The following is a 247,496-nucleotide window of genomic DNA, read 5'->3' on the forward strand; positions in this document are numbered from 1 at the left end:
AAAGATGCTTGGCCATAGCTTCACCTGTTGCCATTCAGCTGAGGGTAGCAGGTAGGGATGGACAGGACCTGGTGGAGTGAGAGGAGAGACCTCTAGTTCATCCTTTCTAGTCAAGGCTTGGGTGGAGTCATCACTGGCTTTGAAATTAAAGGCGAGGTTCTGGCTTGGATTTGGCTGGGCTCTGGCAGCCCTGGGAGAGGGAGGAATGGGTGAAGAGGTCCAGGGCCCCTGCTGAGTGGGGACTAGTAGAGGCCTGGCCACTAGGCCTGGGCTCCTCCCCATGGAGAGTTGTCCCTGTGAGGGCCTCACGGGGACCACTACTGTAAGAAGAGAAGGAGAGGGGACGTGGGGAATCAGGGTGAGGTCAGAACTGGGGAGAAGGGAGGACTGGAGAGGGCATTCTGCGTGGATCACCTGGGCCCGCACACAGATCCTCAGATCCTCTGGGAGGCCAGGCCTCCACGCACACCTCAGCCGGCCCCCAGGGTCCTCACAGCCAGCACCCACTCCTAGACAGAGTGGCATGCCTTTTGGCTGAGGAAAGCCCTGTCCTCCTCCCTTTTCTGGGCCTTGCAACAGCTCCCTGCTTGTTTTCCCCGAAATAAATGGGCTGAGCATATTGGGCCGGCAATAACCCCTTGAAATCAGTTGTTATCACAGTTAACAACCAGTTTGGCTTCAGTTCAGGCTGTTAACTATCAAACCGCTAAGTGCCGGTAATGATTGATTCTTGGCCAGTTGCAGCTTGAGTGGGCTGTAAAACCCCATTAGCAAGGGCTCTGTGGAGGCAGCAACGCAAAGATAAACAAGGTAGTGGGTGCTCCGGCCCAGCGCAGCCCCACTGCTCTGGGCTCAGCTCCCCAGGGTGCCTGGCTGGGGGTCCTGCTGGGAGTCAACCCCTTCCCAAAGCCTCAGGTCACCTCAAGGACAAGATCACCACCCTCCTGTCCACCTCTACTCCCCCATCAGTCATCTCTCCCTTCTCCATGAGGCAGGTCCGGCTCTCTGGACAACCCACCTCTTCTCTGTCGTCGCAACCGTGGCACAGCTCCACCCCACCACCCTGGAGTACTCAGGCATCCCCAGCCTGTGGGCTTCAGGGTAGCTTTGGCCTAGCCAGTGACCACCCTGGCCCAGCCTGGCCCCACTTTGTGGCCAGGATCACAGGCAGGGAGAGTCTGACATTCCATCCACCCCCCAGACTCCCTCCTACCCTGTGGTTTCCCCCAGGAATTGCTCTCAAACAAATGAAATGTGGGTAATTACTGGGCTGGGGGCTGGACAGGCGGCCGTGCAGATGAAAGCGTTTCCTGGACGGTCTCTTCATTTGCATGGCATCAGAAGCTGCTCAGAAGGTGTGACTTTTCCCACAGTGAGACCCCAGCTCCTTGCACAATAAAGCCAGGCTGCTCACCCAGAATTAATTAAAGGGGGAGGGGAGGGGATGGAGCAGAAGAGGAGGCACTAAGAGCTGGGGGAGCTGGAAAAGAGATGTCTAGAGCCCCCTCCCCACATCCTCCGTATCTATGCACCAGGAGAAACCTACTCTGTCCAGAGCCCTTCACCTCCATAGCAGGCCAGAAGAGGCCCCATGGTACCCCAACCTCTCCAAGGCTTCCCACTGAGCCCTAGGATTCCTGATCCATCTGGATGGCCTGAGCCTGGGATTTGTGGCTGCAACTCTTGGAGGCCCACGTGGTTAGGAAGCCTTGGGTTGCCCTCCACCCAAAGGACCAGAGGCCCAGAGGGAAGAGGTTTCTGGATTCGTCCAGTAACTGTGCTATGGGACCAGCCCAAAGAAGGCAGTGGAAGCAACCAGAATGAGAGCTCAGGTATGATGACTGGGCCAGCTCTGACCTCAGGAGACCTGCTGCCTCTGGGCTTGGGCTCTCTTCCGGGTGGTGTGATGCCAATCTCACCAGTCCACCTCCAAGAACCCACCCCTCCACCCACCACAGGCCAGTCCTCTTGCCCACGCCATGAATGACCTGCTCTACCATTGTCATAGCATGACCTGGTCTTCCTTCATCCATAGCAGTCCTTCTTCACAGGCTAGTCCTTCTGACTGACCAGCTGCTGCTTCTCCCCCTGGCCAGAGACGAGTTCTGCTCTAGGCCTGTGAGCTTCCCTTCCCGGCCAATGCCAGTTCCACTCCCTCTAGGCTTGGTCTCTCCAAGGTTGGCAGCCTCTCCCTGGACCACAGTCCCCTGGGGTCTTTTGCAGCGCCTGAGCTCAGCACCTTCTGCTCATAGCTTTCTAACCAGATATCCCAAAGTTAACACTTGTTTCATGTCACAACTGTCAACACCAGCCTTGGCAGCCCCCCTCCAACATACCTCCACCTTGGACCCCGGCAGCTGCTCTTTTCTTTCATTTTCTGGAGCCTGGTACTCAGAAAGAACTAGCTCTGGCATCTCTGATCTGTCTCCCACACAGACCGAGGCATACACAGAAAGGCACTTTTTAAAGGACCCACTGAATCCATGATTACAACTCCAGTCCTAGCAAAGTCATCATTTCTGGCCCAGGGGTGGCCTGGGGAAGTGTTAACAATGACTCCTATTAAAAGCCCATGTCTGAGAGGTCCCAGGACCAGCTAAGAGCCTCTTCTTGCTCCTTTCCCTGCTTCTGTCCTCCCAAGAAAACCCCTCCAGCAACAATGATAGGGACGGCCAACAGGTGTGGATCCTTAGGTAGAAGGGAGGCTGCAGTCAGAGCTGCTGCCTGATTTGCGGCATCTCTCAGCCGCCTGCCAGCTGGGGCAGCGCGGGGGGAGGGCGCTGACCCCAGGAGGACTCACTCTCCAACACACATTTTTAATACGTCAGTTAAATAAATATTTCAGTCATTTAATAGCAACTAATACCCAACCACCCTCCACTGACACCCGCCCTTGAAAGATCTGACCTAAAGTTCAGGCTCTTTCCTCCCTGCCCCCACCTGGGGGTGCAATGGAGCCCCTGGCGGCCTAGCAGTCTTGCCCTGCAGCTGCTGGGGTCTCAGGAGCGCCTCTGCGGGACTAGAAAAAGCCCCCCACCCCCAGGAAACCCCCGCTGGAATCCCAGTCTAGGCCACTCACTTGGCCTTCCTGAGAGTTAAGAAGTCAGACGCCACAGCCAAGTGGAATACAAAAATAGAGCCTCTCTTTTGTTTAAAAAAACAACAAAAAACCCAACAGCAAACAATTATCAACAACTAGGGCCCAGGGCTCCCCCAGCTCCTCCCCAGCCTTCAGTAGCGCAGACCTCATCCTGCACCAGAGGAAACCTCCGGCGCTGGGAGCGGCGGGGAGGGGCCGGGCAGGGCCTATCGGGGCTCGGGGGCCCAAGTCCTCTGGCTGCCGCGCAGACTGCGCGTGAAGGGCGGGTAGTTGAGGAACTCGAAGCGCAGGCTCTGCTCTGTGGTGTGATGGCCGCGGGGCAGTCGCTTCATGAAGTGGACCTCGCGCTGGTGCTGCCGAGTCTTGGAGCCCTTGCGGGGCCGACCCTTGCGCGTGAAGGCCATGTACCAACCCTCGTACTTGGCGTTCTGCAGGGCCGTGTAGTTGTTCTCCAGCACGATCTCCGTGAACACACAATCCTTGCCTTTGCCGTTGCTCTGCAGGTAGGGGGGGCCAGACACGGTGTCACCGGGCTCTGTCCAGAACCCGCCCCCATCAGAGGCAGAGGGGAGGCGGCCCCAGACAGCAGGTGGGCACCCCAGCAGATGGCAGGGTGGGCAGCCCCACCCCCTGCCCGGGCACCCGCTCTCTAATCCCTGACAACTCACAGCCCACCCGGCAACTTCCTGTCCTCCTGGGTAGCAGTGACACATGGCTGTCTACCGAGGGGCTGGGCCCCAACACAGAGAGGCAGAGAGGGGGCCCAGCCCCTGCCTACCCTGGCCTCCTGCCCACCAGTCTGGCCCAAGCTGCTAGCACCCGTTTCCCCACCTGCCCCCCTCAGCTCCTCAGGATGCCGGCCTGCAGCCCCAGGGCTGCCACCCTATGGGGGAAGGAAGGCCGGTGAGGAGGTGCTGAGCCCCAAGCCCCAGAAGCCCAGGAAGCGGGGAGCTCGAGGCTGTAGAGGAGCCGTGACTAATGGGGCCATTTCAGAGCTCCACCAAGGGGCTGGGCCTGCGGCTTACTGAACATTCCAAATGCTGGTACCATGTAATTGGACATAATAGCAAAGCAATTTGGCGATTTGTTAAAAAGATATATGGAATTTACCAACCCCCCCCCCCCCCCCGCCCCTTCCCTAGCCTGCCTTCTTCCTCCTCTGCTTTTATAGCTTTTCATCTCTCAGCTTCCTCCTCCCTCACCTCCCCCACCATCCAATCATTAGGTAAGCCCAAGGTGGCCCTCTGTCTCTGCCCACCTTGTTGGGATCCTGGAGGAGCTCAGCCAGCCCAGCCTGCTCCCCAGGCCCCAGCCGCCCCCTCCCTTCCTTCTAAGACCTCACCTTGGCAATCAGCTTCCCCTTCTTGTTCATGCAGATATAGAGGCCTGTCTCAGCTCCTCGGACTCGAACCCGGCTCCCAAAGGTGTCCGTCTCCACAATGAGCTTTGCTGTCAGGGAATGTGGGGGGAGAGTGGTTATGAGCAGCTCCCTGACCCCCAGTGCTCCATGTCCCCATCCCAGCTGGCCCTTCCCAGAAGCAACTGCTCCAAGAGCCAGGTACCCAAGGCGTGGGCTCCAGCCACCAACATGCTGTGCAACCCTGGGAAAGTCAAGTCTCCTTTCTGGGCTTCAGACCAACCCCTTACCTGGGTTTACAGAAGGGGGGTGAATGAGATCATGGCATATGAACTGGTTTCTGCAGAGGGGTCTTGGAGCCATCAAACTGAAAAGACCCTCTTTTAAAACCAGACTAATAACTTTTATGTCGAGGCTTCAAGTAAATTTTAATTTGACTAGAATTCCGCTTCTAATCAAAGATCTCTGAGGATTCTTCCAACTCAGAATATTATATGCACATGCCTCACAGATCATTACAAATGTCTGGGGTGCAGTGGTGACCTCCACTCCTGAGGTCAAACATAAAAGCACTCTCTCTTTTTTCTGGTGCCTCGGATTCTAACCCACAGCCTTGGCCACACCACCCTACCCCTGCTCTGCTGAGAAGCTGATAGGGATGAGACAGCTCTCCCTACACCCACAGCCCATGGCCGGCTGCTTTCCCAGAACCAGCTGGGAGGATGCTATCTCTTCTCCACACTTCCCAGTCACCCCAGTCCCCAGCCCCAGTGTTCAGAAATCAACAACTCAATAATCTTTTCTCTCACCCTCCAGCAGCCCTGGGCTTCTCACCCCAGTGACCAAACACTTTCTGTAGGTGAGGAGGAGAGAAAATCAGGTGTGCTTGCCTCTCACTGAGAGCCAGGAGACAGGGAGCTGAATTCTGTGCCTTCTTCCCACTCCCCTCTCCCCTTAGACAGCCAGCTTGCCACAGAAGCCCTGGTCCCTGTCCACTCTCTGCACAACCCCTCCCTTTGAGGCTGTCACCAAGAAGGGAGTGGGGACCGACTTAGCTGTTTGGGATGGGACAGAAGAGGCTGGGTCTCCTGCCCTCCCTACTGCAGCCTTTTCCCTCCTTGAGAAAGACGTTTGGGTACTCCCAGGTCTGCCTCTAAGCCTGTACTGACAAGGTGGCACCTTCTCTGTCCCTGAAACTAATGGGAGGTGATGGGCACAGGTCAGCAAGGCAGCCCTCACTGACCAGCCTGTGACTACCTGCCCCCCTTCACAGAAGCACAGAGCTGGGACCCAGTAGCCAAGTCCCCAGTCTGGCTCCAAGTCAGCCAGGGAAATGCAGCTGTCACCTCCCCTCCCACCCACCTCCTCTTGGACCCAGCCAGTCTGCTCACCCCTCTCCTGGTCTGCCTTCCAGGGCAAGGAGCAACTATTTTTAAGGGCCAGGAAGGACACCGACTGGAGAAGAGGGGAGGGGATTCCATTCTGGCCAAACAGGGCAGATAGGGATGGAGCCCTCTGTCCCTTCCTGGGGCCCATAAGGAAGCAACTGGGACTTCTCTGCTGTTCTCCCCCAGATTCTTCCTGTCCTGGCTATACACCCTAAGCCTTTGCTCTTGGGCCCTCCAGCTCCTGCTCACCAGGCAGGGACCAGGGAAACTGGGAAGCCTCCTATAATTGTAAGGAGAGAAGTGGGCATCAGACCTCTGATGTCTGAAGAGGAATTCCCCCATGAGCAGCTTAGCCTCTTCTTCCCTCCCCAAAACCCAAGGATGCTGGACCATTTGTTCCAATGGGAGTAAACCCAGGAGGAGCCAGGCATTCATTCCCTTTCCTTGGAAGCTAAGAAGGGCAGCAAGTAGCCAGTTTGGAGGGACAAAGGGATGGCAGGCTGGCCCTGCCAGCCCAGCGGGGGAGCTCGGCCACCAGGCAGGCCACCCCCAGCCCCACCCCACCGCAGAAAGCCCCCACTCTCCTTCCTGGATGGATCTGGGGAGCTGGGGCCGAAGTTTACGGCAGCTTTCCCGACTGGGCTTTTGGAAAGCTTAACATTTTCAAACCTATTCTTCCACCCCAGTGACAGATTTATCCCAGGAAAATTATGTCTCCTTCTCCAGCTTTGAAGGGAAGTCAGCTACGTCGATGCAGAAAAAATGCAGCGAGACATACTCGATCCCCCAAACTGGCTCGAGAAGAGGAGAAAGTATTCAGGAAATGTTAAAAAAGGTGAAAGTAAGAAGAGTTTTAATCGCTCTGCCAGACGCGGGGGTCTCTCCAGAGATTCATAGAGAACAATCTTGAACCTCTTTTTTAACATTTACAGACTTGCAACTCCTTTCAAACTCCACATCTGAAAAAAAGCCTCGTTCTTTTTCTGTTTTATATCATTCTTCATTTTTCTTCTTAGCTCTTAAAACGCCTCACCTTTTTATTACATTTTAATAGAGTCTTCCCCTCTCCTTTCATGCTTGTTTAACTTGGTCATTATTTAAAGGTTTTTAAACTCACAATAATCGCTCTCTAAAAACAACACCAGCAGCCCAGAGGGCTTGCTTTTCTCTTGGTACATCCAGGACTCTGGAAATTGGCCTTGTTTCAAGGAAGGAATATTGAATGCTTTAGAAATCAATCAGTCCTCAGCCTCTCTACCTCGCAGTAGCTCCCTGTACTCACCACCCCACCGGCAGCCAGGAGCCCCACTCTGACTGACCGCCTGGGTTCCTGGACAAGTGCAGAGGGGAGGGCCCTTTTCCTAGCCTAGTCCCCATGTGTAACTGACCCTTCTGATCAAAGTATTTAAAGGTTCACAGCAACACCCCCCCAAGCTGGGAGAGCTGAAGGGATTTCTCTCCCTTCTCTTTCCCACTCTCCTTTTGTGGGCCCTGGCGACATATCCTCTTTCAAGAGCTTCCCTTAAACCTGGGCCCCCTCCCCCTGAACCCTCTGCCTCCACCTGCAGTGGGGAGGGGTATGAAAGGGGGAGGTGGAAAGGGAGATTCCTGGATTCATTCATCTGCTGGGCAGGGAAGGGGCACCTGTGGGCCGAGTACTCCCCGAGGTCCCTTCCCCAACCTTCTCTTCTCCAGCTGACCTCCAAGATGCTTTTTCGCCTTAACTCCTTCCCTTCTGAGCTGGGGAGCGTGCAGGCCTCTGGCCAGCGCAGATGTGACTGGTAGGTCCAGTCATAGCAGGGCAGCCTGGGGAAGAGGGGCCCGTTCCACAGGCTACCTTTACCCCACTGCAGCGCAGCTCGCCTTACCAAAGGGGTCCCCGTCTTCTGCCATGGCGTTGATGCGCTTGTTGGCCAGGACCTGCACGTGCTTCCCGCTGGTGCGGCTGTAGAGTTGGTAGGTCCGGATGAGACGGCGGCTGAGCTGATCCGTCACCAGGCTCTGCTCCCTCACATGCTGTGTAAAATTAGGTGAGGACTGAACAGTTACCTTTAGGAAATTGAAAAATACACAACACGCCATTATAATGCTACTCTGCCCAGGGGCCCAAGTGGCCCCCATCACCCGGCACCTCCCTCCACTGCCCCAGGCAGCCGGCTGGGGTCCCCCCAACATACCAGCTCAGGCCACCCGCCCCCCACCCCCACCCAGGAAAGTCGGACAGACCCAGCCTAGCATGGATGAGCCCGGGATGGAGAAGGATCTGGACCCACCTGTTGGGAAACACCCTGGGACTCCCGGCCAGCTCGGAACAGGGAAGCGAGCTCCCTGCCCAGCGCAGGCCCCCCGCCCGGGCCTTCCTAGAAGAGCAGGGCGCTTTTAAGTCGGGAGGCAGCGCTGCCCGACCCCTGACATTTATAAAGACAAATTCACGGAGCAAATGTTGAGACCGCAGAGGACCTAGGCACCTTATCCTTCGGCCAGTCCCGCCGCAAGCCTCCCCAGAGAGCCGCGGAGAGGGTCCCTGAGACAGTCACCGTACCTCTGACAACGAACGCCCCCGAGCCCCGAATGCCTCCATCCTCGGCGGCCGGGTGTGTCTGCCCGCAGAGTTCCCCATCCACCCCCACCTGGCTGGGAGGCGTGGGAGACAGAGCTGGACTCCGAGACCTCGGGTTCTAGCCTCGCCACTCGCTGGCTGTGTGACCTTAGGCAGGCGCTACCTCTCTGTTCCTTAGTTCCCTCCTCGGGGTAGTTAGGGGTTGCATTTCTAAGGTGCCTTCCAGCCCGCCGCGTGGCCGCAGGGTCGGTCCTCTTGCCCCTGCCCGACCTTGCCCCCCGGCGTCCCCCGCCGGCTCCGGCCCCCGCCTCCGCGCAGCGCTCCTTACCTGGGCTTGGAGGCAGAGAACCAGCAAGTGCAACAGCCTGTGGGAGACAAAAGCGGGCGGGGAGAGAGGGGCGCAGGGTGAGCGGCGGGCGGGCGGGAGCGCGGCCGGGGGCGCGGGGCGGCGGTACTCACAGGCAGCTCAGCGCCGATCGGGGGCTGCCCATGGCGCGCGGCCGGGGAGCACGCACAGCCCCGGCGGGATCACGCCGGTGCGCGGGAGGCCGCGGACAGACGAGCCGAGGGCGGCGGCGGCGGCGGAGGAAGGCTCGAGGGCGGGAGCCCGGGCGATCCCGACGCGGCTCCTTAGGTCCCAGGGAATGTCGAGCTCGCCGCGCCGCGCCGCGCCGAGTGCCTCTGCGCCGCAGCCGGAGCCGGTGGCCGCTGGCTGCTGAGGAGCCGGAGCGGGAGGGAGGGTAACGGGCCGGCAGGGGGGGGGTGGGTAAGTGGTAAGGGAGGGGGAGGGGAGGGGAGGGTGGCGGCGGGGGGCGCCGCACCGGGCGTGAGGGGGGAGCGCGGGGCGGGCGGCCGGAGCCCGCAGCCCCCGGCTGGGAGCGGGGGGCCGGGACCCAGCCCGGGGCGGGGGCGGGGCGGGCCGGGGCGGGGCGGCCGGCGGGTATGGGATTGGGGGTCTGGGCGAGGGGAGGGGTCTGGGGACCGTCTGGGGGGGGGCGGCCGGTGTGGGCGCCTCCCCCCAACCCCGGCCTGTCCCCTGGCGCGCTCTTGGGGTCCAGGCGGGCGGGGATGGGGGGCACCTCGGGCTTCCCGCCCCGTGGAGTCCCGAGACCCTCGGCTGGAGCTTCCTGGACCGCCGGTGAGCCCGAGTGGGAAGGTGCCCGGTCTCCACCGTGGGACCCTGTCCACTTACGCCTCAGGCTATACGGCGGTTCTCTGAGCCGCCTACTGTGTGCTTCGCTTAGGCCCGCCGCCTGCAAGTGGCTGCTAACACTGGAGTGAACTGCTGTGCGCTCCTCTCTGTCAGTGCATGCTTGCGTCGGCGACCCGACACCCACTCCCACCTTTCGGCTGAGTACCCTGCCTTGCCGGTCTCCCCTGTCTCGCTCAGTCTCCAAGAAGGCCCTGAGATGGAGAAACATCTCCTCCCCTTCCTGCCCCCATTATCACCATCATCCCTGCCCCTGTACACCCCCGCCCCCATACACACTAGCCTGAAGCTTGAGAGGAACCACAGCCAACCAACTATATGGGAGAGCCCAGAGGTCCCTGGTAAGACCCAGAGTCACTGCCACCACCCTCAGCCCCCCCCCACCAAAGAAGCAGGCAGAGGGCGCAAAAATAACTGTTCTCAGCTGCTTTTCCTGGGGAAGGGACTTAGATCCAGGTTGCCCAGCTTTTTCTCTCAGAGTCCCAATATTTGTGCATTGAACAGGTATTTACACACCTACTGTGTACTAGACATGGACTGCTGGCTTTGTGTCAACTGTGGGGGAGGGGGAGTATCAAGAAGGTAAGGAGTCGTCTAAGCCTTTCCCAGCCGCTCATTGCTTCCCTCCAGGGGCTTTGGGAAACCCTGAGCCATGGTGCTTCTCTGAGAGCAGCCTGGGTGGGCAGAGGTGCCCTGGGACAGATACTTCTGAGGAGCAGGTGGAGTCACTGATGCTTTGCCCAGCTGCTGGCCTCACCCAAGACCTCCCCTGCCCTACTGCCCCGGCCACGTCCTTGGGGACTGGGCTGGAGGGGTTGGGGTGGTCCCAGGAAGCCGTTAGGCCAGAGGCAGTAGGCAGCACAGCAAAGTTCTGCCTACCTCCCCTTTCTCTGTGGCCTACCTTTCCCGCTCCCAGCCATAACGCTAACCCTGAGTGAGGTCTAGATGGGAAAACAGAGTCAGAAGACTTGTCCCAAGACCTCATCCCTCCCCAGGGAAGTAGACTTCCTGAGCCCACCTGTTACCCACCTCCAGGAGTCTGTTCCCTCAACTGGCTCTTGCCCACACAGACCGCCTGGCAAGGACCATGTCTTACTAGCTCAGAAGCTGCAGCTCATGGCAGAGAGCTGGGCAGGGGTTGTTCTGCAACTAGTATTCGATGAATGAATAATGGGGGAACTGGCTGAGCATTTACACCTCAGTGCATGTGGGTCCTCTGCGGGGAGGCTTGCCTTCACCACCCTCCCAACAGATAATAATCATAAGCACCACCATTTACTGAGCACTTGTATTTGCTAAGGGCTGGGTTTGCACCATCTTCTCTCAACCCCACTGGGAGGTGGGCCCACTGGGGGAAGACAGGTGCGGTGGGCTCCAGTGCCCACAGCCCAGACCAGCACATTTCCTTCATTTGAGCTCCTCTGTCTTAGAGGTTGCCAGCCACTTGTTGGGTGTCTAACTCCCCAGCTGCACTGCTTCAAGCAGGCAAGATGTTCACCATCTTAACCTCATGCCCTGCACATAGTAGGCCCTTGAAAATGTTTATTTGTATGCATTAAACAATGAGTGGAGAGATGGGGAGCAGAGCATGAGAAGGGCCTTCTCCTCACCAGGGACCCAGCCCTCTGAAAATAGTCTGATGAGAACAGCAGGGAGCAGGACCCAGACAGAGGTCAGGGCATCCAGCCCATCCTTAGTGTGCATAGTCCTGGAGTCACAACCTGAGTCACTCTGGGCACCTGTCCTTCCCCAGACTGGGGTGGAGACAGTCCAACCTGTCTCCACCAACCCTGGTTTGGAGCCCCAGAATGTTTTGAAGGAGCTGGGCTGAACCTCAGTGATCTTAATCCACCCTCCTCCCTCTCCCCCAGAGGTGAGCAATCCAGGGCCTAAAAGTGTGGAGGTCAGGGTTTGAGTCCTACACCTTAACCTCCACCAAGGGGCCTGTACAGACCAGAATTCCTTTATATTTGGAGAATTTCCCCCAACTGGACCTTCGTCGATTTGGGCGGATTCTTCTCATCTCCCCAAAAGTCCCTGTCTCTAGAAGGAGGGGGGCAGCAATAAGGACACCTCCGCATCAGGCACCGGGTACTGCCAGGGCACACCCCCGTGAGTGACAGATGCAAATATTCCATCGGGGCCCCAGCAGGCCGCTCTCTCCTCCCTTGCTCTCTTACTCACCTCCCGGCCAGCTCGCTCCTTCCTTTATCTTATCAAAGCCCCGTAATTACAATTGCTATTTTGTTTCCTCGAATCTGCAATCAGAGCTCCCTGGCCCTGATGAGGGAGCGCCTGTCAACCTGATCGCTGAGTGACAGCCGGCCACCTTTCCCGGCTGCCTCCACACTCCGCAAACACAAATACACACACACACACACACACACACAAACACACACACACAGTGTCCATCGCCTCCTGCAAACACAAACACACACCTCTCGCCAACACAAATAGCCCCTCTAAACACACACCTTCAGCCTCTTTCCAAGTGCATCGGTCGCCCCCCCAGCACAACCCCAGGCCCCTCAAATCCACACCAACCGGCCGGGGCCGCCTGGATCGCCGCTCGCTCAAACGCGCGCCTCCTGCGCCCAGCGTTCAAAGCGCCGCAGACCCTCCGCCGACCGTTCAAATGTAAATCGCGGAGGCTGTGTTAAGCACTTTAGGCCCGGGTCTGGGAGTCGTCCCACTTCACCCCCCAAATACAGTCCTGCCCCTCCTCCAAGAGTCTGCAGACCCCGGCGTAAGCCTTCATCCCTCAGCTCTCAGGGGCCAAAGTGAATTGGCAACTCTCCTACTGTGCGCTGAGAGGGCAGAAAGGGGGATCGAGGAGAGTCGGGGGCGGGGAAGGAGAAAAAACAATTCCCAGCTCTGTCCGCCGGGCGCCCCGTCGGGCCGGGAAACTCCTGGACTAAGCAGATGTGGATTGGGCCCCCACCGCGGGCAGGAGAGCGCTCGGCGCCGGCCGGGGCCGCGGGAAAGACCCACCAAGAAACCAGCAAAGGCGTACAATGAGAGATCAGCCGCGTCGCGGGGGTTAAATATTTGGGCGGGGCCACGCACAGGGGGGTAGATATGTCTGCTGGGGAGGCTTCCCACGAGGGATGACTCTTCGCTGCACTCAGCCAGGCTACTGCGCCTTCAACCATGCACGTGCCAAGGACTTTGGAGGCTATAGACGAGAGGAGGAAGGGAAGGGTTCTAACAGGATCCCTTACAATGCGTGAATGAACGAACGAACGAAGTCGGCCTTAGTCGCCCAGACCACTGGCGGGGCACGTAGGACCCTGCACCGCGGCGTACCCCTAAGAGCCCCTAGAGAGGCGGCGCGGGAAGCCGCACGGCCACAGGCGGTTTCAACCTCGCCCACCAGAGGGCGCCAGCTCCACCTTCCCCTCTACCTCCTGACCCCGAGCCGCGGGTAGGTGAATGGTTCCATTGTGGCTGCCCCCTCCACCCCGGTTCCTGGTGGAAGCACTTCAAGAAAGTCCTGGAGAAGAGGAAGGGGCCTGCGACCCTGATCACCGCAACACAGAGAGGGATCATCTTCCTTTATCCTCAACTTGAGGAAAAAGCCAGGTTAAAAATCGGACCTGTTTGGTCCTCACCACAGGGAGAAGGGAAACTCCTCCAGGGATGTGTTGAGGAGGGAGTGCTTTTCAGTGTTGTGGGAAACACTCTCCAAAGTTTACCACACCTGCCCCAATACCAGCCTCTTCGGGTTATCTAGGGACCCCTCCCACTTGTTCACTCCTTTGCCCAGAGGCCAGTGTGGGAGGGAGTGGAGGGAGTGGGCCGGGTCCCACCAGGCACTGTTCTCTGTCCCTCCTCAGCATGTCTGGCCCCAGGCTGTCTCATGAGGTAACCCTTTGTTTGTTTGTTTGTTTATGGGGCACGGAGACCACCCCTCCCACCCCCCAACCGACACAGCTGCTGAACTGCTGACCTCAGACTTGGTCATATACACACTCATGCTCACACCAGGTACATCCCTTTCTCTTCCTGGCACAGCAGCAGCCAAGCCCTAGAACCACCTTATTTCAGGCACCAGAGACCGCCTCCCCACACACACACATACCAGGCAGAGGGCTGGGGGGCAGGAACCCCTTAGCCCAGGAGGCTGAATCCCAGGGGCTCCTCTCTACCCCCATATGCCAGGCCACCCAGATTCTGGTTTCCCTGTCACCCAATCTGGCCAGCCCCCTCCATCTGGCCCCTGGAATCAGGTTTCTAAGGGCCCAGGCTGGCTCAGAGATGGCCTGCATGCCTGCAAGGAGGAGCAAAGACTGGCCTCTACCCTACCCCTCACAGGCCCTCTCAGGGCTTGAGCCCCCTCATGGGGCTAGGGATGCACATTCCTCGTGCTGCTTAAGCCCCCTTATCTGTCCCCCTGCCCATCAGCCTGAGTGCTGACAGAGGCCCAGACCCCTTGTTTTGATGCTGATAACCTCCTGGGATGGCCCTCCCCCACCTTTAAGGACTGGGAACGAGCTTGGTGTTGGGAGGTCCTCTTCTAGGAAGGCATTTGGGACCCAGGCCTCGGCTAGTCCCAGGGCCCTGGGAAGAGCAGGATCCCACATTTCCTCACCCTCCCCCAGGCCCAGGGCCACCCTTTGTGCTGCCACAGTGCCACCTGGTGGTCCCTAGAGGAATGCCACCCCAGCAGGGAAAGAAGCCACACAAATGAGCTGCAGAAAAAACTCCACACCACTTTATTTCAACCTTTATCCAAAAATGTAAAAAAATGTTAAAAATGTGTAGTCCTGAGCTTCAGATGCTGACCTCCAACCTCACAGGCAAGTGGGGAGAGAGGGTCAGGATGGAAGTTCAGAGTTCCTCCCACTCCTGAAGAAAAGGGAAGCTCTGGATGTGGTACAGGATTAGAACACCAGGGCACTATGGAGAATGGGACCCCCTCTCTCCTAGCACCAGACCAAACCCCACCCACTCCACCCCACCACTACCCATCCTCTTCAATGGAAAAGACACAAAATTCTTGAAACTTGTACAGGAACCTGGTGCATGGTGCATGTGGCAGGCAGCTAGCTGACCTGAAGAGAGCAAACAAGGGGTCAGCATCTAGGTCCAAATCTGCTCCTCCTGTCCCCTCCCAGGCCCTGCTGGGCATGCCTCCCACCCAACTCACCAGGGAGGGTTAGAACCTGCCCCCCTGCTTCTTGGCAGGCAGGATGGGGCACAACTCAGCTTCCTCCTCCTCACTGCCCTCTTCTTCACTCTCTTCCTCAGAAACATCATTGCTTATAGTAACTGGTAGACACACAAGCAGTAAAGGGAGGAAGAGGAGTTAAAGCCATACCCCCTTCATACTACAGGTCATTTATTCATGCCCTGTGGCTCTAAGCTTGTAGGGACCCTGACCTCCCAGAACTTATGGTCTAGGTGGGAAAAACCTCAGATACTAAACTAGATAACAAAGAGCCAAAGGTGTCCACATCATTGGAGCTAAAGAAGCCGAGACAGGTTCCATGAAGAACGGCTTGAGTAGGACAGTAAGTGGAGGGCACAGCATACAGAGTCTGTATGGGAACCGCACTGGGAGATAAGGCTGGGGTGGGGTAGGAGTCCTGATGGAGAGTCTACTGGAGGCAAAGGAGAAGACTCTCACCAATCTGGTGCCGCCCAGTGATCCGCACAGGGCCAGAACCTGACTTCAGGCGGAAGGTTACAGGTGGTTGGAGCTGGAAGTCATCCAAACTGAGCTGGGAAGAAGACAAGGATGAAGGCCTGGCCCACCCCATCTTGTGAGAAATCCTGAAGTCCTCAATTCCCATCTCCCAATCCCCCAAGGGAACTCACCATGGGTTGGCAGGACAGCTTGAGGTTGGCCACAGGGACTGCGATCTCCTGGTGGTCATGATTCCGGGCCACGACTTCTACCACATTACACTCATCTTTGGCCCCCTCGGTGAGGCAGAGCTGGGAAGGGTACACAGGGCCTCGGAGTCTCCCCAGTGAGGGTGGAGACCACAAACGGAGGCATCTACCCTACGACTTGCCCAGCCTCAGGGGTCCCTGGATCACCTGGCCAGGGGACCCCCATGTGGGGGTTAAGCAGAGGAGGTGACTCCCAGTAAAGCGGGGGAGGGGAAGAGACACGCGGGTAGAGGCCCGCTCAGGTCAACCTATTCCCCGCTACTCCCCTTACCCGCTCCTTACCATGGTCAAAGCCAGCACGTGCTCCGCATCATCCTCTTCCTCTACCTTGAAGGTGAAAGAGCGGGTATGGCCTGAGAGCTCACAGCCTGGAAGAGAGAACAGGGTGAGAGTCGGGGGCGTTTCTCCGAATCCCGTTCACGTGCAGCCTTGGACTGACCGGCCATTCACACGCCCGCTCCTCAGGAAAACCTGGAGCGCTCGGCCCGGACCCCGCCCAGCACGACTAGGGCAGGGGCCTGGCTACCCCGTTCCGCTCCAACTGCCGCGTGCGAGGCCCCCTCCGCCCCCACCCACGTCCTGCACCCATCTGCCTTCCTGTTCCTCAGCCCTGCCTCTGCCCCCGCACCACCCTCAGCTCCTCCTTTCCTCAATACCGAAGAAAAAACTGTCCATAGTGACCGGGGCAGGGACTCGCAGACCGCCGAACCCTCCGGCCCGGGCTCGGCTCTCCTGACTCAGAAAGGCCAAGGCGGCGGCAGCCCCGGCGGCCATGCTGCAAGGGCCGTCTGCGGCTCCGCCCCCGACACGTACAAAGCCGGGGACTCGCGGGGGTTCCGGCCCCGCCTATTAAAGGAGACGCTCGCGAGGCGCCCCCGGTCCGGGGCTCCATCAGCCCAGTCTCGTTCAGGAGCCTCAGACCTGTTGCGTCTGTGAGACCGCAAAAAGAGCAAGTAACATCACAAAAGCATCAACTTGGGACTAATGTTAACGTCCTTGCTCACTTCAAGACTTTCTGAGGGCGGTTCCTGCCTCCATTTTCTCTAGTTCTGCACTCTGTCTAGTGTCCCCTCCCAATCCAGGGTAAGCTTTCGTTAAAGAAGTATCTGAGAATGGAAACCTTTCCAATTCCCCCAGCAAAGGCGAGATACAGTGAGTGCAGCGTTTTTCCTGTAAAAGCGAATACGCTCAGATTTGCTTTCCCTTCAAGGGAACCGAGGAGCCTGAAGGAAGACTTTCAGCTCCGGGTACTTTGTATCCCAACCACTCCATCCTCTCCTGGATGTACTCCCTGCTCTTAACAACCCTTCAGCTCACTATCCAGATGGTGGCGTATCTTCACTGAACTTCAGATGCTGGCTGGATGCTGGTGCTTGCTAGCACAGGACGTTAGCTCAAGCGTGGGACTAATTGCTTATCCTGACAGAGGCTGGCTAGTCCAGGAACATCTTTCTGTCTTAGACTCCCGCCTCATAATTTGGGCTACGCCCCCAACTGTCACCTTCTGAACAAATTATCAGGCAACTGTGTTCCTTATTCTATTAGGTGGCAGGAACTCACTCAAACTAGCTGCCCTAATTTACCCCCAGGTTATAATTGTGGCAAGAGGGTGGCTTAGCCAAAGCCAGTCTACTTTTGTTTTGCCTTGAGGAAAATATGGAAGGCAATCTTTTAGTGGAGATGGAAGTGGGAGAGAACTGCCTTTAAGATCCAGTCCCTAACTTGGAACAGCTGTGGAAAGGAGGAACACTTGCTCGGGAATGCAAGGGAAGGAGAAAAGGTAAGAGGCAGAAACAGGAAGGAGGTTTACACAGTACACGACCACACACATTCACTTCAAGTTTTATTTTGCCTCTTGTATGGTCTTCAGATGGTTTTACAGTTCGTTTTCTACAGGAACTGAGCTGTGATCTAAACAATCAATGGAATACCACCCAACCGTAATAAATAGTCGTAACAATGGAAGATAGCATAGCACTGAACAATCCTAGCGGCGTGGACATGTTTCATAGTTAGCTCTGTGACCAGAACACCAGCCAAACTTATTAAAAGCCAAGATAAAGCTGCAGCAAACTTGCTAAAAATCCTGATTCCACAGGATGACGACCATGGAATGAATCCTCCAGATAAAATGCTAGAACTGTCCACTAGTGTACAAAATGTACTTAAAAACCAAATGACATTAAGCCGTTTTAAACAGTATCTTGTAGCGATCTTCCCTTCATCTCAGCCCTTGAAAACGCAAACTTGGTTCCTGTCGTCCAACATACCTTACATATCCTGCTATCAATTGCAGGTTTCTAACCCTGAATGTGAAGAGGCCTCCTTTGTTCATCTCACCCATTCACACTCACAGGCTTTGGTTGAAAGTCACTAAGTACAATGTTTTAAAAGACTCTCTTTTCAAAGCCCACACTGATGGAAATCTATGAAAGAAAATATGTTTTAAATTTCCTTCTCCTTGACCCTCCCCGCTCTCAGCTCAAAGTTAAACTGCTGATACAAAACTGCAGGGAAGCAAGATAACAAAATACTGTTAACCATCTATGGAGAAGCCAGCCAGCCATGATTAAAAAAATGAATCCTGCAGAGATTACCTGCTAGCCTCATGCTCAGAACCCTTAAACACACCAAATCTAAATTAAAATACTTGAAAGCTTTCAGAACCTGTGGTTAAAGGAAAGAGAAAAGGGTAACCGTAAGTCATTGGTTAAAGTGTGCTCTTTTTTTAAAATTTGATACAAACATGCAAGAACTAAAGACACTGATTTAATAATAAAACCAGTAGTAACAGGTCTTGAAATTAAAGGACAACTGACCTGTGCGCAAATGGGATCAATCAGTCCCTGAACCCTACTTGCCAGAAGTCAAAACTAACATTTCACATGCTGACCTGAATTGAAGTTAATTTCCAGAAGTGACGGCACTTTGCAACAGACTGAGTCCCATGAAGTTAGACTCTGGTACCCAAAGTGGTCATGGCCTAGCCCTAGGTGGGAGGCACTTCGAAAATAATAAAACTTCTAAAAAAACAAAGACAAAAGTAAAGAAAATACACTTTCCACTGATTTACATATTCAAAGTGCCATCTTGAATCACACCCTTTCATTTTCAAAAGGAAAATTACAAAAACAGTAAACACAAAGGATAGTCAGGTTACAGCTAGTTTAGTTTATATACAAAATAATTTACAAGTTTGTCACTTTTAGGCTTTTGCCACAAACAACTGCACATTTGTCCCTACAAAGCACAATATGCCTGAACCAATAATGGTCACGAGACAACTGGCCAAGGCTTTACAAAAAGCAGAAAAACCGCCCAAATTGAAATCATTTATTCAGCTTAAACTATGCCATAACCATCCCACTCGGACTCTCCACCCTGAAGCCTCTGAAACCAAATCTTTCTCATCTTTGCCATGTCCCCAAAGAATGAGGTACATTTCATTTAATAAGCCAAGGAGGATGACAAATGATTTTGATTACTCTTAGGTAAGAAATGCAACCACACTGGATGCAGAAACAGTGCTGACTACATTTATTGAAGACACCCTCCCTATAAGCCCACGTAAGAGGTCTCAGCACCTAACACAAGACCCAATAAGGAGGCCCACATCTCTTTCATACAGGATTTACAGCAATACTATCTTTTTCCAACCAGCGAGTAGTCTCTAAGCATGATGAGTGAGTTTTACATAGTCCTCTTTGTTTCCAATCTGAATTAGCCGATCTGTTGCCGCTCCAGAGGCTGAGCTGTATGAAGACCCCAACCACCACCCACCAGGTGAAGTGAAGAGACTTCCCAACAGTTCATAGTGCCAACAAACGTCACAGGCTCCGACCAAGTATAACCACATCCTTTGGAAATCCTTCCATTTTTGCAATTTCAAAACAGCCTAACTTGCTGTAAAATTCCAAAATTCTTTTATCATCAGGTCTCACTTCACAGAAAGCCCCTCGAGAGCCTAGGGGGAAAAAAAAAAATCAAAATATAAATGTCACTTAATTCGTAGAAATATGAATATGAATTTAATTAATCTCTAATATATTTCAAAAAGATCATAGTACTGGCTTATCTATACCAGCCTCTAAATTTCATACTTTTTAAAATTTATATCAAAAGTCAATATTTATATTCATCAATACTGCAGTGATAACTACCTTAAAGTGATGGATATGTTAACTAGCTTTAATATGGTGATTATTTCACAATGTATTTCAAGTCATCAAATCGTACACCTTAAATATATACAATTCTTAATTGTCAAATATACTTCAAAAATTTTTTTTTTGCATGGTGGGTAACACTCTTCCCCAGAAAGAAAATCTTTTGGCAAAGAGGTTGTAAGAAACCTCAAGGCAAAGGATACCTCTGTTGAATGTTTAATATATTTATGTAAAGTATCTTTGAGGGACCCACAGGGCAGAGCCTATTCTAGCCTATGTCGCAAGCCAATACAACCAGAATGTGTTTTATATGTTAAAGACATGCCTCATACACCTGCATGATTCAGTTCCAAGCACAACACTGAGAATTATACTTTCATCGAACAGAGCTGTTTAAATTATCCCACAAAGGGGATACCACTGAATCAAATGATATAAAGATGCAACAAAAGTGCATCCTCACACATCAAGAACCCTCTAATTAGTGCTCAACAAGCTGCCCATTTTTGTATTGCCAAAGGCTAAAAAGTTGTTTTTGTTTTTTTTTACAGCTTTAAAAGGTTGTTTAAAAAAAGAACATGCAGGGCTTCCCTGGTGGCGCAGTGGTTGAGAGTCCGCCTGCCGATGCAGGGGACACGGGTTCATGCCCCGGTCTGGGAAGATCCCACATGCCGCGGAGCGGCTAGGCCCGTGAGCCATGGCCACTGAGCCTGTGCGTCCGCAACGGGAGAGGCCACAACAGTAAGAGGCCCGCGTACCGCAAAACAAACAAACAAAAAACATGCAATGGAACACTGTACGTTGCCTTTTTAAAGCCTAGAATTCTCAATATCTGGCCCTTTACAGAAAAAGTTTTCATACCACTAGGGTACAGCAAAGTATTTTTGAAGGTTTAAGTAACAAACTCAAAAAACATCAGCAACTCTGCATTCCTAAATGAAGTCTTCCCGAGGTTCGTTTAATTTTCAACTATCATTTATAAGTCTCCCAGCAAAATAAATGTACACTTCTCATTTAATTGGGGCTCAAAAATAAGCATTCATAGTGTAAAAGAGCAGTATTTTCCAATGATTAATACACACCCAATTCTTGCAGCACTAATAATTCAGAAGCAAAACCATAAATGGTGGAGAAGGGAATGTAAATTCACTTCTTTCTTTTTATCCTAAAATAGAGTCCTGTCCCCACATAACCCAAATACCAGCAACTCTACAAATATGTACTCACCATTAGCCTTCAGTGAAGACAGGAGGCAAGCCATCATGCTTTTGGCTACACTTGGATCAGTTACTTTTTTGTGAATATCCATCTTTATCAGAGAAGGGAAGTTGGCAAGGAAAGTTTCTGGCAACACTTCCTGCTCTTCATGGAAACTCAACATAATTTTCTGTAAAATTTAGGAAGAATCTCTTGACTTTCAGTAGCTACTCATTATGAATCCATATATCCCAACTACAGAACTCAGTAACAGGAAAAGGAAAGCAATATTCAATAACTCTTCTGGTAATTATAAAATTACCACATGCAGAATTAATTAGCTTATAATTCTAGCTGAAGCGTTTTTATTTTTTTAAAAGTTTGTTTAAATGTAATGTGGTATACTGGATTGGATCCTGGAACAGATAAAGGACATTAGTGGAAAAACTGGTAAGTAAGGTGAGGAGTTTATAGCAATGTACCAAAGTTGGTTTCTCAGACTTAGGACAAATGTAGAAAATGGGTGAAGGGTATACTGGAACTCTGTATTATCTTTGTAACTTCTGTACATCTAAAATTATTCAAAGTAAAAAATAAATAATTCAAAATAAAACAATTTTTTAAAAGTTTGTATTGCACAAAAATGTGAATGTATTTAACACTACTGAACTGTACACTAAAAAATTATGGTTAAAACAGTAAGTTTTATGTTATGTATGCTTTACCACAATTTTTTACAAAAAAGTTTATAAGAGACACACTGGTTTTTCTTCATAGGTTCCTATGCTGAGAACTGTCACATATGGAAAAGCAACACATCAACAGCTCAATCACCAGCATGCTGCAGTCATGTCGATGAAATCCCAAGTAAGGGAGCCTACTCCAACCCAGCCTCCTATTACATAGAGACAATGTCACAAATACGAGTCCAAGTATATTCTCTAAAAGTATTTATTGAAAATAAAAATTATCCTCAAGAAGAAACTATTTTTAAAGTTCATTCCTATTAGTTTTTAATTACCATGAGAAATGCATTATTGAGAAAGTTAAGTTAGCTTCATTAGCACGCAAATGAGAGATTTTTAATTACCTAAACTTGCCCTGAGTACCCAAAGAAGAGACCATAACATCCTTAAGTTTGGTGCTTCAAAACAGAAAGGGAGGGAGAAAGAAGGTTCTTTAATTGTCTATGTTGTGCTTTTACTTGAGAAAGTATTACAACAACACTTCCAAATCAAAAACCGTAAGGAGGGCTTCCCTGGTGGCGCAGTGGTTGAGAGTCCGCCTGCCGGTGCAGGGGACACGGGTTCGTGCCCCGGTCTGGGAAGATCCCACATGCCGCGGAGCGGCTGGGCCCGTGAGCCATGGCTGCTGAGCCTGCGCGTCCGCAGCCTGTGCTCCGCAACGGGAGAGGCCACAACAGTGAGAGGCCCGCGTACCGCAAAAAAAAAAAAAAAAAAAAAAAAACCGTAAGGAACAGTGGAAAATACCATGCTAATAAGAATAAGCCCTAAGAATTCTTCTCTATAAGAAATTTAGTAAGCACTGGGATTTTAAGATATATCTGCTTGCTTTTTTAATAAGTATTTTATTTTCTAAAAAATTACCATTGTATAATTCTAAATCTGTGTATTACCTCAGCCTCAGAGAGTTCTTTGTCACCATTTGGTTTGGTATACTTCTCCTGCATGAAGGGAATCCAGGAAATTTTACATTTTTTAATGAAGGGGGTCACATCTACAGTGCCCAGGGCATAACCACATATGCCATCTTCATCTTCTAGGACAAAACAGTAATCCAGGCTGAGGGAAAGCAGCCCTCCTACTAACCTGCTCACAAAAAAAGAGACCAGAGTGAGTTAAGTTACTAACACAAAACATTAGAATTCAGTGATGTAAGGCCCAATACACTCGAATGACAATGCATGGAAACTACATTCGATGTAAATACAAACTGAAAATATACACATATTAATGCTCAGATTTTATTACAACTAAAGTAGGACTTCTAAAAAACTCTATTTCCAGTCAGCACCTCCCCTCAACCTGATAAACCTGGCTATGAAATGTCTAGTCCCAAATCCAACAAATCAGAATACTTCATCACATACTTGTCTCCAATAAGGTCAGGCTGACTTTGAAAAGGTAAACCGACTCCATCGTCATACATTTCTCTGCAAATCTTGTACACGGAAGCCTGAAAATATAATCTAGTTAAGCAACGCATCAAGAAAAATGGCAACCGAATTTAACAATATGACTCATAAGTCAGAATGGACTTCTAGAAGAGGGAGTAACAAAACGTTTGGCTTGTCATAAATATCACCTCCGCTTTGTTAAATAGAGATTTATTGAGTCATATTTGTAAAGCCAGTAGAAAACAGCATGGTTATAGTAAACAGTGAGAATTACTTTGCAGGGGATAGTTTTAGACAGTAAGTAGTGGATTCAAAATCCAGCAAACTATGAGGCTGAGTCTCTCTCAGTTTTCTATACATCCCAAATGTTTAAAACATGTTATTGTCTTTAAGCAGGCATGCTTTTTATTTCTGTAGTTGATTATCAAGCAGCCTGTAAGCACTTCACAACTGAAAACTGCAGAAAATATATAGGAGAAAATCAGCTGAGAACAACTGATCATTCAGATATCGTTCAGTAATTCCAACTGTGAATACATTTCATCTGTTTTTTTTTTAAAAGAACTGACACGAGATGTTGAGTCTAAACTCCTTCAGCTCTTTTTTTTTTTTTCAGCTCTTCTTTAAACATCCCATGTTCAATGTTTTAGTTAAACTTTCTCCATCTAAAGTTTTAAGACACAAAACTGATTCTTTTAACCAGAGAGTTCAAAGGAAAGGATTAAGTGTTCACCATAACCATACACCAAGTTGACAGGTAGATGATTACCTCATCTTTAGGAAAGTATGGTCTGATAGTATAAACTTTGGAGGTCGGAGTCAGTGGGGGTGGTTGAAAAAAGAGGTCATTTGCCCCATCAATTGGCAGCAAACGCTGTGGGAAGAAAAAAAGGGGAGATGATCAGTGTTGGGAAGATATTTACTTTTAATGAGTGTGCACTGCAGATTACCAACTTAACATTAACTGGCTACTGCAGGCAGACCTAAAGAAGAGGGGTGTGCTATGCTTTACTAATAAAAACACCTCTTTGCTGGGGGAGGGGAGTGCTTCTGAATAGAAATTACCCAAATTGAGTTACATAGCTTTAGTGACATACTACTGGGGATTTAAATATACAGTAAAAAAAAATTCTATTCCAATTATGACAAATCTATCTTTTAAACCAATCTTATATAGACCATCTCTCACTAAAAGATGGCAGAACAGACTGTCAGGAGGAGAGGTTTGGTCTGAAGAGGGTTATCTGTCCAGGAGACGCTTTATCCCCAAAGCAATGCGCTTCAGTTTGCTGTGCGCAGCAGAGCACCTGTTGGGGGGAGAAAAGTAGAGCACCTGAAAGTCCATGAACAAATTCCAACACCAAATAAACTTCATATTTTGTTCAATTTTTCATTCCTGGACTGTTCTTTCAAGTATTACTTATAAAATAATTGGGAAAATATCCAAAAGCCCTTTCACCATTCATTTGCATAATCATTCATCCTTTTTGTTCATGGAGTTTCCACTGGCAGACAAGCATGCGCGCATTGTGCATTGCGGGCGCAGATTAAAATGCTGTGCGACCTGCAAAGAAACAATGTGAAGTGTATACCTAGAGCCGCTGCGCTTCGCAGGCGCGGGGGGGAATTGGCAGCATCTCCTTCAGAAATTACTGCGAAAGAGGAGGAAAATTTGATTTAAAATCCAGCTATGTAACTAATTGAATTTGGGACTAGAAAGCCTTCGGCAGACCAATCCTTCCAGCCATCTGATGCGCAACATAAGGTTTCTCATAAGACAAAGAAAACGTCAATTCAGTTGTGAATTCATATTGATACCTGGAACTCTCCTGCTAGACCACCTCTAAAGGCCCAGGGTTCTTGGTCTCCAATTAAGAACTGTGCTGAAGAATGACTACGACACCCTGTTGAGATCAGATCCAAGCGGAGAACGTTACGAGAAAGGGGATTTCCTGGGGTCTCAAACGTCCAACAAACTAACAAACACTTTGTGGAAACAGCTCTCTAACAATAATAATCCAGGGTTTCAGGACAAGGCTGTGATAATAATTTTTTTAAATTTGTAATGGAATTTCAATACTGATGTTCCTTCCTCTGATCAATGAATAATCACTGTTCTAGTGAAAGAGTTCTACCCTTTCTTAAATTATTGGAAGGAAAAAGTGTCAAGTTTGTCTGGGTCACGCTTATATATTCCCTAGGTACAGCTGTAAAAATCAAGGCAGCTGCTTGCTCTGTAGCAAAATTACAGTAACTTTAAAGTTAAGTGAAGTGAGATTGATGAGACATTTTATTATCACAGCCCATGAAGGAATTAAACTTGTCTGAAGTCACATTTTACATTTTGAGGAAGGGTACAGGGAAGGGAAAAAGGGGGGAAAAGGGGTTAATCTTGTCAGAAAACTAAGGTCAGCAGAATAAGTAAAAGAAATTATTCAGTAAGTTGACAATGAAACACAATGAGTACTTTTTCTTTCTTTTCTGACAAGGACAATCCAAATTCAGACTTGGCTAGTAACAGTATCAGTCTGACAGATTCTGAGAACTAAGGAGAGCCAACTGATGCTCCTAATTTGTCCACAGCTAAAACATACTTTCCTTGAAAGTATGACAGTATCTGGCTCCTCTGATCAACCACTATCATCTTTGCAGTGCACTTAGCTCACACATGGAGTGGCAAGCTTTGAGGCCCAAAAGTCAACATTTAAGGTCACCACTTAACCAACTAGACAGGCAATAAAGGAAGCTAATAATAAGAGATAATTAAAAGCAAATTATAATTGCCTTCCATAGGCAATAAAGGAAGCTAATAAGATAATTAAAAGATAATTTGGAGGCCAAATCAAAATCACCTGCCTAGTCTTCTGACAAGATAAAGCAGCGCAATATAGTTCTTTTCCAATTGAAGACAGCATTCTACCTCCTGTTCAAGTTAACAGTCTCATCAGTACAATACACAGTGTGCTAGTCAGACAGTCCCAAAGCAAACCAATTTTTTTGTTGACAATTCAGGCCCATTAAGAGATTATATCCAGGGTTGTCATTTTTCAGGGGTAGGGGTACTTAAAAATATATAGATATAATGTAATATTTGTAAAATAAATATGAAATAGGGGGTCAAAATTTAGGTTATGAAGAGAACCTGCCCCATTCCATAGCTCAGTGTAAACTTACACTGCAGGAAAAAACTACACGTCTCAAACTTTAAGATGAGCCAATTTCCCCTACCCCCCACTTTGAGACTACAACATAACTAGCACTTCCAACTATTACAATAAAAAGCTGCATGTACGAAGAGCTGTATAAATGAAAACATGGTTAATGCCTCAGTCGCTGCGCAAACGTGACTTCAGTTCATGCCTACTGCCCTTAAATCTACCTGAGCTACCTCACAGAACCTTTTAAGTTAAACTAATTAATCATGACGCGCTGTGAACATCTGCCGCTGTCCATCCAATAGTAGTAGAACTTGTGCTGAGGATTCTCCCATCTGTACACAATGGGGAAGAAGATAATAGAAGTCGTTAGTAATCAAAAGTACTGCATAGCCACATTCTTTAAAGGACTGAATGCCAGCTGGACTGGAGACTAGAGGAAAAGAAAGGGTACTAATCAGTAACTCCCTGAAATTACTATAGAACCATGAAAATACTCTCTTTGTCGTGAGCTGTTGTAAAGCTATGTGGATGCCTAGATGATTATTTAAAGCTTCTAAGATGCTCTGACCTTGAGACTGTACAACAGCTATATACAATCTGGGAAAGCTGCCCCTATAACTGCACAGTACAGAGGTAAAGCCTGAGAGGAAAAAGCAGCAATACTGTATATAATCAAGAATCTTTAGTAATTCTTGAATGAAAAGCTGAGTATCAAATGTTTTAAGCAACACTTTCTCAAACTTAATAATCCGGATTACAGGTTCGAAACTTAAGAACTTCAATCCCTATAAGGGTTAATTATATCCTCTTGGCCAAAAGCCTGGAAGGCAAATGCCATCATCCAACAATCAATACAGAGGTTTTTCCTAAGCCTAAGGGCAGACGTGTATCATAGAGAAGAGGTATCTTGGAGCCTTTTAACAAGAGGAGGTCAAAATTCTCTTTTACCTGTTGTGCTACATATACAGGAACCCAAAATTCTCTATTTTCTTTTTCCCCAATTCATTTATTCATTTTTTATTTTTGGCCGTGCCTCATGGCTTGCGGGTAGTGCCTGGACTAGAGATCGAGCCCATGCCCCCTGCAATGGAAGCGTGGAATCCTAACCACTGGACAGTCAGGGAATTCCCTCTACTTTCAAATTAACAATGAGAGACTCTATTTTTAGCTGCTAATTAGTTGTATCACAGGAAAAATTTTTTTTTATATTTAAGAGTCCAAAAGTATATATGCAGAAAGTGAGAAATCTCTTTGCTGCTACTCCTGAGTTACTCTAAGCTCACTGTGTTTCACACTTCTATTTCACAGCCAAGAGTATGTAACCCATCATAGTATTTGTGACTACTATGAAAACTATGACATGTCAGTTAGCCTTGCTGCCTGCTGTGTGCTATGCATAAGTCCATTAGATATTCCTTATAGCTGGATTGAAAACCTGGAAATGAAATGAGATCCCTGGAGAAACTTGGCCATGCTGGTGCTTTTTACCAAGTTTGAAAATTTAAAAAAAAAAAAAAAATCACTGTTTTCAAAAGAGAAGTCCATTTAATGAAGCAGAGTTTTCAGGGCATTGCAATTTTTATCCCCTGCTAAAACCAATTACTTGGTAGAGACATAAAGAAAAAGCTCTGTGAAGTAATACCAAGTAGCACCAGAATAGCCTACCACTAAAGCTCGCATGCGCACAGGGCTGGGAGGATGGCTTCCTCTTTCCAGGCCCCCTTAGGTCATTTCGGCAATTGTTCTGTTAAACACAGCATTAATGTCATCAAGACACAGCAAGCAGCAGAGAGCTTACAGCGTCACAATTCATAGTGTCTCATCTCCAAATCAGATAAAAGTGGTATACATGATTCCATCCAGGAAGCATTCAGTCAGAGCAAGTTAAAGTCAGTACTTTCTAACACATTTTCAAGATATTTATGCTGAATTAGCCCAAGGGAGAAAAATCAACATGCTCGGTATATTTACTGAGGCTTGCACCTCAAGTCTGTAACAATGGGTACACCTTTGAGATCTAGGCAAAGAATTTAAACACAGCTGGAAATTCGTCAACTCCCTGTATGTTTTTCTCCCTGTGGGATAATGTCTTTTTTTTTTTAAGGGACAATGTATCTGAGGAGAAGAGATTACTCCTGGTATACCTACCTAACCACTGTACAAAAGACTTCACCATAGACATTATACTCTTGATATCCCAAACATAGGAGTACATGTCATAAAGGATTGTCCTGTTGGCACAATTGGAGAGCCGAGTGAACATGCCCATCACTAGTCCGCACATCTCTTCAAACTTGGCTGCCCGCGACCGCCATTCTTCAATCTATTGAGGATCAATAAAAACACTCAAAAAATTGAAAGTTTAACAACAATCTAAAACACAGTTTATAAACTAAGCTGTTTATGTTATCAGGTACCTGCAAATTTATACTAAACATTAAAGAATCAATGGGCTTAAACTTTTAAAGACAAACAATAAAAGTTTGTCTCCCCAAACTGACAAATATTCCTAATACAATCAATTTTGACTTTCCTTCATTCTTAGCTACTATAAGGTCAAACTAAGAAACTGTATATATCAGATTCAGCAGAGTCCGTACCTACTTTACGGAACACATTCTAAGATGTGGTCAATTCTCATTTAAGACCTCCCCTGTATCAACAGCATGGGGACCCATCCAGGCCAGAGAAACAGGTAAATTAAGCATACTCACTTTTTCAGAGTCTTTTCCTTTACAATTGACACTGACAACACTGCTATTTGCTCGAAGCCACTGGAACTCCCGTAACATCTGCGCTCCTTTGGGTCCATGCTCATAAGGAAGGTAGAATAGGTCAGCAAGTAACTGCAAATCCTCCAGAGTTACTGGTTCTGCAGTGTACAAAGGCTTCTCATTTGGACCAGGCACAAACTGCTCCTTGTTTGTCTGTTCATCAGTCTGCATCGGGGCAATATCACTAATGCAATCTTCCTGCATAGACATCTCTGGGGATTTTGATTCAGCTATGCTCTCTTTATCAGTGTCCATTGGTTTCAATTCCTCTGCCATTTTAGCTTCAACAATTTCAGTTAGTATTTGATTGTCATTCTTGTGGTCTGTCTCTTCCTGTTTTTCCACTACCATGTCCATGGGTTCCTCATCTGGCTGTTTCTTTTCTTCTTCCTTGGTCAGAGCTGTAGGCTCACCACTCAAGGCTGCTCCCTGGCTCATAATGGGCTCCTGGTAAACGGTTGTAACTACAGTTGTGGCATTTAAAGAGGGTGCTGCAACTAGAGGAGTCCCATCTACTACATTTGCTTTAGCCCCACTGTGCGCAACTTGCCTACCTATAAAAACAAATTGCCAGAGATAATCAGAATTAGAAACAGAACAAATTAGATCTAGAGAAATGTTTTCTTCTTACCATATCTCTAACTAAGAGCCTCCATTTGAGATTCCAAATAATTTGAGCCCCAAGAAAGTACAATTTCTCTAAACCACTGGGAGGTGGGGAAGGGAAGAGAGGAGGGGAAACACAGATCATAAACATGCCAACACCTATTACTTTCTTCTCTTTTGAAGCTCTGTATTTAAAAACTACTTCATAAAAAGATATTTTAAAAACAAATTAGCAGGCTTCCCTAATGGCGCAGTGTTTGAGAATCTGCCTGCCAATGCAGGGGACACGGGTTCGATCCCTGGTCCGGGAAGATCCCACATGCTGCGGAGCAGCTAATGCCCGTGCGCCACAACTACTGAGCCTGTGCTCTAGAGCCCGTGAGCCACAACTACTGAGCCCGCGTGCCACAACTACTGAAGCCCACACGCCTAGAGCCCGTGCTCCGCAACAAGAGAAGCCACCGCAATGAGAAGCCCGCGCACTGCAACGAAGAGTAGCCCTCGCTCACCACAACTAGAGGAAGCCCACGCGCAGCAACAGAAACCCAACACAGCCAAAAATAAATAAATAAAATAAATTTATATATATATATTAAAAAACAAATTAGCATTCCATCAAAATAAAAGCTATTTAAGACCAAAAGTAAAATTTAAAAAACCTTATCCTCTAGATTCCTAAATTTCGTTTTGCTTGGCAGGCCTATAAGAAGACACATCACAAATGTCCTTTACTTTATGTCTCAAACAATGTGATCCAACCCCCTTACAAAGAAAGGCCAAACTCACTGCTGTACTGATGAGGTACGCCAAACTCCTGCAACCATTCTGTTAAAGCTAACTTCAGAGCCATCTGTGGACTATAGAGTACATCAGTTTCTATATCTTCATCACTGCCTTCATTTTCTAACTTTATCTGGATCGACACAGTACTGTCTTCACTATCAGCTGCAAAAAAGAGAGGAAGAGCACAAAAACAGTTTTCATTACAAAACACTAATTGTTACAGTAAACCCAGAGAAGCAAAGAACTGGAACAAGAACAAACCTTAAGCATAATATGCAAACACAACCAAGACCCTTCACTGAACCACTTCACCCAGAATAGTCATCTAAATGCATTGCTAAATGTAAAATTCCAATTGAAATATTAAATATTAACTTTAGAATCACTGGACAAGGCAGTCATAAATGTCCATTTATTATCAATTATTGGGAATGCAAGGTTAAAGGCACTATTCTTCCCATAAAGAAGATTCCCTATCTTTCAGGGGTTTATAACTTAAAAAGGCAAATAATTATGAAAAAATAATGGGCACATTAATAAATGCATTGAGGGGAGAAGAGAAAATTGATAGAGAGCCCACATATGAGCACAGATAATAAGCATATAAAAGAACCAGGATAGCGGTAGAAAAAATTAAGTCTGAACTCTCTTTGGCTTGGTATTCAAATCCCACTATTCTTAGCTTTCCTTCTTATTTCCCTGCACACAGGCCAGTCTGGCTAATGTCCACTAGTCGTTAACATGCTTCATGCTCTGCCTTAAAAGAGGTAGATACTAACAGCCATGTATACAGAGAGGATTGAGATTATATCCCTAACTCTGTGTTTTTTACTGGGGAGAGGGGGGTGACAATGACTGAGCCTTGAAGGGAAGCATTAATTCAATAAACAGAACTGGAAGTAGGGGTACAGAACTGAGAAACAGAACACAACTTTCAACTACATACCACTAAGCACCATAATGTGACACTTCAATACCCCCCAATGGGCCAAAATTCAGGTAACTTGAAATTTTCAGTGTCTAGTATTTTCATCTCTAGCCCACCAACCCTTTAATGCCCTGCAGACTTTACTCATACTTCGACCCAGTGTAAGTAACTCCTCCTCTATGAAATCATTTACCAGCACTTTCGCTTAGCAGAAGTTATCACTGCCTCCTGTTCCCCCTAGCACTCTGTAGATAATTATCTCAGCACTTATCATTCTATAGTACAGTTGCCTATCTGCTTTATCTAACACCAGACTAAATTCTTTCAAAGTAGGGACTATTTTATTCTTTGCATCCTTAGTGTCTGATAAATAGGTGTTTAAATGTTAGTGAATAAACAACTAGTCAGCATTCTCCTACTTGGAACTCAATTAGGAATTTTTCGTAAATAAAAATCAGTAAGCCAATGTCTAAAATGACAAAATGTCTCATAAATGTAAGCTGAACTTAAATTATATATTAAGTAACTCAGAGGAGAATATTTAGCCATTTAAAATACACCATTTAATAAAATCACCTGAAAACACAAATTCAATCAGAATTATTCAAGGGATAACAGGAACACTAAAAGACTACCTTGTCTAGTTACTCAGACTTGAAAGGCTAAGACACATTTTAAAAACAAAGAACTGAGGCCAAGAAGTTATTAAGTAACTTGTGCAAAGGCAGTCCAAGCAGCCCTTTTTGTATCATATACATCTCATTCACAGGACTAAACAACACCTTAAAAAAATCCTCTTAAATCTTGATGACAAAAGAATGCATACTTGCCAATGGTTCTACTTAATCCCAACTCTCCTCCCAAAGTCAAGAATTAAGTCATCTACTTACTCATCACTACATCTTTCCTCACTCCATTCATGTTTGACTTGTACCAGGTGGCAAGGGTGTGGATAGCAACGTAGTTGGCTTCAAATTCACAATTTGGATTAGTCAAGACTCCTTTTAACCGCGGGATCAGTTCTGTAGATCTTCCTTTGTATGGGCCCAGAAATAGTCTCTTCTGATCATAATCATTAGCATGAATGTTATCCCAGATTACTGGAGCTCTCTTAATAATCTTAGAAACCTCTTCAATGGACTCTACTGGAATTTCTTTAGAAACAACTTTGGGACCTAGAAATAATGACCACCATTTATTAAAAGACTCTCATACAAGACAGTGGCATGGACATATATACACTACCAAACGTAAAATAGATAGCTAGCGGGAAGCAGCCGCATAGCACAGGGGAGATCACCTCGGTGCTTTGTGACCACCACCTAGAGGGGTGGGTAGGGAGGGTGGGAAGGAGGGAGAGGGAAGAGATATGGGGATATATGTATACATATAGCTGATTTACTTCGTTATAAAGCAGAAACTAACACACCATTGTAAAGCAATTATACTCCAATAAAGATGTTTTAATAACTTAAATAAATAAATAAATTCTCAGAGGAAATTTTTTAAAAACAAAAACAACAACAAAAAGACTCTCGGGCTTCCCTGGTGGCGCAGTGGTTGAGAGTCCGCCTGCCGATGCAGGGGACATGGGTTCGTGCCCCGGTCTAGGAAGATCCCACATGCCACGGAGCGGCTGGGCCCATGAGCCATGGCCGCTGAGCCTGCGCATCCGGAGCCTGTGCTCCGCAACAGGAGAGGCCACAACAGTGAGAGGCCCACGTACCGCCAAAAAAAAAAAAAAAAAGACTCATACATGGTTCTTCAAAATATACTGCATATAATTATTTTCCTTGTTATATTTCATAACAATTTTTCTTTTGAAAATAACACAGCAATATGTCCTTTTACTCAGCTTTATTCCCCTTGCCCTACATTTCCTCAGATCAGATTCTCAGAAATAGAATTAGTGGTTAAAAGGTAGGAATATTTAAGGTTTGGGTAACTTTCCACAAAGTGATACATCAGTAAGAAAGAAATTTCCATGTTAACCATTTTTTACCATTATAATATATCCTCAATTAGACAAAGTCTAATTAACCTAAACCCCGGGAGGATTTCTGCCCTTAATTCTTAGAATGAAAGCTAATACAGCTCATCGATTACTAACTGTCAATCCAGCATTACAGCTTTCATTTTATAAAATACAACATTCTCCTAGTGCTGGGATCAATACCTGTTAGCCCAGATCCCTATAGATCTATTGTTTACCAGTAACTGATATTCAGACTCACTGAAAAATCCTCAAAGATTTTTTTTTAACATCTGTATTGGAGTATAATTGCTTTACAATGGTGTGTTAGTTTCTGCTTTATAAAACCTCAAAGATATTTTTAATACTATGTGAAGAATGTGTACTTTGTAAAAGAAAGAGAATTAAAACAAAATGTTCTGGTTAAGGCTCAGCTTTTTTTGTTTGTTTTTTTTTTTTTTGCAGTACACAGGCCTCTCACTGTTGTGGCCTCCCCCGTTGCGGAGCACAGGCTCCGGACGCGCAGGCTCAGCAGCCATGGCTCAAGGGCTCAGCTGCTCTGCGGCATGTGAGATCTTCCCAGACCAGACCGGGGCACGAACCTGCGTCCCCTGCGTCGGCAGGCGGACTCTCAACCACTGCGCCATCAGGGAAGCCCAAGGCTCAGCTTTTTAAAAGTATCCAATTAGGGGCTTCCCTGGTGGCGCAGTGGTTGAGAATCCACCTGACAAAGCAGGGGACACAGGTTTGAGCCCTGATCCGGGAAGATCCCACATGCCGCAGAGCAACTAAGCCCATGCGCCACAACTACTGAGCCTGCGCTCTAGAGCCCGAGAGCCACAACTACTGAAGCCCACGCACCTAGAGCCTGTGCTCCGCAACAACAGAAACCACCGTGAGAAGCCCGCACACTGCAACAAAGTGCAGCCCCCCCTTGCCACAATTAGAGAAAGCCCGCGTGCAGCAACCAAGACCCAACATAGCCAAAAATAAAAATAAACTTTAAAAATAAATAAAAGTATCCAATTAACCAGAACAACCAACTCCCAAGGTCCTAGTTAATTAAAAGTTTTACTGTCTAAATCTTTTAAGACTTACCTGTCCACAGCACCTCAATTCCAGGTAGGAGCTTTTCACCAACAGTCCTTAAGTAAGGAGACTGAGACACATTTGGATAACAGAAAGTGCCACAATATTCTGAATGTAGGGGGAAAAATTAATCAGTAAAACAGTCAGGAGTGAAATGGTCATGAGTTTTTGAATAGGGATAAAAATGTCTACCAATTCTAAATTATTTTCATCCAAATAATAAAAGGCCTCCATGTTATGTCCCAAAAGAAGTAAACTCAAGTGGGTAGTTCATTTATGACTCAACTTAAAAAAAAAAAAGAATCAAATCATAAAATCTGATATTCTTCCTCTAGTATTAGGACAGATCAATCCTTATGGTCCTGTGGTCACCAGAAATACAAGTTTACTAAAGAAATAATTAGAATTTTTAGCATTTTCTACATAATTCTGAATTGCCTACATTTCTCAGTTACAATAAGAGGCCAAACAGACTGGATTCATAATATCATAATAGAAAGAATGCAATGTTAGGCTCCTGGCTATTAGTACTCAACTGCAATTGATTATAATTTGCAGTGAATTAAGTAATTACCAAGTATGATCTTATTAAACACTGAGTATTCACATAGTATCAGACCACTGAGATAAGGTTCATGGCTCACAATACTCTAAGACAGACATATACACAGTTAAATAAATCAGTCTAAAATTTCTTAGAACTTTTTTAACTCTTCCTGAACAAGAAGTCAAGCCTAGGGAAGTTTTCTTATAGGCTGAATTTTGAGAGGCAAAAAAAGAGAAAAAACATTTTCAATGGAAGGAACCAGGGAGAGATGAGAGGGGGGAAAAAAGAAAAAGGGAGAAAAAATTATTAAGCTTTCTATGCTGACTACTGGAAGTTAAGAGCCCAGATGGGAGTGGGAGGAATGAAAAGGGATACAGATATGCAAGGGCAGAAAAAAGGAACAAGTAGGAGGATATGAGAAGTGACTAAGTTAAAAGCAATGTAAATTTGCTTTTTTCTAGCTTTCATTTTTATAATACTATCCCCTCCTCTAATCCTGAACATGTAATGTTCATATACTTCCAGTACCAAAAAAATACATAAAATCTTTTGCCTATTCAGTTGTCATTTATTAATCCCTAAAATCTCTCCAATTTAAGATGTGCCGAAATATCTTCTAGAAAAAGAATTCCTACCTTTATTATACCTTTATATATTTTATATATATTTTTATATTTTATATATTATACCTTTATATATTTCAAAAAGACTAGTTAAATATAAAGCTATTATATACAATACCTGTGGGACAGAAGAGGAAAGTTTCTGGCTCTCCTAGGTACTGATAAATTTCATTTGTGATGGAGACCTGGGCATGGGCAAAAGAACTGAATACCTCTTTGTCAGCTGCACACATATTATGGTCAATATCATCAAAAAGCAAGGCAAATGACCTGCACCCAAACTGAGAAACCTAGGAAAAGAAAAAAAAAAAAACAAGATGCTTTACCAGCTCATCTTACAGAGTAAAAAACACAGGATTTCAAATATTAAAGTATATACTTAATAGTTATACTTAAAAGTCAAATATTTTCCTTAGCAGAATGTTCAATGCCAAGCCACTGCCTTTATATTTTCTATGTTAAACAGCTAGACAGTTGTGGGACCCATTTTTTCATTTGGGTTTGAATGCAATATGCCAGTATGTCTAACAAAGCTTCTATAATGCAGCTTATCCTTCTACCTCCTTCACTGCCAACTATAGAAAACCAAACAGAAAAAAAAAAAAAAACCCGTGAACAATAAATAAACTCTAAGACATGACAAACCCAAGTCACCTGTTCCAGTCAAGATACATTGATGCTAATTAATTTCTTTGCACATTTGCACATAAATCTAGGCCATCAATCAGAAAGACCAACATAGTAGAATATGATCAAATAGGTAAATAACCTTTTAAAAGCTTATTCACAGAAATTTAACTACTTTAACTTTTTTTTTTTTTTTTTTTTTGGCCGTACCACACGGCTTGTGGGATCTTAGTTCCCCGAAAAGAGACTGAACCTGGCCCCAGCAATGAAAGTACCAAGTCCTAACCCCTGGACCGCCAGGAACCTCCCAAACTACTTTAAATTTTCTACCAGCCATTTTAATGCCACCAATAATATATACCAATAATATATATATTTTAAAGGCCACACTGCGTGGCATGCGGGATTTCTTAGTTCCCTGACCAGGGATCGAACCCGCACCCCGTGCATTGGAAGCACAGAGTCGTCCCCATTGGACCGCCAGGGAAATCCAATATAAACTTTTGCTTAAAGAAACATATATAGGGGACATCCCTGGCGGTCCAGTGGTGAAGACTCCGCACTTCCAATGCAGGGGGTGTGGGTTCGATCCCTGGTAGGGAACTAAGATCCCGCATACCACATGGCCAAAAAAAAAGAAAAAAGAAACATATATATATTTTAAAAAACAGCACACTTACTTTACCAAAAAACATGTGCAGCTTTTATGTTAAGTAGAATTTAGACTCCAATCAGGTTCACCAACAGCTTACACGTTTACCTAGTTTTTCTTCTCATTTTGGGAAACTAGCCAATCATGTCCAAACTGAATTACATCTCTTGTCCATATAACTGAGTGAACCTATTTCTATAACCTCACTCAGAAATTCAGTCAGGCACCCAACAGAGTTTCTGGAAATGTGACTCTGGACCACTCAGAATTTCCTGGAATCTGAGGTAAGTCTCCACCTCAAGTCTATATTAAGAATCTCTGGGAATGGAGCCTATAAGAACCCTTTTAAGCATCACTTCTAAGCACTGTTTTAAGGCAGTTCTTATGCAAACTGAAGTTTGAGATGCAATGGTACCTCCAGTAAAGCTCTTCTGACTCACTTTAGAAAATATTCCTCTTATCAAGAGTTAAAAAAAATTTGTACGGAAACAAAGAAGTAGTATGAATTTGGTTTCCTTTTTACATCATAAAAGCAACTCAGAAAACTTTTAGTTTCATGTACTGATTCAGGGAAAAATAATGAAAAAGTAAGGAAATTACCTGGTCCAGTTTGCGTTTCAATGTAGATACTTCCTTGGGGTTAGAAAAGGTAATATCCAATCCAGGTGAGATAGCATAGATGAACTCTATCTCATACTCCCGTGCAGCAGAGATGAGAGTCATAAGTTGCTCTAAAGAATAGAGTCCATGATTTAAGAAAGCACCACAAAAACTAAAAGAGCCTTCACCTTCAAACTGAAGGTTATTTTCTCCAATTTTCAATGAGTCAAGAAAAAAAAAAAGTCCCTTAAATTCTACAAAATTGTCAGGTCCAATGTGACAATACGTAATGGCACAAACCTGATGAGATTTAACGTCACCCTGAACTCAATAAAAGCATTGCCATTTCTCAAAAATACTGAATTAAGGGCTTCCCTGGTGGCGTAGCGGTTGAGAGACCGCCTGCCGATGCAGGGGACGCGGGTCCGTGCCCCAGTCCGGGAAGATCCCACATGCCGCGGAGTGGCTGGCCCGTGACCCATGGCTGCTGAGCCTGCGCGTCCGGAGCCTGTACTCCGCAACGGGAGAGGCCACAGCAGTGAGAGGCCCGCATAGCGCAAAAAAAAAAAAAAAAAATACTGAATTAAGCATCAATTCTCTTACTGAATACAAAACATTTTTATTTCCTATAGTATTTGAGAGGTATGCTTTTGTTTTTGCTGTCTCTGTACAACTGGAATTCCTAAATAAATACATCTACATATAGCAACTTTATAATTTGGAAAAAAAGAAAAATGTGTTCTTAAGAACCAGGGTTAAGTGATGGCCTTAACAATCTTGACATCTTTGTAACTACAAGAAAAATATTCATCACAGTTTTAAGTCTCTAAAATGTGAAAGACAATTTTCCTAAGTAAATTGACATTCCATAATGTCATAATTCCATAATTCCTAAGTAAATTGACTATTCCATACCACAGGATATATCTTTAAATAACTTTCAGTGGTATCTCAAGATAGTCATTTGACTATATTTTGATCATATTAAATTTCATTACCAGCAACACCAGAAAATAATCAAGTTGAAGACACTTAAGTTATATAGAGTAGTAAACAACAACACTAGATCGAGTTTTAATTGCTTTTCATATTTTAAGAAAACTTTCTGCCTTCAGTGCCTTGACTGGGCTCTGTAACCAGATATATTGTTAGCTACCATTTAATTCAAGGTATGAAAATGTTCCCCCATTCACTCAAGTCCCCAAAGAAAAGCACCACTTGTCTAATTTACTTCTCTTATTTATGAACTTTATGTAACTAACTCGACATAAGAACACATGTAACAAGGATAGTTCAGGATGGCTTTTCACTTCAGTATAGGCCCAGACTAAGGTGAGGCCCTTCTTCATTTTAAATAAAGACAGGACCAGTAACAGAAATCAAGTGGTCAAGACCAAGCCATACTTGAGTCTGAAGCAAAAGGATCAGTAGTACTAACCCTGTCTTTATTTAAAATTTTGGTATTTTGTTCGTGGATTTTTTGCATTAGTTCTGGTTTAAAAAATGGGTAATAAAGTATTATTTATCTTGATTACTGATTTTTGGAGTCCTTTAAAATCTGCACTGCCGGCAGGCCCCTCACTTGCCTTGCCCTAGGCCTAGCCCTGCTTCAGCACCTCTTTGTCTAATGGCCCACTGTTTAGTCCACTGGCAGAAGTTAAAAAGCACAATTTATGACCACAGAACAGGTGAAGTCAGACTGGTATACCTGTAAATCACACCATGGCTACACATTGTTAGAGTTACTCTTTCAATATGCACTAACACACAGAGTAACCATATAAAAGAAAACTACCTACAAAGTGAAAGTGGAATACTTAATTCTTGTACAACTACATTTAAAATATAGCTGTTTTCTTCATGTACTCAGAATTTATGGATTAAAAAGAAAAAGATTACCAGCTTCCTCCACTGAATACATCTCTCGCCAAAACATCCTATGTTTGTAGTCATCTTTTGGAGCATACAGATATGTATTTAATTCCCATTTCTGGAGCCTTAAGAGGAGAAAAAATTACATGTATATAAACAGGCAACATGTATAACCTGTAAATCTCACTTTTTTTCCTCTTCTTGGAGCAGCTCTGTCTCTTAAAAATCTAATATTCTGGCAGTAGCTTTTAACTTTTTTGTAATCCAGTGGAGTTGTAAAAAATTAAATACTATAAGGAATGTCAACATATTATAAACAGTCTTAAATAAAAATACAACAGTTCTGAGTAAGACAGATGAGCCCAAAACCTATCCAGCTTTCCCAGGAAAGTTTGAGAACCACTGCCTTAGGTGAAGAAGAGGAAAAAGACCAAAGTAAAGTAACTTCTGCAACTGAGAAATCATCAAACTGCACCTGGCCTATTCAGTGTATTTCCTCAAACAAAAGGAAATGTTAAAAAAAAAAAAAAAAAAAAGGAAATGTTAATTGTTTAAGACTCTCCTTCACATAATAAAAAAATTACCTTCTAAAGAGTTCTTTTCTCTGCTCCATAACCCATGGTCTTCCATAAAATCCTAGATCCAAAGTAAGAATGAAATTATAAGAATGTGATAAACTATCTACTGAGAAAAGCAGGTTACAATACATACAATACCACTTTGTAAAAAATATGTACAATATACAAAGATCTGAAGGATGTTTAGTAAAACATTAAGGTATTTTGGGGTGATATTTTACAGTGATTTTAATTCCCTTTTTGCTTAGGTAAATTTTCTGATTTTTCTACCATGAACACATTATTTATGTGATAAAGTCATCTAAAAATAACTAAACATCATCTCTTTTCACTGCCAAAAAAGACTAAATATATTTAAATCTAACTTTTAAAAAGATTATCTCAATCTTACAGTGGGGAAAGGGGAAGCAAAGTAACCACAAACTGCTAATAATAACAATTACTACCTAGAAGGGGAGTTAAACCACTTTTAGAGGGGGAAGGGGTGAAAACAAGTAAGGTAGGGAAAAAACCAGGGACAGAATTAGAAAAGAATCTGATTCATCTAATTTTATGATGGCTTTTATTTTTTTTTTGGTTCCCAAAATTATAAAAGGGACCCAAAAATGCCTTAAACTACACTCAACAAATTCAACATTGGAACTGGCCCAAACAGGAAACTCTCAAGCAATCTCAATTCCAGAGCAAATGTATATGAACAACTGAAAATTCAAGAACGTGACTCACTCCAGAGTATCCTAGATGGGGGCAAAGCAATAGTAATGCACACTGCAAGAAACAGAACTGCAGAATGATGACTTAAGTAGTGGTATAAGCACCAAACTGGTATTTAGAGCTGTGGCTTGTGCTAATCACACCTTACAGCTTGCCTAACCTTTATTTTCCACCTGTTTCAGTCTAATCATCTGCAAGAGATAAGGACAACCTCCCAGGAGTATCATAAAAATGGTTCAAATTGTGTTTTGAACACATAATGTTCCTTACATACACACACACAGTTTAAGAAACTAACTCAAAAACCAAAATTTCTTAACAGTAATAAGCTCCACTCTAGATAGAATGGTTACTCTGCACCACAAAGACAATGACAGGCCAAAGAAAAATTCGTTACATACTAATACATGAAACTGTGGCACTTTCAATCTGGACAATTCAATGGTTACTCTCTTACAGGTGATTTAAAGTATTAGGTAAATTTCACAAGTCTTTATAGCTTTCCTACAACACTCTGCATTATCATTTTTCTCTTAAGTAGTAGGCACTAAACTCTCCTTTAGAGCTGCTTCAACATGAAAAAAAAAATTGTTTTTTCAAGTGACTAACACTTTAATCTTCAGGAATCCTAACTTTGCTCTTTCAGAGTAAGGTTCATGGTTTTAGTTAATTGGCACTGCAGAGGAAGCAGTGCTGTTACACGAGTTAAAATCAACGAAGGTCTGTCCATAGAACGTGCAACACTATTCACTTCATTAAACTGAACCTAAGATGAACTGGGGGCTTTGGTGATTATGATGTGTCAGTGCAGTTCATACTTGGTTTAAAAAAAGTCTTAAAAAAAAAAAAAGAATTAACACTCAGGGTAGATGTTTTTAGCAAAACTTTTGTTTCACTTTTATATATGTATACATATTATATATATGTGTGTGTGTTTGTTGGATTGTGATGTAAAATGTACTTTTTAGATCAAAAAAGTTTGCAGGCCACTGTAGTTAAATTATACTGGCAAATAAAAGCACAAATTAACCTCAAAAATAATAAATAAATAAATAAAATCAACACAGGTTTGTGAGGGAAAGAAAAGCAAAACGAACACCAAAAAAAATATCAGGTGCTCAGTCACCAAGAAAACATACTAGGAATTGGAAGGAGAAAAGATGACAGATAAGACAATTCTAAGTAAACTAGTTCCCTTTTAATACTACTCTGAAAAACAAACCAACTGATCTAAACCACAGCTAACTTTTCTCCATAATTACTGAAGGTGTAATGGACAGGCAAATTTCCTTAGATTCACTTTAGTCTAGCTCTAAAATTTCTAATCCCCCAGCACTCCTTTCCCACCCTCCACCCCAAGATCTTACATAACAAAGCACAGATTCTAGCTCTATATATACATCAATGCATAAATCAAACAAAGCAATCATGTTTTCATACACTGACTCCAGTCAAATACACAGGCAGTTTTCCATTCTGTTTTCCCGAAAATTCTGCAAGACAGTTAACTTTGCTGAATCGTTTCATTCCTTATGGTAGCTGCCAATTAGTCTGTTCTCTCCTACAATCAAACTTTATCTAATATAGCATAACCACCACCCATCTTTCAAATGAATACTCCGTGAGTACCAAAGCTCTCAACCAAGAGGACAATCCTTCTTTCCTTTTCCACATCTTTCTGTTTTTTTCATAAAGACCAGTCTTTTCTACAGTGTTACTCCTATGCCCACCACATATAGGGGAGAACTAATAAAGTATACAGCTAAGAAACCCTGGGTCAGCCAAAATACTTCATAAAGTTCAAATACATGCTGTACTCCAGGAAAGAGCAATAATGAAACTGATTCATGCTTAGCTTAGAATGCACAGCTGAACATTTGTTCATTACATTCATGAACTGTGATACAATCTTCTGGTCATTTTCCCCAACCACCAAAAAAGTCCATCATTCCTTTTAAATGGAAATGGGAAGGAAGTGAGAAGGGAACTTTTACACCTCTTTTGCAGTCACTAAAATTCCGTATCTCAGATACTATTAAAGTCAAAGCTTCATCCCTCAGAGGCAAGGCACAGTAGTTGGCAAAGGGCAATTTTCTAGGCTGCAAATCAATCTTCAAAGGTTGGGGGGGTTCGGGACTGGCCAGCAAAAAAACAAACAAAAACACAAGTACAAACAAAAAAACACAAGAACAAACAAAAATTCTAAGCAAAAAGGAATTTGTAAAACTGTAAGATGACAGTGCTTCTCTTCACTCCAGGAATACAACTAGCACACCTGTACGGGTAGTCTTTTTTCGAAAGGGTGGGGACAACAAAACTACACACCTCTCTCCATTTGAACACAAACCACCCTAGAGAACAACATACCAAGGTACAAAGACGTAAAACTCAGAGCCTAAGACTAGGCTCCTTACACCGCTTCCATTGGAGCATGCCTGGCTCCAAGCCCGAGGCGGGTGGGGTCAGGCTTGTTAATAGCCAGGAGGAAATTCGACGCCGTTTCACAACGCGAAAAAAGACCTGCCCATCCTCTCGCCTCTTCCCTCATTTCAGCAGGGTCAAATTTCAGACCCAAGGGAATAACCCCCTTTTAGAGCCCCCTGCCCCCGCAAAAAGGAAAGAACGTAGTACTACTGGGGTGGAGAGGGAGTGAGGACGCTCTTGCCCAGCCCGCGCCACAACGCTCACCTTCCACCACGCCACAGAGGAACCTCCGAGCCCCTCCTGCCGCCCCGGCCACCGCTGCTCCCCCGGCCCCGGCTGGGTTGTCTTCTCCAGGGGCTGGAGCTGCCTGCGGCTCCAACGATGCGCCCGCGGAGGCGGCAGGGTTGGAGTTGAGCTCGCTCTCCCGCTCCTCCAGCGCCGCCTGGCTCTCCTTCTGCACCATCCTCCTGCCCCCGGCCGCCGCCACCTCTGCAGGTCTTCCTCGGCCTCCGTCCGTAGGGCCGCCGGCCCGGAGAGCCCCAAAAAGGGCCTCGGCTTTAAGCGCGCGCCCCTCCGCTCTTTCCCCTCCCCCTCTGCCCTTCCCCCTCCCTCTCCGCAGGGACCCTAATGCCCGGATGAGAAGGGCGGCGGCACCAGCGCGAGCCCTTTGTCAGCCGCAGGCGCAGCCGCAGCCTCAGCCTTAGCTGGGGAGCCGGAAGCCTAAGCAGAGAGCGAGGCTGCGACCTCTCGTTCCCTGGAGGCAGATGGCCAAGGCTCCTTTTCTCGTTCTCAGTTAGCTTCTGCTGCCCTTCCGATAATCCTCGTACTCCCGCTGCCTCCTCCCGAAGCTCCTGGATCTCCTCTGCAGCTGCCCCTACCTCCCGCTTCCTGTTTATCCGCAGTGCGCCTGCGCCGGAGACCGGCTCAGACCGGTCCCCTCAACCCGACTCCCCCGCCTTCTTTTGGGCCAGCCTATTGAGCTTCATTCGGTAGGGGAAGTAGAACAGACAAGCCGCGAAAAGCGGAAGGTAATGAAGGCAGTGAAATGTACCATTTGTATGCTCGCCACCCTCCAGAACGAGCCAGACTCCCTGGAACGGACCATTACCCCACCCGAAGAAGGGGAGAATGGGAGGAGGCTGGGTTGGGGCAATAAGGATGTGGATAGGGCGGGGGTGGGTGAAAAAGAGAGGTGTTTACTCTCTCAATGCGCAGGCGCGGAAATCAAGCCTCTAGTTAAAGAGACAGGAAGAAACTGACCTACTTTCTACTGAGATTCTTCTGACAGGTTGGTTCATTACATCAGCCCCACCCAGGCTCGGTTCTATGAAGACAGCACTCCAAGAAGCTCAGCTCACTCCTCTGCCGTGAAACATTTCCCCCTACCTCCAGCTTGGCGCTAACCTCTTTTAAAAATTAAATCATTCCTACATTCCTTCATTCAGCTGACACCTATTGAGCTTGCCCCGTACTGGCCTCTTGGGCCACTATGAGCTCCCAGCATGGTGGTGCAGACTAGCGAGTACACACATAATACCCACACGGTGTACCCAAGTGTTGTGGGAGTTCAGAGGAGGGACCGACTTCATCTTCCTTTGGGGAGAGGCAGCGGCCTTGGCTTCACTTTCGAGCTGGGTCATAAAGGTTAAATAGGAGTTAGCCAGGTTGAACAGGGGGGAAGAGAAGAGAGCACTCTAGGTAAGTAGAGTACAAATATAGGAAGGGACGAAAAGGCCTGGCCTGTTTGGGAATGGGGAGTATGAAGTGTGTGTAAAGGAGAAGAGGGACCCCTTGGGCTTCAGCATAAACATCATTTCCTTGTGGAAGCCTTCCCTGGGCCCTAGATGGGCTTGGGTCCCCTTGCTGTATGTTCTCAGGGCTCCCTTTGGTTCTGTCATAATGCACTTGTTGGCTGAGAGATCTGTGGCTACATGTGAGGTACAAATGTGAAATAAGCATCTCAGTCTCATTCTGATTATTAAGACTTAGCATTGTCCATCTTCCACTTGAATCTCATATTAGACTCCTCCAGCGGTAGCCCAACTTGTAGCCCCATGGACTCTTATAGTCCCTCTTCTTTTTAATCATGGAGTGTTAAGATGGGGGTTAGGAGCAAGTATTTTCTTAGGGGACCTCCTGTGATGACAGTTGGGGGCCATAGCAGCTTCACTGGATATTGTGGTCCTTTGGGGGATTTGGGAGCTGTCATTCCAGCTGACCCCAGCCCTCAGTCTCATGACACTCTCCTCTCTGCTTCATACTTTACACTGTGGCAACTTCTAGCAAGTCATCAGCCACAATTTCATCTACTCTCCATAGCCAACACTCTGGTGTCTATGACCCAGGCAAGATGCACCTTCCATATCTGTACTTCTCAAACTTGAAGGGCAATTCTTGCCACACACTTTCTCTCTGTACCACACCTCCACCCGCCCAGCACGTACAACAGGAATCAGAGCCTAGTAGGCCTACGATAAACATTTGAGGAATGAACAAGATAGGGTCCTGCTCTCACAGAGCTTACATTCTGCTTGTGGAAACAGTAACAAATTCAGTACACACACAGGAACTCAGTTTGTGATGAGTGCCTTGAAGGAAGGAAATCTAGTGATATGAAGAGTAACCACAGCAAGGAAGGGTCTTCTTCAGATGGATGAATAAGTAATAATCTAGTTAAGCAATGATAGTGGCGTAGACTAGGAACAGCAATGGAGAGAGATGGTGCACCTTTGATGGCGGAATTAGTGGTTTTTTTTTTTTTTTTTTCCGGCCCCACCACACGGCTTGCAGGATCTTAGTTCCCCAACCAGGGATCCAGGGATTGAACCTGGCCCTGGGCAGTGAAAGCACCGAGTCCTAACCACTGATGCGCCCCCCCCCCAGGGAATTCCCCAGGATTGGTGATGAATTACAGGGGAGTAGAGGGAGAGTGAGTGAGAGGAAGAAAGGAAGACTCTTACATTTTGACCTGAGCAACTAGGTAGTTGGTTTATTGAGATGGCGAGGACTGGGAAGGCATGAATCAAAGCTCCATTTTGAACATGTTAAGTATGACCATTACAGATCCACATGGATACGTCAAACAGGCAATTGGATATATGGGTCTTGGAACTCAGAGGAGAATTCTGGGGATAAAAACTCAGGAGTCACCTGCATACAGATAGTGTTTAAAGCCATGGGATTGGATGTGATATGGAAAAGAGGCTCAGGTCTCAGCTGTGGGGCCCAGTGTTTAATATTCCAGTTGAGAAGGATGAGTCATCAAGGGAGGGATGAGAAGGGATGGCCAGAAAGGTAAAAGGAAAACCAGGAGAGTATGAAATACTGGAAGGCAATAAAGAAGTGTTTTGAGATGGGGCAGCTAACAACATTCAGAATCCAACCAGTGGCCAGAAAAAAATGATCAGAATGCCAACCTCCTGTTTTTTTCTGATTTCCTAGAAATTCTGGGGTACTTCTCATTTCCTAGAAATTCTCAGCTTCAGACTTCAATTTCCCTTAAGCTTGGATCTACCCTAAAATATAGACTGTCTCCATACCTAACCCAGTTATATACATACACTCACCATGTCCACTTATCCAAATCTTACAGTTATTCATACAATTATGGAATGCCTATTATGTGCCAGGCCCCAGGATAGGATGGGGAGGGGGAAAAAAAACCTAGTCTGGGCACTCAAGGAGCCCTCAGGAGCTTACAGTGTATCGAAAAAGACAATCACTCAAATAAATGTACTTAAATATACAGTTACAAACTGAGAAGTGCCATGAAGGAAAAGTATAGGGCAACATGAGAGCCTGTCACAGTGTCACCTTGTCTGGATTATGCATGACATGCACAGCATCCATCTTTCACACACAAATTTTTACTGTGCCCCAATGCCACCCTGAACAGAGACTTGGGGGATTGGGTCTAGTAGTATCAATCAAGTATCAATCCTCGTGTAAACTCACCAGGTGACCTTAAGCAAGTCCTCTCCGCTCTTTGGGCCTTTTTCTTCTTCTGTACAATGGAAGGCTGAGAGGTAGACTAGATCACAGGTTCTTAACTTAGGGCCCATGGATGGGCTTCAGGGACACAAAAATATATGGAAAAGTGTGTTGGTTTTTTTTTTTTTTTCTAGACAGTGGGCCCACAACTTTAATTAGATCCTTCAGAGGGGTTGTGACCCAAAGAAACCCAAGGACCTAAGGAGCAGACAGTTGTGTGATGATGTGAGCAGTGAAACCAGATGACAAAATGATGGAATCTGGAAGTAAGTTTTTGTTTCTTGGACACCCATACCCTTCCCTTGACCTTGTCAACATGTACAGTGTTGGGAGAGAAGGCCTGATCCCCCTCCTATGGATAGTGAAGCTTAATCACCACATAATGGTGCCCTAGAGAAAGGATGAGAGGAACTTACCATTGGCGGCCCCTCTCCAGGAGCAGAACAAAGAAAGGTTCCCACCCCGCACAGGAAGTTTCTATTACCCTTTGTGTCACCTGCTCCACGGTGACCTGCCCTGGGTCCACTTCATCTGCTCCCCCATCATTCTTGGCTGCAGTATAGACACAAATGTACCTCCATACTAGAGGCAAGGTTGGGATGTTTATACAAAGGAACTTTCATTAGAAACTAAAGGGAATTCCCCTCTCAAAAGAAAACACTGAAATTAACAAAGATGTCTGTAAATTAGAAATTCTGGATTTGACTTGTAAGAATGTTTAGCCAAAAGACAGCTTGCTTGGCATAGTCTTCAGGACATCAATCACCTTCCTCTTCCTTGTCTCCTCTAAGGATGTGGGAGGGAGATTCGGGGGCCTCTCTGAGGTCCAGTAGGTTTCCAACCCTTCCAGAACCTGTGCCTTGATCTCCTGCCAAGGGTTGGCCATACTATAGGAAAGGAAGCATTTTCTCTGGAATCCAAAAGGCTGTATGAATTATGGGTTGTGAGTTATGTGCGGGGTAGGAGAGACAAAAAGGCAGACAGAGCCTGTGCATAGCCATTGTGTTTTATTGGATCCGGTGTACTTCTTATTTTACAAAAATTACAGAGGAACCAAAAATGCAAAGCAGTCAACAGTGTTCTGATAGGAAAGGGGGCTCCCTGGGGACCCTCCCCTCAGATCACAGCTGACTGGGAGAGTGAGCTAAACGGGACAAGCAGATATATTAAGGGGTGGCGGCACGGCAGGGGTGCTGACAGTGAGGTGGGACCTGGGTCCTATGGTTCCTGCCTTCAAGGTGTGCTCAGGGGCATCTCTGGGTAGATTGAATAGAGCAAGAGGAGACTCTGGGTGGGCAATTAGGAGGCTATGTCGGGGGGCAGGAATAGAGCCTGGGTATATCACAGAGTCTAATAAATGCCCCCACACTGGGTTCAAATCTATGCCTGCCTCCTTCCTTCCTTTTTCTTCTAAGGCATCCACTGTGTTGTCCCTGACTTACTCTGTGCCTCCAAGTCGAGAGGAAATGGCAAATGAAAACTTAAGTTGTAGCCATCAGAGAGGGTAGGCTGAAACTTTGGCAGGTATCAGCCAAGACAGCTCCCACCTATCTTCCCCCCCGCTGCCACCACCACTACACAAACAGGAAGGGAGGAGAGGAGGGAATGAGCCAAACACCAGGATCCCAGACTCTCCTGGGATACTTGGAAATTTTCTGGGGTATTTCCAAGGAAACAAGGTCTTCTGAAGAGCCTGGAAATTCATATTCTGACAGCTTTGAACGGCAGACCTGTAGAGCTCAAAGCTATAGCCTGGCATGCTCTCACTGATAATCCCCAGGCCCTTCTGTTCTCTAACCCAGCTACCTCCTAGGACCTAAGCACTGGCTCAGGCCCAAGATTACTCCCTCTACATTCTTGTCCACCTCCTACAGGGCTCTCAAAGGCCCTGGTCTGAAAGGCCAGTCAGTGCCAAGGACAGAACAGCCTTTCTGATAAGGGGGGTCTTAGGGGAAATGGTTATGAGATCAGGGATGGGGGAAGCACCATAGCAGGAGACATTTTGTCTAGCATTGTGGTTTCTCAAGTGGGGGTGGAAGGGGGAGGACCACTCAATTCCTATAGCAGGGGCACCCTCAGCACTGAGTTTCAGGCAGGAAGGGGGAGCTGTTGGGAGTTGGGAACACCCCACAGATACACTCTGCCCACTCTATAGCCCCCTCAGCTCCAGCAATCTGGACCACTGACTCCCCAGGCTCTTGGATTCCTATAGCCCCCAGGGTAGAGCTAGGATGAGGACAGACCTGGGAAGAGAAGGGTGAGGTCCACCCGGACTAGGGCTACAGCATGGTCCCCCCAGGACAACTGACCCCCCTCTCCTGGGGAGCTAGATGACATTGTCAAAGAGCTGCATGGACCTCATGATGTTCTCGTCCTGTAGCCGTGGTGGGAGAGAGGCAGATTGGAGAGAAAGAAAAAGAGCTTATCAGAGACAGGGAGAAGGACACTGACTCAGAAATGGGGACATTCAGAGACAGAGAGAGGCAGTGAGGAAGGAGACACCCAGAGAGGTGGGGAAGGGACAGGCCTCCCCAAGTTATGAAGGAAAAAGATTCAGAGGTGGCGGTGAGTTAGGGAAATAGTACTCTGCCCAAAGGAGCCTTCTCTTACATCATTGAATCAGGCCCTGAGTCCAGACCAGGAAAATGTAGAGGGCAGGGCCCTGTACCTTTTGACAAGATTCAATGAATTCCTCAATAGTCACCACGCCATCTTTGTTCCTGTCCATCTTCTGCAAAAAGGTAGTCAGGTAGGGAAAACAGAAGGGATGACAGGAGAGAGGCAGGCAGAACTCGGTTAAGTTCCCTTCTGGGACCTCACCTCCTTCCCTTCACTCTAAAACCCAGCCTACCCAGTCCCAGGCACCTGGAAGAAGCTCTCCACGTGTTCCCTTGGGGCCTCCTCCCGGAGTGCAGGATATGTATACTTGCCCATCATGTCATAGATGGACTTCATGATATCAAGCATTTCCTGTTAGGCCGAGAGAGAAGAGGATCCCTCCTCAGAGCCTCCAGCCTCCAAACTAGAAGGCCTAGAGCCTAGGGCAGACCCCACCCCTTGCTGGTGATGTATATGTGGGTCACATTTCCCTCCTATGGGCTCTTTACACCTCCCACACACATACAACCCCTCCAGCTGTTCAGTTGCCTTGTACCTCCTTGGTGATGCAACCATCCTTGTTGAGGTCATACAGGTTGAAAGCCCAGTTCAGCCTGTCATCTGTGGTTCCCCGAAGAATCACTGACAAACCAGCCACAAAGTCCTAGGAAGGAGGCAGGGGAAAATGGGTCTTCTGATACCTTTCACCCAACCCTCTCTCTGGGTCTGGCCTGGCCCTGAAGCCCCAGGAAACATGCTTCCCTGGCCCACAGTCTCCAGCTCACCTCAAAACTGACTGAGCCATCATGGTTGGTGTCAAAGGCATTGAAGAGAAAAGTGGCATATGTGCTGGAGTCTGCAGGATAAGTATGGATGAGTAAGCTTGGCTTCCAGACAGGAGAGGACTTCCTGCCTCCCTACCTCTGTGGGGCTCCTCAAACCCCATTCACTTGGCATTTCCAGCCCTCTCCCCAAGTCAGCCTAGAGATGGACAGCTGCTTCTTCTCAGGACTTGTCCCCTCACCTCCTTGAGGAAAGAACTGGGAATAAATCTGCTTGAAGTTCTCCTCATTGACAATTCCGCTGGGACATTCCTGGGGGTAGCGTAGGGAAGGAAACCAGACTGAAGGAAGAGACAAAACCCCCTTCCACTCACCGCCCCTCCCCCCCCCAGGTTCCCACCCAACCCTCCCTGTCCAGAGACTCCCAGAGAGAGGGAAAATCTTCGTGTCTCCAGGGGGCTCACCATGTAGCTCTTCTCCTGGAGGAAAGACTTCTCCCAAGTGCACAAATAAAAAACACAGAACTGACAGACCAATCTACAGGCTCCGCCCCTTCTCAAACCAGCAGGAACCTAGAAGTTTGGTCTGTGGTGGAAGGGGAGCTGTCCCTTCTCCTCCCCTCCCCTGTCACTCCTCAAAGCCTCCAGGCCAACCTTTCAGAAAAGTCCTGGATAGGCCCTGCCCCTCCCCAGTTTGGTTCTGCTTTGCACTCACGTTTTTGAAACCCCGGTACAGGACCTGTAGCTCTTTGCGCGTGAACTTGGTTTGCTCCTGCAGCTGCTCCAGACCCTCGGGCCGGTGACACACGGTGGACAGTTCAAACTCATCCTCCACGCTGTCTGCGGGGTGGGGGCGGTTGGGGGGGACAGCCGCGCCTCAGGCCTGTCCCCCACGACCCCTCTTCAAAATCACTGAACCATCCATTCCCCCCATATCCGACGCCGGAGACCAGCCGGCCAGTTCCCCGGACCCAGAGCCAAGAAGATGCTGGTCGGCTTCGAGGTATATCAGCGGGCCCAGGCCAAGGCCAGGCCTGGCCCCAGAGCCCGGGGTCTGAGTCAGCGCTGGCCCCTGGGCCCTTGATCCATGGTTGGAGGGGAAGGCCCCCAGCCCAGTCTTTGTCCCAGAAGGCCAGGAGTAGGAAAATTGGGTTGGAGAGGGGGCTTCTGAGGGTTCGAGCTCTGGGCCTCCCCTTACCAACTCAGATCCGCCCGGTCTCACCCTTGCCCCGCCCAGATCCTTCCCTCCAGCCAAGCCCCGCCTATCCCAGCCATGCCCGAGCCATGCCCCGCCCAGCTCCAGCCAAGCCCCCTCCACACCCCACTCCTGCCAGAGCACTAGTGTGCCTTAGAGAAGGCCACCACCCCTGGCCCCGTATCAGCCCCGCCCCTGTTCCCAACATCCATTCCCCAGGCAGGTGCCCCCACCCCAGGCTCCCGAAGTCCCCCGCCCCCGCCCCCACCAGGAGAGTAAGTCACCTGGGTCCAGCGGGCGGGGTCTGTGGGGGCGGAGGGAGGCTGGGGCGGCTAATGCTGAAGGGAGCGAACTGTCACCGAGAAAGCGGAGGACCCGGCCAGCTGCACACACCTCGCCCCTCACACTCACAGCAAATCTCACAGACCTGCGTGTTACAGTGCACACACCCTAGCCCCCCACGCGCACAGAGGCACACGTAACGAATGAGCACAGACACACACGAATCGGACCCCGCGCACATCCCCCTGCCCTTTTCCCGAATCGACCCCCATTGTGGGACCCAGCAGAATCAAACACAACGACCTTCTCAAATAATGAGTACAAACCGGTCCTTTATAGCTTGCAAAGATGCAGTATGTATAATCCTGTGAGGTGGGCAAAGCCCAAATGAGGAAACTGAGGCCTACAGACAAAGCGAGGTCACTCAACTGGGGACCAGGCTGGTACTAGGAAACTCAAGTACCCTGGCATCTGGAGGAAGGCGGGCTCCATCATTACACTTCCATCCATCTAGTCAAGGCATTGGTGACCTACATCTCAAGGCCCAAAACATGCCCAGGGGCGGGGAGGGCGGCCAGACACTAACCCCAGCTAAGCCACGCACAGACCCTCACAGCCGCCTGGTCCCACCCCTGCCACACTGGCCACGCTCACACAGGCTCAGAGTGGCCTCAGCCTGTCACACTGACCACGCCCAAACACCCAGATCCTGCCCATTTCGCACACCCAGATGGCCCATACACTCAGGCCCCGCCTCCAAACTGACCACGCCCACACATTCCGCTCTGCGCTGCGTAGCCACGCCCCCTCACACTCCTGGTTAGTCAGTGCCCAGCCCACCTCCGCCACATTGGTCACGCCCACACACACTCACGCAGGCCGGCTCCCCTCACACCGGTCACACCCCGACACATACGGGCCCCACCCCCGGAAGCACAGGAGAGGCACTTGCTTTCACTGACTGAGGGCAGGGCTTGGGGCCCGCAGCAAGGCAGCAGCTTGAGGAACCGCTGCTTCAGCGCTTTTTTAGTGGGCCCTGGAGGGTGGCCTGGGAAGAGAGAAGACCCCAGGAAGGTACATTAACCCCACTGTCCCTCTGTTCCTTGTACCCTCCCCACCATCACAAATCAACCCTGGCTGGGGGCGGGTGTTGGGGGGAAATGGGGGGTGGGTAATGGTGAGAGTAGCTGGGGCCGATTAGGGGAGTCCAGTGGGTTTCACAGGCATGGGAAGTCCACCAAGGTGGCTCCGCACCTTGTATAAAGGGACACAGCTGGGAACAGCGAGGTGGCCGGGGGTGGGGGGAGGAAGTAGCATTGGCCTCAGTCTTTGTTGACCCAGTGTCCTTGGCTCCAGTGCTACAGCTGGACCTCTGAGGGTGATGTCCAACCCGGGGGCTGCCTGCCTCTCTCACACACACACAGTGACAGGTGTGTATACATAGTATGATAAATCAGAGTGATGGATGCCACACAAGGACCGCTTGATACCTAGTACCTCATTCATACCCAGTGGCCTCCCAACACATGCACACACACACACAGACATACACACTTTGACCTAGTACTTCTTAATACAAACATATACAAATGTGACTGACCTGGGAAAAACATGACAGACATACATTAGGAACCATACAGGCCATCTTACACACAGCATGATCAAACCACACAAGAACACACAATGACCCTGGGACATCACATCACAGTGTGGTCACCATGACATATCAAGGTCACCACACATGCCCATATCATATTGTAACCTAGGTGCCCATGGCACCCAGATACCTAAGACTGCACCTCACCCACAGAACCTGCATTTGCCTTGGGTACACCCCCACCTTTCTTGCCTATAACCCCTCATTCCAAGGCACCTAGAATCTTCCCACCAGCAGAACAGAGTTCTCAGAGAACTCATCCACCCTAAAAGTGTGTCCCTTCCCAGTCTTTTCCAGTATGGCTTACTCTTTGAAGGTGAAATGATAGCAAACTTTCAGGCAATGACAGACCTTGGAGATGAGTATTTTGTTGTAATGTGGGACTACCCAGAGCCCACTGATCACAGTTCCCCTCACTTCCTCTTATTTACACATGTCCTACGGCTCTAATTGTATCCCAGGGAGACCCTCCAAGTTCCTGTTGTGTGTCTGTCTCCTGGCTGCACCCACCTCCAGACTCGAGGGCCAGAGCTCACTGGACCTGGCATACTGACTGAAGCTGGCCTCAGTCCATTCCTGGAGGGGCCCAATTTCCTTTAGTTGTAGATTGGCACCCCAGCTCCCTTGCAGGCCCTGCCTTCCAAGCCGGCTCCACCCTCAGGAAGATGCTGTGCTCCCAGAAGGGAACTGCTTGAAGTCAGCGCCTCCTCTCCCTCCCATTTGTCCTCTCTCCCCAGGAGCTATGGAGACGTGGAAGGGAGGCAGTGAGCTGGGTGAGGGATCGATGGCGGCCTGGCCTCTGGCCCAGGGCTCCATTAGCCTGGACTTTGGTTTCCCCAAGCCGATTGTGCCTCGGGCCTCTGGTGGTGTAGTAGCCTCTGGACTGGGGGTTGGCTCGCCCCGCCTCTCCCAACCTCCCCCTCTTCACACATCCCCCCATCTGGTCCCCTGCCTGCTCCAAGGACTCAGTCTCCTCTGGGCTCCTCTGAAGGTGGGAAGAGAAAGGGGGTGCCTTCAGCAGACAGGATGCCTCCCCCCTTCCCACCAATAGTCTAAAGGGCATGGAAAGTTAGAGCCCGACTGACTTCATCTTTTCAGGACTGGATGAATCCCAGTTCATCTAGGACCAATCCCTGCGACCCACCCCACCCCACCCCAATAAATGCAGCAGAGGATGGAGGGTAGACTAGGAGTTTTCTGTTCTTACGGAATTCTAGAGCAGGCAATTCACGGACCTTCTTCCCTAGCTCCTTTCACATTTTTTCAGTTCTCCCAGGTGTCTACCCTGCAGTCCTCTTATCATGGTTCTTGCCTGTTTTCCTGTAGCCATGCTATGGAGCTGCACAGGTCTCGGCATGAAGAAGAGGAAGAGGCTAAAACTCCCTGGGGAGGCAGAACATGTTCCCCTCTCTACCTCCAGTATCACTCTCCCCACCTGACTTTTGGGTTGGGTGGAGAATTGCCTTCCCACTTCCCACTCTAGACTCTGGAGCCCATTCTGCCCTTAGATCCTGAGAGGACCTGGGAGAGGCAAGGCGGCTTGGGAGGCAGGGTCCCTGATCCGATCCACCCCTCACTCTCCTACCAGATTTGTCTATGAATGTCTCATTCACAGTGATCCCACTCCTGTCCCTCCAGAACCCACCCCATCCCTAGCCTTGGGTATGGAGCTGGTATATCATCAGGGAACTCTGGGAATAGCCACACACACAATCAGATGCCCCAAGAGGCTCAGCCACACACTCCATGCCCCTCAGGCACAGTCACATCTGCCATCTCATAAAGCGACACACTCTGTCACTCAGACACATTAAATCACACCCCTGTCACATACACAGGCTCAAGTAGTCATACGTTTTGTCCTTTCTCACACACATGAACACACAGCCACACCCCCTGTATCTCTCACACACTGAGTCCACACACACCCTGTAACCCACGCCTACAAGGATGGAGGTGTGGCGAGTCACACACATCTTCAGAGCCATTGTGGGTCCCTGGCCCCAAAAGGGACTCCCCAGAAGTCTGGTGTTATCTCAGGACCCCTGGAACCTCCTTCCTCTATTCCAGATACCCCTGCCTGTCTCCAGACTTTTCCTCATTCCCCCCAGTCTCCCCTTATCCTCAATCCCAGTCCCCCCATGCTGTACCCCCTCATCACCTCCCTGGCTCCTGGCCCTCTCTCTTCACCTCCCTCAGACACCCAATCCCCCAGATTCCCTCCTCGCCTCCCCCAGGTCCAATCCTTGAGTCCCCCTCTTTGCCTCTCCCAGATGTCCTGTTCCCCCAACTCCTCTCCCGCAGATGTCCCATCCCATCACTAACCTGCTTACTCCTGCAGCCCTCACCCCAGTCATAAAGTCAGAGTAATCTTCTCCCCAACCCTGCAGGCCACTGTCCTTCTAGCCAGCAGGCCAGACATGCCCAGACACCTGGGTTACCTTCTAAGGAGACAGGCTCAAAGAGGCCAAACTGCTCCAGGACCTTGACAAACAGAGCGAGGACCACAAGCACAGCGACCATCTCCAGCCCTTCCAGGTTCATGGTGGGCCGGGGGCATGGCCCCACAGGCTGAGGCTGGCCCTCCCTACTCACACTTCCTCCCCCTCAGGCTCCCCAGCCTGAGTAGGACTGCCCGCAGTCTCCCTCCCCCTCTCGCTCCCCGGATCTCCTCCCTCTCCCCCTCCCCCCGCCTCCCCACAGGCCTCCCAGCCACAGCCTCCAAGCCACAGCCTCTTCCTCTTCACGGGGCCACTCCTGCCTGTCGATTGGTATCTCCTCCAGAGCTTTTGGTGTGAAGGCTATGGGCCAGGCCAGACCAGAGAAGGGGGGCAGTGCCCTGCCTCTGCCCCTGAGACAGCTTCCCTCAGACAGCCTGTGGCTACTCTGTACCAAAGAGAGGGGGCAGAGGGAAGACCTGTGCTTAGAGAGAAGGCAGGGAAGGGCAGGGTGTGTGTGTGTGTGTGTGTGTGTGTGTGTGAAACCAGGAGCTGCCCATGCATAAGTAATAGATGTGTGGGTCAGAATATGTTATGGGTGTCTGAGTGTTTTCTTGTGTGTATATTCCTGTATGTGTATGGAGAGTGTGTACCTCCTCTTACGTGTGTCTGTGTGTGTGTTTACACATGACTGTGCACCTGTCTTAGCGGTGTGTGTGGTGTATACGGGTATGTAACCTGGGTGTCTGTGGGGTGTGTGTGAGAGTGTACTGGAGTATTTCTGAGTGTGTATGGGGTGTGAGGTATCTGTATTTTAGCAGGGTTGTGGCATGCGGGTCTGAAGATTGGTAGTATGGATGTGTCATATAATTAGGAGTATGGGTCTATGGTGGTTGTGTAATTGTATCTGCATGAAAGTGTATGAGAATATAAGGGAGGAGAAGGTGGTGACCTCTCCAGTCAGGAGGACACCACCACCATCGATTGCGGTTGTCATGGAGACTGAGAGGCGGGAAGCACTCTCTTCCCACAGGCCACAGGGAAACTGAGGCCCAAGGGAGGGAGGATTAGGTCCAGTAGCCTGGGCAGGAAAACAGCCCCTTAGCCCTATCATGACCCTTTGGGGAGGGGACTTATTGCAGCTGCCTTTGGGACGCAGAGAATCAAGCTCCTTGGGAGAGGAGGGATGTGCTCTTCCTTTCCTCCTGGCAGGGGCCTCACCCAGGAGCTGCCAAAACCCTCCCTGTTCTTTGGGAATCTTTACTGAGCTGATGGAGAAACCCAGAGTAGGAGGGAAATCTGAACCTTCCAAGGGAGCCACACAGCCCCGCTGTATTCCTGGAGCCCCTCCCCCATCTTCCAGTCTCCCTCAAAGTGGTGGTGATGGCGGCGGTGGTGTCTGTAGTGGGGTGGGGAGAGGCTTGCAGAACCAGGGAGCCAGAAGATAAGAGCCTCTGGGTTACTGCCACAGCTGGCTAGGGATTGAGCACTCAGTATGTGCTAGATAATGTGCTATGTGCTTACAGACATTATCACATTGAATTTTCACAATAAACCTATGAAGGAGGTACTGTTATCCCCACATTATGGGTGGGAAAACTAGACAAAAGTAGCTTAAGAAAATCTCCAAGATCAATAAGTGTCAGAGCTCAATTTTAACCCAGGCTGACTCAGCCTGTGCGCTAAACCACCACGCTACACTGGCTCCTTTCATAGACAGCTTGCTCACACAGGAGGCCCAGTTTAGGGGGATTAACCCAAGGGACCCTTGCCACCTCGTCCAGCTCTAGGATGTGTTTCAGCCTCAATTGTGGGAGGGGGGTGGGGATGGGGGCTAGTCCCTACTGCTTCATTTGAGGTTCACGGATCTGCAGTTCTACATGGCCACCACTGGGGGGTCAGGAATTCATTTCACACCGTATCTTACCCCTTCCCTCTCCACCGACCCTTCCAACATCCTTGGGAAGGAGGGTATGCCTCCGGCAGGCTTGGTCCTCTGCTTGTCCCCCCTCTCTCCCCCAGGAAGAAGTCAATTCAGGGACTGTTTTTGGCTTCTCACACCTTTGGAGGTTACAGGTTTACAGATGAAATGAGCAAACCATCTCCCTCTCACCGTCCAAAATCCATGCCTGGGATTTAATACCCTTCCCCCACCCTCATCAGCAGATACCTTTTTTTGAGCCAGTTTTGCCTCCTCACTGTCCCCCAAACACACCAAACTCAGTGCTATCTCTGTGGCTTTGCTCCTGCTATTCCCTCTGCCTGGAATGAACTCCCTTTTGCTCTCCTATCCTACAGTTCTTACCTGTCCTTTAGAGACAGCTTAAATTCCCTTCCCTTCAGAGCCTCCAGCCCTCAGCAGGCTCCCAGCTACCTGAAATTCTACGGTAGCCCATTGGGCCCTCAAAACTCAGCACCTAAGTCTGTAATGTTATCAGTGGGAACAGTAAAAGGAGGCAGCGTAGCATGGTAGGTAACAGTGTGGGCCAGGGTGCCAGACTCCCTGGGTTCAAATCCCAGCTCTGCCCCTTGGAATTAACTGGGAAAGTTCTTAATCTCTCTGTGCCTCGGTTTCCTACCTCATATGGTTGCTAGGCCCTCCTAAATGAACTAATACACGGAAAGCTGTTAGAATAATTCCTAGCACAGAGTAATTGCTTATAATTGTTTACTGCCACTATTAATAATATTATATTCCCCCCTTACATATCTTAGCAATTTACAAAGCATTTCCACAAACACTGTTATTTCCATGTCTTCTCATGACAACCCCATGAGGTAGGCAGAGTGAATAGTATTGTGCCCATTTCACTGATGAGGTAAATGAGGCCCAGAAAGGTAAAGGAACTTGCTCAAGGTCACCTAGCTAAGAGGAGATGTTGCAAATTTGAACTCAGGTCTTTCTGGATCAGTCCTGTTTCCTCAATTAGATTCCAAGCTCCTAGAGGGCAAAGATGTTAAAAAATTGGACCTATACAAATTGAATGCCAGGCTCTGAGCTGGTGCCTGTGGAACAAAGGTGAACCAAACAGGGTTCTGGCTCTCCTGGGCAGGGAGAGACAGCCCACTGACAGAACTATAAGGTATCTACTCATTCAAAAAATATTTATTGTGTGCCTACTATGTGGTAGGAACTGTTCAAAGCAGGCCATGAAATGAGCCCTAGTCTTCTAACTGGGAGCCCAGGAAAAACCTGGAGAGGGTATTTTTTGAGCTGGTTCTTAAAGGATGGCTAAACTGTCAACAGTCTGCCTTAACAAAGGGACCAACATTTATTGAGCATGTTTTGTGTCCTTGATACTTTACACATGTTATCTCATTTAGTCCTCATAATAGACCTGAGGGGTAGGGTCTATTATTCCTGTGTTTACAGCTGAAATGGTCAGATTGAGTAGCAGTATACCCATTTTGCAGATGAAGGAACTGAAGCTCAGAGAAGTGATTGTCCCAAGATAACACAGATGATAAAGGATAGATCAAGACTTGAACCAGAACCAGTGATCTGCCAGCTCCCTCAGGCTGTCTCTCCAACGTGTGTGGAGGTGTCAAGGAATCCTGAGTGACTGCTGCTTAGTTGGTATTGGGGTAGATATGAGTGATAAGACCAGAAAGGGGCAGATTCCATGGAGCCTTGAATGCCAAGCCAGGCTATTTGATTGGAAAGAGGCAGAACAGCAGCATCTCCTTGCTCTCTGCTGCTGATTCACAGATGGACAGATTGACAACTGTTTAGCTGGTTGCCCTGTCTGCAGATCCTCCTCTTCCTTCTCTCACCCTCACCCTCAACCTTCAGAGACCTTGACCCAGCCTCACAGGACTCAAGGTCCTAAATCAACCAGGCCTCTGGTGAGAGGATCTGATAGAAGTGAAAGAGCAAGTTGTTTTTCAGGCTCTCTCCCCACCCCCCACCCCCACTCAGAGACCTCTCAAGTCTCTGGGCTCTGTGAGAAAGTTGCCCAGGTCTGTCCTCCCCAAGCATCCCTGTGCCACTTTGCTCTTCACCCAGAGGAGTGAAGTCTTTTTTTTTTTTTTTTGCGGTACACGGGCCTCTCACTGTTGTGACCTCTCCCGTTGTGGAGCACAGGCTCCGGACGCGCAGGCTCGGCGGCCATGGCTCACGGGCCCAGCCGCTCCGCGGCATGTGGGATCTTCCCGGACCGGGGCACGAACCCGTGTCCCCTGCATCGGCAGGCAGACTCTCAACCACTGCGCCACCAGGGAAGCCCCAGGAGTGAAGTCTTAATGAAAATACTTCAGGCAGAGTGGAGGCTGAAGGGAAAACTATCTTGAAGCATTAAGTAAGCCCTCCCTTAGATCCCTCAAATCTCACCACGGAGATACACCTATCATTTAGTTATTTACCTCCCAAAGTTCAAACCCAGAGAAATACTGCCTAATGAAGGGGGCCCATAGTATGTAACTGTCCCACTTTCCCGTCTGCCCTTGCTCCCCTAGTGAAGAACCCAACCAGTAAAGACCCTTCTGTCAGCCCTCCAGCCCACTCCATCCCCAACCAGGCCAGAAGACAGAGCAGCCCCCAGCTGCATCAGGTAATTAATGATCTCCCTAGGCCCTGGGGCTATTTTAGGGCCTGGAAGTCATGCCTGCTATGATTGAGAGCTGGCCCCGCCTGGCTCCAGCCATCTGTCACTTGAGACAGGCCCAAGCAGGGGGCTTGGAGGACACATGCTTCCCAAGAGACATCCAAGCATGGCTTTGGCTCAGCCCCATCTCCTCTCCTTCTGGGAGCACATTGTAAGGGGAGGCCTGCTTATACTCCAGGGGCTCAAGGGGATACTGTGCAGACAGCCAGAGAACTACAGATCCCAGAATGCCACCAGGCTAGGATGTTTTGGTCTCCCCAGGTCAGGTGGGGAGGAGTTGCTGGGTTCTGTGGGCCCTGCCCAGGCAGCTCTAAGGAAGCCCAAGTGGAGGTGTGCATAATCTCAGCAGTGCCACGATATGATATCCACAATCCATGTCATAAATTGAACAAATCCCACACCAAGGTACAACCTTATGAAGTCTATACAGCTAACTTAGTGTGACTCAGGAACCCCCAACCCAACTCTAAAGCATAGAACTCCAGGTACATGCAGTCTTAGTGTCACAGAATTCCAGGGATACGTAACCCTAGGGGTGCACAGCCCCAGTGATCACAACCCCATTGAGGCACCAACCCCCTTAATACAGACTCCCAGAGATAGACAAAATGGTGACATACAATCCTTATGCCACACAAGTCTATCCATCCATCATGCATAAACTCACTAGCTGAGTTCATGTTGGTCCAGTCCCACCTCAGGATTTTTTCCTGAGTCTGCACACTGCCCCTAGGCATCTTAAGATCCCATTAAACTAAGCAATTCAGTAAAGAGCTTTGCCTTTTCCCTGCTCTGCTGCAAGCTTCCTCCCTTCATCCCTGTGAGGGGCCTTGCCCCTTACATTCACCTTCTTGAGGCCCCCACCTCTGCTCTCAGTAAGGAGTCCTGCACCTCTGCTCTCAGTAAGGAGCCCTGCCCCCTCTTCCACCATTGTGAGGGACGATGATGCCCCTTCTCCTTTCCTCTTTAAAGACCCCTATGTCCTTCACCTTCTCTTTAAGGGACCCTATCCCAAGCTCCGCTTCTGTTGGAGTCTTGCCCTTTAAACTCTTTTCTTTGAAGGATCCTGCCCCTTCCATCTCTGTGAGGGGCTCTTTCTCTCCCCACCTCTGTAAGGTTCCTATCCCACTTCGCTTACTTTTTGAGGGATCCAGCCCTTTCCTCCCTTCCTCATACCTGGCGACAGCGACCCAGTCACCAGCTGGTAGAGGGATCGCGCTGCCTGCCCCAACGGGCTCCGGCACCTGCGGGGGCATCTGTTCATGGTCCTGCGGTGAGCACAGAGGTCAAGCTCCGCCCCCAAGGCCCGGGGCGTTCTGATCTCCGCCCCCAACGGAGTGGGCCCTGCGTGGGCGGCGCGGGAGGGCCGGACCCATAGGACCAGGATCTCAGGCAACAGAGCCTCGTTCCGCTTCCCGTCTTCTCCTGGCCACACGAGGGGAACTCACCCTGGCCCCAGCGCCTAAAGCACCCGCCCCCCAAATTCACAGACTCGGGCGGGGCGGGGCCGGAGGGGAGGGGCGGCACGGACTCTCCCTCACAGCCTTCTCTGGGAATATTTTCTGAATTTCCGGTGGGGAAGGGGGCACCCGCGGTTTTTGAAAAATGAGCTGGGGAGGGAATGAACATTATCTTTCATTGCCCCGCTTCATCCCCTCATTCTCTGCCTGTCACACCCCTCCTCTTCCCATTTTGACACAAAGATGCGAAGGGGTTTAGACGACCTAGTTGTCATGGCAACTCCCCACACTTCCATACTTCCTGGACCAATGGGCGCGAGAGTAGGAGGGAAGAGGAGGAACTGACCAGTGTATTGGAGTGACAAAGGGGCTGCAGGGACGTGCCCCTACTGGTCTGTCTGCTGGCTCTGAATATCTTTTTCTTGTAACTGTTTTGTGTCCCTGTGTCCTGGTCCGGCGGGTTCACACTCTCCCCTCATACGCCGATTGTCAGCCAGATGCATCGAGAAGCCCCCCTACCCACAGTCCTGGCCCTGGACTCATCCCTATCTGGTTATACCCAAAGTAAACCCTTCCAGGACCCACTAACGCCTTTAAACTCCTGACAGAGCCTATGGGGATCCCACTCTTCCGACTGGGATCCCGTATTTTTGGCTGAAAATCCTACATTTACGTGGCGAGAGTCACCCCTGAACTCCACGGAACCTTGCCACTTGATTTGGCAACATCCTCATCTGGAATCAGCTCCGCAAGCATGGCTCCTCTAAAACCACACGGGGGCGCGCCAGTCCGGGAACGATATTTATGGCCGGAGGGACGCAACTCCGGAGATCCCAGGCCGGGACCCGAGCTCAGGACTTGGCCAGCCAGGTCCCAACTCTCTCCTCATCTTCTCCAGTCCTCTCCTTGCTTCCAGCTTGGACAGGACCGCAGCGGATCTCTGCCTTTTCCCACCTCGCCGCACTGCCAATAGGTCCTGCCGGGCCCGGAGGTGCTAGATGCGGGGCGGGGCGAGGTGGGGTTCAGATTGTTTTCTCCTAAAAGTCTCCTCCAGGTTTTTTTTTTTTTTTTTGCGGTACACGGGCCTCTCACTGTTGTGGCCTCTCCCGTTGCGGAGCACAGGCTCCGGACGCGCAGGCTCAGCGGCCACGGCTCACGGGCGCAGCCGCTCCGCGGCATGTGGGATCTTCCCGGACCGGGGCACGAACCCGTGTCCCCTGCATCGGCAGGCGGACTCTCAACCACTGCGCCACCAGGGAAGCCCCCCAGATTTGTTTTGAGCCAGGGGTGGGAGTGGGTAAGGAAAGAGGCTGGGGCAACCCAGGATGACCTGAGGTATGACTTTAGCGCCCCCTCCCTGTCAGCCTGATAGGCCGGGATGACTGAAGCCAAAGAATACCCCCAGGTCCGATTCCAGGAATCCCGCCTGCACAAGGAAGGAACATTGGGAATTTGGCCGGCCCTGCTGCACTTCCGCCTTGCAAGAGCTTCAGCACCGCGGACAACGACTCCCCATCCGGCTTCAGCTCAGGCGTCTCCGAGCACCCACCGCCTTAACACCGGCTTCCCAACCCCACTTATCTCCCGCTGTAAGATAAGCCCTCCTTCGAAAGGAGAGCTCCTGGTAGTCTTATTTCTACTTCCCAAGTCGCGTGTGGAGCTATCTACAGCGAGGATGCTGATGACGTGGAACACGATTCTTGATGCTTGTCAACATTTGAACTTTCTATTTCCCTTGGAGGGCAGGCAGGTGGAAAGTAGTATTTCCCATTTTACAGATGAAAAAAAATGAGGCCCAGAGAGCAAAAGTCATACAGAGCTGGTATTCACACTTCTATTCCTGCACCTTCCCGTACAAGGGCTTCCCCACTTCCACCCAGTCTCTGATTCAAATAGCCAAGTGGGGAGCAGATGATTCCACTAAAGGGGAGAATCAGTTAAAGCAGGAAGAAAACACTGATTAATGTGGTGCTAATGAGGGCGCTGGGGGCCTTACTACTCTCAAGGATCCTGAGTTGGTGAGAACACAGCCTAAAGCAGAGCTAGTCACCTGGACCTTTGTAATCCATCCAGGCCTGAGGCACATCTAGGGCACATCTGGGGCCTGCCTGAGTGGAAGGGCTCCCCCTTCTGGGAGTCTGGGCATAGGGACGAGAACCTCCCCAGGGTGTGTTAGTCAGGGAGACACTTTTTCAAGGCGTTACAACCTAGTCCTCTCCTCATCCCCAAGTCTTAACCTTACTCTCCTCAAGACAAGGACAAGGATCATGGCCTCCCTTCACCTCCCCAGCTTGTTTCAGACACAGGGCAGACAGTCTCCCTACTCCCATTCTCTGTTGGAGTTCTTGGGCAGGCTGCACAATGAGAGACAGAAACACACGTATATGGAAATGTACACAAGGTGACACAGTCACCCACACAAACACGTGGATCTGCCTACCAAACCCAGGAATATGCACAGGCACAGATGTACTGGTCTCACATACCTCCCCAGTGTGGGAGAGAGAGGATGCCTGAGAAGCAAAGTGGTTTGGGGGGATACTTAGAAGGGGAGGCCACATGGCACCTCCCAGGCCTAGAGCTTCTATCTCTGGGTCTGGAGGGGAGGCTAGAGGGTTTGTTTTCCTCTGGGTTTGGGTGAAGTTCTGGGAGGGTTGAAGGAGCTTCAGTTGTAAGAATGATCTCTAAATACTTTGTGTGTGGGGGGTGCTGATCCAGCATTAACCAAAGCCTCCCCACAGGAGCTGGTGACACTCCTGGAAGCCAGGCTGGGTAGATGGACACCAGAGTCCTTCCTTGGGTCGACCGGGGCTATTTGTGGAAAACATGGGGAAGCAGTGGTGTGCACTAAAGACCCCCTTCTGCCCCAGGAAGCCAAAGAGGCAGCAAGGGTAAGACATGCCATAGACACTCACAGAGCCCCACTGCAGACATCACCACGTGAAAGTACACAATCAGTATCAAACACCAATGTAACCCGCACAGTCTCACAATTAAAACACAACACAACCCACTTTAACACATGCTTGTCCCAGGAGGTTCACAGTCATAAAGTCTTACAAAGAGACATACCACTATAAAGTGAAGACCTGACACATACTGGTAGTCACATGCCTCTTCATACAGAAAATCACACACTCAAAGCACAGAGTTGCACACAGAACAGAGATACTTGGTTAAAACAACTTCATTAGTACAATCAGGGTCCTACACAACCTCACTGAAACATCTGACAAGACATACAATTGCACAATCACAGGCAATCACACTCACCCTGGCTGTCACCAAGCCCAGGGCACATGGCAACCAGCTGTGGGAGGCGCACACACGTATATACACACAGACACAAAGAATGACAGGCGCTCTCGCACGTAACACCTCCCACTATAGACACCCTCCTAGCCTTGTGTCATGCATGCCCACACCTGCTGCCTCTCCCCACCTGCCCACGTGCTCCACCCCCAACACTTCCACCACCACCACCACCCCCGCGGGACCCAAGGCTTTGAACCTCAGTGTCCTGCCGCCCAGAACAGCCGGGAGGGTACCTGGGAATGGGTCAGAGTGTGGGTAAGGGCCTGGCAGGGGTTAGAGGGGCTTAAGGGTCTGGGGGGATGGAATCTACCCTCCTTCCCCCGACCCCCAAGCCACTGACTCACCCGTGAGCTGGTCATAGGATCCGTCCAGGTCTCGGGAATCGGACAAACTCTCCTTACGGCCCTGGCCCCGCATGGCCCCCGGCGCCCCCCTCCCGTCCCAACGTGGGCCGTGGGAGGGGGCGCCGGGTGGCTGGGATAGAGAATTCACACGGCGCCCCCTGGCGGTTTAGTGCGCTGCCGGGGGCTGGGGGCTGGAGAGTCAGCGCTTGGGCTAAGAGCCTGGGGACCGCCGCGGTCTAGGGCCCACCTGGGGATCCTGGGGCAGGAGCGGGAGGCTTGGACAGTAGGTGAGCGCAGAGCCGGAGGCAGAGTGGAGCGGAGAAGAGCCCGGAGCTGGAGCCGAGCCGCCTCTCCTCCCGCCCCCTCCCCGCGGCTGTCACCGCCACCTCCCCCCTTTGGCGCTGCCGGGATTGGCTCCCCCTACCCCCGCCCCCTCCTCTTTGCAGTTCGGGGGAGGCACCCGGTGAAAGGGTGAGCTGAGAAGTGCGGGGAGGAAGACGAGCTCTCTGGCAACACTACCCCCTAAACCTGAAGTCCCGGGTCTTGCGGGTGGAGGAGGGAACAGGGCCAGAAAGGCTCCGCTAGGAGGAATCCCCGCCCCCGATTCTCAGCACTCCTTCCCCTACTCTCAGCACTGGCCCGGGTACGTTTGAGTTCCCTGTTCGGTCTCCCTGTCAGCCCCTATTTTCTCTGTTGTTCTCCACCCATGTATGAGTCTCTCTGGCCCCCACCAGTGCCCACCCTGCTTGAAGGGGGTTAGGGATGCAAAGGTCAACTCAGCCTCTAACGCAGGCTTATCTCAGGCCAGTGGACTACAATTTTCTCTTCTCTTGGAAGGACCCCTACCCTCACCCACTCCAGGACCCTGTCTCTGAGCCCTATTCACTCTCAAGGTGCCTTCTTCCCTGATCTAATGACCCCCGCTGGCCAACTGGGAAGAAAAAGAAAAGAAAGAGTGAACCAGGTCAGTTTCTCAAGACTTTCTTGTTCTTTTCCTTTTTTTTTTTCTTTCAACTTTCCTGCCCTGCTCTTTTCTGTCACCTGCCCTATTCTAGATTCCTTCTGTTTTCCAGAAGATCTGGGAAATGACTGAGGGGTTTGGGGATGCAGGCAAGAGTGGGGGAGAAATGCCCTTGTTACGAGGCCCTGTTCCCTTAGACTAGCTCTTTTTTTCTGAAGCTAGCGGCTAGCACAAAGCTCGCCTACCTCCAGCTCCCAGGAATGGCTACTGAACAACTAAGCCTACTAGTCTGACCTCCCCCACGAACCTTCCTGGGCTCCTAGCTCCCCAACCACCATGAGGATTAGTGGCAGGGGCAATGTCTGATGTGTTTTGATGGTATGGTGGCGGTGTCCCAGGTAATCCTGCCTGCCCAATGGCTCCTCTGGAGGAGTGGCCTGCTGAGACGGAAAGCTTCAGCTAAAGTGACCCCAGCACATTTAATCTCTTCAACTGGATTAATTTACAAGCACTTGATTCAATTAACCCAGCAGGAATTGTGGTGAGAGTTCAGGCATGAGAAGGGGACGAGCAGCCGAAGGAAGGATTATCTTTGGGAGCAATGCCCTACTCCTGGCTTTTCCCTGACTCCGGAGGGTCCTCCACAGACCTGGTATAGACATTGGGGCATGGACAGGGCATAGTCGGCTCCTTTTGGGGTTAAATTCTAAGAAAGGATGGGATTCCTATTTGGAGTTCTTAGAATAGGTGTATGTAAATAGGCCAAGAGATGGGCTTTTAAAATGGAAGGCAAGGAGTGCTTTGCTTATTGCCTCATGCCCTGGACCTGCCCTTATTCACTTCATATGAAAGGCTGGCAGGAATCTAGAAGCAGCCCAAATAGGCTGGCGGGCCTCCTTAACACCAAGTTTTGAGGTAAAGGGATTTTCTTCTTCCTTCCTTCCTTCCACCCAAAAGGCAAGGGAGGCTACAACTTCTGAACTGAACTGGCTTCCACTAGGACCAGGAGACTGAGAAACAGAGCATATAAGGGGTTCCCTAACCAGATGAGACCAGCATCTCTGAGATAACCTTAACTCTGTCATTGAGAAAGGGGTTCTGGGTAACAGAGATTAAGGGGAAATAGAAAAGACACTAAAAAGACTGTCCCATACAAATCAATTTTTAATAACTTCAACTTGCCACCAGCTTCCAGCTCCTGCTCCTCTGGGGTTTATCTGTGGAAAAACTGTGGAAAACACTAAATGCCCCAGGCTGGACTAACCGTCTAGTGATCAGAGATGACCCTGCCCTTGATACCTTAAGAATCTACAACTATACATGGCAGCACGATGGTGGATTCTCTGGAATTTGCTCAATGTTGGAGTCGGAACTCTGGTTCCCAGGGAGGGCGAGTACCCCAAAAAGATTTGAAGCCAAGTGGAATAGCAGCCGGGGAGGTCCCAGACCTGCTCTCACGGCTGGATTCTGATACTTACTCCCAGATTCTTCCTGTGCTGCTTGCCCCCTACCATCCTGAGGGCTTTAGAAAGTGCTTTAGAAAGGGAGGATCTCAGAGCAGCAGCTACTTCAAAGGCAGCTGTGGGGCAGGAAAGCCTACAGTAGTAGTCCCAAGGAGGCCGTCCAGAGAAGGGACCATAGGCCAACTTCCCAAAGGTCGGCCTCTCCATGATGCTCACCTGACCTGTTTCAGAGCCTGGCCCCAGCAAGTTCTCTCCCTTCCAGGCACCAGACCACAGCAGGAACAGATTCCTCCCCAGAGGAAATTCTCACGCAGGCTGGATGTAAACAACAGCCGGGTGAGGGGGAGGAACATGTGGAGGGGAGCTCAGCAGACACAAGAAAGGCTCCCAGAGAAGGGGGTAGCTAAGGAGGTGGGGAAGCTGCTGGAAAGGGAACCAGCAAAGTAGGCACCTGAGGGCTCCAGAAAACCTGTCCATGTTTATTTCACACACACACCCTAAAGACAATTTAAACCAGATTGAAAATGAAAAGCTAAGGTGGTGACCCTGTAGTGCTGACGAGTCAATGGGCTGGAAGGCAGGGCAACGCAAACAGGTACTCCCGTTGCCAAGAATCAAATCCACAAAGTGGTGGTCAGACAGCAGAGGAGTCAGCTCTGGATTCAGAAAATAGAAAAAACGTATCCCATTCCTACCCCACCCTAAGCCTGAGCTAAGGGGTCAAGTGCAGGTGGGGGCTGGGGACACAGATTTCTGGGCACAAAGGAAGCAGAACTGGCTCCCCCTACATCTGAGAGTTAGTCTGTTTTCAGAAGCCTAGGAGAACCACTGACCCCCCAGGTGTTGGCATCACCCTAAGGCTTACCCAACAGCTCCTAAAAATTAGTCAGTAGCCACAACTTGTAATCTCAATTGGAAATATGAGGGGTTGTTCAGAGAGCCCACCCTGGAAGTCTCCACATTTCTGAAGGTGTCTCCCTGTGCCCACCCATCCTCTCCCCAAATAAGATCATCCTTGGCTTGCCCATCCTGGCCCCTGCTGTCCGAGCTCCACTGAAGTGCGGCCTTCACCGAGAGACCTCGGTATCTGTGTTTTTCTCCAGCTTTGGGAACAGGCCCTCTACCCTCGCCCCCGTCTCCAGCCCAGGAAGCCTCATGGGTAAGGGGCAGTCAGTGGCTGCCCAGGTATGCATGGCAGCCTCAGGAGATAGTGGAGAATTCCTTGAGCAGGACTTCCTGGCTGAGTGTGTGGAAGGCCAGGTTCCTCCGGACGTTGGTGCTAATGGATCGAACCTGGGAAAAGGTGAGGGAAGGTGGGGGCGGGGAGGAGCACAGGCAGAGAGAAAACAGGAGAGAGTCCGTTACAAACAGCAGAGGGCAGTGCCTGAAGCACAAGGCCAAGATGCAGTGCTAGAAGTTTCTCTCTTAGGAAATGAACCCTTAACATCTATCATCCCTGCAGGTAAATGAGCAAACAATTCCGTGATAGTCAGAAGAAAAGAGAGGTTGAGAGACAGGGATCCTAGTGGATGTGAGCAGAGCGTCTGAGCACCTGATGAGGTAGAAACAAGCACAGACAGGGAAGGAGGGCTGAGGTCAGGCCTTTGTCCTTGCCTCGGCCAGGCCGAAGGGGCCCTGATCTGGTCAGTGGTCTAATGGAGGAGGAGAAACTGAGGCCAGAGGACTCATGCTCTGGAGCTACCTCTCTTTGGGTGTGTTTTGAGTCTCCTCAATCTCCTTCTGTATTTATCTACTTTTCTGGGTTGGAAAGAACGGTTAGAGATGCAGCCCTTGTCTGTCATTGGATGGCAGGAGTATGATCCAAGGAGGCCAATAGCCAGGATCAGGTCATACAGCCAGTGAGTCCCAGTTGTGAAAGTAGGACCCAGGTTTCTCAACTCCTAGTCCAGCACTCTCCATACCACAAAGATGCCTCCCCACTTGAGAGGAAAGTCTAGTTGTATCCTTGCTATGTCCCCACTGCTCATGCTTTCTACCCACAGACCAAGAACCTTGCAGGAAGTTCCGCCTGTGTCAGCAGGAGAAAAGACCTGTGGGAAAGGGGTCAGAAGGCCAAACTCCCTGCGCTGAGTGGGTTCTAAGAGGAATCCAGCAGACTCTGGTAGGAAATTCATTCATGGGAAATAGAAGTGAACATCGAATGAGAGACAAAGCAGGGGAGGAAGGAGAAAAGGAATGTGTATCTGTCTTAGGCTCCAAAGCCCAGGGAGCTTTTCTTCAATTTCTGTTTTGCTATGGGAAACTTAATGAAGTCATCAGGCAGGAAGCAGAGGAAAGGGCAGCATGGCAAACAGCAGGCAGCTCAAGCTCATTAGCTCCAAACCTAACCAGACCCTCTTTGCTTCCCTGTGTCAGAGGTACAGATATGAGGAGAAATGAGTAAGGCACAGGCTAGTGCCCAAAAGCCTCAAGAGAGCTGCTTGAACTCTCTCCTCCACAATCCTCTTCATCTCCCAATAACTTGCTGAACACCCCATAAAAATACTGTACTCTGCTATCTTCTTATTACACTAGTGGCTTCCCTTTCCCAACTAACTCAGTCCAGAGTATATCTGCCTCACCTTGGGGAAACCCAATAATCCCAGGAATGCCATGTCAGGGTCAGAGTTGGGCTGGGTTTAGCACAAGACAGGTGATCTAAAATCTAGCACCTTCATCATGGACTGGGCATGGGTAGGTAAAAGCTGGGCTGATGCAAGTTCTGCCCCAGAAGTGGGAGGTCTGAGGACATGGCAAGTCGGTACACAGGCCTGTGTGCCCTGGTCTCAGCCCCCAGCCAGGATGATCATGCACAACCAGGCAGGTGGAGTGGCAGGAATACAGGGAGACTGGGCTTTTCCTGAGAGCATCTTCTGAGCACAGGACAGGACAGGGACCACCAACAGGGTAAGTCCAGTTCTGTGGAAATGCTGACTGGGAGGTAGAGTAGGAGGCAGAGCAGATGCTCACTGGCTGCAGGTGGCCACGGGAGGGGGCTGCAGAAAGCTGAGTGACTGGAAAGTGGGAATGGGGGCAGGGAGTGAAGACTGGAGAACTAGACTGGAAGGGCACTCAGACCAGGACCCAGTTAGGAACTTAGGAAGAAGTGATTACATAAGGAGGAGAAGAATCAATTACTCTCATTAGTTACTCTGAGGACAGGATAAGGAGTAATGAGCCAGAGCTGCCACTGGGAACACACGTCAAACTCCAGGCCCAGCTGGAGCTGTGCAAGGGCTGTCACCATGGCTGCAGAGGAGAGGTGGGCACTGCTGCCTCAGGCCTCTCACCCTTCCCAGCCTGGCACCAGCACTCTGGGGAATATCTTCAGCTCTCACTGCCTGGTCCTTCCTGGACTGCTCTGGGAGATAAGTTGCAAACACAATCCAAGCAGGCCTCTCCAGTCTTATTTCATCAGCCTTTGCCCACCTGCACAGTAGGACCCAGTGGCTGGGAAAGGGCCCTTAAGAGACACAGGCAGAGGTGGAGGCGGGGCACACTCACCAGCTCTTTGAAGAAGGCGGCTTCCTTGTGCTGCTCGGAGTAGCGCTCATACTGGTCCAGGCCATCTTGCAGCTTTAGTGTGAGCGTGTCATAGTTGGCTCGCACTACCTCTAGCACCTGGGGAAGTCAAGGGCCAGGTGGGGCTTAGTCCACATGAATCCTAGGTCATTTGGCCCCCACGCCCCTCCTGCTGCCCTACTGCGTTGCATTCAGTCTGAGACAACACCCCCAAGAGACCTTGCTCACTACTTATTACCCTGAAAAAAGCCTGGCCACGGGGAGTGATTCCTCAGGTTTCTGGGGCCATGTTTTTGTTTTTGTTTTAATTTTTATTGAAATATAGTTGATTTACAATGGTGTGTGTTTCAGGTGTACAGCAAAGTGATTCAGTTATACATATATATAAAAATATATAGGGGGGGCTTCCCTGGTGGCGCAGTGGTTGAGAGTCCGCCTGCCGATGCAGGGGACACGGGTTCGTGCCCCGGTACGGGAAGATCCCACATGCCGCGGAGCGGTTGGGCCCGTGAGCCATGGCCGTTAAGCCTGCACGTCCGGAGCCTGTACTCCGCAACGGGAGAGGCCACAACAGTGAGAGGCCCGCGTACCGCAAAAAAAAAAAAAAAAAAAAATATAGGGAATTCCCTGGTGGTCCAGTGTTTAGAACTCCACGCTTTCACTGCCGAGGGCATGGGTTCAAGCCCTGGTTGGGGAATTAAGATCCCACAAGCTGTGTGGCATGGCCAAAATATATATATACACATGTACATACATATTCTTTTTTTTACATTCTCTTTCATTATAGAATATTACAAGATATTGAGTATATAGTTCCCTATGCTATATGGTAGGTGGGACCAGTTTCTAATCTCTTCCATCCCCTGCCTTTCCTGACTAGTCCAGCCTGGTCACCAGGGCTGTTTACTGTGGGTATGGTAAAGAAGCATGAGAAGAGGTGACAGAATAGTGAGTGTCGGAGCCCCTCAGTAACCCTGATACCGAAGATGCGTTCTCAGCCATATCCTGCAGCTTTCTCTGGCCAGGCTGTCAGTTGCTGAGTAAGACTTTGCCAATGTCTCCTTCCTTTTCCTTTTCTGGGAACCACATTTCTTCAGTCCTGGGATGTTCCTCAGCACCATCTGCCACTTGTTTTCATCTCCCAATGCCAACTCAGTCTTCTTATCCATTGCCTGGATGGAACTTTTCGGGCATCCTAGCCTTGGAGTGTAGGAGACACTTTCTAAACTAAGCTAGAGCTTATCTCATCCTCTTTTGTTCTAATGAGGGCTCCCTCCCCTACTATGCCTCTGCTTTCTACGGGGGTGGATTCAGACCTCCACTAATTCCAGAAACCTTGGAGCTCTGTGGTTCCAGAAGGAAAGGACTACCAAAGCCAGTCCTGATATGACTTCAGCTTAGCAGACCATAAGTCAAAGACAAGGACAATCAGTTACATCACGAATATTTAGAGGTGAACTAGCCCAGCTCCCTGCTGCCCACTATAATGAAAACTATTTTGTATATATCATGTCTATTATTAGCAAGACCAGACTAGTATTTAGAGAGTGTGTAGTACTATCTTGCCAGCTTGAAGATAATTATATTTGGGTTATACAATGATTAGTTACATCAGAAGATGTAGATCTTCTACATTAAGTTGGAAGAAGTGAGCTGGGTAGAAAGGAGGGACCAGGAGAGTGAATAAATTTTCACTGTGGCAACCTGTGTGAGAGCTATTTTGCAATTTGATCTGACCTGGGAGGGAAGTGTATGACCTCATGGAGAGCTCCCAGCTCAGTTGGGAGTCTTGGGAGGAAGGAGTGTAATGAGGGAGGCTTAGCTCCAACAGAATGTAGGGGTGAAGGGAATAAGCTAGAGTCAGGACTGAGCACAGGGACTGAGAATGGATTCCTGAGGGGTACAAAGGTGCCTCTGGGCTGTTCCCTTCACCAGTTCAGTCTTGTGCCAGAGAAGACTTCACCTAGTGGCAAACACTTCTGCCTGCCAAGAATTCCTGAGGAGAAAGTAGGGATGGAGAACACAGGCTTGTGTTCCTGAGTTTGGGAGGGACAGCTACGTCAAAGGTCTGGTCCAGATTCAGGCTCTTTTCCCCCAGACACCCCACTCCTCAAGGTCACTTTGTTAAACTATGTCCCACAGACTCTAGCATAGGCTGGCTCCTTTGCTTCTAACTCCATTTGTCAGCTCTGTCGGCAAGAGGACCAATACCCAGCAATGCCAGTCACCCACAAAGTAATCTGGCCCCCTCATGCACGTGGGCTGTGCTAGTGGCTGAAATATCTACGGCCAAGGTCTTGGCTCAGAAGTAAATGGCTCAAGCCTAGAAAAAGGCAAAATTCCAGAAAAAGGCAAGATGGAACCAGCTCCCAGGAATCAGGCAGAAGAAAATAATACATGCTTTTCCAATCCCTGAACTCTGGGCAGCTTCAGCAATGGCTATGACCCAGCAACCTGGGCTCAGCCTTTCCTAAGGGGTGTCAGGTGCCAAAAGACAAATACCATGCTAAAGCTAACTCCTGAGAAGAAGAAACAGCACATCAAGAGATGCAATGAGAGCCTCAGGCAAGGCCGCCCTGATCACCTGGGCTTTCTCTCTTCTTGCCAGGGCAGACTGGAAGGTATAAGATATCGCTCAGAACAGGGATTTTTTCTTTCCCAATAAAGTTGGCTTTTCCTGTAAGAGCTTAGTTCAGTTTCTTGCAGGGAGGTGAAAGCAGAGAAGGCCCCTGAGCTATCAGCTCCTTGGAAGGAAACCAGAGGCCTGGCTGGACTTTGTGCATGATCTCAACTCTCCCCTTGTCCAGACATGGCCCAGGGTCATGTTCTCCTTCCCTGGCCCTTTCTTGTGTTCACCCAGCCCCTGCCATTTCCTGCCCATATCACTTCTCTTAAATTTCCAAGAGAAGAAAACATTCTAAGCTCAGGTCTGGGCCCCAGCCCATTCGGAATTTCAGAGCACTAGGGATACACTCCTCGTCTGGGATCTTCCTTTCTGTAGCTTAAGACTTTAGGAATATGTCCATTTGGGCCTCCCTCACACTCAACACTGGCCTGGGACATGGCAAGGGCAGTAGTTAGGCAGAGGGTAATATCCCAGAACCCTTGTACCTAAAGGCCTCAGGCTTTACCATAATTTGCCGCCTCAATTTCTGACTTCCTGGCAACTTCAAAGGCCTTTCCTAGGTGGGCATCCCTCCCTAATCAATCAGGTAACAGTCTACACCCTAGCACAGCCCACCTTCTTTCACCAGTTGTTGGGCTTGTGGGCTTCCTAGAATCTTTCATTTTCTCTGAAAGGACCTCATCTGGCCTCTCACTCTTCCTCTACTTTCCCAAAGCAGCTCCTCCCCAGAACTGGTTATGTGTTTACTGTGTTTAATGTGTTTCTTTTCTCCCAGAAGCAATAAAGGTCTCTCCCTAACCTTGCAATCCCACCAGTCTAAGGACAGCCCTTCAGTGGCACTCTCACAATTAAGTGGCGGTCACGTGCTGGACAGCTTGTAAGGGGAATTCTGATGATAGAGAAGCAAAAAGCCAATTCTTCTTCCTCCATAATCCATATTTATTCTTCCAAATTCAGGATTAGTTAAAGCTAACCAAGAAGCACTGCACGGACTTCCCTGGTGGCAGTGGTTAAGAATCTACCTGCCAGGACTTCCCTGGTGGTGCAGTGGTTGAGAGTCCGCCTGCCGATGCAGGGAACATGGGTTTGTGCCCCGGTCCGGGAAGATCCCACATGCCGCGGAGCGGCTGGGCCCGTGAGCTATGGCCGCTGGGCCTGCGCGTCCGGAGCCTGTGCTCCGCAACGGGAGAGGCCACAACAGTGAAAGGCCTGCGTACCGCAAAAAAAAAAAAAAAAGAATCTACCTGCCAATGTAGGGGACACGGGGTCGATAACCCGATCCGGTAAGATCCCACATGCCGCAGAGCAACGAAGCCCGTGTGCCACAACTACTGAGCCTGTGTTCTAGAGCCCAAAAGCCACAACTACTGAAGCCCATGCGCCCTAGAACCTGTGCTCCTCAACAAGAGAAGCCACGGCAATGAGAAGCCCGTGCACTGCAGCAAAGAGTAGCCCCCGCTCACCACCGCTAGAGAAAGCCCACGTGCAGCAATGAAGACCCAATGCAGCCAAAACAAAAAAAAAAGCAATGCAAAGATGTTCTCCAATTAAAGACATTGGTGGGTCACAGTCTGGGTCTAGTTGTGCCTAGGCCCTGCAAAAGAATCTCAACCAACAGCTATTAATTTTCAAAATAACGTAAAGAGAATGGCTCTAGAGCCAGCCTGCCTGGACTCACCCTAGCTCTACAACATACTAGCAGCAGGGTGGAGCTGGGTGAGCCCATTTCCTCATCTGTAAAACGGGGATAATAATAACGTTCATCATATAGAAGATTAAATAAGGTAATATATATAAAGCGCCAAGTATACTGCTTGACACACAAGCAGTATGTAATAACCATAGCTGTTATTATTATTATTTTACACTGGGTTGAGAATCATTTCATAAGTTTATTTTATTTTTAAATTTATTTATTATTTGTTTATTTTTGGCTGTATTGGGTCTTTGTTGCTGCATGCAGGCTTTCTCTAGTTGCGGCGAGCGGGGGTTACTCTTTGTCGTGGTGCACGGGCTTTTCATTGCAGTGGCTTCTCTTGTTGAGGAGCATGGGCTCTAGGCATGTGAGCTTCAGTAGGTGTGGTGCACAGGCTCAGGAGTTGTGGCTCGTGGGCTCTAAAGCACAGGCTCAGGAGTTGTGGCGCATGGGCTTAGCTGCTTTGTAGCATGTGTGATCTTCCCGGACCAGGGCTTGAACCCGTGTCCCCTGCATTGGCAGGCGGATTCTTAACCACTGCGCCATCAGGGAAGCCGTGTTATCATTATTATTCTTTCATTTTAAATGACTCCATGAATAACTCCTTTTTAGGACCTGAAATTCCAACCCCTGCCATAAATGAGCAACCTTTCCCTTCTCCCACTTTCTGGAAGAGATCTGTCTTCTACAGGCTTCCCAATGAGGGATTTCTGGTGGAGGAAAGAACACCCTGCTTTAGGGTTTGTGCTTTAGCAGGTACAGGCAGGCTGAGTGGCAGGCTCTCTCCTGAAGAAACAAACATGCTATTACTACTGATTGCCTCACTGAAATTGCATCATAGCTAGATTCTCAGCACCCTGAAGGAAGGCACCCAGTTTTACATTACAGATTTTCCACAATGCCTAACACAGTCCTAAGGAACAGTACACATTCAACATGCTTGTGGACTAATTTATTAACACTCAGGCCCAACCAAAAAGGAAAGGAATCTCTCATCAAGGTTGCACAATAGGGGAGTTCCCTGGTGGTCTAGTAGTTAGGATTCAGCTTTCACTGCTGTGGCCTGGGTTCAGTCACTGGTCCGGGAACTGAGATCCCGCAAGCTGCACATGGCCTGGGGTGGGGGTGGGGGGGGTGGGAAAGTCTCATGATAAGATTAGAATTAGACAGTACACCCAGCCAGTGCACGGTTCTCAGCACTCTTTTTTTTTTGGCGGTACGCGGGCCTCTCACTGTTGGCCTCTCCTGTTGCGGAGCACAGGCTCCGGACGTGCAGGCTCAGTGGCCATGGCTCATAGGCCTAGCCACTTCGTGGCATGTGGGATCTTCCTGGACTGGGGCACGAACCCGTGTCCCCTGCATCGGCAGGCGGACTCTCAACCACTGTGCCACCAGGGAAGCCCTCTCAGCACTCTTATAGGCTTCTAAAGCCCAAGTCCTGTCTTTAAGAAGCTAACAAGCAAATGGGGAATCAAGATAAACCACCATGTAAGGGCATACCCACATATATAAGCATATAAACAGTTGGGCCAGTAGAACTAAGTGTGGTTTGCAGTCCGCTGCATAACTGACCAGTGAATGGGCAGCCTGGTTGAAACAGTATCACATCTCTTAAGACAGGGAAAATTAAGGAATCCAAAGTCTCTTCTCTTTTGCCTACCACCTAATCCTATTCAGCTAATTCAGATTGCAAAATTCTCTCCAGGTGGACATAGCCTAAAAGAGTCATGATGACCAAGAAGACAGTTAATTATCAGGACAAAATATCAGCCATCCAAGAGCTTCAGTTTCAATTCTTGCTCTTTTAAGAGAGTTGAGGGATGAATCTTTGTAAAGGATCAATGTAAGGCTGGGACTCTGGCCCAAGAATAGAAGGAAAAAATGCGGAAAGGGAAGAGAGATGTTTTAGTGGATTATCTTTAAAAATATATTAAAATGCTCACTATAAAATATTGTTTCCAAAATCCACTCAAGACTCTCCTCTAGGACTTCCCTGGTGGCACAGCAGTTAAAAATCCACCTGCCAATACAGGGGACATGGGGTGGAGCCCTGGTCTGGGAAGATGGCACATGCCGTGGAGCAGCTAAGCCTGTGTACCACAACTACTGAGCCAGCGTGCCTAGAGCCCATGCTCCACAACAAAGAGAAACCACCGTAATGAGAAGCCTGCACACCGCAACGAAGAGTAGCCCTGGCTCGCTGCAAATAGAGAAAGCCCGCACACAGCAACAAAGACCCAACACACCCAAAAATAAATAAATTTATTTTAAAAAAAAAAACCTCTCCTCCAGTAACTGAAAAAAGAGGAAGGAAGGAAGAAAGAGAATGAAGTAAAATGGACAATGCATATGAACAGTTAATTCAAGGGAAGTTTCTCTGAAAAGTATATGAATTTTTAAAAATTTAGTTGGGTAACTCAGGGTATACTGTATATTTTAAAGCAATTCAGGACTTCCACTTCCATTCATGATGGAGTAACTGAAAACTAGGAAAGAAATACCTCTTTTCATACATTGTATAAAAGGCAGTTCAGGACAGGAATCCTGAGAGAAAGAAAATATAAGGTGAGCATGAAAATCTAAAGGAGACACACTAGAGCTTGGAGACACAGAGGTGGCTAGCACTTGTGAGGCAGGTTACCAGAAAGAAAAGAGTTAGGCAAAGAACAGAGCTTCAGAAATTTATGTAGGGTTCCCACTGAATCTGCTGCTGAATAAGAATCGCACGTATAAGGTAAAATTCAACCAGTTCGAACAAAAAAATGACTAAGGATCTGTAAGCTGAACAATTCCCAGAGCTCACACAGGACTGGGAGGTGTATGAATTTTGACTAAGCAGAATGAAAAGTACCTCTTGAGTACGTATGGCATTCAAAAGAAGCACCAGAACACTCACACCTTAATTATAGAACTAAACTAGCCCTAGAGTTAAAGGCCGCTATAAACCTACCTTAACAAAGATAAAAAGAAATATCATGGATGAAGGTGGTCAAAAGGTATAAACTTCCAATTATAAGATAAATTAGTACTGGGGATGTAATGTACTACATGCTGTATGGTATGGTTAACACTGCTGTATGGTATATTTGGAAATTATTGAGAGAGTAAATCCCAAGAGTTTTCATCACAAGGAACACCCCATTCCCCGCCGCCTTTGTACCTATAGGAGATGACCAATGTTACTAAAGTTACTGTGGTAAATTTAAACAGTAGTATATGTCAATTATATATCAAAGAACACCCCATTCCCCGCCACCTTTGTACCTACAGGAGATGACTAATGTTAACTAAAGATACTGTGGTAAATTTAAACAGTACTGTATGTCAATTATATCTCAATAACACTGGAAAAAAAGATCACCACATGAAAAAAAGGAGTTTCAAGAGAACATTGGTGTTCCACAAATAATTTGCTTACCTTCCTCAATAAAGTCCAACATTATTTAATAAAGATAACAAAATCCAGCACTTAACTATATAACATTCACAATGCCGAGTATCCAATAAAAAATTATTAGATATGTCTGGGCTTCCCTGGTGGCTCAGTGGTTAAGAATCTGCCAGCCAATGCAGGGGACATGGGTTCGAGTCCTGGTCCGGGAAGATCCCACAGGCCCCAGAGCAACTAGGCCTGTGTGCCACAACTACTGAACCTGCGCTTTAGACCCCGTGTGCCACAACTACTGAGACCATGTGCCACAACTACTGAAGCCTATGCATCTAGAGCCCATGCTCCACAAGAGAAGCCACGGCAATGAGAAGCCCGTGCACCACAACGAAGAGTAGCCCCCGCTTGCCACAACCAGAGAAAGCCTGCGCACAGCAACGAAGACCCAATGCATCCAAAAACAAAAAAAACAAAAAAATCAGACACGTCAAGAAGCAGGAAAATGTAACTCAAAACCAAGAGAAACATCAATGAATAGAAATAGACCCAGAAATGAAAGAGATGATGGAATTAGCAAGGACATTTAAAAAGCTATTATAATTATGTTCAAGTGTTTAAAGATAACCATGAACATAAGGAACAAAATGGAAGGTATAAGGCACATCACAATAAAACTGCTGAAAATCAATGTTGAAGACAGAATATTAAAAGCAACTAGAAGAGGGATAAACACATTATGTACAGAGGAGCAAAGATAAAAATTCACAATTCTTGTCAATAACTATACAAGCCAGAAAACAATGGAATGATACAGTGCCAAAAGAAAAAAAACTGTTAGCCCAGAATTCTATATCCAGCAAAAATATTTTTCTGAAATGAGGGTGAAATAAAGACCTTATCAAACAAACAATCTAAGAGAATGTGTTGCCAACAGTCCTGCAACTAGAAGAGATGCTTAAAGAAGATCTTCTGGTAGAAGGACAATTATATTATCTGGATCTATAAATAGGAATAAAAAATATTGGAAATGGTAAATACACAGATAAGTGTAAAAAACTTTTACATAAATTTGAAAACTAGGAAAAAAGATAATTGACTCTTTAAAGCAAAAAATAATAACAATCTAATGTGAAATTCATAAGAAACCTAGAAGAAAAATGTCTGACAACAGTAGTACAAAGAACAAGAGGGGGACAAATGGAAACACACTATTGCAAGGTTATTATACATTACATTAAGTCCTGTAACATTTTGAAGGTACACTGTGGTAAGTTAAAGATGCGTATTGTAAAACCTAGAGCAACGACTAAAATAATAAAATTAAGAGGTACAGGGCTTCCCTGGTGGCACAGTGGTTGAGAGTCCACCTGCTGATGCAGGGGACATGAGTTCGTGCTCTGGTCTGGGAAGATCCCACATGCTGCGGAGCGGCTGGGCCCGTGAGCCATGGCTGCTGAGCCTGCGCATCTGGAGCCTGTGCTCCGCAAAGGGAGAGGCAACAACAGTGAGAGGCCTGCATACTGCAAAAAAAAAATAAATAAATAAAAATTAAGAGGTCAATATTGGACATAAAATGGAATCATAAAAAATACTCAGTTAGAAACCATTTCCTCTAAGATCAGGAACAAGACAAGGTTGTCCATGCTCACCACTACTATTCAATATAGTTTTGGAAGTTCTAGCCACAGAAATCAGAGAAGAAAAAGAAAAAAAAGAAATCCAAATCAGAAAAGAAAAAGTAAACTGTCACTGTTTTCAGATGACATGCTACTATACATAGAGAACCCTAAAGATGCTACCAGAAAACTACTAGAGCTAATCCATGAACTTGGTAAAGTAGCAGGATACAAAATTAACACACAGAAATATCTTGCATTCCTATACACTAATGATGAAAAATGTGAAAATTAAGGAAACACTCCCATTTACCACTGCAACAAAAAAATATCTAGCAATAAACCTACCTAAGGAGACAAAAGACCTGTATGCAGAAAACTGTAAGACACTGATGAAAGAAATTAAAGATGATACAAACAGATGGAGAGATATACCATGTTCTTGGATTGGAAGAATCAACATTGTGAAAATGACTATACTACCCTAAGCAATCTACAGATTCAATGCAATCCCTAACTACCACTGGCATTTTTCACAGAACTAGAACAAACAGTTTCAAAATTTGTAAGGAAACACAAAAGACCCCAAAGAGCTAAAGCAATCTTAAGAAAGAAAAACGGAGCTGGAGGAATCAGGCTCCCAGACTTCGGACTATACTACAAAGCTACAGTAATCAAGACAGTATGGTACTGGCACAAAAACAGAGATATGGATCAATGGAACAGGATAGAAAGTCCAGCGATAACCCCACGCACATATGGTCACTTTATTTTTTATAAAGGAGGCAAGAATATACAAAGGAGAAAAGACAGTTTCTTCAATAAGTGGTGCTGAGAAAACTGGACAGCTACATGTAAAAGAATGAAATTAGACCACTCCCTAACACCATACACAAAAATTAACTCAAAATGGATTAAAGACCTAAATCTAAGGGCAGACACTATAAAACTCTTAGAGGAAAACCTAGGCAGACACTCTATGACATAAATCGAAGCAAGATCCTTTTTGACCCACCTCCTAGAGAAATGGAAATAAAAGCAAAACTAAACAAATGGGACCTAATGAAACTTCAAAGCTTTTGCACAGCAAAGGAAACCATAAACAAGATGAAAAGACAACCTTCAGAATGGGAGAAAATATTTGCAAATGAAGCAACTGACAAAGGATTAATCTCCAAAATTTATAAACAGCACATGCAGCTCAATATCAAAAAAACAAACAATCCAATCCAAAGATGGGCAGAAGACCTAAATAGACATTTCTCCAAAGAAGATATACAGATTGCCAACAAACACATGAAAGGATGCGCAGCATCATTAATCATTAGAGAAATGCAAATCAAAACTACAATGAGGTATCACCTCACACCAGTCAGAATGGCCATCATCAAAAAATCTACAAACAATAAATGCTGGAGAGGGTGTGGAGAAAAGGGAACCCTCTTGCACTGTTGGTGGGAATGTAAATTGATACAGCCACTATGGAGAACAGTATGGAGGTTCCTTAAAAAACTAAAAACAGAACTACCATATGACCCAGCAATCCCACTACTGGGCATATACCCAGAGAAAACTGTAATTCAAAAACACACATGCACCCCAATATTCATTGCAGCAGTACTTACAATAGTCAGGACATGGAAGCAACCTAAATGCCCATGGACAGACGAATGGATAAAGAAGCTGTTGTACATATATACAAAGGAATGAAATTGGTCATTTGTAGAGATGTGGATGGGTCTAGAGACTGTCATACAGAGTGAAGTAAGTCAGAAAGAGAAAAACAAATATCGTATATTAACATATATATGTGGAATCTAGAAAAACGGTACAGATGAACTGGTTTGCAGGGCAGAAATTGAGACACAGATGTAGAGAACAAATGTATGGGCACCAAGGGGGGATACATACATTTGGTATGTATGTGGTGGTGGTGGTGTGATGAATTGGGAGATTGGGTTTGACATATATACACTAATATGTATAAAATGGATAACTAATGAGAACATGATGTATAAAAAATAAAATTAAATTAAAGAGAAAAAATAAATTCTTCCTACAAAGAAAATTCCAGGTCCAGATGCCTTAACTGGTGAATTCTATTAATCATTAAGCAAGAACTAACAGTAATTCTTCACAAACTCTTTTTAAAAATAGAGGAAAGGGGCTTCCCTGGTGGCACAGTGGTTGGGGGTCCGCCTGCCGATGTGGGGGACGCAGGTTCGTGCCCCAGTCCGGGTAGATCCCACGTGCCGCAGAGTGGCTGGGCCCGTGAGCCATGGCCGCTGAGCCTGTGCATCTGGAGCCTGTGCTCCGCAACAGGAGAAGCCGCAGCGGTGAGAGGCCCACGTATCGCAAAAAAATAAATAAATAAAATAAAAAATAAAAATAGAGGAAGGAATACTCCCTAACTTATTTTGTAAGGCAACATTACTCTAATACCAAAACCAAAGATACCACAAGAAAACTGTGAACTAATATCCCTCATAAATACTGACATAAAAATAATCAACAAAATATTAGCAACTCAAATTCTGAAATATATATTATAAATACTATATCATGTTCTTCCCCAGTGGCACAGTGGGTAAGAATCCACCTGCCAGTGCAGGGGACACAGGTTTAGCCCTGGTCTGGGAAGATCCCACATGCTGTGGAGCAACTAAGCCCGTGCGCCACAACTACTGAGACTGCACTCTAGAGCCTGTGAGCCACAACTACTGAGCCCACGTGCCACAACTACTGAAGCCCGCACACCTAGTACCTGGGCTCCGCAACAAGAGAAGCCAACACAATGAGAAGCCTGCACACCGCAACAAAGAGTAGTTCTCCCCCGCTCGCCGCAACTAGAGAAAGCCTGTTGCGCAGCAATGAAGACCCAACACAGCTCCCCCCCAAATTAAATAAATAAATTAATTAATTAATTAAAACAAAATAAAATACTATATCATGATCAAGAAGGGTTTTTCCCAGGAATATAAGGTTGGATTAATATATAAAAATCAGCCACCATATTAACAGAATAAAAGAGAAAATCCATATGATCATCTCAATATATACAGAAAAAACACTGGCAAAATTCAACATTCATCATAATAAAAGCTCTCAGCAAACTCTGGATAGAAGGGAACTTCCTCAACCTAATAAAGAAATCTATGAAAACCTATATCTAACACATTACTTAATGATGAAAGACCAAATGCTTTCTCCTGAAGATCTGTCAAGGATATTTACTCTGACCACTTCAATACTGTAGTGGGGGTCCTAGCCAGTGCGATAAGGAAAGAAAAAGAAATCAAAGCCATACAGACTTGAAAGAAAGAAGTAAAACTGAATTGACTTGTACACAATATGATTGTGAGCACAGAAAATTCTAAGGACTCTAAAAGAAAAAAACGAATTTATCAAAGTTGTGAGAAAAAGAGGTCAATTTAAAAATAATTCTAGGGCTTCCCTGGTGGCGCAGTGGTTGAGACTCTGCCTGCCGATGCAGGGGACACGGGTTCATCCCCCGGTCCGGGAAGATCCCACATGCCGCGGAGCGGCTGGTCCTGTGAGCTATGGCCACTGAGCCTGCATGTCCAGAGCCTGTGCTCCACAACGGGAGAGGCCACAACAGTGAGAGGCCCATGTACCACAAAAAAAAAAAAATTCTATTTCTATATATTAGCAAAAAAGTTGGAAATCAAGGTTTAAAAAACCATTTAGGAAAGATATCCCATGCTCTAGGATTAGAATAATTAACACTATTAAAATGGCCATACTACCCAAAACAATCTACAGGTTTAATGCAACCCCTATCAAATTACCCATGACATTTTTCACAGAACTAGAACAAATAATCTTAAAATTTATATGGAACCATAAAAGATGCAGAATTTTCAAAGCAATCCTGAGGAAAAAGAACAAAGCAGGAGGCACAATCCTCCCAGACTTCAGACAATACTGCAAAGCTACAGTAATCAAAACAGCCTAGTACTGGCACAAAAACAGACCTATGGATCAATGGAACAGAATAGAAAGCCCAGAAATAAACCCACACACATATGATCAATTAATCTTCGACAAAGAAGGGAAGAATATACAATGGAGAAAAGATAGTCTCTTCAGCAAGTGGTGTTGGGAAAGCTGGACAGCCACATTTAAATCTATGAGTTTAGAACACACCCTCACACCATACACAAAGATAAACTCAAAATGGCTCAAAGTTTTAAATATAAGACATGACAACCATAAAACTCCTAGAAGAGAACACAGGCAAAACATTCTCTGACATAAATCATATCAATGTTTTCTTAAGTCAGTCTCCCAAGGCAATAGAAATAAAAGCAAAAATAAACAAATGGGACCTAATCAAACTTATAAGCTTGTGCACAGCAAAGGAAACCATAAACAAAACAAAATGATAACCTACAGACTGGGAGAAAATATCTGCAAGCAATGTGACCAAGGGCTTAATATCCAACATATACAAACAGCTCATACAACTCAATAACAAGAATACAAACAACTCAATCAAAAAATGGGCAGAAGACCTAAACAGACATTTCTCCAAGGAAGACATACAGATGGCCAATAGGCACATTAAAAGATGCTCAACATAGCTAATTATTAGAGAAATGCAAATCAAAACTACAATGAGATACCACCTCACACCCGTCAGAATGGCCATCATTAAAAAGTTTACAGGGAGTTCCCTGCAAGTCCAGTAGTTAGGACTTGGTGCTCTCACTGCCAGGGGCCCGGGTTCAATCCCTGGTCTGCGAACTAAGCTCCCACAAGGAAAAATTAAAAGTTTACAAATAAGAAATGCTGGAGAGGGTGTGAAGAAAAGAGAACCTTCCTACACTGGTGGGAATGTAAACTGGTGCAGACACCATGGAGAGCAGTACGGAGGTTCCTCAGAAAACTAAAGTAGAGTTACCATATGATCCAGCAATTCCACTCCTGGGCATATAGCTGGACAAAACTATAATTTGAAAAGATACATGCATCCCAATGTTCACAGCAGCACTATTTACAGTAGCCAAGACATGGAAACAACCTAAATGTCCACTGATAGATAAGTAGATAAAGAAGATGTGGTACATATATATAATGGAATATTATCCAGCCATTAAAAAGAATGAAATAATGCCATTTGCAGCTACATGGATGGACCTAGAGATTATCATACTAAGCGAAGTAAATCAGAAAGAAAAAGACAAATACCATATGATATCACTTATATATGGAATCTAAAATATGACACAGATGAACTTATCTACAACACAGAAACAAACTCAAAGACATAGAAAACAGATTTGTGGTTGCTGGGGGCGGACGGTTGGATTGGGAGTTTGGGATTAGCAGATGCAAACTATTATATATAGAATGGATAAACAACAAGATCCTGTTGTATAGCATGGGGAACTATATTCAGTATCCTGTAATAAACCATAATGGAAAAGAATTAAAAATACCATTTAGGTAACATAAAAAATGAAATATTTATGGGGCTTCCCTGGTGGCGCAGTGGTTGAAAGTCCGCCTGCTGATGCAGGGGACACGGGTTCGTGCCCCGGTTGGGGAGGATCCTACATGCCGCGAAGCAGCTGGGCCCGTAAGCCATGGCCGCTGAGCCTGCGCGTCCGGAGCCTGCCCTCCGCAACGGGAGCGGCCACAACAGCGAGAGGCCCGCGTACCGCAAAAAAAAGAAAAAAAAAGAAAAAAAGAAATATTTATGGATAGATTGAACAAAACAGATGCAAAACAGCATGCTAAAAACTACAAAATATTGGTGAGAAAATTTTAAATATCTAAATAAACAGGTATATTATGATCATGGATTTGAATATAATATTGTTAAAGTGTCAATTCTCCCCCAAGTTGATCTATAGCGTTAATTCAATTCCAATCAAAATCTTAGCAGGCTTGGGACTTCCCTGATGGTCCAATGGTAAAGAATCCACCTTCCAATACAGGGGATGTGGGTTCCATCCCTGGTCAGGGAACTAAGATCCCACATGTCATGGGGCAACTAAGCCCGTGCGCCACAACTACTGAGCTCATGAGCCTCAACTAGAGAGCCCACGTGCTGCAAACTACAGAGCCCACACGCCCTGGAGCCTGTGCGCCACAACTAGAGAAGAGAAAACCCGCACGCCACAACTAGAGAGAAGCCCACACACTGCAGCGAAGAAGCCCACATGCTGAAATGTAAGATCCCGCATGCCGCAACTAAGACCCGACGCAGCCAAAAATAAATAATAAATATTAAATAAAAAGAATCTTAGCAGCGTTTTTTTGGTGTAGAAATGGACAAGCTAATTTTACACTTTGTATAGAAATGCAAAAGACCTCAAATATTCAAAACAACTTTTAAAAAGAGCAAAATCAGAGGACTTATATTACCTGATTTCAAGATTTACTACAGACCTATAATAAGACAGTGTAGGGCATAAATTTAGACATATATTAGACCAATGGAACAGAACTAATATTTCAGAAATAGACCCACATATATATGGTGAATTGATTTTTTTACAAATGTGCCAAGGTATTTCAATAGGGGAAAGAACAGTCTTTTCAACAAATGACAATGGAACAACAGGATATTGCAGGGCAGGGGGTGGGGGGGTGGGCGGGAAATGGATGAACATTTACCATTACCAAACATTTTACAAAAAATTAACTTGACATGGAGCATAGAACTAAATGTAAAAGACAGAACTATAAAATTTATGGAAGAAAATACAGGTGAAAAATTTCACAACTAGGAGTAAACAAAGATTTACTAAATAAAACACAATAGTAAAAAGTGTTAAAAAATTAATAAATTCATCTTTATGGTATTAAATTAAAGTTGGTCTTCATTAAAAGTTCTGGACTGTGAAAACACCATTAATAACTTGCAAACACAAGCAACTGACTAGGAGAAAATATTTGCAATACATATATATGACAAATGACTTGCATCCAGAATATATCAATACAAAAACTCATAAATATTATAATAATCAAATTTTAAAAACAGGCAAATGATCCGCTGCTCAACATCACACAAAATGAATTAACAGTAATTTAAAAAACTATGTATGCAGTATTACTAGAGCACTGCCTACCCACTAGAATGGCTAAAATTAAAAACACTCACAATTCCAAGTGTGGCAAAGATATGGAGTAGCTAGAACTCTTATTCATTGTTGGTGGGAATTAAAAATGGTACAACCACTTTTGAAAACAGTATGGCTTTTTCTTTCTTTTTAAAAACATCTTTATTGAGAGATAATTTACATACCATAAAATTCAATCATTTTAAGTGTACAATTCAATGGTTTTACTATATTCACATAGGGGGCAATTATCACCATGATCTAAGTTTAGAACATTTTCATCAACTTCATAACCATTAGCAGTCATTTCCCAACTTACTCCCCAAACCCAGCTTTAGGTAACCACCAATCTATTTTCTGTCTCTATAGATTTGCTTATTCTGGACATTTTAAATAAATGGAATCACACAACATGTAGTCTTTTGTGACTGGCTTCCTTCATTTTGCATATGTTTTCAAGAATCATCCATGTTAGGGCTTCCCTGGTGGCGCAGTGGTTGAGAGTCCGCCTGCTGATGCAGGGGACACGGGTTCGTGGCCCGGTCCGGGAAGATCCCACATGCCGTGGAGCGCCTGGGCCCGTGAGCCACGGCCGCTAAGCCTGCGCGTCCAGAGCCTGTGCTCCGCAACGGGAGAGGCCACAACAGTGAGGCCTGCGTACCGCAAAAAAAAAAAAAAAAAAATCATCGATGTTGTAGCAGGTATCTGTACTTCATTCCTTTTTTTTTTTTTTTTTTTTTTTTTTCGGTACGCGGCCTCTCACTGTTGTGGCCTCTCCCGCTGCAGAGCACAGGCTCCGGACGCGCAGGCTCAGCGGCCATGGCTCACGGGCTCAGCCGCTCCGCGGCATGTGGGATCTTCCCCGACCGGGGCACGAACCCGTGTCCCCCGCATCGGCAGGCGGACTCTCAACCACTGCGCCACCAGGGAAGCCCCTTCATTCCTTTTTATGGCTGAAAAATATTCCATTGTATGTATGGATGTATCACATTTTGTTTACCCATTCAGTTGCTGGTTGCTTTGGTTGTTTCTAGTTTTCGGTTATCATGAATAATGCTATTATGAATATTATTTGTATACAGGTCTTTGGGTGGACATATATTTTCATTTCTCTTTGGTAAACAGCTAGAAGTGTCACGATATGGATGAATCTCAGACACAACAGAGTTCATGTGAAATTCTATAAAAGACAAATCTAGGGACTTCCCTGGTGGTCCACTGGGTAGGACTCCGTGCTCCCAGTGCAAGGCACCCGGGTTCGATCCCTGGTCGAGGAACTAGATCCTGCATGCATGCCACAACTAAGAAGCCCCCATGCTGCAACTAAGAAGTCTGTGTGCTGCAATGAAGATCCTACGTGCTGCAGCTAAGACCCAGTGCAGCCAAAATAAACAATAAATAAATTTTAAAAAGAAAAGACAAATCTAATCTATAGCGATAGAAATTACATCAGTGGTTGCCTAGGGCTCAGATTTGCAGATAAGACTAACTGTAAAGAAGAACTTTTATGAGTGATGGAAGTAAAATGTTCTGTATCTTTGTGATGCTAATGATTACACAAATATGTTTTATTATATGTTAATTACATCTCAATAAAGTTAAGTAAAAAGTCTAGTCCAGTAAATCATGACTAGGCAAAAAAAAAAAAAGAAAGTAGGGCCATGGCAGTAAACTTACGTCTTTTTTGGTCTTACCATTCCATTTTTGGTTGGGGCAAGAATGATTCAGACTGAAATATCAGTATCTATAAGCCAGGAGTTCCTAGTATTTCCACAAGGCCAAAGATTCCCCTCATTGTGCTACTCCTCCCTACCTCTCCATCCCTGGCAATCCTCCCTGACAAATTAAAGGGACTCCAGGTAGCAATCAACAGTGTCTGAAATAATTTTCAGCTGGGCAGTAGCCACATGAGGTTTCTTTAAGTGGGTGTACTGTAGATGGATCTTTGACAAACTCAATCATTTGCCAAGCTCAGGAACTTATAGAGTCCTACCTTTACCAAGGACATCTAATGAAAGTTCCACTTTTGCCTTTTTTATGAAACTGAGGCAGGGGTGAAAGATATGAGACGATCATGGCTCTCCTTGTGGAAACTCACTCCAAATAAGGGTTATCAGCCAACCATTTACGGATTTATAATGAGGTATTTTTTCATTAGGGTACCTACAAACCTAAACCTTCTTAGGTTTATAAAAGGCTGGGGGATGCTGCTACAAGCACGCCAAATACATCAGCTGAGTGAGGTCTACAGGAGGGCACAGAAGCAAAGGTCTAAGCAAGAAATTAGTGATCCTGATTCTTATACTGTGAGGTCCTCAAGGGCATATATGATGTTTGCATTTTTATATCCCCTGGCTTGGCACAGAGCAGAAACCTCTGTCCTTCTGTACAGAAAAGAAATAATCTGGGGGATGTGAAGCTGGGGCACCCATTCCTTGTCTTGCTGCACGAACCAAGGACACCCAGAAGCAGAGAATTCTTAGACAAAAGCAGGTTCTGAGAACTTCCTTGGGAGGCAAGAATTGATTCTTTTTCAGAACACTTTAGCTCAAAGTGGCTGAAAAAAAGAAAACAAGCCAACAGTACAGGAGCTAGAACAAATAGTAACCTGGTAACAAACTCATAGGCCTCATTTGAGTGAGCATCCTTCCCCTCCACTAGGGGCTTACAGTGACTTTCTATCCAAGATAACATGAATATCTCTCCAGGGCACAATCATCCAATATAATTGTTTGGAAACAAGGATACAAAAGGTGGACACAAATCTCTTATGATAAAAAAGATGATGCCTTTTAAAAGATAACTGTTTCCTCTATACAGCCAACTTGTATATAATATGCAGAAGATTTTTTTCCCCTTTCTATTTTCCTCTCATATACTTCAGGACCAAACTCAATTTCAGAACCAATTTTTAAAATTAATTAATTAATTAGGCTGCTTTGGGTCTTCATTGCTGCGCACAGGCTTTCTCTAGTTGTGGCGAGCGGGGGCTACTCTTCGTTGCAGTGCACGGGCTTCTCATCGCGGTGGCTTCTCTTGTTGTGGAGCACGGGCTCGAGGCGTGCAGGCTTCAGTAGTTGTGGCACATGGGCTCAGTAGTCGTGGTTTGTGGGCTCTAGAGCGCAGGCTCAGTAGTTGAGCACACAGGCTTAGCTGCTCCACAGCATGAGGGATCTTCCTGGACCAGGGCTCGAACCCGTGTCTACTGCATTGGCAGGTGGATTCTTAATGACTGCGCCACCAGGGAAGTACCTTCAGAACCGATTTAAGTTGGCCAGTTCTCCAGTCCATCCATGTCTTTCAAAGCCTGCTACCAAAGGGCTCTTGACTGCCCTGAAATTTATTGATCTGACAGGCTGGCTCTGCCTTTCAGAAAGGCTGACCAGATAATGAAACTCATAGTGGGTGATTCGTGAAAGGCCATCAGTTGGTTAAAGGAGTGGCGACAATGACTTTCTTTAATTTCCCTGGGTAGTTGCCCCACCTCCCTGACTTGATTTGGTTGAAGCCCTAGAAACTCCCTTGTTTCCAGGGGTGAAGCTTGTGAAGCTTTTCTTTGCACTAATTACAGATCCAACATGCCCAGGTCTTCACCCTGCACAAGCAAGGCATGCAATCACACCAAGAGGCAGCCAAGATAATAGCGGTGGGGGAACATGATACACATGTTTACCAAATATCGCATCAGGCCTTCTCCCTCTCTATGGCTTATTGCAGGCTGGACACTCCACCCAGCTGAAACCAAGAGGCAGATCTCTGTCCTCCTTACTTGAGCTTTCTTTTCTTGGAAATATATCACATCTCAGGGAGGGAAACAGAAAACACCGTCTCTCTGACAATCTGATACGGGGTCTCTGCCTCACTGCCAGGCCTCACTTATCTATCCCTCCTTAAGAGACAAAATTCTTTAACAGAAATCCCATTTGTGGGCTATCCACAGTTTCCCTTCTAGCTGGGTGGGTCATTTTTAAGACTGTAACTTCTTTTTAAGCAGGGTCACTGTGAAAGGTCAAAGTGCTGTTATGGTACTTAGCAAAAACATTTCCAGTTAACACAGCTTATAACAGAGATAACAGTTTGCATAGTGACACTTCTGGCCTCCAGTGTTACTATCATAGTGGCAAACCATACTCTTCCAAGCACACCTTATAGAGTTTTGAGCTACCTCCTGGGAGAGAGGTTGCAATGGAAATAAAACAAAAGTACACGAACATCTATTTGGAAGGAAGGAGGTGGCTAAAAAAACAAACTAAAGGGACTTCCCCTGGTGGTTCAGTGGTAAAGAATCCGCCTTCCAATGCAGGGGACGTGGGTTCAATCCCTGGTCAGGGAACTAAGAGCACATATGCCACAGCGCAACTAAGCCTGCATGCCACAATTACTGAGCCCACGTGCCTCAACTTGAGAGAGAAAACCCACACGCCACAACTAGAGAGAAGCCCACGCACCGCAAGGAAAGATCCTGCGTGCCGCAACTAAGACCCAACACAGCCAAATAAATAAATAAGCAAACTGAAGAGGGAAGTCCTACCTGTACATCTAGTAACTGGGATAAAGGGTCCTTCTTAGCTTAAACCAAGAAAGCAAGGGCTGCCGTCTCCTGTAACCTCTTGAAAAGCTGACTACTGGAGTTCCTATGAGCTCCAAAGCGACTCCTCTCATGCACTGCCAACGAAGCTTCACTGACAATGAAGCCTGACTGAGGAAGACCAGAAAGTTTATGTGATGGGCATTTCAAAATTCATACTTAATTGAAGAAAATGCTGACAGTGCCAGACATGAATAATAAGCTGAGCTCTTCACCAGTGACCTCTGCATTCATCTAGCTTGGCTGTGGGACATTAATTTTGAATCTTAATTTTCCCTTTATTTTTTTAAACAAAATGGAACTACCACTTTAAAAATAATTAAAATTCAGTGTGCTACTTTTTTTGGTTTTGACCCACATAAATATATTATCTTTAAAAGAAATAAGTACATAAGAACTTTTAAAAAATTCGTCATCTTCCTTTGGTGTGTGGAGAAGCTTTATTTCTCATACTGACTTTTCTGACATGCTTGTATGGAATAAAGAGACTTTTCCCTCATTTAGAAAGTTATCATACCGTGCCAAGAGCCTCTACTTAGGCATTTCTGCCTAACTGGCAGGCAAACTCTCCAGGTCCCTGTTCAGTACTTTTTTTCCTTAACTGAATGGGCCGTTCCCAAACCAGGACCTTTCCCCACCCCTTAGGAACGAGCCCTGTTATCCCCATTCTCTCTGCTTCTCCCTGCACCTTCCTATCCTGACTTGCCTCTTCCTTCAGGATACTTGACAAACTCCAGTTATCTCAGGTGCTTTGGCCAATGAAAAGCTCAGACTTTGGTGTCAGACTGACCTACATTTACACTATGGCTTTACCACTAACAGCTGTGTGATCTTGAACAAATTACTTAAGTCTCTTTAGCATCGTCATCTATAAAATGACGATAACTGTACCTACCTCAAACAATTGATTAAAGAATTAATTACATAACCTAAGTAAAAGTGCCTAGCTCAGAAACTCCTAGTTGTTCCTTTCCTTTTATCTATTTGTGTCCTTTTTTAAATCCAAGATACTTTCTTCCCTATTCAGAGGAGCTAAAATCCAGCTTTCTCCCCTGTCTCTGGCAGTGCAGCTTACCTCTTGGTCCAAGTAAGAGAGTGGACATCCTAGCAGCACATAATCAGCTGACCTTCTTAAGTGGACCTTCTCAAGATGCCCTATGTAACATAAAGTTGATTTCCAAGGTTTATTAGCAGCTGGTAGGAAAATCTCTCTGCCTCTGACTTTGTGTCTTTCTGCTTTGGTGAATCCAGTGAACAAATAACTCGTATCAAACTTTTTCCTGCCAAATAGGTCAGCTGAAATGTCAGAATCTAAACAAAGACACCAAGAGAGGAAGGGTCAGACAGCCAATGCTTGTGTCACATGCTCGTACTCAGAGTTCTCACAGCAACCATCACTCAGTGTTATAGAGAGGCAGCGCAAAACTACAGGCTGTTGTACCAAAAAAAACACAATGCCAAGTACGGGAAACTGAGTTACGGCTATCGTGAGAGTCTTAAATCTCAGCTCACCAGCATGTGTCTCTGCCAAGGCTGCCCTGCATGGTGGCCAAGGCCCTGTTTTAAGATGAGAAAACATCACAGGGGCTCTCAGAATGGGCTGCTCAGAGGACTCGATTGCCCTGGGAGGCAATATAGGTGGCTCCATGGGGAAAGTGACCCACACTCACCTCCTGCTCAGATAGCCCCACCTCACAGCTTTACAGCCCCCTTCTCCCAGTCTTCCTCAACAACCAGTGGTATGCTGGAGCTGACTTACACATGCTTGGCCTGTGAGAGATGACTGTTAAATTTTCAAGCACTATGAGAGCCACTTGGCTTCACACTGGTAGCCATGGTGGGAGCATTCACCCTCAGCACTACAAATCAGCCCCCTCCAACCGCTCACCCCGCTACCAGTTATTAAACATTTACTAGCACCCCAAGGGCGAAGAACTCTAAAGCTGAAGTACCAGGCTCCATTTTCCTCATAAGGCTTGAAGCTTTTAGGATATCTCCCCAAGATCTTTCTGTGCTTCCTCCTACATGTTCACAAGTAACGGGTGCCACCCAGACACCCTAACAACGTTTTGCCCCACAAACTAGGGCTCTCCTCTTATTAGCAGTATCTCACTGTTCTCTGGGAAAATAAAGTTAGGTTTCGTTAGGATCTTTAAACACTCAGCAGTTATTTATAGTGGCTATTATCTTAGGATCAGGAGAAAAGCAAAAAGGGTTAGAAAGATGACTAATAGATGAAAATAAATACTCAGCTTCCAGTGCAACTTTCACTCAATCAGATGTGAAGCATTTTTTGTTTCCCTAATTGACTTTAACCTACTCCTACAAATGAATGATTCTCTGTTTCATCATAATACTTTCAAAGATACCTCTTATAACATGACATTATACAGGGCCTCCTCTGAAACCAAAATCCAAAGCCTTAGTGAGAGTGGAGACTTGAAGAAATAATGGGAGGCATCTGGTGACACTGTCCTATAGTCCTGTGGCACATGGGGGTGCCAGCAGACCACCTTTGTGATCTTCCCGGAAAATCCCTAAATTTGTATGAAAAATTTTTAGCAAGCCCCTGGGCCACTTGGTTTAAAGGAATACCAGCTTCCAGATAGGTTTGCTCATGCTTAGAAACAGAAAGTAGAATGGTAGTTGCCAGGGGCAAGGTGGAGGGCAGGAAAAGGGGAGTTGTTCAATACACAGAGTTTCAGTTTTTTGTTTTCTTTTTAAATTAATTAATTTATTTATTTTTGGCTGTGTTGGGTCTTTGTTGCTGCATGCAGGCTTTCTCTAGTTGCGGTGAGTGGGGGCTACTCTTTGTTGCGGTGCATGGGCTTCTCATTGTGGTGGCTTCTCTTGTTGCGGAGCACAGGCTCTAGGCGTGCAGGCTTCAGTAGTGGTGGCATGTGGGCTCAGTAGTTGTGGCTCGCGAGTCTAGAACATAGGCTCAGGAGTTCTGGTGCATGGGCTTAGTTGCTCCATGGCATGTGGGATCTTCCCAGTCCAGGGCTCGAACCCATGATAAATTGCACAACAATGTATATATTAACACTACTGTAGTGTACACTTAAGAGTGGTTAAGATGATAAATTTTGTTATGTGTTTTTTACCAGGACAAAAAAAGAGAGAGATAGGTTTGCTCAGTAGGTCTAATCATATGCCTAGTAGCATTGAGGCTGGCTCATACTAGGCCTTTGAGATGAACGCTTGTGAACTGAATCAAAGGCAGTACAATTAGGACAGGGATGAGAGTCAGTGCACTAGGGTTTATGGAAGATGTGCTAACAATTTAAATGACTGAATCATATTTCTAAGGCATCCAGCCCCTGGGTGCCCTGGGACCCAAGGACAAGGCATAGAAACTCTGGGACTCTTCTCCACTCTTTCTGTCCTTTTCAGGTCCTGGCTTTGAGTACATTTTACAATCTGTGCCTCTCCATTTATCCAATTCCTACCTTTCTTCATTCAAGGCCCAACTCACTTCTTCTCTCTTCCACATGGCCTTTCCTGACCACCACAACCTGCAGAGATCTTTCTCCAACAGGAACACACAGATCCTATTGCTAGTACTGGTCGGCTATTGATAATAAATTGCCTTAAGCCATCTTTTGCACTTACTCCATCCTTTGAGAACAAAGGCCCTTTATCATACCTCTGTATCCCTCAAATGCCTGGCTCAATCTAAAGCACAAAGCACTAAATGCTAAAATACTGATAGCTGAATGAAGGCCGAAGAAAGTAAAAGTGGGCCATTTACTTGTTTTCCAATGGGATATTTCAATGGCACAAAATTGGTCATAAGTATGACTGAAAGCTTAAGGAATCAGGTGCTCAGGGAAGGTTTTGACTTGAATCCTAAATTGCCACTATGTACTCTAGATATTCAGGGCTCTAGAGAATCTTCTGTAAAGTTCTGCTATGAATCCCTCTTTTGCCTATAAGGAAGTTAGAGCTGATATAAATCAATGTCATAGCATTTGCAAACCAAAACAAATAGTGAATAGTCTAAAAGGTGCTTAAGATCTTCAATGGGCATTTTCAAAGGTCTGATGGCTTTGGGGGCAAGGAAAGTATGAGGTACTATTCAAGGCACCTAAGCCAGTGATTCTTTAAAAAGAAATGTGTTGAAGGGGTCAAAGCCTGACTGAGACTTTTAAGAAAGATGGACCCTCTTCAAGAAAAAAAAAAAAAAGAAATATGCATAATTTTACACAATTTCAGTGTGCAGTAATTTTCTAAAGCCTATTCTTGGACTTTGGGTTAAAAACCTGTGAGCCAGGGGCTTCCCTGGTGGCGCGGTGGTTGGGAGTCTGCCTGCCAATTCAGGGGACGCGGGTTCGTGTCCTGGTCCGGGGGGATCCCATATGCCGCGGAGCGGCTGGGCCCGTGAGCCATGGTCGCTGGGCCTGCGCATCCGGAGCCTGTGCTCCGCAACGGGAGAGGCCACAACGGTGAGAGGCCCGCGTACCACCAAAAAAAAAAAAAAAAAAAAAAAAAAAACCTGTGAGCCAGTATTCCAAAAAATTTCATGACAGATCTCGAGTGTAGACCCAATTCTAGTAGGATACAGCCAGTAATAAAAAAGTCTTTTTCCTAATTTGAAAAGCAGGAATAAAGGACAGGGAGTATACAAGAGTTTAGGGTAGGACAGGATAGGGAGGAGAACCTCCTGAAGAGCTCTTCTATTGTAACATACTTATCTGCAGAGAGCATTGCATCATCAAGACAGTATATCCTCAAAGCATCCAAACCCAAGATTTAGTCTGGGGTCTAGAGTTTCTCTTAAATACCTTCCTTCCACATTTATTTAGTACAAACAAAAGGGTCATTGGGATTTATCTATGAAAATGCCACAGGTTGTGTGACTCAGCTATCCTTGTGAGAGAATAAAAATCAGGGTGCGTGTCACTGGTAGGGATAGGGGCATACCAAATGATTCTATCAGCTAGCGACAGATGCTTGCCAACAAGCCGTACTGAGAAGAGAAAGGAGCTAAATCTCAGCTGAGGGTGGGCAAGGGGCCTGAAGGACAGGTTTTATAAGATGTACTAAAGACAAGCAAACCCAGTAGGGAATAAACTGGGAGTAGTTTCACAGTTCTTGGAAAAGCAAGTTGTACCTTCTCTATAAACTTTATTCATAAAGATACATGAAATACAAAAAGCGGTCAAAGTGCCCTTACCAAACACCATATACAAAAAATTAATTCAAAATAGGTCAAAGACCTAAATGTAAGAGCTAAAACTATACAACTCTTAGAAGAAAACATAGGGGAAAAGTTTCATGACACTGGATTTAGTAATGATGACACCAGAAGTACAGGCAACCAAAGAACAGACAAACAGGACTTCATCAAAATTGAAAACTTGTTCATCAAGGGACACTGTCAACATAGTAAAAAGGCAACCCACAGAATGGGAGAAAATATTTGCAAATCACATGTCTGATGAAGGATAAATATCTAGAATAGATAAAGAATTCCTAAAACTCAACAACAAAAATCCAAACAACCCAATTAAAAAATGGGCAAGGGGCCTGAAGAGACATTTCTCCAAAGAAGATAAACAAATGGCCAGTAAACACATAAAAAGATGCTCAACATTAATAATGATTAGGGAAATAAAAATCAGAACCATAATGAGACACTACTTCACCCCCATTAGGATGGCTATTATCAAAAAAATCAGAAAATGGGCTTCCCTGGTGGCGCAGTGGTTGAGAGTCCACCTGCCAATGCAGGGGACATGGGTTCATGCCCCGGTCCGGGAAGATCCCACATGCCGCGGAGCAGCTGGGCCCGTGAGCCATGGCCGCTGAGCCTGCACGTCTGGAGCCTGTGCTCCACAACGGGAGAGGTCACAGCAGTGAGAGGCCTGCGTACCGCAAAAAAAAAAAAAAAAAAATCAGAAAACAACCAGTGTTGACAAGGATGTGGAAAAATTGGAATGTAAAATGGTGCTGCCACTGTGGGAAACACTATGATGGCTTCTCAAAAAATTAAACATAGAATTAACTACCATTTGATCCAGCAGTCCCACCTCTGGGTATATACACAAAAGAACTGAAAGCAGGGACTCAAAACACCAACATTCATAGCAGCATTCTTCACAATAGTCAAAAGGTGGAAACAACCCAAATGTCCATCGATGGTTAGAAGGATAAACAAAATGTGCTATACACATACAACAGAATATTATTCAGCTTTGAAAGGAATGAAATTCTGATACATGCTACAACATGGACAAAACTTGAAGACATTTTGCTAAGAGGAATAAACCATATACAAAAGGACAAATATTGTATGATTCCACTTTCTGTGAGACCCCTAGAATAGTCAGGTACATGGAGACAAATAGTAGAATAGTGGTTACCAGGGGCTGGGGGTACAGGAAATGAGGAGTCATTGTTTAACGGGTTTAGGGTTTCAGCATGGGATGATGAAAAAGTTCTGGAGATGGACAGTAGTGATGGTTGCACAACAATGTGAATGCACTTAATGCCACTGAACTGTACACTTAAAAACTATTCAAATGGTAAATTTTATGCAGATTTTACCACACACACACAAAAGGAGTCAAAATGAGCAAGCTTCACAATCAACTCCAGACAAATATGACACCTGTGTATACAAAATAAAAATGAACGCAGGGGCTTCCCTGGTGGTGCAGTGGTTGAGAGTCCGCCTGCCAATGCAGGGGACACTGGGTTCGTGCCCTGGTCTGGGAAGATCCCACATGCCGCGGAGCGGCTGGGCCCGTGAGCCATGGCCACTGAGCCTGCGCGTCCGGAGCCTGTGTTCCGCGATGGGAGAGGCCACACAGTGAGAGGCCCGCGTACCGCAAAAAAAAAAAAAAGAAATGCACGCAGTTTATTACACTAGAAAATGAATGACCATTCAGTCACACTGAGGGTATTAACTGATTAAAAAGCTTTGCCCTCCATGAAGCCAATGAGAAGTAATAAAAAATGTCATCTATCTTCTGGACATCTGAAAAGAAACCCCAGTGTGAGAGACTGGGCTTTGTTTATTAAGCAATAATGGATTTACAAACATCATCTTGAAATGCCTCAAACACACACTAGAATGTGTCTGGGGGTTGCCAGAACTAAACCTCTTGCCAGAAGAAAATGGCAGCCTAGGCAGGCAGATCTAGCAAAGAGCCCTCTCTTGTCTGCTATCTTACTAAGTGCTATAAATCCCAGTTAACGTCTATCCATGGTCTTTAGGCTTTAATTTAGGAGTATTTTAGAATCTAGATGGGGAGTAAGTTCCTGATTTTTTCTTTCTGCTTAGTTTGCTGCTAACAACTGAGGCCCTATTTTTCTTTTTTTCTTTCGGCCAAGTGGCATGTGGGATCTTAGTTCTCCCACCAGGGATTGAACTCAAGCCCCCTGAATTGGAAGCACGGAGTCTAAATCACTGGACCACCAGGCTCTATTGCATCCCAAAGCCAGTTCTTTGAGAAGCTGTGAATACACTTAATATTAGTGACATTAGCATTAATGTTCATAACTGAGGGGAGAGAAGTGCTCCAACACATGTTGGAGATTAACAAGGAGTCAAAATACTTTTAATCTGATATGCTGAGAATAAAACCAAGTGCACCCTCATGCTGTCATTTATTGCCCTTCAGAGTCAGTTAGGGAAGAGAAGCAACAACTATTTTGAGGGCAGTTTTGAAAAGGGTCCCAGAATAGTTATCACCCTTCCCCCACTACCCAAGTGAAAAGAGTTGTTAAGAAAGGTAATGAATATACAAAAACTCCATGAGAGCAAGGACTACACTTAGATTATTCACCACTGATCCCTACTACCCAGGACCACACTTTGTATACAGCAGGCATGCAATTATTTACTAAGAAAATAAATCTTTGAGAGTGCTATCCCTTCCTCATTCTCAAATAGGGCTGTGTACTCTCTCACTCTATAGAAGTCGCCTCATCTCTGGCTTGTGGACTCTTACTGAGAGTCACTTTCATCACTTCATTTAACTTTGAAAGAAGTTGGAGAAGGGTGAGGACACGTGCTTGCTAATCATCCTTTTCCAGATTGCCTCATGCGCCAGAATGGATTTTATTATTGGTCTGTGGCTGCTACTGCTGTAGGAAGATTTCAGCCTGACCTTCCCAAGCTGCTGGGGGATGAATACTGCACGTGGCTGACTGGGAAAATGTGTCTTCCTTTTTTTTTTTTAAAGCTTTTAGGCTAACCAGAGCTCACTGTGGTAAGAAAGTCACCCTTTCTTTCACTATACAAAACTCAAGATGTTGAATTCTTTTGCATAAAAATGGTATAATAAAACTGATCTGAACTGGTCCAACAGGAAAAAGGTAGGCTCTTGAAGCACCTCACAGAGAGCAGTGGCATCAAAGTCCTATACAGGACTTAGGACTGCTCCATAGGCAGAAGAGGAAAAAAGAAAATGAAAGCCATTTACCAAAGCGGTTTAAATAAGAGGATGGATTCTCACAGCTGGTCTCACAAAAGAGAACAAATATGTCAAGGGGAATAACTGATAGACTAATTGAGTCCTATCCATCTGGCTGAGGAAAGAGCCACTGGTGGGAATACTGAGAAGCTGTCTGTTAGGCAAAAGGCTTGCTTGGTGCCTCATTTGGTGAGCAGAACAGCTTTTAGGAACACTGAACACACAATCACACAACAGCTAGCTGGCTGGCCCTGCCAGCAAGAGGCTCAGTGGCAAAAAAAAGAGAGCGCAGAGCATAGGTGTTTTTTTTTTAATTGGCTTGGAGCCTATATCTGGACTCTCACCTCATGAATACCCAGGGCCTCCAACTTGGGAGTAGGGTGGGAAGGAAGGAAGATTGTGTGAATACATGTCTCATTTTGTGCTTTTAAAAACAGGACTCAAGAGTCTCATTCTGAAACATCAAGTTCAATACCATGCTACGCTAAAGCCCCATCTGTAATTTTATATAATGCAGGGCCAAGTACAGGCATTTTGGGAGAAGAGGAAATCAGGCCAGACTCAAGGAAAACAAACACACAACACTATCTGCATCTCCAACTTGGTCCATATCACAGAAAAACCTGCTCCGAAATAAATGCTCAAGGCAAATTAGAACTCAATTACTAAGGAAAATCTGTCCCAAGGAGGGCTCATGTTTTAAGGAGCCAAACAGCCTCAAATTAAGCTGAACTCAGGGTTTTTCTAACTGGCAGTTTCAACTACTGCTAAGTTTTCATTTCTTATTTTCAAAAGTCAAAATGACTCTCTGCCTAAAATTAAAAGAAGAAATGCCATATCACCCACTCTAAAATAACAATTCACCAAAATTTCACCTACATATCTTCTACATAATTAAGCAAACCCTTCATATGGCACAAAAACAGAAGCCATCATTCTATTTAAAGTACTACCAACAAATCCCTTACTAATTCCTCTTAGCAGCCTAGCTCTTGCCACTCCCATTAGAAGCTCAGTCATAGAACCCCTCTGCCATCAGAGAGGGCTTGATGCTAGCCACAAACTAGGGTCACTATGAGGAAAGTAGTGGCTTACCTGCTCCTCTGACAGTTGGGATATGTGATTCACAGCAGCGTAGGATTCAATTTTGGGGTTAAAGTGGTTGATGATGGCTCTGAAACAAAGAATTAACATTAATATAGCACCAGATGGAATAAGAGGATAAATGAGTTAAAAACAAGTATCGACTACCTTCTGGTTTAGAGTATGAGAGCATGGGAGTACCTGTCAGAGAGTAACTGTCCTCTTAGGAACATGAGGTCACACAGGGTGAACTGATTACTTTAAAATGGGAAGGGTTTAATAATTTATTAGACAGAGAACAGAATCAAGCATCTCTGCTCTGCAAATGAACTAGGGAAAAACCTCACAACCAAACAAAAAACAAAACCAAGCATCCTTTAGACAAGAAACAGGACCCGGGGGGCTGTCCACTAGGGGGCCCTGGTGTTTCAGTCAGAAAGAAAAGTAGTAGTTTACTTGGGAGAACAGGGCATTCAGTAACACATAGGCTAAATACAGTCTCTGAAGAAGCTAAGCTTTATCAAAGCCTACAACCAATCATCATATTTGTTAGTTAATATTTCAAACCAAAATTTTATTTCCAGCCATTCAAACCAAAATCTGAGTGCTTTCAAACACTCCCTCCTCCACCACTCTGTCACATTCAAGGTCACCAAGTCTTATCAAATCTACCTTTTATTTTATTTATTTTTTATTTTATTTATTTATTTATTTATTTTGCGGTACGCGGGCCTCTCACTGTTGTGGCCTCTCCCGTTGCGGAGCAACAGGCTCTGGACGCACAGGCTCAGCGTCCATGGCTCACGGGCCTAGCCACTCCGCGGCATGTGGGATCTTCCCGGACCAGGGCACGAACCCGTGTCCCCTGCATCGGCAGGTGGACTCTCAACCACTGCGCCACCAGGGAAGCCCCAAATCTACCTTTTAAAAACCTCTGAAATCTGAAATAAATTTTCCTGAAACAAATGTCTTAGTACAGGTCTTTGTCATTTCTTGTCTGGTACAGCAGAAAAAGCACAGGTTTTAGACCAGAGGTTAGCATGGGTCCTTAGTGATATAAAAGTGATTAAAGAAATGTGGAGAACAGACAAATATTTCTAACAGAACAATTTCAAATAACATGTGTAGATACTCTCCTCCTTAGGAGGTGGAGTTTAATTCCCATTCCCACTGAGAGTAGGCTAGACTTATTTCCAAAGAAGAGTAGTGAAAGGTAAAAATAGTATCTTGACAGTAAAGAATCCTGGCGAATACTACCTTAACCAAGCGATGAAGGTGAATATCACCAGTGATGTCATGTGGCTGTCAGGTAACGCCTGGTATGATCTGATGAGAAGGGCACTTCGCCTCTGTTATATACTTTCAAAAATCCATAATCTCAGAATCTAATCGTGAGAAAAACATCAGACAAACCCACACTGGGGTACATTCTACAGAATACCTAGCCAGTACTCCTCGAGACTGTTAAGGTCATGAAAAACAAAACTTGAGAAACTGTCACAGACCAGAGACCGTTGGGGAGACATGACAACCAAATGCAATGTGATAACTCTGAATTGGATCCTGGAACAGAAAGGGGACATTAATGGATAAACTGGTGAAACCCACATAAACTATGAAGTTTAGTTATTAGCAACGTATCAATGCCCATTTCTTAGTGTTGATAAATGTTCCATGGTAATGTAAGATGGGGGAAACTAGGCTGAGGGGCATACAGAAACCCTGTGGGTTATCTTTGCACTTTTTCTGTAATTCTAAAATTATTCCAAAATAAACAATTTATTAAAATGTGTATGTCTGGATAGCATAATAGAAATCAATATGTTCTTTTAATATAACTTACTGATAGTAAAGGATTATAAAACCATTTAATCTAATATAAGTATAAGCCAGAAACTTCAAAAAAAAACCCCACTATGGTTTGGAATCCTAGTTTGACCACTTGTTTTTCTGAACGATTTTGGGAAGCTGTATGTCTCACCAAAGGAAAAAAACGGGAATAATAATATCTACTTTAGCAGTTAGCACAGTATCTAGGAAGGGTGCATTGTAGGCATACAATAAATGTTTGTTGAAAGAGTGAACTAAATCTTAAGAGGATTCTTGCAATATTTATATAACAAAGCAATGTCAAGTATCTAGCACAATGCCTGGCACAAGCTGGTGCTCAATAAATATTCAATGAATGAACAAATCAAATAGGACAGAAATGGGTCAGGAGCAAGAGGCAAGTTTTGCTAACTTATTTTTCTAGAGGCTAGGACGAAGGGTAGAGATATTATCTGCAAGTTAAGGTTGTGGGGCTTGGTCTAAATCCCAAATATCCATTGTGACCAAGTGGGGTGTCAAATATTTTTCTCATTCAGAAGGCAACATTTGGGGGTATTGGCAAGGATGACAACAGTCCAGGAGCAGAAAAGAAAACCAGGAGGCTAAACCCAATGAGAAGATGGGAGGGCAGGTTTAGGGAACTGAGAATCCCACCAAACCTAGCAGCAGTACTAACTTAGTTAACCCAGTGTAGAGTCTGAGTCATAGGGTCCAGCATGCAAAAGTGATGGGATTGAGAAAAGGAAATACCATAGACAAATCAATCTACAATTAGATCTCAGTTATTTTGGAAAACAGAATCTGCATTCTGTAAATACATCTATTTCATGCTTTTGTAGGTTTGTTTTTTCCTAAGGTTTCCTTTAAATTTCTTAGTAAAAAAATTTTTTTGAAAAAAATCCTGACTCGGACTTCCCTGGTGGTGCAGTGGTTAAGAATCTGCCTCCCAATGCAGGGGACACAGGTTCGATCCCTGGTCTGGGAAGATCCCACATGCTGCGGAGCAACTAAGCCCGTACGCCACAACTACTGAGCCTGCGTGCCAAAACTACTAAAGACCACGTGCCTAGAGTCCGTGCTCTGCAACAAGAGAAGCCATTGCAATGAGAAGTCCGTGCACCGCAGCAAAGAATAGCCCCCGCTCACCACAACTAGAGAAAGCCCACGCGCAGCAACAAAGACCCAATACAGCCAAATACATAAATAAATAAATTAAATTATATAAAAAACAAATCCTGACTTGACTGAACTAGGATTTTTTTGTTTTGGTTTGGTTTGCCTAGGTTTGGAAAACAGAGAACTCCAAAAAACCCTAATGTCTGCCTGGGTGGGATGGTAGCAGCCACTGGGGCCCAGCTGGCAATCCAGAGAAGCTGGTGAAATTTGGACAACTAAATAATCCCTGGGAATGGAACAGATGGGGATGCTGTAACTCTATTCCCTTTCTATCTGAAGAATTTTCTTGCCAAGAAATAAAGCAAGGAAGCAAGAAAAGAGAGAGAAAGGAAAAAGAAAAAGAGGGAAGAAAGAAAGAGGGGGGCAGGTGCTCAGAGCAAGAAAAGGAGGAGAGAGGGAATGGGGGAGAGAAAGAAAAAAATTGGAAGGTACTATCTTCAAAAAGTACACTTACTGGGACTCCCCTGGTGGTGCAGTGGTTAAGAATCTGCCTGCCAATGCAGGGGACATGGGTTCAAGCCCTGGTCCAGGAAGATCCTGCCTGCCACGGAGCAACTAAGCCCGTGCACCACAACTACTGAGCCTGCGTTCTAGAGCCTGCGAGCCACAACTACTGAGCCTGCGTGCCACAACTACTGAAGCGTGCGCGCCCTAGAACCCGTGCTCCACAACAAAAGAAGCCACTGCAATGAGAAGCCCACGCACCACAATGAAGAGCCCCTGCTCACCGCAACTAGAGAATGCCCGTCTGCAGCAACAAAGACTCAACGCAGCCAAAAAGAAATAAAGTTTAAAAAAGACTCTATTAAAAGAAAAAAAAAGTACACTTATTTCCTTCCCTTCTCACCATTATACCTGCCAAGTGTCAGTTGGGTCTGTGGATGCCCTGTGCTTGATATTGCAGGGCATATATGCTAATATTGTTTGGGCAAACTTATCCTGAGGGTATGACAGATTTGCCAGTCTGAGAATTTATATTTGGAATGAAGATAAAATCATCTTCCAACCCGCCCTGTGACATTCTCGTCCCAGAGCTTCAGATCTCAGCAAGTGATGGAAGGTCTCCCACCAGGCAAGTTAAGGGACTGCTTAGAAACCTGAGAGAGGTGGAACACTGTACATCCAGTTAATAATTTCTAATTCAGTACCCACAAAGGACACAGAGTATACGTCCCTGCTTTACTTTTCTTGCTGTTTATTTGGGATTGTTATCTGTAAAATCTGAGTACTAATCTGATCTTCTGAAGATAGCAGGTGCAGGGCACTAGGCCTAAGAAGTAAGAAAAATAGACTGACACTGGCTGTTCTCCCTCCATGTTCTTTAGCAGGGTATTTCAGAGAGGGTTTGGAAGCTTCCTATTAAAGTTCTCAGGACTTCATACTGTTGAAATGGAAATATGTTCTGAGACAGCAAAGAGATGACAAAACACCAAAACCAGGCTAAGTCAGCCCACACTGAGTGACACATACCTTTGCAGTGACTGAAATACTTAGTTTCTCCTTCACCAGGAAGTTTGGAGGCTACCAGGGTTCACCTGGGTTGTGATTTCACATTTCCCCACCTGGCCACGGTCCCAGAATTAAACTTATGCCTGACTAGTTCTCAGTAGGAAAAAGATGAAATACCAGATTTATGGATGAAGGAGGAATCTCTCTCTTTTCATTAGGCTTTCCTTCCCACTGATATCACCTTAAAAAAGATTTACTATCATCTCTTCTGAACATCTGGGAGAAGGGGGAGGGGTCTACTAAGAGATTCTAAAGTAGCTCTCTCATTTTCACTGATCAACACCTGACAGGTAGCAACTGTCCAGTGCTAAAGTCTAAAATTTGAGGTTCCAGAGAAGAAATAGCAATTTTTTTTCTATCAGAAGATGAAGAGGGGTGGGATAGGGAGGGTGGGAGGGAGATGCAAGAGGGAAGGGATATGGGGATATATGTATACCTATAGCTGATTCACTTTGTTATACAGCAGAAACTAACACACCATTGTAAAGCAATTATACTCCAATAAAGATGTTAAAAACAAAAAAATAAATAAATAAAAAGAAGATGAATGATTAAAGTATGAGTTCAAGTCCCTCCCTACCCATTCCATCCAAAAAGGGCAGGTTCAGAGAAGGTGAATACTGCACGAAGGACACAAGTTCCTTGCCCCTGACTAGCCTTGTAGAAAACGAAGGTCAGTAAGGAAAGAAGGTAACTGAAGAGACCAGGGAGAAAAGTCTTGGAGGAGCAGGAAGCTAGGACAGCCTTAATCAGGGCATCCCCACTAGGTTTGTACTGAATTGTTATGGACAATATCTGCCCCCACCCCACCAATTCATATACTGAAGCACTAACCTCTGATGTAATTATATTTGGAGAGAGAGTCTTCATGGAAGTAACTAAGGTTAAATGAGGTCATAAGGGTGAGGCACTAAACAGAATTAGTGTCCTTAAAAGAAGGGATAACAGAGAGCTTGCTTGATCTCTCTCTCTCCACCATGTGAAGACACAGCCAGAAGGCAGCTGTCTGCAAGCCAGGAAGAGAGTCCTCACCAGAAACTGACCCTGCTGGATTTTGATCTGGGACTTCTAGCCTCCAGAACTGTGAGAAAATTAATTTCTATTTTTTAAGCTGCCTAGTCTGTGGTATTTTGTTATGGCAGCTGAGAAGACAAATATGTGGATATTCTACTCTCCACAGAGACCCTGGCATTTGGGCAAAGCAGACCCCAAGCCAGAGTCAGTCTTAGCAAAGTAGTAGAGTGGATAAAGTCAGCTTCTCATGCTGCTGGTAACTTCCTCTCTTCATATCCTTTACATTTCAGGTTATTGTATCCTTCTCTTCTAGAAGAGGATCATTTTGAGGGTCCTATGCCACAAAGTTCCAATCAAATGCCACAAATGTAGCCACATGGGTTATCAGCAGCAGGGTTCGTAGCACCATACATGGCAAAGACAGAGATGTGCATTTTCCCTTTTATTTTCTTCTTTTTTTTTTTTTTGGCCACACTGCAAAACTTGTGGGATCTTAGTTCCCCGACCAGGGATCAAACCTGGGCCCTCAGCAGTGAGACCAGAGTCCTAACCACTGGACCACCAGAGAATTCCCTGTTTGCATTTTGAGATTGCATTTTGAGATTGGTTTTTATCTAATATCAGCCCTTCAGGTATTTAAACAAAACCTAGCTTTGCCAAAGGAAAGCTTTCATGCTAAGAAGTATTTTGGAAAAGGGGACTTGAAAGGAGAGGAGGAGTAGGGAAGAAGAGGAAGGTGTGAGTGGGCAATGAATGAGAAAACAGCCATTATAAATAGATTAAGGCTTCTCTTTTACAAAGGTGGCAAAACAATTAAGTGGGAAGAGTCTTTTCAAGAAGTGATGCTGGGACAACTGAAAATCTACATGCAAAAGAATGATGTTGAACCACTACCACATACTGTACACAATAATTAACTCAAAATGGGACTCCCCTGGGCTTCCCTGGTGGCGCAATGGTTGAGAGTCTGCCTGCCAATGCAGGGGACACAGGTTCATGCCGCAGTCCGGGAAGATCCCACATGCTGCGGAGCGGCTGGGCCCGTGAACCATGGCCGCTGAGCCTGCGCATCCGTAGCCTGTGCTCCGCAACAGGAGAGGCCACAACAGTGAGAGGCCTGCGTACCACCAAAAAAGCCAAAAAACAAAAAAAAAATGGGACGTCCCTGGTTGGTCCCATGGTTAAGACTCTGTGCTTCAAATGCAGGGTGCATGGGTTCGATCCCTGGTTGGGGAACTTGGATCCCACATGCCATGTGGTGTGGCCAAAAAAAGAAAAAAAACCTCAAAATGGAACACAGATTTAATGTAAGATCTAAAAACTATAAAATTTTTAGAACACATGAGAGTAAATCTTCATGAACTTGGATTAGGTAATGATTTCTTAGGATACCAAAAGCACAAGCTGACAAAAGAAAAAGTAGGTCAAGTTTAAAAACTTTTGTGCTGCAAATGATACCATCAAGAAAGTGAAAAGAGGGACTTCCCTGGTGGTTCAGTGGTTAAGAATCTGCCTGCCAATGCAGGGGACACGGGTTTGAGCCCTGGTCCAGGAAGATCCCACATGCCACGGAGCAACTAAGCCCGTGCACCACAACTACTGAGCCTGCGCTCTAGAGCCCTCGAGCCACAACTACTGAAGCCCGTGAGCCGCAACTACTGAAGCCTGTGTGCCTAGAGCCCATGCTCCGCAACAAGAGAAGCCACCGCAATGAGAAGCCCACGCACTGCAATGAAGAGTAGTCCTCGCTCGCAGCAACTAGAGAAAGCCTGCACGCAGCAACAAAGCCTAATGCAGCCAAAAATAAATAAAGAAATAAATTAAAAAAAAAAAAAAGAAAGAAAGTGAAGACAACCCACAGAATGGGAGAAAATAGTTGCAAATCATGTATCTGATGAGAAACCCAGTGAGATACCACTTCACATCCACTAAGATAGCAATAACCAAAGGACAGTTAACAACTGTTGGTAAGGACAGGAAGAAATTAGAACTCTCATACACTGCTGGTAGGATTGTAAGATGGTACAGCTACTTTGGAAAGTGGTTTGGCAGTTCCTCAAATGTTAATACACAGAGTTACCTATGACCCAGAAATTCTACTCCTACATACTTGTCCAAAAGAATGAACCCATTATGTTTACACAAAAACTTGTACACAAGTGTTCATAGCAGCATTATTCATAATAGCCAAAAAACATAATAGCCAAAAAACAATCCAAATGTCCATTACCTGAAGAATGTGGTAGAGCTACAGGAGAATATTATTCACCCATAAAAAGGAATGAAGTACTGATAAATGCTACAATATGAATGAACCTTGAAAATATTACGTTACGTAAAAGAAGCCAGACACAAAAGGCCACATATTGTACCATTCCATTTATAGGAAAAGTTCAGAATAGGCAAATTTGTAGAGATAGAAAATAAATTAGGGACTTCCTTGGTGGTCCAGTGGTAAAGAATCTGCCTTCCAATGCAGGGGATGCAGGTTCAATCCCTGGTCAGGGAACTAAGATCCCACATGCCGGGGCAACTACTGAGCTCATGCGCCTCAACTAGAGAGGCTGTGTGCCTCAAACTACAGAGCCCACGTGCTCTGGAACCCGCGAGCCACAACTAGAGAGCCCGCATTCCCTGGAGCCTGCATGCCACAGCTAGAGAAGAGAAAACCTGCACGCCACAACTAGAGAGAAGCCCACGTGCCGCAACGAAGAGCCTGCGTGCCTCAACAAAGATCCTGCACATGGCATCTAAGACCCGATGCAGCCAAAAGAAAAAAAAATGTTGGGGGTAAACTGGTGGGGGAGAAAGAAGGTTCTCCTATTCTCAACACTGATGACGACTTTTTTTTTTTTTTTTTTTTTGAGAGATGGCTGGAGCTGCCCACATTACCCAGAGAGAGCCATCCATCCAAGACTAGGAAGAGGATTTAAAGAAATAAGGCCCAAGGAAAGGGAAAGGAGTCTGGAGGTAGAACTGAGTGGGGAATGGGAATATAATTTCTTAACAAACCTCCAGCTTTCCTCAAACTGGAACTAAATGCTCCATGAAAGCAGGGACCAAATTTATTTTGCTCACCAATATATTCCCAAGCCTTTAGTAAAACTGAATAAATGAAAGTCTAAGAAGGTTTTTTTCCAGTCTTACCACAAGTAAGGAGGTCCATGATCACCAGGTATTCTCCAAAAGTATGAAAATAACAATAAAAATGTTTTATCCCCATCCCAGAAGAAAAAGTGTCTCAGACATGAACAGCTGTCCCCCAGTGAAGGAACAAAAGTTGTCACTGAAGACAGTAAAGCTTTCTCTTCCTTTCAAGTCATACCAGGAGGCTAGGGAAAAGCTTTCTGGCATTTCTTATAAAAGTAATCCAATATCTTCTAAAAGTAAGCCTGAATTTTTGTTTGTTTATTTGGGGGTAGGGGGTGGAAGAGGAGTGGGGGAGTATGTTATACCCTGGTACTGGGTCTCCTATTGCTACTGAACTGGAAAGTCCCAAAAAGGAAAAGGAATAAGAAACAGACAATGTCACAGAAAGGGAAATTGCTAAAGTCAGCCACAGTAAGGGATGGCTTTGCACCCAAAGCACCTTTAAGGGCAAGAATCTGGGCCACCCTCCAATGCAACTGTCAACTTCTGACTGCTGAAGACAGGGGTCACTTATATAAACTGAAGCAAAATGAAGTGGACAGATGGAACAGCAAGGCTGAGCTACAAACTGGCTGAGGATTTCTTGGTCCATTTTTAACTTATTCTCTCTGACTCATGACTCTGCAAAGCAGCTTTCTTTCCCCCAGTGCTGGGTGGATGCTGGCGGAGACACAGTTAATGCCCAGCTTACCCAGGAAATGCATGGAAATGTTACTAGGCAATGTAGTTTAAGAGAAAATGTGGATTCTTCCTCATATCCAATGTGAATCTAAAGTAAATCCTCCTAAGATGCAATTTCTCACAATCCCAGCTATCTCCCACAGACAGAAGCCTTTAAGGGTCTTTTATAAAACAACAAATAAATAATAGTTTCATCCAGAAGCTCAGAACATGGTGACTGTTTCCTTACTGAGACATTTGAAGAAAACCAACTGTCTCTAAAAGCTGCTATGTAAATCCTTCAGGCATAAAGGAGAAAAACAGGCAACGGTTGTTTACAGGAAAAGTTTCTATAAGCTCTGATTCCAAGGAAGGAGGAAACAACTGGTATACTCAACATGGTACATACTAGGAAGATTCCTAAAAGTTTCACCCTAAAATTATTCCTATAAGGCTACCAGATTTACATTAAAGAGTCTGATTATGGGTGAATATATGAAGCCTGATAAAAATACATTTGGATTTCAAGCCCAGCCTCATAAGAGCTATAGTCCTGTATTCTCAAATACTTGCTTAAACATGTATACCTGGATGTCATGCTTTTGCTTACATGGTTTTCTTCACATGGAATGCTATTTTTCTTTATCACTAAAAAGCCAAAGCCTTATTTTTCCTTTTGGAAAGCCCGGTTAAAGCACCATTGTTTCCCTGAACAACATGATGTATATAATGTAAAAGGCAAGGCCTTAGAGGCATTAGACCTGAGTTAAAATCCTGATTCCCCCATTTCTAGGCTGCATGACCTTGGGCAAGACATCAACCTCTGAGTACCAGAGAGGTATTCTTCATCTGGTTGGGTTTCCTTTCCAAAGCTTTGCTTTGTGTTTTCCTATATAACCATAACTTGCCCTAAAGGAAACTTTCCCCCCTCAAGCATCTTCTCTTTTCCTAGACCCAAAAGAGCAGTCCAGTGATCTACACTACAGAGCATATTCCCAGATATCTGGAATTAAAGACAAGAAAACCAGGGGAATTCCCTGGCGGTCCAATAGTTAGGACTCCGTGCTTCCACTGCAGGACTGCAGGGGATACTCAAGGAACTAAGATCCCACGTGCAATGCGGCACGGCCAAAAAAAAAAAAAAAAAAAGACAAGAAAACCATCATGTTCATAACTGCTTCAACTTGGGAAACCTTCAAACATACAGGTTACAAGACTGGCCTCTGAGAAAGGGTTGAAGGTATGACTGAGTGGTATGTGGGGGTGATTAAAATGGTCTACCTGAGGTTGAGTTATTTAACTTTTTTTTTTTATGAATTAAACATCTTTATTGGGGTATAATTGCTTTACAATGGTGTGTTAGTTTCTGCTTTACAACAAAGTGAATCAGCTATACATATACATATGTTCCCATATGTCTTCCCTCTTGCGTCTCCCTCCCTCCCACTCTCCCCATCCCACCCTTCCAGGCTGTCACAAAGCACCGAGCTAATATCCCTGTGCCTTGCGGCTGCTTCCCCCCAGCTATCTACCTTACTACGTTTGTTAGTGTGTATATGTCCATGACTCTCTCTCGCCCTGTCAAAACTCACCCTTCCCCCTCCCCATATCCTTAAGTCCGTTCTCCAGTAGGTCTGCGTCTTTATTCCTATCTTACCCCTAGGTTCTTCATGACATTTTTTTCCCTTAAATTCCATATATATGTGTTAGCATACGGTATTTGTCTTTTTCTTTCTGACTTACTTCACTCTGTATGACAGACTCTAGGTCTATCCATCTCATTACAAATAGCTCAATTTCATTTCTTTTTAAGGCTGAGTAATATTCCATTGTGTATATGTGCCACATCTTCTTTATCCATTCATCCGATGATGGGCGCTTAGGTTGTTTCCATGTCCTGGCTATTGTAAATAGAGCTGCAATGAACATTTTGGTACATGACTCTTTTTGAATTTTGGTTTTCTCAGGGTATATGCCAAGTAGTGGGATTGCTGGGTCATATGGTAATTCTATTTGTATTAACTTTTATTTATTTTAATGTTTCATAAACTCTTTTCTCTTATAAATTTATTTATTTATTTATTTTTGGCTGCATTGGGTCTTCATTGCTGCACGTGGGCTTTCTCTAGTTGCGGCGAGCGGGGGCTACTCTTCGTTGCAGTGCGCCAGCTTCTCATTGCAGTGTCTTCTCTTGTTGCGAAGCACAGGCTCTAGGCGCGAGGGCTTCAGTAGTTGTGGCTCGCGGGCTCTAGAGCGCAGGCTCAGTAGTTGTGGTGCACGGGCTTAGCTGCTCCGCGGCATGTGGGATCTTCCTGGACCAGGGCTCTAACCCGTGTCCCCTGCACTGGCAGGCGGATTCTTAACCACTGGCCACCAGAGAAGTCCACGTTATTTAACTTTAAACTAACATTTCTTTTCACCTTCAGAATTGCCTCATATATTCCCATTTCATGCAGTAATAAGCTTCCCTCTTCGTGAAGTCAATGAATCTTCAGCCCATCCAATTCAACAGCAACCAAAAAAGCAATTTACCTTGATGCCTTTTAACAGCAGTGTATTACAAGCCTCAGAGACTCTGCTGATTAACATTAAACAAAATGAAACCTCAAATAAGAATACCTTTTAACCTTTTCACTTTGACACTATCTAGTCAGAACTTCAGCAAGTGACCTGTTAGGGTTTTCCTCCAACTTATCCCTTATGTACTAGGTTTTAACCCTTTCAGGCCAATTATCCCCTTCCTTATACTGCTGTTCCTGTGGCCATTCTTTTCAGGACCAGAGACACAAAAATGGACCCTTACTACAGAAGGCACCATCAGGAAGGATGAGCTACTGGCCAATGCCTCTACTTGCTTGCTTTATTCAATGATCCAAGTCTGTAAATTGGCCAAGAGAACTTGATTTATTTGTACACATAAATTTATTGATTGAAGGAAATGGAATAGAGAATGCCTCATACTACACCATAGTAATGCTCAGGTTTTAAATCAGAGAATGATTTAAGTCAGTATTCCTCTTGATTTCTAGGTGAGAAACACATGTGTCACACTAGGTAACTTACAACTACTGGACAATATTTTTCCAGTATCTGCATTGGACAAATGAAAGTTCACAATTCATTAACTGGAAGGAAAGAGGAAAGAGTTAATGTATATGAAACATACATGGCCTGAGGGGCAGTGGCCTCATTTTCTGAAGCTGTGCATGGCTACACATTTTGGCAGTTTGAGCTTTCTACCTTGATGCATGATTTTGCCCAAAGTAGGTTTCCGCCTCATCACCTGCTAGAAATTAAGCAATTGGTTATAGCTAATTTGCTTGAAAACTGAGCTAATTTCTAGTTACTGTGGCCCCAAACCATAGATTTAAGCCAAGTAAGATGCCATGGGCTTTACACTTTGGCTAAATTATCTCTTCCAGCACTGCCATGAGACAGAAACAGAATTCCTTCCTGCTTTAGATACTGGCCTGACATTGTTTCACTGTTTCCATAATCACAATGAATGTAAATGGAGAAGAATGAACCACAGGAGATAAAGGAACCACAGAAGTCAAATGGACCATCTACATTTCCATAAAAGACATCACTTAATCCATGCCCCTTAGAAATGTCTGCTTTTTATCAAAGCTTTCTCTCAATAAATGAACAGAGGCCCCAAAACTTTCCTAGGACAAAACACCTACAAGATTAGCCTACGTCTGCTCAGATCCCATTACTCTGTGCTACAGATTCCCTTACTCTGTCTCTAGTGGCAGGCCAGCAGTTGCTGGCAGAGTTCCTGGGGCTATAGAATGCAAACCTTTGATAGCCTCTGCAATTAGTAGTTTAGCCCTGGATTTCCTGTCTCCAGAAGCAAAGCCCCTCTACACTCTCAGAAACTAGTGAATATAAAGGAACAAAATGGGCCATGTAAAAATGTCTAATAGATTTTCTGCCCTACTCAGGATACAGGAAAATCCTAATACATACCTGGGAGGACTTCTGAGGCAGTGCAGATAGCTCAAAACCCCAAGAAGTGATCTACTTTTAATTAATCGTGAACATTCCAATCCCCTGAATGTGACCTGAGAACTTTAAAGAAAAAAAACTGACATGCGCCAAAAACTGGAAGTATTTTAATTATACCTCATTCCCATTTGTGCAATTAATCAATTTATTATAAGGCATTTACAACTTTTGAGCGGGGGGGGGCAGGATGGCAAAAAAAAAATAGTAACTGACTAACTTAGGCTTCTTTTCTTATCACTTCAAAAATAGAAGGAAATTAATTTAATGGATCACATGCTAGACTGGGGAGAGAGGGAAATATTCTGTGGATCCCATACTGGTTAGAGAAAAAGATGCACATGGATTCCAAACTAAATGAGAAGAGCTGTGCATATACATCAGTGGTGGAGAGGGAAGAATGGGGATCTCATGTGGATAAAAACAGAAGAAGGCTGTCAAGATTTGAGTTGGTCCAGTATGGGCCATATAGACACCATGCTAGAAAGGAGTGGTCCTGATGTTCATGTAAAGGAGTGACAGGATACTGGCTATATGGATCACATACTGGTTTTCAAGTACTCCAAGTAAAGAATGAAATTAAAAGACATGAAAAGGGGTTTATACTCCATCCCAGGGGGATCTTTTAGAACTCCTCAGAAAAGGCAATCAGCGACTCTGCCAAAGTAATTAAGCAGGCGAACATTTACCATAAAGCCCACATCAGTTAAGTGAACAGAGATGAATCTTATTACGGTGCACTGTCAGCTCTGAGCCTGCAGGTGCTAACCACCGAGATGCAGCGTTACTCGGCCCTGACTGCTCGCCCACCCACTGTGACAGAGAGCTTTGCCTTTCTTGTCAGCTCTGAAAAAGCAGGCTGCTTTCACCTGCTCTGTCTGTGCTCTGTTGCCTTCAGAGAAGCCCTAGCACAAGTGATTTACCCTAAGAAGACTGGGTGTAAATAGTAGGGGCAGGTGGTAGGGCTGGCTAGAGAAAGGAGCCTTGAGAGGTAGAAAGGATGGGTGTCGGAGAAAAAGCAGGGGAGCTGGGTAGTAAAGTAAGAAGAATAGGATAGTTTAGTAAATCAAGAAGTAAATGAAGAATAAATCAGCTGTTCAATGTTTTGAACCATTCTGCTTAGGTGAAGTTGATGGTATCTCTCACTGGAAAGGGGAAAAGTTAAAACTTTGTTGCAATATACTTTCTCCACAGGAAAAGAAATATTACTGAGGAATATTGTTTTTTCAATATTAATAGTAGTCTCAATATCAGCATTATTAATGAGTTAGCTCCAAAGCTATTTTTCTCAACAACCTAATCACTATCTATTATTGAACAAAATCCACTGTTTGCTAAAGGAAATGGGTATTTATCAATCATCCTAAGATTTACAAATGGTACCCAATGTACCTTTGGCCCTATTTTTTTCTGCAAAGAATTTATAAGAGTCAAAATAAAAGCCTCAAACTGACTAAATGGCAGCCTACTAAGTCAGAGACCCAGAGAGCGTCTATTCAACAGAAACCCTTACAAGAGGAAGGCTGTAAGAGTTCCTGCGGGGACAAATTAAAAAATCATATAACACATTAAAAATACTCATCAGAGACCATGTGGTTATCACTCAGAGGAGTAGTTAAGAGTAGACAGGCAAGTAGGTAAGGCCCGTGTGTTTAGAAACCAATGAATCTCTAACTCATTACAGAGAGGAGATCCCAGAGACACTGCTGTGAGACAGACATGACCAACCTATTGAGGAAATGACATGGAATGGGTTTGTGACCAAAATTGATGGAGGTCTCACATCACGTATTTGAGCTCCTCTCTAGGCCTAGAACAAGTGCAAACAAAGAGCTGTGGTAAAAATAATTTACAGCCTTACTTTCTACCATACCTCTTTGTTTGCAACAGGGCCTGCAGTTTCCTTACATTCAAAGGCAGCGGGAGGTGGGAAAAGGAGAGGAGACTAGATGACTACTACTCAGAACCAAGCAGCGCTGCCCAGGAGAGGACTTAATGGGAGGAAAAATTTGAGGCCTGATTCTTTGACAGCACCTCCAATAATAGCTAGTAAACCAGGGGTAAGAGCCAGCTCCACACATTCATCATAATAGTGCAACAAGATGAAGGTCTTTGGGGGAGAGTCTATGAAATCCAGAGTAAGAAGATGAAGCCCATGTGGAGGGTGAGGCGGTCGGCTCTGGCAGACTGCCTCTACGGGAGGCTGCATTTAATTGTTTTATGCTCAAGAAGAAGTTATTAGCTGCTTTCTCTCCCATATACCAGAAATAATGGTAAGCTTTTCTCCTCCTGAAACGGTGATGCTACGCAAAGGAGAGATTTAGTTTTAAAGTGATTACAGGACTTTGTTTATCCTGTATGCACCATTTTAGAAAGAGAGAAATTCTATATCTTCTCGCCTTCCCTTACTCTGGAAATTGACTGCTTTCTCACATAGTGAAGGAACACTCTGTCCCTAGAAGAAAGTCCTATGGTATCTGAAGCTAAGGGTTTGATAGCACAGCCCATGACTCGACGGTTCAGTTTGTCTGACAAACACCTGAATACCTACTAGGCAACGGGGGAGGTGAATGAAATTTGATCCCAGGTAGCAAGGAACTTACAGATTAGTGGAAGAGACACATACCACAGACAGACAATCTCATTATGATGTTGCAAGGGCTAGACTGACAAAGAGTAGACCAAAGGTACCATGAGCACACAGAGGAGGGGCATTTGCCCAACCTGGGAACTTGGGAAAGGCATTCTAAAGGAGATGGTGCTTGAGCAGAGTATTGAAATATGAGTTAATTTAATCAGGCAAGGAAAGATAAGAATGTCTTGACACATTTTCTTATAGGGATGGAGACTATTACCCAATTTTTACTAAGTCAGGCTAAAGAAACCTTACTAGATAAGTTAAATTAAGGTTAATGCAACTAAAAAAAAAAATAGCCATCCAAGTTTTCCCAGTAAACCAAAGAGAAAAGTTATAGCTTCTTTTCCTAGGATCTTGTTTTGAATCTCTTCCAGCTAAGGGGTAGCAGGAAACCTTAGTGAAAGCCATGAGACCTTTGCCTGCAGGGATCCTGTTTGCATCTTTTTGCTCAGTGCTGACTCAAAGATGCTCATGGCAAGTTCTGTACCTCCTCTCCCCTAAACTAAACGTAAACACAAAGCAACTAGCAAAGTTGAAGTCAGGCCTTTCAATCTCATATGGGAGTGGATGAGGCCTTTCACTCTTATATGGGAGTGGATGGATCTCAGCTGTGCTGTGCCCGCCCTCTACAGTGTGTCAGTCTCCAGCTGGTGATGCAGCTGCTTCACTTAAAGCCAGACTGAAGCCTCTAGACTCTGATCTCCACCAAACCACACTGAAGAGACTAAATGGCTCTGCTTTGCAGCTGCCTGTTAATTGTAACTGTTTCCTTGGTTCCCTTTTGGCTTATAAGACAATATACATTTGGGAAGGTCCTCAGTAGGAAGCACACAAGAGAAACTTTAACCTCACAAAGGGCCTGAAAAAAACACCTTACTGCCAAGAGCAGTAAGGCATACAAACAGCTATAACATTAGCATGTGAAACACATTCAGAATCACAGATTCCTTCAGCAGGGCCTCTAGCTTACATAAATGACAGCAGCCCATCACTCAGCCAATGAGAGGGTTTTTTAAAGAATCCTTAAAATCATCCTTAAAATTCAGTGAATCTGCAAGATAAAAATAGCATTAATTGCCCTGACTTGTTACTTAAAAAAAAGGAAGAAAGACAATATATAATCCTATCAGTAATGCACTTTAAAGTGGCTTTAATTGTCTCAAAGCCCCATTTCAGCTAATTAAAACCTTTTGGCTGTCCTCTTGTTACCCTGGAGGGAATCAGAATTTAGTAAATTCTACTGTGTTAGGGTAAATAACTCACCTCATCATTGAGAAAGGTGGACTCTGCTAACAATTCCAAAGTGTACTTCCTGGCTATACTAGGTTAACCCAGAAGCTGCCAAGACTGTTGTCTATTAAGATCTGAAGCAGACTTTTGGAAGTACTATGTGTTGGGGGGGCTTCCTACAAGGACTTCTTAGGCATTTCAATATCCACTTCCCTAGCTTTTTAGGACCTCAGTCAGGTTAGCTGATGATTCTAGAAGACAATGGTAGCAGTATAAAGTCTTGGAACCATTCATTCCAGTCATCTATTCATGCACCCAACAAACATGTATTGTACCATACTGCACTGTGCTAGGGGCAGAGATTCCAGAAGTAAAACAAACAGTCTCTGTCCTTAGAAGCTCACCATCTAGTGACGGACAGACATGTAAACAACTATCCCTCAATGTGATAAGTGCTCTAAGAGAGAAACGTACAAAGTCCTATGGCAATGTACAAAGTGCTATGGCATTCGGCCTCAAAGAATCCAGTAAGCTTTAAAGAAAGGTGACATCTGAGCTAGATTTTGAAGCATTAAATAAGATTTTGCTAGGTGAAAAGAATAGGAAGACATTCTAGGTAAACAGCATGTGCAAGGCACAGAGGTTTGAAATTTGATACTCTGTGGCCATGTCTAATTCAGCCAGATCTTAGGATAGATGGAAGAGTGGTAGTAAATAAGGCTAGAAAGATGTCATTTAAAGAAATTTGGACATTATCCTATCCCTATCAATGATGGGGAATCACACAAGGTTTAAAATCTGATGATTTTTCTAATGAAATATTTTAGACATAGAAAAGAATGCAGAAAAGAATATACTGAATGTTTGTTTACCCAATATCCAACTTAAGAAAGTGTTACAAATACCTTTCAAACTCTCCAGGTACTTATTCTGGATTGCATATCTGTCTCTTCCCAGAAGTAAACACTCTCCTGATTTTCGCACTTATCATCCCTATACACAGCTTTATTCTTTTACTAAATATGAGTATGTCTCTAAATGGTTTTTGTTTTTAATATGTGCATATTACCTTATATTCTGCAACTTTTTATTCAATATTATATTTGTGAGATTTCTATTTATTTGTGTAGTTCTAATCCATTTTCAGTGTTATATAAAATTCCAGTGTGCAACTATATCACAATCCATTCTGTTGCCCGAAATGTAGGTGGTTTCCAATTTTCTTGGTATTACAAACAAAAAACAATACTTAACACATGTTCTTTTTTTTTTTTGCCGCACTGTGCAGCACGTGGGATCTTAGTTCCCCAACCAGGAATCGAATCCACGCTCCCTGCACTGGAAGTGCCAAGTGTTAACCACTGGACCTCTAGAGAAGTCCCAACACGTGTTCTTTTTTTAAATAAATTTATTTATTTATTTTTGGCTGTGTTGGGTCTTCGTTTCTGTGCGAGGGCTTTCTCCAGTTGTGGCGAGTGGGGGCCACTCTTCATCGCGGTGTGCGGGCCTCTCACTGTCACGGCCTCTCCCATTGTGGAGCACAAGCTACAGACGCGCAGCCTCAGTAGTTGTGGCTCACGGGCTTAGTTGCTCCGCGCATATGGGATCCTCCCAGACCAGGGCTCGAACCCGCGTCCCCTGCATTGGCAGGCGGATTCTTAACCACTGTGCCACAAGGGAAGCCCCCAACACGTGTTCTTATTTATATATCCTTGTGATCATTTGGGAAAGTTTCTCGAAGATATATACCAAGGAATGAAATTACTGTATTGTAAGGTTTGGGCAACTTGGACTTTACTAGATATTGCCAAACTGCCCTCAAACATGGTACCAACATACTCCCATCATCAGTGTTTATGACCTGCACTTCTGAAATTCAACTCCAGTGACTGAATAAATGTGAGAGGTTATGAGGCCTTGAATTGAAATGGTAGTTGTAGAAATGGAGACTTTACTTGAGAAATATTGGGTTGGCCAAAAAGTTCGTTCGGGGTAAAGGAGTGAGATGACTCTAAAGCAACCTTGAGAGTTCTGCTTTAGGCAACTGAACAGACGATGATACCACTGAGATAGTAAACACAGGGGGATATGGTTCTTAAATTGGTGTATTCAATAAGGCATATTCTTTGGAATGTCAAGTTTGAAGTACTTGTGGGACCTCTAGGTAGGGTATGAAGTTCAAGAGGCAAGACCATGCTTGTAGTAAAAACTGTAAAACTTGTTCACCTAGGTAGCTACAAAGAATCAGATACTCAGGCTCAAAACAGTTAAGAAAATAAATAAAGACAACAGCACATTCTACTAGTTAACACTGGTTTCTCATTCCAGAAAGAAACAAAGTCAGTTATATGCCCCATGATACAAGGTAGGTACCCTCCCCTTAAACTAACTCTATATCTGACTTTCCACCTGTTTAGACTAAAACCTTTGGCCTAAGGTAGAACAAGCAGGGATGAAAGATGACAGCTTCATAACACTAGACCTCAAAGAGCTACTACCAAGCTGTGCTTTAAATGTTATTAACAAAGGGGAGACGACCTGACATCCTGTTTGACAACGGAAACAAGCCTTAGCTCCTTTGAGTGTATCCTACTCAGGTACCCTTAGACATTTCCATAATTTGCTGTGTTTTGAACTCCTTGCTCTTCCAGATATATGGAAAGGTGCTTTTTAAGCAAGAAGGAAGTATTTATTGAGAAAATATGATGAATACTTCTTCATTCTCTACCTAATTTCAACAAAGTGTGAATAGAAGCTCAGAAAATGGGGTAATAGTGATCCAGCAGTTTCATCCTAGTGGGATACAGGAACAGTTGGGAACCTAAGGTACCACCAGTGTCAGGCCTGTTTTTCAGTGGTAACTGACCTTAGAAAAAATGCAGGGTTAAGAACCCAGAATCATATTCTAATAAAACAATGTGTTGGTCTCGTTAATTTTTTTTTTTTTTTTTTTTGCGGTACGCGGGCCTCTCACTGTTGTGGCCTCTCCCGTTGCGGAGCACAGGCTCCGGACGCGCAGGCTCAGCGGCCATGGCTCACGGGCCCAGCCGCTCCACGGCATGTGGGATCTTCCCGGACTGGGGCACGAACCCGCATCCCCTGCATCGGCAGGCGGACTCTCAACCACTGTCCCACCAGGGAAGCCCTGGTCTCTTTATTTTTAGAAAGAAAGTAGAGATGTCTAGTGCCTACAGAAACCAGGCTAAAACACCACACTTCAAACCCTAAGGTGAATAAGGAGTCAACTTACTCCTGCCCTATAGTGTGAGGATGGGTGTTAATCAACCTATCATGTCTAATTTTCTAGACCTCTTCTGTTGCCACTAGCCATATGTGGCTACTGACCACTTGAAACGTAGTTAGTGCAACCGAGGAACTGAATTTTTTTTTTTTTTTTTTTGCGGTACGCGGGCCTCTCACTGCTGTGGCCTCTCCCGTTGCGGAGCACAGGCTCTGGATGCGCAGGCTCAACGGCCATGGCTCACGGTGGGGGAGGGGGTGGTGGTGGATGCGGGATCCTCCCGGACCGGGGCATGAACCCGTGTCCCCTGCATCGGCAGGCGGACTCTCAACCACTGCGCCACCAGGGAAGCCCTGAATTTTTATTTTAATTAATTTAAACTAAAAAAACTAAAGCAGTGTAAAATATTATTCCATTAGATACAACATTGTTTTAGAAGGACTTCATTTCATTTTCATCACTGCACGGCATAAGGTATTGCTGCTCTATTACAGTGTATGTCGGGCATGTGTGTCGTTTCTAGTACTACCCATAAACACATCACCAATCTAGCTGATACCAATGTATTGATTCAGTTCAAATGACTTTCTATGTACAGATTTAACAATGTAGTTTATTTTAAAAATATTTTATGCAGACAGCATGAGTCACAGCAGGGTTTCTTAACCTCAGCACTATTGACATTTTGGGTTAGATAATCTGTTGTGGGAGGCTCTCCTGGGTTTAGCAGCATCCCTAGTCTCTATTTACCAGATGCTGTAGCACTCCCTCACCCCCTACAAGTCGTGATGACCAAAACATACCAAATGTCCCCTGGGGGGCAAAATCGCATCACTCGGGAAGTACTGAGTTACAGTGATACCTACACACATCAGAATTGGTAATTAGAGTAGAATACTGATCAGCTTTTAATGATAGTCAAATTATGTTTCTAGTTTTAAAATGTAAATATAAACCGATTTTTAAGTTCAAAATGAAGGCATACCACGGATGCATTATGGAGCAGAGATGCAAATAACAGTACTACTTCAGAACAGCAAAGAAAGTCTGGAAGAAGGTATGTTGTACGTTTCATAATGAATGGCAACTGCACTTTGCTTCAGCAAGACGAAACAAAAAGGCTTTTTGTTGTGTAAACAACTTTTCAAGATAATAAAGTAAATACTACTAACAAATGTCAGCAAATATAAAATAAATACGAAGTTTATTCCTAACATTAAAACATTAAAAATGAATCAACAAAACAGGTTGTCTGAAATCAGAATTAAATGTCCAAAAAAAATTTCCATGATTTTTAACAGGATCTGAGCCTGCATCTCTGGCTACTATACCATTTTTTTTTTTTAATGGTTATCAGGGTATTTTTTTAAAAATATTTATTTATTTGGCTGTGCCGGGTGTTAGTTGCAGCATGCATGTGGGATCTAGGCCCTCTGCTTGGGAGCACAGAGTCTTAACCACTGGACCACCAGGGAAGTCCCTACTGTACCATTTTTTTGATGGAGATATGGTAAAAGAAATTATTATTTCAGTTATGGACAGTTTATCAGACAATTATGAGGGAAAAAAACCCTACCTTATAAAAAGTGAAAGATCCTCAATTAAACCACTAAACAATTGCCTATAGAATATGACTTTCTAATTACCAAAAATCAATCGATTCAGGGCTTCCCTGGTGGCACAGTGGTTAAGAATCTGCCTGCCAATGCAAGGGACACGGGTTCGAGTCCTGGCCGGGGAAGATCCCACATGCTATAGAGCAACTAAGCCTGTGTGCCACAGCTACTGAGCCTGAGCTCTAGAGCCCGTAAGCCACAACTACTGAGCCCACGTGCCACAACTACTGAAGCCTGTGCACCTAGAGCCCGTGCTCCGCAACAAGAGAAGCCACTGCAATAAGAAGCCCGCGCACCACAACGAAGAATAGCCCCCCGCTCACCACAACTAGCGAAAGCCTGCGCACAGCAACGAACACCCAACACAGCCAAAAATAAATACATAAATAAATTAATTTAAAAATCAATTGATTCAAAATGTTTTAAATTACTTTTCTCTAGATTTTAGATGACACTACGCAATTAATAAATACTTCGGGTACATTTTGTCTCAAGTAACTTCCAAATATGTAGAAAATTTTGTCAATTCGCAGCCCAAATCCCTGAACTTGTGGCATATTTTTACATCTTCTACATCTGTCAATAAGGAATTTGACTAGAATTTTAAAAAAATTACAGCACACAAATGGTGCTCGCGCTATGTTAGGTTGAAAGTCCAGATTTATTGGCATTTTATTTATTTTTATTTTTTTGGCCCTGCCGGCAGCTAGATCTTAGTTCCCTGAGCAGGGATTGAACCCGGGCCCTCAGCAGTGAAAGCGTGGAGTCTAACCACTGGACCTCCAGGGAATTCCTTATAGGAATTTTAAAACAAGACTAAAGTTTTCCCCTCCTGCTTCATTCTTCATGGTACATGTTAAAAATATTTGTCCATAGTTTTCTGAAGCAGACTCTGTATCATGGATACAGTTGTTAAAATAATTTAGTACATACCTGCAAAAGCTATGAACATTGCAGGTTTATGGAACAGTTAAGAGAATTAGAAGACAATGAATTTAATGATCCTGAGTTCTTTGCCAATGCTCACCGGTTGAGTTGTGGCGAGGTTTACAAAAGACTATACTGTTAATTTCAACTCAAGATGTTCTTGAAACAAAAGGAATGCCTGTCAAATATTCAATAATAAAAAATATTTTTAAATTAATGAGTTAAATTTGAAGCTCCAAGGAAGGAAAAAGCTTATTTTGTGACCTATCTGGCCAGGTATTTATGTTGACATTGAAACTTTTCATAATATCAATGATAATTAACACATTTTTCTAGTATGAATCAAAATATGGAAATTTTTAATTGTAATTGATAGCACTAGCTAACTGCAAAAACTACAAGAAATTTTTGAAAACATTTTTGCGATATGGATAAAGTTTGAGTTACTTTAACAATTTACGCCGTACCTTTTTTTTTTTTTTGCGGTACGTGGGCCTCTCACTGTTGTGGCCTCTCCCGTTGCGGAGCACAGGCTCCGGATGCGCAGGTTCAGCGGCCATGGCTCATGGGCCCAGCCGCATGTGGGATCTTCCCGGACTGGGGCACGAACCCATGTCCCTGCATCGGCAGGCGGACTCTCAACCACTGCGCCACCAGGGAAGCCCCTACGCCGTACCTTTTTGAATTTGGTGCTAAAACAAGAGTTTACTGAATTACCTTAACCTGGACAGATGTAGATCTGAAGTCAAATGAATTCTAAAAACGATGAACCAGTTTTATCAATGAGAATGCAAATATTAAAGAGGAATGACATTTAGGTACGCAATTCAGTTACTGGAAAACTTTTAAGTATGTTTGGAACAACTTGGGTATATAACTCTACTTTTTCAATTGTAAATTTTATGAAATCTAAATATAGATCAAATATTTCCAATGAAAATATATCATCGGAATTGAGCTGTGCTGTAAGTATAAAATAGCCACCTGACTTCAAAGATTTTATAAAATATATTAAGAATATAAAATATCTCAATAATTTTTATATTGATTACATGTTAGAATGATAATATTTTGGGTACATGTGGGTAAATAACATATTATTAAAATTAATTTCACCTGTTTGAAAATAAAGTTGTATGTGGCTGATAATATACTTATATTGGACCATGCTGTCTAGAACTTGTTGCAAATGTTTCCCCTCTTACTGGTCCACCTGCTCTTCCCATGGTCTACACTTCAACATAAGAAACAGTACAATGATGGGGCCCTAGTAAGTTAAAAACACTAAAGGTTGAAATACTCTTAAACGTATCTAGTCTTTGGTGAATAAATGCTGTATCTGACTGTTACTGACACTAGCAGGAAGAATTAAAAGTGGTATAGATGATCTTATTTGCAAAGCAGAAATAGAGACAGAGATGTAGAGAACAAATGTATGGATACCAAGGTGGGGTGGGAGGAATTCGGAAATTGGGATTGACATATATACACTATTGATACTATGTATAAAATAGACAACTAATGAGAACATACTGTATAGCACAGGGAACTCTACTTAATGCACTGTGGTGACCTAAATGGGAAGGAAATCCAAAAAAGAGGGGATATATGCATATCTATAGCTGATTCATTTTGTTGTACAGTAGAAACTAACACAACATTGTAAAGCAACTACACTCCAATAAAAATTAATTTTAAAAAATAAAATAAAATAAAAAAGTGAACTGAACTTCACCTCTGGAATTTACTACCAAGGGAAAACAACCTTGCTAAACTCACTTATTCTAGTAACTTTTTGTAGAATCCATCAGGTTTTCTACTTAGACAATCATGTTGTCTACAAGTAAAGACAGTTTGTCTCCTTTTTCAATCTAGACACATTCCATTTCTTTTTCTTGCCCGACTGCACTGTCTAGAATCGCCAGCACAATGCTGAATAGAGGTGGGGTAGACATCCCCACTTTGTTCCTGATCTTAGAGGAAAAGCATTCAGTCTTTCACTGTTAAGTACGATAGTTAAAGGTTTTTATAGATGCCCTTTATCGGGTAGAGGAAGCTCTTCTATTCGTATTATGCTGAGATTTTTAAATCAGTAGATGTCAAATTTTGCATTTCCCAAATGACTGATAAACAAACAAAAACCCCAAAACAAAACATACTTCCACATGTACACATTATCTCTGGAAGGATATCCAAGATATGGCGCAGGGAGGGGATAGCTCTTGATCTAGGAGAAAGCCCTTGCTTAAAAGGTCAGACAGAAAGAAGAACATCAGTCTTGACTAAAGTCAAAGGCAATCAGACTCTAGTGGGCAAATGTCCCCAAGAGACATGTCCAGTTTAGTGCTTAAAGTGGCTTCCTCTCTCCTGGAGTGACTTCCATGACTGCACAGGAGGGAGGGAACACTTCAGAAACTCTCCAGAAGCAAATAATGAGTGATAAGCAGTAGTCCGTCATCTCCTGGAACTTTTCAAAGGAGCTATAGTGGGAGCACAGCTATCTTGGTCACATTCTATCTTGGGTACAACATGATTGTACCCTGGCCTTCAGATGTCCTTCCAAAGTCTTAACTGCAATCACATTTTATCCTCTGAAGTCCTGCCATGTGGTACTGCTGATGCAGGTCAGGAGCTAAGGGCACAGGGCTGGTACACAGAAAATACAAAATAAGTAATTATTGCTGCCCGTGCACAGCAACAAAGACCCAACGCAGCCAAAAATAAATAAATAAATAAATTATATATATATATATATATATATATATATATATATATATAGGATTAAGATATGATACGCTGCTGACATAAACCTTTATCTCAGTGTTTCATTATCACCTATTTATCCAGGCAAAATTTTTAAATGTCATCTTATAATTTCTTTCCCTGCTAAAACTTGTCATTTTTTTTACAAAGCTAATTACATCTTTTAAACTACTACTTGCTAAACCCTGCAAGTATAGGTGAACATGCTAAGTCAGAATAAGAAAACAATAGGCCACTTGATATGTATATATGAGAAAATCCCATTTCTGATTAAATTAGTTTCAGTTCAACACTGAACAGAATGATTAGAGTTCTGCTCCAATAGCAGCCTTCATCTAGTATTATCTGCATTATTTATCACACTAGGAGAAGGGACAGATTTTTATTACTAGGGATACAAATCAATGTGAGGTTTTAACAGATGGGGTCTTGGTTGGGGGCACAGCAGCCCCTTCAGGTCCAGTGCTAAAAACCATTCAGCTATAAACACTGGAAGACTCAGAGATATTTGCTTGGCAAATCACTCATGGAATCAGCATCTTGCTAAATGTAATCTGCCTGGTCTGGGCCAGAATGAGGGCCACACATCTGCTCAGGGTAGTCAGCAGTTAGCACACTAAGCTGCAGCCACAGAGCTATATTAAGTATTATTGCTGCAAGTAGTGTAATAATACTACCACCATATAATTTTCCCCCACTGGGCTATTTTTAGAGACACTGAATAGATATTGAAGAGTTTGGCATTCAGGGAAGTGCTTCAAGTTGGACATGAGAAACAAGCACTATACACACAGTTCAGATCACTGGAGACATGGGGGAGGGGGAGGAAAAAGGCACAGCAGCTTTCAGCAGTGATTTGGCATTAGTGGTTTACCTATCCCTGGGTCCCTGACATTCTGCAAACCTGCCTCACAGATCCATAGTGTGATGAAGCTTTTTGTTCCAGTCCAAATGTGGAGAGGTAAAGAAGTTGTCTCTGAAGCTAGCTCTGGGACAGAAATACCCTGGGCTCTATTCTGGGTCTTATAACAATTCAGTCATGGAAGAGCCCAGACAGAACAAATAAACAAAGCTTTAAAACAAAAACTAAATCCACAGAACTCCAAATAATGGGATTCAATCCATAAATTGGGGAAATGATTCGCTTGTCTTTGTATGATGGCTATCAACAAGGTCCAAAAGCTCCTTAACTGTGATTTTCTTCTTAAAATAACCCTTATATCAGTATACAGGTTTATATAATGCTGACACCTAAAGAAATCCACTGCAACTCACCCTTCCATCTCTGCTTCCACTCAAAAACAAACAAACAAAAAAACCCTTGGAATTTGGATGCAACATGAAGAAAATCCAAATTCCACCTCCTGTTACTCAAATCAGTTTCAAAAAGTTGCCACATATAAACTGCGGGAGTGATAGTCAAAAGTTTAATGTCTTACCTTTTCCTGTGAAGATCTAATTTTTAAATTAAGGTAAAATTTGCATACAGTAAAATTTACCCTTTTAGTGTACAGTCTGTAAGTTTTGAAAAATGCATACAGTCATGTAATCAACATCACAATCAAGATACAGAACAGTTTCATCACCTAAAAATTTCCCCCATACCCCTCCTCCCAACCCCAGCCCCGGGCTGATCTAAATTCTGTCCCTATAATTTTTCCATTTCCAGACTATCATATACATCAAACCATACACTATATAGCCTTTTGAGTCCAGATTTTTTCATACTGTGTAATGCAAGTGAATTCATCCATGTTGCTGCATGTATCAGTGATTCATTCCTTTTTATTGCCGAGTAGTATTTCATTATATGGGTGTACCACAGTTTGTTTATTCACTCATCAGTTGAGGGTCATTTGGGTTGTTTCCAGTTTTGAGAGAATGTATGGATAACGCCACTATAAACATTTATTCAAGTCAGGTTTCCATTTCACTTGGGTAAATTACTAGGAGTGTACTACTTTTGAAAATATCTGTCTGATTCTATTTATGCTATTTCTATACAGCAGATATGCATTTTCCCAATGGAATAGCTGTGATTCTAGTTCTGTGATGCTTCTCTTCCTGGTCCATCTACATCATTTCTCTGCCTCCTGCATATAGGAAACATCTCCAAATCAGCATCACTTACAAACTTCATTATCTTTCTGTTTACTTTCAGCCCTAGATTATTAATAAAAATGTTAAATATTCCTGACTTCCTCATCAGCACCCTGCAGCATCCTAGGAAACAACGCTCCTTCCTAAGCCACACACACACACAATTTAACTTTACATTTGTTTAATAACACATGTTGCATCAGTAGTCTCTCCTCTATATTCTTTTTTTTTTTTTTTTTTGCGGTATGCAGGCCTCTCACTGTTGTGGCCTCTACCGTTGCGGAGCACAGGCTCCGGACGTGCCAGACGTGCAGGCTCAGCGGCCATGGCTCACGGGCCCAGTTGCTCCGCAGCATGTGGCATCTTCCCGGACTGGGGCACGAACTCGTGTCCCCTGCATCGGCAGGTGGACTCTCAACCGCTGCGCCACCAGGGAAGCCCTCTCCTCTATATTCTTAATCAGTTTTCAATTGAGCCAAGAATCTTCAGTATATTACCTTTAATAACTACAGAAAAACCAAACAGAGCTTTTCCCAACTTATTCCTAGTGTACTCTCTGCAAATCACGGATACAGACAAGGACCAACAGAAGCACTCTCAGAAAATTTGAGGTGTTACTCCCTAACACCAGCCTATAAGCAACTCTGGGCATTGTTCCTCCTAAAACAGTGTCCTGTCCTAAAAGCAGTGTTTCAAATAAATGCTGTATTAATTAAACTAGAAGAGAAAAAAAAGTCAGCATAATTAACATATGAAGCAACAGTATGGCCTAATTAATCACCATGAAGAGCAACTGAACAAAATACTATGCATTTTTATGGAGCAATTTAATCTGGCAAGTAATTAATCACAGAAACACTAAGCAAAACAAATGGATTTCCTTTTAAGGAAGTCACATTTATCATCTGCAATGTATCCCAAACTCTAATTTGTTATCCCAACTCAAAATTGTCCAGTAGACAATGAATTGTCAGGTTTAGTAGAACACTGATTTCTTGTAAAAACAAACACACAAAAAAATCCAAAAAAGAACACTGAGCTTTTCAAATCAAGTTATAGTCCCTGAGCACCCAAAGAGCTCAGGGTAATGGGGCAGAGGTACATCGCAATAGGCATGGAGATCTTAACCTCAAGAGTTTTCAATTGAGGTCAGTTTAGTCAAAACCATAGATAATTGCTAAATGACTCATGAAAAGAAAACGCTCAGCATTACAAGTGACACTTACAGGTCACAGATATTACCAAAGCCCCAAAGGAAGGACCTTCAATAGCTGCCAACAGAAGGAAACAGTGCTTTTGATCCTCAGAAGGGTGGGGGCATATTAATGCAGTGAAATTTAAGTCAAAGAAATCTCTTTTACTCCTTCTCTCCTCTCGTTTTTTTTTTTTTTTTTTTTTTTTTGTTTGTTTGTTTAAACAATCGGGGCCTTATTTCTTTTAAAAAAAAAGTTATTTATTTAATTTATTTATTTTTGGCTGCGTTGGGTCTTCAATGCTGCGCGTGGGCTTTTATCTAGTTGCAGCTAGCGGGAGCTACTCTTCACGTGGTGCGTGGGCTTCCCATTGCAGTGTCTTCTGCAAGACAAGGGGTTCAGTAGTTGTGGCTCGTGGGCTCAATAGTTGTGGCTCGCAGGCTCTAGAGTGCAGGCTTAGTAGCTGTGGTGCACGGGCTTAGTTGCTCCATGGCATGTGGGATCTTTCCGGACCAAGGCTTGAACCTATGTCTCCTGCATTGGCCAGCAGATTCTTAACCACTGTGGCACCAGGGAAGTCCCCATATTTTTAAAATAGGAAATTAGTTCAGATTAAATGGGCAAAAGGAACAGATTTTAATTCATCGCTATCTGAATTCCATCTAGTAAATTACCGCATAAGAAAGATGAGATACACTCAAAACCCTGGTAAGAAATCTTCCGCCCCCTTCTACTCAGAATGAGCTCCAACTACAGATGGCTACTCCTGCTGCCTTTTCAGAGGTGTCACCAAGATGAATGCAGGAGAGGAGAGACCAATGAGAACCAACTGTCTCTAGAGCTTCCTTGAGATTGAGAATTTTCATCATATGAAAATAGTGTCAAATAAGAGAGAAATTAATGTCCTTTGGTGTATAGGGTAGTGAAAATGCATTAGTGCACCTTGTGTTTGACATCCCACTCACATGTTACTGGTTTTACAAGGAATTATATAGAAACCAATTAGAACAAAAAACTTCATTAAACCTCTTAGAACAGGAGCCTGCTTTGCTAGAGCATGCACAATATCTAGGCTCCAGGGAAACATGTGTAATCAAGGTAAAATTAATCAAAACCTACATAAAAAGAACAGCAAGAGACAGTTTAAGAAGAAAATCTTTCCTCCGTGTTAGGAACTCCTAAAGTCTGATCACTGAGTATATAATTCTGCTTATTATTGTCTTCTACTATAAATACTATATTTATAATTAGGCTGGTATCACAGTAAAATTCAGACACAATTCATTTAACAATTAATCTACTGGAGCTAAAAATTCTTATCATGTCATTAATTGCCTGCTTAAAATGCTGCCTCAGTTTCAGTTTTAGATTATCACACACCTTCTTTAAGAACCCAGGGGAAATGCAACACACAGGCAAAGCTTGTTTAGGGGAGAAATAGCAGGCAGCAGTGAGTTTCACACTTTTCTCTCCCTATGGACCCCAGGCTCAGAAGAGCCTTTACTGTGACCACCAAGCTTACCAATTAAAAGAGAAAACGGTAAAGAGCATCTTCTTTCTCAGTAAAGCTCTCTCACCCACCCTCGCTCCAAACTGCCTTTTAAATCTTCTTTACCTGTATGTTCTCTTTAATTTCTCAATTTAAGAAGTAATGCTTGCTATAATCTTTTTCCTCCCTCCCTCCTTTCCTCCCCCCCCCCCTTTTTTGTTAAAATTTCAATTGGTAAACCCCTCTGCTGGGGGAGTAGGAGGATAGAGGAAGATTTTAACCACTCCATGAAGGTTGTTGTCCCTGACTTGTCTATAAAAGGATTTATTTTTCTAGCCTGGCCCTGGCTGATGATTCCCCACCCACAGCTTTTTCTTCACAAATTTATTCTTTACAAAGAGCTTTGCGGTTGATCCTTAAGAAAAATTTTCAGTCTTCAAGGCCATTTTACATAACAGCAGCAAGTCAAAACCCAGAAAGAGGAGAGATTATTCCCAAATCACCCCCAAATCAGTAGCAGAGTTGGGATTATATCAAAGCATCTGGACAAAAATTTAGAAAGAGTATTTATCAAATATGCTGACGATACAAAGCTACAAAGGAAAATCAATACATAGAATGACATAATCAGGACTCAACTAGATTGATGGGTTGTAATGAATAAAGATACATTTAATAAGGATAAAGAGTTTCATTTAGGTTAGTTTAAAAGAAAAAATCAACTAGATATGTTCAGGAGATTCACCAAAACAGTAATAGTAGCTATCTCTGAATAGTGAGATTTTACTTTACTTTGTTCTTTGCTCTTTTCTGCATTGTTTAAAAAATTTCTACAATTAGCAAGTAGCATTAAAACAAACTAACCAGCACCACAAAGCAAAACAGCACTACCAACCGAACAATTACAGGATGGAGGAGAGTTAATTTGACTGCAGGTCACCTTAAGCAGATTTGAAAGTTTTAGTGGGACCTAAGCTTGTTATGAACCAACAATGAAATTCAGCTGCTGAAAAATTAATGCAACTGGAGGCTGCAAATGAAATAGGTTCATATCCTGGGTGCTAAGTGTCTCTCTACAATCTAAGCTACTAAGATCACATCTGGATCCAGTTCTAGGTGTCATCTGATCCAATAAACATTTACTGAATGCTTATTTGGTACAAGGCACACGCTAACACCACACTTTAGGAGGTAAATTGAGAAAATAAAATATATCTAAAGGACAATCACAGTACCCCAGAGATTTAGAAACCATGTCATATGAAGAACAATTGAGGGATGTTTTGCCTACAGAAGGGCAGTAGTATACATGTTAGCCCTCTGAAGAAGTCAACATAGAAGACAGCGTAAAGGAACTTCCTTGGTGGCTCAGTCATTAAGAATAAGCCTGCCAATGCAGGGGACATGGGTTCGATCCCTGGTCCGCGAAGATCCCACATGCCGCGGAGTAACTAAGCCCGTGAGCCACAACTACTGAGCCTGTGCACCACAACTACTGAGCCTGCGCTCTAGAGACCGCGAGCCACAACTACTGAGCCCACGTGCCACAACTACTGAAGGCTGCGTGCCTAGAGCCCATGCTCTGCAACAAGAGACGCCCATGCAATGAGAAGCCTGCGCACCGCAACAAAGAGTTCCGGCTCACTGCAACTAGAGAAAGCCCGCATGCAGCAACAAAGACCCAGCACAGCCAAAAATAAATAAATAAGTAAATTTTTTAAAAAAGAGTAAATTTTTTGGTGTTGCATTTGAAGGTAGAAATATTAATAGGTTCAGGTTATAAAAAGGAAGAATCGACATGAGGAAGAGATTCTCATCATTTAAAAAACCGAATAGGGACTTCCCTGGTGGTCCAGTGGGTAAGACTCCATGCTCCCAGTGCAGGGGGCCCGGGTTAGATCCCTGGTCAGGGAACTAGATCCCACATGCATGCCGCAACTAAGAGTTCGCATGCTGCAACTAAGGGTCCACATGCTGCAACTAAAGATCCTGCATGCCACAACAAAACATGCTGCAATGAAGACCCCACATGCCACAACTAAGACCCAGGCAGCTAAAATAAATTAATTAATTACTTTAAAAACTGAATAGCTATAGCCTAAAGTATTAAGCACTATTTTACTAAGTCTTCACACAGAGGCTGGATATTACCCCAACAAATGAGATTTATGCTTTGGGAAGGAGACTGGGGTAGATGGCCTCTTAAATTCTTTCAGCTTTTAAGGTTCTGTGACCCAGCACTGCTAACCTGCAAGATCAAAGTCAAATAGATAAGAGATCTTAGCCATTCTGGTATAATCTGAGAATTTAGAATGATTAAGCTCCTATGGCCAAGAACACTTCTCTTTTTGTTCACAATAATCCAAAGAAACCTAAAGTTTCATCTGCTGAACAGATGCCTGTTTGGGTTTGCTGATAGGATAATATATTGCTACCCAATAGTAATGGCTTCTTCATCCCATCAGCAGATTAACAGTCTACAGTTCAACATGGTTAGAGTACCTGAGTTATATGAACAGAGTTCCACTCTGACTTTTGGAAAAGGTAAATGAAGAAGGAAAAATAAGGGATAAGATGAACCGCCCACAGTTTTAAAAGACTACTTTTTAAAGTATCTTAGATATGGGATGGAAAAGGGAAAGGAATTAGGGACCTAAACTATGCCTACTGATCCCATTTGTGGCTAGGCTTTATATAAGTTACAATTAGAAGCCAGCATTTTGTGAACTAAGCCATGATTAAATATCTACATTTCCTAGCAAGAATTCCTTTTGGAAAACAACAGCAACAACCTTTTCTCAGGTGAAAACAAAATGTTTTTTTTTCTTTCCTTGGAATCAATAATAATTAGGGAGCAGCCCATCCCTAAAGGACCAGGGTCAGTTGCGCCGCCAAAAGCAGGCCATCTCCAGAGAGCCAGAGGTTGCCTGGGAAAGGGCAAAAGCCCAGGAATGATAGGCTTTGGACTGCTGTAGACTCTAGCCCCTTCCCACCCTTATGACCCCATTTTATAATCAGTCAGTTGGAAACACCTTTCTTCCTGACCTGCTAAAATAGAGCAGCAATTCTAGGTCACCTTGACTGCCCCTCTGGTTCTCAACTCCTAGTACTTAGAAAGAGTTATAAAAATAAGGAAGCAGTGACAGAAAGAGAAGAATAAAGAAATGCTCCTAAAACCACAGGCTTTTAAAGAAAGAAGCCCAAATCTATCTCACACAAACACACCACACTTCCTCTCATTCATTCTCTTTCTCTCTCTCAATGTGTTTCTTCTCAGGTTTTTGATGCCTATTTACAGAAACTGGAAATAGCATATGGTAAGTCCTGCTGATTAAAAGACTAGCAGAATGAAGAATATAAATCAGATGGCTCATCTCAGATACCCATAAAAAAGTTAAGGCTAGGTTTAAAATCTAAGCTAATTTACCACACCATTTTACCTATAAAATTATAGGTAGGAAATCCAATGAATAACCAATGGGACAGGTACAAACCAAAGGCCTTTGCTATGTAAATACATATTTACGAAACAGAGAATGTTGTGAGACTATGTACCTGAAGAAAGAGGAGAGAATTTGCTCTCCTGCCACATGGGGGCCATTCACTCACACACCTGGGACCGAGGCTAGAACATTCTGGAGCAAACTGCCAATCATACATTTCTCCTCCAGCGTTCTTAGCAATTTTATCTGCAACTGTCTGCTGAGAAGAAAGCCCTTCCAACTTACCTCAAGACCCTGTACTCTCAATGACCTTAGTCACCAGAAAGCAGCTACTCCATTATCACTGGCTCAGTCACAAAGGCAGTCAGTCCCTCAAAGCCACCTCCAAAAGGCTCAAGTAAGTACTTGGCATAATTCATTAAGTAAGAGAAAAATATCAGTGTAATTAACAAGCAAAAAGACTGTCTAAGCATTTGCCAAAACAACATTCAAAATAAGGTCATCAGATCTTATTTGCAAAGCAGAAATAGAGACACAGACGTAGAGAACAAATGTATGGATACCAAGGGGGAAAAGCGTGGGGATGGAGGAATTGGGAGACTGGGATTGACACATATACATTATTGATACTATATATAAAATAGACAACTGATGCGAACATAGCACAGGGAACTTGACCTAATGCACTGTGGTAACCTAAATGGGAGGGAAATCCAAAAGGGAGGGGATATCTGTATGTGCATGGCTGATTCATTCTGTTGTTCAGTGGAGGCTAACACAACACTGTAAAGCAACCATACTCCAATAAAAATTAATTTAAAAATAAAATAAATAAAACAGAGTTGGCATTAAAAAAACAAAAACAAACAAACAAACAAAAACAATATAAGGTCATCAGATACATATAAGATCTCTCCCAACTAACTCACAATTATGAGGTTCCTCAAGCTGGCTGTCACATTCCTATGAAACACTAGCCTTTACAAAGGGTGAGGCCCCACACCTAGAAGGCCTTAACTGATACTCTCAGAGCGTGCACCTGGAACCCACCGAGGAGCTCCTTCTATTTCATATTCCAGTAGCTGGATTCCGGACAGAGGGCTGGGCTCAAAGTTGAATAAAGGAAGAATTTCACATATTTCCTGAGAAAGGATGCATTAGAAACAGGACCCTAATTTTGTCTACTTTTTCATATCTGGAGCTAGGACTAGGTGATAGTGGGGGAAAAGTCTGTATTTAGAGTTTAGATACATACATTTCCTTTGTGAGAGATTTTCTCACATGTAGATATTAGACACAGCATTCTAGAACCTGCTGTATTGTTTGGTGAACTAATAGCCCACAGCTATTTCTTTTTCTACACTCAAAATGTGAGCAATCAGAGCTTACTGGCTTTTACTGCCTACATGTTGAGCTTTATAACTAAGAGTACAGGTACAAAAGTAATAGGACTAATTGGTGAACAGTTGTTTTGGAGGTATATAATTTCTGAGAGGACACAGTACTTTGATACTGTGCACAAAAGAGTTCTTAGGTGCGTCATTTTATGTCTGGAGTCAGTGTTGGTTTGTGGAAGAAATTCTTGTCCTGTGCCATATCTTTTACATCTAATTTTCTCCCAAGCAAGGTAGGAGCTGCTGATCGTGGCCTGTTTTTATTGGCTCAGATAAGGGACTGTCTATGGAGTATGACTCCTAGGAGAAAATTATACAACATATGTTCTCCGACCAAATTTCTTTCTATTGTTGATTTCTAATTTCATTCTACTGTGGTCAGAGAATATACCTTGTATTATTTCTATCATTTAAAACTTATTAAGGTTTGTTTTATGGAAGAGCAAACTAAGCCTAATGCAAGCAGAAGGAAGAAAATTAAAAAAAAACAAGAGTGGAAATAATGAAATAGAAAAAAGAGAAAAATCGATGAAACCAAAAGGTGATTCTTTGAAAAGATCAACAAAATTGACAAATTTTTAGCTAGACTAACAAAGAGAAAAGAGGAAATTCAGATTACTAGAATTAGATATAAAGGAGAGAACATTACTACTGACCTTACAGAATAAAAAAAGTAACGTTAAGAACAACTGTAAAAAAAAAAAAAAAAAGAACAACTGTATGCCAATAAACTAGACAACTTAGACAAAAGGGACAAATTCCTAGGAAGACACAAATTACCAAAACCAACTCAAGAAGAAACAGACAATCTGAACAGACCTATAAGAAACAAAGAGAAGGAATTACAATCTCAAAAAAACTACCTGTGAAAAAAAGCCCAGGCCCTGGTGGCTTCACTGATTAACTGTACCAAAGATTTAAAGAAGAATTAATACTGATCTTTCACAAAGTCTTCCAAAAAACAAAAGAGAAGGGACCACTTCCCCAACTCATTCTATGAGGCCAGCATTACCCTGATATCAAAACCAAAGACATCACCCGATAACTGGCAGTTGAGTGAGTGGGTGCATAGGGATCGCTGGGTGGTGGGGACTCATTGCCAGACCTGATCCTCCTGGTGTGCATTTCTCCACTCCGGGCCACAGACCACGGATCACAGACCAGGGACCCAGCAACACTTTTTTCTGAACATCCCTGGATGAGGTAAGACTGCTGGGGAGGGGACAGATTCCTCTCTCCCCAATGCACCTCCTGGCCCACGTGGGGACGGTTCCAGGCACCGGAATTAGCTTCCAAGGTTCCAAGGTTCACCGCAGGCTGGCATCGGCCAGAGCGAGCATGCTGAGAAAGTTTCACCATCATCTTCGGTTAATATCACAACCTTTGTGCATGCGTGAATAAAGTTTCCGTCCCCCCCCCAAAAATAAAAAACCCAAAGACATCGCAAGATAACTACAGAGAAATATCTCTTATGAATATGGACACAAAAATTCTTCAGCAAAATATTAGCAATCTGAGTCTAGCAACATATAAAAAGAATTATAAACCATAACTAAGTGAGATTTATCCTAGGAATGCAAGATTGGTTGGTTTAACACCTGAAACTCAATTAATGTAATATAACCATATCAATAGGATAAGCGAAAACCACATGATCGACTCAATAGATGCTGAAAAAGTAGTTGACAAAACCCAACACCCTTTCAATATTAAAAAAAAAACAAGGCAATAAACCAGAAGTAGAAGGGAACTTCCTTAGCCTAATAATGAGCATCTACCAAAAAAAACAAACCATAGCTGTTTTTAATAAAGTATTAGAAAGAAAATTTTAAAACACCTATAACCTCTCTAACCAGAGATAAGAACACATTGGTTAGTTTCCTTTCACATTCTTTTTTTTTTTTTTTCCATTTTCATGGCTTTCGGGATCTTAGTTCCCAGACCAGGGATTGAACCAGTGCCCCCTGCAGTGGAAGCTCAGAGTCTTAACCAATGGACCACCAGGGAAATCCCCTCATATTCATTTTGAGGACATTCTCTTTTACTACAATTATAACAAGATGGCAGACTGCTCACCTGAAAATAATAAAGCCAAAGTTTCATGATCAAACATCTCAAAGGGCTAGAAGTGATGGAAAACATAAACTCTCCATTCAAACCATTTTCCCATCAATGATGCCAAGACACAGACTAACAGCCTAAGTTTCAGTGTTCCCCTAATGTCAGCCTGTAATAATATCATTTTGATCTCTGGTCCCTTTTAAGTCCACATGAGGTGGGACCAAAGGAACTGAGCAAATTTGAATATGTTAGGTACTCACTTGTCTAGAATGAGGTTCTGTGCAGATCATCAGAACCAAGGCTGGTAAGACCCCCAGCTATGCACATTCAGGATGGCAATTTTTTAAAAAAGATAATAATAATGAACATTTACATAGCATTGACTATGTGCCAGGCACTATTCTAAGTGCTTTTCATATATTGTCATTTAATCATCTCAACAATGACACAGGTTCCATTATTATCCTCACTTTACAGATGAGGAAACTCAAGCAAAAAGTAGTTAAATAACTTATTCAAAGTAAGCAGTAGAGCTCAGACTTAAACTCAGACAACCTAACTCTAGAGTCCCTGCTCTTAAACAAGCAGAATGAGCAAACCTAAAAACCAAAAGGAATGAAGACATGCAGAAAAAAACATGGAGTCTCCATTTCTATACCTTATCAGTTAAGTTCCAAATTCAGCCTGATTCAAATTAAGAAATCAGAGTCGTGGTTATCTCAGAAAGAACAAAGTGGGTGCTGGGAAAACTGGACATCCATATGCAAAAAAATGAAGTTGGACTCTTACCGTACACCATGTAAAAAACTTCACTCAAAATGGATCAAAGACCTAAATGTAAAAGCTAAAACGATAAAACTCTTCGAGCAACATAGGGGAAAAGCTTCATGACTTGCACTGGCAATGATTTCTTGGATATGACAACAAAAACACAGACAGCAAAAGAAAAAAATAGGTAAGCTGGACTTCATCAAAATTAAAAAGTTTTGTGCATCAAAGGACACTATCAATAGAATGAAAAGGCAACCCATGGAAAGGGAGAAAATATTGGCAAACCATATATCTGATAAGAGATTGATATCCAGAATACATAAAGAATTACTAAAACTCAACAACAACACAACCCAATTTAAAAATCCTCAAAGGACTTGAATAGACACTTCTCCAAGGAAGATACCAAATGGCCAATAAGCACATGAAAAGATACTCAAAACCACTAGTTATCAGGGGAATGAAAATCAAAAATCACAATGAGATATACTTCACACCCACAGGGATGGTTATGATTGAGAAGAAACAGAAAATAACAAATGCTGGCGAGGCTATGGAGAAATTCGAGCCTTTGTGTATCGCTGATGGGAATGTAAAATGGTGTGGCTGCTGTGGAAAAAGGTATAATGATTCCTCAAAATATGAAAAATAGAATTACTATATGATCCAGCAATCCTACTTCTGAGTATATACCCTAAAGAAGTGAAAGCAGGTTCTCAAATATTTCTACACCCATGTTCACAGCAGCATTATTCATAGTAGTCAAAAGGTGGAGGATGCAAGTGTCCATCAATGGATAAATGGATAAAGAAAATGTAATATATATATATGACGGAAGACTGAATTTGGTCTTTAAAAAAAGGAAGGAAATTCTGATACATGCCATGACATGGAAGAACCTTGTGGATGTTAGGCCAAGTAAAAAACCCAGTCACAAAAGGACAAATAGTGTATAATTCCTCTCATATGAAGTTCCTAGAGTAGACACAGAAAGTAGAATGGTGATTTCCAGGGGTTGGGAAGAGGAGGGAATGAGGAATTACTGTTTAATGAGTACAGAGTTTCAGTTGAGGAAGATAAAGAAGTTCTGGAGATGGCTGGCGGTGATGATGGTGGTTGCACAACAATGTGAATGTACTTAATGCCACAGAACTGTAGACTTTAAAAATGGTTAAAATGGTAAATTTTATGTTACATATATTTTCCCACAATTTTTTTTTACAAAGCAAAATGGAGAAAGACCCCAAGGGAATTTCAGGTTGAGGTAAGGAGGGGTTTTATATGCTAAAGTCACAGCAGCCCCAACAAAAAAAATCTTAATATTTCATTATAAGTATCTGAATCTCCTAAACCAAGACTTCTTTACTGCATTGCAGTTCACAAGCTTAGATACAACCTAATGCAAAACCTCACTTTGCAGCATAAACCAAGTTAGGGCAAAAGAGATGATTAACCACATGGGATTCAGTGTTTGGTTTTTCATTTCTAGCTGTAGTCTTAAGAGATTAGGGAACAGCAACTATTAGAATAATATGTAATGTTCCCAGGTATTGGGGAAATGATATTATAGCAGCCTCATTTTGGTGCTTTGTTTTAATCTGCATAATGCTTTTCATTCTCTGTAATGGGAGATCTGCAGGGTCTGATTAACAGAAGAAAGGTCATTACTGATAAATTCTGACTCCGGGGATAATCTGAGCCTGCCTGCCACTTTAGAGCAGACAACTGGACTAGAAGATTATGTTCGTGTACTCCTTGCTACTCAGGAGCCATCTGCCCAATGCCTCTGCTTCTATCATTAGTCACTTTAGTCCATATTTACTTTTCACTAGACGAAGTTGCATCTTTCAGCTGAAATGCTTGGCATCAAACTGCTCCCCCTCTCAACTCATCAGTATCCATTCTGATAAGAGAGCTGTGACTAAGAGGCAAATTTTGTAGCCCAAACAGGTGCATGGGCAAAGGGATTTGGGGAGATTTTGCCTGGATGAGACCTTCTATTCCCTTCCCAACTCTAATTCTGTGGCCATCAACTGTGGCCTTGATCACTGCCTGAGGGTGTTCCGTACCCCCCACCCCGTGACAGTCAGAATTCTATACACAGCCCACTCCAAAGGGTGTTATTCTCAATGAACCCCCGTATCCAGAGGGTGCTGAGAGATTTTCTTGTTCCTGAGAGCCCCCAGCAGAGTGTACATTTAAAGCATTCCTTTTTTTTTTTTTTTTTTGAGGGAGTATTTTTTAGGATGAAGGAAAATAGCTACATAAGCACATAAGCAGGAGGGAGGAGCACACCTCAGCATCGGAACAAAAAGACCAGTGGAGCAAACGGGGACAAGAGGCAATCTCACTGGGGAACAATTAAGAGACTTACAAAGAAATGCACTAAATTCTCATTCCAAACCCCAGGCTTGTCACTAACCCCAGCAGTATCTAAAAAGTCATTCTCAAAGACAAACTAAACTTTAGCTTAATGCATTCCAAATAAAAGGAAAAATTAATATATTAACTATAGAGTAATATCATAGATCAAACTTTATCCACCTTAAGAAAATTACAGATCAGGAGAAAAACCTATTTGCAGTCATTCAGCCACTATTTCTGTGAGCAACAAGAGAACAGGATTGTGAACCTGGTGCTAATAAAATGCTCATTAAGTGAAAAGCAATAAGATGTTAACGTGAAGAGATTCATTAAGGGCTTCAAATTACTTACCTTGAAAGTTCTTTGGTTAGATGAAGGTCAGATTTTAGTCTAACATTTTTCTTTTTCTCTTCTGACTAATTAGGTTAATAGTCAGCAGACATCTTCCCTAAAGTACAGGACCTCACTGGGGTAGCCTGCTAATTGGTGACGGGAAATATTTAGCATAGAAGTCTCCAAGCAAAACTTCTAAATGTTTTCCTTCCAGCCCTGCACATAGCCCCTCAGGGTATTTTTCCTTTGGGGATCAGTAGATATGTGAAGGCAGCTGAAGTAACAATTATACCAAGTGGAATTTTAAAGGTGGAGCAATACTATTTTATTTTTCTTGTGGCAAAGCAATAGAACAACGCTCTGATAGGGAGGAACAAACATAGGGCCCTGTATGTTAACGACATCAGGTGTTTCAGTAAAAATAGCAGTTTCTCAGCAGCTGCATTTTAAGAATCTCTCTGAAGGATCAAGCAGAAAGAGAGAGACAAATTGTTTAAACACAAACAACTTTGACAGTTAAAGAACTAGCATGACTAAGCCACTAAAGACAAGTAAAAAGCAAACACTGACACTTGAGCAAATTTAGGCCTCCAAGCAAGTAGAAGTACTTTTAGTTTTCACTGTCACAATCTAAACTCCAAAAAAAAGAAAGGTCTGCAGGCTTTCTGCTGCTTTTCACTGTTGGTGAGATACTGTTAGGGTTGCCATCGCATGCACTGCGTTCCAGAAGATCCCAAAGACATAACTTGTAGCTGTCATCAACTGGCAAACCAGTCTCCGAGGCCCTCCCAGCTGTTAGGTATCTGAAAATTTCACACGCAACCCAATCCCTTGCCGTGATTATCAAAGAACATACATACTACAGGAGAGGTGGCTAAGAGTTTGTTCACTCTGCCTTAGAAATCTTTTCCAGGGGGTTTCCCTGGTGGTCCAGTGGTTAAGATTCTGCACTTCCACTGAAGGGGTTTGATCCCTGGTTGGGGAAGTTCCGCATGCCGTGAAGTGCAGCCAAATTTAAAAGGAAGGAAGGAAGGACGGAAGGGAGGGAGGGAGTTAGGAAGGAAGGGAGAAAGAGAAAGAAAGAAGGAAGGAAGGAAGGAAGGGAGAAAGAGAAAGAAAGAAGGAAGGAAGGAAGGGAGGGAGGGAGGAAAGGAAGGAAGGAAGGAAGGCAGGCAGGAAGGAAGGAAGGAAGGAAGAAAGAAAAAGAAAAGAAAGAAAGAAAGAAAGAAAGAAAAAAGAAAAAAGAAAATCCTTTCCAGGTGTAGGATCAACAAAAGACAGAAATCCTTTCCAGGTGTGGGATCAATACAACCTTTACAAACAACATAAGTAAATGTTGCATACCATCACAACTTTACTACTGAGCCTTTATACACTCTGTCGTTGATAATCAATTTGGTGGCCAGAAGCTAAATATCCCATAGTATCCCTGGGAGACCCACAGGTCCAATTTTCTGACAGTCTCTTGTTTTCTAAACCACCCAAAGTTAACAGTGTCATGGATGTACAACACAAGGCTCTTAAGAAGCAAAGCTAAGGAGCATAAGGCAGCACTCATTACCATTGGCTCAGTGGAATGCTGACTTCTTAGTCATACCACTTATTTGCCCTCAGCTAAGAGAATACTAACTCAGAGAAAAGAATACTCCTTGGAACACCCTTATTCAAAGCAACACAGCCTACCTACAAAGAAAAGCAAAACATCTTTTATGGGTAACATTTTAACATTTAGAGAAGGGATAAATGAAGACATACTTAGGAAACAGTCTAAGGAAGGCTCAGAATGCTAAACCAGAAAAATGGTATGGCAATTCCTCAAAATATTAAACATAAGATTACCATACAATCTATCAATTCCACTTCTGCGTATATTCGCAAAAGAAGTGAAAGCAGGAACTGAACAGATATTTGTACACCCATGTACAAATAACCAAAACCACAACAACCAAAAGGTGGAAGCAATCCACTTGGGGTTTCATCAGTGATGAATGGATAAACAAAATGTGGCATATACATAAAATGGAATATTAGGGCTTCCCTGGTGGCGCAGTGGTTAAGAATCCGCCTGACAATGCAGGAGACACGGGTTCGAGCCCTGGTCCGGGAAGATCCCACATGCCGTGCAGCAACTAACCCCGTGCGCCACAACTACTGAGCCTGTGCTCTAGAACCCACAAGCCACAACTACTGAGCCCGTGTGCCACGACTACTGAAGCCGGCGTGCCTAGAGCCCGTGCTCTGCAACAAGAGAAGCCACCACAATGAGAAGCCCACGCGCCGCAACAGAGTAGCCCCCGCTCACCGCAACTAGAGAAAGCCCATGCGCAGCAACAAAGACCCAATGCAGCCATAAATGAATGAATGAATGAATAAATAAACAGTAATATTACTCAGCCTAAAAAGGAAGGAAATTCTGACACATGCTACAACAGGGATAGACCGTACAGACATTACGCTAAATGAAATGACCAGTATTTTATAGTTTACTAAATACTTTAATATATGTTACATTATATGTAATTCTCACAACTACTTCCCTGTAAAACAATTGATATCATCATGACCTCCATTTTATAGATGGTGGAAAGAGGTCCAGAGATGCTAAATAACTTGCTCGAGATCACATATTAAGTGGTAGAGATAAAAATTAAAAACCCAGTTTCTCTAACTCAAATTTCCATGCCCATGCCCCTTTCAATACATCATACTGAGTTTTCTGTTTACCTCCAGGAGCCTTTGATGTAACACTATAGAAGGAGGTGTTACTATATAAAAGAAAGAGCCCTGGACTTGTGAATTAGAAGACCTATGAGTAATTCGCAGCTTTGCCACACAACAATTGTGGGATTTCTGCAATTCAAATATCCTTAAGACTCAGTTTCCTCATTGGTAAAAAGTATATTTTTTTAAAGTTTATAATGCATGCTATAGAGTCTGACGACTGAAGAAGACAGCAGTTTAAGAAAGAGCAGCAACAAGTTTAGCACTTATTAAGTGAAAATAAATGTTAAAAAGGAAAAAAGTAAACTTTTGCAGGCTCAGCATCACCAGTATTTCCCCCTGCTCTGGCTTTAGTGTGATAAGTGATATTCTAACACATCTTTCCAGTAACCTCTTGAAAAAACTGACTGGATCTTTGATACTTTTTACATATACTCCAAGTCTAATTCATTAGCAACAGTGAGGATGATATAATTACTCGCTGCAGCAAGTTCATCAAAGAAGTTTGAGGAATGAAAATGGAGGTATAGGTAGGCCTGATAGAGACCTAAAAAGAGAAGGAAGAGGTCATGGTTATCTGCTCAAATCTCAGGCCAGTTGTTTCTGGGCTATTCGGAAAAGGGACAAAAAAAAGAAAAAGGACAGGCCAATAGCTTAAATCAGCTGTTTGATGGCCCTTGGGAAGAATGACAGCAGCCAAGCCAGAAGCCACTGAAAGGAAAAGCAACAAGGTAGGATATAAAGAAAGCATAAAGGATTGTGATCAAGGAAACAGGCCCCAGATGAAAAGGAACTGCCTGGAAAGCCTAAGTAAATACATGAATAAATAAACACAACATAAATTATACCCATATGCACTTCTTACTGTAGCCCGGAATCTGGTGTTTCTTTCAAACACTCACATTTGTCATACTGCCCTTGGGTCACAAAGGGATATTTGGGAGAAAGCAGTTTGTAATTCCTGAATCCTACAGAAAATCACATTTATCATAAGGCCTTCCTACAGTATCTGGCTTATTTGCTCGATGCAGTTATGTATTTAGTTGTGAGATTTATAAAACCGTGTTTACTAAAAAATGTCTCGCGTCAGGTAAGGCAGATCAACCTTCAATACCTTCAATACAATCTTGTTAGCATATCTCACCCCCATGCTCCCTCATCCCAGCCCTCCCAACACACACAATTCACACTTTTTCTTTTGTTCCCAGATTTGCCAAACACTAGTACATCACTGCAGGGACAGGACATTTTACCTTTAAAAAAAAAAAAAGGGCAACAAAAGAAAGATATAGAAATAAACACAATCCCAGCTCTGTCACAAATTAGAATCTATACCAAGTTGTAAATGTGCATTACTATTACTGGAAATGTCTGGCAAGGCTTACATCTGGAGCTAAATCAAGTTTCCCCATCTGTTGGGTTTGCCTCTTGTACTCAATGTTAATTTTTCAATTGTTTGCAAGAGCAATATAATAACTGTTGAGAAAATGAAAAATGATAGGCACAAAGGGAGCCAGGCACGTAAGAAAAGTCAGCCTTAGGTTTCATAATACTGAAGGCACATTCTCTCCATTTACAAACAGCTCACTCCTGTGAGTGTGTGCTACTTCCTCAAAACCCTAAACCAACTCCATGTCTGACTCAATTTTATCCAATACATACAGCACGCTATAATTGCCTTGCTGTTTCATAAGAAACCTGAAATGACTTAGCCCCATGAGCTCCATTTGGCTCTGTTTACCACAAACAGAAATAGCCATGTAAAGCAAAACGTCAAAGTTCCAGATCCCCATGAGTCATTCATTCAACTCTTGGAGAATGACAGAAAAAATTGCCACACAACAGCTTTCAGATGACCTATAAACAGAAAACACTTTGGCAACAAAGATGCTGAAACGGGCTTGCAACCATCTCTTGGTAAGAAAATTCAGAGAAGAGCAAACACTGTGAGTTATTTCAATATGACAAAATGAAAGACACATGCATTCCTGCTTTTCTTGATCAAATATGACAATTTCTTCCACTCCTACAGACATCAGGGCTTAAAATAGTGGTGCTGTTCAACACACTCCACTTAGAAAGGTACAATAAACCTCAGGCTGAGCCAAGGAACTCTGAAAGAGATAAATCCTCATTCCTCACCTGATATTAACCAACGCGTGGGTCACCTTGCTAGCTGCTTCTTTCCACTGGCCTGCATTGGTAGAAAGCCTCAGGACTGTAAAAAAGGAAAGAACAAAGATGTGTTGGACCCCTGGTATAAAACACAAATATGAGGAATGAAGACACATCGCAGAATATCACTATTAGAATAACCAAACGGAGCCTGGGCCAATCTTCTATTTAAGACATCTTCATCTAGGGAAAAAAGTAAGGGCTTATTCTCAACTATCTTTACCGCAAACTTTTTCCTCTTTTTTTCACTTTCTATCAAAATATTCTACTTCTCCTCTGCCTTGGGCTCCCCTCTCTCCACTCCCTGCTAGTTTTTGCATTCATTTAAAATCTACACTGGGGTGTGATGGGTCACCTGATTGCCACATTTATCATTTCCCTAATGGCTGGGGCTGATTTAGTGGAACTGGCCAGCTGAGCAAGTGCCCCCTCCTGCTCCATATACAGTATGTCTTTCTCCTGAAGGTCTAAGCTGGGTCAAACAGGACAAATAACCTTGCAAGATAGAACATGGTCATGTTTCAATCACGGAGTAACCTGTTTTAGCTCCTCTGACTTAACTGTGTGACCTGCAACATGAATCAACAGGAATATTCTTCCCTTCTCTGACCAAAGTCTCTTTTCCACCCTTACTCACAGAAGAAGGAATGATGGAAATACAAATCATCATATCCTCTATCAGCTATGAGCTTCATGGTCACACATTACAGTACCTACACTATTTTGGAAAAGAGACAAACCAGCACAAGTGCTCCTTGAAAGAGCAAGCATATGGTGGGCACTCCAAGCATATGTTTTTAACGAGTGAATAACTAATATGAGCTAAACATGTAGCGAGTTTACTATGTGCCAGAAATTGGACAAAGGTTATATGCAATACAGCATACATATGAGACTCGGAGGAGACAAATAATTAATTGATCAAGTTCATTCACAGAGTTGTAGGTAATGGAGCTAGAATTTAAACCTAGAGGGAATGGTTCTACAGCCTGCACTTACACAGTGAATGGTTAAGAGTGTGAACTCTGAAGCCAACTGTCGGAGTCCCAGTCTAGCCCCTGCCACTTACTAGAGAATAATACCAATACTTATATGAAAGTATAATCATGAAAATCAAATAAGTTACATATAAAGCCTTAGATCAGTGCATGGCACATAGTAAATGTTATATAAGTATTAGTTATTATGAATTTAAATAGACTTGTCTCCCAAACAAATAAAAGAATGTACCTGAGACTTTCTCAAAGGTTGGAAGTCACAGCCTAAGTAACATTAAGAAATGTGTAATCAATCTGCATAGGAACTTTACACCTGAGTACCATCACTACCTACTCCTGACCAGTATTCCTCTAGCAAGAAGAGTAGTAGCAGCAGCTTTACTAGAGGGAGGGCCTATAACTGTAATAGGGAAAGAAAGTTCATCTGGCTATTCTGCATCTATTCTAGCAATACTTCATTTTTATAAATTCATGCAATTTTATGAAAGAGAAGATGGAAGCCTTAATAAAACATGATCAGAGAGCTGCTTTTCTAATTTACAAGATTTAGTGAAGGGGAACTTGATATAGTTTCAAGTTAGAGCTCTACAGTCTGAACTCAGGTTTCACCTAGTGTTTGTGCAAATTTATTCGCGTAATGAACAAAATTGTTTCAAGCAGGTCAGATGTATTTTTTTCAACTCAATTGCAAAAACTGTTTAGATGCATCTGTTTTTCACTAGACCCTCCACTAAATCATAAATTCTCTGATGGTGAGGACCTAACCCTTATAGAATTGAGCTGAATTTTACTCTCCTTACCTCAGAGAGGTATTTAACCCTGTCCATGTATTATTTCTCTGTTAACATCCTGTCACTTCTGTTTTTAGTGAACAAGCACCCAGACCTCATCACTGCATTTCCCTTAGAAATGCCATAGGCTTTTACATTCTTTTCTAAGTTACCAAATTTAAACACAAAATTATCTCAAAATGCCCTAAATGCCTCAAGCTAAGGTTATCATTTATGTAGTAAATTATGGTACACAAAAATAGCATACCATGTGACCATTAAAGAAAGAGAGTTAAGTAACAGCAAAAACTGGAAACTGTAATTTCCATGAAAAGGAGGAATGGTTAAATAAACTACATCCATACTATGCAAAAAATGAGAGAGAGAGGGAGAGAGAGAAAGAGACCTAAGAAAACTACAAAAAAAAAGGAAAATGTTCTGACGGTTTAAAAAAACACGAAATAGGAAAACATAATTACAACTATGTAAAACTATGCATACAAGTAGACTAATATACAACTATGAAAACAGTGGTCATACTAGAAAGGAGAGATTGTAAAAATGTTTTTTACCTTGCTTTTTCTTTTCTAATTATCTTTTTTTTTTAATGAAAAAACAGTTCAAAATATGGTATCATTTATGGTTCAGGGCAGCTTGTGTCAAGGTCCTTCCTATTCAGTGGATATCACTGCAATAAATTAATGCCATAGGAATATTAAATGTGTGCCTTTATCAAAAAAGTCTCAGTGAGCCTTCCTCTTCTAGCCATGATAGAATATCAAGACATAATTAACCTTCCTACCTCAAACAATAGAAAACTGAACAAAATATATGAGACAAGAGTTTTCAGACACTGGACAACAAGTATATAGAACTGTGATCCCTGAAGATGGAAAACAAACAAGGTGAACCCTACGATTACCCCAGCTTACTATGTGAAAAAGTTTCTAGCCTACAGGGCAGAGAGGAGGAACTTAAACAGAATCCAGAAGTCGTGCCAAGCCAAAGACATAGAGATAAGCAACTGGGCAGGCCAAGGCACCTAGAATTTGTGGGGTAGAGTACTGTAGAGGAGGGAGTTTGACAGGGAACTATGGAAGTTTGTAGAGGGGTCCTCTTCCATCTTTTGCTGAGCACCGATCTTCACACAGGGAAGAGGAAACTACCCAAAGCTGGCGGTGAAGAACCACAGGAAAAGAGAAGAAATTGTGGCGCTCATAGAAGGCTCCACAAATAAAATAATTTGCATTTCTACCAGCAAGAGTGGAAAAACCTACTAATACATGGGTAATCAGGTAGAGTCTGCAGATGGGTACTGCATTAGTAATGGGGCCAAATTAGTCCATAATAAAAGTTGCTCTCAACCTGCCCTAACAACCCTTAAAAGCAAACCCTAAAAGGATGAAACTGATTCCACACAACACAACTGCATTCCAGAACAAAGTCCAACATTATATAAAAAAACATAAGAAAATCAAGCACTTACAACATTAACATTAAAATGTTATAAATCCAATTTTAAAATGACCAGCATTCAAAGAAGCAGAAAAAAATATGACCCATAAGCAGGAGAAAAATCAGTCAATAGAAACAGATCTAGACATGAAGAGAGATGATGGAATTAGCAGAAAAGGACATTAGAACAGCTATTGTAAATATGCTCCATATGCTCAGGAAGATTGAGGAAAATATAAACATGATGAGGAAAGAAATGAACATATTAAAGAAAGAAGTCTAAATAGAACTTCTAGGGAAGAAAATGCTTTATGAAACAAAAAAATACACTAGGATGAAATGAATTGAGATTAATGAGATTAACAGCACATTAGAAAAAACACAGAAGAAAAGATCAGTGAATTTGAAGACTGAGGAATAGAAACTATCTAAAATGAAAGACAGGGACTTCCCTGGTGGCACACTGGTTAAGAATATACCTGTTGGGCTTCCCTGGTGGCGCAGTGCTTGAGAGTCCGCCTGCCGATGTAGGGGACACGGGCTCGTGTCCCGGTCCGGGAAGATCCCACAAGCCGCGGAGCAGCTAGGCCCGTGAGCCATGGCCACTGGGCCTGCGCGTCCGGAGCCTGTGCTCCGCAACGGGGGAGGCCACAACAGTGAGAGGACACAGATTCAACCCCTGGTCCAGGAAGATCCCACATGCTGCAGAGCAACTAAGCCCATGAGCCACAACTACTGAGCCCGTGCACCACAACTACTGAAGCCCATGCGCCTAGAGCCAGTGTTCTGCAACAAGAAAAGCCACCACAATGAGAAGCCCGTGTACCGCGACAAAGAGTAGCCCCCACTCACTGCAACTAGAGAAAGCCTGTGCGAAGACCCAATGAAGACCCAGTGCAGCCAAAAATAAATAGTATAAATACATAAAATAAAATGAAAGAGAGAGAAAAGACCAAAAAAAAATGGAAAGAAAGGAAAAAATACCCACAGAGCTTTAGTGACCTATGGGACACTGTCAAGAGGTCTAACATATATATAATTGAAGTTCCAAAACAAGAAAAGAGGAGAGGGGACAGAAAAATATCTGAAGAAATTAACAGCCAAAACTTTTCCACATTTGATGAAAACCAGAAATCCACAGATCCAAGAAGCTCAAGAGACTCCAGGAAAAATAAAGAAAACCATGTTAAGGCACATGATAAACTACTGAAAATCAGCAATAAAGAGAAAATGTTAAAAGCATGCAGAGAAAAAAGATATATACAGAGAAATGAAGCTAAGAATGACACTAGACTTCTCATCAGGAATTATGCAAGCCAGAAAACAACAAAATGACATTTTTTTAAGTACTGAAAGAAAAATTCTATATTCAGCAAAAGTGTCTCTAAAAACTGAAGATGAGATTCCACTTCCAGTGTGGCAGAGTAAGCCTACTTCAGCCTCTCTCTCCTTATTACAGTTAAAAATCCTGTATAAAATATAAAAAGTATTACCTGAGGGCTCTGAAAATTAAACAAAAGCAGACAGATTATAGAGGGGAGTCAAAACTTGGAGAAACACCCACAAAAGTGGGTTTCCAGGGTTTCTTTTTTCCTGTTTTTCTTTTGCAGGTTTGCCTCAAGATCCAGACAGTCACAGAGATGCATGATAGAGGAGTTGGGTGGATGGCTAAAACTTCAATAGAAACCTCATCTTTCTGTAGACAGAAACCAGGAAAAGGGGCTTCTGCTACCCAGAGAACATAGAGGGAATCCTGGACAGACCAGGAGAAAGTGTTCCTCTAATTCCGCATATGAAAGTTAGGCTCATGGGAGCTGACCAAGCACGGAACAAATACAAAGTAGCAAAGCAAACCCTTTAAAAACTAAACTGCTATTTGAACTACAGTCCAGTCTCCTGAGTGGTGAGTATGTGCACCAGATCCAAAGTAGCACAGAAAGGGTTTTGAAAACTGAACTGATATTGGAACCACTACCTACAGAAAGTGAGAAAGAACCTGTGGTCTAACTGGATTGATTGCCTACTAATACCAAAAAAAAAAAAACAACCCTCCAGATTATAACTGAACCCTGAGTCTACACAACATAAGAAAAATGTCCAGGATGTAATCCAAAATTACTCAACTTATAAGGAACCAGGCCATACAAAGAACCAGGATATACAATAAAACAAGAAAATGTAACAAAGTCTCAAAAGAAAAGACAAACAGATGCCTGATGTGACACAGATGTTAAAATTATCAAAGAGTTTTAGAGCAACTATTACAAACATGCTCCATTAGAAAAAGGCAAACATTCCTGAATGAATGAATGGTAAGGTAGAACTTCTCAGGAGAGAAATTGAAACTATAAAAAGGAACCAATTAAAACATTTAGAAGTAAAACATATATTATGTAAAATAAATTCTCTAGATGGACTTAATAGCAGAATGGATTGACACAGAAATCAGTAAACCTAAAGACAGAACAGTAGAAATTATTAAACATGAAGAACAGGAAAAAATGGGGGGAAAAACAGGGCCTCAGAGACCTGTGTAACAGTATCAGAAAGTCTAACATTTGTGTTATTGTAGTCCAAGAAGAAAGGGAGAGAGAAATTAAGGGCAGAAAACAATTTGCAAAAGAGAATGGCTGGGGCTTCCCTGGTGGCACAGTGGTTAAGAATCCGCCTGCCAATGCAGGGGACACGGGTTCAAGCCCTGGCCCAGGAAGATCCCACATGCCGCAGAGCAACTAAACCCATGCGCCGCAACTACTGAACCTGCGCTCTAGAGCCCGTGAGCCATAACTACTGAACCCGCGTGCCACAACCACTAAAGCCTGCGCGCCTAGAGCCCATGCTTCGCAACAAGAGAAGCCACCACAGTGAGAAGCCCGCGTACTGCAACGAAGAGCAGCCCCCACTTGGCACAACTAGAGAAAGCCTGCACACAGCAACAAAGACCCAATGCAGCCAAAAATAAATAAATAAATAAATAAAATTTTTTTTTAAAGAATGGCTGAAAACTCCCAAATTTGGTGAGATTCAAGATCCTCAGGAAACCCCTAACAGGATAAACACAAAGAAAAACCAGGCCAAAACATATAATCAAACTTCTGAAAGCCAAAGATAAGGAAAAGTAATTTAAAAGAAGCAGGAGAAAAACAACATATTACGAATAAGGGAACATGATTCAAACGAACACAGATTTATTATCAGAAACCATACAGGCCAAAAAAAGGGGAATAACATCTTCAAAGTACTTAAAGGTAAGAACTATAACTCAATATCCTATATCCAGCAAAAATACCCTTCAGGAATGAAAGAAAACAAACAACAAAAAAAATCTTGTCACCAGAAGTCCAAAAAAATGCTACAGAAAATTCTTAAAGACTGTGAGAAATGATATCAGAAAGGAATTTGGATCTTCAGGAATAAAAAGAGCAACAGAAATGGAAAACATATAGGCAAATATAAAAAATATATTTTTCCCTCTGAAGTTCTTTAGAATTTGGATGATTGTCACAAGTGAAAGTTATAGCATTGTCTGGTGGAGTTTTCAATGTAGATGTAATACATATGACAACTATAATATCAAAGTAAGTGTGGGGGGCTGGTGATTAGAGAACCCTATATAGTAGCAAAGCTTGCATATTTTACTGAAGTGGTACAATACTAACTCTAAAGTTGGCTGCATTTAGTGACTTTCTTCCAAAGAACAGAGCACGGAACAGGAGGAAAAAGCAATCCTGCAGAGGAGAAACTTTGCAAACACTTCCTTAACCAAGTGATCAAGATTAACATCACCAGTGATTAAGTCATCTTAATAACATATACCCTTGATGTGACGAAAAGGCCACTCTGACACTGTGGCATTCTTTCCCCAAACGCATAACCCTCGTCCAACCATGAGTAAGTCATCAAACAAACCCAAACTGAAGAAGGTTCTCCTCAAAACTGTCAAGGCCATGAAACTTGAGCAAACACTAAGAAACTGTCACATAAAAAGAGACTAAGGAGACATCATGAGTAAATGTAGCAATGGATGAGATCCTGGAATACAAAAGGAACATTAGAGGAATTAGCAGAATCCAAATAAAGTCTAAAGTTTAGTATATTTCTTTTTATTGTGGTAAAAAATACCAATCATAAAATTTACCACCTTAACCTATTTCTAAATGTACAGTTCAATGATGTAAAGTATATGTACACTGTTGTGAAACAGATCTCCAGAACCTTTTTGTCTTGCAGAACTGAAGCTCTGTACCTATTAAACAACTCCCTTTGCACCCTCTCCACCACCTCCGGTAACCACCATTCTGTATCCATGAATTTGACTACTTTAGATACTTCATATAGGTGGAAACAATTTGTGACTGGCTTATTTCACTTAGCATAGTATACTCAACATTCATCCACATTGTAGCATGTAACAGGATTTCTTTCTTTTTAAAGGCTGCATAGCAACCCATTATATGTATATATCACATTTTATTTATCCATTCATCTGCTGATGGACATTTCGGTTGCTCCCATCTTTTGACAATTGTGAATAGTGCTGCTATAAATACGGGTATGCAAATTTGTTTTTAATGGGCAAAAAATCTAACAAATCCTTCACCAAAGATATATGGATGGCAAATAAGAATAGGAAAAGATGCTCAACACCATTATTCATCAGGAAAATGCAAATTAAAACCATAATGAGATATCGCTACACACCTGTAAGAAGCCAAAAAAAAAAAAAAGCCGGCTAGGATATGGAGTGGCTACAACTCTTGCATACTGTTGTAAGTAATGTAAAATAGTACATCCACTTTGGAAAACAGTTTGGTGGTTTCTTATAAAGTTCAACGCACACTTACATAATACCCAAAAATCCCATTCATAGGTATGTAATCAAGTGAAATGCAAACTTGTGTTCACATAAAACTGTGTACAAAAATGTTTACAGGGGCTTTATTTACAATCGCTAAAAACTGGAAACCTCCCAAATGTCCTTCCACTGATAAATGGATAAACCAAGCTGGCATATTCCCACAATGGAATATTATTCCATAATAAAAAGGAATGAACTACTGATACATGCATCAACATGGATAACTTCAAACAAATTACTATGTATAAGAAGCCAGGGCCTCCCTGGTGGCACAGTGGTTAAGAATCTGCCTGCGAACGCAGTGGACACGGGTCCGAGCCCTGGTCCGGGAAGATCCCACATGCCGCGGAGCAACTAAGCCCGTGCGCCACAACTACTGAAGCCAGTGCACCATAACTATTGAAGCCTGCGCACCCTAGAGCCTGTGCTCCACAACAACTGAAGCCACAGCAATGAGAGCCCGCGCACTGCAACAAAGAGTAGCCCCCGCTCACCACAACTAGAAAAAGCCCGCGCGCAGCAACGAAGACCCAAAGCAAATAAAAGTAAAATAATTAATTAAAAAAAAAAAAGAAGCCAGACTCAAAAGACTGTATGATTTCCTCTATATATTTTTTTAGAAAAGGCAAAACCATGCAGACATGGAACAGATCAGTGATTGCTAGGGATTGGGGTGGGTGGAAGAGTTGACCTCACAGGAGCACAAGAGAAGTTTTTGAGATAGTGAAACCCTTCTATATCTTGATTTTCTATAATAATTACACTTCCATATGCATTTGTTGAAACTCAGAATTGTACATTTAGGGTGAATTTTACCATATATGTAAATTATACCTCAAAAAACTTGACTTAAATGTTTTTTTCCACCAGAAGTTTCTCATACTTTATACAAAATGGAGAGCACTGAAACATGCCACCTCCTACTATTTGTTGTGTTTCATTTAGTGAAATTTTCACTTTCCTATTTGTACTTTCTTGGTTACCATTTTAATTCCGTTAGCAGATTTGAGCATTCCCAGATGTCCTCTCTCATCTTATTGCTGTGGCTACAAGGGTTTATCTCATTTGTGTATATGGCACAGTTGAGCAGATAAGTCAGACGTCTATAAAATATCTCCCCCACTCCAACTCTCTTTCCTTTCCTCACTGAAAGACATCTTTATTCATCTATTAATGGGTACTAAAGCCTCTGGGGTAGCTCTTCACCCTTGGAAAATCCTACATTCTTGAAAACAAGGACATTGGTAAAACCAGGTACATGCAAACCACACCAGGGTACTCTGAGCACCTTTTGCCAGTGGGAAGTTTGCCAGAGGGTTCTCATGGAAGACTTCCTAGCTCCTAAAAAAAAGAGACGTGTGTCTTGATGTGACAGTGGGAACTTAATATTCTGAGGGGAGCTGACCTGATGCTAAAGCTATTACACTGAGAATAAGAGAGCAGGGAAATAGAAAAAATTCTGTCCTCCTAGGCAATCCTTTTCCACGGTTTGCTTCTACTCTTTCTCCAGGTATTTGCTCCAAATCCCCTCTACCTTTCTCATGATACAGGAGTCGCAAGCAAAATATGAACTTTTCACGAATAGACCCAATGAAAGGGATAAAGTAATAATCGACAGTGACAGAAAGCAGGTCACTGGTTGTCCAGGGATGGGGGGGTGAGGGACAGAGGTGGTAAAAGAGACATAAAGGGACACAAGGAAATTTTAGGGAGAGGATGGATATGTACATTATCTTGATTTTAATGACAGCTTCATGTACATATACATATGCTAAAACTTATTAAAAATTGTATACTTTAAAAGAATGCAGTTTGGGACTTCACTGGCGGTCCAGTGGTTAAGACTCTGCGCTTCCACTGCAGGGGGCGCGGGTTCCATCCCTGGTTAGGGAACTAAGATCCCGTAGGCTGCGTGGCACAGCCAATAAATAAAAAATTTTTTTAAAACGGTGCAGCTTATTATATATCAATTACATCCCAATAAAGCTAATAAGTTGGAGGTTTTTAATAGACCGCTTTATTGAGTGGCTGTTTCTGGGCACTATAAACACCTTTCAAACTTAGGTAGGTTTGAGTAGCCTCTTCACTCAAACTTACAGGGATACATGACCTCTTTCAGAAGTAAGTTATACTCATTACGGCTACAGAGTAAATTTTCAGTGAGCCAATTACCAAAAGGTTTGCAAGAAAGATTTTTATCTAATGCCCACTTCCTCTTGTGAGTTATGCTAAAAATACCTAGGTACATTAAAACTCCTTAAAACCCTGTACCTTCTCAAATCACACAATGTTCCCTTGGGATCCAAGCTCTTTTGTTTGCTGCTGTCAACTCCCACTCACTCTCACTGGGATCTCACTGGTATTCACTAAATCCACAAGCCTCCCTATTCTCTCTCTTTCACAAACATCAAGAAAGGGCTACAGGGATGTTAACCAGCTTTCTACTGAGATGAATTCTGAGTTCCTGAAGGCAAAGAAGTCCACATATACTTTCTTATTGCCTGAGAAAAGGAGACTACACAGTTCTGTGCCAAGCAAGGGCACCAAGCAACTAGAGGAGAATCTTATGTAGTCTTTTCCTCTCATATACCAAAAATCACAGCTGATGGGGAGAGAGGAATAAAAAGAAGACAGCTTACCCATGGAGTAGAGGTTGTCAAAGCTCTGGTGCATGCGGATAATCTCATAGTAGAGTTCATCATAACTACTGGGGGTGGGCAGGAATGTATCGCCATATGTGATAAACATATTAAATAGGTTCACAATCTAAAAAAGAAGCAAAAGCCCATAAACAGGTATCATACTATGAAGACCAGAAGGGTATTATCAGTAGTGTGCTATAGCCAGCCCTTATTGTCTTGCAAGAGTTAATTGTTACATTTTCAGAAATTTTGTGAGCTGGTTATTAAAGTCATTATTAAAGATTAACTTATATAAACTTGCAATTCAATAAATTATATTAAAATCAAGTTATAAGTACTCAAAACTCACCACTACCTAATTATTTTCTACTTTTTAGTATTATCAATGCTCTTGAAATTAATTTACACCTCTTATATCTGTTTGGTGGGAATATCATATAATAGTGTTTTACCATTATCTCATGAAAGACCCCAGGTTCTCCAAAGACATAGGTGAAAGTGGGGAGCACCAGTGTAGAGATTCTGATCCAAAGGGAAAATAAAGGCCTGGTTTTCCCTATGACTTAATCCCTAGAATACCAGCTCCTGTCTCAAACCAGCCCACTTCTGCCTTAGGGTACAGCTCATAAAAATAAATATATTTTTTTGCTACTCACCATAAGGGCTAAGGTAAAAATGTTGTGTTTGGCCAGAAGTACGGTCTCATTGGACATAAGGAACTTCAGCAAATTTATCAAGGCTTAAAAAAGAAAAAAAAAAAAAAAAAGAAGGAAAGGCATCAATAAGGTAATCAAAGCATAATCAATAAAGTTATTAAATGAAAGCAATGAAAGTAAACTAGCTCTACAGAAATCCAAAGAGGGCTAGAATGAGTACATCACAGCTACTAAGGACTTTTTAAAAGCAGGCAAAGTAGGTGTATTTGAAGAAAGCACTGATCTTCCCAAGCACATGTCTGCTCACCTGCCCACAGGTTTTTAAAAATCTCCTTTTTGCCACTTCGTAAACAGCAATTGAGGTCAGAAATTTGATTATAAAATGGACATTTCAGTGTTCCAAATTTATTCCTGCATGGTGATTTCCACATTATATTTGCTCAGTTTATTGAGTGTCCCCTTCTCACCCTAGGATGCTAGCATCCCAAGTCACTAAGTTTTAGTTATGTAACTGTTTCAAACATCACTGCTAAGAAGAAAATGTTTTAATTCTAACTGGTCAACAGATGTGCCAGATATACTGTAGAACCTACTGCTTCAGCTCTGTATAAGAATGGAGCTCATGGACCAGAGGGCAGACACCAGAAGCAAGAAGAACTACAATCTTGCAGCCTGTGGAACAAAACCACATTCACAGAAAGACAGACAAGATGAAAAGGCAGAGGGCTATGTACCAGATGAAGGAACAAGATAAACCCCAGAAAACAACTAAATGAAGTGGAGATAGGAAACCTTCCAGAAAAAGAATTCAGAATAATGATAGTGAAGATGATCCAGGACCTCAGAAAGAGAATGGAGGCAAAGACAGAGAAGATGAAAGAAATGTTCAACAAAGACCTAGAAGAATTAAAGAAGAAACACCTAGAAGAATTAAAGAACAAACAAACAGAGATGAACAATACAATAACTGAAATGAAAAATACACTAGAAGGAATCAATAGCAGAATAACTGAGGCAGAAGAACAGATAAGTGACCTGGAAGACAGAATGGTGGAATTCACTGCCGCAGAACAGAATAAAGAAAAAAGAATGAAAAGAAATGAAGACAGCCTAAGAGACCTCTGGGATAACATTAAATGCAACAACATTCGCATTATAGGGGTCCCAGAAGGAGAAGAGAGAGAGAAAGGACCCAAGAAAATATCTGAAGAGATTATAGTCAAAAACTTCCCTCACATGGGAAAGGAAATAGCCACCCAAGTCCAGGAAGCGCAGAGAGTCCCAGGCAGGATAAACTCAAGGAGAAACACACTGAGACACAGAGTAATCAAATTCACAAAAATTAAAGACAGAAAAATTACTGAAAGCAACAAGGGAAAAACGACCAATGTCACACAAAGGAACTCCCATAAGGTTAACAGCTGATTTCTCAGCAGAAATTCTACAAGCCAGAAGGGAGTGGCATGATATATTTAAAGTGATGAAAGGGAAGAACCTACAACCAAGAGTACTCTACCCGGCAAGGATCTCATTAAGATTCAATGGAGAAATCAAAAGTTTTACAGACAAGCAAAAGCTAAGAATTCAGCACCACCAAACCAGCTCTACAACAAATGCTAAAGGAACTTCTCTAAGTGGGAAACACAAGAGAAGAAAAGCACCTACAAAAACAAACCCATAACAATTAAGAAAATGGTCTTAGGAACATACGTATCGATAATTGCCTTAAACGTGAATGGATTAAATGCTCCAACCAAAACACATAGGCTTGCTGAATGGATACAAAAACAAGACACATATATAAGCTGTCTACAAGAGACCCACTTCAGACCTAGGGACACATAGACTGAAAGTTAGAGGATGGAAAAAGATATTCTATGCAAATGGAAATCAAGAGAAAGCTGGAGTAGCAATACTCATATCAGATAAAATAGACTTTAAAATAAAGAATGTTACAAGAGACAAGGAAGGATACTACATAATGATCAAGGGATCAATCCAAGAAGAAGATATAACAATTATAAATATATGTGCACCCAACATAGGAGCACCTCAATACATAAGGCAACTGCTAACAGCTATAAAAGAGGAAATCAACAGTAACACAATAATAGTGGGGGACTTTAACACCTTATTTACACCAATGGACAGATCATCCAGACAGAAAATTAATAAGGAAACACAAGCTGTAAATGACACAAGAGACCAGATTGATTTAATTGATATTTATAGGACATTCCATACAGAAACAGCAGATTACACTTTCTTCTCAAGTGCACATGGAACATTCTCCAGGACAGATCACATCTTGGGTCACAAATCAAGCCTCAGTAAATTTAAGAATATTGAAATCATATCAAACGTCTTTTCTGACGACAACGCTAGATTAGAAATCAATTACAGGGGAAAAAAAAGCATAAAAAACACAAACACATGGAGGCTAAACAATACGTTACTAAATAACCAAGAGATCACTGAAAAAATCAAAGAGAAAAATAAAAAAATACCTAGAGACAAATGACAACAAAAACACGATGATCCAAAACCTATGGGATGCAGCAAAAGCAGTTCTAAGAGGGAAATTTATAGCAATACAATTCTACCTCAAGAAATAAGAAAAGTCTCAAATAAACAATCTAAACTTACACCTAAAGGGACTAGAGAAAGGAGAACAAACAAAACCCAAAGTTAGCAGAAGGAAAGAAATCATAAAGATCAGAACAGAAATAAATGAAATAGAAACAAAGAAAACAATAACAAAGATCAATAAAACTAAAAGCTGGTTCTTTGAGAAGATAAACAAAATTGATAAACCATTAGCCAGACTCATCAAGAAAAAGAGGGAGAGGACTCATCAAGAAAAAGAGGGAGAGGACTCAAATCAATAAAATTAGAAATGGGGCTTCCCTGGTGGCGCAGTGGTTGAGAGTCTGCCTGCCGATGCAGGGGACACGGGTTTGTGCCCCGGTCCTGGAAGATCCCACATGCCGCAGAGCGGCTGGGCCCATGAGCCATGGCCGCTGAGCCTGCGTGTCCGGAGCCTGTGCTCCGCAACGGGAGAGGCCACAACAGTGAGAGGTCCGTGTATCGCAAAAAAAATAAAAATAAAAATAAAAAATAAATAAAATTAGAAATGAAAAAGGAGAAGCTACAACAGACACCGCAGAAATACAAAGCATCCTAAGCGACTACTACAAGCAACTCTGTGCCAATAAAATGGACAACCTGGAAGAAATGGACAAATTTTTAGAAAGGTATAAGCTTCCAAGACTGAACCACGAAGAAACAGAAAATATGAACAGACCAATCACAAGTAATGAAATTGAAACTGTGATTTAAAATCTTCCAATAAACAAAAGTCCAAGACCAGATGGCTTCACAGGTGAAGTCTACCAAATATTTAGAGAAGAGCTAACACCCATCCTTCTCAAACTCTTCTGAAAAACTGCAGAGGAAGGAACACTCCCAAACTCATTCTATGAGGCCACCAGACCAAGATACTACCAAAACCAGACCAAGATACTACCAAAAAAAAGAAAATTACAGACCAATATCACTGAAGAATATAGATGCAAAAATCCTCAGCAAAATACTAGCAAACAGAATCCAACAATACATTAAAAGGATCATATACCATGATCAAGTGGGATTTATCCCAGGGATGCAAGGATTCTTCAATATATGCAAATCAATCAATGTGATACGCCATATTAACAAACTGAAGAAGAAAAACCATATGATCATCTCAATAGATTCAGAAAAAGCTTTTAACAAAATTCAACACTGATTTATGATAAAAACTCTCCAGAAAGTGGGCATAGAGGGAACCTACCTCAACATAATAAAGGCCATATATGACAAACCCATAGCAAACATCATTCTCAATGGTGAAAAACTGAAAACATTTCCTCTAAGATCAGGAACAAGACAAGGGTGCCCACTCTCACCACTATTACTCAACATAGTTTTGGAAGATCTAGCCACTGCAATCAAAGAAGAAAAAGAAATAAAAGGAATACAAATTCGAAAAGAAGAAGTAAAAGTGTCACTGTTTGCAGATGACATGATACTATACATAGAGAATCCTAAAGAGGCCACCAGAAAACTACTAGAGCTAATCAATGAATTTGGTAAAGTTGCAGGATACAAAATTAATGCACAGAAATCTCTTGCATTCCTATACACTAATGATGAAGAATCTGAAAGAGAAATTAAGGAAACACTCCCGTTTACCACTGCAATAAAAAGAATAAAATACCTAGGAATAAAAAAAAAAAGAATGGAGCTCATGAAGGGAAAAAAAAGCCCTTAACTGTACTAAGTATTTAAACAAAAGTGCAGCCTGCTCTGTCCTCTCTCGACTGTGACAACGTTTACTGAAAAGGTCCCCTTTTTGCCTTGTAATCTTTAATGAGGAGAGACAGTGCTAAAACCCAAGCAATCTCAGTCATGAGACTGACTGCCAAGTCCCTAGGTTAACAGTGCAGCTTTAAAGACAGTTTTGCAAATAAATATTAAGCATAAAATAATTTATCAGTTGCCTTATACTCTCTCAACTAAGACTATAAAATAAATTCTGCTTCTCTGCCCATCATGACTACTGCCCCTGTACCTATTTCCCCTGTTTGATGGGGAACTATAAAGAAGGGGTTCAGCAGCTGCAAGTATTTGATGTTCCTTTTGTCTTCTCCCCCTCAACCCTTCCTACTTCCACAGACACACAAAAAAAGGCTTGACCTCTCCTTTTCTAAGACCATATCGGCTTCTTTGCCAGCAAAGAAGTCCATTCTCCCATGCTGTCTGAGCTTTGTGTGAAGTTTACTACTCTTAGAAAAGAGATGTGAGCTTTGATTTGAAACAGCAGGGAATGATGAGTAGAAGTAAGTCTCTCCAGACACTTGCTGCCTGCCACACAACACCCCTCACTCTCAATCCTCTAAAAGCACAAGTACAGTAAAGAAACAGCAGGCAAAAGTACAATAGCTTGTCTATATTCTGTTTCTAAAGCCTGGACCTTCCCTTCAAATACCAAAAAAAAAAAAAAAAGAAGGCTTGCTAGGGATGAAGGAGATAGGTATCCTCATTTATGAACTCTTCACCCTGACTCAAGTTCTCTGAGGTTTCATAATGGAAAGGCAAATGATAGGCAGCTGGCCCTTTTGATGTTGTCTGTTAACAAGTGATCTATTGGACTGGACCCCAAAAAAGCTCCACGGGAGCCCATTCTGGATCACACAACCTGCTTAGCTCCTACTAGGAGCCCAGAAAATGAAGGGGACTGGCTAAAATCCACATAAAAATGACTAACCCAAGGGAATTCCCTGGTGGTCCAGTGGTTAGGACTCAGCGCTTTCACTGCCATGACCTGGGTTCACTCTCTGGTCGGGGAACTAAGATCCTGCAAGCCGGGCAGCACGGCAGCAGGGGGGAAAAAAAACAAGCACTCATCCAGCCCAAACCTCTCTCCTTAATGAGTAGGGGCTGCCCAGTCCACCCCCTAACCCCAGAGCTTAGAAAAGCCCTATTAATGGATAAATCACCTGACAATAAGACTCCTTAAACTCACCAGATACAAGAGAAAAGGATGGGTAACACACGTGGCACTCTGCAAAACATAATGGCTAGATAGAGACAAAGCTGCTTTTGCACATATCCAATCAAGGAGGGCTTTTGTCCCAGGCACATACAGCACAAAGATGCAGCCTCAGAAGTGGTTATGTGGTAATTAAGGGGTAGAAAACCTGGAGAAAAGAAAGTGAGAGCAATGATTTATTGCTCCTCTGCTAGACTACAGCTAGTCTTGATCTCTGGGATTCAGAGTCAGGGATAACAACGTGATAAATATGAGGGGAGGAAGAGCAATTCTGGCACAGGCCAAGAGGTGGCCTGTGTCCCAATTGCCACAGATGTCAGCAGAGCCAAACAGTATTGAGAAGGAGAGTCCAGCTCTTCAATACTCTGAGAGTCAGTGTCAGGGGAAACCTGCATTCTGCCTCTGACAATTCAGGTCAGACCCCCTACCCTCTTAAAAAAGCCAGGGTTTTCTTACCTGGAAGTTATCATTCTCTAGAGGGAATTTAATAGGCAGCTAAAATGAACAAAGCAACCTTAAAATTGGCTCCCACAAGCCTCTGACATCAGGGACCACGATTCCTCTTCAAGAAGGAATGTCCCAAATATCTCATAAAATAATGCTTTTTTCCTTCAACATCTGACTTTGCACTCATTCTATCAACTGTTTAGTGTTCTATACACATCACTATACACACATTGTCTTCTATCCTCTGACCCGACGTGAAGGGAGTTCAAAGTCTGTGAGGCTTTGACATAGCTGATTTTAGACTTTTAGAGCTAGAAAGGACCTTAGAGGTCATTTAATCCAACTCTCTCATTTTTTGGATTCGAAAACAACCCCCCACCACCACGCCAACTAGTTAGTGACTAGGCAGGGACTAGAACCTGGTCTCCTGGTTAGTGTTCTTTCTACCATTCCATTAACATAAGATTAAACAAATAAAGGTGCTAGATGCAGTCAAATGTTAAAGGGAAGGAAGCTTACGTATAAATGGTGTGCTTAGACTTCCTGACTATACTGTTACCAACACTTCTCTAGACTGGTTTATATAACTTTCTCCACCTACTGGCTGCTCCAAGGTTATTTTCATGTATTTGATCCCCTCCTTTTCTTGGTCTTCAACTATTTATTAGAGTAAAGATGTTTAACACCTCATTATTACCTTTCCTCTACTCACTCTCAACACTAAAACACACCCAGTAGCTTTTCTCAGCATAAACTGCCTCAGCAGGCCCTCTACATCAGCTCTTATCTTCCTCCTTTAAATCTCACCTTTCACACACCTCTATCTCCCTTTCTGTTTCTGCTTCCTCTTAGTATCTTTAAAAAATAATAATAATAAATGTCAACTAAAACTGTTCCTATTTCCCTCACTCAGGGTTGCCTCCTTCAAAATTATGTACTGAAGATGGAATATGATCAGATCTGGACTTCAAATGGAGCCAAGATCTCCCTTCTTTATGCAAAATCAGAACTGAAACAAACAAACAAAAGACATGAGTATAAACAATTAATATCCAGGCTTATTCATAAGTTATTATGGTATAGTGCTATGAACAGGGTTTAACTGCAGGCCAGAGAATAGCCTTGGGCCAGGGGCAGGTTCAAGGACAGCAGAGATCTGGTACTCGGTGCCAACACACAAGTAGCACAGAGCTCATGTTGGCTGACTCCTGGCTCACCACTCTCCACACACACACATTTTTAGAAAACTGCCCTTGATCCACTTGTCCACTTGGTGCCATCTGGGCACATAACCAACCAAACTGTCACAAAAGTAACAGTACATAGAGGGAAGAGTTAAAATAACCACAAAAGATAAGGGGTTGGTTGTATAAACGTAGTATTGTTAATTAGTCATATGTCTATAAGAGTTTGGTATCAAGTACAATACATGTTGTAGTCATTGTGAAGATAAGAGGGGCAGGATATACTTTTTTTTTCTTTTTAATTTAACCCTTTGGTTTACCATGTTTCTAATTTTTAAATAATAGTTTTAAAAGGAAGCAGGGGAGAAGGGACTAACACAAGCTCTTCCTCACCAAAGACATGATCCTTAGTCTGAGAGATTTCCAAAGAAAAAGGGCCTATGCTATAGAAACCCATTACTGTGTAAACAGTTTTGCCCATTAGGTGAGCAATGGCTACTCATCCACAAAACAGAACGGCACAGGGACTTCCCTGGTGGCACAGTGGTTAAGAATCTGCCTGCCAATGCAGGGAACACGGATTCGAGCCCTGGTCCAGGAAGATCCCACATGCCGCAGAGCAACTAAGCCCGTGCGCCACAACTACTGAGCCTGCACTCTAGAGCCCTCGAGCCACAACTACTGAGCCCGTGCACCACAACTACTGAAGCCCACGTGCCTAGAGCCCGTGCTCAGCAACAAGAGAAGCCACCGCAATGAGCAGCCTATGCACCGCAACAAAGAGTAGTCCCTGTTCGCCACAACTAGAGAAAGCCCACACGCAGCAACAAAGACCCAATGCAGCCAAAAATTAATTAATTAATTAATTAAAAAAAAAAAAAAAAAAAACAGAATGGCACAGCTTACTGCAGAATCTTTTCAGATGACAAGCTTGGTGGTTGAGACCTTCCAGGTCTTAACAGACAATTCTCATTGGCCCCCATCCTTCATAGCCCCAGGAGTAGGCTATCCCAAAACACCAATGCCGGATAGATATATCATATAGAGAAATGCATCACATCCTTCTGCTGAATGACAACAATTACAAGTCAATAACTGTGTCAGAAGCTCACACAAAGTACAGCGGTCCCTCGGTATCCACAGCGGGGATGGGGGGATGGGGAGCGGGGATAGGGGGATGGGGCGTGGAGATTGTTTCCAGGACCCTCCACAGATACCAAACTCCATAGATGCTCAAGTCCTTTATATAAAATGATGTAGGCTTCCCTGGTGGCGCAGTGGTTGAGAGTCCGCCTGGGACACGGGTTCGTGTCCCGGTCCGGGAGGATCCCACATGCCACGGAGCAGCTGGGCCCGTAAGCCATGGCCACTGAGCCTGCGCATCCGGAGCCTGTGCTCCGCAAGGGAGAGGCCACAACAGTGAGAGGCCCGCGTATCGCAAAAAAATAAATAAATAAATAAAATGATGTAGTATTTGCCGTGTAACCTACACACATCTTCCTGTATAATTTAAATCATCTCTATAGATTACTTAAAATACCTAATTGCGGCGAGCCGCTTCTGACCAGCAGAATGACGAATCACCACACGCTAGATTCTTCTCGCATCACACTTTATTGGAGTACAGCTTGGTTTCGGGCGGATGGAAGGAAGACCCCGTACGCTCGAGCCTGTCTGCTTATATAAGGGCTTAAGGACTCGTGTAAGTCCCTGATTCGTCCGTATGGTTATCGCATTTCGCAAGCCGGACTTTGGATAGGCCACTGCTTCAAAACCTGATTAGCATATTAGGTGCATACGCCCTAGCGGCATACTTAGTGCATGCGTAATGGCTATCCGGCCGCGCCCTACACCTAATATAATGTAAATGCTATGTAAATAGTTGCCAGCATGCAGCAAATTCAAGTTTTGCTTTTTGGAACTTTCTGGAATTTTCTTTTCAAATATTTTTGATCCATGGTTGGTTGAATCTGTGGATGCAGATATGGAGAGACAACTGTATCTCAAACCTTCCTCTTTTCTACTGTGCTCCACCTGACACCTTAAAAAGAGACACTTAACTACAGAAATCACCTCCCCCAAACTGTATTCTCATCTCTTCTCAAAGGGAGAAACACAAAAGTCATAAATGGCAAGGGAGGTAACATTTATTAGGTGTCTGCTAGATGCTAGGCATCATGTAAAGCACTTAAAGTACATCACTCTCACTAAATCCTATTAATTATCCAATGAAGTAGGTATTAGTGGTCCCAATTAACAGATAACCAAACTGAAATTCAGAAAGATTAAATAAGTGTGCGGGAGCAAGCTATCTAGGGCCAATACCTATATTTGCCACCCAAAACCATAACTTTAGTCAGAACTCCACTTAATCAGCCCCTCACACATCCAAGTGACCAAAAGAAAAATCATGTAAGTTCAAGTCCATCTCTCTTGTAAGTGTCTCAGGATTTCACTCCACTGACCTAAGACACTTTAACCTGCACACTCTCAAAAGCAAGAGGTTGAAAGCAAGGACTCAAGTATTCGTGCATCAGTATTCATAACAGCATTATTCACAATAGCCAAAAGGTGGAAGCAATACAAGAATCCATTGACACATGAATAGATAAACAAAATGTGGTATATACATACATTCGAATATTATTCAGCCTGAAAAAGGAAATTCTGACACATGCTACTACATGGATGAAACATGAAGACATTATGCTAAGTGAAAAATGTCAGTCACAAAAGGACTGTATAATTCGATTTATATGCAGAGCCTAGAGAAATCAAATTCATAGAGACAGGAAGTAGATTGGTGGTTGCCAGGGGTGTGGAGAGGGGGGAAGGCAGACTTATTGTTTAATGGATACAGTTTCAGTTTAAGAAAATTTTAAAAATTGTGGAGGTGGAAGGTAGAGATGGTTGCACAGCAATGTGAATGTACTTAATGCCAATGAACTGTACACTTAAAATGGTAAATTTTATGTATGTTTTACCAATTAACTAACAAGAGGCCAATGTTTTTCTTTCCACAGACACTAGCATGAGCCCTGCAAACACTCCATCCCAACTTTCTGTAACCTCAGTGTAACTGATGAGCTGAAATCTACATCATGGTACACAATACTGAGTATAGGGCTAAACATACAAAGGTGTTTCCTTTTTGATGGGGAAAAGAAAAGGATCCAAATATACTCAATCAACAGAGAGCCACAGATCTTGAGCAGGAATGCAAATTGAAAATGAACACTGGACAGCCTTCAAGACAATACTATGGCAGTCCTCAGAATAATAATCAGTTTATAATCAAAGCTAACAATGTACCGAAGTACAGTTGACTCTTGAACAACATGGGTTTGAACTGCATGGGTTCACTTATATTTGGATTTTTAAAAATAAATGTGTACTATGGTACTTCATGATCCGTGGTTGGTGAATCCACAGATGTGAGACCATGGATAGGGAGGGCAGACTGTAAAGTTATAGGTGGATTTTTGACAGGGTTGGAGGGAGTAGTGGGCGGTGTTAGCACCCCAAACCTTCAACTTGTTTAAGGGTCAACTATACTAAAAATATTCTAGGAAATCCTTAGGGATCCTGGGTTTGCCTCCTAATCTTTTCTATTTCTACTAAATGAGGATCCAGAGACCAGGCTCCAAATACTCTTAACCTGCACTGAGTGAAAAACAGAAAAGTTGTGTCAGTGAAACATTTGAAGTATTACATTACACATTCAATAAGTTTAAGTTGTAGGGAAGTGGGTGCTCCATACACACTTGTTTCTTCATTGGAAAGTCTTTTCCACCAGGCACTTTGAAAATTTAGTTTCTGGGTTTGCTTTCAGGAACTACAAATTGGCAGCAACTGCTGCCTCTTTTTTTTTTTCTAATTTATTTATTTATTTATTTATTTATTTATTTATGGCTGCATTGGGTCTTCGTTGTTGGGTCTTAGTTGCTGCACGCAGGCTTTCTCGACTTGAGGCAAGCAGGGTACCCCCTCTCAATCGCTACTCTTCGTTGCGGTGCGTGGGCTTCTCATTGCAGTGGCTTCTCTTGTTGCAGAGCTTGGGCTCTAGGCACACAGGCCTCAGAAGTTGTGGCACACAGGCTCAGCAGTTGTGGCACACAGGCTCAGCAGTTGTGGCTCACGGGCTCTAGAGTACAGGCTCAATAGTTGTGGTGCATGGGCTTAGTTGCTCTGCGGCGTGTGGGATCTTCCTGGACCTGGGCTCAAACCCGTGTCCCCTGCATTGGCAGGCAGATTCTCAACCGCTGTGCCACCAGGGAAGTCCCCAGCTGCCTCTTTTGACTCTGTACTAGAGGCAAGTGTCAGGCTCCTACTTAGCTCTGGCGCTAGTTTCTTTCCTTGGAGAGTCTTGTGCATCAAATATGGCAGCAGTGTACAGACGTTCTGACTTTTCTGCATGCAGGCTCAAGTGAAATAAAGCAGAGTGTGCAGGTTCTGGGAAGCTGCGCCAGGAATGAGTACCTTGATGGTTCCCTGAGTCCCAAGTGAATTCCCAGAGGCAAAAGCAGCCAATCTGTTTCTCAAATGAGAAGAGCTCAGTACCACCCACCTGAGAATCCTGCTGTCTTACACTGGGCCCTCTCACTCCACAAGGAACCTTGTTCACAGAACTGTTCCTAGCATTAATGTACCCCACACAATGAGGACTTTCCCAGACTTTTTCCTATCCTGCTTTGAATTCAAGGGGAGGAGAAGAAGGTTGCAAGTAGTAAGCAGCAAACCATGTTGCCGTGTAGGAGAGTGGAATGAATAATGGATATGCGAACTTCTCCAGAACTAAAACCTGTCCCAGACATTGAAGTAAACCAGGTGCAGAGAGGAACAAGCCAACCACAGGAAGATACAATTAAGTGGTAGCTCAGCGCCTGTCTCAGAGAAGCAGAGGGGAGGTTTAATTACAAAACCAAGTGAATGACATTTAAATAAGATTAAAAACAGGAAGGAGACACAGAGCCTCCAGCAGAGCACAAATCAATGTCTCCAAAGAATCGGGTCAGAGAGAGCTGTCTGTTTGAACAGCTTTTACATGCTATGAAGAGAAAGAGATAGAAAGCAAAGACAGGACTCATCTAGGCCCTATTTTGTGGCCTGGCATGGAGCTAGGATGAGATGCCACAGATCCCAGGTCAAAACCCAATCATTAGGGGGTATGGATAATTTCACAGTAACTGACAGAAGAGAAATATTTAGCTCCTCACTTGCTTAGGAGAGAGGTAGAAGAACTCAAATGACAGACTAGAAATAGCACTAGTGTAACAAGTCAATGCCTCCAAAACCCCAGAGGCACTATAAACTCTAGCCAATTCTAGCATCTCTGGACAAAATCACCAATTACTCAGGGACATTGCCAGCAATCAGCAGGCTCATTGTCGGTCAGCCAAGTGGCACAGGAAAGACTCAGAAACCAACACTTACCAGCAGAATAATTTAAAAATACACTAGGTGGCTTCTCAGAATACAGGCAACTGTCTGGCTACAAACCCAAGCACCTCACTGAAACTGAGACCAATGAATCAAACAAGAAAATGAAATGGCTTTGGCTGTATGCTATGAGCCTCTCCAGGTGAAGAGAGCACAAAAGTTGGTATATCCAATGGGAGGATTCTGGGAAGGTGGCAAAGCATGAAACACCAGGAATCTCTCTTCCCACCTAGGCAATAACTGCACTGGCAGAATCTGTCTGATGTAACTATTTTAGAACTCTGGCCTCCGATGAAGGTTTGCAACTTCCAGAGGAAAACTTGGATGGTAAATTTGGTTCATTTTGGTCAATTTCAAACTCTTAGTACATTAGCAGCTACCTATCACCCAATCCCAGGCCTGTGGTAAGCAGCTGTGCACCTGTTTCTGAAGCAGCTTGCACACAGCTTGCAGGAGCTAGGGTGGGCAAAAAGGGCCCTGTCTTCCAGATACTGGGGATCTGTGCTATGATCACTGATTGCTGCTTCTGATCACAGAGGTGCAGACAAAGAGGTGGGCAGCCATTTTTGTTGCACCTCCCCTCATTGTTGCAAGCCCTTCCCCCTCCTGATAAGTAACTTCCAGATTTAAGGGGCTAGTGCCCCTTTTTTCCCCACCTTCATTTTTTGCTTTTTCCCTTTCAGGAGCCAGACATTAAAAACTAGAATATTCGACACAAATGAACCTATCTAAGAAACAGAAACAGACTCACAGACCTAGAGAACAGATTTGTGGTTGCCAAGGCGGGGGCGGAGGGAGTAAGGGAGGGACAGATTGGGAGTTTGGGGTTAGCAGATGCAAACTATGATATATAGAATGGATAAACAACAAGGTCCTACTGTATAGCACAGGGAACTATATTCGATATCCTGTGATAAACCATAATGGATATACATATGTATAACTGAATCACTTTGCTGTATGGCAGAAACTAACACAACATTGTAAATCAACTATACTTCAATTAAAAAAAAAAAGGTAAATACTAGGATAATATAAACATTAACCAAGAAGGCATTCAGAAGTAAAAAAAACTAGGATATTCAGAAACAACTGCATATTCAGGGAAAATTAGAGAGTGACTGCACATGCCCAAGAAAAGGCTCAGAAGAGACCTAAGAAAACATTAAGTTTACACCTCAGGCTGATCCTCAGCACAGAGACAGCCTACAATCGAAACCAAAAACAACAGGGAATTCACTGGTGGCCCAGCGGTTAGTATTCCGCGCTTTCACTGCCAAGGGCTTGGGTTCAATCCCTGGTCAGGAAACTAAGATCCCACAAGCCGCGCAGTGCAGCAAAAAATAATTATAATAACAAAAAAAAGCTAAATCTGCAGGAAGGGGGAGAATCTGATTTCTTGAACCTTGAGGACATTATAAGTAAAATAAGCCAGTCACAAAAAGACAAATACTATATGATTCCACTTACATGGAGTACTTAGAGTAGTTAAAATCATAAAGACAGAATAGTTTCAGTTTTACAAGATGAAAAGATTTATGGGGAACGATGGTGGTGATGGCGGCATTACAGTGTGAATGTATTTAATACCATTGAACATACACTTAAAAATGGTTAAGATTGGGGCTTCCCTGGTGGCGCAGTGGTTGAGAGTCCGCCTGCCGATGCAGGGGACGCGGGTTCGTGCCCCTGTCTGGGAGGATCCCACATGCCGCGGAGCGGCTGGGCCCGTGAGCCATGGTCGCTGAGCCTGTGTGTCCGGAGCCTGTGCTCCGAAACGGGAAAGGCCACAATAGTGAGAGGCCCGCATACCGCAAGGAAAGAAGAAAAAAAAAAAAAAAATGGTTAAGATGGTAAATTTTATGTTATGTATATTTTAGCACAATAATAAGTCAGTATGTCAACAAACTGCACTGTCTAAAGGCTCCACACCCCTCTAGATGAACTGGAAAAAAGAACAAATCCTTTCTTTAAATGGAAGTTAGGTTCTGTCTTACCATTTTCCTTGCTGTTAAAGTGTATCTGCTAAAAGAGAAAATAAAATTCTCAACTATCTCCAATTTCCCCTTTACTTGGGGACACTGCAATCCTCAGAGTTACCACCCACCCTCTTTACCATGAAAATGAGTTTTTATGTGAAAGTTCCCATATGGAACTTAGACTCAGAAATGCAAGATCCCATACACCTCATTTCTGTGCAGCTGCCTCTAACTAAGCATGCTCAGAAGCTACTGGCTTCTTCTAGGGCCCTATACCACCTGCTTATTTTTTCCAACATTGCCCAATTGAAAGGTAGTCAAAAATCACCCTTGAAGAAATCTAGTAGTCAATGAGACCATGTCTCAGTGGAGCCATCTGATGTAGAACCAAGAACTTTACTTTCTTGGTTAAACCAAGAAAGTGGTTTTAGGGAAAACCACTAACAGACTTGTCCTGCTCACTTGAGATCCAGGGAACAATACCTTATGAAACCAAATGATACTTTCCTATACAACCAGTACAGACAGAGCAACAAAAGTACAACTATTCTTTCCTCTGCCTCTTTTAGTTGACAAGATGCTAATGGGCCTATGAGAGGTGACATTTCTCTGGATAGGAAGTGCCTTCATGTGCAGAGAAAAGAACAGAGATTTCTCACTCTTTTAAGGGGCTTTTAGGTGGGAATCTTTTTCTCCCTCTAACAAGCTAAACTTGTTGGAAATTCTTATCTTTTGCTTTTGCCAAGTTTCTAAGAGAAAGATTCAAAATAGTATAAATTTTGGATTTAGCCAAATGTGATGATTTGAAGGAAAAAATGGTTTCCTGGCATTCTTTTTCAATCCTGGGGCTTTGTACACTGCTATACAGAATCTTTCATAACAAAATTATGAAAAGAGAGAAATACCTTCTAATGACCCTATATTAGAACATTCTAATTTTGAGAGGAACTGATTATCCACAGAAGAAAGAAGCCTCCATGTTTTTGCACATGGAAGCTAGAGCAGTCTTAATTAGGCACACCAAGCCTAGAATACATCTTGTAACATATTCCCCTAAATCAGAGAAAATTGGGGGGAAATAGGAAGAACAATTTAAAAAGCAATTTTAAGAACAAAATAGCAATAACAGCTGCCAAAATTCCTCTTCCCATATACTCTGTTTACTGCTATGTTCTTTCCCACCTGGATACCCTCTTCAAAACTAAAAGAAACAATATTATAGAGTTATATAAGATATCACCATTGGGGCTTCCCTGGTGGCGCAGTGGTTCAGAGTCCGCCTGCCGATGCAGGGGACGCGGGTTCGTGCCCCGGTCCGGGAGGATCCCGCGTGCTGCGGAGCGGCTGGGCCCGTGAGCCACGGCCGCTGAGCCTGCGCGTCTGGAGCCTGTGCTCCGCAACGGGAGAGGCCTCACTGGTGAGAGGCCCACGTACCGCAAAAAAAAAAAAAAAAAAAAAAAAAAGATATCACCATTGGAGGAAGCTGGGTGAAGGGTACAAGAACTCTCTGTACTATTTTTGCAACTTCCTGTGAGTCTATAATTATATCAAAATTAAAAGTTTAAAAAAGTAACTAAACTAAAAGAAGCAGACAATTAAAAACTCAAAGGATAGTCTCCCCAGATCAGGAGGGGCTGGCAATCTGTCAAAGCTATACCTATACAAGAACTGCCAAAGAAATCTACAGCTCAGGTCAGTCTTTCTCTTGATAATTTTCAATCCTGTATAACAACAACTACAGTATAACAAGCTCCCAATGAAAGGCTCTCAATTCCCCGTCTCAAGGTGTACCTAACCATGAAGTCATAGGCTTCTGTCAGTGATGAGAGTGCCAGCTGGATCCAGAAAGTTGTGACACCCTCTGGGTTTTCTATTTTTCCCAGTAGGTATCTGAAAGGTCAGGCCATGTACAGTTTCTCTCTTTTTCACAAAGCTGTGAATGCTTTGGATGCTATTTAGCACAGTGAAGCTGAACAGATTGTTTTGGGGGCTTTGGGGGCCCCTCTTTCTGCAGGGAGGCAAATGTTGCCTAGTGATCTGCTTCTGAGCTTAGGAGTCAGAAACTCTAAGTTCTAACCATGACTCTGTTTAGTGTCTTGTTCCATGATCCTTAGCAAGTCATTTATCCTTCTATACATTCTCCAACAAATGGCGATAAAAATAATGACTTATCACCCAGGGATGCAGCAGAGGGAAAGGGTAAGGACTGTGATCCATAGATAAATGTCAAATATAAAACACCAATATAAACCTGCCTTTAAATCAACCCATGTTTTCAGACTGTGGAAAGCTACACTATGTAAATGCAGGCTGCCTCCCCAATGCCCCTTCTGCCTGCAGTGGAAGTAAAATAAGCTGACTCCATGAAGTTCTGTTCAAGTATTTCCCTCTCTAACAACTACATGCTTGCCTCTAAACATTCTGCTCATTACTTGGTTAATGGCTTAGAAACCATCTAAGTTTCCATTTTCACTTGGTTAAAAGCAATCCATCTATCTGTAGGTAAGGAAGAAAGAGACAAAGGAAAGAGAAATTATCACTGCTCCCTTTTACAACAGCAACTCAAATAAAAAGGTGGGAAGAAGTGAGAGAGTAGCACTGACATATACACACTACCAAATGTAAAATAGATAGCTAGTGGGAAGCAGCCTCATAGCACAGGGAGATCAGCTCTGTGCTTTGTGACCACCTAGAGGGGTGGGATAGGGAGGGTGGGAGGGAGATGCAAGAGGGAGGAGATGTGGGGATATATGTATACATAGAGCTGATTCACTTCGTTATACAGCAGAAACTGACATAACATTGTAAAGCAATTATACTCCAATAAAGATGTTAAAAAGAAAGAAAAAGATACATGACAACAAATATTCTAATTTTTTTTTGAGGTCCAAACACAACATTGTGCTGCTTTAAGAGAATGCTGATTCATCATTAATGGAAATTCTACATACCCATGCATCCATTCATTTATCCATTCAAATGTCTTCTGAGCCCCTATTACAAGCCAAGTAGTGTGCTAGGAATAAAACAATGATTAAAACACAGGCCCTGCCCTCCAGGAATTTTTTTTAAGAGGAAAGATAGATATTTAAGCAAATCATTGTACAGACATATGCAAACATAGCAAAACAATGTGATATGCTCAAATAGAAACCCAAAGTTCTGTAGGAATGTATAGGAAACACACATAGTGTGTTTGTTTCCTGTGTAGGAAACAAAACATAGTGACTAACAAGGTCTTTAGCCTCCAGAAGTTGAGAGAAAATACTAAGCTAAAGTTCCCAGGAGGAATGCAGCACAGTCAGTAAATAAAGAAAAACTATTTAACCAAGTACTAAGATGTTCTGTGAAAACAGAATTGGGAGGCCATGGAACCCAAAATTAAGACAGGATTCTTAACGTGGGAACATGGATGGGCTTCAGAAGAAGGTCCATGAACTCTCTGAAATTATATGCAAAATACGTATGTGCAAATGGACATTTTTCCAGATGCAAAGATCATATCTTTCATTATATTCTCCAAGGTAAAGAACTATTTCATCTTACCCTAAAACTCAGTTATCTGACTCAACTCTCCTGTCTTATCAGAGGAGAGTTTTAAGACCTAACCTTTTACTCAAAATAGGAGATCTGGGTAGCCTAGAGGTCAGAGAAGAGCTTTTTAACTTTCCATAACTTGGTGGAAAATAGTAACTGCTGAAAATAGGGCAATGAGAAAGGCAAGACTTCTTCCTTTCTATATTCAAGTTGAGGTTAGTCTAAATATATTTCTGCACGTACTCAGATACCATGGTGACAGGCATCATATAAATAGACAGTGGCAGCAGGGAGTAGGTCACAGATTATATCTATAAAACCAACATATCAGGCAGGATTAAACCCCCAACTAATACAGCTGGCTCCTCCTCATCCATAAAACCAAGCCTGAGAATTCCATATGGGAATTTGGAGGGGGACCTCTGGCTACCTCCCCAATAACAAAGAGCTACTGTAGTCAAACAGTATAAGAATAAAAATCACCACTCAAAGTGCAGTGAGACTAAACGCCCCCATTCCAAATAACAAAAGACATCTGCACCCCAGTCCACTGCTTCCTAGACACCCTAGGTCTCCCGTGTGTCTGACCTAACAACACAAGCCCTACCAGTTTTATTTATAAGTATAATTCAACTAATGTTTGCAGCACATGTATGGGCAAGCATCTGTACGCATAAGCATATTTGCCATGATGAGTTTCACACACCTCCCTCAAATCCATAAGTCTAGAAGGCAAAGAAAGAGTGAAAACACGGGCAAGCCAACATATGAGGGGCAGTACCAGCCAAGGAGTGGGTGGGTCCTCCACAGCCACATTTATATTCACTGACTGCAATATTATACATTACTATAGGCTCTGATGCATCAGATGTAGTCTAGTATTTTGCAGCTTTCCTTAACACCTGCTGCTCTGCATCTCACTGTATATACTCCATGTATGAACACAGGGAGCCAGGTTCCAGGAGGGCTCACCCAGTCTACGTATGAAAAGGAGCTAACCTCACTTGGCAAAGAATTCTAGTACAAATGCCTATGCCTTAGGAAAAAGCAGCCATCCAACTCTCATCAATGACACTCATATACACCTCTTCTCAAAGTATCAAGGGCCTTAGAATGCCAATCAGTCAGTCTTGAGGTGGCAAATAATTTTTTTTTAAGTCTTTACTGAATTTGTTACAATGTTGCTTCTGTTTTTGTTTCTTTTTTAATGTTTTAGGGGTTTTTTTTTTATGTTTTTGTTTTTTGGCTCGGAGGCATGTGGGATCTTAGCTCCCCGACCAGGGATCGAACCCGCACCCCCTTCATTGGAAGGCAAAGTCGTAACCACTGGACTGCCAAGGAAGTCCCAAGATAGCAAATAATTATACATAGAGCTGGATACGACATAAAGTACTCAAAGAAATAAAGTCAACTGACCAACATAGGATAAAGAATGGTCTCTTGCCTCACAGTTTTCTAGCTAGGTTAGTGAATGCTAAGATCCAGAAAAGATAAATATAAAAGACACTTTTTTATCTCTTTAAAAGATAATTGCCTCTTTAAATAAAAATGACAGAAATGTATTTTGGGGTTCATAACATATGTAAAAGTAAAATGTATGACAACAATAGCACAAAGGGCAGAATGCAAGGTAGAGGTAGTAGAATAATGGGAAGCCCTGGGCCCCAGGGAGACAGACCAGAGTGAATGGGAGAATGCAATGGAAAAGGCAACGACAGGACAATGAGGAAGAGAACAACAGATGAAGAGGATAGGTGAAAAGCCAGAGAGATCCCAGGGGCCACAGACAGGGTGGCTAGCGTAGAAAGAAAAGAAAATAGAATTAAATAGAAAATAAAACCAGAAGAGGATCAAAGGCAGGCAGAAATAATAACTACCACCAACTCTTTAGTACAATGTATAACTTCATCCCAGTTATAGACATAAACCATTTGTACTTGCTATAAGTCCTACAATTATACCAATATCCAGAGATTTGCATCATTTTTGTGTTTTCTCTTTAATCCTAAATTTTTAGAACCTAATAATCATACAACTATCCATAGGCAACCAAATAGTCCTTAATATTAAAAAGCACTGTTCTGACCTAAGAAATTCTACTAACTTTAGTCATTTCAATCTCTTTTGATCTCTCTTTAGCTCTTCTGACATTCCCTCAATTTCAAACTCTCACATAATCATACTCTTCTCCTAAAATATCAAAATGCCACTATTGCCACTTACTGTTATTCTCCTACTCCCCCTTCACCACCATAGGCAGTAACTGCAAAAAACTTGCTAATCCATTAATTAAAGATCTCTACTTTCCATTATGAAGGACTAGACTTAGAAAGCCAAATTGGGTTGGGAGGAAACCATATGTCACAACAAGTGAGATGAATTCCATGGGAGGGTGTGGGGTTACTGACCCATTTCTCATAAAGCCTCTGACACTAACACACCCTTGTCTGCTCAGAATACAGAGAAGCTCTCCCAAGGGTGGGGCAACAATTTACCACTATAATCATCTGGAGAAGACTTTATTGTATCATCAGGTCACAAAAGCCACAGGACCTATCAGCAAGCAAATGCCTCAGGAAAAATGTCTCCTCTGCTTTTCTGAAACCTCCAATTTAGTTGCACAAAAGAAATGGGTGGCAAGCCAGCATTAATTGTACCCTTAAAGAAGAGCCACTTCCCTCCTACAGGGGTGGAGTGACTTTACTGAGCTACCAAATGGATACAAAGACAAAAGTAAACACTAATTTGCTGTTTTTATCTCTGGCACAGGAGGAGTGGTAAAACTGACACTGTCTGTAAACAGTAACAATGCCAGATATAACACAAAGAACAGGATTCCCCCCATCTCTCCACCCCCTCCCCACCTCCTCTCCCTAAGACATTCCTCCTGAGATTACTCATCCTGAGGAAACACACAGAAGCCTCCCTATAGTCCATATGCTGCTACCAAATGGAACCAAGGGAGAATCCAAGTTTGTACTGACTCCCCATTGGAAGAATCAATGGAACTCAAATATTTGTTTCTACCAGCTGACAAAAATTACAGGGAGGAGAAGGAACAAGACAGAAAGTATGAAATAATGGTATGTGACATGGCCAGGTTTGGATTAGAACAAGGCTGAAATGACAAAAAGAAGAGTTAAAAATAGAAGCATCCTAAACAAACTAAAAAGTTTTTTTTAAAAAATTCAGCTTGTGCCCAGGCCTAGGGGTTCATAAAAGATATAGGAAGGGGCTTCCCTGGTGGTGCAGTGGTTAGGAATCCACCTGCCAATGCAGGGGACATGGATTTGAGCCCTGGTCTGGGAAGATCCCACATGCTTCAGAGCAACTAAGCCCGTGCACCACAACTACTGAGCCTGCGCTCTAGGGCCCATGAGCCACAACTACTGAGCCCGCGTGCCACAACTACGGAAGCCCGCATGCCTAGAGCCTGTGATCTGCAACAAGAGAAGCCACTGCAATGAGAAGCCCGCTCGCCACAACTAGAGAAAGCCTATGTGCAATGACGAAGACCCAGTGCAGCCACAAATAAATAAATAAATTTGTTAAAAAAAAATAAAAAGATATAGGAAAAGAGGATGAATTCAAAAGAGAAAGTTACCTGACCAGAGCTCCCGCCAGGTATAATGCAGGCGTACTCTACACTTCTTCTGATAGCAAAGTAGTTTATGTACTACCTGAATGCAGCGCCTGTAAGAGAAAAAGAGAAAAACTGGAATAAGCCTAAAAATATGGTGCAACTCACCACAGATACCCTTTCTTTAATGAGGCAGCTTTTGCTAAGGCCACAAAAGACACTGGATATGAATCTGTACACATGGGAAAGAAATGAACTTCTACCTGCAGCTTTCTGGTAGATAAATCCCCCCTGCCCAAAAAGGGAACCCTCTTGCACTGTTGGTGGGAATGTAAATTGATACAGCCACTATGGAGAACAGTATGGAGGTTCCTTAAAAAACTAAAAATAGGGCTTCCCTGGTGGCGCAGTGGTTGAGAGTCTGCCTGCCGATGCAGGGAACATGGGTTCGTGCCCTGGTCTGGGAAGATCCCACATGCCGCGGAGAGGCTGGGCCCATGAGCCATGGCCACTGAGCCTGCGTGTCCGGAGCCTGTGCTCCGCAACGGGAGAGGCCACAACAGCGAGAGGCCTGTGTACAGCAAAAAAAAAAAACTAAAAATAGAACTACCATATGACCCAGCAATCCCATTACTGGGCACATACTCTGAGAAAACCATAATTCAAAAAGAGTCATGCACCACAGTGTTCACTGCAGCTCTATTTACAGTAGCCAGGACATGGAAGCAACCTAAGCATCCATCAACAGATGAATGGATAAAGAAGATGTGGCACATATATACAATGGAATATTACTCAGCCAGAAAAAGAAACGAAATTGAGTTATTTGTAGTGAGGTGGATGGACCCTAGAGTTTGTCATACAGAGTGAAGTAAGTCAGAAAGAGAAAAACAAATACCGTATGCTAACACATATATATGGAATCTAAAAAAAAAAAAAAAACTGGTTCTGATGAACCTAGGGGCAGGACAGGAATAAAGACACAGACGTAGAGAATGGATGTGAGGACCTGGGAAGGGGGAAGGGTAAGCTGGGACGAAGTGAGAGAGTGGCATGGACATATACACACTACCAAATGTACAACAGATAGCTAGTGGGAAGCAGCCGCATAGCACAAGGAGATCAGCTCGGTGCTTTGTGACCACCTAGAGGGGTGGGATAGGGAGGATGGGAGGGAGACATAAGGGGGAAGACATATGGAGATACATGTATATGTATAGCTGATTCACTTTGTTATAAAGCAGAAACTATACATCATTGTAAAGCAATTATACTCCAATAAAGATGTTAAAAAATATCCCCCCTCCCCATCCCACACACACTGCTTGTGCTAATTTCCCCTATCACTAGGAAAAGGGAGCTATAACCACATATAGGTCAATATTCAGTTAGGCACTACTGATACCATTCCCTTGAGTATCTTTCCTGAGAGGAAGGATGCACCACTAGACCAAAATTAGACTACTCCATTCGAAATTGCAAACATAGGATGCAAAAACATAAAATTAAAGACCTTAAGTCTTTAGATCTATTTAAATTTGTTTTTAATATAAATTAACTTTTAAATAAAATGTAAATTTTATTTACATTAAAAGTTAAATTAAAAATTCAGTTCTGGGGACTTCCCTGGTGGTCCAGTGGTCAAGACTCCACGCTTCCAATGCAGGTGGCCTGGGTTCAATCCCTGGTCAGGGAACTAGATCCTGCATGCTGCAACTAAAAGATCCCACATGCCGCAACTAAAGATCCCGCATGCTGCAACGAAGATCCCACATGTGGCAACTAAGACCCAGCACAGCCAAATAAATAAATAAATAATTTAAAATATATATTAAAAAATATATATATATAAAATATATATATACTGGCTGAATGACTCTAAACTGACTGCTTAGGGCGTTTCTTTTATGCATGTAGTGGTTTCCTATTTCAACACAAGACAGTTCCATTTTAACCTGAAATCTCTTGTGGGGCCTCTGAAGTCTCTACCCACAGAGAATCCCTGATTAGAAAGAGTCCAAGTTTTCCATGTAAGAGTAACTTAAAGGAGAGTTTACTCTCTCCAGAGACTATTTCCCCTAACTCCCAAATCTTGGGCCAGCAGTGGGAGTGGCGGCAAGAATCAGAGGGTAGACATCCAGAAGAAGAAATTCATTTGTTGGGTTTTCCTACCTCTTACCGCTCCAGGCAAGACTTTTCTCTCTTTTTTTTTTTCCGTATAAGCACCTTCCCCCATTATTACTTTACCTACAGCATTCATACACAGATATGAGACTATTTCGTTTCTGACACAGATTCTGACTTGAGTATTAAGTCTTTCCATGCTCCATATTTCTTCATATTTCACCAGGAAGATTATACACTTATCTGAAATGGTAGAAGTTCATTTTGCTTTCAATTTCTCATTGTGCTGTATGTTGCTGAAAAGCAGTACATAATGAGAAGTGAGAGCAGCAAGCTGGCCTGATGCCCAGCTCGGAGCAGATAAGTTCACCTAAAAAGGACTTGATGCTCCAAATGTCAAAAACTGGAAAGAGGGCTTCCCTGGTGGCGCAGTGGTTGAGAGTCCGCCTGCCGATGCGGGGGACGCGGGTTCGTGCCCCGGTCTGGGAGGATCCCACGTGCCGCGGAGTGGCTGGGCCCGTGAGCCATGGCCGCTGAGCCTGCACGTCTGGAGCCTGTGCTCCGCAGTGGGAGAGACCGCAGCAGTGAGAGGCCTGCGTACTGCAAAAAAAAAAAAAAAAAAAAAAAAAAAAAAAAAAAAAAACTGGAAAGAAGGCTGGAAGTTGGCGGAGGGAGATATGGAAATATGCCCATGGGTAGTAACGAAGAAAGTGAATTCAGCCTGCGGGTAGGAACTTCTGCCCAGCCTCTGTCAGCTTGTTATCTTCTCCATCTTCCCTAACCTCAGGACATTCAATTAGGAAGCAGGTGGAAAAAGAACTGAGAAAGCAAGGCAAAACAAAAAAAGGCAGGAACTACTGGGGAGAGGGAGTTAAAATATTTAGTGTAGATCAGGTTCACTGGCTGGGATGTGAGGGTTTGGGTGGACAGTGACATACCGTAACTCTGAGTACTCAATACACAGTCTTATCATGTCATCCTCATCTTCAACTGTTACACCCATCATCCACTTAAATCAGGTAACATTTTTTCTGCTCTCTTATCCTTCCTCCATGTACCCTACACTCTAATCCTCCTGAATTACTTTCTATTCTCCAAACATGCCACACTTTCAAGTCTCCAAGCTTTTGAACATGCTGGTCCCCTGCTTGGGATGTCCCTCCCCCACTCCTCTGCATAGAAAACTCCTATTGTTTCTTCATGACTCAGGTCAAACAGAGCCCCCTTTGATGCCCCAGTGAGCATTAGTCACCCTGTACAAATCTTTCCTTTGTCATTTATCATAGTAGTAATTAAGAAAGAGTACAGCCTCTGGGGTCAGACAGACTTGAGTTTGAATCTTGGTGATGCAACTTAACTAGGTAGGTAACTGTGGTAGCCGGCCTGCAAGATGGCCCCCAATGGTCCCCACCTCCTGGCATTCACAACCTTATGGAGTCTCCTCCCACATTGTATTAGGCTTGGTCTGTATGACCAACAGAAATGGCATGTCATTTGAAATTAAGTTATAAAAGGCATTATGGCTTCCATCCTGGGCTCTCACTCTTCTCTTTCTCTCTTGGATTACTTGCTTTGAAGAAAGCCAGCTGCCATGTCAAGCAACCCTATGGAGAGGCCCACATGGCAAGGAACTGAGATTTACCAACAACCATGTAAGTGAGCTTGGAAGCAATTCTCCAGCCCCAATACAGCCCAGTAGAACCCTAGTAAAGCTAACACACTGACTGCAGCCTCTGCCAAACCCTATGCCCAAACTACCCAGCTAAGCTGCTAGGATTTCTGAGCCACAAAAACTATGAGGTAGTAAATGTTTGTTTTAAACCCCTATGTTTTGAAGTAGTTTGTTACATAGCAATAGATAATACACCTGAGAAGGGGTGGGAACAGCTTAGGATTTACTGTAAGAAACTTTGGGTTCAAGTCCAGGCAATGGTGCTTACTAACAGAACAACCCAACCTCCAGAGCCTCAGTTTCCTTGCCTGGAAAATGAGAAAACTAAGACTATAATAATATACTACAACATAAAGAGCATATCCTAGAACTAGAACATTAGATAAACAAGCTAAAAATATAATCTGTAGCAAAACAAATCTGATCCCTGAGGTACTGATGTTCAGCGATCCTATCTAAAACAAGCAGAAAACTCATCTGGTAAGTGTTATAAAAAAAAAAAGCAGCTTTTCATGGTCTTTGAGTTGCAATAAGGATCAGACTAACTTTTAAACACCCAAAAGGTATGGAAAAATGCAAACCACAACCTACTTACCTAAAAGTAAAATTTGTATCATTATTTCATATCTAGGAAACCAAAAATATGTAGCCTACAAACAGTCTAAAAAGCTGGAGATCTACTCTAGTCAGAGTAAAATCTTTCATATCTCCCTAGATCCCAGCCTAGCACTGGAATGAGGTACACTAAGCTTGCTGTGCACCAAACTTCTCTCTTACTCAAAAAAGTGGAGGTATTAATTCTGTTGTCAGAGTGAATTCAGATGCATTTTAAGGAATAAAGATAATACATATATTTGAGATCACACTAACATGGCACAGCTGTTAGGCACTGATGATAAGAAGAATGCTGAAATACCAAAGAAGAGAGAAAGCCTAAAGGCTTAAACTTTATTAAAATATGAAGATTTTCAGTCATCTCTAGTTATACTGGTTGTAAAGAATTGTGACAGACAATCAGATCTCCTCAGGAGGCAGGAATCTCCCAGCCTGACCACTATATACATAATCTGCCTAGCTAGCAGAGTTCTGACTATGTGGCTAGTACAATGTAGGCTAAGAATGAACCAAAAGATCTACCCCTCTGGCATTTCCATATCTTTTAAATACTGCTGACTCCTTTGATGCCAAAGCCCAGGGATGACTAAGTGGTCTGCTAGTATTCCATATCCTTGGGTACAGGAGTCAGCTAATGATCACTGCTTCAACGCATCAGCCCTGTTCTTCATGCAGTGTGCCTAAAAGTGATAATGAAGATACATAGTTTGTACTTTTCCCCCCTTCTGGAAAAATGTATAAAACAGGCCATAAAACACTCCCTAACACTTCTCCACACATAAATGTGCTTTTCCTGAAGTGTACATAAAAATTTTGTGACTATTAAACTTCCCATCACTCCATTCTATAAAACAGATTTGCACACATTAAATGAACCACGGTACTTACACATAGAGATCCATAGGAAACTCCTTCATCATGTGTGTTACAATAAACTCTACCATCAGGTCTGAATGGAAAAAAGAGAAAACTTAGATCAATCAGAATGAAATTCATTGCTTGCCTTTGGGCTGGGAAAAAAACCTCAGTGCACTTTATTTTATATAAGGCACTTTTTGCAACACTTTCACCACCTGCCACTTGTAAGGTAAAAAGAAAATTAGTTCTCTCCTACTTCCAGCAGGATACTTTGACCTGCCAATAAACTCAGATACAAGGGAGATTTCATTGTACAGATATTTCATACCATGACACTAATGCAAAATGCCAGAAGGAAATCATATTCTGAGAACCAAGTGATGAGGCAAGCAGAGAAAAAAACTATGGATCACATCCGTGTAACCAGACTCAAACTCTAAAGCTATGTCAGTCTATCTCATCTTCCTATCACACTCAGTTTGTCGGGTATTGACTGAAATGGTCTGAGGAGCTTTGGGTCAATAGAGACTTAATATTATACAGCCTTAATTATTGTTTCTAAAATCAAGTAGATTTAGGAAATAGGGCTGAATACCCAGGTGAAATGGAATTAAGAGTTCAGATCATTTACCTGAGGAAAATGTAGAATTCTGGGCAGACTAAATTACCTACAATACAGCCCCTTAGCTGTCAGCTCTGTCAGCCTCCTCTCAGCTTAATTTACTCAGAGGAAGTTTTATACGTCTGAACCTTGAACTTTAAGCCTCCTGGCCAGCTGACACACAATTTGGACCAAGAAAGGGAGGGAAGAATTTGAAATCTTGATCAAGTGTAAGACAGTTTACAAATTTAAATCATGTATCAAGGTTAGACTTAGACATTTGTCTCCCTACAAAGATCTTTTTCTTTGAACAAAAGCACCCTTTAATTGAGCATTATATTCCTTGGGATTGCTTTACCAAACTCAACAAGAAACATGGTTTCTTAGGCCAGGGAAGAAATATAACCAGTACTTCTTCCCTGAGGAGGAAGCGCACATCAACCAGGATCTATCCCTCATCTTAATCATGAAAACCTATCGCTGGCCCAGAAACATGCCAATTTTGATGATACTCACCCAGTACTGCACATACCAAAGGACGGCAGGGAAGGTTCTTGTCTGCTGCCTTCTTCCTGTGTCTCATAGGCTTCACATAAAAAAGAAATGAAACTAGTAGACATCTGAACTAACATCCAATGGCTTACCATCATGTTTTTTATGCAAATAAAATCACTACTGGGGGCTTCCCTGGTGGTGCAGTGGTTAAGAATCTGCCTGCCAATGCAGGGGACACAGGTTCAAGCCCTGGTCCGGGAAGATCCCACATGCCTCGGAGCTACTAAGCCCATGCACCACAACTACTGAGCCTGCGCTCTAGAGCCCGTGAGCCACAACTACTGAGCCTGTGTGCCACAACTACTGAAGCCCGCGCGCCTAGAGCCCGTGCTCCACAACAAGAGAAGGCACCACAGTGAGAAGCCCACGCACCGTGACAGAGTAGCCCCCGCTCACCGCAACTAGAGAAAGCCCGTGCGCAGCAACGAAGACCCAGCACAGCCAATAAATAAATAAATAGAAATTTATTTTTAAAAAAAGAAAATGTGACTGTGTAAAGGCAGCAACAGTAGCAGTTTTAAAAAAAAGGTTTTTTTTAAGGAAAGTTTTAATATAAACCTCAATGTGATATTTCTGAACATACCTCCAAGTTTTAGGAAATTCCCTGATCCTTCATACTCTTATTTCCCCCACCTCTCAGATGAATAAATCAAAGCAGGATCTAGCATCAACCAATCAAAGATCGTACTACATTTTGAAAGCAAAAGGCTTAGGCCCATCTCCTTGTTGAAATCTACATTACTGATACATTCTATCTTGTATATACTTGTATAAAAGTATATCTCTAGTCAAGATGTACTTTTGAGGGGTTTTTTTGTTTGTTTTTAAATTTATTTATTTTATTTATTTATTTTTGGCTGCGTTGGGTCTTCGCTGCTGTGCGTGGGCTTCCTCTACTTGCCGCAAGCAGGGGTTACCCTTCGTTGAGGTGCACATGCTTCTCATTGGGGTGGCTTCTCTTGTTGCGGAGCATGGGCTCTAGGCACGCAGGCTTCATTAGTTGTGGCACACGAGCTCAGCAGTTGTGACGCACAGGCTTAGTTGCTCCGTGGCATGTGGCATCTTCCCGGACCAGGTATCGAACCCATGTCTCATGCACTGGCAGGCAGATTCTTAACCACTGTGCCACCAGGGAAGTCCCTTTTTGCTTGTTTTTTGTTTGTTTGTTTGTTTTTGGCCACGTTGGGCGGCATGTGGGATCTCAGTTCCCCGTCCAGGGATCAAACCCATGCCCCCTGCAGAGGAACTGCAGAGTCTTAACCACTGGACTGCCAGGGAAGTCCCCTGATACATTCTAATATTACTGCCATGGGTATACGATTATGGATCTTTCCACCCTCTCTTGAGCAGGTAACACCTCCATGACACACAAAAAATCCCAACAACGAGTATGGGTCTTCTGAACAGCAGTTAAGCAAGAGCCCTTTAGCATAAATTTCCACCCACACTTGTTCTAGTAGGATCAATTTTGTGTTGGCAGAAAAATTCCTCTAAGAAAAAACCAGAAGCAAAAGTCACACTTACCATTCTATGTAAGTTTACTCGAAAATTCATGTTGTCGTCATGCAAAAATGCATTGGCATACTGATCCTAATAAAAATAAAAACAGATTAAAAGTAAGGAATGAGTGCTATACTTAAGAAACTCAGTTTATAATCTATCTATAATCTATAATCTTAAAGCCCAAGGATTTGTAGGACTTAAAGAACTCCTTTCAAGGACCAGTTAAGAGAGTAATGGGATGAGCCTAGAGCCTTTATGTCAAGCCCCACTTAAGCCATGAGATTTCACTTGGGTGTAATTTCCCAGTGTGTCTCTAACTGGCCAAAAATCTCTAAGCAAATTACAAACAATAAAAATTAAGGCACAGGCACTTGAGGCAAATGCTGAGAGGAATGTGTTTTCCTATTCTCTCTTCCTTCCCATCTGCCCAAGGAGCCTGCTCTGTTTGTGACAGCTTGAAGGTTTTCATAGGGACTGCAGGATACATGTGCAGGCTCCACATGAGGATCTACGATTAAGAAGAAAGGTCTGCACTCCGCCGGGAACGGGCTTGGCACAGCAAGAGAAAGCTGCTTACACAAGCAACATGGCAGTAGATAAGACCCCGTCCCTCCCTGGCTTTGCTGAAGACTGATATAAAATCAAAAACCTCTCACCATGAGTCAGTAATAAACATCCCTTGGCCCTTTCCCAACATCTCTTCTGAAGATCTGATGTGCCTACAGACTCCAATTCCTAGGAACTGTTACCATTTGTGAAAAACAACTCCTTTAAAGATTTTCTTAGAAAGATTTTTGAAAAGCAATTACACCAGGCCCACTGCTAATAAGCAGCTCTTCTATAACCAGCTACCCCTAACCTGGTGAAAAGCAGGTCATCTTTTCACTAAGAACATAAAAATGGAAAGACTGAGAGAGATCTCTGTTCCACATGGACCACGCCTTAATTGTTTTTCTTAGGAGAAAAAAGATCAGAGTAAGGAGTAAGTGAAGGAGGAGTCTGAAACTACAAATTTAGCTCTAAATTGACTCAATTTCTGCCATACCTGTGTTGCCACCAAGATCTAGGGTGAGTTCAGGCCTAATTAATCCAACCAAAAGTGTCTCCTTACAAAGCCCAAGCATCTCTTCTTTATTCCCCTCGGGTTCTTGCTCTTCATCAAACTGCAATCAGCCCACTTTACTCAGTTTCCAATGCCCCTTTTCGGCTTTTGTCTCCACCTCTCCCCACAGAAACCTGAGCTCCTTTTTTCATTTTGCTAAATGCAAAAGACCCAACATGAACAGTTTCAAAAGGGCAGGACTGTTTTCTCTGAAGAGGCATAACTCTCTTCAGAGTTTCAAACTCTGAAGAACTAGAATCTTAAAAAAATAAAATAAAAAAAGAACTAGAATATTCCAGTTATAGCAGTTATCACATCACAATTCATTATTAGGTCATGCAGTAAATACTGAGCCTCTACTATGTGCCAGACGCTAAGAATACACTGGTGAAGAAGACAAAGTACCTCCTATTGCTTACATTCTAGTGGTGCTTACATTCTAGTGGAGGAGATAATACAAGGTGGGAAGATTTTCTCTCCTAAACCTTAGGACTCTAAAAGTCAGGGGACAGGAACTTGGAAGAAGCGCAGAAAGAGAGCACTTTGTTAAGAGATTAGCTAATACCAGAAGGCTGGTGAGACCTACCTCTGCAATACACGTAAGGATAATCAGACAGAGTTTGCCGCTGTGAAGCCGGTGCTCATCTGAAAAGAAAAAATAAACCCTTCTCTCTAAATCATCCAGACCATGTTTCTATAGAGAATAAAGATGTGTATCATCAAAAAGAACATTCACACTTTCTCTCCCCACAAAATTCATGAATGAAAATCAAGGTTCTAGGACTTCCCTGGTGGCGCAGTGGTTAAGAATCTTCCTGCCAATGCAGGGGACATGGGTTCGAGCCCTGGTCCGGGAAGATCCCACATGCTGCGAAGCAACTAAGCCCGTGTGCCACAACTGCTGAGCCTGCACTCTAGAGCGCGTGAGCCACAACTACTGAAGCCCACGAGCCACACTACTGAAGCCCATGCGCCTAGAGCCCATGCTCCGCAACAAGAGAAGCCACTGCAACAAAGAGGAGCCCCTGCTCTCAGCAACTAGAGAAAGTCCGCACAGCAACGAAGACCCAATGCAGCCAAAAATAAATAAATAAATAAATTTATAAAAAAAAAAAAAAAAAAAAAAAAATCAAGGTTCTACTAGAGTAATCCTTGCTTTTCTTCTAGGCAAAAGAAATTCCCCCATAAGATTTTTTTCCTAAATATTCTGGTAGTCTGATGGATAGCTAACCATCTTCCTGAGAACCATCCAATTACTGTAATGGTCACTAATACCATGGCCCAAGTCAGGGCTATGCCCTTTGTTTCCATAACAGCCCTTTGCTTCTGAATAATCAGACCTATTCCCTTTCCCACCCCTCCTCATCCACTAGCTAAAAGCACCATCACCTTTACCCATCTACCACAAAATCTAGAAAAGTTTTATAACTGTTCATAGCAAACTGGCTATGAATCAGAAAGAAATTAACTGGAGACTAGGGTCAAGCTCATGCTTCTCCTTGCACTGTGAACACTACTTATGACCATAAGCTGATCATTTTTCTTCCTGCCAAAGCTATTCACTCTAAAATATTTATTTAGTACTTACTATGTGGCAGGCACTGTGCTAGGCAATAGAGACATAGCACTGAACTAAACAAAGGTCTGTGGTCTCCCAGAACTCACATTCTTGTTATTAAAAAAGAAGGCAGGGCTACCCTGGTGGTGCAGTGGTTGAGAGTCTGCCTGCCGATGCAGGGGACACGGGTTCGTGCCCCGGTCCGGGAGGATCCCACATGCCGCGGAGCGGCTGGGCTCGTGAGCCATGGCCCCTGAGCCTGAGCGTCCAGAGCCTGTGCTCCGCAACGGGAGAGGCCACAACAGTGAGAGGCCCACGTACAGCAAAAAAAAAAAAAAAAAAAAAAGAAGGCAACCTCAGTAACAGGGCTCTAAGCCCAAACAAAAGACCCAGAAAGAGCTACTCCATCACTGCCAATTACCAGAACCATCAAAACTTCTTTACTTTCCAGGATCTTTGTGGGTGAAGGGGTGAAATGGAGGTAAAAAGAGGGTCATTGGGACTCCCTGGTGGTCCAGTAGTTAAGAATCCACCTTCCAATGCAGAGGACTGGGGTTTGATCCCTGGTCAGGGAACTAAGATCCCACATGCCGCAGGGCAACTAAGCCCATGAGTGGCAACTACTAAGCCCGCACTCCACAACTAGAGAGTCCATGCACCACAACTAGAGAGAAGCCCGCGTGCCGACACAAATATCCCGCATGCCACAACTAAGACCTGACAAAGCCAGATAAATAAAGAAATAAATATTTTTTAAAAAGAAAAAAAGGTCATACCAGCATATCCAAACCAGAAAAATGGCTTATGATGTTTCAAATTAGCTTTGACGGGACCCAGACTAAAGTCCATTCTGGAGAGATCTATTAATGGATTACAGTGCTGTAGAAGTTATCTAACAACAGTACACACCCTGACATTAACCTGTTACTTCCTCAAAGATGGAATCTATCAACTAAAACCTGACAATCAGAAGGCATAATGAGGGTGTGGTCAAAGAAATACATTTGCTTCTCCTCAGTGATAGGCAGTGCAAAAGAATAATGATGATGCTCCTACCTGACATTCCCAGTAGCTTACAGCAGAGCCCCTAGGCCAGAAGAGAAATGCCTTTGCCTGCAAAATTAGATTCATAAGACTCTTCTACCTATTCCCGGCCAGAGTTTCTCTGGCACTATCCTCCCCCTTCCCCTTAAGCTGATAAGCAACTCTTGTAGAAAAGCCTGCAGCTATCTCTCCACTTAAAAGAAATTGTTACTGAAAACAAAAATAAGGCATATTTCATTATAAACATTTTTTTAATTCAGAAAAGCACAAAAAAAGAACAATAAAAACCAAGTTTAATCACACCACCAGGAATTCCCTGGTGGCACAGTGGTTAAGAATCCACCTGCCAATGCAGGGGACATGGGTTCGAGCCCTGGTCCGGTAAGATCCCACATGCCATGGAGCAACTAAGCCCGTGCACCACAACTACTGAGCCTGCACTGTAGAGCCCGTGAGCCACAACTACTGAAGCCTGCACACCTAGAGCCCGTGCTCCGCAACAAGAGAAGCCACCACAATGAGAAGCCCGTGCACAACGCAATGAAAAGCAGCCCCTGCTTGCCACAATTAGAGAAAAGCCCATGTGCAGCAATGAAGACCCAACACAGTCAAAAATAAATAAATAAATTTATTAAAAAAAAAAAACAACTCTGCAACAGTCTTCAATATCAGGGTTGAAACTGTTGGATAAACTATTTATTAAAAATGAAAAAATAAAAATAAAATAAATAAAATAAAATGCTAGTGTAGTTTAAAAGCTATTGGTTATGGGTTTCCCTGGTGGCACAGTGGTTAAAAATCTGCCTTCCACTGCAGGGGACATGGGTTCAAGCCCTGGTCGGGGAAGATCCCACATGCCTCGGAGCAACTAAGCCCATGTGCCACAACTACTGAGCCTGAGCTCTAGAGCCTGTGAGCCACAACTACTGAGTCCGTATGCCACAACTACTGAAGCCTGTGCACCTAGAGCCCGTGCTCCACAACAAGACAAGCCACTGCAATGAGAAGCCCATGCACCGCAACACAGAGTAGCCCCACTCGCTGCAACTAGAGAAAGCCGGCACACAGCAACAAAGACCCAACACAGCCAAAAATAAAAAATAAATAAATTTATTTATTTAAAAGAAAAAGAAACAACTATCGGTTATGGAAAATATTCTGGGGACAATTGGGAAAAACTAAATATGGACTATTACATGATATTAGAGAATTACTGTTGGGAATTCCCTGGTGGGTCAGTGGTTAGGACTCGGTGTTTTCCCTGCGGTGGCCCAGGTTCAATCCTTGGTCGGGGAACTAAGATCCTGCAAGACGTGTGGCACAGCCAAAAAAAAAAAAAAAAAAAACAAAGAACTGTTGTTGATTTTCTTAGCCTTAATGATGGATATCTAGGAAAATGTCTTTAATTTTGAGATACATGCCAAAGTACTTCTGGTGTGAAGGTAGAATGACGTCTGCAACTTACTTTAAAATTATTCAGCCAAAATAAGAATAACACAGAAATTTAGAGATAAACCAAATATGGCAAAATGTTAATGGGTATATGACTGATCACTGTATGACCCTTTCAGCTTCTCTGTTTACTGGAGTTTTTTCATTTAAAAAATTGGAAGAAAAATGCTACCTCAGTGTCACCATGAAATAAAAGGCTCATTTCCAGAGAAACTTAAAACAGGGATATATTCCACTTATATGAGGTAGTCAAATCCAAAGAGACAGAAAGCAGAATGGTGGTTGCCAGGGCTTGGGAAAAGGGGAGAATGTGAAGAATAGGGAATAAGTTTTTAATGGGTACAGTTTTAGTTTCACAAGATGAAGAGTTCTAAAGATGGATGGTAGTAATGGTTGCATAACAATGGGATCGTACTTAGTGCCACTTAAAAACAGTTAAAATGGTAAATTTTACTACAATAAAAAATATAATAGAGATAAATAAATAAAAATTGTAAAAATATAAATCTGGTATAAAGAAAAAACTAGGTTTAAAAAAAAACCCTGAGATATATATACTGGACAGAATTTGCTGGGCTTCCTCCCAATCCCTTCTTCTAGCCCAACTATTCCACTACCCTACCACCAATTAAAAGATCATAGAGGGCTTCCCTGGTGGCGCAGTGGTTGAGAGTCTGCCTGCCGATGCAGGGGACACGGGTTCGTGCCCCGGTCCGGGAGGATCCCACATGCTGCGGAGCGGCTGGGCCCGTGAGCCACGGCCACTGGGCCTGTGCATCTGGAGCCTGTGCTCCGCAGCGGGAGAGGCCACAACAGTGAGAGGCCCACGTACAGCCAAAAAAAAAAAAAAAAAAAAAAATCGTAGAAAAATCATCAACAGAGGAAGAACAGGACACTAGACAGAATAAACTCACACTTTTCTAATACCTATTTCTCTCCCACTTCCATTCTGCATTTCAGGGATGAGTACTGACACTCCTGTTTTAAGTGTTAAAGAACACAGTCCCTCTGAATCGCACCTCTTCCTACCGTACTCTGTACAACAGTCCTAATTCTCACTATGAGCTGATGTTTTCAGTTCTTGTCCTCAAAAGGGAATTCCCTGAAACATGCTAATCCCCTCACTTCCCACACACAAGAGTATGCATCTACTTATCAAAATCTGCTAAGAAGACTTGCTACTTTTTGTAGAGATCAATTTTTTTCCTGTTCTACTTTGGAGCACTCCCCCTCCAGCTCCAGGTTTCCCCAACACCATCTAATTGTCATCTGGCAATAAGAAATCACTGTTTGCCAGTAATCAGGATCATCACCTTGCACAGGAGGTCCCAATGGTAAATCTTGTCAAAGCTTCAAAGCATTAATGCGGCTTCTTGCTCTAGCTAAGCGGCTACCTGCCACCTCCTGCTTCCTAAGCCCCCAAAGTAGCATGCCTTACCTTTGGTGTCCTGCATGACAATCGAGCTATACTTTAAGAAGGTTATCAGTAGATTACTGGTCTGTACATCTGCATCCAGTGGGAGTTCCACAGAACTTATAACTGGAATAAAACAGATGAAATACATTTAGCCTATAACATATTCCATCTAACACTTCTACCTATACAGACAGCCAACTTGCCAGCAGGCAAGGAAATCACGAAATAATCTTTTTACACAACAGAGGAAAGACCAAGTGCTTATCATAAAACCTTTATCTAGTCTTCCTAGGCCTCTACAGCCCTTCCTACCCCCAAGATTAAGCCCAATGCCCTTCTCTCCTACCTAAGAATGTCAGTCTCCAGAACAGTGCTTTTCTCCCAACATCCTAAGAAGGGTTTTTTTTTTTTTTTTTTTTTTTTGCGGTACGTGGGCCTCTCACTGTTGTGGCCTCTCCCGTTGCGGAGCACAGGCTCCGGACGCGCAGGCTCAGCGGCCATGGCTCACGGGCCCAGCCGCTCCGCGGCATGTGGGATCTTCCCAGAACAGGACACAAACCCGTGTCCCCTACAGGCAGACTCTTAACCACTGCGCCACCAGGAAAGCCCTACCCTAAGAAGGGTATTTTGATTCCACTTTCTAGCCCCAAGTAATCCAAAAGGGTTCAAGGCCCTTCTTAAAAGCAATTTAATTTGTACCTAAGTGAAAGAGCTGTACTGAATATAAATGAGCCTTGCTTTGATGAGTCTACTGCTTAAAATAAATGACAATTCATTCCTAATATGGAGAAATATTGCTCAATTTTGAGAATAAGGTTTTAGGCTGGAAATACCCAAGATGGAAAGGAAAAAAAGTTAAGGCAGAACTACATTCAAATACTTTTTTTTTTTTTTTTTTTTTTTTTTGCAGTACGTGGGCCTCTCACTGTTGTGGCCTCTCCCATTGCGAAGCACAGTCTCCGGATGCGCAGGCTCAGCGGCCATGGCTCACAGGCCCAGCCGCTTTGCGGCATGTGGGATATTCCCGGACGGGGGCACGAACCTATGTCCCCTGCATTGGCAGGCGGACTCTCAACCACTGAGCCACCAAGGAAGCCCTCAAATACTATTTTTTAATCCCTTCCCCACCTGAAAGGGAACCTGAAAAGGAATACCAGACTAAAGATAGGTGGACATTACTGATTGGGACAGAGTTTTATATAACTAGCTGCTTGATGTTTCCAAGAGAAACTAACCCTGCTCACATTCTCTGTGTCACAGTCCCAATGAACAGTAAGGGACCAGACTAGCGCTGACAAAGGACAGCCCTAATATAGATTTCCCAAGTTTCTAATACTTTACACGAGACTCAGACATCTTGTTAAGTACTTTTACACTAAGACATAATATATAAGCAAAAGGAAGCTCATGACAGCCCAGACAAACTAGAGAATCTATAGCTTTCTGTTATATTTTCACCTGCGAAGACTCAGCTGAGTTTGGGATATTATTCATAATATGTATTCATAACCATAATGAATCCCTCTGGAGTTATTACGATGTATGCAGAGAACATTTATTAACAATGGGAAACATTTGCATATTATGGATCCAAAATACATAGCAAGCACAGCAAAAAACCTTATGAGAAGAAATTAACATGCCTAACCCTTGGCTGTTTTCCCACAGTTCAGCCCCCAAGAACTAATAAAAGACAAATATATTTTTATGTTGAAATACTAAAAGGTCTTAATTCATGTTATGGGTTAATGACCTGAGACTGTCATTTCAATCTACAGCCTATTCTGAAGCTCAGAGCCTATAATCATTCCTTTGTTCAATACAAAGAGGCACCTAACTGGTTAGTGGGACTTTTTTCCCCACTCAAACACAGTAATAACTAAAAAACTGCCTTATATAATATGTAGAAATATAGAAGTATATGTATTTTTAGTTTACCGGAAAGTCCTCTCATGCCAAGGCTGAGCTGTCAAATGTCAAGTCTGAACTGGAAACAAATGTTACAGCTAAACTGCTGGCTTTTAAAAAATAATGGCTCCAAAAAAAAAAAAAAAGGCTCCAGTGACATACCTTTAAATATAACTAGGCTACTGAGCACCAGTTATATTAAAAACCAATGAAAAACCAAAACTTGAAAACAGGGTTATAATACTTAGACTCGAACAGAAAGGAAATGAGTTAGGAGAGAAGAAAAAGAACAAAATAGAAGAGATAGAATAAAATCCCTCACAAATTAAAATCTCCTTCCTAAGGAAGAGTTTATTCCTTGATCTTTGGCTTCATAATTCTTCCCAGCAGCCTTTGTAAAGGGAGACAGTCACTTGAAAGTGGGCTGACTCCAATCTTCCCACTAGAAAAAATAAAAGCTCACTGGTTGTAGGTAAGTAAGCACAAATCCTGCCATTGCATAATCAAGTGTGTGGGTGGAAGTGTTCCCAATGAACAGTTTGAAAGGCAGTTCTCTGAAGCATCCAAACCCCAACATTGCATAGAACTCAGATACACACACACACACACACACACACACACACACACACACACACATACACGCACGCACGCACGCACCTACATACACGCCTTTTGATATCCATGGTAACCAGGCAGGCTTCATCGTTAAAGAGAAAGATCAGTATTTCCGTTGGAATATTTGGTGACCTGAATAAGCACAGACAAGTAGGCAATCCTGCTACATGTTCCTTCTCATTAAGATACAGGTGTGCCCCGCTTTTCGAAAGCTCATTTTTACATAAGCCACTTCGCCTTTACGAAAAACCTACATTAGTATCTGTTTTCGCTAATGGAAAGAATCCAAAGAGAATTTCCACTTTTAAGAAAAAAGGCGGGACTTCCCTGGCGGCGCAGTAGTTAAGAATCTGCCTGCCAATGCAGGGGACATGGGTTCAAGCCCTGGTCCGGAAAGATCCCACATGCCGCGGAGCAACTAAGCCCATGAGCCACACCTACTGAAGCCCACGCGCCTAGAACCTGTGCTCCACAACAAGAGAAGCCACCGCAATGAGAAGCCTGCACACCGCAACGAAGAGTAGCCCCCACTCACCGCAACTAGAGAAAGCCCGTGGGCAGCAGCGAAGACCCAACGCAGCCAAAAATAAATAAATAAATTTATTTATTTAAAAAAAGAAACAAAGAAAAAAGGCGAAGTGGGGAGGGGCAGAATAGGGTTAGGGAATTAAGAGGTACATACTACTACAGAAACTAAATAAGCTACAAGGATATATCACAGGGATTACAGCCTACATTTTATAATAACTATAAATAGAGTATAATCTTTAAAAATTGTGAACCACTATTTGTATACCTGAAACTTATGTAATATTGTAAATCAACTATACTACAATTTTTTAATTAATTAATTAATTTAAAAAAAAAAAAACAGACAAGTGAGGGAATGCCCTGGCAGTCCAGCAGTGAGGACTCTGAGCTTTCACTGCAGAAGGCCCAGGTTCAATCTCTGGTCGGGGAACTGAGATCCCACAAGCCACATGGCCAAAAAAAAAAGAAAAAACAGACAAGTGATAACAAGTATTGGTGAGGATGTGGAAAAAAATGAACCCTTGTGCACTGTTGATCAGTGTAACCACTAAGGACAAGTGTATGAAGGTTCCTCAAAAAATTAAAAACAGAACCACCATATGATCCAGCAATCCCACTTCTAGGTATATATACAAAAGAAATGAAAACAGGATATCAAAGAGATATTTTCACTCCCGTGTTCATTACAGCATTATTCACAGTAGCCAAGATATGGAAACAGCTTAAGTGTTCATCTACAGATAAATGGATAAAGAAGATATCGTATATATATATATATATATATATATATATATATATATATATAAAGGAAATTCTGCCATTTGCAGCAACATGGATGGACTGGAGAATATTATTCTTAGTGAAATAAGTCAGAAAGAGAAAGACAAATACTGTACTGCATCACTTACATGTGGAATCTAAAAAAATTGTCAAACTTATAGAAGCAGAGAGTAGAATAGTGGTTGCTAGGGGCTAGGGGTGGGGGAAATATAAAAAGGTTGGTAAAAGGGTACAAAATTTCAGTTGTAAGATTAATAAAATCTGAAGATCTAATGTAAAATATGGGGACTATGTTGATAACACCATGTTGTATTTGAAATCTGCTAAGAGAGTAGAACGTAAATGTTCTCACCTCCTCCAAAAAATAAAAAGATAAATATGTGAGGTAATGAATGTGTTAATTAAATAGATGGGGGGAATTCTCTCACAATGTATATGCATATCAAATTACCTCAATAAAACTGAAAAAAAATTTAAAGAAAGTATACACGTTCCATTTTTTTTTTCCTCACATTTAGACAATGAAAAGTAGAAAAAAAAAATCCTACCACCTACTAACAACTAGAAATGAATGTAACAAGAGACAAGAGTTGGGGGCGGGGGGGAGAAAGAAAGAAAAAAGGCAAAAAATGAAAATCGTGTTCAGCGTTTGTTTTAGAGCAAGTTGTAACAGAGGCAGCGAGCATCCCAGGCAGTTGAGAGTGGCACCACCAAATTCCTTCCCCAGGAGCTACACGCAGCATCTAAGTATCAAGCCGCCACAGCTTTAAACTGTGAGCATCTGTGCTTTTTCTAGATTTCCTTTGTAAACCTGTTAGCAAGATGTGTCCTCAGGTAATTGCTTCTTTGCTTTACGCCTTTTCGGCTTACAGAAGATTGCATATGAGAGCTCTACTTTCAGACAGCAGGGGAAACCTGTATTTTGGAATTTGACTTTCAATTCTAAACAGATCCAATTTGCTGCCATAGACTTGAATATCAGTGGCACCTCCCAGTCATGCTTTTATACCAATAATGCTTGTACTATCTTGAAATGCTAATGCCACAGGTGTTATATGAAACTTTGAAGGAGAAAAAGCAGATCAAAGACAGTCATGTCATACAGACAGGAGGGAGGCACAAAGAAAGGATCAAAGTTAGATTTCCTGTACTTCTTTACCCAAAATGAGGTCAACATTTGAGGCAAAACATCAAATATTAATGAAGATTATTTTTAGGTTGTTATTCCATCAAACACACCCAGCTGACAATAGAACCAATTCAGGCTGACACAAAGTTTATCAGGCAAAATTCATTATTTCTTTTCTGTTACCCTTTTCTTAAGTGCCAGTGGTAAGTGGAGATTTTTTTGTTATTTTTTTAGGGAGGGAAGTCTTAAACACCCAGCAAACTCCCAATTATTATGCACTTGTCATTTTTTAACTGGGTGTACCTGGCAGACACATAACAGTGAGCAAATCCCAGGTTCACTTTCTCATCCATTTATTCAACAAATATTTACTAAGCAGTGACCATGCGGGCACTATGCTGGGCAATTAGTGGTAAACAAAACAGGCATGGTCCCAGCCCTGATCCATGTTGTGGTTTTTAGTCTCAACTCTCACTAACCTTAGGCAAACCTCTTATTTCTCTGGCTTCAATTCTCTCATTTGTCAAATGATAACAAGAGATAATATTACTATTTTACATTTATTTTAGTGAGATATTCATAAAACATCTCATCTGAGCCTCACAAGTACCATGACAGTTTGGCAGGACAGACATCACTGACCTCTGAGGTCCCTTTTAAATCTAGCATTCCATGATTCTACAACCATTCCCTGAGGAGGACAAGCTGGAGTTATATAGCTTCTTTACAGAAAAAAGCATTTGACTCTCTTTTCCAGACTTTTCTTTGGAGCTTCATGAATCCTGAAGGACCGTTCTTCAGATAATTTCTTAAGCAAAAGAATTAACAATTGTGCTTTTTGTTAAAAAAAAAAACCAAAAGAACTATGCTCACCCCTAAAGTTTCAAGATCATATTCGTCAAGAAAACAAAGGAGATGGTGGACTTACCATCAGAGGAGGGCGGCGTGGTCCCCAGCGGTGTGGCTGGGGTTGCTGGAGCAGGGCTGACGGGGGTTGTCACCAAGCCCATCTCTGGATGACTCTGAACGAGAGCACAGATAAGGGTAAGAAAGAGAAAATCGCGTTCTGGGTATCCTCTGCTTACCCTTTCTGGTATTCCTGGCCTCATAATTAGACAGAAAGCTCACTGAGGAGGGACTGCTTCTACATTTAGTTCCTATGAGTACCTGATTACTGTTGATGCTTGCTAAACTCTAATGAGAAGCTCTGCAGGCTAGTTTTCTTTAAGCAACTAAGTTCCCATTACATAAGTTTTTCTGCAGAACCATATGAATAAAAAACTGGGATAGGGGCTTCGCTGGTGGCACAGTGGTTGAGAGTCCGCCTGCTGATGCAGGGGATGCGGGTTGGTGCCCCGGTCTGGAGCCTGTGCTCTGCAACGGGAGAGGCTGCAACAGTGAGAGGCCCATGTAAAAAACAAAACAAAACAAACAAACAAACAAAAAACAGAGAATTATTCCACACACACACAAAAGGGCACTTGCTGTCCTATTTGAACCTATCTGAGAAGGGACTATTCTTATCAGATCAACCTAAAACATATCTACAGACTGTTCTAATGACCACATAGTTGACTAATAAATGCAGGTGAGCCAAGGAGATAACAGGTACTATAAAAAGAGCTATGCAGAGGGCAGCCTTCCCATTTCACAACAAACAAGAGCGTGTGGGGCTGGGAGGCAGAGACATGGGCGAGACATCCACTGGGGACCAAAACAGATAACTCCTCTTTCCCTTACCTTCCTTAGCCATCCCTGCCACATCAGCTCTTGAAAATTGGACTGAGTGGTGGCTACTCCCTTCTCTTCCCCAACAACTTTACCAGATTTTACCCATCTCACTTCTTCCTTTAAAATCAGTTACAGAATTCAAAGAGCAGACAAGGAACACCCTGAGAATAGTGGGTAAAGTCTCATGCTATCAGTCATGAAAAATGATAAGTCCCTCTTAGCCAGACCCTCAAACCAGCACACTGCTTTTTGACCTTATTTTTTTTGTTATTGAAACTCAGTGGATCCCATACACATCTGCCCTTTGAGAAAAAAGCATAAGCAAACTTTCCTGTAAAAGAAACCTTCATACATATTTTAAACAGTCTGGCTTTAAAACAAAAATACTTTATCAATTTTTTAAGATAGCTTTCATGAGCATCACTCAAGTTTTCAACCTATTTAAGTTCCCTTCTGTACCAACTACCGAGGCTATCCCTTAGGCAAGTGATCCAGCACTCAGGATTCTATGACTTTCTGCTTTCAATATTTGTAAACTTTTTTTCTTTTTTTTGGTTAACAGCTAACCTTACGCTGCACAAGATATTTTGTACTCTTCTTCTTTGGACATGGGTAAGATAATAAGATAAGTGACGTGGCCTATTTTATCTCTGGTTAATTCCACAGAGGTTTAGAAAGCAGAAAGCCTGTTATAAAAAACCATATGGGCAGATAATACCAAGGGATTTCTGGTGAGCAAAATGAAGTAATCTCATCTCATTTGTTTAGCTGAATCAGTAAACTGGTCAAAACCATTAACTTTGCATGTTATCAGATCCATTTCAGCACCAGATGGAAACATACATATTTGAGGAGAACATGAAGCAAAGGCAACTGAGGCAACTCTTTATAACTACCACTCACCAATGCAAAGTAGGGTTTACACGACACAGCCATGTATGAAATTCAGGGAGAAAAAGAATTGAAGTTTTTAATATAACCAACCTGGGCTAACACTGTGATAAAGTTCCGATTTAAATGAACAGCTTCATAAAGTGCCAGAAGGATGGCCTCGTTGGTTCTAAAGAAAAAGAGAACAAATTGGAGAGTCTCTTATAATGAAGAAGTTAAAAGAGTATAACCCTCAAGATAAGATTTCACTCCAGCTCCTCACTATAAATCCCTTTGAGTTTCTAATGCTCCCTTTATTTCCTTTTGGGGCTTATGTAAAGGGTATACAGTCAGAGCTTTAACTTTAATTCCTTAGAACTAGTTCTTATCTACTTCATTCACTATTTCCCCCTCTTGCTCTTCCACCCCAATCCAGTTAAGTCTTTAACTGGCTCAGATACCAAGCCCTCTTTCATTTCATTCCAGAGACGGCTGGGAACCGTTTTTCAGCTTCTTGGGGCTCAATACATGTGACTGAAGCAGAGTTTTCTAAGGTTCCATTATTGTTTAAAACTCAAGAAACAGTTGATAAATCACCAAAAAAGTTTGAATCTATAAAAGATTAGCAGAGGTAACATTTCACACTTTCATATCCAGTGAGAGCCCATACTAATGTTCAAGTTACCACACAAGAACGTCAGCCACTTACTGCACTGAGATTTTCTCATGGGCATCTGCTATGAACATGCTGCCCACCTGTGGAAGAAAAGGGAAATTGCAGAGTTATAGCAGGGAAACGTGAGAGGTGCTCTGTGCCTACAAGCCTTTAATCAGTCAAAAAACAAGCTGCTTGGAACCCTGGCCCACCAGTCACACACAACAAAACCAGCTCACTTTGAAGATCTTAAAATAATCATAAGTAATAAATGAAACAATGAGAGCTCCCCTAACTTGTCTTTACTTAAAGGGACTTTAAAAAGCAAAAAAACAATCCCAGTACTTTTGTCCAGCTCTCCTTTTTAATGCATAAGTTAATACATAACCACTGACAACAAGTAAACAGCAACCTAAACATCCTCATCACTTTGCATCTGCCCTTGAATTTGCTTATTTGAAGTCAGGAACTAACTCACAAAGAACAAGGAAAGCAGGCTGTTCATCCAACACAGAGCCATCTTTGGGGGAATATCCGGGTTTCAGACCAGAACTGTCTAAATGAAACCTACTGTCCATCTTTTACATCACAAAACCTTTTGTTCGTGTCCTAGCTAGGGCAGTTGAATAAGTAAATGGAGTAGACTGCCTCCAATATGTGTGATATCAGAGGCACTGAGATAGATGCCCATCCATCTAAGAATACCTTTTCCACCTACTTATTGATGCCCAAAACCATGCAGCAGGAGCTTCATTTATTTGGTAGAAAACCTTTTCTTCTTGGCTAGAAGGCAAAGGTCCCTGGGAGCAATATAATTATATCTAATTCATCTAATCAAACACCAATACAGCACTCACACTGCTCAGACATCTGAGGGATTATCCATTTGTGCTTCAGAGTTAAAGAGTTTATCAAGTCCTTTCCTTGACAGTAGGCTCTGAGAATGAAGAAGGCATAGATATTGTGGGGGAAGAGTTGTCTTTTGGGGGACAAGATGGGGGGACTGCTGTTTCTTGCAATGAACTCAAAATCTGTCTTGCTCTAGGGCTGATTACTTGAATATTAATGCCCAAGAAGACAGACTTTCTGAATCTAAGTTCCAAGACTCCTAGATTTATATCTTAAAAATCAGTCCCAGATTATCTGGCCTAAAATGCCTATCGTGCTAAGGTTGAGATACCTTGCTCAGGAGTCTTGCAAACTGAACCAATAACTTTCCTAAACTATGGACCTCTCAGCCCAGACCTTAAGCCTTTAGATGAGTGGCTCAGATCACTGCACCAATCCCTCGAATCCAGGACCAACTATAAGAGATGAAGGGGCCACTGCAGACAGCCAAGGATCACTCAGGGTTGGACTTGGATCTAAATCCTCCTATTGTGTGTTCCATAGCATCAGTCCTCAAACAGAGCCAACTCTTTAGGAAGCAAAAGTCTGGCTTAATATGAACGCTTTTTTTGTTTTTGTTGTCTTTAAAAAATTGAATTGATTAATTGGAAAAAAAAAAAATTCTAACCCTGGTGGTCCAGTGATTAAGACTCCATGCTCCCAATGCAGGGGGCCCGGGTTCAATCCCTGGTCAGGAAACTAGAGCCTGCATGCCACAACTAAGACCCAGGGCAGCCAAATAAATAAATATTAGGAAAAAAAATAAAAATAAACTTCTGGGGCTTCCCTGGTGGCGCAGTGGTTGAGAGTCCGCCTGCCGATGCAGGGGACACGGGCTCATGCCCCGGTCCGGGAAGATCCCACATGCCGCGGAGCGGCTGGGCCCGTGAGCCATGGCCGCTAAGCCTGCACATCTGGAGCCTGTGCTCCACAACGGGAGAGGCCACAACAGTGAGAGGCCCACGTACCGCAAAAAATAAGATAAAATAAACTTCTGAGTCTAAATTTGTCTACCCCTGCAGATCTCATATATTTCTGAGCAGGAGAGAAAAAACAAGTAGGACTTACCATATTTGTTAAAGCAGAGAAAAAACCGCCTTGGTGTTCTTCTTCCTTGTCTTTATACTGCCTGAACAAAAATAACTAAATTCAACTTTAGTATTATTTATCACGTGTCTTTGTCCTTGGCATACCAAGTGGTAATCAGAGCAGCTCACTCGCAGAATTCACTGACTCCAAAAAACAAAAGCGTTATGACAACCCAGTCACTGCAGTTTCCCCTGCAAGCTAAGAGGCACCCAACTGCTCTTGAGGTAGCGTGTACCAAAATGCCCAGCTACTTCGGGAGAGTCTTAGAAAGCAAGCTGCAAAAGTGTGAAACTGCTCTAACATATGGCTGATCCAGTTATTTCCCAAACAGACTATTACTTGAAAAGTGTGACAGTAAAATTAAGGCTGTAACAGTGAAAATCTTGTTTGTTTTTGAAGGAAAAGGAGGGAAATCTGTGAGCTAAACTATTTGTGGAGATGGGACAGATTTGAAATCCCAATACCCAATCGTGTATAAGCAAAGTCTGGAAAGGAGTAAGAAAGATCCTGCCTGGTCCTTGCCAGGATTAGATACACTTCTGGTTTCCATTCACTGAATACCAAATCCTTCCCCATCCCCAGCAAGAGGGAAAGCAAGCATCAATGAAAAGAGCCCCCAGAACAGACAGGGACTCTAGGAAGCTGCAGTTGATTACTGATGAAAAAGAAGTATCTGTCAAACTAGAACTAATACAGTGCTTTCTTTTCTTTTTTTTTAAGCATACAAAAAGCAGTGTTTCACAACCTTTTTTACATAGAAAATGGTATTTATATGATACATTGGGCTAAATGGAAGAGCCTGCTTATGGCTGGAAAACTAGTTAAAATGCTCTGCAATAAAATACCAAAGGTTGCATAAGAATGTTTGAATGTAAGAGTTGCTTAAACAAAAGATGGACACTAACATGGTGGCTACTCCTCCCCAGTGTTAAAAACAACTGCTGCTAAAGCCATCAAGCCCAGCTAGAACAAATGCATCTGCCAGCAGCTGTACCTCTAAGTACTCTTCTAGGATAGGTAAGAGACGTTCACCCAAGAACTCTTAACAAACCTGTTTCCTACTCAACCAATTCAAACAAAAATTAGACTCTTCCCTTCTGGAAAGGTGGACTTACCTGTTATACTCAGATAAAGCTTGAGCAATCACAAGCCCCATTCCCTAGAGAGAAAAAAAGATAGCACAGGTGAAATAAGGGGCTGTTGGTGATACTATGACTAGACCACAGAAAACACTAATTACAGCGCCATGGTCCAAGCCCAAGAAGTTCTACCTGAAAGTAGGCAACAAGGACAGAAATTCTGAGAGACATTGTCAAAGGATCAAAAGGAACTTCTTTGGAAAGATTTTTCTGATCTAATTATCTTACTTAAGGGTTCCAGATACAATTAAAATAGAGTAACAAGGGATGAAACAGACCAGCTCAGACCACTGACAATTTCACTGGGATCATTTTCACCTCAAAAGAAAAGAGTTAGAATCTTCAAACAAAAAGCTCTCGAATGTCTCTAAAACAACCCATAATAAAAGTGACGAGTCCCACATTAAATGAAGGTGCAGGGACTTCCCTGGTGGCGCAGTGGTTAAGAATCCGCCTGCCAATGTGGGCGACATGGGTTCGAGCCCTGGTCCAAGAAGATCCCACATGTCGCAGAGCAACTAAGCCCATGCGCCACAACTACTGAGCCTGTGCTCTAGAGCCCATGAGCCCTAACTACTGAAGCCCACAGCACATCTAGAGCCCATGCTCCGCAACAAGACAAGCCACCACAATGAGAAGCCTGCACACCGTAACGAAGAGTAGCCCCAGCTCGCCACAGTTAGAGAAAGGCTGGGCACAGCAACGAAGACCCAACGCAGCCAAAAGTAAAATTAATTAATTAATTTTTTTTAAAAAATGAAGAACCTGTCATTGCTTCCCCAACAGTGATTAAAAAAAAAAAAAGAATCCGTCTGCCAGTGCAGGGGACACGGGTTCGAGCCCTGGTCCCGGAAGATCCCACATGCCGCGGAGCAACTAAGCCCGTGTGCCACAACTACTGAGCCTCTGTTCTGGAGCCCGCGAGCCACAACTACTGAGCCTGCATGCCACAACTACTGAAGCCTGCACGCCTAGAGCCCGTGCTCCACAACAAGAGAAACCACCGCAATGAGAAGCCTGCGCACCACAACGAAGAGCAGCCCCCGCTCACAGCAACTAGAGAAGGCCCGTGCGCAGCAACGAAGACCCAATGCAGCCTACAATAAATAAATAAATAAATTTATTTTTAAAAACAAAGACAAGCTACTCTCAAGCCACAGGAAAACAGGAATGTAATGGGAAGAAGCATCCAATAAATATTAAAGCAATTTATCAACTTTCCCCCTAGAAACTGCTAAGCGTATGACAAAGATCAATTAAGGCCACAAGAATGAATCATGTGTGCTTTTTTTCAGAAGAGAAATTAGAAGAATGAAGAGGGCAAGATGGAAAGAGAATAAAGCCAGACACCTGGTCATCTTCTTCCTCCCTATATTCAGAGATCAGATGTTATTTCCCAAACCTCCATGGATATAAGTAGCAGATATACATCATCCTCCATGTTTCAGCTTCACCAAGGCAGGCTATAAATATAATCTGGATGGTTCTACAAGAAGAAATCTCACAACATTGAGTCATCTAAGCCTTTTTTTTTTTTTAATTTCAGCTTTATTGAGGTATAATTGACACACAAAATTGTAAGATATTTAAAGTGTACATCATGGTGATTTGATATACCATCTAAATCTTATTCTTGGAAATGTAACTTCTTGACTCTGTAGGATAATCAACCTGAGCACACTACAACATGAAATATAACTGACCATTTCATCATGATTAGCAAGCAAATATCCCCTCACACCTTCCTTCCATGATGAGAAAATAAAAAACAGTAAGACAGTAGCACTGATGCTCTAAAAAGAAATACCTATTCCCTCTTTATAGCCAGATGAAATTAACACAATAGCTCTCTACTCTCTGTTCTAAATATCTACTAAAAGTAAGGCCACCAAAGGCAAGTAATTAAAACAATACACAAGGATCCAGATACTCACATTGAGCGTGGCTTCATCATCCACAATAGACAGCTTCACAATATAAGGATTCACAGACTATTAAACAAGAGAAGAGACTCCAGGTGAGTGTGACCTAGTTAAGAACCCATTAGCTATTTAACAAAGTGTTCACAAAAATGTTTCCATAAGGTGCTCTCTCTAGAGTGATGCTCCTAATATCTATGCCCAACTATCTTGCCAGGTGACTTCCTCCATTTCCAGCAAATCTCTCAGTGTGCATGGGCATTCACCAAGCATGCACAGATACACACACACACACACACACACACACACTTCTACCCACATTTTCCTCTAGACTGAATCAGCTCAGGCCTAAGTCTGCCACTTCTCTCATCTTTCCCTCTTATTTGTTTCTAAGAAGTAAGTGAACGCTCCACAACACTCACTTTGTCCTATCCTGCCAATAATTTACTGAGTCTATAGGGACAGCTGTCTTTTGGGGTGCATAAAAGCTCCCTTGCCATAAGGCACAAATTTATAAGTTGCTAACTTACACTCATCCCAAAGGCTCCCTAACCATTCCACAAACTATATCCAAGGACTGATTCACCCACCCGTAAAACAAAGCCACCTTGGGGGTGGAAAGTGGCAGCTGCTTAACAGCCAGAGAGGCCATTTATAGATCCAATACCCAAGTAACACTGCAGGGGAACTGAAAAAAAAGATGTAATTACCCAAACTACAATCTGGTCAGGACACTGGGATTTAATGATTGTCCCATCACTTAAAACATTGGAAGATTTCTTGAGTTTTTCCAGATTCAATCTCAGCTGGGCAGTATATGGAAATATATATATATTTAAACTCATTAAGCAATGGAAATATATATATATTTAAACTCATCAAGCAACTGGGCCATCTCCTACCAGTGGGATGAGAACCAATGACGTGCTCACCTTGAAAACAACCCCTGCGTAGTATGTGAGGAAAGACCTACTACAGATCAGGCACCAATTCTAACCCAGGGGAAGCTAGAAACAATAGTTCTCAGATTGGCAGTTTTTACAGCAACCAAGAAAACATTACTGAGAAGCCTGGAAACCCAACTGAAAGGTTAACCGCCCCCCCCCCCCCCGCCCCACAGACTTTATTAATCATGTTTCTGAGGGCATCTTTCGAATGCTAACTGGGAATAGAGAAGTAGAAGCTTTGTTTTTTAACAGCCCAAATGTTTACAAGGTTTTCTACAATACAATTCAAGGAGGTAAAACTCACTCCATTCGTTACTTGATCTGACAGAGGAAGGCTCTCAATACTTCTTCCTATAACTAACAGTCAAATCCTGCTGACGCTACAGACTTCAGACAACATCCAAAGCAAGTGGATCCTTGGAACTGAAAATCAGCAGTAGGCTGACCCTGAGATGCCATCAAATGAAAACAACAGTAGAAAGAACAGGCCACTGTCTCTTGGCACAATTTTTGAAAAGTCCTAGTTATCACCTTCCCAAAAGTAGACTGTCTTAAGTAATAATAAGGACCATCTGATTACCAAGAACAGCCTATGCATTAGCAACAGTTGAGGAAAAGGCAAGGTGGCTAAAATCAAGGATTTGAGTTCTAGATCCTCGACTTATTGTGACAAGTTAGGCACGTTAATAAACCTAAGCTCCATTTTCTCATCTGTAAAATGGGGAAAAATGTTTTCTTCCTCGGGGTTGCTATGAGACTTAAATCAAGTAAAATCCTTAGCACAGTATCTGGCATATGATAAGGGCTCGATTATTGGTAGCTATATTTCTTTTCCTTTGACATTTTTATCACAGTCAAAGGAAGATCTGTAGGGAAAAAAGAGAGAGAGAAAGAAAAAGAGAAGGAACAACTTACAACCGGACATAATAAACAATTTTGTAATTTCTGGGAAACATCATGTTCAGTGCAGCAGTTGGGGACTGAGTCACTTCATCTCAGAAGACCTGGCCAACCCAGAAGGCCAAGATCTTAACGCTGTGAAAATTTCTATTCTGTCAGACACTGATTTTCCTTAACACTATATACCTGTTGTGGTCATGTTTTAAAACTCAAGGCAATCTACTTTTCATCAGCAAGACAGGATTACACACTCAGTCAGCCTTCACAGAATCACTCTAATAGAGTCCAGCCTTTACTTGATCTAAACCATACTTAACAAGTTTCATTGCTCTTCCCTAGACCTTTTTTTCTTTTTTTGGCCTCCTCTATCTCTTGAGATGAAATTACTAAAATGGAATGCATTATTTGAAGTGAGCAAGAACTACTTCCATTCCTTAAGTCCAACACCTAATCTCTCTTCTCTGTGTTTAGCTGAACACCAAGCCTCTCTGGTGCTCTCTGCACCTTTCTGGAAAGGTTACAACTTACCCCACTGGTCATGGGATCGATTGTGGTGGTAACTAGAATGTTGTTCTCCCTAGCACACCCTCTTGTATTTTGCATAAAACTTCACCAGCTTTTGGTTTTGCTATGTTCATCTGGAATTCCTCATGCTCCTATCAAAAACCTTCCTGTTCCATGGTCACCAGGTTTCCTTAATAGTTTCTGGTGATTGACTTATATCAAAAGCTGCAAAGCCCAGATAAATTATGCCTACAAGCTTGCCCTCGCCTACTGTATTAATTCTTCTGGGGTTTCTGACAGACTAGAGATGCATACCCCACTCAAGAAATATGATTTTCTCCAGTTCCTTGGCCATGTCCAATTTTTCAGGCTGACATTTCAGAAAGTCTTACTGGGCTGAACCAGGGCTCAGTTCACATTTAGAGAAGCCAAGCCATTGCCTCAGAGTGGCCTACATCCAGCAGAATGTTCCAAAAATATTCATTACTGATGATGGCTCTTTCCTTTCACACATAACTCGCTTTAACTACCTTCAGCATTTTTCCTCAGCTATTTTTCCTGCTGTTGTAATAAGGCCCCAGAGGCTATTACACATGACAGAGATCAAAATGGCTACCATGCCTGCCCTTCCAGAGCACCAGCAAAACAGGTGTTGGTGATAAATTACTTATTTATTAGTAGCTCTGTACACCATCTGTCAGTTCCTCCAAGACAATGAAAGCAATCAACTCCTGGGATTTATAACACATTAACATTGCTCCACATATTCCAGTCCCTCTTTAAGTATTCCTTTCTCACAGCCAGCCTTTCTTTCATATCCCTATTTATAAGAATAAGCTCCATATTTTATGTTACCCATCACTTTTGACCTGGCTAGTAATCATATCAAAAATCACTAAGTGAAGATCCAGAAGCTCAAAAATGAAAACATTCCCTCCAGCTGGCCCATTTCTCATAGTATTGCTACCTATTAAATGAAGAAAGTCAAGTTGCCTCAATGCAGCTCCTGACTTCTGGGTTCAGTGAAGTACTCCTAGTGTCCAGGACCCAGTGCTAAGTGCTCCCTATTCCTACAAAGCAATCCCCAGTGAGGTCCCTGGTCTTCCCTAAGTGGCCCCCTTCTTTTTCTGTGTATTCTACCTTTTGAGGGGAATTAAGTAGATGCACCAATCCAAGTATAAGTCTCTGAGTTCACCTCTTTATCTCAAAACCTATAAATCTATCCCTGACTAATTCAGAGGCAAAAAGAACTCCAGAATTAATATGGATAAGGCTCTGTCTTCAACTCCCATCAAAATCAGAAAGAGCCTCCAAACCAACAGTTGATATTTATACAAGTGGATCGATTGCATTGCAGAAATCCAATATATAAGTCCAATATTTCAAAATAGATGCATTAGGTCAGTGGTTCCCAATCCTGGCTGATCATCACGTTCAAAAGGAGATATTAAAAAAAAAAGAAAGATATCTAGGTCTCACCCCCTAAGAGATTCTGATTTGGTGTGTAAAGAGTAAGGCCCAGGGACTTCCCTGGCGGTCCAGTTGTTAAGACTCTGTGCTTCCACTGCAGGGAGCATGGGTTCGACCCCTGGTCAGGGACCTAAGATCCCACATGCCACACAGCACAGACAAATAAGTAAATAAATAAATAAAATAAAGAGTAAGGCCCAGAAATATCTTCTTTTTAAAAAGTAACTACTTGGGGGCTTCCCTGGTGGCGCAGTGGTTGAGAGTCCGCCTGCTGATGCAGGGGACGTGGGTTCGTGCCCCGGTCCAGGAAGATCCCACATGCCGCGGAGCGGCTGGGCCCCGTGAGCCATGGCCACTGAGCCTGCGCGTCCGGAGCCTGTGCTCCGCGACGGGAGAGGCCACAACAGTGAGAGGCCTACGTACCAAAAAAAAAAAAAAAAAAAAAAGTAACTACTGAGGGACTTCCCTTGGTGGCGCAGTGGCTGGCTGCCTGCCTGCCAATGCAGGGGACACGAGTTCGATCCCTAGTCCGGGAAGATCCCACATGCTGCGGAGCAACTAAGCCCACAAGCCACAACTACTGAAGCCCGCGAGCCACAACTACTGAAGCCTGCACACCTAGAGCTCATGCTCCACAGCAAGAGAAGCCACCGCAACAAAGAGTAGCCCCTGTACACCGCAACTAGAAAAGCCTGCACGTCACAATGAAGATCCCGTGTGCCGCAACTAAGACATAACGCAGCCAAATAAATAAATAAATTTTTTTTAAAAGATAACTAGGTGATTCTAATGATAAGCTGGGTTTGGGAACCATTACATTAAGAGAGATTTACTCACTTTTTTAGAAGTTACACCACAGGATTCCTTTAAACAGCTATATCCTCTACCACAGGCATCTAACATAGGACTTTTAGAATTGGTTTATCAAAATTAATCTATAAACCATTTACCAAGAACATGTCTTCTACATTAAGCAAAATCGTCTAGGAGTGGCCACATTTAGGAAGATTGTAGAAAGGTAACAGCTCTCCATTAAGGGACCCACTTACCTCATATTTTCTGTAGTTCACCAGCAAAGCCAAGAGGACTACGGCATCATACCCATGTTCCCTACGACTTGGCGGGTGGGAGAGTATCTGTAACCAGAACCAAAAATGGTGAGAGTGCTTGAGGACGTGGTTTACCCAAAAAAGAAAGAGGTGACAAGGGAACTGACCTACCTGTAAAATTGCTTCAAATATGCTGTTGATCATTACATACTCCAGGATAGTGTTCTGGCTGATGTTATCTGTTACCTGAATATAATAAAAGGCTATTTAAAGTCTATACTAAGACACTCTGATATCTCATGTATATCTCCTCACCTAGTATCTAAGAGAAACAGAAATGTTAAAACATTCTACTAGATACTTAGCAGATCTTAAAGAACTCCCAAAGCCACCTGAGCCTGAATAGACAAGACACTAGAAGGGTAAGAAATTAGCAAATTAAAACTTCCTAAATCTTTGAACTTCTCATTGTTTCTCTCATACCCTCACAAAAGCATTTGCCTAACAGTTTCTTGGGTTTCATTCCTCAGATGCACAGGAAGAACTTTATGATCCAGAAGTCTTCAAGCAGTGGCAGGGAAAGGAAACCACCTGAAGTAAATGAATAACACCCTACCCTCCTCCCACTAGAAGGTACAGGCCAGCTTCCAGCTATAAAATCAAAGTCAGGACAAATAAAAATATTCAGAATCACAAAAACTGTTTCCAAATGAGACCTGATGAAGGGCAAAATCTAACAATCCAGACTGGTACAGGTTAAAAATGTCAGCAGTTGCTCCAAAGAGCAACTTCTAGGAAGCGAAAGCCCATACAAATAACTTCCTTCTACACAAACACAACAGAGTGATGTAATGGCCCAGTAGAGATTTTTTTTCTCTTTTCCTTTCTAACTTTGGGCTCAAGAATTCAAATTTGCCCCTGCTGTCAATTTACACCCTTGACAAAGAAACATATAGGTAAGTTACTTACAGTCACTAAGCAGAGGAGAAGTTTCAGACATAAGCTCTTCAGACTTTCAGAACCTTCTGCACAAAGCAATGAATCCAAACTCTCCATCAAGTTCTGAGAAAGAGAACCATTAAGTATTAAACCATATCAAAGAACATCTCCACCATGTCTTTGTCAAACTCTGGGTTATGTTATGTAGGGTAATGTGAATAAAATAAAATGAAGCAACCATATCATTCCCTTAGGCCTAGGCCTTGCAAGACTAGACATAAAAAAGGAAGACTTCTAACTAAGTCTAGCTATTTTGGGAAAAATGCCTTAGAACAACCGCACAGAAAAATAAAGAATTTACTATTCCAGCAAATGAATGTTTGCAGCCTATCACCCTCATATAAACCTTCAGATTAGAATGAAATTTTTTAAAAGATTAATAACAGTTAAATAATATACAAATTAAAAACAATAAATAATAAACTAAATAAAATTAAATTCTATTAAATAAATTTTAAATAATAAATTAAACAAATGATTAAGTTAAAGGTTAATAATAATGGTTAAACAGCTAGGTATGTTTCATTATTTGATAAGAAAGCATATCACTTGATGCAGGCACACTGAACAAACAACAAAGAGATAACATCACTACTAGCTGTTCACTGGCCATATGCACTATCCAACAAAGCTAACTCATATCCATCCTGGTCGCTTCTACTAGACAATGTGATTAGAGTTTAACACTTGTACTAACAACCAACTGTTTTATCCAATGTAGTCAAAAGATGAAACCTTTAGATACTACAAGGAAGAAAAAAAGAAATATTTTACATTAAATAAAGGAGGAAAATGAACGGAGAATAAGGAGTTAGCAGGACATCCCTGGTGGTTCAGTGGTAAAGAATCCACCTTACAATGCAGGGGATGCTGGTTCGATCCCTGGTCAGGGAACTAATATCCCATGTGCCATGGGGCAACTAAGCCTGCACGCCACAACTACTGAGCTCTCGCACCTCAGTGAGAGAGCCCACGTGCCGCAAACTACAGAGCCCACGCGCTCTGGAGCCTGCGCACCACAACTAGAGAGAGAAAACCCGCAGGCCACAACTAGAGAGAAGCCTGTGCACCGCAATGAAAGATCCCACATGCTTCAACGAAGATTCCGTATGCTGCAACTAAGACCCAACACAGCCAAAAATAAATTAAATAAATAAATAATAAATAAATAAATCTTAAAAAAAAAGGATTTAGTGTGCTGGAAGGTCAAGTGAAGGTTCAAAATAAGCTACTTCAGGTCAATTCAACAAATATGTAGTAAGAGTCTACTATACGCTAAATATTGTGCTTTCAAAGAAAATAAGAAAAAAATAAGACAATGACCCTTGCTCTCAAGGTGTTTTTAGTCTAACAGGAGAGAAAAACAAATAAACAGTTTAATGGTTACTATGACAGTAATATATATGGAGGAAGGGAATTAGCTCAGAAGTTACCTATTCCAGGACTCCTCAGGGACAGGCTGTATTTTGAAAAATCAGTAGGAATTAATTAAAACTTGAGGAGGAAAGGAATTCTAGACAGGCATTAGCTTGATCAAAGACACTTGAAGAATGAAATGGCCCTGGATATGCAGTTGGAATACAGGCAGTTTGTTATTATAGAAGTATAAAGAGTGAGGCACAGTGATGAGAGATGCGATTTGAGAAATAAATAGAAAGAAGATCATAAAAGTTTTATACAGCTAATGAGGGAGTTTGGTCTTTATCCTTTTAGTGATAGGAAACTAATGAAGGGTTTTTTTTGTTGTTGTTTTTTTTTTTTTTTTTTTAATGAAGGGTTTTAAGCAAGAAAGATTTGAGTGTTAAGTTACATCACTCTGCTGCCAGCGTGGATGACAGATTTAAAGATGGTAAGGCTGGAGAGAGGGAGACAAAAGAAGACTAACCTATCAATTTTCTGAGGATGGTTGCCACGTCTTATTTGCCTCTGTATCCCCGATGCCTGGCACAGAGGAGCATAACAAATGTTTGTCAAAAGAATGAAGGCATCACTGCAATAGTTCAGGGATAATGGGGACTTTGGCAGTAGAGGAAAAAAAGAAAAAAACAGATATGAGAAGTATGAGCTGAGGTAAAATTAGCTGAACATGGTGATAGTCTGGATATGAAAGATGAGGGATAGCAAAGAGTCAAGGGTGACTCTCAGGTCTTTGGCTTGGGGAACTGGGAAGACAGGTATCCCCATTCTGACACAGAATGAATGAGGAAGAACAGAAGTATAGAAAACAATAAGTTCCATGTTGGATATGCCAAACAAGAGGTTTGGATATGCCAAACAAGTGGGTATATTCAGCAAGTGCTTAAAGAGAACAGGTCTGAGACTCAGGAGGAATTAAGGCTAAAGATAGAGACTTAGTAATCAGCAGTATATAGACAGTAGTGAAAACTGTAAGAATGAAAAAGATATTAGGGATTTTACCATATATATATATATATATATATATATAGACTGTAAAAGGTTAGAGCTAAAAACTAACTCCAGGGCTTCCCTGGTGGCGCAATGGTTGAGAATCTGCCTGCTAATGCAAGGGACACGGGTTCGAGCCCTGGTCTGGGAGGATCTCACATGCTGCGGAGCAACTAGGCCTGTGAGCCACAACTACTGAGCCTGCGCATCTGGAGCCTGTGCTCCGCAACAAGAGAGGCCGTGATAGTGAGAGGCCCGTGCACCACGATTAAGACTGGCCCCCGCTTGCCACAACTAGAGAAAGCCCTCGCACAGAAACGAAGACCCAACACAGCAAAAATAAATTAATAAAATTAATAAACTCCTACTCCCAACATCTTTAAAAAAAAAAAAAAAAGAACTGACTCCAGGTACTAAATCTTTGTGTATTCCTAATTGCATATTCGTAACGTTTTTATTTTAATAAATTTATTTATTTTATTTATTTATTTGTGGCTGCGTTGGGTCTTCATTGCTGCACATGGGCTTTCTCTAGTTGCAGTGAGTGGGGGCTACTCTTCATTGCAGTGCATGGGCTTCTCATTGCAGTGGCTTCTCTTGTTGTGGAGCACAAGCTCTAGGCATGCGGGCTTCAGTAGTTGTGGCTCACGGGCTCTAGAGCACAGGCTCAGTAGTTGTGGTGCACAGGCTTAGCTGCTCTGCGGCATGTGGGATCTTCCTGGACCAGGGCTCTAACCCGTGTCCCCTGCATTGGCAGGCAGATTCTTAACCACTGCGCCACCAGGGAAGTCCCACATATTTGTAACTTTTAAAAAATAAACTAATCACTATAAGGATTCTTTGGCATACAGATTTCTTTATTTTAAATGTAGTGAATGAGAGAAGACAGGTTCTTCAAAGTTCATATTATGAACAACATTCGTTCAAGATAGTGACAAATACTGCAAATCAGATATTTGATAAGGGACTTGTATCCAAAATATATAAAGAACTGTTACAACTCAACAATAAAAAGACAAATAATTCAATCTACAAACAGGTAAAGGATTTGAATAGACATTTCATACACACACACACACACACACACACACACACACACACACACACATTGCTGGGGAAAATGTAAAATGGTACTGCCACTTTGGAAAACAGTTTGGAATTTCCTCAAAATGTAAACATAGAATTACCATATGAGGGACTTCCCTGGTGGTGCAGTGGTTCAGAATCCGCCCACCAATGCAGGGGAGACGGGTTCGAGCCCTACTCCAGGAAGATCCCACATGCCGCGGAGCAACTAAGCCCATGTGCCACAACTACTGAGCCTGTGCTCTAGAGCCCAGGAGCCACAACTACTGAGCCAGTGCTCTGGAGCCCGCAAGCCACAACTACTGAAGCCCGTGTGCCCTACAGCCCACACGCTGCAACTACTGAGCCCATGAGCTGCAACTACTGAGCCCGTGTGCTGCAACTACTGAAGCCTGCATGCCTAGAACCCAAGCTCCACAACAAGAGAAGCCACCACAATGAGAAGCCCGCGCGCCGCAACAGAGTAGCCCCCGCTGGCCGCAACTAGAGAAAGCCAGCGCACAGCAACAAAAACCCAATGCAGCCAAAAATAAATTTAAAAGAATAAAAATTCAATCATCTATGTCTGAGTCCAAATCTTCTAGTGCATCTAACTGTCTGCAGATGATCCATGAACAGCTGTCAGAAGCAGACATCCACAGGCACATCTACAGCTTATGTCTCACCTTCATGCACAGCTCCGCCTTGTCAAAGCCCATCAGCATGTTGATAATGTCAAACCCAGAGGTAGACTTATTTTTTTGATGGACTCCTCGAATGAGTGCACACAAGGTCTGCAGAGATGAGAGAAAGAATTCTTTCTAGAAAGGAAGTCTCAAAATGCAAAGGGCATTGGATCGGTAGCTTCACACTGCAACCTCAGAACCTTCTCCTTACACAGCTGACATTCAACTGCTCTATTCTCTGAGCTCCAAAACACAGTCTGGGTCTTAATATGTGCAAAATCCAGAAATGAAAAGAGGAACAGCAACTGAAACTTGTCATCCTCTTTTTTTTATTTTCTGGCCATCCACTTTTTAAAAATTACACTGCAAAGACTGGAAGGTGATATTCAAAAATAAGAAACAGGGGGCTTCCCTGGTGGCGCAGTGGTTGCAAGTCCGCCTGCCGATGCAGGGGACACGGGTTTGTGCCCCGGTCCGGGAAGATACCACGTGCCGCGGGGCGGCTGGGCCCGTGAGCCATGGCCGCTGAGCCTGCATGTCCGGAGCCTGTGCTCCGCAACGGGAGAGGCCACAGCAGCGAGAGGCTCGCGTACCGCAAAAAAATAAAAATAAAAATAAAGGGCTTCCCTGGTGGCGCAGTGGTTGAGGGTCCGCCTGCCGATGCAGGGGACACGGGTTCGTGCCCCGGTCCGGGAAGATCCCACATGCTGCGGAGCGGCTGGGCCCGTGAGCCATGGCCGCTGAGCCTGAGCGTCTGGAGCCTGTGCTCCGCAACGGGAGAGGCCACAACAGTGAGAGGCCTGTGTACCACAAAAAAATAAATAAATAAATAAATAAAAAATAAAATAAAAAAAATAAAAAACAGTTCTTGAGTTTGAATCATGGGATTGGTGAAGCTTTCCTTTATTTAACATTAGTTTTAGAATTTACATAATAGTTTACCATTTTTAATAACTACAGAGGTCCCTATATGATAACAACCAATCAATTCAAATCTTAAAAATTCATTACAATCCCCATCCACTACTTACTAGCTGTGTGAGCCTGGACAAATTAGTTAACTTTTCAGTGCCTCATTTTTCTCAGCTATAAAATGGGAATGATAATAGCATTAACCTCATAGGGATGTTGTGATGGCTATGTGAATTAATACTGTAAGGCACTTAGAATACTCCCTGGAACTCTGTTAAAGTTCCTGGAATAGTGCCTGGAACTTAACTTTGTTACAGCTCAATAAATATCAGGTATTATAATAAATGTACTATATTTTTATGGGTCACCAAGTGGCTTAATGTCAATTTATTTTCACTGGACTAAAATCAGTTTATAATTCATGCCCCCACAGTAAGCCACGATAATTACAGGAAGTACAATTTCCAACTTTCATTTCAACTTTCAATTAATGAGTCACTACAACTGTGACGCTCGAAATGTAGAATTTACTGTCCAAGGGTTAACAAAGCTACAGGATAAACATGGTCCACCCCTCTGGGGCATCAACTCAAGAGGTAATTTCTACATTTTACAGATGAGAAAACTGGGGCTCACAAAGTGATCTGCCCAACTTGTAAGTTAGAAACTTAAACCCAATCTACCAAAAGTTCCAACAAAATCCTTTATGCTGTCATCAGTTCTTCATATTCTAAGCTTGTCAATCACTACCCTAAATAGTCAGCCTAATCTAGGCTACACTGGAGCTACTAGACTATAAACTCTAGAAATTTTGCCCATCATTCATTCAAAAAAATTTACTTCTAGAAAGTTATTTGCCAGGCACTGTTCTACACACTAGGAACAAAGTATTGAATAATACTGTCTTTGCCCTCAAGAAGCCTATAATATATCCCACCAGCTCAATGCTTAGCACGTAACAGTAATTCAAGAAATAATGAATGTAGTTAAAAAAAGAATAATGAATATTCCTCACGATCATGCCACTTAGCATTAAGAATAGTGATTCTTAGGGCTTCCCTGGTGGCGCAGTAGTTGAGAGTCCGCCTGCCGATGCAGGGGACACGGGTTCGTGCCCCGGTCCGGGAAGACCCCACATGCTGCGGAGCGGCTAGGTCCATGAGCCATGGCCGCGGAGGCTGTGCGTCCGGAGCCTGCGCTCCGCCACGGGAGAGGCCACAATAGTGAGAGGCCCGCGTACCACAAAAAAAAAAAAAAAAAAAAAAGAATAATGATTCTTAATGTTTTTAGAGTTACAGACCTTTTTGAGAATCTGACAAAAGCCCTCTCTCCAAAAAAAATGTGCATATACACATAACGTACATTTACACATAAAATATTACATGTAACTTCAGGGAGTCAAGGACCTTCTGAAACCTCATGTTAAGAAAATACTGTTTATTTAATTAAGAAAGTCTTCTGATTTTTGCTGTAGACTAATCAACCTTGCCAGAGTTTCCTCTCTCTCTCTTCCTGTCCTCAAGTAATAATAAAAATTCTGTCAAACAATCCTCCTTGGCATTAGATCAAATTATACAAATGGACAAGATAACTACTATAGGCGTCAATTTGTTTAACCAGGAAGATGGCTAAACAAACATGGCATAGATGTTTGATTACTTAAAGAAATAAAGAAAAAACAAAGAAAGCAAGCCTCAAACCTAAGGGCAATTTTAGGTTCCTCAAGTTCCAATAGATGTATTACAATTTCTTTCTCCTATTAAACAAGACTTCCCCAGTCTCCCAGCCTTGTACCTGCAATGCATTGACCACTCGAATTGGATGCTCCTCTCCCAGAGCCTGGATGCAGTGTTGAAATAAGCAATTAATATTTTCCTTGATCTTCATTAACTCCTCACCATCAAGAGATTCCAGCTTGCCTTCTAGGTACTCTAAATTCACCTAACGAGGAAACAATAAGGGCCTGAGTGCATTTTTACTGCAGCACCTAGAACACATGTGAAGGTAATCTCAGTTACAGGAAAATCCACAGGTGCCACCAAGTCTTACCTTCATAAGGAAGAGCTCCTCCCAAAATCGAGGACTGCACTTACTAGGGTCCTCTGTCTGAAACCGGAAGATAAGTATATTCAATATCCCCAGCTAACACCAAAGCATTAAGAACACATTTGAAAGGGTCACTACACATTTAACTTTGAAAATGCTTGGTCATTCCAAACAGCTATAATGGGGAACAAGTTTTTTGGGTTCTTTTCCCAAATGGAAGACATTGTGCATGGATATATATTCCCTGCACCAAAAGTTAAATGGCTCAAAGAACCTCCCTCAAATCTTTCTCTTCTTAGCAAGAAAAGAACCTAGCCATCTGAGTCAGTTAGTCATATTATGATATATCCCCATTGTATTTGTATGGTACTCAGTTTTCAAAGCCCATTCACATACATGAAATACAATGGCCCAGTGAGCCAGGCAGGGTAGATATTATCATTATCCTCCTTTTAGGAAATAGAGTCCACAAGACTTACACAAGTGCAGGAGCCAGAACCCAGATCATCTAAGTAATACTGCCATGATTTTTACAACATCCTGCTTCTACTTGCCCTCCCGTATGCATTTAGTCCTCTGTACAGAGCCTGTAATACTCTCTTTTCTTACTTCAAATTGGTCCATAGTTAGTAAAATTATGGTGCTAAAATCCAAATGTTCTTAGCAATAATTTTCAAACAGAAATTCTAGGAAGTTAGAGGCTTCTGGTTAGTGAGTGAAATAAGAAAAAGAGAACCCTTACTTCACAGGAAAGCTAATGACATAAAACCAGTATGTCAATTGCCTGCTATCACCTTACCTTAAATTGACCTTTTAAAATTACTACCAAGAACTAATGTCTTCATTAGATAAGAACTTCTGATCAAATAAGAAGATATTATCCTAGGAATCTCCTCTGGCTTTTTAATTGAGAATGACATAAAGAAGCAACATTTCTGGCCTTCTAATAATGTTCTCATTTAGTGAATTCTTTCTATTCCTTTCTCTCAAGTCCTGCTCCCCAAGAGGGGCCACACATTGACCCTCACACTTCTGTAATATCATTTTGTTGTTTATATATGAAACAGGGAATTCATGGAGCTGGCATTTCCCATGCTCAAAGCTCTCTCAAGCAGGAGTCATATGTATACCAAGCTTATTACTTAACATAGAAAGAGCCCTAATAGGATCCTAATAACCACTCATTTTCTCTGTATAGCCACCTATACTGCCCTGGGCAATTCTGTATTAACTGTCTGCATGTCAAACTTTGTCTCTAAGGCTTGCCAAGAATTAGATGTTTTACTTGATCAAGTTATTTATCCAAGGCCATGTGGCAAAGTTGAACAAGGACTCTGGAGTCAGACACTAGGGTTCAAATCACAGCTCCTTCACTTTCTAGCTGTGACTGCCAGTTTTCTCATTATCATGCTCTTTTACATGGCACATGTAAAAACATAGCCTTTTTGCAGCATTCTTGTCAGAATTAGAGCTAATGTGTTTGGTGATGCATTTAGAACAATGTCAGGCACATAGTAGGAACTCAAGAATCTCCCTCAAATTTTTCTCTTCTTAGCGAGAAGTGAACCTAGCCATCTGAATCAATTAGTCATATTATGATGCATCCCCATTGTATTTGTATGTTGCTCAGTTGTCAAAGCCCATTCACATACATGAAATACAACGGCCCAGTGAGCCAGGTAGGGTAAATATTATCATTATCCTCCTTCTAGGAAAGAGAGTCCACAAGATTTACACAAGATATGGTTAACTCCTTTTACAAGTATTACATGTTTTAAATGTTTACATGTACTACTAATGACTAGGATTTCAGAAGTCAAGTACATCTGCAGGGTATCTAATCACTCTAACCTTCCCTGATAGGGTACATTTTACAACACAGGCTTGGACCATGGTCAATAAGCAGTTCTGAAGACCCAAAGAAATCCCCTAATCTAATTGCTAATAATTCCTCAGTCTTCTCATAGAATTGGAAGATGAGATAGTCTAACTAAGCAATTGTTCTGTCCACTAACAACTTGAGATGGAACATAATAGTGCATCTTTTTAAAATATCTGAATTAGATAGAATTCTAGAGCCAAAAGGAAATTCAAGGGACATCTAGGATAGAAAGGTCCTTATGTCAAATCATAAGGGGACTTCCCTGACGGGCCGGTGGTTAAGACTCCACGTTTCAACTATAGGGGGCACAGGTTCAATCCTTGGCCAGGGAACTAAGATCCCATATGCCACGAGGCACAGCCAAAAAAAAAAAAAAAAATCATAAGGAAGAAAAGTCTTATAGATATCAGAAAAGTTTCCTGAGCCTTCCTCCCTCCTTTCAATTGTTTTACCCAGCTCAAGGCAACAGTCTATAAGAACAACATAATAACAATCTATATTAATTAACACATGATCATAATTTCTACCATGAGAGAGCTCACCCTCACCCTTGTTCTCTCTCTTTCTCCCTCTGAAGAACTAGAAGGTAGGTAGCAGGCAGAGGTGAGGTTATTTCTCATTTTGGAACAAGAAACTAAGGAGTCAACCTGTGCCCAATGTCAGGGCTCCAGGCCTTACCATGAAGATCTCATCATACATCAGCACCACTTTTTCCTTCAGTGGTTTTTTGTAGGCTGAAGATTTCCTGAGCAAACCCCCTCGTTTCTCTACCTGTGCCATGGTTAGAGAATCTGTGAAAAGAAAGCCACAGTTAGTGCTAGAAATGCTCTCTAAGATGTTGGAGAATCTACTGAAATACCTTTCAATGGGAAATTTTTTAGGAAGAAGAAATGATAAACAACCATGCTATAGATTTTGTGCATCTGTCCAACGCCCCCTTCTCTAACCAGGTAATTTCAAGGTTTAAATCATTACTTGGCTTACAGCACAACACATTTTACATCCTTAAAACATGCCAGTGGACAAGACTTAAAGAAGATGCAAAACCAAGCAGGAAAGTGTAACTAGCTCCATCTGTAATAAGTCTGGCCATATATCTGACGCTGATGGAAGGAAGGCTGCAAAGCACACGCTGCCCACAGACTGATGACGAAGTTAAATTTCAAGTATTGATCGAGCTTAGGACCATTAAGACAGGAAGTGTGCTGCAGACTGACGTGCTCCATTGATTTCCCCAAAGTAAGCAGGTCCTCCTCACTGCAAAGTACTTGCCCTTCACTGCCTCATAAATCACACTGCACTTGACCATCTTCAGAAATTCCTCTGGAAAGAGACCCAAGGCAGAAAACAGCAGTTAAAAGACCAAAAGTTAAATTTAATTTCAAAATAACCAAAAATAACAATATATTCAAGTTTCTATTTTTAATATTTATTTATTTGGCTCCACTGCGTGTTAGTTACAGCACACGGATCTTCATTGCAGCATGCGGGCTCTTTTAGTTGTGGCACGCATGCAGGATCTAGTTCCCTGACCAGAGATGGAACCCGGGCCCCTTGCATTGGGAGCTCACAGTCTAAACCACTGGACCACCAGGGAAGTCCCTCAAATTTAATTATACATATATTTGTAACACTGTACTGCAGATCAAACTTCAGAGTATTTTTTTTTAATTCTATATAAAAGCAGTTCCATGAATTATGCTCAAATTTTCCCATCTTGCTTCAAGGAATTCTCAATTTTTTTCAAATGAGAACTTGAAACCCCACAGGTCTCCATGTGGATTTACACATATTCTCTCACTTCCCAGATTCTTTCTATTGTTGACAAAATTCCTCTCTTTCTCTTAAATCCTAGGCTCTAGTTGTGAAACTTAATCTCACCCAGTAGCAAGTATGGATGGTAGTGAGGAGACTGATTTCACTTCCAGACAAATCCAACACAGCAAAAAATTAATTTTGTTCAATGATGTTTGGAAAATATATACTACCTTGCAAATCAAAATTTTGTTTAAGGAAGAGATGCATCCAATAGCATAAAAGACTGTATCTCAAACATCATCTATCTCTAATACATATAGCCAAAAAGGAGATTCACTTTTGAGCACTAAAAGCACAGAAAATTTCGACTTGATGTTAAGCATCCTTAGCACAGGGACTATATCTTACACTTTTTCCATAAGCACTTGGCTCATGGTAAATGCTCAGAGTATGCTTATCACTGACTGATTCTAAATGGTGGAGACCTGAGAAGTCCTAGGTCTGACCTAAAATTTTAGTTAGATCTGTCTCTATCAAAGCCTCACTAAGCCCTCAAATTCCTTTACGATCCAGAGAAAAATGAAGGAAAAAATAACAACAAAAAAAGAAGATTCTTTCAGGCAATTTATACTATATTGATCATGGCTTTGCCTTAAAGCATGAAATACAGCCTCCATTCAAAACATTCTTGTGTCTTTTAAATAGGTTGTCAAGAGGGAGATGTCCTTATCGGGGGAAAATAAATTGGAAATCAAGAGGATCCTATTAAAATAAATCAAAAGCAATGCAATTCTAAGCTTAGTGGATACAGACCTTTCATGTGCTCAGCTTCAACCAGTTGATTAACAAGAACAGTGGGAACCACAAGTCCCTGGATGTCAAAAGCACATGTTTACAAACATCTCCCTCTGAGGATTTATAATTAAGTTACTGCTAATCAATGTCCAGCCCAAATCTAATAAACTCACTTTCTCTATTTCAGAATCAATACTTTCTAATAAGCAAAAGGGAATAGGAGAGGCGGGAAAAACAATTTCAACCCAAAGTACCAAATTTCCTAAGAAATTAAACTGTTTTTATCACTCTCCTTCCATTTGGAACAGGGGGAAATTCAACCAAGGGCCTCAACACATTACTCTCTGTCATCATCACAGGCACCTGGAATTTACCACCCAAGCTGTCTGAAGTGTGACTGGAAACTAACAATATAAAGTCTCCTCCTTCTGCCAGCACTTCTACCCATTGAGCACTGCGAAGAAGGGTGTTTCTAGGGTAATAGATTGGAAGAAGTGTAGAACTCTTACAAAAGTCTTTCTGGGGTCTCAGAAATTAAGCTTGTGCTTCCAAATTTGAAAGTAAAATATCTGACTGGTAAAGCAGTAAACTGGAATACATCAGTAATGTGAGTATAATCTGTTTATATCCTCCCAGTGTTTCTTTCCTCTTTCACAATCCTCCCCTGCTGTAGAGAGAACGAGTACCAGCTGAGGAGCAGCAAGACATAATGGAACAAACAACCGGCAGAACTGAGACTAGAACACAGCTCTCCCAACCAACTAGATGACACTGAGTAAATCATTGTGCTTCTCAGTTTCCTTACAAGTAAAACTAGGGGACTGGACTAGACATATCATCTAATGATTCTCTTAGCATCCCTGAAATACCACAAACACATAGGGAACACCTAAATATTATAAAGCACTAGTTTAGGCACTAAGGTGTTACAAAGAGGAAACTACAGACCGGATCCTCTAGGAGCTCACAATCTATTAGCGGAGACAGGCACAGAATAACCCACAGCACAAGGCAAATCATGAGAAATAGAGTAAAGGTACAAAGAAAATGCTATGGGACTACAAGGAAGAGAAAGAAGCATTCTATGAGTACGCTATGACCTCTGTTGATCTAGGCTTTTAAATCCTTCTAGCGAAGAAGTAAACACAGCAAAGCCACAGCAATCCCACAGAAATGTCATCTTAGACATTAACACAGTTTCTCAGAAATAAGACATACAGTAGACAAAGTATAAAAAAGAATTAGGCAACTTTTCAATACTACTTTCACCTACCACCAAACTTAGGAATGGCTTCAAATCCCCCAAACTCAATGGTAAATCAATGAAGTCTTTCATTCCTAAACCTCAGGGACTGCTGGTCCCATGACCTGCAGCACAACTTCTCTCTGAAAGACCAAAGTCATACAACTTTTTTTTTTTTTTTAGTCATACAACTTTTTAAGAACTATATCTTAAAGCAATCCAGCCACACACTTCTTAAATGCACATCAGTTCACATCCCTACAGGATAAAATAATCAAATATCAAAAACCTAAAGCCAAACACTTCCAATGTCTTACAAGCAAGGAATGCTAGTTACACTTAACTAAGTATTCATTTATTTACTGTCTTCTTGAGCACAATACATGCCAACTCTAGTATCAGAAAATTAATAGAAATTCACTCTGATTTCCAGAGTTACCAGTTAATCTATCAAAAGTCTTGGTATTGTATCTATGTGAGATGATGGAGGTTAACTAAATCTGTTGAGGTAATCATTTCCCCAAATACATAAATCAAACCATTATGCTGTATACCTTAAATATATACAGTAATTTCTGTCAATTATTTCTCAATAAAACTGGAAAAAAATCTAAAAAAAAAGTCTTTGGTTTTAGTCCCAATTCTTATACACTTATTCTATAACCTTAAGTTTCCTTTCCCTTCCTGGCTTGAATTTGCCAATCTGTAAAAAGAAGCCATGCCAAGGATGTGCAGAAAAGGGAACCCCTGTACGAATGTAAATTGGTACAGCCACTATGGAAAACAGTATGGAGGTTCCCCAAATATTAAAAATAAAACTACCAGGGCTTCCCTGGTGGCACAGTGGTTAAGAATCCACCTGCCAATGCAGGGGACAGGCACATGAGCCCTGGTCTGGGAAGATCCCACATGCCACGGAGCAACTAAGCCCGTGCACCACAACTACTGAGCCTGCGCTCTAGAGCCCACGAGCCACAACTACTGAGCCCACGTGCCACAACTACTGAAGCTCCGTGCACCTAGAGCCCATGCTCCGCAAAAAGAGAAGCCACCACAATGAGAAGCCCGTGCACCCCAACGAAGAGTAGCCCCTGCTCGCCGCAACTAGAAAAAGCTCACATGCAGCAACAAAGACCCAATGCGGCTAAAAATAAATAAGTAAATAAATTTTTAAAAATGAAAAACAGAAAAATAAAACTACCATATGATCCAGCAATCCCACTTCTGCATATATATCTGAAGAAATTAAAATCACTATCCTGAAGAGATGTACCCTCATGTTCACTGCAGCATTATTCACAATCATCAAAACATGGAAATAACCTAAGTGCCCATCAATGGACAAATGGATAAAGAAAATGTGATATATACATACAATGGAATATTATTCAGCCATAAAAAGAAGGAAATCCTGCCATTTGCAACAACACGGGTGAATCTTGAAGGCATTATGCTAATGAAATAAGTCAGAGAAAGACAAATATTGTATGATCTCAATTATACGTGGAATCTGGGGCTTCCCTGGTGGTGCAGTGGTTAAGAATCCGCCTGCCAATGCAGGGGACATGGGTTCGAACCCTGGTCCAGGAAGATCCCACATGCTGCAGAGCAACTAAGCCCATGCACCACAACTACTGAGCCTGCGCTCTAGAACCTGCGAGCCACAACTACTAAGCCCGCGTGCCACAACTACTGAAGCCCGTGAGCCTAGAGCCCATGCTCTGCAACAAGAGAAGCCACCACAACGAGAAGCCCGTGCACTGCAATGAAGAGTACACCCCCGGTCACCACACCTAGAGAAAGCCTGTGCACAGCAACAAAGACCCAATGCAGCCAAAAATAAATAAGTAAAATAAATTTATTGAAAAAAAAAATTATATGTGGAATCTAAAAAAAGTCAAACACATAGAAATGGAGTAGATTAGATTGGTGGTTGCCAGGGGATGGGGGATGGGGCAAATGGAGAGATGTTGGTCAAAGGGTACAAACTTCCAGTTATAAGACGAATAAGTTCTGGGGATCTAACACACAACCCAGTGACTACAGTTAACAATACTGTATTGTATATCTGAAAGTTGCTATGATTAAATCTTAAATGTTCTCACCACAAAAAAGGAAAAAAAGTGACTATGTGAGGGAATGGATGTGTTAACTAACTTCATCATGGCAATCATTTCACAATATATACGTATATCAAATCATCGTATTGTATATCTTAAAATTATACAATGTTATATGTAAATTATATTTTGATAAATGGGGGGGAGGGCATGGAACAGCTCTCTGTAGGCTTTCAATGCAATGGTCTGGAGTTCTAGGCTCATACTTGTAATGGACTATTAGCAAGTATCACCCTCACTTCACTGTCCAGGGACGCTCCAAAACACTAGTGTAGGTAGATGCTAAGGTAAACATCCCAAAACATTTCAACCAGTATATAAGAAAAGAAAAAGGAGAAGAGAAAGAAAAGAAGAAGGGGAAAGAAGGAAAATTAATAAAAATAAATGTGCCCATCATCTAGGAAGAAAAAAACATGCACAGATCAGGTGCTCATTCAACAAATATTGATCACCTAAGCATTAGGGATACAGCAGTGAACAAGCAGACAAGATCCCTCCTCTCAGAGTTTTCATTCTAGTAGAGGAAGAAAGACAACAAGTTAAGTTGAGACAATGATAAGTATCTTGAAGACAAATTGTCTAGGGGTACTACAACAGATTGCAGATCAAAGGCCTCTATGGGAAGTGATATGTGGACTGAGATCAGAATAACAGAAAGAAAACAGCCATGTGAAAATCTTGGGAAAAGTGTTCAGACAGAGGCAATGGCAAGTGCAAAGGCTCCAAGATTTCAACACACTTGGCATGTTCAAGAAACAGAAATGCCAGAGTGCCTATAGTACAAACATTCCCTTTTTGAAAGGTTTTTGTAAAACTTATTCAGGTGGGGCTTCCCTGGTGGCACAGCAGTTAAGAATCCACCTGCCAAGGAAGGGTTCGAGCCCTAGTCCGGGAAGATCCCACATGCCATGGAGCAACTAAGCCCTTGCGCCACAACTACTGAGACTGCGCTCTAGAGCCTGCAAGCCACAACTACTGAGCCTGCGTGCCACAACTACTGAAGCCCGCATGCCTAGAGCACATGCTCCGCAACAAGAGAAGCCACCACAACGAAGAGCAGCCCCAGCTTGCCGCAACTAGAGAAAGCCTGTGCACAGCAACAAAGACCCAACGCAGGAAGGAAGGAAGGGAGGAAGGGAGGGAGGGAGGAAGGAAGGGAGGGAGGGAGTACAAACTAATGATTTCATTTATATGAAACTCAAAAAGGCAAAATTAGTCTACGGTGACAGACATCAGAATAGAGGTTACCCTGGGTGGGGAGACGAGTGGAAAGGAGCACAAGGAAGCCTTCTGAGGTGCCAGAAACGTGGTTGATCTTGACCTGAGTGGAAGTCACACAAATATGTACATGTGTAAAAGAATTATCAAGTCATACACTTCACATTATGTACACTATTCCTCAACCTAAAATAATGCATGTGCTCATATACGTATATGAAAATTTAACGATACCCATGCAGAACACTAGAACAAAGGCTAATAGGGACCCCACCTTGCACACATAGGACACTGATCTAAAATAATCACCAAAGAGTTGACACTTATTTCGTACTTGCTACATACCAAGCACTGTTCTAAGCACTTTATATACATTAATTCATTTCATCCTCACAACAAACCTATGATCCAGGAACTTTACAATAAGAAAACTAAAGCATGAAGTGGTTAAAAAACAAAAATTTAAAAATTTGCCAGGATAAGTGAAAGTAGGGACTCAAACCCAGAGAGCCTGATGTTTGAGTTCAGCCTTTCACCACTGTACTATACTGAGGAGGAATGAGCAGAAGTAGAGTAACCTACACATAAACAAAGCTGAGCATCTGCAAAGAAACTGAAGAGGTTCCAGGTAAGTGAGGAGGAAAAGTATATGCTCACTGACCTTAATGAACAAACTCTGGAATGTCCAGATATCTTGAGTTTCATCACTAGTTTGCCCATAGGTAGATGTGCCACAGTAGGAAGTAAAAGATAACTGTCTGATACATGCATATGTATATAAATATTGATAATGGTAAAGTGAAAAAGAGACAAATTAATGAAATAGTAGAAAACTTCAGAAAAACTAGAGAGGAATCTGAGTTTCTTTTTTTTTTTTAATAAATTTATTTATTTTATTATTTATTTATTTAGGCTGTGTTGGGTCTTTTGTTGCTGTGCACGCGCTTTCTCTAGTTGCGGTGAGCGGGGGCTACTCTTTGTTGCAGTGCACGGGCTTCTCATTGCGATGGCTTCTCTTGTTGCAGAGCACGGGCTCTAGGCACATGGGCTTCAGTAGCTGTGGCACACGGGCTCTAGAGCACAGGCTCAGTAGTTGTTGCGTACGGGCTTAGCTGCTCCGCAGCATGTGGGATCTTCCCAGACCAGGGCTTGAACCCGTGTCTCCTGGATTGGCAGGCGGATTCTTAACCACTGTGCCACCAGGGAAGCCCGGAATCTGAGTTTCTATTCAAGTTGACAGATATATTCAATACGGTAAACAGAAAAAAAATTTTAACAAGGCTGAAATACACTGATATCCACTACAGGATTTAATTGATACTATTTTAACTGAGCTAAGTCAGTGCTCTGAGGATAATTCTCCACCAAAACTTCATTATGAATGGAAAGATATTGTAAAAAATGCTTTACCCCTGCAGAGCCGTGATCACATGTTTCAGAATCTCCTGGCATGCCTCCTGGAAATGTAGACTCCTAAGCCCCCCCCCCACTACTGAAACAGATTTTTCAAGATAAGGATTAAAGGTCTACATTTTTTTTTTTTTTTTTTTTTTTTTTTTTTTGCGGTACGGGGGCCTCTCACTGTTGTGGCCTCTCCAGCTGCGGAGCACAGGCTCCAGACGCACAGGCTCAGCGGCCACGGCTCACGGGCCCAGCCACTCCGCGGCATGTGGGATTCCCCCTGGACCGGGGCACAAACCCGCGTCCCCTGCATCGGCAGGTGGACTCCCAACCACCGCCCCACCAGGGAAGCCCAGAGGTCTACATTTTTAATAATCACTCCAGTCACTGGTTCTCAACTGGGGCAATTTTGCCTCCCAGGGGACATTTGTCAATGCCTGGAGACATTTTTGGTTGTCACAACTGGGAGGGAAGGTACTACTAGCATCTACTGGGTAGAGGCCAGGGATGCTGCTAAACATCCTAAAGTATACAGAACAGTTAACACAACAAAGAATTATATGGCCCAATAAGTCAATAATGCCGAGGTTGAAAAACCCTGCCCCAATAATTCTGATGCTCACTAAAGTTTGAGAAGTACTCATCTGAGCCTTAAATCAGGCCTTCAAAAGAAAGGAGCATCTGGACAGAAGATGATTTTAAGAGGATGAATAAAACTTCTGCCATCTCTAGAAAGGGCACTGGAGCAATCCTCACCTACTTCCAGCTCATTCTCCCCATATTAACTCACCAACGCATCCCCTTTCCTTAGGATCTTAGCCGCAGTTTGCCCATCTGTGAAGGATCACTACAAAACACACTGACTATAGTAATCCACAATGCCTAGTGAAGGAGATGAAAACCCTGTCTGCCCAAGAGATGTGGCTGAGTCAGATATTACCATTCCACTGTCTGACAATAAGCCATTCACCCAACACACAAGAGGGGGCAATATGTTTATAAAGCCAGAAATAGCCTCCTCCAAGACTCTCCTAAAAAGAGTTCCCTAGTTCCTCTAGATGTGAGGGTTTTTTTTTAATCTTTAGGCAAAAGTTATCTGCTCCGTATGTTCTTCTGCAAGGCATCCCACACTCTCAAGGTAAACACTAGCACTATAATGCAAGGCATTTCTACCTCCAAATACCAACACTTCATTTCTCAAACTAGCTCCTAACATGCCTCTTCCCTTCTGAAGGCCCCAAGGATTTAGCTCACTCGCTGCATTCACATACTGCTGTTCCACATGATTCCCTGCCATACCTTCTCTCAGTAGCATGGGACATAGGTTACCTCAATTGCACCCTATAGATTGGCTCTAAAACCAGCCTATAACTCCTTTCCATTTTAATGGATTTTTACTGCTAGTCACTCCAAGTCTTTCATACCTCCAAAATGAAAATAAAGTGAGGCCTGCATTCTTGAAGCCACCTCTCTAAATTCCCTTCATAGAGAGCTCCAGGACAGGCCACCACTCCTCTGTTCTTTTACAGTTTTTTTATCGAATTTTATTTTACTTATTTTTTTATACAGCAGGTTCTTATTAGTTATCCATTTTATACAAATTAGTGTATACATGTCAATTCCAATTGCCCAATTCATCCCACCCCCACCCCACCACTTTTCCCCATTGGTGTCCATACGTTTGTTTTCTACATCTGTGTCTCTATGTACCATTTTTCTAGGTTCCACATATATGCGTTAATATACAATATTTGTTTTTCTCTTTCTGACTTACTTCACTCTGTATGACAGTCTCTAGATCCATCCACGTCTCCACAAATGACAGAATTTCGTTCCTTTTTATGGCTGAGTAATATTCCATTGTATATATGTACCACATCTTCTTTATCCATTCATCTGTCAATGGGCATTTAGGTTGCTTCCATGACCTGGCTATTGTAAATAGTGCTGCAATGAACATTGGGGTGCATGTGTCTTTTTCAATTATAACTTTCTCTGGGTATATGCCCAGTAGTGGGATTGCTGGGTCATATGGTAATTCTATTTTTAGTTTTTTAAGGAACCTCCATAATGTTCTCCATAGTGGCTGTATCAATTTACATTCCCACCAACGGTGCAAGAGGGTTCCCTTTTCTCCACACCCTCTCCAGCATTTATTGTTTGTAGATTTTCTGATGATGCCCATTCTAACCGGTATGAGGTGATACCTCACTGTAGTTTTGATTTGCATTTCTCTAGTAATTAGTGATGTTGAGCAGCTTTTCATGTGCTTCCTGGCCATCTGTATGTCTTCTTTGGAGAAATGTCTATTTAGGTCTTCTGACCATTTTTTTGATTGGGTTGTTTGTTCTTTTAATATTGAGCTGCATGAGCTGTTCATATATTTTGGAGATTAATCCTTTGTCCGTTGATTCATTTGCAAATATTTTCTCCCATTCTGAGGGTTGTCTTTTCATCTTATTTGTAGTTTCCTTTGCTTTGCAAAAGGTTTTAAGGTTCATTAGGTCCCATTTGTTTATTTTTGTTTTTATTTCCCTTACTCTAGGAGGTGGATCAAAAAAGACCTTGCTGTGATTTATCTCAAAGAGTGTTCTTCCTATGTTTTCCTCTAAGAGTTTTATAGTGTACAGTCTTACATTTAGGTCTCTAATCCATTTTGAGTTTATTTTTGTGTATGGTGTTAGGGAGTGTTCTAATTGCATTCTTTTACATGTAGCTGTCCAGTTTTCCCAGCACCACTTATTGAAGAGACTGTCTTTTCTCTACTGTATATCCTTGCCTCCTTTGTCATAGGTTAGTTGAGCATAGGTGCGTGGGTTTATCTCTGGGCTTTCTATCCTGTTCCATTGATCTATATCTCTGTTTTGGTGCCAGGACCATATTGTCTTGATTACTGTAGCTTTGTAGTGTAGTCTGAAGTCAGGGAGTCTGATTCCTCCAGCTCCATTTTTTTAGCTCAAGATTGCTTTGGCTACTCAGAGTCTTTTGTGTCTCCATACAAATTTTAAGATTTTTTGTTCTAGTTCGGTAAAAAAATGCCATTGGTAATTTGATAGGGATTGCATTGAATCTGTAGATTGCTTTGGGTAGTACAGTCATTTTCACAATATTGATTTCCCAATCCAAGAACATGGTATATCTCTCCATTTGTTGGTATCATCTTTAATTTCTTTCATCATTGTCTTATAGTTTTCTGCACATAGGTCTTTTGTCTCCCTAGGTAGGTTTATTCCTAGGTATTTTATTCTTTTTGTTGCAATGGTAAATGGGAGTGTTTAATTAATTTCTCTTTCAGATTTTTCATCATTAGTGTATAGGAATGTAAGAGATTTCTGTGCATTAATTTTGTATCCTGCAACTTTACCAAATTCATTGATTAGCTCTAGTAGTTTTCTGGTGGCCTCTTTAGGATTCGCTACATAGTATCATGTCATCTGCAAACAGTGAGTTTTACTTCTTCTTTTCCAATTTGTATTCCTTTTATTTATTTTTCTTCTCCCATTGTCATGGCTAGGACTTCCAAAACTATGTTGAATAATAGTGGCGAGAGTGGACATCCTTGTCTTGTTCCTGATCTTAGAGGAAATGCTTTCAGTTTTTCACCATTGAGAATGATGTTTGCTGTGGATTTGTCGTATATGCCCTTTATTATGTTGAGGTAGGTTCCCTCTATGCCCACTTTCTGGAGAGTTTTTATCATAAACGGGTGTTGAATTTTGTCAAAAGCTTTTTCTGCATCTATTGAGATGATCATATGGTTTTTCTTCTTCAATTTGTTAATATGGTGTATCACATTGATTAATTTGCGTATACTGAAGAATCCTTGCATCCCTGGGATAAATCCCACTTGATCAGGGTGTATGATCCTTTTAATGTGTTGTTGGATTCTGTTTGCTAGCATTTTGTTGAGGATTTCTGCATCTATATTCATCAGTGTCACTGGTCTATAATTTTCTTTTTTTGTAGTATCTTTGTCTGGTTTTGGTATCAGGGTGATGGTGGCCTCATAGAATGAGTTTGGGAGTGTTCCTTCCTCTGCAATGTTTTGGAAGAGTTTGAGAAGGATGGGTGTTAGCTCTTCTCTAAATGTTTGAAAGAACTCACCTATGAAGCTCCTAAACTTTTGTTTGTTGGAAGATTTTAAATCACAGTTTCAATTTCATTACTTGTGATTGGTCTGTTCATATTTTGTTTCTTCTTGGTTCAGTCTTGGAAGGTTAAACCTTTCTAAGAATTTGTCCATTTCTTCCAGGTTGTACATTTTATTGGCACAGAGTTGCTTGTAGTAGTCTCTCAAGATGCTTTGTATTTCTGCAGTGTCTGTTGAAACTTACCCTTTTTCATTTCTAAATTTATTGATTTGAGTCCTCTCCCTCTTTTTCTTCATGGGTCTGGCTAAAGGTTTATCAATTTTGTTTATCTTCTCAAAGAACTAGTTTTTAGTTTTATTGATCTTTGCTATTGTTTTCTTTGTTTCTATTTCATTTATTTCTGCTCTGATCTTCATGATATCTTCTACTAACTTTGGGTTTTGTTTGTTTTTCTTTCTCTAGTTCCTTTAGGTGTAAGGTTAAATTGTTTATTTCAGATTTTTCTTGTTTCTTGAGGTAGGCTTCTATAAACTTCCCTCTTATAACTGCTTTTGCTGTATCCCATAGGTTTTGGATCATCGTGTTTTCGTTGTAATTTGTCTCTAGGTATTTTTTGATTTTCTATTTGATTTCTTCAGTGATCTCTTGGTTATTTAGTAACGTATTGTTTAGCCTCCATGTTTGTGTTTTTCATTTGTTTTTCCCTGTAATTGAATTCTAATCTCATAGCATTGTGGTCAGAAAAGATGCTTGCTATGATTTCAATTTTCTTAAATTTACTGAGCCTTGATTTGTGACCCAAGATGTGACCTATCCTGGAGAATGTTCCATGTACAATTGAGAAGAAAGTGTAATCTGCTGTTTTTGGATGAAGTGTCCTATAAATATCAATTAAATCTATCTGCTCTATTGTGTCATTTAAAGCTTGTGTTTCATTATTAATTTTCTGTTTGGATGATCTGTCCATTGGTGTAAGTGAGGTGTTAAAGTCCCCACTATTATTGTGTTACTGTGGATTTCCTCTTTTATAGCTGTTAGCAGTTACCTTATGTATTGAGGTGCTCCTATGTTGGGTGCATATATATTTATAACTGTTATATCTTCCTCTTAGATTGATCCCTTGATCATTATGTAGTGTCCTTCCTTGTCTTGTGTAACATTCTTTATTTTAAAGTCTATTTTATCTGATATGAGTATTGCTAATCCAGCTTTCTCCTGATTTCCATTTGCATGGAATATCTTTTTCCATCCCCTCACTTTCAGTCTGTGTGTGTCCCTAGGTCTGAAGTGGGTCTCTTGTAGACAGCATATATATGGGTCTTGTTTTTGTATCCATTCAGCGAGCCTGTGTCTTTTGGTTGGAGCATTTAATCCATTCACGTTTAAGGCAATTATCAATATGTATGTTCCTATGACCATTTTCTTAATTACTATGGGTTTGTTTTTGTAGGTGCTTTTCTTCTCTTGTGTTTCCCACTTAGAGAAGTTCCTTTAGCATTTGTTGTAGAGCTGGTTTGGTGGTGCTGAATTCTCTTAGCTTTTTCTTGTCTGTAATGCTTTTGATTTCTCCATCAAATCTGAATGAGATCCTTGCCGGGTAGAGTAATCTTAGGTGTAAGTTCTTCCCTTTCATAAGTTTAAATATATCATGCCATTCCCTTCTGGCTTTTAGAGTTTCTGCTGAGAAACCAGCTGTTAACCTTATGGAAGCTCCCTTGTATGTTACTTATCATTTTTCCCTTGTTGCTTTCAATAGTTTTTCTTTGTCTTTAATTTTTGTCAAATTGATTACTATGTGTCTCGGTGTGTTTCTCCTTGGGTCTATCCTGCACTTCCTGAACTTGGATGGCTATTTCCTTTACCATGTTAGGGAAGTTTTTGACTATAATCTCTTCAAATATTTTCTCCAGTTCTTTGTCTCTCTCTTCTCCTTCTGGGACCCCTATAATTCAAATGTTGTTGCATTTAATGTTGCCCCAGAGGTTTCTTAGCCTGTCTTCATTTCTTTTCATTCTTTTTCCTTTATTCTGTTCCATGGCAGTGAATTCCACCATTCTGTCTTCCAGGTCACTTATCCGTTTTTCTGCCTCAGTTATTCTACTATTGATTCCTTCTAGTGTATTTTTCATTTCAGTTATTGTATTGTTCATCTCTGTTTGTTTGTTCTGTAATTCTTCTGGGTGTTTCCTCTTTAATTCTTCTAGTTCTTTGTTAAACATTTCTTGCATCTTCTCGATCTTTGCCTCCATTCTTTTTCTGAGGTCCTGGATAATCTTCACTATCATTATCGTGAATTCTTTTTCAGGAAGCTTGCCTATCTCCACTTCATTTAGTTGTTTTTCTGGGGTTTTATCTTGTTCCTTTATCTGGTACAAAGTCCTCTGCCTTTTCATTTTGGCTATCTTTCCGTGAATGTGGTTTTCCTTCCACAGGCTCCAGAACTGTCCACCCTTTTGTTCTATCATTTCTGTTTTTTTTAATTACTGGGGATGGAATTCATCACTCATTCCTCCAAATCTTTCAGAGCACAGCCTCCCACTCAAGGTGGTATATAATAATAAATAACACTACTGAGTAGTCACTATGTACTTGGCACTATTCTAAGTGATTTAAATATGCTGTACTTAATCCTCACAATAAACAAATGAAGTAGGTACTAATACCATAATTTTACAATGAGGATGTTACTTGCCCAAAGTAATGGATTTTAAGTGGTACAGCCACTAAATCTTTCTGTCTGGTAGCCCTTCTCCCTAAGAGAATATCTTGTTAGTGCAAAAAAAGCAGGTGCTAACTAGTAGAACATTCAAAATCCAGATTCAGTTAAAATTCTATGGAAACTCCAAACTGATATCCATAGTATCAACATTCCCACTTGATCCAAGAAAAGTCAGTCAGCTCAGGACATCATCTGACAAGCATCATCCCTATTTTCTAGATGCTAGGATAGAACCAGCCTGATTCAGTAATAAGCACATGTGCCACTATGGGGCAGCGTCTGTATCTTGTGTGTGCTCTGAACAGCGCTCACCTCAGAGTGAGTATTTAGGCTACACTTGAAAGTGGAATTAACTCAGGGACTTTCCCAAGACTAAACAGCAAGTGGCAAAACCAGGACTTCTGCAATCTCTACTCTGGATATCAGCCATAGTCTGTACCTACTAGAAGTGAACTAGCTTCACAGAAGAGAATTCAGTCTGGTCCCATCAGAATCTACTGAGTCTGCCAACTTTCACAAACTAATAATACAGATGAAGAGGTTTAAATAAACATGACCACCTCAGGTTCCCTTTCAAATGATTTTACACAAGAAGGAATGCACTTGCACCTTCAGAAGGAGGAACCAACTTCAAATTGACAGGATTTCAGGAAACTCTGATTGAAAATCACATTTTTCTGACATCTTCCAGAATGAGAATTCATTGTAAGATCCTCTTCTCAATGAGCAGGAGCCTCTTATAAATTAATACTGTCTATCTCCTGCTCATGCCCTGAACTTCCTCAAGCAGCAACACAACACTCATATCTTCTTCATTTCCTTTCCTGTTGACCCATACAAGCCTCATGAATACCACTTAAGTATAAAATGAAAATTATAAGACAGCCTCTCATAATCTTCTTAAAGAAAGCCCAAAAGGTAACTTCGACCTGGCAAAGTAAATTGATTTCCTGCTAGCTTAACTAACATTTATTGAGAGCTTATAATAACACAGGCATTGTATAAGGGGAAAAGGGATGCAAAATTATTGAGGTATATGGTCCCTGCCTTGAGAAGCTCACTATTAAGTGGGAGAAGGGCATATTCTAATATTTCCTTATAAAGAAATAAAATAAACATTATTTTCCCAGGATTTTTTTTCAAATATGTCCTCACTTACTCCAAGCTATTGCCAAGCTCACCAGGCCTCCTTACTTCCAGCTGCCTAGTAACATCTCCATGTGCATATCCCATGACAACTTGATCTCAGCATAACAGACTAGCTCCCCTATACCTCTTTCTATAGCCACCCAAACCTTAAAAAAATCTGCTCTAGGGCTTCCCTGGTGGCGCAATGGTTGAGAGTCCGCCTGCCGATGAAGGGGACACAGGTTTGTGCCCCGGTCCAGGAAGATCCCACATGCCGCAGAGCAGCTAGGCCCGTGGGCCATGGCCGCTGAGCCTGCGCATCCGGAGCCTGTGCTCCGCAACGGGAGAGACCACAACAGTGAGAGGCCCACATACCACAAAAAAAAATCTGCTCTACTTTTACTAATCCATATCCTGGTCAATGAAATTCCCATTTACCCAATTTCTCAAATTAGAAAACTTAGCCCACTGTCTCTCCCCAGTCACTAAATCCTATTGCAGCTATCTTAGAAATATTTCTAAAATCCATTCCCCTCCTCTTCACTCCCACGGTCACATTTTATTCAGACTCTCAGTCAACTGCAACAACTCTAATTAGTCTCACTGCCTCATTTCTCATTACCTTAATCTGCACTTGTCACTCCCTAACATTAAAACGCTCCAATAGCTCCCTACTCTCTTTTCAGTCTCACCTGGCAATTTCCCCACCACACATCCTGTTTTGGACAAATTTCTGACACTTAAACATCATGTTATTTTTTTTTCCTCACACTTTCACCATGCCTTTGCTCATGCTGTTGTCTCCATCTGGAATGCCCTTCTTTACTTGTGCAAGCTCCTACCCATCTTCCAACACCCAACTCAAGTATCTCCTCCCTACAAACATTTCCCTGACTTTCCAGGCAATGGTAATATTTCCTTCACACCATATAAATTCCTTTTAATGGATATATAACACTACAATTTTCATGTGAATATGTCTCTCTGATGTTCTTGAAGAAAGATATTCATATTTCTAACCCCAGTGCCAGTTACATAATAAGTGCTCAATAGGGACTTCCCCAGTGATCCAGTGGGTAAGACTCTGCACTCCTAATGCAGGGGGCCTGGGTTCGATCCCTGGTTAGGGAACTAGATCCCGCATGCATGCCGCAACTAAGAGTCCGCATGCCACAACTAAAAAGTCCGCATGCTGCAACTAAAAGATGCCACATAGGTTAAGAATCCACCTGCCAATGCAGGGGACACTGGTTCAAGCCCTGGTCCAGGAAGATCCCACATCCCGTGGAGCAACTAAGCCCATGCGCCATAACTACTGAATCTGCGCTCTAGAGCCCATGAGCCACAACTACTGAACCCGTGTGCCACAACTACTGAACCCGTGTGCCACAACTACTGAAGCCCGTGTGCCCAGAGCCTGTGCTCCACAACAAGAGAAGCCACCGTAATGAGAAGCCTGCGCGCTGCAACGAAGAGTAGCCCGCGCTCGCCGCAACTAAAGAAAAGCCTGCGCACAGCAATGAAGATCCAATGCAGCTATAAATTAATTAAAAATAAAAAATAAAAATGAAAGATGCCACATGCCACAACAAAGATCCCACATGCCACAACTAAGACCCGGTGCGGCCAAAAATGCATTAAAAAGAAAACTTAACAAGTGTTCAATAAATGTGTGTTTAATAAACTGTGTGCCCTCATATATCCTGGATCAATTTGTTATTTGGTTATTTTCCCAAAATTTTATGGATTCTTGAACTTGGCTCTATGTAAAAGTCCAACTTTCATTAACACTGCTTTGAGTTTTCAAGAGGTTTTATTATTATTATTCAAATGTCGAACAAGTGTAGGAATTATAATGCCTAAACATCCAATGAAAATACGTTAAAGGCTCCCCTATTCATTAAGGAACGAATGAGAGTCCCCCTTCACAATCCTAACTAGAAGGATCCACCTTTCTCTAGATTGATTGATCTGATATCTGGAAAAGCCCTCACATAGGAACTACTGTGCACACAAGACCAACTGAAGGTACACCCAAAATAATTCCAATTAACTTGTGCTAAATTAAGAGCAGGGACACAAATCCTATTTGCCCTGGTTTACAAAGTCAGAGAGAGTATAGAATAGCAAAGAAACAGCTCTCATTGAACTCAAAACTTTTTCTGGAGAGGAAGAATTGGGGAGGGTCGGATGATCCACATTTATTCGGGCCTGCCCAAGTTTCTACTTCCCCATGTCGAAAGGCAGCACTCCTCAGTTTCTGATAGTTCTTCCCCAGGGAACCAGTTTTTATCTCCTGTTTCTTCCCTACACTTGCCTGGAAACAGGTTTGTTTCCCAGGTTCACACAGAGTAACCAGAGAAAACACGGTAGCTTCAATGATTGTATGTAAAGGGTGGGCTGAAGCCCGGCGATCAGAGACTGTAAAGAGGAGACGGGGACCTTCCGGGACGCCTGATGACTTCGGGCAGACAGGGCTTCCTCTAGCCCTTCTCCGAGGTCTTGCCCCACGCCCTCACCCCAGAAACAGGCTGGGAAGAAGGCCACTCGGGTGGGAAACACCTGGGAGGAAAGCTTTCAAGGTAGCCTGAGGGGTCGGAGTCAGCCTCTTGCTGGGTCAAAGGTCGGCGCCTCGGCTGCCAGGAGGGCCCAGCAGGGACCCGGAGCGAGAGGCGTGTGACCGGCACTGGAGAGTTAGAGGGACCGGCAGCTGGAGCAGCGAGCCGCTTCTCTCTCCGCTCCGCCGCACGCAGCCTCTGCGCTCCTCAGCAGCTGCCCTCCCTCCCTCTCCCCCCATAACCCCTGTCGTGCCCTAGCGAGCGCAGGCCCCGCCTCCAGGGCCGCCTCAGGGCCAAGGCCTAGTATGGCAGTACCCGCAGAGGCTGGCCAGGTTCGGAGACCGGCCGGGCCGGCGCCGCTTACCGAGCGCCGCTTACCGAGCGCCGCTTACCCTGCCTCCTCCTCCACCACCCGCGCCGCTCCCGGACCGGCTCGCTCCCGACGCCACCGACGCCGCAGCTGCTCCGGGATCACGGACGCGCTCCCGACCTCCCCAGACCCTTCCCCCGGCCCGCCGTGCCCCGCAGGATCCTAAAGCCTGCCTCGTGATACGTTCGCCCGCGCCGACTGCCTGAGGCTGGCTCGGACCACGATTCCCAGCAACCATCACAAAGACTACGACTCCCAAAATGCACCACGAGAAAGAAATTAGCAAAAGAAACATGTATCAAGAGTCTACTGGATGCAAGTTGAATTAGCAGTTTCTTTAAATATGGCAGACGCTGAAATCGGCAATTCCACTTCCAGCAGTAAATATATCCTCTAAAAACACTGGCAAAGTTTGGAAAGATATATGTTCCAAGCTCTTTATTGCAACTCTGTAAGTGAAAGATTGGAGACAAACTCATTCAATCAACATATATGTAATTGTGTGCCTGCTATGTACAAAGCACCGTGTAAATCTGTGTCAACTTGGCAAGTTACCTCTCTGAGTCTCAGTTTTCTCACACGCAAAATGGAAGATTAAAAAAAGACATGTAGAAAATAAAATTTAAAAAAAAAAAAAAAAAGAATCTGGAAAAAAAACCAAAAAAAAAGACATGCCGGGCAGTGTGTGCGTGTATGTGTCTCCTTATAATGACTTTATAAAGTTGGTACCTCACAGATATCAAAAAAAAAAAAAGGTTTTGAGTGATTAAACAGCTTGCTTAATGTTCTAGAGTTAGTAAGAGGTGAAGAAAAGTTTAAACCCAGATCTATCAGGAAAGAGATCTTAATAGCCCAAAAGCCCAGGTAATTTTAATTTTTCTTGTCTGTTTACACAGTGGCATAAAACATGATTAGTGGTAAAAAGTTGTACCCTAATAGGATATAAAAAAAGAGTGAGAAGTGGTAATAGGAAGGCATCTTGAGGTGAACCCCAAGAACTATTGTTCCTGAACATGAGTTAGAAGCCTCCTGTACAACTGAAAGAACCCCTTCCATACCTGACTTCCTTTTAGCACATCTTTGTTGCGCACCTACTGAATACCCAATTCTGGGAGTAGTAAAAAGAAAAACAGTTACAATTCTGAGATTATATTGTAAGAAAGTGATAGACAGATGATAGATAGAAAAATAGATATACAATTAAATGTTTTAAATATCAAACAGTGAATTATCGAAGGTAAGCTTAGAAAAGCTCAAGCTGTAAATGCCCTGAAAATTCAGAGAATGGAAAATTCCCTGTCAATCTTCAGAGGCCTTTTGGGAGAAGATGAAGATGAAGTTAAGTCTTAGAGGAGAGAAGAAAAGGAAAGGCGAAAGTGTGAAGGTGAAGAAACACAATACACTGGCGGGAAGTGAATTAAATACAGATTCAGCAGAGGGTAAGTTTATAAGTCCACAGACTGAGTAGGTAAGAGCGCGACCTCTGGGATACTGTGGAAATGAACCCCAGGCTGGCTACCTACTAGATGTATGACTTTGGACGATTAAATGAGCTCTCTAAGCCTTAGTTTCCTATCTGGAAAATGGGGATAATAAAAGGCCTATGTTATATTGGTTTGGTTATCCAGCACTGAGCCCTTCCCCTCCTTTTCTGGGGCCCTTTTCTTTTGGGTAGAGTCTTTTTTTTTTTTTTTGGTACGCGGGCCTCTCACTGTTGTGGCCTCTCCCATTGAGGAGCACAGGCTCCGGACGCGCAGGCTCAGCGGCCATGGCTCACGGGCCCAGCCGCTCCGCGGCATGGGGGATCTTCCCGGACCGGGGCACGAACGCGTGTACCCTGCATCGGCAGGTGGATTCTCAACCACTGCGCCACCAGGGAAGCCCCTTTGAGTAGAGTCTTGATGGAAAACCAGGCCCTGGGCAACCAAGATAAGTGAGCTCATGTGACCTGGGCTTGGCCACTAGGTGCAACTTCCAAGGGCTTCAGCTCTTGATCAAGAGATGCAGAGATGAAAAGATGGTCAGAAGTCATTCATAACAGGTGCTGTCCACAAATGCAGTGACCAAGTCATGCAGCACCAGGGGCTGTGGTGTCCTGGCTGTATGGTTCCTGCAGAAAAATAGTTGTGCTTCCTATTTCCTGGTCGTCAGAGAGTTTGGGTTCCTGCACATTTTCTAAGCCTGTTCTTCCTGTCTCCTGCAGTTTCTGTGACCCTCCCCACACCAATGTTCTTCTAGTAAATTTCATTTTTTTCCATATTTCTGTAACTATTCTATAACTCTTAAAAGGTTCCTAAGTGATATCACACTTAGTGATATCACACATGTGCCTACTCAAGCTTACTCATTCTTTCACCAAACATCTATTGAAGTCTTTCTTTGTGCCAGGCTCTACTCTAAAAGTGAGGATACAACATAATGTACAACACAATAAGTATAATTAACACTGCTGTAAATCCTAAGGGTTCTCATCAGAAGGAAAACAGATTTTTTTTCTATTTCTTTAATTTTGTATCAATATGAGATGATGGATATTCACTAAATTCATTGTGGTAATATGTAAGTCAAATCATTGTGCTGTACACCTTAAACTTATACAATGCTGTACATCAGTCATGTCTCAATAAAATGGGAAGAAAAAATTAAAAATACAGTGGCATATACATATATGCATGCTTTTGTAACCATCAGAAATATGCACGTGTGTATCCATCAGAAATATGGCTAAAGGGACTTCCCTGGTGGCACAGTGGTTAAGAATCCACCTGCCAATGCAGGGGACGTGGGTTCAAGCCCTGGTCTGGGAAGATCCCACATGCCATGGAGCAACTAAGCCCGTGCACCACAACTACTGCGCCTGCGCTCTAGAGCCCACGAGCCACAACTACTGAAGCCCGTGTGCCTTGAGCCCGTGCTCCACAACAAGAGAAGTCACCGCAATGAGAAGCCCAACTAGAGAAGGCCCGTGAGCAGCAGTGAAGACCCAATGCAGCCAAAAATAAATAAACAAACTTAAAAAAAAGAAATATGGCTAAAAATACTCAAAAAATATTTAGTGTTACACAATACTGTAAATCAATACTTCAATTTTTTAAATGTAGTGTTTTTAAGTGAGGCTATAACAATGAAAGAAATCCCATGGCAACTAGGAACAGCTGGAGGAGGAGCAAATTTGGGGAGGAAGATGATGTTTAGGACATGTTGAGACTGAAATGTCTATGAGACATCCAGGCAGAAATATTTAGTAGACATTTGGATACCTTCATTGGAACTCAGCAGAGATCTCTGGAGTGTAGATAAATATTTTGGAGCCATTGTCCTAGTGGTAATGGTTCAAGCCATGAGCAGGGAATAAATGGCCTAGGAAGAGGGCTAAAAAAATATTAATAATATGGGGAGAAAAAAGATAAAAGGGCCCCAAATAGAATTTAAAACCAGCATTTAAAGGATGGTGGAGAAAGAGGAACCAATGGCAATAAAATTTCTGAAGACAGCACTATCTAAAAAAGAGGAGAATTAGAGGAGAAAGATGCTGTGGAAACTACAGGAGAGACTTTCAATAAGGAAGTTGTCAAATGTCTCAAAAGAGAAAAGGAAATTAAAATGCCTTGAAGACTTCAGGAAAATCTACTTCGGGTAAGTATTGGTTTGAGAAATGAATGGAAGGAGAGAAAGTAGAGGCAACAAATACTAGATCTTTGCAAGAAACTTGACTGTGAAATGAAAGGGAGAGGGAGTGATAGGAGTAAAGGTTGGGGGAGATGAGAATGAAAGAGTGACTTCCAGGACAGGACAGACTGGGGAGTATTTCTATGCTGAGAGCAGGAGGACAGAATGAGGATGATGAAACAGAAACAGATGCTGTTCTCAGGGAAGTTGCATGGAAAGGGAGGGAGGGGCAAGCTAATGAAGGAGGGACTGGAGGAGGAGAGAGGAATACCACAGCACCTGAGAAGGTTAATCTGGGGTGGAAAGGACTCCTGCATATCAATTTGTAGGTGCTAAAGAGATTACACACAGACTCAGTGCCATTAAAGTATGTGTTCATTTTGTTTTCTAGCAAAATGTTAGTTTGGGTGACCTGTTGATACAGTGGTTTGGTGCATTGACCCTGGACCCAGATTGCCTGTGGTTGAAATCCCACCTGTATCTCTACTGCTTAATAGCTGTGTGATCTTGGTCAGTTTACTTTATCTCTCTGTACTTCATTTTCCTTATCTTTAAAAGGCGGGGTGGGGTGGAGGAGTCACACAGTAAGGGCTATGGAAGTACTAGTCATTACTATTTTTTCCACTAGTTTGTCATCTCCCTGAAGTTGAGGTTTTCTCTTTTGTTCCGGATTGTCTACTCAGAGCCTAGCACTTAGTAGGTGCTCAATAAAAATTTCATGAATAAACTGGGATGAGAGAGCGAGGCGTGGAGGGAAGGGAAGGCTTGGTAGTTGGA

General features: G+C 43.2%; 5 protein-coding genes across 18 annotated transcripts; all 5 read right to left on the reverse strand.

The window, feature by feature from the left end:
* Positions 1-3,153: 3,153 nt before the first annotated feature.
* FGF8 (fibroblast growth factor 8) lies at positions 3,154-9,113 on the reverse strand. 4 transcript variants are annotated; one of them, XM_032608594.1, is made up of 6 exons: positions 8,865-9,113; positions 8,734-8,770; positions 8,119-8,205; positions 7,714-7,861; positions 4,443-4,549; positions 3,154-3,597 (listed from the first exon to the last, which is right to left on the reverse strand). In XM_032608594.1, exons 1-6 carry the CDS (start codon positions 8,894-8,896, stop codon positions 3,307-3,309), a joined length of 702 nt encoding a protein of 233 aa, XP_032464485.1. In that variant the 5' UTR covers positions 8,897-9,113; the 3' UTR covers positions 3,154-3,306. The 4 variants fall into 4 exon arrangements, with proteins under 4 accessions (XP_032464485.1, XP_032464484.1, XP_032464487.1 ...); XM_032608593.1 differs by having other exon boundaries at positions 7,714-7,894; XM_032608596.1 differs by lacking the exon at positions 8,119-8,205.
* A 5,194-nt stretch (positions 9,114-14,307) lies between these two features.
* NPM3 (nucleophosmin/nucleoplasmin 3) lies at positions 14,308-16,327 on the reverse strand. Its single transcript, XM_032607501.1, has 6 exons — positions 16,170-16,327; positions 15,796-15,881; positions 15,436-15,555; positions 15,245-15,338; positions 14,765-14,886; positions 14,308-14,669 (listed from the first exon to the last, which is right to left on the reverse strand). The coding sequence occupies exons 1-5, from the start codon at positions 16,285-16,287 to the stop codon at positions 14,774-14,776; spliced, it is 531 nt and encodes a 176-aa protein (XP_032463392.1). The 5' UTR covers positions 16,288-16,327; the 3' UTR covers positions 14,308-14,669; positions 14,765-14,773.
* Positions 16,328-17,339: 1,012 nt separating this feature from the next.
* Positions 17,340-44,005, reverse strand: OGA (O-GlcNAcase). Of its 4 annotated transcripts, none has more exons than XR_004346091.1 (16): positions 43,225-44,005; positions 39,829-39,880; positions 39,272-39,369; positions 37,373-37,503; positions 35,612-35,783; positions 34,333-34,431; positions 32,153-32,437; positions 30,338-30,496; positions 28,886-29,499; positions 28,320-28,494; positions 24,606-24,665; positions 23,783-23,887; positions 22,987-23,072; positions 22,513-22,705; positions 20,907-21,066; positions 17,340-19,477 (listed from the first exon to the last, which is right to left on the reverse strand). XR_004346091.1 is itself a non-coding variant. In XM_032607498.1 (16 exons), the coding sequence occupies exons 1-16, from the start codon at positions 43,421-43,423 to the stop codon at positions 19,341-19,343; spliced, it is 2,751 nt and encodes a 916-aa protein (XP_032463389.1). In that variant the 5' UTR covers positions 43,424-43,990; the 3' UTR covers positions 17,340-19,340. The 4 variants fall into 4 exon arrangements, 2 of the variants coding, with proteins under 2 accessions (XP_032463389.1, XP_032463391.1); XM_032607498.1 differs by lacking the exon at positions 24,606-24,665 and adding an exon at positions 24,832-24,917 and having other exon boundaries at positions 43,225-43,990; XM_032607500.1 differs by lacking the exons at positions 24,606-24,665; positions 30,338-30,496 and adding an exon at positions 24,832-24,917 and having other exon boundaries at positions 43,225-43,881.
* Positions 44,006-47,940: 3,935 nt separating this feature from the next.
* Positions 47,941-66,066, reverse strand: KCNIP2 (potassium voltage-gated channel interacting protein 2). Of its 4 annotated transcripts, none has more exons than XM_032609183.1 (8): positions 61,682-61,887; positions 51,045-51,169; positions 50,573-50,642; positions 50,334-50,404; positions 50,105-50,212; positions 49,816-49,920; positions 49,619-49,681; positions 47,941-49,324 (listed from the first exon to the last, which is right to left on the reverse strand). In XM_032609183.1, the coding sequence occupies exons 1-8, from the start codon at positions 61,767-61,769 to the stop codon at positions 49,277-49,279; spliced, it is 678 nt and encodes a 225-aa protein (XP_032465074.1). In that variant the 5' UTR covers positions 61,770-61,887; the 3' UTR covers positions 47,941-49,276. The 4 variants fall into 4 exon arrangements, with proteins under 4 accessions (XP_032465074.1, XP_032465072.1, XP_032465071.1 ...); XM_032609181.1 differs by lacking the exon at positions 61,682-61,887 and adding an exon at positions 55,905-56,097; XM_032609180.1 differs by lacking the exon at positions 61,682-61,887 and adding an exon at positions 55,905-56,097 and having other exon boundaries at positions 47,951-49,681.
* A 1,665-nt stretch (positions 66,067-67,731) lies between these two features.
* Positions 67,732-243,250, reverse strand: ARMH3 (armadillo like helical domain containing 3). 5 transcript variants are annotated; one of them, XM_032608971.1, is made up of 27 exons: positions 243,073-243,236; positions 230,814-230,886; positions 224,328-224,440; positions 221,771-221,827; positions 221,516-221,662; positions 218,810-218,917; positions 214,623-214,715; positions 213,825-213,899; positions 213,654-213,740; positions 208,799-208,855; positions 206,841-206,884; positions 205,705-205,765; positions 203,803-203,849; positions 203,208-203,283; positions 201,421-201,514; positions 195,551-195,652; positions 190,645-190,703; positions 188,978-189,043; positions 187,415-187,484; positions 186,328-186,388; positions 181,053-181,141; positions 159,270-159,352; positions 158,611-158,737; positions 147,858-147,933; positions 102,097-102,175; positions 71,553-71,669; positions 67,737-69,341 (listed from the first exon to the last, which is right to left on the reverse strand). In XM_032608971.1, exons 3-27 carry the CDS (start codon positions 224,427-224,429, stop codon positions 69,249-69,251), a joined length of 2,070 nt encoding a protein of 689 aa, XP_032464862.1. In that variant the 5' UTR covers positions 224,430-224,440; positions 230,814-230,886; positions 243,073-243,236; the 3' UTR covers positions 67,737-69,248. The 5 variants fall into 5 exon arrangements, with proteins under 5 accessions (XP_032464861.1, XP_032464864.1, XP_032464865.1 ...); XM_032608970.1 differs by lacking the exon at positions 230,814-230,886 and having other exon boundaries at positions 67,732-69,341; positions 243,073-243,250; XM_032608972.1 differs by lacking the exon at positions 230,814-230,886 and having other exon boundaries at positions 243,059-243,236.
* Positions 243,251-247,496: the final 4,246 nt, after the last annotated feature.

The sequence above is a fragment of the Phocoena sinus genome, chromosome 16 (assembly GCF_008692025.1).
Source record: "Phocoena sinus isolate mPhoSin1 chromosome 16, mPhoSin1.pri, whole genome shotgun sequence".
NCBI classification, from domain to species: domain Eukaryota; kingdom Metazoa; phylum Chordata; class Mammalia; order Artiodactyla; family Phocoenidae; genus Phocoena; species Phocoena sinus.

Coding starts and splice junctions, on each gene's coding strand:
- FGF8 (XM_032608593.1), bottom strand. CDS start 8,896: ATGGGCAGCCCCCGATCGGCGCTGAGCTGCCT. Junction 7,895..8,118: donor CCCAGGGTGTTTCCCAACAG/GTGGGTCCAGAT, acceptor AATTTCCTAAAG/GTAACTGTTCAGTCCTCACC. Junction 4,550..7,713: donor AGAAGACGGGGACCCCTTTG/GTAAGGCGAGCT, acceptor ATTCCCTGACAG/CAAAGCTCATTGTGGAGACG.
- NPM3 (XM_032607501.1), bottom strand. CDS start 16,287: ATGGCCGCCGGGGCTGCCGCCGCCTTGGCCTTTCTGAGTCAGGAGAGC. Junction 15,882..16,169: donor TATGGACAGTTTTTTCTTCG/GTATTGAGGAAA, acceptor TCTCTCTTCCAG/GCTGTGAGCTCTCAGGCCAT. Junction 14,887..15,244: donor CACTGGGCGGCACCAGATTG/GTGAGAGTCTTC, acceptor TGTGTCTACCAG/TTACTATAAGCAATGATGTT.
- OGA (XM_032607498.1), bottom strand. CDS start 43,423: ATGGTGCAGAAGGAGAGCCAGGCGGCGCTGGAGGAGCGGGAGAGCGAG. Junction 34,432..35,611: donor TTTCCTCTTCTGTCCCACAG/GTATTGTATATA, acceptor CCCTACATTCAG/AATATTGTGGCACTTTCTGT. Junction 29,500..30,337: donor CGTACCTCATCAGTACAGCA/GTGAGTTTGGCC, acceptor TTGTTTTTATAG/GTAGGCAAGTTGCGCACAGT.
- KCNIP2 (XM_032609180.1), bottom strand. CDS start 56,007: ATGAACCTGGAAGGGCTGGAGATGGTCGCTGTGCTTGTGGTCCTCGCT. Junction 50,405..50,572: donor CCAGTTCTTTCCTCAAGGAG/GTGAGGGGACAA, acceptor CTTATCCTGCAG/ACTCCAGCACATATGCCACT. Junction 49,682..49,815: donor ACGTGGAGAGCTTCTTCCAG/GTGCCTGGGACT, acceptor ACCTTTTTGCAG/AAGATGGACAGGAACAAAGA.
- ARMH3 (XM_032608970.1), bottom strand. CDS start 224,429: ATGGCACAGGTAGAGAAACGAGGGGGTTTGCTCAGGAAATCTTCAGCC. Junction 147,934..158,610: donor TGACAACCTCTACTCCATGG/GTAAGCTGTCTT, acceptor CCTTTTTTACAG/TCCTGAGGCTTTCTACCAAT. Junction 69,342..71,552: donor CCGCCTTCTTCAAAGAGCTG/GTGAGTGTGCCC, acceptor ACCTTTTCCCAG/GTTCGATCCATTAGCACCAA.